The 286,802-nt window shown below is 45.4% G+C and overlaps 8 protein-coding genes, 2 long non-coding RNA genes and 1 other non-coding gene across 18 annotated transcripts; 3 read left to right on the top strand and 8 right to left on the bottom strand.

Moving 5' to 3' along the window:
* Positions 1 to 246: 246 nt before the first annotated feature.
* LOC104913813 (uncharacterized) lies at positions 247 to 56,098 on the bottom strand. 2 transcript variants are annotated; one of them, XR_014887488.1, is made up of 7 exons: positions 55,652 to 56,098; positions 48,888 to 49,090; positions 48,499 to 48,677; positions 47,469 to 47,633; positions 6,025 to 6,209; positions 3,482 to 3,686; positions 247 to 3,135 (listed from the first exon to the last, which is right to left on the bottom strand). It is a non-coding gene; the product is annotated as an uncharacterized LOC104913813 (long non-coding RNA). The 2 variants fall into 2 exon arrangements; XR_014887489.1 differs by lacking the exons at positions 47,469 to 47,633; positions 48,499 to 48,677; positions 48,888 to 49,090; positions 55,652 to 56,098 and adding exons at positions 11,050 to 13,079; positions 13,180 to 13,497; positions 46,135 to 46,590.
* LOC116217325 (uncharacterized) lies at positions 28,096 to 46,078 on the bottom strand. Its single transcript, XM_085240474.1, has 3 exons — positions 46,063 to 46,078; positions 45,078 to 45,938; positions 28,096 to 29,547 (listed from the first exon to the last, which is right to left on the bottom strand). The coding sequence occupies exons 1-3, from the start codon at positions 46,076 to 46,078 to the stop codon at positions 29,507 to 29,509; spliced, it is 918 nt and encodes a 305-aa protein (XP_085096600.1). The 3' UTR covers positions 28,096 to 29,506.
* On the bottom strand, positions 55,938 to 56,009 carry TRNAT-CGU (transfer RNA threonine (anticodon CGU)). The gene has a single exon. It is a non-coding gene; the product is annotated as a tRNA-Thr (tRNA).
* Positions 56,099 to 59,843: 3,745 nt separating the features above from the next.
* Positions 59,844 to 151,567, bottom strand: RAB11FIP4 (RAB11 family interacting protein 4). Of its 3 annotated transcripts, XM_085240241.1 has the most exons (15): positions 151,251 to 151,563; positions 124,275 to 124,362; positions 115,869 to 115,957; positions 79,282 to 79,505; positions 76,705 to 76,896; positions 75,209 to 75,343; positions 73,714 to 73,749; positions 72,736 to 72,835; positions 72,269 to 72,372; positions 71,563 to 71,703; positions 70,935 to 71,016; positions 70,508 to 70,645; positions 69,874 to 70,032; positions 69,380 to 69,523; positions 59,844 to 67,662 (listed from the first exon to the last, which is right to left on the bottom strand). In XM_085240241.1, the coding sequence occupies exons 1-15, from the start codon at positions 151,383 to 151,385 to the stop codon at positions 67,546 to 67,548; spliced, it is 1,884 nt and encodes a 627-aa protein (XP_085096367.1). In that variant the 5' UTR covers positions 151,386 to 151,563; the 3' UTR covers positions 59,844 to 67,545. The 3 variants fall into 3 exon arrangements, with proteins under 3 accessions (XP_085096367.1, XP_085096369.1, XP_085096368.1); XM_085240243.1 differs by lacking the exon at positions 76,705 to 76,896 and having other exon boundaries at positions 151,251 to 151,567; XM_085240242.1 differs by lacking the exons at positions 115,869 to 115,957; positions 124,275 to 124,362; positions 151,251 to 151,563 and adding an exon at positions 82,995 to 83,121.
* LOC146543090 (uncharacterized) lies at positions 92,205 to 98,236 on the bottom strand. The gene is made up of 2 exons (XR_014887459.1): positions 97,833 to 98,236; positions 92,205 to 92,638 (listed from the first exon to the last, which is right to left on the bottom strand). It is a non-coding gene; the product is annotated as an uncharacterized LOC146543090 (long non-coding RNA).
* A 3,913-nt stretch (positions 151,568 to 155,480) lies between the features above and the next one.
* On the bottom strand, positions 155,481 to 164,872 carry SCPEP1 (serine carboxypeptidase 1). Of its 2 annotated transcripts, XM_085240244.1 has the most exons (13): positions 164,756 to 164,872; positions 164,262 to 164,398; positions 163,360 to 163,449; positions 162,294 to 162,449; positions 161,753 to 161,827; positions 161,475 to 161,547; positions 160,587 to 160,624; positions 160,274 to 160,402; positions 159,144 to 159,228; positions 158,251 to 158,364; positions 157,494 to 157,631; positions 157,031 to 157,194; positions 155,481 to 156,906 (listed from the first exon to the last, which is right to left on the bottom strand). In XM_085240244.1, exons 1-13 carry the CDS (start codon positions 164,808 to 164,810, stop codon positions 156,841 to 156,843), a joined length of 1,320 nt encoding a protein of 439 aa, XP_085096370.1. In that variant the 5' UTR covers positions 164,811 to 164,872; the 3' UTR covers positions 155,481 to 156,840. The 2 variants fall into 2 exon arrangements, 1 of the variants encoding a protein (XP_085096370.1); XR_014887458.1 differs by lacking the exon at positions 155,481 to 156,906 and having other exon boundaries at positions 157,115 to 157,194; positions 158,165 to 158,364.
* A 31-nt stretch (positions 164,873 to 164,903) lies between these two features.
* Positions 164,904 to 170,401, top strand: COIL (coilin). The gene is made up of 7 exons (XM_003211560.5): positions 164,904 to 165,186; positions 165,295 to 166,456; positions 167,228 to 167,314; positions 168,002 to 168,049; positions 168,652 to 168,727; positions 169,415 to 169,503; positions 169,932 to 170,401. Exons 1-7 carry the CDS (start codon positions 164,936 to 164,938, stop codon positions 170,019 to 170,021), a joined length of 1,803 nt encoding a protein of 600 aa, XP_003211608.3. The 5' UTR covers positions 164,904 to 164,935; the 3' UTR covers positions 170,022 to 170,401.
* A 974-nt stretch (positions 170,402 to 171,375) lies between these two features.
* On the top strand, positions 171,376 to 181,230 carry LOC100548159 (E3 ubiquitin/ISG15 ligase TRIM25). 2 transcript variants are annotated; one of them, XM_010721571.4, is made up of 9 exons: positions 171,377 to 172,064; positions 173,114 to 173,209; positions 174,063 to 174,296; positions 174,805 to 174,961; positions 175,547 to 175,630; positions 176,064 to 176,129; positions 176,431 to 176,457; positions 176,722 to 176,862; positions 177,525 to 181,230. In XM_010721571.4, the coding sequence occupies exons 1-9, from the start codon at positions 171,453 to 171,455 to the stop codon at positions 178,055 to 178,057; spliced, it is 1,950 nt and encodes a 649-aa protein (XP_010719873.2). In that variant the 5' UTR covers positions 171,377 to 171,452; the 3' UTR covers positions 178,058 to 181,230. The 2 variants fall into 2 exon arrangements, with proteins under 2 accessions (XP_085096371.1, XP_010719873.2); XM_085240245.1 differs by lacking the exon at positions 175,547 to 175,630 and having other exon boundaries at positions 171,376 to 172,064.
* On the bottom strand, positions 180,445 to 195,598 carry DGKE (diacylglycerol kinase epsilon). 3 transcript variants are annotated; one of them, XM_085240249.1, is made up of 11 exons: positions 194,854 to 195,598; positions 193,102 to 193,261; positions 192,612 to 192,731; positions 191,571 to 191,714; positions 190,515 to 190,672; positions 190,190 to 190,241; positions 189,930 to 190,043; positions 189,501 to 189,572; positions 188,768 to 188,895; positions 188,197 to 188,308; positions 180,445 to 181,463 (listed from the first exon to the last, which is right to left on the bottom strand). In XM_085240249.1, the coding sequence occupies exons 1-11, from the start codon at positions 195,315 to 195,317 to the stop codon at positions 181,458 to 181,460; spliced, it is 1,530 nt and encodes a 509-aa protein (XP_085096375.1). In that variant the 5' UTR covers positions 195,318 to 195,598; the 3' UTR covers positions 180,445 to 181,457. The 3 variants fall into 3 exon arrangements, with proteins under 3 accessions (XP_085096375.1, XP_085096374.1, XP_085096372.1); XM_085240248.1 differs by lacking the exon at positions 180,445 to 181,463 and adding an exon at positions 181,797 to 185,859; XM_085240246.1 differs by lacking the exon at positions 180,445 to 181,463 and adding an exon at positions 181,797 to 187,884 and having other exon boundaries at positions 194,854 to 195,597.
* Positions 195,552 to 202,057, top strand: C20H17orf67 (chromosome 20 C17orf67 homolog). Its single transcript, XM_010721573.3, has 4 exons — positions 195,552 to 196,514; positions 197,161 to 197,261; positions 200,025 to 200,164; positions 201,630 to 202,057. Exons 1-3 carry the CDS (start codon positions 196,460 to 196,462, stop codon positions 200,139 to 200,141), a joined length of 273 nt encoding a protein of 90 aa, XP_010719875.1. The 5' UTR covers positions 195,552 to 196,459; the 3' UTR covers positions 200,142 to 200,164; positions 201,630 to 202,057.
* Positions 202,058 to 266,644: 64,587 nt separating this feature from the next.
* Positions 266,645 to 269,164, bottom strand: NOG (noggin). The gene has a single exon (XM_003211572.4). It carries the CDS (start codon positions 267,890 to 267,892, stop codon positions 267,221 to 267,223), a length of 672 nt encoding a protein of 223 aa, XP_003211620.3. The 5' UTR covers positions 267,893 to 269,164; the 3' UTR covers positions 266,645 to 267,220.
* Positions 269,165 to 286,802: the final 17,638 nt, after the last annotated feature.

A 286,802-nucleotide genomic window follows, 5' to 3' on the forward strand; every position in this document is an offset into this window, starting at 1 on the left:
TTTGTTACAGTTGTTTTTGAAAGCTCTGGTTCCCCAAATCCTGTAATTATGTGCAAGTTTCAGCGTTCTTTAAAATTGAAGGTAAATTGTCAACTCTTTGATTGTATAGAATAGCCTGAAAACAACCAAGAAGTTTTGAAAGAAAAAGAGGCAAGTTGAGGAAACCTGAAATTACTTGTCTTTGAATTCTAAAGATTTGTAAGGCAAACTCATGATTTTGTGGCCCAGAACAGGCCTGGTAAATGCTTGGTATTGGCAATACTGTGTTTATTTTCCATGCTTGGATTTCTGCATGGCTTTATACACTTTATGAAAAATACAGTATTTTATTTTATTTTTAAAAGGAAGCAGATAGCTTTGCTGGATTATCTCCAAACCAGACTGTAACATACAATAAAAATTCTATAGTTCACTGTAACAGACTACAAAAGGATAAGATGTTACTTTACCAGCACAAAAACCAGGCACGTTACAGAGGAAGAGAATTATATAACATATTGCTTGTATTTATGGCCAAAAGAAAAGGAAAAAAAAATATATACTGCACATATATACTGCATAGAGAAATTACAGAACAAAATTTAATTAGATCTTTATAAATGAAAGCCACATATGCGGATTTATGATATATTTATTTCTCAGCCTTCGGAAGGATGGCTGCCCTTGCTTTCAAAACCAATCATTTGCAGACATCAGGTCTGTAATTCAGGAACTGACACAACCAGAGGTTTGTGGATTTGAGTGTGGCAAATACCAGTCCCAACATATCTCTGTTTCAGAGGCAAATGTTGGAATTCCCAGTGGAGGTGGGGAGGTGGTGAGAAAGCTCGCTGCACAATGCGTCTATAGCAATCTTTTTTCCCAAGGTGTGTAATTATAAAGATTAAGTTGCTTGTTCTGTTAATTAAGAAACAACACTAGTGCAACATGTAGTTCTGACTGAAAACGCATGGTTTTTATAGGGTACATCTAAACTTTCTCCTCCCTAAAGGGAATGCTTCATGTTACGTTTGCAAAAAGTATCATGAGTGAGGACTAACAGCAACTGGAACACAGGCCTTCCTCGTGTGCAGCAGGGACCTCTTGACTGGATCAGGACCTAGCTAAACATGCATATTAAAGACTAGGTGGTGATGCCTTTGCTCACACTAATGAAGTGTCAGTCTTCCTGAATCACACTGGTACACCACAGACTTCCACTTCTTTCCCTCACTACCGAGAGCAAGTTACAGACCTGGTTTTCCCTGCTTCCCTAAGCAGCTTTGGAAGTTGGTGACTAAATGACTCCTGAGAATAGGAATTCAGGTGTGATTTCTTGATGTGGTTTGACCTGCATTATAGTTTTCTGCTGTTGGAAGAGGAAGATCGAGTTCTTCCATCTGCCTCCCAGCTTCCAGCTGTGTGGGTTCTGATGTAAAGCCTTCAGCTTCTGCATGGACACCTTGGCTGCTGAGCACAGTGCAGCACGTGCTTTCCTGATAGCACTTCTTCCTTTGTGCACAGTCTCAGAGTTGCTTCCAGGCGCCACAGAGTTCTGCAGGAAATAAGGATACAGGTACTAGCCACTGTCTAATCAGGAGTGTTACCTGGAGGCAAAGCCCTGGAGGAGGATGGTGGGAGAGGGTGAGGCTGGGCATCAGGCTTTCCTTTTGCATCTCTAAACCTGAAACAACTTCAAAAGAATGTCTGTTCCATTTATAGAAATAAGGGCTCATCTAGAGAGAAAACAAGAGCTGCTAGAGTTTTTAGCCACATCTAAATGAGGATAAAATTAGATTTCAGACATTAAAGTAGGACCCATAAAGAACTAAGTGCAGCAGGAGTCTGGCTGCAGGGTGCAGTCTGCTGCTGACCAAAGAAGACAGCAACAACTGATTCTGACTTCAGAGAAAGAAATTCATGGTTGTAACTGGTTTAGCATCTGCCATAGGGAATAAAAAAGGCCACGATGGGTCAGTACTTTAGTTCTGCACCTCGTCCCAAAGACAGGTCTATTTCAGCTCTTGTGAGGATTGGTTTGTGTCTCTTACTATGGAACCTTTGCATTACGTGGCCCAGCTCTCCTAAGCAGGGAGGGATTGGATGAGGCAGCTCTCCGGGAGCAGGACTGGCAGTAGATGATGGCTCCATCTCTGTGATATTGAAAACAGACATCAAGGTGCTTTTCACTGACACGTTCTTTCAATGCTAGAGAGTTGTCATGTGGGGAGCAAACACTGAGTGAAGCATAGGAAGTATTTACAATTTGCTGCCATGAAAGGAGACATGATAAATCAATAGGAACTAAATTAGCACAGCTAGAGCAGTCCTCACACCTACTTTGGAAACTCTGTTAAAATCCATGGCCTAGAATTTGCAAGAGGGATTATATGCATTTTAGAGTGAGCTAATGTAAGTGACACCCACTTCTCAAACTGTCTGAAAACACTGCCAGAATGAGCTGCCAAAGAGCAGAGATGTAGTCAGTATTTGCTGGCTGTCAGTGGCCTCAGATAAATGCATTGGGAGGGGAATAGCGGAGGAGTCAATCAAAAGATAACACTGAGTAGAGCTCAGTTGCATAACATGACAAGAAGTCAATTGTAACTAAAGCAGAGCATATGTCTCTGTATGTGGGCATCGTCAGAGGCATGATGGCCCAACAGGAGTCCAGAGAGAGAGAGCTGGGAGCAGCACACAGGAACAAGATCTGACGAATACCTCGTGTGATCGGGTTGGTTGTGTTACTGTGCTGCTCCTGGCTGACCTTTTTCCGTTCAGCTGAAGCGATATCTTTCCTTTTGGGCTTTTGCTGAACTTTGGAGATTTACAACAGCATCCCACAGATACACTGTGGCACAAGACAGCTTGCTAAAAGTCAGGTTGAAGTGGTTAGACTTGCAGAAATCTGTTTATTGGTGAGGTGAGTGTGGTGTTTTCAGGAGGCACCCAGCGTGTGTTTGCAGTCAATTGGGTTTATTGTAGCACAGAGCAGGCTCAAGGCTCCCAGGGTCACATACACACACTGTAGGATCGATCCCTCTGTATGTAAATCAAGTATTTCCAAAGTCCAACAGTTGCTGCTTGCAGGCTGGCTGCTGGACATCCAGGAATCCTGGGTGGGTGTTCAGAGCCCTCTTCTTCTGCCAGGCAGAACTGGTAGGAAAAAAAAAAACCTATCTAGGAAAGCCTGAACACGTGGCAGCTCTGTGCAAAAGAAATATCACTGTTAGAACATTCGTTTCTGGTTCCCTGACTCTTTCAGAGCAGTTTCAGCAGAATGTCCTGCTTTTTTGGTAGTGACAGCAGTAAAGTGCTGTTAGAGCCCCCTGGGAGGGCGAAGGAGAGTATCTGAGTGCTGTGGGCTTCAGGGGAAGAAGGGCTGGATGGGGGCTGGCTGCGCAGCAGTGGAGTTTTCAGCTCTGCCCTTTTCCAGAGCTCCACAGAACTGCGTGCACGCAGGCTCTGTGCTTTGGGAGGGATGCAGACCTCAGTCACTTACCCAGTGCCTGCCAGAGGAACTGCAGGGATGAACTAGTCTGGTCCTGCACCGGTTTGGCAGCTTTCCATGGAAGATCATGGGCTTCACAGGGGAGCAGAAAGGCACCACTCAGTAGTTAGAGAGCAGGGGGTTCTGCCAGTCCTGCTGGGACGCTTCAGTTCCATTTGCATTTCTGAAGTGTATTGAGCCCTTCACGTGGGAGATGCTATAGAAACACAAGGCATGAATAGCATGGAATATACCATAAAAACCGAGCAATGTAAAACATGTGTAGTCTAAGCAGCAAGAGGATTCTGTGCATGCTCTTTGCAATTGTTTGGGTCTTAAGTATGCATTAAATTGCAGCAACTAAAGGCTATAGAGTACAGACCATAAACTTGAATTCCATTGCAAAACCATCAGGGCAGAGATGTGACCAACATTAATAAATAGAAGAAGTGATTTTAGGAGTTTCTGTTTTGATGAGAAGAATTTCAGAATTGCTTTTCAAAGGTCGGCTGCACAGCATTTTCAGAATATGAGGCGCCAGGATTGCTCTTCTCTTTTGAAAACCCCCTGATGTTTCTTGTGCATGGAGGGAGGGGGGGATTTCATTTCACAATGGGATATTTGGGCACTGCAGTAATGGGAACTAGGCAAAACTCAGAAGGACTTCTATGCTTAATCACAGCTTATCTTCTGCAAAGTAGACAGGAGGATACCAGATCTTTTTAGCTTTAAGAGATTCACAGTAAAAAACTTCTAAAATGATCACAGGGAAAGAAAGGTCCATCCCTCCTTATCTTCTCTGCCTTTCCTACAAAAACTGGGAGTGGTTTGTGGTCAGGTTGGCCGTGCTGTCTTCTGGGATGTGTGCATGCTGGAAATGGGCTGTGGCTGGCGGTGCCAACTGAATGCTTGGACACCACTGCAGTGTACCACGTGCCACCCAGACAGACCTTGTTTGTGCAGAGCAAGGACTAGGAAGTGAAAGATGGGCTTGTAAGGTTACTCTGGAGAAATGCTGGTGGGAAAGCTTGCCACGTCCAGCGTTGTCCTTGGGGTGTTTGTCACTGTTGGACTGTTCTGATGTGCAAAGTCCCTCTTAAGCACTCTGGGGAACCTTGGGGTTGAATGGGAAGCAAGGATGAGCGCTGCTCAGGTGAAGTCTTTAGGGTTATGCATAAAAATGACTGCTAGATTTAACATGGAACAGATTTTCTTTTCTGCCCTATGCTGTGTGTTGGCCTTGAGAGAGCAGGAAGGACCATGCAGGGCTTAAATCAATAGCACTGGGTCATGCAATCCTGGAGCAATGTTAGATCTTCATCATGTTGAGTTTGGTGACAGTGCCTGCGAGTGTCTGAGAAACAGATGCTGCATAAACCAAGAAGAGCTGATTTCCCACCCTAGCAGATAGGCCTTTTTGGGAAGGAGAGCCAGAGGATAGCAAGAAGCTGTGCATGTGCTGGGAGTGCAGAAAAAGAGTACAGAAGGTGCAGAAAAGTCCAAGTGAGATGCTGCATGTGGGACGTGCCCAGGTGCTGGGCCCAGAGCCTGACCATGGGGAGCACAGGGCTGGGTGTTGGTGGCAGGGAGCACACAGAGCTCACTGTGTGCACAGCCTGGGGATGGACAGGGACCAAGCTCTGTGTTAAAGAAATGCAACTGTGAGAAAGGTGGTGTGAGGAACGTCAGCCTCATGCCTTGTTTCATCAAGGACAGAGACCTTTAGAAAGGGAGTGGATCTCATTAGGACTAGAAAACATTTATTAGGCAGTTCTGGATTCCCAGGGATATTTGCTGGCTTTTCAGACAGATCCAGTACAGACCGAGGAGCATCAGAACACACAGGAGATGTGAAGGGCTCGAAGGAGACCTCCTGGCACTGTGCTGGGTGCGCTCAGCCCTGGTGCAGCTCCAGCACCCCAAGCCCTCTCCTTGGCACTAAGCGAGGTCACTTCTGCTGCTGCTTCCCTGCATGTTGTTAATGGCACGCCTGGTGCCAAATAGGATCTTTTCCATTCTTAATCTGTGATTAACAAGGTTGTTAAAGTTGTTCTTAGCTCTGCCAAAACCAAACAGAATTTTATATTGGGCTACATATTGGGCAAAGGCTGTGTTTGAAGTAGTCTTTAATCTTAGCTCCAGTATTAACTCATATGTAAACAGTCACATTTTATCAGCTCAGCTACAGAGTAATTTATTTGTTAGTCTAATTTTAGTAACTTGTAGGTAATTCGGTATGATTTGAAATAGGTTATATAGGAGTGAATAGATCTAATTTTCCACTGGTAATGCAGATGAAGGAGTCCCCTGATCCTGCCAAAGCCCCTGCCTGTTTTCTGAATAGTATCACTGATTTTAGAAAAGTTATTCCAAATGTGTAAAAAAGCAGAATTCCTAGATGTGAGGCTTTGCAGGGCTAAGGCCTGTGACTGTGTTTTCTGGTAGCGGTGTGGTCAAACACGTTTTTAAGTGTAGCATCTCTTTTTTACCATGCTGTGCAATTAGATTTAGGACAGAGCTGTGACTACTGAACATTTTGCTGAAAGTTACCATACCACAGTGGAGAAGAGAAGCAATATTTTCCTTTTAACTGCAGGGTAATGTAATTGTGCTGTCCCCATCTCTGGCAGATGTTGGAGTTTCAGTGCCATTGCTGTCTGTTAGCTCTTTCATGCAGTTGAACCACAGTCTTTTTACTAGCCTCATTTATTTCATGGGCATTCACAGGTGAGGACAGTCTCTGTGAAGAGAAATATTGAATTAGATTTGCCTTTGCTGTAGGACTTGGTTTTTCCTGTTGGAAAAATTGTTCTACGCTGGAAATTGAAAGAAGTTGCCACGTGAAATCTGAAGAAGTGCAGAATATGAAACTGTTTCCCTTTGCACAAAGACATTTCAAGATGATTTCTGAATGGACAAGAATGTAGTTTTATTGCTGCTTGGCACTAACAGCTAAAGTAGGTTACAAGAGAAAAGGAGCTGAAAGGCAGTGATCTTTTGTAAAGTTGAACTCCGTCCAGGAGGAATATTTTACAAATCAGGTCTTTCCTCTCCTTACACACCTGGGATTTCCAGGTGATTTTGGTGGGAACAGTGGATTCTTGACAGCCTCCTGTGAAGGAGTGCAGCTCTGGTTCCCATTCCTGCTTCTGGTATGACTTTTTAGAGTTTATTTCCAAGCGGCCTGACTGTGCGTGCCTTAACTCCCATTTAAGAGGCAAGCCTTATTGTGCTGTGGGGGAACTGCACCCATAAGTGCTGATCTTTTGTTTTTCTATTGGGAAATTCAGCCTGAATTAATGCCAAAGCAAGCTTAAAAATTTCCCCTGTTTTTTTGCCCAGCATCTTGCATGCTCGAGTACTGGTCGTACCCAGATGAGCATTAACTAGTGCTGGTAACTGAAATTTCCCCTCAAGGGATCAGAGTTGTGCGATCTGAAGCAGGAATGCCTTAGTTTGTGTGGAACTGATCTAACTTGGAACTCTGCAGCATTTATAGCAGCTGGCCTGGCTACCTGGTCATGCACATCCCAGTCCTTTACAGAGGCAATCTTTATAGAAAACATTCCCCTCTGGCTTCTTTCTTTTTTTTTTTTTCCCAGCTAAAGGTATTTCATTACCTGCCAGACTTTCACGTCTGTATTTGGGCAGGATCTGTGTTAAAAACGCTCTGAAATCATAACCTGTATGGCTCTCAACTTGGTTTGTGTGTTTGGGAAATCTGGACACCAGGGCGGGAAAGAGCAATATGAAAAGAATAATGAGACTCAATCGTCTGTGAAATCCTTCTAGGAACAGGTGTAATTGTGGTCGTAAACATTCACAGGATATTTTACCACCAGCTTTAATCCCTGCAGAGAGGAATATTGAGAGGTAGGAGAACAAATGTGAAAGTAACTTCAAAGACTGAGGTAAAAGATGAGGAACGTAAACCTCAGGTCCCACCATGAAGCAGTGAGGGCAGCTGAGCAGAGAGGGCTCTGTGGCTCCTTTGATCCATCATGGTGCCCCAGGTCAGTGTGTCTGTGGCCCCATGAGAGGTCCTTAGGGTGCTGATGTCCTCGGGCAGCCCACTGATCACAAACTGAAGGACAGCAAAAAAATGAAGACCAGGACGTTCAGCTGTGGCAGTGGCTGCCGGAGGAGTTGGCAGTGAGTTGGAGCAGCTCTCTGCAGAGAGAGGCACTAAGAAAATAGGTGAGCAAGGTCGTGTTTCCTCGTGCCTTGTGGAGGGCACAGAGCTTTCCTTTAATGAATGCACAGGAAATGTAAAGCAGGGAAGGGTCTGAGAACTGCACGAGGAAGTCTGATATGGGTTGAAAGTTCTTCCTGTGCTGAGAGACCGCCTCAGAAGCAAAATGCCATTTATGTTCCACTGGAGCCTGGACTTGCACAGTTCCCTGTAAAGACCTCTTTGCTGGGTGAATTTTTCCCACTGCAATTAAGGAAACAAAACTCATTGGTGACTCCAAAGAGGGAAAACGAGGAGCGATAAAGACAAACGTGTAGGAAGTGCTATAGAGCGATAAGGAAGCTGGAATGGTAAATCAAAGCCTAAAGAGGAAGGATACGAAGGGGCACAGAAGTATAAATCTTTCTGAGCTGAGCAAGGAGCTGCTGGAGCCCTCAGAGGGATGCGAGTGGAAGGTGGTGAGTGAGTGGGGCTGCTGAATGAATTCCTTCAGTTGGGAAGCAGGGGAGAGCAGCTAAAGGTCACATACTGCAAGGAGGACAGGGAAACTGTTTTTCTGTGTGCAGAGAGAGACGAGGCATATTATTTAGAAGTTTTATGTGTGTAACCCAAGTGGACAGCTGGGAAATTAAAACTACTGCAATTGACAAGTCACCAATTTTAGATTAATTGCAACCTACAATTCCTGGAGTTGGTTTCTGGCCTCAGTGTTTGAGAGGTCCCTGGGAGAGTGCAGGTATCTGAGGAGGGAGACACAGAAAGCATTGTCTCCTTATTTAAAAAATGGAGTAAAGCAACAGGAGACAAAAAAATATATATATTTGGCAAGTTGTAGAGAAGATAGAGTAAATATTACTAAAAGCAAGCACTGGGCAACATTTCAGAGCCATATGATAGGCAGTGAAGTGGCCCTTGATACCCTGTGGTCTTAGTTCTGAAATGTGTGCATTGAACAGACTGAAGGAGCACTGGTGGAGCTCGGTGCTCACACTGCCCCAGCCACCACAGAGCTGTAGCTCTGGAGAGAGCTGTGCAGACTTCCTGCAGATCAGAGCTGGCTGCAGCAGTGCCTGGGGCTGCGCAGCTCCCTTGGAGCAACTTGCACACTGGCTTCCAGTGAATACAGCAATGGTACTGTGATTTTTTAAATGCCCTCTGAGCTCAAATGGCAACAACCTGTGGTGTTTGACATCCACTCCGTGCTACTTGTCGCCAGCAGTAGCTGAGGAAGATGTCAGCTGCCAGCTTTGCCATGCTGATGCTTCCAGTTGCCCTGACCTTCTGCCGTGCTGACATATGGGGTTTAATCGGGAGCCAGCTCTGTACTCAAGTGCCTTTGGTAAGGTCAATACTCTTGTATCATGAACAGCAGGTTTGAGCCTTCAGAGGCACTTTCTCCCACACCCAGCATACGTGGTGAGATCTCATCCTGTAGAGGCTGTGCTGGTGGCAGAGGTGAAGGCAGGCCTTTCTCAGGTTATTTTAGCTAAACCACTGATTTCCAGACTTTTTTTTTTTCTAGTTATGGAGATCTGAATGTTTCACAATGGGGACCTGAACTCTTTTTACAAGAAACTATGCTTATTTACTATCTTGCTGCTCATGTAAATTCTTTGTTGCATTTTGCAGACCTTCAGAAAGAGGCTGTGTGCCTAAAGGAACCCCATAGAACCCCCCTGGTTTAATGAAGCTATTGGTGCTCATGGCCTTTTATTTTCATAAGCTGTGTGACAATGAAGACAAGCAAAGACAGAAGGATGCAGAGCTGCAAGCTCTGCTCACCTTCAAGAAATTAGGAATACTTTTTATTTGGACGAGAATTTCAATAGAATTCCCAGGACTGATGTCCCACAAGGCTCCTCTTGTGAGGTGTCACGTTGCCCAGGAGACAGACTGAGCAACTGAGACATTCTGCAAGTTTTTGAAAAAGAGATTTATATATAAATGTGTTACGGGAAAAAAATACCTCTGCTCATACACATGGTAATTCTTCTGTCTTACTTTGTTTACTATCTTTCTTTCTTTCTTGTTTTCAGAGATTTAAAGGAATTTAATTAAAAAGGCAGTTTAACTACCCTCTTTTTTCCAGATAACAAACACTAAAATAAAATGAAGTGAAATATTGGAGAGCCTGCTTTATACCCTTTTTAAAACTGAACACAAAAGCCAAGTGAGATCATCGGGTTTATTAGGCAAGATATTTCCAGTAAAGATGGGGAAGCACTCCTGCCACCATACAAGGAACTGCTCAGCCTCCGTCTGGAAAGTCACAGCCAGTTCCCATCATCTGTCTTTGGGAAGGAGAAATCCGAAGCAGGACTCAGAAGACGACTGGGACAGTGAGGGACACAGAAGTGACCGTGTGGGATGTTTGGTGGGGCAGAGCTGAAGAGAGGGCACTGGTTTCTGCAGATGCAGCAGAAAGAAGAAGATTACATAAATGACAATAAATCTTTGGACGACAGAGTGACTGTAAGCTGGCATGGAATACACTGACGCTGGAAATGAGGGTTCTGGGCCTTGGAGCAACCAGGTTCTGCAAGACCTTGCATCAGGAGAGCAGAGCCAGGTCCTGTTGCATAACCCACACACGAACAGGTTGGCATGTGATGCTGTGAAAGCGGAATCTGGCTGCAGTGATCATCTCCAGTCCCATGTGCTCCTAGAATACCAATAATTTCTTCCACTGGCCCTGCTATTCCACAGGCAGCTGTCTAGCTGTGATCTTCCAGAGAGCCAAAGTAAGCTTTATTATTTAGGTTATAGCTCAGCTACAATACATCATTTAGAAAAAGTCCTGCTGTGCTAAGCTGCATTCAGTAGCATGGCAACATCCAGTGTATATATTTGACTGCACTCTGCTTTGTCTTTTGTTAGCTCCGATGTCAGCAGGTAAGTGAGCAGAATGGCTCTGAGACCTGCCAGTGTGGGGCACAGTGTTGGAAACTGTCTCAGTTTCACATCTTTAGCAAACCTGGTGCTCTGCGTTTCTCACCAGTGCCCAGGACACTGCTGTCAATGCATCACACCCAGAATGCACAGACACCGCTTTGCTCCTGCCTTTTTGCAGCTTCCCTGTGGCAAGCTGCTGGGCTTGAGCTCCTGGGCTTCGTGCCATGGCTCCTTGCAGCCCCGCACCTCCTTCCCTTTCCAAAATGCATTTTGAATCTTCAGCTGTAGTGATCTGGGTGCGTGTAACTGGGAGTGCTAACATTATGGTCACTAAAGGGAAAAGCTGTGGCCCTATGCCCTACAGTGGAGCTCTCCAAGACATTGCGCCAGAGATGCAGCTTACTCAGTGTGCTACGGAATGGGATCTAGGAGCTGCAACACCGTTTGCTTAATGGCCAGCAGTGACAGAGTTATAAATCAACAAGGCACCTATTACCTCCAATGGAAATGGGAATCTGGTTTTTCTCCTAGCGGCTTCTGTTGCAATAATCATGTGCTTGCAGCCTTCTCCAGGGTTACAGTGCAATGCATTTCCCTTGCAGCAGTCACATCCCTGCCCCTGGGAGCCCTCCCAGCTCAGCAGGGCACTGAGCACTCCCTCAACCGCTGGGAACCACAGGTGCTCAGCGCCTGAGCTCAGCCCTCTGGCAGGATATGTGCAGGTTCACTCCGCTTATCACCAGCAGCTGCAGGGCAGCCTGGAAATGGAGTTGCAGGAAGAGAAGGGATCCGTAGGGCTGCTTTTTTCTCCACTCAGAGGTATGGAGGGCTTTTGAACACGGTGGAGTCCGCATTCAGAGCACCCTGCACAGGAGGCAGCAAGTGGCCGGGATGGAACACCCTGGTGTCAGGTGTCTGTCTTAGCCTCTTCCCAGCAAGGTCTCCATCTAAATCAACAGGAACTCTCTGGACTCCGAACCATGGCATACGTGTATTTTTAGAAGCCAATCAATCAGTGGTGACTGTTCAAGTTCAGACAAGTCAAACACAGCCTGCAAAGTTACACAGAAGCACTGTGTGTTGTAGAAGGGTTGGTGAGCCTGCTTATTATTTGGTGTGCTGTGCCAAATCCATGAGCTACCAAGGCTTTTCAGAGAGATATCCATAAGAAGTGTAAGTATAAACAGACCGTGGATTGTAGAACACACGCTTTTTAATTGAAGCAATAAATGACTGTTTGTGCTTCCACAGAAGCCCTCTTTCAAGGTGCTGTGTGTTTTCCAAACTTTAACACAGCCCTAGGTTCAGGGTTTGTCATCTGGGCCTTTCTGTAGATGAGGAAACTGAGGCACAGAAGAATGTAGATGCTGCCAAGGAGCTACAGAAGTCCCAGCTGTGAAGTGCTGCGCTGGGCAAAGAAAACAAACACCTGTGTCCTGGCTTCCCTTCATAGTCTGATCAGCGGAAGCAGCAGCAGAGGGATCAGGTCAGCCTCAGGGCTCTGGGCAGCAGCAGCAGCAGCAGGTTGGCTTTTCAGTGGCTTTGGCTACAAGGCAGGAACGTCCCGAAGCCTTTCTATGTGTTTCTTCAAAGAGCACGAGCTGGGGTTTGAAACACTGAGCACAGAGCAGGTGTACAAATATAAAAAATCATCATAATGAATCGTATCACTTCATGAACAATGCAGAGGCTCAGTAGTTGTGAGGAAGCAGGCACAGCCTGGAGTCAAGCTGGACCTCCAAGATCAGACACCAACCAGTCAGTGAGCAGATTAGAAAATGCCGGCGTTCTGATTTCCAGAACCTCAGTTTATCCAACTTGAAAATGGAACTGATGCTTTCCTATGTCGCTGACCACTCAATCAAGAAACGTGGCTTTGGCCTCTTCTGTTTCTCTTCTTCTTCATGTCCTTCCCTCCATTGCTACAAGACATCTGCTCCAGAACTTCTGGTTGGAGTCTTTGCACAGCTGCACAAAATGTAGTGCATGATCTGATTCTCAAATTGGGCTTAAGTCGTATGTACAGTGCCAGCTGGAGGGGCCTGCTGAGTTTTTGCTGATGCATCAGAAATATATTTTTAGGAAGGTTTCTCTATAATTATCACATTATAGCTCCTTCTGGATCACTCAGAGTATAGTAAACAATTGCCATACTTGTTAGAGGTCATGAATACAGAAAAACATTCCTCTGTGTGAGGTCTGCTGTTAAATAATAACTTGTCGTTTCATGGCGTGGGGGGAGTGAATGCCCTCGAAGGGACGTGCTGACATTGTTCAAGCCAGTGATCCAGTTCCTGTAATTTACACCACTTTCTTAAAGCTGCTTCTCTGCACAAGAACAATGGATGCGCTGAGGGACAGCTGTTGCCCTGCTGCAGCTCCCGTTGCCTTGTGTGTTGATCCTCTCTCCGGTTTCTCTGCTATGCTGCTGCAGCAACACGTGGATGGCTCACTGCTGGAGGCCTTGGAGGTGATGGGCAGCTGGGTGAGGAAGGTGGTTACCGGACAGCTGTGCAGGGTGCAGCCCTAGGCAGATGGGGCAGGTGAGTGGCATTAGAAGGTGATCACACAAAGAGATTATTAATGAGTAATTTCATGATCAGTGAGTTGAATGAACAGCGCTCACCTTTGTGGCATCTCTGTTATCTGGTGTAGAGGGAGCATCCACCGCTGTCTTTTCCTCAGGGGATACTAATGGTGTTCGTGTCCTCCATCTGTCATCTGCAGCGCCTGTCTGGGACCTTCGGGGCTCTGAGAAATCCTCCTGTCTCCTTGAAATAGTCTGACACGATCAAGAACTACATTGGGCTCACACAGTGCTCCATGTAAAGCTTTATTCCCTTGGGAAATCCAGGCTTTATAATAATCACCTTGCTGCTCAACCAGGCATAACATGCAGTTGTGATGTTCATAGTACAGTAGAAAAGTGAGGATCTGGCTGTGGCTGAAATCAGTTAACAAAACAGGTAAGTTAAGGATCCCAGCGCCCCTGGAGTCCTACCTCAAGGCCAAAGAAGAAACTAAGAAGTCTGACGGAGCTGCAGAATTGGGGTAGAGCAGTGAGCTCCAGCCAGACAGGTGACAGATGTGTCCATTATGACATCTCACAGTCCCTCCCTGTGGCATGGGAATCTGCCCTTTAATATGTGGTCAAAAGAAAATTAGGTCTTGGCAAAAACATAGCAAATTTAAGAGCTCAGTCTGGAAGGAGCTCAGCAGGGAGGCGTAGGAGCTGACTGCAGCATTTCAAAGTCTTTCTAGAAGCTGTGGTTTGGAGAGGAAAAGAGGATGAAATCTTCCATGTTGCAGCATGCAAGAACTCACCAGCTCTACCTCTTCAAATGTCGTTGTGACATGGCTCCACCATATTCGTACTCATGACTGAGGGAATGGCAGACTCCATACTCAGCCCCTTGCTTCTTGCTTTTCTTGGTTTGTGTTGCATGCTCCATGTTGTTTTAATGTAGTTCCTAGTATTTAATGCATTTTTATTGCTTTCTCTAATAACATCGACTGAGTGCTAGGAGCCAATCTAAACAAGCTGTGCCAATAAGCCAAACATTTCACTTCAACCAGCAAAGCGGATGCCTCTTACCCCTACTCATGCCTGGCTGTGCAAACCAAGGACCTCGCTGCTCATCAGGGAGAGCAAAGCAAAAGCCTGGCATGGTGTGGGCAGAGCTGGGCTGTGTCCCTGCCACGTGTGCCATCGAGGTGTGTCGGCGTCGAGGTGCAGGTCAGGCAATGTGCAAAGCTGGCTCTTCTCGAGGGATTAATGCAGCATCTTGTCTCATGCTCTTTGACAAGATGGGTCTTGGTTTTGAGAGACTGTAAGCACTTTTAAATCCCTTTGACATCAGTGGAAGCTGGAGTTCATGTTCTGCATCACTGAAAGCCTTTCCAAGCAATTAAAAAACAACCCCAGACCTCCTCCCCTGGTGCTGATCTGTGGTGTGGTGTTGACGTAAGTGTACTGGAGTTTCACTTACTGCAGCTGGGTAGTTGGCACTTTTATAGGACTTTTAAAAAAAATTTTCTGTCTTTTGCACACTAATCCTGATATTTTTTTTTTTACTCTCTGTTTGCTTTTCTCCTACAAGCCCAGCCTTCATGTCTGACATCTCAGCACTGCTTCCTGTTGTTCTCCGTGATCTCCCTTGTTCCATCTTCTCTTCTCTGGTTTCCTCCCTTTCATTTTAGCCTTATTTTCCTCAGGCTGCTTGAGCCCATCCTCCCAGAGGGGAAGTGTATCTGTCTCATTCCCATCTCTGTTTCCCTCCCAGCCCTACAGCTGTTCCCACTCCGGCAGACCCCACTCCTGCTCAGAGCACCATCTGTGTCCAACCCCTTTCCTCCATCACTGCAGGTCAACAAGAGAGAAAACTGAAAATGCCCCAGGAGGGGAGATTACAGCCAAGAAAAACCGTTCCTGCGAGATGCCAAGTGTTGTCTCACCAGCGTTCGCCTGGACTACTTTCATCTGGCTGGATGGTGGAATCCCCATCCCCAGCACTGACACCATTTGCAATGTTTCATGCTATGCAATCCATCATTGCTCCCGAGAAATTTTCGCCTTTCATGCTGCCCAAGCCTGAAAGCCATAAACTCTGCAGTGAGGATGTGGTGAGGTGTGAATGTACACTTCATTTCCAAGTGGTTCTTTTCCCCTCATGTGCTGCACTTTACCAGCAAAGCAGTGGGCACCATTCTCTGTGCTTTGGCCCATGTAATTATGTGTTTTCTAGCCGTGCTCGGTCAAAAGTAATCATGGACTTACAACCTCAGTTGGGACAACAATCAATCAGTTTAACAAGTTGACTCGTGTGCGATTACAGAAGATACATTCTGCCACTGATTTGTTCTGCCATCCCTTTGCCCTCCTAAGTAGAACACACTGTGGGGACGGATGAAGCCAGTGAGCAGGGCAGGTGGTGGCACAGCCTGCCCTGCTGGGGTGAGATACATGTACAGCTTATGGATGTGAAGGGACTTTTCCCTCCAGGAACTGGGATGCATTTAGCTGCAGTCTGCATATCTGCCTTAGGCACCTTGTGACCCCTGCCTTGGGTGTGTTTTTATAGAACTAGGGAATTATCAGATCTGGAAGGAGAATGTGTGTGGGCTGATCTGCCAGCACTGCTGTCCACTTGTACCCAGCTGCAGTCACATCCCTCGCTCTGTCCCTTCGCCTCTCCTGTATTCCCCAACTCAGACTTCGCCTTGTTCAGCAACAAAGAAAATGCCTTCAGAAATATCGTTGCCCTGATACAGCAGGAGGCTGTGACAGATACAGTCACTGCTGGGGAATGAGCGCACAGCAATGCTGCTCTGTCTGTGCCATTATTGTTCTCTGCTGCAAACTGGAAGCGAGCGAGAGCAGGGCAAGGCAGCAGCCCTTCTGTAACAGCCCCCCCGGGATGCACACACGTCTCCAGTGGTGCAGGATGTGCACAGTGGGCATGGCTGGCAGCTTCTGCCGTGAGGATGATGACAAAATCCCTCCTCTGGATTTTGCCTCTGTATCTCATACCCTCTCAGTGATTGACATTCAAACTGTTGGCTTTTAAAAAATCAAGTAAAGAAAGGAGAACGGAATGTGTAAACTTCCAGGGCAAACTGTATTGAAAAAGTAAAGAGTGATACAGTGATTGGCTCCAGGCTGGACCTGCAAGGGTTGACTCTCATGGGAATAGTTATGACTTCTCTGAGTGTTCTTCTCATTAGGGTTTGTTATGGAGAAGTCAGCGTGCGTTCCCTCTGTGAGCAGTGAGAGCTGTGGGACTGCCTGCTCAGTGCTGCACTCAGACAGCTCTGAAACTGCCGGCAGCATTTCCAGGCACAGGTATGTATGGGGAAAACATCCAAAGCACAGAATGAGTTTGCATTACCTCTTGGTTATGTGGATTACTGAATTCAAGAGAAAGTTTTAGTTACACAACACAAACAGCTCACTTGTGAATGTGTCACAGTGATACTCTGGCACGCTCAGCAGCCCATAAAAATGCCCACTCTGCTTATACTGCTGAATTGTTTCAGCCTTTGATAAACCATCTGTTGCAGTCTGTTGTACATTTTAAAGCATTTCTAGCTAATGGATTTTCACAATGTGGTTTAAGGGATGTTGTTATTAATAAGTGTAACTACTGAATAGTAATTTGATAAAGGCGGAAGAGGCATTTATGAATTTCACTTTCTTTTCAGCAGCTGCTAGGAATTTTTCCCTCCTTCAGAATATACTGCATTTAATGTTGATTTCCTTTTTGTTAAAACTGTTATATTCTCACTGTATAAAGAGAATATCAGAGGAGTTGGACCAGTTGTGCAATCTCCTATGTGGTAAAAATCCAGTTCTGCTCAGTGCATGGCAGAGATTTCCTTGCTGAACAGCAGGGCCAGCCAGGTATCCCATCAAAATGCCTACAAATAGTGTGTATGTTTAAAGTTCTTTTTTTAAAATATGATTAATGGGTCTTAATATTGATGGAAGCATTAAAAGAAAATAATTTATCCACACTTTTTGCTAATGGGCTGATCTCCATTACGTTATCGTTACAATGGCCTCGTTGTGTATAAATTAATTAGGGACTTAGTTTCAGTACCAAACAGTGTGTGATCGGCTCCAGTTGAACAGGAAACATGGGGTGTCTGAAGGCTGCTATCTACCACAAAAAGGGCTCTGCTAACATTGGTGGCACGCAATAATGGGCAGTGCTGTGAGTTATGTTGGGCCTGCATCATAAAGCGATTGCAGGGCCAATGGTGAGGAGGAATATTAGCAGAGACAGAATGGAAAGCTTTCTTTCCTAAGAGGTGAGCTTTGCTTTACGAGAACCTGATCCACGCAGAGATGGATGTCTTCAGCAGAGGAGGCAGGTATTAATCACAGGAAATAATGTGTTTTCACAACTCGCAGAGCAGTTCCCTTGACAAAAAAAAGATTTTCTGTTTTTGGATTGTGCTTTTAATTAAAGATGCATGAGGTCCACATGCAGAAAGGACCAAAAGGCAGTGTGAAGCAGGGGGATGCTGAGAGACAGGGCCCTGCTCCTGCCCCTTTGGGTTCCCTGCTATGTGATGCTGCACGGCCTCTTCTCTTTTCTCTTCTCTTCTCTTCTCTTCTCTTCTCTTCTCTTCTTCTCTTCTCTTCTCTTCTCTTCTCTTCTCTTCTCTTCTCTTCTCTTCTCTTCTCTTCTCTTCTCTTCTCTTCTCTTCTCTTCTCTTCTCTTCTCTTCTCTTCTCGTCTCTCTTTGCTACCTCCCACTTTCCGTGCACTGTCTTTGTTAGCTCTTTTCAAGGGCTGAAGCTTTCTTGTACCTTGAGTTAGCACTGCGTTTAGCTTCTCCAGATGCTATGGTAATGCCATCAGAACTAATAGTTAGTCTGCCACCCAGCTCCTTCTCTCATTTTTTTGCAAAGTTGCACATCCTTGTGAATAGGCAGCTCAGGGATTTATGTAGAAAGCAGCAACGTGGATCTGCCTCTGATCTTAAGTATAAATCAGGAGTAAATTCAATAAAATTCAGCAGGAATACAATAGGTATTTGTTACAGGGGAACCGAGACATTCTCTGCAAAATACACAAACGCTGCTTGCAGTAAAGTTTATAATACTAGACAAGAAAATGGTGTGATGTCTTGCTCCCTGCACACTGCACTGAACTTCTCCCTTGGGGTGACTCTTTTATGCTATAACCAGACAGTTTTCCTGGACTAATTTCCTTGCATAGTAGGCTATAAATAATTATTATTGGTATTGCACGGAGGCTGCGAGTTCCTGGACAACCGTGACCGAATTCTTAATTTGCCAGTTACTGATATCATGCATCTGTTTTTGTGATTACTTTAATTATGTTCTATATGTAATTGAAAGAATACAAAATAGTCTTCTTTTTTCTTTGTAGATTCACAGACTGATGGAAGGACTGTACACCTCTGGCCGTCTCTGTTTTTGTAAATCCTGTCTGGACTAAAATGATGTTCTGGGGTAAGCACTTCTTTATGCAGTCTAGCAGTGTTAGCTCCTATGTAGTCTCTGAAGACAATACCAGTAGGTTGTCAGCATCTCCTGGGCCACATTGTATGTTGTAGGAAGATTCTCAGCAATGAAAATGCAGTTTCATCCTTCTCAAAGTGCCCCTTACCAAAGTCAGCCAAGCATCCAGAAGCACTTACTCTGAGTGATGGATGCAGCATTAATATTCCACTGACTTGATAAGCATACAAGATAGGCCAAGTCTTTCCAGAGGTTTCAATTTCCATCATGTCCCCCATTTCTTTTGGCTGAACCATGCCATAGTGTGCATCCAGGGCTTGTCAGCTCTAATTTCATAGGAGCCAATGGACTTGAAAGATAATCTATTGATGTAGGAGATAGATGAATCAGGCCTGTGGCCAGAGTCCCATTGACTTCAGTGAAAGCAGACAGCGATGCAGTTGCTGTCACATAGATCTTGAGAGCAGACTGCTGTAATGACTCTGTCCACAGGTGCCCAACTCAGTCAAGGTGCTAAAGGAATGGAACACAGCTACATGACCTGGGGTGCTGGATGCTGCTGGGTGGTCCAAGACATAGACATTGCCAGTGAGCACAATTGCTCTTGCAGAGCCAGTACAAAGAATTCAAGATGCAGTCCTGCTTTCCTTCTCTCCATCTTCCAACAGGAACGCAGATCTTGACCACACACACTGTCAGTACAGGACCTTGGACTTGAACTTTGTGCCTCGGACTTCAGCTTTGTGAGCCCTTAGACAGCCCTTCTGCAGCTGCATCAATCCACACACAGTCACAGCTCTCAGTTGGGAGGTGACAGGCACAAAGCTGCCACTGGCTCTGTGATTACTTCTCTGCAAAGTCAAACAGGTGAGCATACTCTGCTGGTGGCCTAAGCGCTTTTATTTGCCTTAACACTGGCCTTGAGCAGCGGTTAAGCACAGCTGGCACCGGCCTCAGGAGGCAACAATCACCTGCTGCTCCTCTTAAGCTTTTCTATACTGCATAAGAAGCCATGTTCTTGCTCTAGTAGCCCAAATAGGTGTGGAATCAGCACAGAAGCAGCATGAAACTGCCTTTCTGATTTTATATCTTTGATAAGCTGTGTTGCAAATGCTGGGATTGCCCCAGAGTTACACACGCCACAGACTCAATATGACATTGTGGAACATTGGTATCTTGCCTTCCTGGGCTCCGTTTATAATACCAACTAGAAAGATTTTCCAGGACAAATGGGAATTTGGCCCTTGACTTTTTGATTGTGTATACAAACAAGCCTCAGGCATGCAGGATTTGGCCTATTTGACTAATGTGCTCTGAGCTTCTGAGGATGCTCTGCTGCCTTTTCACTAGAAAGCAAAGGCAGTTTTGTGCCCAACAGGAGACAGTTTTTCTTGATATTTTTTTTGTTGGTCTCCTCTGCTGCCTTCCCCTGCAAAGGGGTGTGAAGGGGTGGTGCAGCATGTGGGTTTTAACTGGATGCCATCCCTTTAATGTGGAGTTGTGTGGGTTTTTTTTTTTTTTTCAGGGCCAAAAATAAATGCTAGTGAAGGAATAAACAGACGTGAAAAGAAAGCTTGGACACTTGGAGGACAAGACTGCTTTGTGTTTCCCAAAGCAATAAGCCCCTTCACAAGGAGGTTACTCTTTCAGAAAAACACGAGTCCTGTGACAGTGCCAAGGTCAGTAGGTGCCCAGCAGAGCAGGGCATACAAGGCAGACATGTTTTGGGAAAGGGGCATATTTGCTCCCCTTGAAAGAGAGGAGAGAGGAGGAGAGAAATCTACCTTGCTCTGCCATTTCAGCTCTTTCTACAGGGTTTGAACATGCACCAGTTTGGCAGCAGAAGACAGCTTCCATCTATCTCAGGTAGAAATGTGGCCCCAGCACTATGGCTGCATCACCTGCATGCTGGCTTGGGAAGAGGGCCGTGCTGCTGCCATTCTGCAGCTGAGGAAGCAGGTAAAGAGAGGACATGTGTCCCATGCAGATTCCCAGCAGTAAGGCCTGGATTTTTAAAGGTGCTTTGCATTTTTCAGAAGTCCCTTGTGGACATGGCTCTCTCTTCTTGTGCTGATGCTGTACAAGGAGTCTAAGCTAGGCCTCTCCTACCTGTCTGCGCGTCTCAGACTGGTCAGCTGCAGTCTGGATGGGCTTTGTTTTCTGCAGGAAATAGGCAGAATTCATAGCTAGGTGAATATGGGCATCCTGCATTCTGGTAAGCAAAGTTGGTTAGCAGAGTGCTGCAGTGATCTCAGTGGGGTAGGAAGCTCTGGACTTCACTTTAGGGGCTTAACTGATTCTCCATCCAGTGCAGTATGTTTTGAAATGTGGCCATTTAGGCTCTTTATTGTCTCAGTTGGATACAGAATGAAAATGCTGAGTAATACTGAGCAATGATAAGATTATTCAGAGTCTATCTCATGCACAAAGGGAAGTGCAGTTCTTTCACTGTCTCTAAAGCACCAAGTTGTGAGTCAGCCAAAGCCTCTGAGGGCTCTGGGTAAGAAACACGAGCCTTTAAAGGCACCTCGTTAGGACTGAATCTTCAGCACCGTCTGTAGTGACACACAAAATCATACTCATCTCAAAGAAGGCAAATGTTGAGAAATTAAGGGAGCTAATTAGTGGAATCAGCTGCACTGCAGAGCTGAGGAATTGAATGTGATGGAACTTGGATTCCAAAGCTAGCTGAAACATGCAGGAAGTTTAACCCTGACAGGAAATGCTCCAACCCCAGTGGGATAAATAACCAGCCCCAAACACATGGGGAGCATTAACTGACATGCAGAAGTTCTGATTGGCATGAGGGTATTCTGCTGGCATGCAGCTAGGGATTGAAATCAGATGTCTGGAGAGGAACTGCTATAGAGTACGATGCTCTGCTCTGCTCTTTGATGGAGTCCATCACTCTTATCACAGGGCTGACAAAGCAGCTTACCCTGCAGGTCGTGAACAGCCACCACTCCAGTGATGTGTTCAGGGCAGCAGTTCTGGTCCTGCCTTAAGAGTTACTGCCACAAGGGTGGCATTGGAGAAGAGTGGTAGAGCAGAAGACTGGAGGCAGTATTTGCCTCAATCGTCCAATTTGAAGATGCTGGGATGGGAAAGGTAGAGGCAGAATGAAACATGTCAAAAGTGAGCTTGTGAATTGGACTTAAAGAGGAAATTAGAACAGATGGCAGAGGGTTTCAACTAGAGAAATAAAAAGAGGAGAAACGTGGTCATTATGGAGTGAGAAAGGGGTTGAAATTAGACCTATCTACATATAGTCTAAAAATGAATTAAGAACACCTAGTCCACATTTTCAGTAGAGAGGATCATATTGAGCAATGGGACAAAGACAGGATTTCTAGTGGGAATATATGTAAGGGAATGAAAATTATTGCATGTAAGGTGGAAAGCAAAGCATGAAGAATTCAGTGTGCTCAGGTGAAGGTGCACTGGCAGATTTCCATCCCAGGATTTGGCACATTAAATGAGTTCAGCTTACCCTGATATTTCTCTTTGATGACTGATTTTTTTTTTAGGCAAATGAAATACTGGTGATTTACTCTATCCAGATTTGAGTGAAGAATCTGATATTATACCACAGGGGAAATTACCAGTTGAAGTTGAGACGATGGGGATTAGTGTGCATGGTGAATGCAAAACTGTTAAAGTGCAGAGGAAAGGGGAGCTGTGAGAAGAGAAGAAATGCCAGACAGAGGCAGTCAGTAAGTGGAACTCCTCAGGAGTCAGTGTTGAGCTCAGTCTTGCTTGTTTCATTAACGAGTCTGGCACAGCAGTAGGAATGTAGTAAAGAAATCTGCTGAGGACACGGGCTTTCTTAATACAGAGGATGATCAGAACATCAATCAGCAATGAGTGAATGACAGAATTCATCTGAAATAGAATAGACAAAGTATTAAGACGTGCATTTAGAAGTTAATAACTAGAATATCATATTACTCACTTGAAGATGACAAAGGCAGGGGGGTGGGAAAAAAACCGCAGAGAATTACTTGCTCCCAGGGATAACTGTGAGCCACCAATCTGATATGGGGAGGCAAACACAATCCTAGAAGGTACAGGTTCACTCATGTTTGAGGAAGATTAGCAGGTACAGAGAAGGGCACTGAGGATGATCAGAGGGTTTAGAACAAGAGGAGACTAGAAGAGTTTCATTTGTTTAGTTTTTCAAAACAAAGGCTAGAGGAGATAGGATTGTTTTCAGTAAATATATCTGATAGGTAAAGATCAGAGAAAAAAGAGAATTGTTTAAACTAAATTATGATGCTGGCACAAGAACAAATGATATTAAAGCTGAAAATTTTAAATGAAGTGCTGGGACAGCCTGCCAAAAAGCACAATATGATGTAATTGAATGTAACAGTAGGAGGCTGGATCAGTAATCCAGAGCCCTGTGTTCCTAGATAACTTCTTTTTTGGGAAGGGAATTAGCCACAGCAGCTAAATGCAGGGAATGGAAAGAACAGCCCAGACCAACACCACAAAGGTGTTCCCAGTGATGGAGCAGTGCGGTGTGCGGTGCGTACCATGGAGTGGTTTCTTTCTTAGTAAGAAAACAAGGCTGCAGTTTGTGTTGCTAAGTGCTAGCTGTATCAGCAAAGCAGTGTCACTAAAACATTTTGCTGTGGGTTTGAGCTCTTGTTTTTTACCCAGAATGTAACCATCTTTCACCTCCCAAACCTAAATATACATTGCTGAAAGCACACCTTCAGGAATTGCTGTCTCGACGCTGTCAGTGCCTTGCAGGCTGTGCAGAGGCTGGAAGCAGGCAGTGTGCTCAGCTCCCCGCTCTGTCCCTTGGAGCTCTCCTTTTCTGATGCCCTGTTAGGCAAAGTGCCCGCATGGGGAATAATGTTGTGCCTCTTTGAAGAGAAGCAGTAAACAGGCTTTTGGCAAAGCAGGTACTGGCGTCTAACCGGCACCTCTTAAATGATGCTGGCTGACATACACACATGCTGCAGTGATGCTCCTGCAGTGGGAAGAGTCCCTGACCTCAGAGCATGGGACCTCCCCGTCCTGCAGCCCCTCTGGAGCAGGGGCTGAGCAGCAGCTGGTGCCAGGGGCTGGGGCTGCTCTGCTCTCCAACAGGTCTGCACCAGGTGCCCCACGTTGCTCATCCGAGGGCAAGAAAATGCAGCTGGCCAGAGTCCTTGGGTTTGGAAGCAGCTCCACTGGATAAGGTAGGGCCTTCCCTTTTCCTCCCCCCAAGAGAACTGGCAAATTCAGCTCTTCAATGGCACGGGCTCATCTCAGCCTTGCCTATAAATAGATAAATGAGATTCCTCCTGTCCCAGTGAGTAATTCTGACATCCTCCCTTTGCCTCGCAGAGAGCTGAGTCACAGGCACTCTGCACTCCAGTCCCTGCATTACTTACATGGTCTCAAAGGAAATTTTAACACATCCAGTGAATCATCAGGGATTGGATCATGTTTAAAGTTATTCCAGTGGCATTTCCCTTCTATTGTAGCAAGTCTGCCAACACCTAAAACTTTAGCTAATCTGGATTCAAAATGCATGTTGACATACACAGCTACTAATACAAATAACTTTAAAAGTTTCTCTTAAATCTGCATCAATAAATAAATGAACCCTAGTGGATTCCTATAGCACTTTGGGCCTGCTAATTTTGTCAGACTGCTTCATTTTGTTGCTGCTTATTTAAAAGAACTCAAAAGTTTGAAATATTTTAATATTAGGTCCTTAGGTCCCTAATTTAATCTCCTGCAGGTTTCCTGCCAAAATATTATTTGCACTGAGATGGAGCTTGCAGCCCTGTGCTCGTACGCATTCCTGTTCTTACCCATGATAAAAATAAAATGCCTGCAAAGCAAGGACAAAACCAGAGTGGTGTTAAGTACAAAACACAGAGCATAATATAGTGGCTGCACGAGGATCTGAGCTCCAGCATGAAGCTGCATCTCCTGATGGGGCATTTTCACTTGTCACCCTTCCTTCTCCCACATGGGACAGTGTAGTCTGATTGGCTTAGAGGCAACACAGCATCTGCAATCAGAGGAGGTCTCCTCCTGCTTCAGAAACAACTGAAGAGTGGAAAATTCTCCAGCAGAATTTGGGAGCTGTGAAACAAATAGAAACAGATTTTGCTCCGTTGGTTTTTTGCTTGCCTTGCTGTATCTTAGAACTTCTTGGGTCTTTCCACTCATCCAGAATCCAGTTACCAGACTCCCCATTTGAATGAACAAGAAATGCTAATGTTGGCTGGTTTGCTGCTGTGCTTTAGAGACTCTGAGACCTAAAACCTGGCTGGTTCTTTTGATAACCCTGGGAATGCTGTGTTTTATTCAAATAACATTTTTCTAGCACCTTTTCATAAAGCAACTCTGCCTGTGTGTAGATTGTTAACAAGCATTTGTTCAACACATCCCAGCATCAGCTGCAGTCTCTCCATGAGATGGTTTGTCTCCTACACTGAGACTTATTGGTTTATTTATCAGCCCAGCACAGCTTTGCTTGACAGTGTTCTGCCAGCTGTTACTATACAACAGCATTGGGAAAAAAGATCAGTTTTGGCTCTCAGTGGAGTTGGACATAATTCAGCTACCTGTTGACAAATTATGATTTGTTTAACAGCATAAACTGTAATATTTTTATAGCTGATAGTTTTCACCCTTCCCTGCAGCTGCGAAAAAAAAAAAAAAAAAAAGAGGAACTCCCAGAAGCTCCTCACTTGAAACCAAAGTTTTCTTGTAGTAATGCCTTGTACTGTTGTTTCTGTGCAGGAAAATGACATCTCTAATGGAGAAATCAGTGGTGTCTGCGTGATGCTGGAAGAGGGCAGGTATGTTGATAGAATCACACAGCTTCTTGCTTGGCCTCCTTCCTGCAGTGCTCTTTGCCACACAGTGAAGGGATGGAGGATGGCTGGTGAGGCCTCACGAGTGGGGCTGGGCCTTGAGCTGCTGTCATGGTTTTATGTTTTTGTTTTGTTTTGGTTCTCAGTATTCCGCATCAAAACATCATGTAGTGTACTGGGAGTTAAAGTGTTAATGCTCCAATTCCAGGCACTTATCCCTATACATTACAGAAATCATGGCAGCTCTGAGCTGCCATGGGGACACAGTGCAGTCCAGGCCTCCAAGTTCCCCGTAACGCAGCATGCAGGATGCGCCCTCAGGAGAGTGCTGTGGTCCTGCTAAGAAGAGCTGCCTTCACAGAAGGTGAACGAGGTAAGGGAAAAAAAAAAAAGTGGTTTTAGAATAACTGCGTAGATGGCCTTGTTCTACCTGCAGCAGTGAGCTTAGTGTAACTTCTCAGTCTGCACTCCTGCCTGTGCTGGGAGTGGGACAGCAGTGTGGCTGCACCAGGCTGGGTAAGGGCTACTTCCATGTACTGCGTGCTTCTGAAAATAGGGGCCAATAATTGAAGCCAAATGACATAGCAGATCCACAGCATAAAAAAATACAAAATTAACTGACCAATTTTTGCTCATGCCTTTAAAATACGCTCCGCCAAACTGTACTTCATGACTATCTCTCAGGAGGGCCAGATCCTGTAGGACATGTCCTCAGTTTGCAGAAAGAGATCATTAATCATTAGTGTGCCCTGGTCCCTGGCTATTTTAATCACTGGTGAAATACTCATGCAGTTCCCACTCCTAAAAATGGTATTTGACTCCAATGCACATGATTTCCTTTGGCTTCCTTTCCCCATTTAATAGCAAGCCATAACAACTTGGAAGTGCAAGCACTGGAATCCATAGATTTGCTTCTCATCTGTCATGGAGCCAAAGCTTGGTGCTGCAGGTAGTATCTGTGCTGACCAAAAGATCAGAATATATTGTGACAGCCGTTCTGCCTACAGACTGATGGTCAAACCCTGTCCTGTGTACTGGAGCTCTGTCTTTGGTCCCTTCTGTATCATTAGTCCAGTTCTGTTCCACTTTATGATATAATGGTTAAAAATGCTTTTTGTATATGCTGGCAATAATTAAGGCATGTTAGTCCACTGTGGGAGAAGTGGATGAACTAGCAGTATGTTTGAAAACTGCAGGCTGTGGTAACCCATAAATCTTTGTCCAGTTTTCCCTTTAAAAATGCTGCACTGAAGTCACAGGAAGCTCAAGGGCAAAACAAACTGCTCAGACTCAGGATCACAGTGAAGCTGTATACTTTGCTTCTCTCACAAGGCAGATGACCAGCCTGAGGAATCTGAGTTGTTCAGAGAAAACTTCCCTGCCCTCCCTTAATTGCATTGTTCCCCTCTCCCTGGGCTTACCTGATTTATAAACTCGATTGCTTCAACTCTGAATTCTCTGCTTTTACTCTTCATATGCGAACAGGTTCCTTTTGAGCTTAGAGAAAGCACCAATCTGGTTTTGCATAGAGGGAGGGAGCAGGTGAAAAGCCTAACAGGTGCACTGGTCATGAGGGAGCCATTCAGGGATAATTACAGCATGTCAGCTCAAAGGCACAATGACAAATAGAGGACTATCAAGAATTCAAATGTGGAATTTAACTCATCTCTTCTGACAGTTATTTACATGGAAAACCATGGATCTTTCTCTTGTATCTTTAATAGACAAGTAGAAGTATGTACTTTTTTTTTAATTGCATATAAGGCAGTATCATCCTCAGTAACAAGGAATTTCTGTCTGCATGGCTGTCGGGTTCAGAAGTCACATCCTGTTACCAGCTTTAAAACTTGATGCTGCACAGAAAGGTAGGTAGAGAAGTCCCACTATCCTACACCAGCTGATGAGTTTGTGTGCTTGAGACTCAAGGCATCTATTCATTTTGTTAAGCTTTTATTTATGTATTTATTTATTTTTCTCTTTATAGAGAACTAAATCTCAACTAATACCAGCTGGGCCCCAGAACAGAGTCCAGCTCTTAAGAACGCTGTCCTGGCTGTCCCATCAGTTCTCTCAATTAAACTTGATCAACACTAGCCTCATTAAAAAGACAAAGCCCAGCAGTAATCTTCTAAAACTAAAAGATGCTTGGCAGCTTGGATTTCTTCAGTGTTACTTAAAGTAGTTTAAATCATGGAGAAATTTTGCCTTAATAACCACATTTCCTCCATGAAACAGCTATTCATCAAAAACTACAGCAAAGTAGCAAAGGGCTCCAGTGACAGAAGGCACCAAATTTGCCTGCAAAATGTTATTTCCTGCACTGGTCTAATTCAGATCATGTGGCTGACATACAATTTCTATTTGAATGAATGTACCAGATTAAATTATTCCAGGCAGATGTTGTGCACTGAAAGCAGTTGATAACATCACAGGGCAGTTCAGAAAGGTCCTGTGCAGCCAGAGACTCCTTGCAGCCTGGAACACTGGTGCCAATTGCTTTGATGTGCAGAGAAATATGAATGGTGGCTCAAGCTTAGTACATCTTCTGCTATCCATGCAGAATTATCTGCATGCAAGTAGGAAATGCTTTATTTTGGTAGGGGCTATTTTAATGTTCATACTACTTAGCATACTCTAGGGATGGTAACTTCAAGAAGTCTAGGGCACCACTTAAGGAAAGTAGAAGTGGATGGCATCATTGAGACTGACTGAAAAAATCCTGTGTATACTTTTCAAAACACATTTATTTTAGGAATTTCTGTATTTTCCAAGCCAGGCTGGAGATGCTAAATGACAGTGAAGTTTCAAAAGGAATAGCCAAATTTGTCCTTGAAATCTTAGTGCTTCGTCCTGGGCACAGAGAAGTGGACTCACAGGTCTGCTCAGAATGTCCTGCAGTGAAACAGAGCAGGATCCCACCTGCAGGGCATGCAGGAGCCCTCCTGCCTGCCAGCCCCTGGACAAATACCAAGTGTCCCCACAGGGCTCTGCAGCTGCCCTCCACTCCGAGAGGCTATTGGAGGGGTGTATGACTGGGAGAGCTGTTTTGAGAATAGATAGGATAAAAATAACACCGACTCTTCTTGCTCTCCTATTCACCACATGCAGTCACATATATGAAGGGTTTCTTCCACAGAGATGCATAAGCAGGAAATTGTGGCTTACCAGAAGGTAGAAGAAACAGGGTTATAAAGCACTGGAAGAGTTTGTCAGACATTTATACAGGCAGAGATCCCATAGCACATGAGAAAACGATCCATTCATCCATGCACCAGCTTCAGGACGAGCTGCAGGATTGCCCTGTGCACATCCCCTGCATTTGGAGGAGCTCTTCTGACCTCCACATCCACCACTGGGTTCTCTCCACGGGGCGGAGCTGTGATAGGAAGAAGCTGGGCAGGCTCAATCCAGTATTACAAAGCAAAAAGGGGGTTATTTTAACATATAAATATTCTTACTTTGAGTAAGATGAGAATACTAAAGATGAAAATTGTAACATAGGAACAAAAACCCCTTCTGGATCTTCCTGTTTCCAGTACTAAGCGTCGGTTGTTGTTCTCCATCTTGTTAGCAGTGGAGGTGCTTCTGTTTAATTGATTGGTAGATACTGGATTAAAAGCAGGTCAATTCCATCCACACGTCTCACCAGGGAAACATTCAATTCCTCACATCTTGTTTTGGTATCAGGTGAAGGCACTGCATCAGCTACATGAGGAAACAGTCTGCGGTTTCATGTGCTGGACCGGTCTCAGAAATCAAAGGCATTAAAGCAGAAAGTCCTGAAGCAAACAACTCCAAAGGCAGCGACCTGCAAGGCAGCCCTGAGCAGCACAAGTTTCTTTGCTCCCAGCCCATCCTTAGCAAACAGTGTGCCTTTCTTGTGCCCATTACCTCCCTTACCTAGTCACACAACTGCTGGGACCAGGATTGTCTTTTAGGGCTCGCTTACACAGAGCGGTTGACTATTCTGCAATAGCTGCTGCAGGATGACTTCATGTGAACACACTCATTCCACAGCGGCTGTTGGAGTTCCTGATTCATACCATACCTTAACTGGAGTCGTGTCAGCAAGTCAGTGTGCTTTACAAAGTTAAGCAAGACCCGGGACCCAGTTTGGGGTTTCTAGTCACTTCTCCTTTACACAAAGTTCAGCTTTAAGAAAAGCAGTTGAAATGTTCCTGAGAATGACAAATAACAAGTGAGTAATGCTTGCTGTAGAGCCACATAGCCCAATTAAAAATAGGTAAGTGATGTGTAAAGGCAAGTCTGTGCAGTTCGTGTAGAGAGAAGGGAAAAAAATAAAAATAAGCATGCATTTCTAATCTATTGGCACAGTCATATGAAGCAGAATTCATTGATAAAAATATCAATTAATTGATAAAGAAAGCCTTTTCAAAAAGGTAGTGACTAAAACAACCAGATGCTGGGAAAGGGACAGTTGTTGTGGAGCCAGATAAATTTGATTATCCATCTCCCTAGGTAAAGTTATTAAGGGAGAAAAGCTTTGAACATTGTTGTAGAGTTCAATGAAAACAAAAACTTAACACATACAAGCTCTCAGAAATGCAAACAAGGTGTTAGAATGCATGATGGAGAATAACTGAATATTACAGTTCTGTTTAACAAATTGCTTCTCTTTGTACAATTACTGCATCTCTGCCCTAAGCAGGAACGAAGCTCAGAATAAGATGACGAGAATGAGATCTGCCATGGCTGAGAGCAATTCAGCAGGAAAAGGAGTAAAGTAGGAGTTAGCAAGGAGAGGGCAGTTCCCAGTGTAATGAAAGGCATTAAGTCTAAAACTACCAACACTCTCCCAAACATGAAAAGAATAAATTGAATACCAAAAGAAAAAAGAAAAGGAAGAAATGCAGATGTAATAATGCAATAAGCTAGCAGACATCGCTGTCCTGGAATCTGAAAAAACAGTTTTTTGAAATACTTCTGACTGCAATCATTTATGGCAGCACAGTCCTGTGATATTAGAGGAAGGGACATGAGCAGGAACGTTGCAGGATGCAGCCCTTCCATCAGCAAGCAAACAGCTGTGCAGAATAGGGGCACAGTGACACAGGCAGGCACTGCCCAGCCCACGGCCATCAGTGGAGCAGTCGGTGCTCCTGCTGCCCAGGCACACTGGTGATGCTGCATGGCCACCTTCCCACGTCCTGTGACTGTCCTGCAATCAGTGGAGTAATTTGTAATGCTAAGTAAAGGACCAGTAAATCTCTGTGGCTCGGGGTGCACCCCCTGCTCCCCAGTGCCTTGCTATTAAGCAGCCACGTTCCTGCTGAGTGCTGTGGTCAGGGTTGTGTGTCTCTGGGGTTGGTTTGAGAACATCCCTGGCTGCACTTTGATCTGATAGCCAGAAATGAGAGATAGATAAAACAGGGAGGGAAAGTGCTTGGTTTCTTTCATTTCTCCCACTTTGTGTTCCAGTTCTCATGCCCTGAGATTCATACAACAATGCACTCTCCATGCCACAATTAACAGTGAAGCTTTTCCGATCCACTCTGATGGAAACTCAGCCTGTAACACCACTTTCCCCAGCCTGTAACACCACTCCAGCTTGCAAGCAATCCTTCCCGAAGGCAGACCTGCCCTACCGTGCTCGCTCTGCACCCAGCACTCATGCTTACCTTCCAGGCCTCCCCGTGCCGGAGGTCACAGTTGACCATTGCAAGAACAATAAGGATTTTTAGGGGCATTATGACTGGGTTAGTAAAACACAGCTGCCCCTGAAAGTCCCTCATTTTTCTTGCTGCCGCTCAGTCCCCTCCACGTCCCTAGGAGGGCAGAGGTCTGATGGACTCCTTTCGCTCCAGCACGGCTCTGCCATCTCATGCTGGCTTTGCTGATCTGCCAGCAGCAGCCCAGCCGTGCTGACCAGCCGTGACACAGGCAGCGGAGGTGTGGAACTGCTTTGTCATCGCTGCAGGCTCCCTCCTAAGCAAACGCTGCGCTGCACTTCAGCGTAACGCCAGATGGCTTGTCTGTCACTCGGCAGAAATGCCATCAGACAAAGCACACCTCGCTGTAAGCAACCCTCACGTGCCCCCCGAATCGCTGGGGCAAAAAGCAGCAATGGCCGGTCCTGCAAGCACTCGAAGCACCGCGCTTTGTCCATTGAGCACAGAGATCCCAGCGCCGCTGGGCACCTGCTGTGTGTGCACTGTGACTGCAGCTCCGCCCAGCTGCACGAGCAGTTCTTGATTTATTAATAAAGCTGGGAGTTCAATTAGGTAATTGCCACTGATTTCTCAACCGCTTTCAGTTTATGTGATTTTTAAGAGCTATACTTTTCCTACTAAAAAGGTGCCAAGTGGTTGGCTGGGAATTCTCAACCCTCATTTACAAATCCTCTTGGAATTCCCAGCCCAACCCTGCATATTCGTAGGGCAAGGAGTAGCACTTTTCTTTTAATTCACTGCTAATTTGAATCTTGATGGCAGCGGACTCAATAGAATCCATAGGCGGATTCCCATGCATGCCCCCACCTTGCTGTTTCCCTGAGCTCACTGTGGGGTGCTGGATGGGCACACCACCCCCCTGCATGCTGTGGGAAGCTCTGTGCTGGGCAAGCACTGCTTGCCCACAAGAACAGAGCTCTGAGAGCTGCTCTGGGACTCCAAGGGCCTTAGGAGCAGAGCAGGGAAGCACTATTTTTTTCTCCCCCTATTGCATTAAAAATGCCCTGCCCCTCAACAAAGGACACTCTTCCCCATTCCAGCAGTTACAAGTCAGGACAAACACGACACTGTCTCCATACCCCACAAGGTGTGCTACGAGCAGCAGTCTCACACAGCTCGGGTGCCATCCTGGGCAGGCCTAGGCTCTCTGCAGGGCTCACTTTCACGCTGCTGTGTCACATCCAGACTCAGAACAATGGGGCTGAGCTGCAGAGCTGCGCCGTGTTTGGAGTCACTGCCGTTCAAACATGCCATCTCCAGGGACACAGGCAGGGCTGGCACAGCTGTTCTGCATGCAATGGAAATGCTGAGGTTCGGGCAGCCCAGGGTCCCAGCCACGTGCAGCACAAGATGAATGTCCTCACCTCTCTCACCAGCAAATGATGCTCCATGGCAGCAGCCAGCCTGGCACCTGGCAAATGCCTCAGCTCCTCTCATTGCTGTACAAAGCCACACCTTATTTTCATTTAGAATTTCTTCTAACGCTTGCAAGTTAAATGAAAGCAACCATTATGCCTTGATTTGGTAATAAAACATGAGCTGTGATTCTGATCCAAATATTATTTGCATCTTTAAAAAAAAATAAAAATGTAACAGCAGTATTGTTATAATAAAAAAAAAAGCAAGAGCCCTCTGAATGCTAATGACGTTGGTGTCCTAAATGAAGCACAAAACCCAGATCCTGTGAGATGCAAAGCATGAGTCAGAGTGTCAGCAGTCCCACACTGCAAGCAGCACTGCTGCTTCATTCATTTAAGGAATCAATTCCTCTGTAATGAGCACCAAGTAGTTTCTAGGACTAAAATTAAAATGAGATGCATACTGTTATTATTTTCAAAAAGTTCTTATTTTCTTTTTTCCTCGTGGAATGACAATAAACAGCTCCTTGTAGTTGGAAGGAGCCCCAAGTAAGGACCAGGTCCCCACAGCACTGCTCAGAAGACAACCCCTGAGACCCTGCAGGGAGCCTCCCCAGCAGCACAAGCAGATGGAGCTCACCAGGGCAGAGCACAGCAGGCAGCTGGACTCACTGCAGATTTCAGCCTGGTTAGGCTCTCTCACCCTGATTTTGTTTTACTTGCACTGGGTAGCTGGCAGACTCCTGGAGGATGGATGTGTCCTGCCCTAGGGAAACCCCCTTCAGTTTAGGGGGGTTTACGTGTTCCTTCTTGAGCTGGAAAGGCAGCACACGGCTGTGTGTGCCACACAGGGACGTGCTGCTCCTGCTGCCACACAGGGCACAGTCAGACTTCAGCATTGGAGCACAAGTCCCTGGGTTACACTGAGGTCAGGAGGGAGATTTGGGATTGACAGCTTTTTGGCCTGTTAGATTTGAAATTCATAAAGCACCAGAACAGCACAAAAAGAAACCAAAGGTAGGAAGTCAATGCAGTTTCTAAAATTCCTCCAGCTTTAGTCATTGAAGAGGATTGTTAGAAACGCACAAAGGGCCATTTCCCTCAATTTTTTAAGTGTGAATTTCATCTTGACAGTTTCATTTCAGAAACAAAAATTGAAAACAAATTGTCCTATAGACAAAACAAAGGGGCAGATCCTCAGCTGGAATAGACTGGTATTACCAAATGAGTAACACCCGCTCACAGTAGAGGCTCTGGCCCTTGTGACAGCGGCTGCCTGCTGCCGTCCTGCTCTGCCCAGCCAACAGCCTCAGCCTCTGGTTTCAGCTGGCCGCAGAGCTGACTCCAGGTAGCCTGATGGAGACAAAGAGCAGCCTTCAGAGCCGCTGGGTGTGCACAGCGCTTCAGGGACCCTGTGTGCACTCTGCTTTCCAAAAGTGGGGCTGGCTCCAGGTGAGCGAGCCACAGGACACAGCGTCGAGAAAGCAGCCGATACCAACAAGGCCCTGAAAGTAATGAGCTGCTGTGGAGAAATACTGGCGAAGCAGGCTTCCAGAATCCAGTTATTTATGGGATTTGCTCTCTGAAAAGAAGCATTTCTCAGATTTTTCTTTCAAAACCAACACTGGGCTGATCGTCATCTTGAAAATTAAAAGAGGTCCCCAAGAAAATATTAACTGCAGCGCAAGAGGACGAAAGCATGCCTGAATGCGGTCCGATCTATGCCAAACAAGACCTGCCTCAAGAGAGACTGGCACAGAAAACGGTGCTGGCATTTGGGAAATCCCTTCAGCCACAAATGAGTTACTAATAGGGCATTAATTAGCTTTGGGTCCTGCCACCACAATCTGACTCTGATTGGGCTGTCCTTTGTGCAAGCCCAAGCGTGCTTTAGAAGTCACCATGCTAGCTGGGCTCCTTGGCTCTCTCACCCAAAGAAAAACAAAACCACACACATTAGTTGAATTCAGGAAGTTCCTCACTTTGCCAGTCATCAGAAAACAGACTGACTGCTGCTGTCTTCAGTGGCAGCCCAGCTTCCATGCAGAACATCAAGCTCTCTGTCTTCGTTGTGCTGAGACACTCAAATTAGCACACACCTGTGCACTGGTAGAGGAGCACCCATCTCCCAGGGCTGACAAGGGGTGGCTTTGGGCACAGACATTTTACAATTCACTTCCTTTGAATTCTTTCGTTTGGAGCATCATTTCTCTGCTCTCACACCTCTGCCACCATCAGCAGGAGCTGGAAAGCCAGAGTTATTTTTAGGGGATGGTACATTTAGGCCCTGTTAATCTTGACTGGTTCCTTTGAAAATGACAACGTTGGATAATCAAACACATTACACAGAGTTTCCATGGAGCCTACTTGGAAAACCATCCTCCCACCTTTCAGCAATTGAGGAGCCAATAGTTCAGATAGCAGCATTTAATACTGCGCTGACTTGCCTCATTACCATGACCTCACTAGCATTTATATGCAGAGACCTCCCAGAACAAGGAAATTATGGCACCGAACTGACTTTAAGTATATAAAATAGAACAATTAGTCACCAAAACGTCTTCTGGAATCTCCACATTATACCCACCTCAAGCAGCAAAAGACCATTATCCAGCTCAGCCTGGCACAGAAGAGGATGACAGCAATGCCCGGTCAAATTGCATGGTCAAACAAACGTGTTGGCAAAACAATCCCAGAGCAACGGAGAAGGAGCTGCTGGTGAGAAGGCGAATGCATTAAAGTGGCTGGCACAAGGGAAGGGACAGGAAGGGAGAACGCTAGGAAAAAACGCCAGGGGAGGAGCTCTGGCTAAAAGAGGCTACATGACTGCTAGTAAATTAAACAGTGCAGAGGCCAGCCATTCCAGTCTGAAATCACCTAGCCACCAACACAGGACAGCCACATCCAAACAGCCTGTTAATGATGGTCCCTGGCCCACAGAGACTTTCACATCATATCCAGGGCTGGCTGGAAAAGTCCCAGGCCAAAGCTCTGCCCAGGACCACGCCAAGCACACGGCCATCAGCTCTGCAGTGGCCCACAGGTACAGCCATGCAGCACAGCAGTGCAAGCATCTCACTGCAGCACTGCACACCTACCCGCTGGGTCCCAGCTGAGGGCATTACTGCAGATCTGCACCTGGACTGATCATCTACAGGAGAGGCAGGTGTGCTGCCTCCAATTCGGATCTACCTGTACTTGGACCAGCAAGTTAGGAGAGAAGCAGCCAGGCAAGCTTTGCTGGCACAGAATCAAGTCTGGCTGGCATTAAGGAAAGCAAAGCGTTACAGGAGAGCAGCAGGAAATTGCTAAGCAAAAGGGATTTTTAAATAACTTCATTTTAAACAAAACTAGGGAATTACCATAAAATAAATGGCCACACCTTGCTACTTACACCGTTCTGCCAACAAGACTAGCTTTTCCATAGCTATTCAAATATGAGACCTAGGTGCCTAACCAGCTCTTTCAAGCTGGTTTCCAAACTCCAGCCAAAAATCTTTCTGATTCACCACTTTCTCAGGCACACCAATATGCAGAGTACGCTTGCAGGCTGGTACTGTGCTGTACAAAGCACTTAAGCACACATTTAATTACACCGTGGACCAGGGATGTGATTAATCATATGCTTGAAGTTAAGCATGTGCTTAAGCATGCTCCTGATCTGGAGGTTGAATTGGATCTAACTGGTATTGTACTGCTCCCCATTTTCTAGTTCTCTGAGGCTCAATAAGTGGAAAGGTTGTAAGAATATTCCCGTGGTTGTGCACTCCTAAGAATTCATCCAAAATTCTGGTTTCAGACTTTTTTAATTGCAATTTTTGTTGCCATTCTCCCCACACCCTCCTCAGAACCAATTGTGGGTATTACAGCAGTATGGATATTATTTATCAGCATTAAAACATGAGGCAATTATCATCATTCACAAACATTTTCACTTGGACTAGATGATCTTTTCTACCCATAATGATTCTATAGTATTTTATGTCTGAGGAGTGTACAAAGTCCTCCAAACAAACAAACAAACAAACAACATGATTAAAACTGCTGCACTGCTAGCAGCACTCAACTCATGGAAGAACTCAACCATAAAACACACATCAGCTATGAGTGGCCATGTAAATCCATGTTTCATTAGCTGCAGCGTACACCACCCTGGCCATTTTCCTCACTGCACTTGTCCACCTTCCTAGTAAAGGCTTATTCCTAGATCATAACAATTTCAGGGAGGCCAGACTGTCTCCAGTCCCCAGGGAGGAGCAAGCAGAGGAGCAGGGGAGCAAACAGCTCCCTTTCCTAAGGCACAGCTGAGGGCCTCCTCAGTGACCGAGGAAACCACTGCACAGGAGGGGTGGACAAGAGCTGCATCCCAAGACAGGCGTGTGAGTGCCACAGCCCCACAGCAGGGAGCACTACGCCCATGTTCACCCCATAAAACCACTTAACACTGACCAGCCAGGAGGTTCCAATTAAAGCACAGCACGTGCAAATCGATTTCCAACCAGCAACGCAGAGCGCAGGAGGTTTGGTTGTCTCTAAAGGAGTTCTCCTTTGAGAAAGAGAACAGATACAAGAGTTGATACACGTTTTGGCCCCTCCTCACAACTAATCTCATCTCACCTTGTTTGTTGCCAGTACATTCACAAAAAGTGCTCATTTTGGCAGAGCAAAGAAAACCATTCCCCAGAGAGACAGCTCACTGAGCCCAGTTGCTCTTCTCACAGCCCAGTTGCTCTTCTCACAGCACCAACACACTGACCTTGTTTACTCGAGCTGTGCAGCTCTCTGCTCACCATGCTGGTCGTTGTACAACATGCAGCAACATCTTCCACAGGGTGGGGGGAAAAGTGCATCATTAGGGAACCCCCAGCTCAGCTGTAATGCTGCTCTGGGAGAATTGACACAATCTGTTCTTTCATTTCAGCTTTACTTCACAATGGTAAACTTCAAAATGCTTTCCTACAGATAGCTGGATACATTGGGAATACTGTCTGGTTTTGAGTCCAGCCCTGTGTTTGCAGAAGCCTCCTTAGAGCAATAACAGGACCTTCCTCCTCATTTGCTACATTCCATTAATTCAGCCAGACAGGACTTGGCAACATGAAGCTGAGCTCGTGTTCTTAACATCACTGATGCTTTAGAGCCATAAGAACAGGTTAAAGAAACCCAAATTCACAGACTTGAAAGTCACAGCAACATCCAGAAAAGCAGAACTGCACCATTTGGGGCCTGCTGAGTGCTGCCAGCACGCCTTATCGGAGGAGCAGCTTCATAAACACAAGTTTTAGGGTCCGTTTCATGGACAGCCTGAGGTTGGTATTTTCCCTTAGGCCCCACAGACTGGGGAACGTTGCAGATTGCAAGCAGGGGCACCAGGACTGGCTGGCAGCAAAGTGCTGAGTGGAAACCCTGTGCCTCCCACTGACTGCTCCCTGCTGCTCTTCATTAGCTGCCAGGTCAGACACCTTATCAGTGTACTCATTTTTATTTTCAGCTCTTTTCCTTCCTGGCCATCAGCTCAGCAGTGCTGCTTACACTCAAAGCTGTGTCCAGAATACTGAAGTTGAGGGAAATTTCACCTAAAAGAAAAAAACAAAACACCAAATATTTGGCCATACTTTCATTGACCAGAAGTCATTCTGGTGGGAGATCATTTCCAGAAGCTGAATTGGGGTATATTCCATTTCTTTCATCCAAACTAAAATACCTCCTTCCACACGTAGGTTTACTCAAGGAGGAGATGATGGAGGAGAGGAAGAACTTATCACTGCCCTGCAGCCAACCTCCATCCTGCACAGCCCACCCCACCATGCTCACAGCAGCCTCGCTATACGTATTTTTAAGCACTCAGACCTGTGCTTGCTGCCTGCGTGCAGCTGCCCATAACTCAGCACTGGTTGTCTAACGAGGGTGGCTAGCTAGTTACACCGTATTTCTATTTGGACAATGCGCTTTGAAGTTCAAAAAGGGGTAAAGTTCAAAAAGTTGCAGACTTTGCAAAGGCTCATTTCTGAAGGCACTGCTGTAAAATGATGAAAGCACTGATGGCTGCTCATCCACAATCACTGCCAGCCACCGAACTGACGCAGCACGGGGCGAACCCTGCCGGGGTACCCACAGCTCCCAGGAGATGTTTCAGGGCATACCTGCTGTGTCTTTGGAGATCTGTACACTCATTCTGTGATGCAAACAACCTCCAATCCCAATTTATATTATAAGTTTAAATTCCTATCAGATGTTTTGAAACAAAACCGCAGTTTGTGGGTTTTTGTTTTTTTTTTTTTTTTTAAGGCAGTAATGTCTTAAACTATAAAGACATCCAAAATTTTATGTAACGACCATTACATAACACCTCAAACTGGCTCCTAAGCGTTTTTCTTACTCTTTGGAGTTCCTACACTTTTATTTGGGGCATGCGAGACAACGAGTTATACAAGTGCAGTTATTCACATGGGCTGTGTTTGGAGGGAGCGAGGGAGAAGAGCTCACTCCATGGAAATCTTAAAGGGAGAAGCTTCTTACTATGTAAAGAAGTTTGCAAGACACAGAAGCATTCTCTCATTGTGTCTCACTGCTCTTAATGGTCGGTTACAGAAACGAGGAGCCCAGGAAGCAGAGCAGAGATAGTGCTAGCTTTGAAGTCTGAACGCATGCAGAGCCTCCAATGGCACACAGCATTAATATCATAAATGTGTGTGAATGTTCTCATTCAGGCTGTGATTTACTCCCCAAGGGGATGCGCAGCTAGCTGAAATATGCTACATGCAAACCAAACCCTTCCAATGAAGTGAGTGCAGTATGTGAATCCTGGAGCTAAATTTAACACAGCTCTCATCTCAACAGAGCTCTCAGCACTGCAGCTAACGCTGCACTCACACGGGCAGAGCTGTGCTGGAGTTCTCTCCTTTGGTACACTGTTCTGGATGGTGTTTCTGAAGCTCCTCGCTAACTCGGATTAAGAATTTCACTTTGATTTATTCAGCTGAATTTTGTTTTCAGTGCCATTGTTTCAAAGCCAAGTCAATCTAAGTTGCTTTTAAAACATAGACTCAAACTGGTTTGGGGCCCACGTAACTCCCGTGAAACAGACACTCCTAATACATTAAAATACCTTTAACTGTATTGCTGAATAATCCACGACACCGAAAAAAAACCCTGTATACCATAAATATCTGATTACATTTTTCCAGTCATTGCATTATTTGTTTGGTTTTATGGTCAAAGGCAAATTAAACTGAACTGGGCAAGCTCACTCGTGGTTAAGTTCCTTCCTCACTGCTTCTTGCTCTGCAGAAGGGCTGTATTTGCATAGGAATATACTCCTCCCCCAGAAAAATTTCTTTCAAAATTAACAAATGAAGTCACAATTATACAAAATACTGTTGTAGTCAAAGCAGATTTTGCAATTTAAAGCACTTTAAATGCAACCGAGACTTTGAATCTACTTTTATAAGTATCCTTCAAGTGTAAAATACACCCACAGCCTCAGTCTGACCGAGGAATCTGTATCTTTCATAAAATAACAAAACAGCACAAATCGTTTAAAATCTAGCACGTTTTAACTGAACTACATTCAAGTTCTTCCTTATGAAACAATCTCTCTTTTCATGCAAGGCTTTTCATGCAGATTCTGGCTCCAAACTCACAGATCAGTTTGCTACAACCCGTCCTGCAGTGCTGACTGTCCTCCGGGTCCCACTGCCTCAGTTTGTTCATCTTTTAATCAGAATGAATTCCTGACCAACTCTCAGCATTTCACTCTATAAGCTCTTAATTCATTTTCCAGCACTGGTAGGTTGCTGCTCGCTCCACCCTCTCAAATATCAGCAATTGCTGCTGCTGCTCTTAAAGAGAACTCCTTTTTGGGGAAACGTGATATTATTCCAGATGTTTCAGCTACAGCTGCTCTACAGAACCCGGCCTGGTCAGTGCTCTGTCACGAAGCTCAGCATCAAACCCTTCTGGATTTTATTTCTCGAACTCCTGCGCTGCTGTATGGGAACGTAACCCTCCTGGCAGCAGGGCACGCCAAGCCCTGCACTGCACAGAGCAACAGAGGTGCTCCTAAAGAGCTCTGCATTTCTTCTCAGAAGCACAAAAGCACAGCTAACTTCAGCACAGCACCAGGCCAGTGTCTATCAGCTTCTGCAAGCTGCTGGCTGAATTTAATTTTAGCGCTTCGAACCACATTTCTCACAGTATTTTATGAGTTACCACGCAGAGGTGAATGAATGCTGAATGAAATCTGCTTTCTAATTTTACAGTTTGAGGAAATACTATGCCTACAATTGCAAAAAAATGCAAAGTGCACACTGAAATATTGGAAACAGCAGTATGGAGACTGCAGTGGGAGCAGCCCCGGCCCTGCTGTGATGGGAGCATTTGTGCAACTAAGTGAGGGCAGACAGCAGTGTGCCGTGGGCTGCCAGACCAAGATTGCAGAACCTCGGTCAGATGGGATGTCCCACAGTTAAGGTAACGTTAATGAATGGCAACACTAGCAGGCATGGTCAAGACCCTAATCCCAGATCTGTAAGTGGTGTCACTAATCTGCACTGGAAAAATATTCCAGTCCTGCATGATGCCATGCAATGTGAGCACACCACACATCTGCATGGACTTGCAGGACGCTGGGAAAAACTTTCTGTCTGAAGAGAGGAAGAACAAAGGTCCACTGCTTCTACAGATGGGAAAAAAACAACAACCTAATCCTCCTGAGCTGACAGGCCACCAGGATCCACGCAAAATCCAGGGAATCTACATAAAATCATAGCTACTGAGCAATGAAATCCTCAGAAATACTTTGATTATTTAGTGCTAAAGCAATATGCCATTAGTCCATTGGGTAGGCAGGGAAGCAGAAGCTGATGCTGGACCAGTATCACCTCTGGGTCATTTCCTACAGTTTCAAGCCTCATTATTCCTTTTCCACGCTGTTGCTGGCTCACGGTAAGCTTCATGCAAACATAGAGTGGCGTCGGGATTTCAGAGCCCCGCTGTGCCCCCAGCAAGGGCAGGTTTCCAGTCCCACGTTGATACCCCCCTCTCTGGGATCTGAGCAGCTGTAATTCCCTATCAGTACCACCATGTGCACACACACTTTTCAATCCCTCTCCTAAAGCAACTGAACCCAGGCAGAAAGGTGAAATCTCTCTACCAAGCAAAAATAAAACCTGGCAAAGGGAGACAACACTGTGCTGAAGCCACACAGATGCCACCCATCTCTGTCCCTTACAGGGAAGGCACACAGACTGCAGGAAGCGGCTGAAGCCTCAGAAGGCTGTGCCCTGCAGCCCCTGGAAGCACTCCTGCCTCTCCTCTCCCCTTTGGGACATCACTTTTGGATCCCCAGGAAGGAAAGCAACGGAGCCAGCAGGCGCTGGAAGGTTTTCCTCAAGCAGGCCAGCAGTAGGAAAGGAAACATGCAGTCCCTTCAGCTGGCTTGCCCCTGCGTGAGGAAGGACCAGCCTGCAATAGGGCTGGCACAGAGCACGTGGCGTTGCCATGTGAGGACAGTGCCAAGAACGAGGGGAAAGGAGAGGTCTGCGAGGTGGGTGCTTCAGGCCTACAGAAGTCTGCACACCCGGAGTGCAAGGCTGTAACACACAGCCAGGCTCCTGCGAAAGGTCAGACCAAACAAGAGGGCTGATAGCAGGCACAGCCTCCATCTAACCTTCCCTCCTTGATCACATAAACCTGTAATGCAGACGCTGCGCTTGCCATGCTCAGTGCCCTTCTGCAACTCCAAATACAACCCTGGCTTGAAGGTCTCTATTTGCAAACATAGAGGACCAGCGGTTCCTAAATTGCAGGCAAACATTTGACTTCTCTTGGTCCAATTCAAAGAATATCCTGCACGAACCCCACCCCTCTGCACAACAACTCAGGCCCTTCATGCCTAGACAGTTTTCTTTCAGGCCTTATCACAGATAAAATATGGCCCCTTTTTTGTTGAAGGAGTAGGACTTGCCAAATATTTACCAACTCTTTCAGCAGGCTGAAAATGTCACTCTTGCAGCGTAATAAACTTCCCCAGAAAGGCCCTGATAAATAGAGAGCCTTGCTGTACTGGCCAGAACTAGCTTATTGTGGCTTAAGAATTGCCAAGTCTGATGGATGAAGAAAGCACATTTGTACACACAGAAACATTAGTAAGAGAGGCATAAAGTTTAGAAGTAAAAATAAAACAAAGCCCCATTATTATTAACTGGGGTGTGGGGGGGAAATAATAGAGCCTGCATCCCAGAGAGCAAAGCACGTTACTGAAAGCTCCTGAACTAAAAGCAGTAACTTAAGAGCTTGTCCACAACTTGCAGCAGAAGCTCGAACCATCTTATTTAGCATTTGGAAAGTGCTGAAGTGTGGCCTACCCCCAGTCCAGCCTTCAGAGCAATACTATGCAAAAATAAAATAAAGTAGTTTTGCTTTGTAATCTGACCCACAAAAAAGTCATTTGGGGCATGAGGGAATGCTCTCCTCCAGCCCAAGCTTTAATTCAGAGGGAATGTTTAAACTGAACAGTGTAAAACAGATGCTGAGAAATACATCTGCGTGGCACTGCGTGTTCTTTGGGGCACAAACAGAAGTTGGGGAGCACTTATCAATGCAGCACATATGGCTACAATAGCTGCAAGCAGTGCAGACGAATGGAGAAAAATTACATTCTTAGCACCAGAAAGTCCACCAGCAGAGTTCTGGCAGCCGTGAACAACCGCATCCACGTTAGCTCAAATGGATGAATATTGCTGGGACAAAAATGTGTCCTTTCACCTTGGCAAATGCCATTACGAGAAAAAAAAGATTCGTAGAGGCAGCTAAGGAGGCAGAAGCTCAAACAGATTTCACACATCCCGATGTTGGCACTGAGCTCTGCAAGCACCACGCTTTGACTGGACCTCGAATGAAGGAACAAACCAAAAGGCAGCACCTCAGTAATGCTGCAGCACAGGGCTCTGGGGGCCGTACTTGCCAGAGCTGCTTGAATGCAGGAAGAAAACAATTACTGCTGGAAAAAAAAAATCCAGATTATGCTAAATCTAGCAAAAGCTAAACCCAGCAGTTTACCCAGCTTTCCAGAGCAAACCACAATTAAGAAAGTCTTCTATGAGAGAGAAAACTCCGGTTCAGCCCAACAGTACACAGACCGAGCAGCAACACGAAGAGCCGCAGCAGCAATCACTGCTGGGCAGCGATACCTGAGAAGCTGCACAAGAAGTTGCAAGGAGAGTGCTAAGGAGGCACAGAAACCTTCCCCCTGCTCCCCCCTTTCACACCAGCAGGTTTTAATGTTAATGATATGGCTCCGCATGCTTTAAGTATTTTTACACCATGCTTGCCGTCCCGTAGCTCTCTCGTTCCAGGGCGGATGATTAGAATCAGATTTCTGTGATTTCACTGCAGATTAATTTCGTTAAGAGCTGAAGATCCGCGGGGAGGAAGGGCTACGGGCAGACCTGCAGACCCTCCTTGGCAGCGTTCTCTCCAAAAAGGGGAGCAGTATTTCTGCCTTTCCTCCCTACTTTTGCAAACTTTCCCTATTTGTGGCTGCTAGGCTGAGTTCTCTGGAAAAAGGGGCGTACAGGGAAAAGAAATGCGCAAAAATAAATTCCTTCAAGTTCTGGTTTCAAAGAAAGCTCCCAGTCAGCACCAAGAGGAGAACGGGCCCAAGGCAGCCCAACTGTGCCCACAGCAGCTGTAACACTGTGCACAGATCAGTGCTGTACACCCATCTGTGCACAGACACACGTCAGGACGGCTATTCATACACCTTGTGTGCGCTGTGCTGGATACACGGGGCTGAACGAAAGTGAAAAAAACTGAGCGGTGATCTCTCATGCCATTTACAAACTGTTACTAATTGCAAAACACAAAGTGAATGTTTTTCATGGGTAAAGCGTACGGAACGCAGCACTGAAAATGGGTTTTGTTTGCAAAACTCTCCTAGGATCTGAGGGTAAAAGTTGTGTAGGTGTCTGCGTGCACGCTGAGGGCAGCACTACAGCAAAGAAATAATTCTGTTTGAAACCTTCCTGCATGTTTTTTGAGCCACCCCAACTTCCATTTGCTTTCATAGAACGTGGCCACAAGAACGCTGCTGCCAGTTGGCCTTGCTCCTAATTCTAGATCACTGTTCTCGACTCGACAAGAGAGAAGGAAAGACATCTGTGACAAACAAGCAATCACGAGGAGCTGCAAAATAATTCTAATCTAAGAACCTAAAATGTAACATAATACAGAAGGACATGGAAGCAATAAATATACGCTAGATGAGCAAACAGCCATCCCCACACATGGCATTACATGAGTACGGCACCCAAAAAGGAGCACAAACCAGCATCCACAGAAGTGCAGCATGCAGAATCAAAACCAAAGGCAAATAACAAGGAGCACCCGAAGGGCGAAGGGAGAAAGCAGCGACATAAACACGAGGAGTAGCAGAACCAGGCTGCCCCGTGCTTGTGTGACTACTTCTATTAAAAGGGGGAAAAAAGGGTAAAAAAAGGAAAACAAGAGAGGAAATAAAGAAGAGCTGCGTTTTCTGAAAGTGAAAGCGGTGAGGAAGGCCGCCTGCACGGCGCGGCATCCTGCACAACCACCGACGGCACCGACCCGACGCGCCCGGCCGCGGCCCTCCCGGCGCTGGAAGGAACGCGACGCACTTACGGTCCGCGGAGAACGAGCTCCGTCCCATCGCTACGGCCCGCGGGGAGCCGGGAAGGGCAGGGCAGCGGCTGAGGCGCCCCGAGCCGAGCCGGGCCGCGCCGTGTCCCGGGGGCCGCGGCCCCAACCGCTCCGTCTTCGCCCGCTGCGAGCCCGGCAGGTCCTGGGAGCCGAGAACTGGGACTTTGTAGGCCAGTTGAAGACACGAACCTCTCATCTCGCCCGCAAAGACCCAGCCCTCAGCTCGCCCGATCGGGCGGGGATCGCGATTTTTTTTAATTAAACTATTCTTTTGATTTAATTCCCTTCCCCGGCCGGTGCCTATCGCGAGCGCCGAGCCCCGGTCCCCGCCCCGCGGCCACGGGGGACCCCGCCAGCAGCAGCCGCCGCCCCGGCCCGCAGCAGAGACCCGCGCCGCCCCCGTTGCCGGCTCCCCGCAGCCCGGGCCGGGCCCGCAGCGCGCCGTGACTCGGCACCGCACAGCCCGGGGGAACTCCGTGCGCGGAGAGCGAAAACGCCGAGAGCTTCCAACGGCCGAAAGAGCCCGAGCCCGCCGCCAGCCGTGGGAGAGGGAGCGGGGGAACGGGCTGAGCGGGACCCCCGCGGCCTCCTCCCTTCCCCAGGGCCGCCGGTCCGCGGGGTTACGCCCGGGAAGGGCTCGGGCTCGGCTGAAGTCCGCGCGGAGAAGCGGCGGGGGACAACGGGCCCCCAGCCGCGCCTCCCCGGCCGCTCGCAGGCGGATATTTAAGTCGGTATTGATCACATCGAGATTTTTTTTCCACCCTTCCTCTTTGCCCTCGCAAAAGGCAAAAGAAACAAATAATAAATTCGTTGCCACCAGGGACGTTGCAACATTTCTGTCGGCTTCTCAAGCGCTGCATTTGCTTCGGCGTGCTTACAAAGTCCCGACCCAACACGCAGGAGAAGTAGGGCAAAGAAGAGGGAAAAAAAAAAAAAAAAAAAAGAAGAAAAAAAAAAAAGAAAAAACAGCCCAAAGCAGCCATTTAAAAAGAGGGGATAAAAAATAACAACAACGATGAAACATTCAAAAACATCAAACCAGAAAGAGGCGAGCTGCTCCGTGCAACGTGACGGCGCAATCCCGATGCGGCGGAGTTTCCGTCCGGCTGCAGTCACATCCCTCGAAAGTTTGCTCCACGTGTTGCGGCCGCGTCCCGGGAGGGTCGGCATGGCCCGGCACACCGGGGCGGCACACGGGGCCGCTCCGCCGCTCCCGCTCCGTTTAAGGAAGCGGGCAGTCCCCACCCCTGCGCCGGGCAGCTCCAGCTGCAACCCGGCTCGGCGAATTTGGAGGCTCTCCCAGGCTGCCCTCTCCACCCCTTGCCCTCCCCGCAGCTCCGCCGGTCCATCCGGCCCCGCACGCGGCAGGAAGCGGCCGTCGCCGTCCGCGGCCGTCCCGCAGGCGCCCCGCGTTCCTCCCGGTGTCGCTCCGCCGGGGCAGCCGCGCCGTGCCGAGCCGCGCCGCTCCGACCTGCGCGCCCCGCGGCCCACGGAGGGCGGAGGGCGCCCCCTGGTGGCCGCTCGGTGCCCGCACTGCTGCCGCGGCCGCTTCGAGCCGCTCCTGGAAGCCCCTCGGCTCCGCGTCTCGTCGCGGAGGTCGCCCCGGGAGGAACCCACGGAGGGTCGCTGCCGGCAGCACCTCCTCACTAGGCGTCCCGAGCGCAGTGCCTGCACGCAGCTGCTCGCTCCGTGTGTCCCGTACGTGTCTCTACGTGCTCAGCCTTCCCCTCCTTCCCTCACATGTCCTCCCTATATAAATGTGCTGTAGCGATGTCAGAGGACACACTCTGCCCTCCAGTACGTCCAGCACCTTTTCACTTCCATGCGGTATAGCAGGGTGGTGCGTCTGCACTGCTGGGAATACCTGAGCACAAAGCACAGCTGGAGCACGTGTACAACCTATAGGTGTAAGGCCTCCGTAAAGCCACACTCACACATACACACACATTTTAAAAAGTACTATGAGAAAGTACTGCAAAGCCTGCAGTAATGTAAAGTTAAGTCAGAAGGGTCACCTGAAACACCATGAAAAAAGGAGAACATCCTTCCTTCCTGCATTTTATCTTAAAGTTATTCCTCTGCACAACCTCACTTGCTTCATGTGGTTGAGCTTAGAGACATTTTGGAAAGATAATTTCATACACTTTGGGTGTGAAGCCACATGTGAGCCCTGCCTGCAGCTCACAGGGGCTGCCAGTTTCTGCAGCCCCTGTTAATCTAATGCTGCAGATCCTCCCAGTGACAAACTGTGAGGAACAGGGGACAAAGCCCACACACACACTGCAAAGCACTCCGGTTCCTTTGCATGATGGCACCCATGGACACTTTATGATAGCAAAGCAGTGAGATACAAAGATAAAGGACATCACTTACTGTTTCTGCGAGCTGTCAGCAATCACGGTGATGTTCACTGAAATCACAGCAGGAACAGCCACATCGAGTTGAGCAGCACAGCCACAAGAATGCAGACTAGGATGAGCTCCCTGAGGAGAACGGGAATCCCAGTGCACAAGAATGCTTTCATCATCTCTTCTGTACCTGGTAGGAAAACATCAGCTGAGTAAGAAGCTCCAAACAGGTGCTAAAGCTAACAAAAATCACAGCCAGCACCCACAGCACTCATCTTTCAAACATTTGGGTTCAGCAGAACACGAATGTGCATCCCTGCTGTCTGCACAGGACTTCTTCCTGCATCTGCACAGACACCACGTACCACAGCCACGTGCATGCAGGCTGCACCAGAAGCCTTTGTGTGCTCAGAGCTTTGGCACCAGCATTATTATGGCTGTGGCAAGTGACCAGGTTTGTGTGGCAGAATGGGATGGAGAGAACTTGAACTGGTCTGTACTGTAACTGCGACGCTCGAGCAATGCTGCAAAGTCATCCTTTGCACAGAAGGAAACGTTCCTTGGCCGGAAGCCTGATGAACATTTAGAGCCAAGGAACATGTTGCTTAAAAGCAATAGTAGAATGCAAAGTGAATCATGGAAAAAAAGGTTTGAAAGAGAGAAGTTGTATGAGGACTTTGTGAACAAGATTTACTAAAGGAAGGTAGGAAATGATAATTTGTTATCTGGAATAATGACGCTCAGGAGCAGCGCTCAGTGAGTACTGGAAGAAATAAAGACTTCCAAGAGCTGTGTGCAGGACACTGACCTCTCCTCCTGGGAAGGGCACAGGATACTGTAGAAACCTTTAGGTTTAAAGAGAAAAGTCCTCAACAGCCTTTAGAAATGAAGAGATTGATACTGTTGCAGAGACTGCAAGTCTAATCCACCAACTACCGATTCTCACTTTTTTGTGTTTGTTTTTTTTGCTACTCTTGCTCTTGAGCTGTAACAAAGAACCGCTGGTAACAACACAGACCAACACCCAGCACAAAAAATCATAGCAAGTGTCGTACCTCCATGTATGGAAGGACGAGCGTGAGCCAGGGAATGGAGACTCTTCCCAGTTCAGTGGATGGCACAGTTCTCAGCTGGTTTCCTGACCAACTGTTTGATTTGCTATTTTCAGTAGCCTCATACAATGTTGCCTCTTGTCTTCCTCTTGTCACCGGCAGTACTGGATGTCAAGCACGTCCTATGAGATCAGGGAAAGACTTTCACACAGAGCGTCGGCCCAGCAGGAGGCCTTGTGCAGGGAGCCTCGTCCTGCGAGACGCTGCTCGGCTGCCGACAGCCTGCTCCGCTTCCACCGATGGCACCAGCGGTGCTTTGGTGGTAACTGGATCAGGCACCTGGCAGACAGGTCCCCCCTCAGCAGGGGATACACGAGGGGATACATCTGTACCTGAGGTCAGGTCTCTGGACTGCAGCTCCTCCCACAAACACCTGCTGGCTGCTGGCTGCTCTCCGTGCCGTGCAGAACCCGTGTGCTGGGAACGTGACTGCAGCCCCCGCCTGGACGAGAGGTGGGAGCAGGATTAGCCCCGCATTCACTTCAGATGTCGTCACAAGCATATCACGTTGTAAAGCATCACAACTTCCACAATTCTAAAAATAAACATCAGCAGTTTGGTTGAAGCGTTTTGGCAGCCAAAGGGCTAACATATTAATAACACAAGACCAACAGCAGCCCAGAACAATAACTGTGGAACAACAGATCCTATTGCTTCTGAAAATAGCCCCGTTTGAAAAAAAGAAAACATTTCTACAAGACCCATAACCCAGCAGTAGCTTCCTTATAGGTCTTCACAAAGGCTTCAACACACGGAAGGCTGAGGTGCCACCTCTGAGGTCTGGAGAGAACTGCGGCAATGTACACAGTGGGTGGGAGGCTGGGCTGCACATCACTGACAGGGACACAGACCCTGGGGATGCAGTTTGGTCCTGCTGAACGCATGCATTAATCTGAGTTCTTCTTTCACAATTCTGCCTACGCTCATGCAATGCCTTTCTCTGCAAGCAGAGCCATTGATTTGTTAACTCTCCAGCATGTGGTACTAAGCAGCATGTGAGCAAGCACGGCTTGCAGCCAACAGCTTGGTATTTCAGCATCACCCCTTGGTGACAAAGAAACTGGATCATCAAAGCAGTTGAACACGATTAGCGAGAGAAATAACTGAAAGTCCACTGCTGGCACAGGATGAAACTTGCAGGCCTTCACCTGAAAACATTAATCCATGCTAGAGACCCAGAATCAGCTCTTTAAAATATATATATAAATAAAATCAATAGCAAGCTCATGATTGAAAACTTCTGAACCATTCCAACATAGTGCACTGCAAGGATCAGGCTGACCCACGCAGCTCTGCACAACACCAGCAGCCCGTCAGGACAAATGGGAGCACAGCCCACCTGAGCTGCTTTCTGTGAGCTCTGCCCAGCTCTGAGCAGCCCTGTGTCACTGCAGAGCTGCAGCCTCAGCTCAAGGACCAGCACAGCTCACACTCTGCTTGCTGGCCAAGGCCCAGCCTGAGAACCCCAGGCCAGTTGTCAATACATGATGAATGTCCCACCAGAAATGGGGCCTTCATACTTAAAGCACGTGTGTCTGCAGGAGAGAGGAGAAAAATCAAAGCACTAACGAGCTATGATTAAGCTCAGAAATAATAGTTTCCTGTTCAAACACAGAACTACGTCTCTTAGTACAACTACCTCATCCCCGATTGTGTCTATTAAAGACAATTACCACGGGAGACAGATCTGTGCAGCCAGATGTGGAAACAACGGTTATGTTACACACAGTGCCATATGCAGTTTGAATTCCTTGTGGCTGAACACGTTATGTATAAAAAAAATTGTGTGTTTGTGCACAGAGGAGCAGCTGTCAATTGGGAAATCCCCTTAGCCTGCTTTAATCCTTCATTCCACAATCCCCAGGGATTAAACAAATGCACTAACATTATTTACTGTAACGCTCCCTCCATGGGGGGCTTCAGTCCATGAAATCCACTCCAGCATTTGCAAGTTTCAGTTGTGAAATATGCTGTGAGCGTTCTATATTTGGTAACTTTGCAAGTACTCTTTAAGTTGGGCCCAGAGTGATGAAAGGACAGGAGTCAGGAATTCAGCTGCAGCAGAGGCTCAGCGTGGGAGTTCACTTCTCTCTGCAGGGCTCTCCAGGGGCACCAAGCATGGCAGTGACTGCTGAGAGGGGACAGTGCTTGCGGGGCTATACAAGACTCTTCCAAAATGAAGATGTTGCCATGGTACTAATCCTCCCACCATCTATATACCCTGCGGGTATGAAATGAGGTTTTTGAACCCAGTTCTGCCAGTAAAGCCTCACTTGCCTTCTGCTTTCCTTCTCCTGTGATGCGATATGTGTTTGAACCTGGATACAACAGCCATGAAGTGAATGACAAGGATTCAACCAGTCCTCACAGAGTAATGCTCTGCATAATGCCACCATGCTCCTGTGACCATTTGTGGCACCCAACAACGACGTACAGAAGCAGCAGGCTGGGGCCCCAGGAGCCCTCTGCCACATCTGCAGCACTAGCTGATCATTCAATCTCATTCCTGAGCTTCACAAGTAAGTTCATTACAGCCACTTCAAAGACAGCAAGCACTAAACCCTATCTTTGGCCAACCTTCCTCAAATTCGTATACAGTTTGAATTCTTTAGTTTAGCTGATTGTTTGAACCCAGCACTCCTGTTTCAGTTATCACTGCTACAACCAATCCAGCAGGCCATAGCCATGCTGAGCATCGCCCACAAGAAGGCACAACAGGGCAGGCTGTGTCCCACCATCACCTCTAGGCCCATGGAGCCACATTGTGCTGAACGCAAAGGAAATAATTCACCATTCAAATTTGAGGACTAATAGTTTGGAAGCTACATTAATCCGAGGTCTGACTGCTCCCATGGCACTACATTTGCAAACAGACAATTCCATCAGCTCTGGTATAATTCTTTCCAGCCTACATCCAGCCACAGCAAAAACTGCACTCATGTCACTGGCCTTCATCCCGCACTAATCTCTCCAGTGGTACACATCAGTGCTCGCAGAGACAGAACCCTGGTGCACAAACCTTACAGGGCTGGGCTCTGGGTCTCTGTTTCTTTCACACACTTTACAGCCAGGAGCATGAGTAAGCACCTGGGAGAGAATAAGGGAGAGGCACGGGGCTTCTGAGACCAGCAGATCCCTTGCTGCTATGATAGGAGAGGAGATGATGAGGTTGTAAATCTCCCATCCACTCCCCTTCCCTGCTCCTCATTCCCTTGCATGACTGAAGCTTGGCTGAGGCGCGCTGCCTGGAACATCAGCTGGCACTTGCTGGCAGTCACTGCCATTCAGCACCACTTCTTCCACTTAATTCTGCTTTCACACATTCCCTGGTGGAACCGAGGCACCAAACACTACAATGGCAGCCACTGAACACCCCACCATGGGATAAAGAACTCCAGGTGCCACAGCTCATTCACAAACCTGAGCTGCCACCAGCACCACACTACACCTCACCCAGGGGGCTGCATGCTGGTCTGGGCACACCTACACCTCACTGTTAGCATCTAACTGCAGGCAGCAGCAGCATCCTCAGCACCAAACCTCTGCCACAGCAGAAATGCAATTCCCTGAATGGTTCCCAATGAAAGATCATCACCACTGCTCCCCTCCCCACATCTCCATGGAAGGGGATACTGTAACCCAGAACCTCTAACACAGAGCGAGGAGGCTCAGTTTGCCTTTCCCACAGCTGCCATAAAACAGTTTTCAAAGGAAAAAAAAAAAAAAAAAAAAAATAGCTGAACAATTCCTTATTTCCTACACACTGTCATTACTTCTTTATATTACTGCATACTGCAGCACTCAATGGATTTCTATTTGCAAACACCTTCCTGCTCCTCCCGCAGAACAAATCAAGTCATTTCTGCTTCAGCCTTCGGCATGCAGACAAAAACATTTTTTATTCATCAGTGATAAAAGGCTGCAGCCATTTGACTTTAAACACAGACATGCTTCTGGGCTCTCTTCCAGGAAGTCTGTGTCACCCAGGCTTCAGATCGATATGTTTGTCTGCAGAGTCACCCTTCTGATCTGTAATTTTTCATTCTGACACAAGAAATGCCTCTTGGTCAAACTTCAGCAGTCCATTAAATTCCAGGCATAATGGAAACGGGACTCACATTGCTGTGGCCATGTGAAGATTTCCACAGTTTGGGGTTTATTTACTCAGGAGTTAATTTACTCAACCACGTATTTGCCATTCAGACAACACCGCTGTGCTGTTCTCCTGCCTCACCCAAACCCACCACCGTCCCCCTGTTGTTTGCTGGCAGTCCCAGCACCCAGCTGTACCTTTATAACATGTTCCCATGTCTAACCTGCAGGGAACATCTGCACAGCCCCACGTGGCACACGGTGAGCAGTTCCCCTTTGCTCCCAGCAGTGCCCAGCTGCTCACCCTGGCACACAGCTGGCACGTGGGTCTTCTCTCCAAGCTCAGAGCTTCAGGGATTGGCTGTTTTTTCTTTCCCCACTATTTTTTTTTTTAATAAAAACAAACAACAAAACCAGAGAGATGCCAGCTGTCCTGTGGAGGGATACCCAAAAAGCACAAGCACCAAGAAGACGGCTCCATGCATTCCCAACTGCAGCCCCTGTGACAGCCCTGGCCGTGCACCACGAGGTGCTCACACAGCTCAGGAATGACCTCACCACTATTTCTGAATCCAACACACAGCTCCCCCTGCACTGCTAACGCTGCTTTTCAGTTGCTGAAGTCTGACCCCAGGGAGGACGCGACAGACACTCAGGAGAGTTGCAAAGTGCTGTAAATGTTATTATAATCCAAACAAAGAACACGATGCTTTCAGTTCCCATTCACGTCTTGCTTTCTTAAAGCCAGCATTTTCTGTCAGCCTCTCAAAAGCACACAATACAGAGTCAGAAAAGATCGCTGCTATGAGTGATTTGTTTTAACACTTATTTTTAAGAGGAATTTTAAAGGGGTCATGAAGATGTCTGGGCTGTGAAGAAGCTCATCAGCTCAGAAGGTCAGGAAGTTCCGTACCTGAACACATCTAAAGATTTTCAGCAGCAAAACACTAATAGTACCTAATAAAAACACCTTACGATTAACATAATTAAAAGGAGCGTCATTTTAATCCTCATTTAGTGTCACATTCAGAGGGAGACTCCTCAGTGTTTTTTTTTTTTAACAAAATCAAAGAGCAGCTCAAATGAGAGATCCAAACATTTTGGTTTGTATTTGGCCAGGCTTTGTGTCCAAAACAAACAAGGCTCTCCTGCCCACACCACCCCTCAGCACAGCTACCATCAGTGCGTAATCATTTTCATTAAAGTTCACTGACCTTCAGGACATTAAATAATACATTAAAGCCCAACTCAAATTTCTTTCCCACGTAAGAAGGAAGGGATGGGCTTTTGGGAGGTGGGAGGGCAGAGATCTGTGCTCTACACAGCCCTGCAGTGCCAGGAGCTCCCATAGAACACAGCAGTGCAGAGGCAGCACTGAGCAGAGCCCCAGCAGTGCTGGCAAGTTGAGGCTGAGGACACAGCTGAGATGTGATGAGCAGGTACTCTTATTCAACATTTAAGCTGGACTTTGCTCCCATACAAGCTGATGCAAACTTGTTAGCTCGAACAGATCTCTGCTACTTTTCATCCGTTGCAGTCTGTTGTTTTCCAGCTCTGCTAACACACTGGACAGAGCTCCTGTCCAAGGCAGGCCAAGTGCAACACGTGTGTGAGGTGACAGGGACACCTATGGAGCCAGCTGCTCACAGCCTGAGCTGCTGCTGCAAGAAGTCACTCAGCTATCTGGGAACCTGCTGGCAGCCCCCTCCAGGAGGCTCAGCACAGCATCAGTAACACATCAGCCCAACCCTACCAATAAGCCAAGCAGAACTTCCCAGGGGCAACACGCTCTGTCATTAAAGCTCTACCTGTTGGGATGTGTGCTTATAGTGAAGCCTCCACCTGTTCCTTTCTGTACCGATTACGATGCCCGTGCACTACAACTGCTGTCTGTGAGGAGCTGGGGAGCCTTGAAGTTGACAAAGCGAGCACAGAGAACCTGGCATCACTGAACAGAAGGGATCCAGGCAGGTGAGTCTGTGCAGCAGCAGAGATGCACAGCAGCAAATCCTGCCAGCCCTTCCCACAGTGCCGAGCAAAGAGCTGCACTCACCTGTGAGTTACAAGCAAATATTCCTGTTCTGCAGAGACTGAAGCGAAGCAGCTGGTGAACCACCTGTGTTACAGCACAGAGAGCAGCAGTGCCACAGCCTTACTGACACACCCGGCTCCTTATCCTGTGCTCACGGCACACATTTGGGCAGGACTCAGCTGCTCAGATTTACTGATGGCAAACCTCCTTCAAGAAGCGCCTCATTTTTGCAACTGCTTGCAACTGGAAGCAAACCCACAGAGCTCCGAAATTCTCTGCAGAAGCCGTGAGACGGGTTTTGAGTCATTACAAACATTTTGGTTCGACATTCTGATGTGAGACGCTACAGAATTTAAATGATAAAAAGTGCTTCAAAGCTGAAGTTTTCATCCTCAGAAGCCTGCAGCAAAGTTTTGACAGCACCGCATTTTCCTATTAAAACGCTGCCTGTATTTTTCTAAGCAAGTTCTAAACTGCATTTCCTGTTTTTCTATCAAATGTACTCTGGCATGTTTTATGGCTCGTTAATGACACCCTGCACTCCCCATGCACCCACACCCGCAGCACCTACGGAGGACAGCAGCCTCCAGCAGTCAGCATGGGGCTGAGCAGCTCCCCCTGTGCGGCGCCCCTGGAAGAGGCTGCTCAGCTCTTCCCAGAGACCTGCCTCCGGTGATCCTGCAATAAAGCGGCTCTTTACATCCTGTGGGATGCCTGAAAGCAGCAATAATTGAAGTGCTGCCATACAGAGCTGGCAGAAATGTCTTTTGGACACGTGCAAAGTTCTGCACAGCTTTATGGACCAAGAACCGAGCAACTGAGCTCAGTTCTGGTGTAAGTGGTACAACTGCATGGAGCATTCTGTGGCTGCATTGCTTTATTCCTCGATTCAGCCTCCTTCCACCATCCCAGGACACCAAAACCCGCACCTGCAGAGTAACGGCAAGGAGGACTCACTGGTTCCAAGCTCACCGCAAATCACCTGAAGTCTGGCCGTGATTTACTGCACCCGCACCGCTGTTCTCCAGCAAAACCTCGGACTCCGCTTCTGCCTCTCCCACAGACCGGGACCGATTCCGACACGGACACACAGCCGGGCCCACCTCGCTGCTCCTCCGCCGTCGCAGCCCGCCCACCCCACGGCACACGGCACCCGTTCCGCTCCGAAGCCTCGCCGCCGGGAACAAAAAGCGGCCGCAAACCGGCCTCGGGCGGCTTCCACGCCGCGGGGCTCACCGCGAGCCGCGCTCCCTCAAGCAGGCACGGACGGGGTTCGAACCCGCGATCTTCGGTTTACGAGACCGACGCCTTACCACTTGGCCACCGCGCCTGACGGGCTAGCAGCAGCCGCGCGCAGCCAGTGGAAGGCGGCGGCCTCCGCCCCGCGCGGAGCGACCCGGCCGGCGGCGGGGCGGGGGGGGAAAGGAGGGGCGGCCGAGCCGGGCGGTCCCGGCGCGAGGCGGCGCCACGGAAACGGGCGGCGGCCGCGAGAACGCGCCCGGCGCGGCGGAAACGGCCTTCGGTCGGAGCTTCCCCGGACCCCCGCCTTCCTCAGCTCCCCGCGTGCGGGACGCTCCCCGCTCGGCTCCGATTTGGAAGCGTCTCCCGCCGCTCCGCCTGAATTTCCACATTTTACATCCACCCCATCATCTTCTGCTTACGCCGTCACACCACAACGCAGCACCGCGTTTATGATTTATGCGGTTATTCGTATTTCCTCCTCGAGGCTCCCGGCCTCCATACGTTAGGACTTCTGGCTGAGGCTCGGCTGCAGCCGGGCAGTGCCAGCGCTCGGCCCTCAGCCCCGCAGCGCCCCGCGAACGGCCCGGCCCCCCGCCGGCACAGCGCCCGGACGGAGCCGCTCCCCGCTCTGCTGCCCCGGCCCGGCCCGGCCCGCTCCCCGCCGAAGCGCTGAATGCAATTCTGGCCGCGTTTTGGCAGCCTGTGTTACAGCACAACGGGGAGAGCGAGCACACAGGTGGTGCTGAAGTCGGTCCTCGTGCGGTGCCACATCCCTGCTACCCGCCCCTCTTTCTGTTTGGAAGTCTGCGCTGTGATTTATAAGCCTTGTGTTATGTGCTATGGCACCCATTAGTCACCTGCTTCATACAGGTCTGTTAGCGAAGGCACGGAAGTCTGAGTGCGATGGAATAAGTGTGTAAGCATGTCTCCTGTCACAGTACTTACATATCAATGCTACAAAGTTACCATTAACCCAAATTCTTAATCATCGTACATCTCTAGGACAATGGTCAATGCACTGCTCATGTGCTCCAGCCCCTTTCCTGCCTCCAGAAAGCAGCCGGCACCAAGAGCAGAACTGCTGCTGAGCTATGCAAGCAGAGTCCCTGCTGCAGCATGTGGGTCAAGAGAGATTCAGAACACATCCCAGAACCCCATCCTCCAGCCATGGCTTTGAGACTCATGTGTTGAACACTTATCTGCCAGGATGAGATCAGTGCTTGATGCCAGGCCGGTGTGCTCCCTTAGTGTGCACACAAGATGGATTTTCTATCTGCAAAGGCTCTCCTTGCCACCACCCAAGGTTCCAGGAGCCAGAACTCCTGCAATTCCTGCTCTGCTACTGCCCTGCTGAACCTCTGCCTGGTTTCAGGACTCCTTTCCTTTCTCCCTTTCCCCAAAAAGATAAGAGCAGGGTAACCATCACCACGGGGAGCTTGGACATCTCAGTCCTGTTTGCACCACGCAGGGCTCTGAGCACAGAACGGCACCACTTGTTACACCTGTTCCAGGCTTACACACGTGTGACACACAGTGCTGACATGCACCTCTCCTCCAGCACCAGCTGGTCCATTTTCCCAGTGCACCCTCCTTGTGAGCCAGCGTGTAATGGGCTGAAGCAGGTCAGTAGTGCAGCCCATCAGCCAGAGCTGCTACTGAGATTCTGGGGCATAACTGCTTCACATTTCCTCGGTGCAGCAGTTTAACAGACAAAGGGGGGCATTGGTAAGGCCTACTGTTACAAATCTGAATATCCAACACCTCACTGCCATAAGGAATGTGGAAAAAGGGAAGGCCAAGAGGTCAGGGGTTGCACTGTGGGTGCCCTCTGTTCAGTGCCTTTATTGCCTGGAGCAGCTGCCAGCCAACAGCGGGCAGGCAGATATTGGGCAGTACAGACAGCGATTGAGGAACCATCAGCTGCACAGCAAAGTGCTGTGATTGCTAAGGAGGACCAAACCGCATAGTAATTACTGTGCTCCTTTTATACAGTAGCATAAAACTGTCCTCTGGAATCCATTGCTACAATAAATAAGCTCAGATTCAGAAAAGAGAGTATGTATCACTAATGAGCATTCCCCTCCTTCCCTCTCCCTTAGAGAGCTCACCACAGCCTGCACGTTAAATAACGCACCACAAGCACAGATCTCCGCACAGCACCGACCCCAGGGGTGTCGGGAGGCTGCGGGTACCCCTCCCATGGGCACGGCTGAGCCCCCAGCGGGGGAGGGCGGTTCCTCGTGAGGAGAACCGTAACCCCGGGGAAGCGCCGTGCAACGGCGGTGTGAGCACACAGTGCGGTGGGACGGGCACCCAGTATGGGCACACAGTGCGGTGGGACGGGCACCCAGTATGGGCACACAGTGCGGTGGGACGGGCACCCAGTATGGGCACACAGTGCGGTGGGGCGGCGCTGAGGGGCAGCACGCGGCCGCTCCGCACAGAACCTTCCAGAACTTCGCCTGGCATTTCCACAGCCGGACCCACGTTTCTTTTTTCTTTACTCCAGCAATTAAAGCAAAACCCGGAGAAGAGGCTCAAAATGGAAGAAGTTACAAAATAAAGATAAAACTTTACCTCAGCGTTCTGGTCCGGAAGATGCGACGGGCAGCGGCGCACCGTCCCCGTTCCACGGGGAAGGACGGGAGAGGTCCTGCGGCGGGTCCGAGACCGGATCCGAGTCCGGGTCCCAACCGAGGTCCCGCCTCCCGCAGCCCCCCACAGCTGCTGGAAGCGCCGCTCTGCAAGTGCGAGCGCGGCCCCTCGGGGCTCACAAGGATCCGCCGCAGGTGCCGCTCAGCAATTAGTTAATTGCAGCTGGCCGCGGGTCTGCCAACAGCTCGCAGCTGGAGCTCGATTTGCTCGCAGCGCTGCACGAGGAGCTCGCACAGCCGCGTGCCGGCACCGCATCGCCGCGCGGTGCTTTCAAACCGTGCGGGAATGGAGGGAATCGCGCTGCAAACTGTTGCCGTGTGTTGTAATCACGGCGAGGTGAAAGGATTCACGTGAGCAAAGATAGTTTTATTGTCCTCGTACGGAGAAAAGTGTAATGGCAGGGTGTGACAGGACTGACATCGCTTCACGGGTGGTGGAAATTACAGAATGAAGTTGCAAATAATTGTATGCTGCTTTTGCTGGCTGCTTTTTTTCTGTAGCAATGAAGCGAATGGACTTTGCTCAGTTTCCAACCAAGCAGCCCTTGAAGTCAAAAATAAAACCACCTCCTTGCTTCCAAGGCAGCTTCATGGGCTGAAAGGTGGATGCCAGATTCAGTTTAAAGATTTCAGCTCTCTGAGGAGGGAACGTTGCATTTTATAGATCGAAACTTTGGGCTTTGGAGCTTTTAGTAGGTGCTGCTTTTTGTACGCCTCACCATTTCTTATCTCACCGTATCCGCGGTGCTTATCGGTGCTCCGTGAGACACAAGAGGGAACAATTCCAGCATCTGACCAGGCGAGGGGGTCAGCACTCAATGAACGCAGCGATGTTTTGCTGTGCTACAAACCCAAGAGTTTTCCCTGCAGCTGCTAAATGTGAAAAGCAAGGCGCTCCATTCCTCAGTTTACCATCTGGGTAAGAAATTCTGCCCTCGGTACCTTCGTGATCTTCATGCACTTTCAGCTGTGCAGACCCAGGGTCCTTCCTTAGGAAAAGAGGCCACAGAAGGCAGGAAGAGAAGCAGAAATCCAATGAGTTTTACCCTAAGAAGGAGGATCTATAAATGGGCACTGCTGTTTCCTTTTTGATTCCAATAGTCAAAGTAAATCACTCACCCACTTCCACAAAAATAACCCCAGGACTGAAATAAACCTAAAATGGGTGAGGCGTTCAAAGGAAGTTTTTGTGTGAAGTCCATTTCAAATGCAGATGGAAACAAATAGTCTCCGATGTGAATAAAAACTACAACCATTGAGGCAGGACCTTAACGCACAGCTGGGTGTTTTATTTCCAATTAACCAAAACTAACAAGCAGATAAAATTGGTCTCATAGTGACACCAGAACAGATCCAGGGAGTGTGTGAGATACTGCCATAAAGAGACCAGCCACCTGACAGCACATTGCTAAAACAAGACAAAGAACTGCTGATTAAATTACATTTCATTTGCTAAGGAATTTTGAACATGACCTAGTGCTTCTAAAAAAACCTGTATAAAATGAGTATTTTTTACATCTCAGGCACATGAATACAAATCTGAGCTATTTTATATATACAGACATTTACATTACATGAAAATCCAAGATGAAGATCAAATGAAAAAAAAAAAACAGCTTTTATAAAAAGTACCCAAAACAGCAGACGAAATGTGAAAATACAATGCATTCTCACAACAGAGAAGTAAAAGGCACAAATACTAAGATGTATAACCATGCAAAAAAATGTAAGTACAACCTGTGCAACAAAGCAAAACAAACGGCTCCCACAAGTGGTTTTACAGTAATTCTCAGAATATCACAGTATTGAAACATACTGTAAGTGCAACATTTACTGTCCCGTAGCACAGTGAAGTGTTCACACCATACCAAATTCTCCCTTCCAATCTCCTTTCTCCAAAGCCGGAATGAATTAGCTAAGGATAAAGTGTTAAATCAAATGGAGCTGGCGTTGGGTGGTGTAAGGTGGAAGAGTAACTGCAGCCCTTCTGCATCCATTACTTACTGTGTATGGAATGTGCATCTACCAGAGCAATCCCTGCCCCTGGCCAGGGCACAGTGCAGAGGTTTGCCAGGGTGAATTTCACTCTGCTGAGAGCAGTGATGTGAAAGCTGACAGCTCCAATGTCACAGTTGCACCACTAACAACACCTATTAGAAACAAACACAGATCCTAGGGGTAGGTAGCCAAAATATACCAAGGAAGTCCATGGTTATTAATGCTTTCTTCACTAGGCTAAAGTTTAAGTTAAAAATATTCTCTCCCTAATTACGTGTTTCAATGTGTACTGCTCTCACAGTTGAAAAAAAAATAAAATTCAAGACTGAAGCCAAGAAACCAAAGGAAAAAAACAAAAAAAAAAATGCATAAGGTAGGCAATGTAACACTGTCACAAACTGCCTGCACTCACCCAACCTGCTGATGTTTCAGCCTGAATGGGCAGCTGCCATTATCTGTAAGTTACGCTTGCTAGGCTAAGCCAGTAGGTTTGTGCCTTGCAAACAGTGTACAATTACAGCACGCCATTGGATAGCTATTCAGAATCGAGGTAATGCTTACAGGGATGCCCAGTGCTGTCTGACGGGGATGGACTTCAGCCTCACAGTGAGACTGAGGTGGTATTTCCCTCTGAGCCTCAGCAGCGGCTGCTCCTTGGCATGCTGCAAACACAGCAGGAGCAGGAACAGCTTGCTTCCTCCTCCCCTGCAAATAAGGGCACAGCCCTTGGCTCTGCAGACAGCCTGTCACGCTGAATGGATGCAAGCACCAGGAGCACATGAGCAAAACCCACCCTCGAGGAGCTCCAGCCAGCCTGAAAGAGCCTTTTCTGAGAGCATCAATTCAGCATTAGGTCCCCTCCCAGACAGATGACCACTGACGTGCACAAATTGTGGATAACTGAGCTAGTCTGTGCAAAGGACTCACCCATATTTTAACCCTCAGTAAACATCAACTTCGTCCTTCAGTGTTCAACCAGCAACTGCTGTTTTTTGATACAGAAGACTGAATGACCACAAGTGAGATCTCAGATGAAAAAAAAAAAAAAAAAACACATGAAACATTTCTTAATGCTAAGGGCAGCCACGAGAGTTTCCTCTGTGGGAGCCATCAGTTCTTCCTTTCTCTTTTTTTTTTTAATTTTTTTCCCCAAGCATAACAGAACTCTTCCCTTCTCTCCTTTTTCTTTCTTTAGTGGTTATAGAAAACAAAGGGTGAGAGGCAGTAGGTGAGAATTTTCTCTAAATCTTTTTTAAAAGGACAACAAGCTACTCACGATGGGGATTTCACACCTCTTCTAGTCACTATATAATAAAAAAACCCTAATAAATATAATCCACAGCTCAAGTTCCGCATTATTGTGTGCTAACACACAAGCCTTTGGTTAAATTACTGAAAGATTTTGTTTGTAGTGCTCAGCTGAACCAACACTGTCTCCTAAAACAGAGAATAACCACAGAAGCCCCAGCGAAGCCTCCCTCTGTGCAGAACAGAACCCTTGCAAGGATTATAGGATTCCAGCCAGCGTATGTGCAAAGCTTCAATAAATGAGAAGAAACTCACACACGCTACACACTTCAATGGCAAACTGCCCTGGGATCAATATTTTGGATTGAGAAATACTGAGAAAACAATCCCAAGGTGCTGCCAAGGAACAACGTGCCAGCAGCTGCAGAACATTTCCTTTCCTTTAAGATCAGCTGCTGGCTACATAAGCAGTCCTGCTTCCTTGAATATGTTCCTTAAGTAACAAACGACCTAACAAGAGTATGAATATTACTGCTTATGCCAAACCAATGCAGTTACTGCTTCGTTAAAGTTTGAGTTGGTTTTCAGTGAAATCAACATAAGCCACTGATCTGGCAAGTGTCAGATCAGCTGCTGCTTCCTTCCTTGGAAAACATCCCGCAGACCACACCATGCAGTACGTAAGAAAAAAAACACTGTATATTCACTGCCACTAAAAAGAAGTATTTACTTGTAAATTCTAGTTCTTAGACCCATCACATGCCATTAGCACCATGACCTGGAGACTGCTGCACAGCGATTGATGCAGGCCATGAGCAAGGTTTGCATACACCTTCCAAACCCTCAATTACTAAACAGATTAGGCAGTCTAAATACAGTAGGCCAAGATCCCTTCTGGAGTGTAGAACAGAGCCTTGCTGCAGTCAGATAACAAGGTGTTTGCTGATATACCCATTAATCAATGACACTGCACTCAAATGCCTACAGAGCTGGCTGAGAAACATCTGAATTTCTCCCAAGACCATAAAAGGAAAGTTTTGACAGCAAAATGGTATGGATTTTTTTGAGACTTGCTACAAATCTATGTATTGAAGGCTCCTTTAGAAACAGATTGGATGGTTACAGTTTGTCACTGTCACATTTCAAAACACAGCAAACAACTTGAGTCTTTATTACAAGATACTAAGAAAGCTGAAAAATGCTCTGCTGTCAATCTAGTTCTAAGTCAGCACCATGCTCTGAAACCAGAAGCTGAAGGCTGGTATTTGGAGTGAAGCAGCCAATATCAGCAAATCTTGAAAGACTACATTTCAGGAACTCTAAGTGCAATGTTTGGAAGAGGTATTTTTCCATAGCAGCCTGTGTGTGTGATCAGCCTGGCAAAGGACTGCTTCTAGCCAGGAGCGACTCATTTTTTTCCACCATACAAAAATACCTGCAGTGGTTTGCAATTAGTTTGATCAGAATATCGCCTAGCTTTTCAGATCCTACAGTATAAAGAGCTAAAGAGCAGATCAAGAGATAGTACCTTGGATTGTGTTTGCATCCCTGAGGGTTAAATGAGAAGCATGATTTTAACACAAGAACGTTTACTGCATTTGAGTATTGCTAGAATGAGATTATACCATATTTCTGTTTGAAATATTGACTGAAATACATATTCTCTGGAAAACTGGTACCCAATTACTCTTCCCACTGCTCCAGTGACCCACCAAAGATGATCTTACTGCCAAGCTACCTTTATGTCATAAAACGTGATGACTGATTTTGCAGGATAGAAGGGTCCTCCCAGGTTTGTTCTATTGCCTGTAGTTACTGGGGAGCTATTATCAGACAGCTTAAAAATGCAATTGCCAACTGATTATTTTTAGAGGTGGATACCATAGAGGAAAGCATATCTGCCAAAGGAATGGATCTCCCACCTCCAACTCACATCACTTGTAAAACACAATAAGTGTCTGGATATGTATTTGAGAACTAATTGAAAGCAGTACCATGCCAACAGCCCCACAGGTATGGAATGGAATCTTCTTTATGCAGTACAACAAAGCTACAAACAGCACCAACGTGGTGGTAAGAAAACTCTTCAAATGCCAACACTGTGGAGTAAGGAATGAACACCTTTTGAATTCTAAAGCCACTGGGTGCAGAGCTAAACAAGAAGTCCTTGCAAATCTGTAGGAAATTCACTGCTGTGCACCCTCAGCTAATGTGGCATTTCCAGGATTTCAGCCACTCAGTGGTGAGTCACTATCAGCAACTATTAACTTTTTACATATTTACCTGCACAGAATCTTGGATATTACCACATTCATTTCTTCCACTCGTGTCCTTCAGCTCTGCAGGTTCAGTGAAGCCAGCTGTGCGCATTGCTTCCAAGTGCTCAGCACAGTTTTCTGCAAACTAGTCCTAGTCCTCAACATTTGCTGATGTTCTACCCTAACAAGAATAGGTTTTAGGTTATTAAAATTTTAAAACTGAGTCCAGTTTACTTCAAAATATTCAGGAGAAAAACATTCAGTCACCAGTCTGACCTGCAACAGCTTCACTTACACGTAAATCCAGAGCAGGAGAGCAGGACAGAAGTGTAACTTGCCAAGCAGGAAGCCCCATTAGCAGGGCTGCTGGCTCACCCAGCCCTGCACGACACAGGACGTTAGCAACAGCCACCCAGCAATTGAAACGATTCTCAGTGGCCTACGAGAAGAGCAAAGTCCTTGGCACAATTCACTAACAGCACCACGCAGATGGAGACATCATCACTGAATCACAGGTGAGGAGCCCTCCTGGCAGGTATCTGCAGGTAGCACCAAGCTGGTTTAACTGTTTCTCTCCTACCTGCTGGGTGGCACATTCAGAAGCAGCAGTGGTGGGAACAGGGCGTACTGTGGGTGATCCACGGTGATCCACCTGTTTCTCCACAAGCAGAAGCTGCTGCAATTTAGCACAGAACATTTTACGCCATTCCCAGCTGGTAGAGGGACAGTCTTTAAATCCCTTCCTCCAGATTACCCTGTGGCCTCAGGAATCCAGCCCTGAGACATCACTGTTTGATCGAGGCTGTAACATTTCTCCCAGTGCACTGAAGTCCCACTGACTTCTTTGCTTCTGGGATGTTGCATCCCATCATTATTCCTCTTGTCCCTCTGGCTTTCCAGTTACTTTACACCTGCCTATTGCAGATACATAGAAACAAATTGTTTTTATTTTCTTGCCTCCAAGAAAGCCTAATTTCAGTACCTCTCCCTCTCCCCTTCCCAACACTCCAGTAACATGTCACTGAAGGCAAGAGCACAAAAACTGCAGAAAAATATATATATATTTACACCCATAACTGAATACAGATATGTATTCAAATTGAGGAAGAATGTATCACACACACACACACACCAAGATACAGCAAGAGAATACTAGGGGCAATGCTGCCAACAGCAAGATATACACAGAAAAGCACAGTTACTGCTATCGTAACATTCTCCTGGGGAGTGCATTCAATAGAGGGAACAGCTCTGGGCATTGGGAAGAGCCACATCACTATTAGGAAGGGCCTATTTTTCTGTGCCAGTTGGCATCGATCAAAAGGAATTTTGAAGTGTAAAATTTTGAGTTAAAAAAAAAGTGCACAGAATAAAAATTGTTTAAGCATTCAATTATCAGACAATTCCATAAGCTTCTTTTATATAAGCTACATTATTAATTAAAAAGGTCCAAGCACTACAGCACAGAGATCCAGCCTAGGAAAACACAGGCACACATTGAAGTCCATCTCTATTTAAGGCAGCAATTAAGCACACACTCAATTTTAAAGCTTTCTGTCCTGTCCCACTGACTTCTATGAGCAGTCACAGCACGCATTTGAAGTTAAGCACTCACACAACTGCTCATGTAAGCCAGAATGCATTCCCTGTTCAGAGCTTCAGACAAGCACGTGTGTACTCAGCTTGGGTTGACAACTTATGCAAGACCAAGCTCTTCTATTTTTTACTGCCCTATAACTAAAAGCCACTTCACATGAGGCTTCCCCTGTCACCATGTTAGGGCCTTCCAAAGCTTGTCCACAAAATGCCACTCTCCAAGCAGTGCAGTGTCTGATGGTGGGAAAGCAACTCAACACATATTATTATTATTACTTTTTTAGAACTGAAATATGCTCCTTCTGTGAAATATTTAAAATTAGTAAGATACGGGATTGCAGAATTCATTTGAATGGCCCACGTGCTGCAGAAGGACTGGAGGAGGACAGGCTCAAGAAGTGGGCTCACATGAACCAAATGAGGTTGAGCAAAGCCAAGCACAAGGTGCTGCAGCTCGGCCAGAGAAATCCAGACATGAGCACAGACTGTGAGAACAACTCATTGACAGCAGCCCTCTGGAGAAGAGCTTGGGGTCATGATGGACAAAAACTGTGGTTTGGGCCAATCCAAAGGTGAGGGAGGTGACTGTCCCACTCTGCTCCGCTCTTGAGGCCTCACCTGGCGTATGGTGACCAGCACAAGATGTGCTGCTGTTAAGAGTGGGTTCAGGGAAGGCCACAAAGATGCGAGGGCTGAATCACCTCCTGTGAAGGAACACTAGAGGAGCTGTGCTTGTGCAGCCTGGAGAAGAAAAGGTTCCAAGGAAACCTCACTTCAGCCTTTAGTATTGAAAAGGAGCTTATAGACAAGAGGGAGATCCATTTTTACACAATCTGATAATAATAGCACAAAGGGGAATGGTTTTGAAAAGCAGGGAAGGGAGATCAAGTTAGCTGTTCAGAGGAAATTCCTGACCTACAGGGTGGAGAGGCAGAACAGGCCTGCCTTGAGAAGTTGTGGATGCCCCCATCCCTGGAGGCATTCAAGGCCAGGCTGGCCTGATCTAGTAGGTGGCAATCCTGCCTAGAGTAGGTGGTGTGATCTGTACAAGCTTTAAAGTCCCTTCCAACCCACGCCATTCTACAATGAACCCCTGAAAATAGGGGAAGAGAGATTCCTAGCCTCAGTGCTACAGGAACCCTGGCATAAAATATACACACGTGCACACACACACACACACACACACACACACACAGTGGGCTGGCTCAAAGCGTCCCAAAGCAGAGTGATCTTCTATAGAAAGCACTTGGTGCTGACACTGGCAAACAGATGGATGGTGATTTTACAGATAGCAACAATTCAGCCATTTCTTCCACTTTTCTTTTTTACTTTTTTTTTTTTTTTTTTTTTTTTACTTTTCCACAAATTTTCTTTTCCTGGATGTTGCTTAAGTAATAAAGCTCAATTGAATAGGAAATTACACAGTCAGCACCAGTTAGGGACTGAACCTGGGTATAATGTTTGCTTTGTGGTACCCAAATTCCAGGAAGAACGAAAGAACAAATCTTGCTCCCAAAGTTAGGGTCACATCCATATGTTTCCATTGTCTTTCTTCCACCTTTACAACTAGAGGTAGAGTCATTTTGTCCAGTATCTAAAACAGCATAATCCAGTTATATTGTTATTACATTAATATACAGTATCTATCTTGACACAGGTATTGAAAGTGCAAGGAAGTCTAACCAAGCCAATTCAGTGACAAATAACAGTGTACAAATGTCATATAAACACACCCGCGCACCCACACTCACATGTAGTGTATGTATATATATATATTTATAGACTAATTTACAGTATCAGAGTGTTGTTTAGATCCAGTGGCATGTGCAGAAATATAGGGCAGTTGCTGCTTTTCTTTTTTGTATTCACTTCAATTCTTTATTTCCAAGATAGATGGGTTGTGATCTAGGATTGCCAGAATGATCTTGTCCATATACTGTCGCAATCTGTAATTGATCTCTTCCTGTTCTTTAAGGGCTTCCATGAGCTGAAACACAACATTTCAGATTTACTCTTGCAGAACATTTAACCAAACAGCACGAATTCGGACTGAGGTAAGAGACAAGATCACCAACTACCTCATGCAGTATTCTACCCCAGCCTCCTCTCTTTATCTCTGTTAGAAATGATCTGCATGCCAAAGATCTTTATTATTTAGGAAGGTGGTGAATGGTCACCATCAGCAATCTTTTGGCAGGTCATCTGAAATAGAAATTCCACATCCTACACAGCAATCCATCCTGCACCCACACCACGGGTAAACTTCCTCATCTCAGTGGAAGAATTTCATGGTGCTCAATTTATACAAAACTCTTTAGATTTCAGTAGATACGCACGCAGGTCTGCTGAACAGAACATGTGTTACATACTGGGAACAATACAGATATTTTCTCTGTATCATACGCATATTCTCTTAAAAAAAAAAAAAACACCCTAGCTGTGTATGCTCAAGAAAAATCCATGGGATGTTCTATGTTCTGCATTCAAAACATGCTGTTGTCCACTAGACTTCTGAGCTGTGAAAAACCCTTTAATCCCTCCAAAGATGAAGACAGATCGCTTTGTTGTCAAAGTTGCCCAGACATGTCAAAGCCCCAGATCCTCCTAAAGCTGATGTGATTTGAGTGTCCATTTCCACAAGCCTTCAGGGAAGTCTCACCCTCAACCTGCAGCCTCTTACCTTCATTTCAATTATATAGGAAAAAGAGAAAAATGAGAAAGATTTACACTGGTTTGTGAGGTTTACTAAGCCTGGGTCACAGCTGCAAGGCAGGCTGCTCCTCTAGAGGGTGGTGCAGGATATTCTCTGCATGAGCCAAAGACAGGAATTTCCAAAGGAAAAATAAAGATCCATCTCAACGACAGCAAAAACCCCAATTTGCTTTCATTCAAGTAGAGTTCTACAATTAAACAGCCTTTCTTCACGCTGCCCTTGTTCAGCAAGAAATTTGAGCACGTAATTCACTTCAAGAGACTGTCCAGGGACTAACAGGGCCATTCAGGTACACACTGAATAAAAAAGTTTGTCTCAAAACTCCTCTTGAAGAAGATGAGAAAAAGTTCTGTCCAGAAGAAGCAATGCATAGAAGTAAGCAATTTTTTTTTTTAAACTCTTTCATCCCTAACTTGTCTTTGGGAACCTTCACATATCTGTTGGCCTGATCTCATATCTATCCTGCAGCTTAAAGGAAGTCGTACCAGCTTGATTCAGCCCACATGCTAATGGTCCCCTACAACACCTTTCAAAGCATTACCAGATTATCACTTGCACACAGCCTACCTTCTGCAAGAATCCAGCTCTGCTACAGGGCAAATTTAGATTTAAGTAAAAGCTTGTTACTCAAGTATCTTAGAACTAAATCCAGAACAGAAAGTCAAAATTCAATTAAATAGCTATAGCAATTTCTATATGAAATTAATGCTGCAATAGCACAATACCCTGCAAGATAGAAGATGTTAAAATAAATCCACTGTAAAATAGTTCACTGAGATTCTATTTCCAGTCTTGAGATAAAAGTGAGAAAGTTATGTTAAAAGGAACACCCAGAACCACTGTTAAATTTAAATTAATTTTCTAATATTCTTGAACTCCTTGCAAAGCAGATTTTCATTTGTCAGCTTCACTTAAATCAACTTTGACAGTTAATTACATTGAAAAAAAATCCAGATTTTGGATGCAGTACTTGATGAAGAAAGCATATTACCTCATCTCTTGATGCAGAGTCAATCTCAGCAGCCAGTGACTGGGCTTTTGTTTGTGTTGCAAAGAGATTTTTAGCTTCGTAGATACTCAGACTAAGAATTTGTCCATTAAGATCATCATTTTGGTCACGAAGTTTCTGATTCTCCTGTTTAAGGATGAAAAAATTGCTTTTAAGTTCTTTGTACACGGAGTCATTGGAAAAAAAAATTAGCTGGTGTGGATGAAATACAGTAAGGCTACAAGTTAGCAAACAACTCTTTTACCAATGAGTCTCATCCTCACCTGAACTGCAGGTGTTTCCTAGGTACACAATTTACAACTTACTTGTAAGTTCTAGACAAATGTAATGCACATCTTAAGTTAAAGTGGAAGTGAGTGGGGATACAGAAACCTTAGGACACCATACTGGCACGTGCAGCTATAAGGATTTTTCTGAGCAGTCCTGCACAGTTTGTTTGGACTCACCCACAGACTGCGAGCCCCTTCCCTGCTCACCTGCTTCAGTCGTTTTATTTCATGCTCCATTTCCACCTCTCTGGTTTTAGCATTGAATTCACTCACGCTGGATGAGGAACTTCTCCCACGTCCAGGGCGCTCACATTCCAGCTTGTAGAGCTGCAAGTGCTCCAGTTCCTTTCGTAAGTCCTCAATAAGCTGCAGACAGGCAAGGAAACATGTCTCTCCAGCCTCTGCATAACCAGCCCTCCCTGGCATCTCTGTGCTGCACTTTGCACTGTGACAAAGGACAGACACTCATACAACAGAGCCTTTGCCTTCTGTGGAAAGGCAAGACACCTAAACTGCTTCAGAGGTGGAAAAAGCTTTGATGTCCAAGTTTGGTGTCTGAGAGGCATAATTCTCCTTTCAAGCTTAGTACAGCAAATCTTATGGCATGCATTTAAGGCTTCCAGTTCTCAAAGAGTAGTAAACCCTCTGAGATCATCATGTATTAGGTATTCTTGCAACACTCATCGCCCTATGGATATCCTTGTCAGAGATGCACAATCCTACAATACATTCACCAGATGTTGTATTTTCAGTGTTCTTCCTGTACACCTACACTTTTTCAGATGAGCTTTCGTGCAGATAAGACGCAATTGCCTGGTCTTACAACCTTCCTCATACCTACCTCCTGTGTGGCTTCCCTCTCTTTGTTAAACTCCAGCCTGTTCTGTCGCAGTTTGTCCATCATTCTCTTGTACAAATCCATCTCATCCTTCAGTCGCAGACTGGTGTCCTCCAACCTATCTGACATGCGTTGCCTTTCCTGGAATAAATTGGGTGCTTTACAGCTAGTTTGCAAATGCACGAGCCATCCTCAGTTTTTCAGCACAACCTACAGACACATCTGTGCTATACCTAGATAAACTGTCACGCATCTCAGAGCGCCTCTGATACTAAAGGTGACCAATGCTCTAATTCCAATAACTTGTTCAGAAAAGGCTAGTTATAAAACCTGAGCCAAGCACTGTATGAGTTTGCCTTTACACAAATCAAGCTGCTGTCAAATTGCACTTGACATCCAAGACGAGATCAACACTCAGGATTTTTGTTACCTCATCTAATCTCTCCGTTTGCGATTTCAGTCGCATGACGGTGGTTTTCAGCTCACCATTTTCTTCTTCCAGTTGCTGAACCCTGTGTCAATAACAAAAGTCTTAGAGAAAAGTGTCTTTTCAAGAACACAGACATGTAAAGCAGTATGCTCTAAAAAGCCATTTCACTTGCACTTGATAGAAAGATTACACAGAGAAACCCTGCCTAATCTTAGCATTTTTAATCACTGTTTTATGCTTTTTTGTTTGTTTTTAAGGCCAACAACACTACACTGATTCTCAGGTGCTTATATTCAATCACAACTGGTGTCTGAAAAAAAAATAAAAATCAAGTATGAAGAAATGAATACAGAGACAAGTGCCTGGTACAGCTGGCCACAATTCTCTCCTTGAATCCATGCCAAATAACCAGCTAAGCTGTCTACATGGGCCATGTGGATTAAAGCATTAATGTAAAACATCCTCCCATGCTTTTGGGCATTAGACATGCAACTGCACAGCTACTCCGTGGAACTTTGAACCTGTAACCATCTGTGCACTGTCTGAGTGTGAGCAGCCTACATTTACATGCAGCAGGAGAGAACAAAAATTTGTACATTGTCCTGAGAGGCATCAAGACTTTTGTTACCTTGTATTTAGCAGTTCAATTTCGGTGCCTTTCTCTTTTTCATACTTGCTATAAGCTTCTCGATGTCTCTTTATCTCTTCTTCCAGGGTTTGTTCTGCTGATGTCTCTTGGTCTTTCAATAGCTCTTCCAGCTCATGAACCCTAAGGAAGCCAGATCTCATTTCAGTAATAGCTTCACACTTTTTTTTTTTTTTTTAATAAAATAATGTGTGCAACTTCACTGCCTGCTTTCCTTCTCACTCTTTTATTCCATTTTACTTCTCTCTCTCTCTCAACACTTGACCTCTCCAGAAGTTCTCTTGGTATTCAATCTTCCCAGCACACGCAGAGTATATAGCAGTACCCACCCATCCCCTCATTCTCAGTCTCAAGAAACCTGAAGCAATAACCAGACTTCCTTTCTACGTGGATTAAAAAAAAATTACAAAAACAGAAAAGCAAGCATGGTAACCCCTTTTATAACAAAAATTCTAAGTTCTCAGTACAGTAACAGAAATTAAGAAATTTGCTTAGAAGGTATCTGCTTGCTGAAAATTTAGTAAGGCAGTCCTGTTCCACTTGGACTTCTCACATGAAGCCTCATCTTGGTTTGTTCTGTCAGTTCTAAGGCAGAAAACTTGGTCATATTTCACAGAGATGTTCTTTACCCTCAACTTTGTTTTGGCTCTGCTGTGACACAAAAATAACTGGTTCCATGATTCATTACCTGTGAACTAGCTGCGTGTTCTCTTGTTTCAGTTTGCTCTTCAGGTCACCATTAGTCAGGTTATCATTTTCCAGTTCTGTAACCTTTTTTTCTAGGTATGTTACCTGGAAGAGGAGAAAGTGGAAAAGAAGAACTAAGAGTCTGAATCTCTCTTCACACATCCCTTCATTGTTTCTAATGAACATTTTGCTATGGTAGCCTCTTTGAAGAGACCATATTTTCCTGCAAAGATGGTGGCAAAATTAAGCCTGAATCAGTGCAACGACACAGTAAAGAAGTACAAATACAGTGATCTGTACTTTCACAGCTCTCGCATTTTAGTGAAGCAGTTTTACTATTAATGGAATATCTTAGACACTTAGAATGAACTACTTCAGACCACGGTGAGCAGAGCTTCATCAGTTGATGCATGTCTCGAGCAGGATCTGGTTTAGGTACGTTTAATTGCAATGCACACAGCTTCTCACCTTTTCAGTTATATCATTATCACAGGAGTCTATACTGTCTCTGAACAGGTCTTCTGTGCTGCCATTACTGCTGCTGAAGTTGCTGTTGTGGAAGAGCTGCCTGAAAGATCACAAGGATAATTATTTCACTTGATGAGGAGAGAAGAAAAAGAGTCCAGGTGCTGCCTTACAGCCTGGTTCTGCACTTTGCACAGATTTTAGCACCAGATGTTCAGTCATCTCAGTGACAATTACCTCTGCTTAAGCACACACCTTACAAAGGACTGGTAACTAAACAAAGTCCTGCAGAGCACAACATCAGTTCCAGGGTGTGAGGTCTCTATTGGTTTCAACAGGATCCATCATCAACATTCATTAGCATGGTTTTCAAATTACTTAGGTTTATTCACACTACATACCAAGGCGTATTTGCTTTGTTAGAAATTTAAAGATTGCCACTGTCTGCTGGTTGGTATGGCTAATACAGAATAAATTTCATACAGTAAGAGCTTCTTTATGAACAAGAACAAAAGAAATTGCAATCTCTGTCCCCAACATAGAACCACATCATAATAGATATATTACAGATTATCTGCAGTATTTCTTGAAACTTAGAGCTCCCCCCAGTCCAGGGCTGGTTTACTCAGCCAAAGACATAGCACAGTTCCTTTTCAAAAGCATGCTCTTGCTGTCCTTTGCATTTTAGCAATGATACCAATGAAAATGTCCACCCTACAATGGGGGACAGAAGCAATAGCTGAACTGATGGAATAGCAGTTTAAAGGAAGAAATCATCAGTGTTTTTAATAGAGCTCTTCCCAGTTCAGGGGCCTGCTCCAGAACTAACAGATTCTGTTATATCACTACAAGCCTCTTGAAAATCCATCTTGGCATCTTTTTGTTTTCCTAAATTTATTTCTCCTCTCTCCTTCCTCTGCTAGTTATGGAATTGTTAAAGTTGATCCCAGAAGTACTCAGAAAAAAGTTGAAGATGCTTACCTTCCAAAAGCTGTGCTTGATATTTTCCTATTAGGGCTACAAAGATACAGAAGCAACAATACAGGAATTAAACACTGAATTCAATAGCGACCAAATAAATCTCAGTTTAACCTCTAACCAAATGGCACAACGAAACATAACATTGACTCTTTTTGTGAAGTCAAAAAAAAGATTCTGTGAACAGTATCCTTGAGCACCTCAATCAAGAACTGCAGCTACTGACAACGTGAAGATGAGTGGAGCCACAAGTTACTGTGATCGTTAATAAGTCAATTTGCAAGTACTGTTATATTTAGCAGAGATTTGTGAGTGCACATCAGAAGGAAGTTAACATCAGAAATATCACAAAGGGACACTGAGTTAGTTAGTGGTGGACATTTATTCGGGGTTCCCAAATTTCAGATGATTTTATAAACAGATAGCTTATCCTTCACCATAATACTTCCCAGTTCAGCACAGGGACTGAGATGCTTCCAGTTTTTGCAGTTTCCTTTTACAGCCAAAGATCAGTTATTATCCAAAGGAGGGACTGCATTCCAGACTAGAAGATTAGAACCACATGAACCCATCTGGGAGAGGCAAATACCTAGTTGACTCTCAACAAGATGCCATGTCTCTGGGCACACTCAGGCACACAGCTCTCTTCCAGCCACGTATATACAGCTCTGCTCATAAAACCACCTCAGATCTAGCCAGCACAGTCTGGGTTTGAGCAGACTACTTGCTAGGGCAGGAACACTGTTCAGATCAAGTACTATGCTGCTGTGTCAAGAGAAGCAGCAGCGCACTGTGCCACGGACTACACAGACAGGCAGGATTTACATTTAGTTTCTAGGGGGAGCTAGAAGCCCATCAAATGATTTCCTTCAAAAAGCCTAGCTGATGGTAGTTCTGTGTGCTCAGCACAGCTCAGAATTGGTTGGAGTGACAGGAATAGAAATGTAAAGACAGCTGAATTTACAAGGAACCCCAGAAGTCACTTCTGCCCTATGATTCATCTTTTTTTCCAAGTTCTCACTAGGAAAAAAAAAAAAGAAAAATGTGCACAGGAATGAAATGCCTCCACTGCCAATAGTTTTGTGAGAGGTGTATATGAGGTTATGCACATTAGCTAACAGTGTCACATCACCCCTTCCCACCTGGAGAAACAGGCAGCTAACTGCAGATCTGCACTAAGAAGCACAGCAGACCCCACTTCCAGAGAAAAAATCCCTCCCTTACTCTGAGATCAAACAGCTCGTTAGTTTATGTATTTAAGGTGTAGACAGCTTTAATAAACTCAAGTCAGAAAAATACTTATTACTTAATGAGGAGGTGCATTTAAGTTGAGGCTAGATATCAAGGTCTGAATTTCTTACTGCTTTGTAAGAACAAGAAAATGTGTAAGATAGAATGGAACACAAGGAAAGAAGGGGCTCTTTCTTCCTTTCTTCCTGCCACTAACTAGTTCTATTTCAAGGGAACACTGCTAGAAGCACTGCAGTAGGCTGCTTACCTGTTTGCTTTCAAATTTTTCAGCCTGGCTTCCAAATCGTTGAGTAGATTTATCTTTTTGCAGCACTGTGAGCAGTAAACATCCAGTAACTCGCTGTTATAAACATGCCTCATTTTTCGGGGTGTTTGGCCAGCACTGTTTGCAGGAAAGGAGAGATATTACTGGCTATAGTAACCAACTCACAACAGGTTTTCCTCCTGACTGTGTCAGAATCACAGACAAGGGACGTGGGGTGCCACCTCTCACCACAGCTCATTTACCTTAGAGGTAACAATGAGGAATGCTAGTTTAAGGGTAAGCCTGCCTGCCTGAGCCGAGTCTCTACATAGTACATGTTCTGGACATCAGTGCACAGAATCAGTTTGGGCAATGGGAAGAATAGCACAAGACGCACAGAGTCCATGTGATGAACATAGCAAAAGCAGCTACATTTATGTTCCACCTCAGCAATATCCCCTCTCTCATCCTGCCCATCTTTCCCCTGTCTGGCATGCAACCTGAAGAGTCCTCTCTCCAAGAGAAAGGCAGGAAGATGAAAAACAGCAGTTGGTCAGGAAGAAGTGACACAAAGGAAGAAAGGAGAAGCAGACATAGATTAAAAAAAGAGGAAAATAAAAGAAAGCAATCATGACAGAAATGCATAGAGCCTCAGGAATGACAATGGAAAGGACTGCATAAACCTGAGAGATGAAGGATGTAGTCATCACCATGAAAGTGCAGCAGAGAGGGGAGCTGGCTCTGCATGCATGACCAAGGTAGTGAGGTTGGATTGCAGGATTCCTTGAAACAGAGGGTAGCATGCAAGGGTTGCATGTGGAACAGTGGGATGGAGTGAGCTTGTTCTGTGTCAGCAATGAAGCACGAGATCTTGATATGTTTTTGATTCAAGCAGACAAATCCTGGAAAGTCTTCGTGCTTGGTTCTTCACCAACTCTGTTCACCCAATTCCTTGCATGGGGAAGGATTTTTAAAGTCTTTTAAAATCTTGTTTCAAATCAACCTGCCTGTATGTGGAACTTCATCTTACAGGATAAGATGAAAGATTTGCAGTATTAGAACTCTAACAAGAAACAGCTCTCTTGCAGATTTCTCCACTGCACCAGGGCTAGTTCAAAGCGTTAAGCTTGTTTCTGACTTACAGCAAGTAACTTATAAGTAACTGTATAAGTAACTTATACAGCAAGTAACAATACTAACCCTTACCTGTGATACCTGCTGCCTGCAACAGAAAGAAAACTATACAAGCAGAAAAGCACAGTTTTTTTTTTTTTTTTTTTTTTTCCAGAAGAACCCAATAGTAACTATCAGATACAAAATTATTTGCCACAGCTCTGATTATCAAGTGTAGTCTGTTACCTGGAGGGCAGAAAATGAGCTGATAATATTTTCCTTTTGAGGAGAGACTATGTAACCACTGGAAATTCTAGTATGGTCACTCGGGCTCAAAAGGAGAATAAAAAAATTTAAGAAATGTTTGTTAAGGAACAAGGAGCAACCTGGAAGATACAGATGAGCCAAGGTCAGAGTAGGCGTTGGTTCTGGTCTCATCATCAGGACAGGGGCTACTGGGAGTAAAATCCACATCATCTCCTTCCCCATAGTCTTCAAACTGCTCTTCATTACTGATCAGAGAGGCGGTGGAATAAGTGGAGAGGTCAGATGCTGCAGAAGGGTTGTGAGGACTTGCCCTGAAACAAGAGGTCGAAACATCCGGAAGGCCATCTTAACAGCATCTCACCTCACATGGAATGCTGCACCTTTTCAGTCCCCTCACTCCAGTTTTTAAAAGGGTTACAAATTCAAGTGACAAACACATCTGATATGCACTGAGAATCTACAAACAAGCTACCAGTGAGATGGGTTTGGATCAACACCACTGCACTTTGAATAGCACAACTCAGCAATTCTCAGCCATTGCTTCCATGTGGTGGTGAAGATTTTGGCTGAAGGCAGGAATTATGCAAACATCTCCAAAATGCACAGGGATGTGTGCAAGACTGAGGCAGTCACTGCATTCCCTAACCAGTTTCCCAGAAGCCCCCAACTCCCACAGCCCATGAACTCCAGCCACCCTCTTTTGTCAAGAGCCAAACTTCAGCTCACCACGTGCCAGATGAGCTGGGATATGACCACATATGACCCCTCAGACCACAGATGTGATTTCCCAGCCCTTCCTTCCATCATGACAAAACGTGCCTTTCAAAGGAGATATGGACCACAAGAGAAAGCTGCTTTATGACCACTAGTATCTAATATTGCACCAAACAGGCAGGGAACAGTCCTACAACCAGAGAGCTGGAGCAGACAAAGGTACACAGCTCAGCAGAGCCAGGCACATGGCAGCCCTGATGCATGCAACTGCCTGTGGTAGCTGAGCCAGGCTCCAGGTGGATTCGGGGGAGATAGCATGCACCAACCAAACAAGGCTGACACAAACATGACCAGCCAGTCATTTGCTCCATAAACAAACAGCCTGGAGCCTCCTTGCACAGCAGCAGGCTGCACAACAGGATCTGCCCCTGGAACAGGGCTGCCTGTCAGGCTTACTCTTCAAGGATGAGATTCCTTACCTGCAGCAGACTACTAGCCAGCCTCACAAAGCTTCCTGCAAGATTGAGAGACTTTCTATCTGCTAATGGCTTGCTAACTTGCTATATGATTTGAGTGATATAAAGGACTAATTGTACATGTACAAATATTTCAGACAAACTGTTAGCCAGCAGGTCCATTCTAAACCACATGACCCAATGGAAAAGTCTCCTTAACAGTTTTGTCAGACCCTGTTTTTTTTTTTTTTAATCTGTGACTTTGCCATCACAAATTCTAAGTCGTGTAAGTTTTGCTTCTTCTCTCTTATAGTGACATTAAACCTTATCTGTGACAACCTCAGAGGATAAAGCAAGATTTTAGTAGCCACATAATAATTTCAGGAGTTCCCAAACCCCTTAGATGGAGGGGGCAGGATGCACAACATCCCACCCCCATTCAGAAGAGCCTGAATTATACAGTTTGAAGGCAATACACTTATTTCAAAAGTAATATAGCTAAAGTCTATCACTCTGAGGACAGGTGCTTAGAAGAGCCAGGAGTCACAAGGCAAGGAGAAAAGCTTGATGAAGAACTGACAAAAAACTGGAATTAGCTTGATAAAGTATCTGAGATTGATAAGGCAAGTAGGAGAAGGCCAGATCTCAGCTAGCTGAGAAACTCAGGAGAGCAGGAATGAGGCTGCACAGAGAGCACCTGAAGAGACCAGAAAAGAAGACAAATGAGGAAAACTCAAGAGGAGCAAACCAAGATGACAAGCCAGAAGTAAGGAAGAAAGCGCAGAGGCTTACAAAGCAGGCCCAGCTGTGCTTTGTCCTGCTCTACTGCATTAACACAGCAAAGCAAGATTAAATCAGATTGAGTCCCTTCCCCTACAACTCAGCTTTTACCAGCATTCTCCAGATACACACCTGTAAAGAGTCAAGTTAGGATTACTGAGACACTCCTGTGTTAATAGCAAACCATGGTTATAGACACACATGCCAGGACACCCTGTGTTAAACACAAATTACTGCTGCACACTAATGGTCACATAAAGTTAGAAACACGCAGAATTAACTTGGTACATGGAGCTGCAAAGCAAATCAGCAGTGCCCATATCTTCAGATAATTACACAAACAGAAAGCTAAAGCAACATTCCCCATATTGTGCTGCTCTGTGGAAAGTATTTTAACCCCAACATACAAAGGGCACAGGAACACAGAAGGTTCTAAGTTTTGGGAGAAGCCAATAAAGGGATCCTTTCTGAAAAGGGACAACCCAAAATTGTCACTTCAACACATAAAACGTAATTCCCACAGGTGCCCGCAGAACATGTCAGAAGCCAGGGACAAGACTGTCCAGGTCCTTTAAGTGCTCAGACATCTACCTCCCTTATATTTTACATTTATATCCAATTTCTAAATCCTTTAGGCATCTTCAGCCTCCCCAAGGAGGAATCAGCCAAATAAGAGCTCCTTCCTCCTTGGTCCTTTTACATATGACTCAAAAAACAGGGCTGCCATGGGGCAAAGCCACCACTCACTTGTCACCAGGCAGAAACAGGACACCAAGCATGCCATCCTTCTCCTCACTCCGACACACGTCGGAGGCCTCTGAGCTCTGGGCACTCTCAATAGCACTGTCCATGTCAGACTCATGGTGAACCTCCTGCTGTGCTAGAGTCATTGCGTCCTCATCAGGGAAGAGCTCCGACTCGCTGTAGATGCCTTCGCTGTCCAAGTAGGTGCAGTCCTGGATTTCACCACCCTAGCAAAAGAAGAATGAGAAGTCAATTCGTATCATCCTTTAAGGCAACTAAGAGGATTCAGGGGAAGCAGTAACCCACTCTCCAAATAGCCTGGTAAGCAAGAATGGTACTGATTAAAGCCAAAAAACAAAAAGCCTGATGTGCTTTTCAAAAGACCAGGTCCTACAAACCTTCAGGGTAGCTTGCACTTCCCATACAGCTTGAATACCATCCCTGACCTACTGTCTCTATTCTATAGGAGAGTTATAACAAGACTGTTATAAAATGCAGTCAGTTTTGCCCCAATTTAATGTCAAAATGCAATCAGAGTAGTAAATATCCCCAAATGTTTTTTAATCTAGAAAGAGTTATCCTTTGTTAGAAGATTATCACAGGACCGACTCCCAGCCACCTCATGTATTAACAGATCAATTAACAGAAGCAAACCAGGTAAGTACAACAGCTTACTTTGTTTTTGTGGCTAGGCAAAAATCTATATGACAGTTATTAAAAAAAATTATGGTAAGTCCTGCTGGCAATCAGAGATTTCAGAGAGCCAGAGAGAAAACAAAAAGCTTCAAAGCCATCTGTTCCTTCTTCCTGGAACCAAATCCTCATCAAGTATCAACTAAACTAAGGCATCATTCTCATCTCTGCAACACTTCCCTGTCGTTGCTCATCCCCTCCCTCTCGTTCTTGCCCCATGAACATTCACAATAATCAAGGCAAGCTGCTTTCTGTTTTCTTGTCCTTGAGAGACAAACAAACAAAAAGATTCTTTGATGAAAAAAATAAAGCCTAAGATTTCACTGTCCTTTTTTTGCCACGTGGAAACACAGCATTGTCTTGGCAGCTCCCATCAGTGACACAAAAGCTACCTGAGGTCCCATAGCACTGCTCTGATCCAGAGCTCTGCTTTCACGCTCACCTGCAAGCCACACAGGCAGCTTCACCTCTGAACTGCTGCCAGCAAGCCAAGACAACCACACACTTAAAGCACAGTCTACTGGCACATGTAACAAAGCATTTCATCCAGGAACACTCAGCCCTCCTGCCCAGAGCCCTGCACTGCTGTGTGTCCCAGCTGCTCCATCAGCACTCACCCGCCTTCCAGGCATCCTCTGCTGCCCAGGACACTTCTCTGCTACTGCCATGGAGGATTAAACTCATTTTTCAGAACCAAAGATATTCTATGCCTATGAGAGCGATTTCTCCTTAGTGGCTTTTCCAACTCAATATAAGAGTCAGAAGCCAGAAGATGCAGCTCTCTCAGATTTGCACCAACTGCTATTAGAAATGCAGGCCTCGCTTTCCATTTTTTTCTGAAATATTTATATGCCTGAAAATCCTGTTGTAAACTCACGTTTACAATATTTCAGCAGTATCCAGGAGTGTTTGTTTACTCTAACATCTCTTCTTTGTGCCCCACAGGCAAAGAGCTCCCATTTCTCTTAAAACATTTAATGCAATTAGGCTCTGACTGCCATTATAGAATTGCACCAGCTGGCAAAAGCCGGATCCAAGTGGGAAAAAGAGACGCTCAGCACACAGTGGATCTGTGAAGCATGAGCTTGCAAATCAGGGCAGGAAAGAAGAAAAGAACTCTACACAGCCCTACCTCCCAATTAGCATCTCTTTTGAGAGGTCTTGGAGAAATGTCTGCTTAAGCAAGTCTTTACAGCACACAAATCTCACCGGTATTAAAGAAGCTCTCACAAGGCAGTAAAGGCCAAGAAGAGTTCCATGTAGATAACAACACACTTTTTTTCCTGATAGTAGCATCCTAGATGCTCTTCAAAAAACAAAAAGTCCATAAGCAATTAAATACGCAGTGTTGTCTATAAAGACTAAGGGCTCACTTCTCCTCCCTATTACTTTCTGGCAACCCCATGTACTTGTATTGGTGTTCAGACCCCCAGCTGCAGCACAGACTGTGCCATACACTGCAGTAACTCCAGCACGGCCTCTCCAGCTCCCTCCATTGCACTGCCCTTCAGTGCAGCCACCACCACACTGCTCATATGGGAAGCTTTTCTCCCACAGCCTCAATAACCTTTAGAAGAACATAGATGAAACGCCTTGAAAGCAAAGAGCATGAGTTAAGACAGCTGCCACAACAAGGAGTCAGGACTGGAGCAGTCGCTTCTCAACAATAGCTGGCACCCACGTGTTGCTGAGTAATGCTGGGAGATATTTACATTTGTGTAATTGTTCAGTGATCACAGTTTCTCACAGCACCCTGGTTTCAGTGCTGCTTTACAGGCCACACCTGAGGGAACTGAACTCCAGAAAAAAAAAAGAAAAAAAAAGGCTGAGTGCAGTGCTCTCCAGTTACTCCTCCACAATTAAGTATCTACTGTACCAATTTAGAGCTTGGCAAGAACAGGCATTATTCAGGCACTCCTAAAAGAGCTAGCTGAACCCCAAGCATTATATTATAGATTAGGAGACACTTCTGTCCTGAGTCACCTGTTTTCAGTGCACAGGCATGGCCCAAAACCAGAAGGAGAAAGAAAAGGGTTCTGATGCCCTGACTGTGAATCACCGCTGCTCCTTGCGGCACCCTGTGTGGGCTGAGTTAAGAGAGATGAAACTGCTGCTTATGGTCCTGGAATATTCACATTAGAAGTATACCGAGTTTAAACGACAGCAACACAATGTAGCTGCGAGTAGCAGTAAGCACCGAGTACTTTGCACTTTACCTAACTGGCTGCTTAAGATATCTTCAAGTGCTTCACAGGCAGCGGGCCAGGCTTGTGTAGCAACTGTTGAATATTCAGCAACAGTTTGCTCTATAGGAGCACCTGCTGCCCGGAGATCCGAGGCCACTTCACGGGAACTAATGAATTCCCTTCCTTGAGAGAGGCAATTGTGCGGCTGCATTGCAGACAGACGAGCAGGCACGGTCTGCCTTCACACAGCCACCCCAAACAGGAGCAGGAGCCAGCGATTCCCATGCACTGCTTCTGACCTGTGGGGCAGGAGGAGGCACCAATGCCCAGTGGGCACGGCAAGACAGCTCAGCCTTGCCTGCAGCAACCCGGCTGGGCTTTTCCAGGTTGGAAGCAATCCCTAAAGCAGGCACACAGCGCAGCTGGGAGCTGTAACTGGGCTGACAGGCTGTGTGACACACTCACTTCAATATGTTCATGCTGAAGAGCAGTCCCGCTTAAAATTCACTCCCACCACAGCCCAATCACCAGCACTGCTGACACTTCCGCAGCTTCAAAGTATTCCAGAGGGAACAAGGAAGGCAAGATGATCCGAGCCTCACCGCGTGCAACGCAATCAGCAGGAGCCAGCACCACCACATACATCATCTGAACAAAGTCCCTCAGAAGGATCCTGCCCCTGACCCGTGCCATCAGAAAGCTGAACCCATCAGCAGCAGGAGAGATGCAAGCCTGGGGTCCCTGCACCCTGCCCTTCCATTCCTTCTCAGCAGAAGTGGGAAGAGGTCACACGGCAGCATGCCAGGCTTGAGGGGTCTCAGATAAAATCGTACTTACTGTTGCACACCCACCACGGAGGAAATGCAGGCAGCCACCTTTCTTCAAGCAGCCATTGCACTCAAGTTGTCTCCTAATTACTGGGTGATGAAGAAGGGCGTGAAGCATTTCTAACCGATGCGTTCTAGAAACACACCACTCCCATATAAACATCAGTACGTTTACACCATGTGACCTATAAACTTTTTAGAGCACACCTTCTTCCCTCAAAATATTTTCCAGTTGTCAGACAGGCATAGAGATGTCCACCAATCCTCTGCTCTGACCTAATAGGAGGAAACTGTCAGAGGAAGACACAGAAGCGCTGTCTCTGTGCCCAGGAGGAGGAAGGAACACATGGCTGCAGCTCCTGCCATGCCTCGCAGCCTTCAGACAGCTTCCTGGGGCAGCATGGAGGGGAGAAGCAGTGCAAACTGCTTCCATCTCCTGCTGCAGCACGGGAAGGGCACCATGTTTCTCCAAATAGCTGAGAGTTTAAAATCTCCAAGGGTTCAAGATGACTGTGCAGAGTGTTTTTACTGAACTATTCAAATAAGAAGCTATTTCAGGGCCACAAATTAGGTTGCTCAACGCATTAGCTTCCTCCGATTGTGTAGTTACTCAAGTCTAACACTTGAAGTTCCATTTAAGGCAAAGCCTTGCACACCCCTGCTGCAGCCACTTTGGGGGCAAGTTTATCCCTGAGATCCAAATGCTGCCACCAGGACAGCGTGCTGGAGAGTCCCAAGGCAGGGACAAATTCTGGATATGCTGCAGCGTGCTGCAAGCAGATGCTCCACACGTTTGCACCTCACACAAGTGTGAGATTCAAGGACAGCAGGTTTGGATGAAGAGCCCAAGTCTCAGCCTCTGGGCTGCTGATGCTGAACCACTCGAGCAGAGGTTCTGAAAGGCTGCTCTGTGTGCTGGCAGGGAACTGATGTGCCTTTTCCAAGGAGGAATCTCAGGCTGGAGCCAGCCCGGGAGCAGCAGGAGCAGGAATGTTTACAGTCCGCTACCTGTCACTGTAATTGGCCGTAATGGACATGCCAGACCTCATCACGCACAGGGGCTAGATTCAAGCACTCCTTTTCACAGGTCATCGCTTATGCTCTGGAAGCTTTAACATTAAAAGACTTTAGCAGACAGCTAATTTGATCCTCTAAAGAAACCAATAAAAAGAAAGGCTCTTTCCCAGCACTTTGAAGCTGCATCTCATCACTCCCCGGGCTGCTTCCCACTGCTGAGCTATTGTATGCTCACCAGTTGTCACTGCAGGCTCAAAGCAAGGAGCAACCCTTTGCAGGAGAAGAAAACATCCCAGCCTGCAGCGCTAGGATGGGGTCAGCACATCAGCCAGAGTTCAGGATAAAACCCACCCGGCCATTTGGCACCCTGTTCCAGTACCCATCAGGGCCACTCCCAGTCTGGACTGCAGAACAGCTTGCATTCCCTTTCACATATCCATCAAAAGAAGTGCCAAGAGGCCTCATGCTGACCTGCTGATAAGGATGTCACAAGTATCAATTAAAAACTCCTAAGGTAATCACTCCTCCAAGTACAGGAACTAAACCTAATCACCTGAAGAAGCACCTGTAACATCCCGGGCACAAAATGCTGTTGGCTGTGCAAGCTGCCAGCCACCTGGTGCCACAGCCACCCAGCACAGCCTGCAGCAGTGTTCCTGCACCCACTGACCCGGGGCAGGGTGTCCGAAAGAGGCAGCAGGAGCTGAAACACACTCAGCTCAGCATCACCTCTGCACAAAGCAGTGCCAGCCCTTGGTTTGAAGGGCACAGGTATACAGCAAAAATGGGTGCTGTGTGGTATCTGCCCCAAGAACTCTGCATAGCAGGTAAGGTGTGACAGCCTCCTGAGAAGCCGTGGCCTTGAGACAAGATGATCTCATCACAAAGCAATGATGGGAAGACAGAGAATGTCACACTGATTTGGGACCATGTCCTGGGACTGACACTTGAGTCTGCCCCGTTCCACATGCTGTTTTAGTGCCAGTGCAGCTACCAGTAGGACAGAGCCAACAGCAGCGTTTACCAGCACATTGGCAGGGACAGCCAGTGACAAAATTATAGAGGCTGCTTTGCCCTGAGCACCACACAGCCAACCACAGGCTGGTGTCACAACAGCCCTCACTGATGCAGGAAGCACAGAGCTGCAGCTCCCAGCCTGGACACGCAGTATGGACCAGCCTGCAGGCCAGGGCTCAGAGTTCTGTCTGCGTTATTTCAAAACAGCTCTGCAAGTGAACACTTATATTGTGTGAAAGAGAGCAGGAGGCTGCTCACAAAGAAGTGTCTTTATTTTAAGCCTCTTAATAGAAGCACAGCCCAAGCATTCACTTTGTACTTCAGTTTAATTACCCACGTCCGTGAGTTACAGGATACCCTTCCCAGCCACTGTTTGCTGCTGAGGAGGCAGCTGAGCCTATGCCATAGCTTGTTTTCCTTGACAAGCCTCAAGGTCACCTATTGGGTGCTGGATAAACAGCAAAACCTTGCATCATGCCTGCAAGGTGCTGCGGGCACAGAGCTTTGCACACAGCACTGGGCTGTGGGGAGGGAAAAGTCGTCCAGGAGCAGCAGTGAGCAGTGAGGAGCAGCACGAAGCATGCTGTCACACAGTGACAATACTGCCCACGTCTAAGCTCTTAGCAGCAGCCCTGGTCAAACTCCTTTTCCACAGGGAGTTGGGGAACTTTCGCATGTACTCCTCTTCTATGTTACTGTAACTGTGACCTCCAGGAAATAAAAGCATCTGAAGATAAATAAAGGAAACAAGATTTCTGCCTCATACCATGTATTTCTGCCTTCCTACCCAAGAGGGATAGATTACACTACAGTCTATAAAGATGAGGAACAGGAGTGATTTCAGATCCCAAGGGGTGGAGAAACATCCCAAGCTTCCATAGCACACAAAGAAATCCAGCCACGCTTGATAATAAGTAGTTTATGCTGGCAAACAGAGGGAAAGCATTAAGGATGTGGCTTTGCTCTAGTTTACATGGAAGCACTTCCCAGAGCTCATTGGTCAGTCTGAAAACAGACAAGCCTAAAAAACGAGTTCTCTTTATGCTTAGGAAACACCGCAGTAGTGCTGAAGTGCAGATCTTTGTGAGCTAAAGAGCTCCAGGACCTCAGCAGCCCTTCAGCAGGCGGCTGAGCAAACCAAAGGTGAGGAGCTGCAGGAAGAACTGGAATTGCAGCCCTCACACAGCAAAGCTCGCGAGTTCTGAACTTGGAAAGTTTTCAGCCTCCGCATCTGTGTCTAAAAGGATTGGTTTGTTTTATTGTTATTGAAAGACTCAAATTCTTACAACAAAGTGAATAAACTGTAGTTGTAGATGGGCTTCTCTTTACAAGAGTTTTAAGTCTGCCAAGCACATCACAGTGCTCAAAACATGACAAAGACAAGTTAAGATCCCAGTGAACTTGGGCACATTCAGCAGGCTGCTTTTTCACTTATATGATAAAATAAAAAACAACCCACCATGGTTTATTGTGGAGTTTGCAGCCACGCACAAGCAGGAGGAGATATTTCTATCCTTGAATCCTCACAGACAAAACAAACAGGGATTGAGCAGAAAATGTTTGTAATAACATTCATCTGCACACCAAAAACGAGATTCCAAGCAGAGTCCCATCCAAAGACGCCCTGCTACTACACAGCCCTACGGCTGCAGCACTGTGCCCCAAGCATGCTTATGCTGGCAGAAAGTGCTTGCAGAGTGCATCTTATGTTCAGTGCAGACTTCAACCTAAAAGACTGTAGGAAGACCAACAGGAATTCAATTATTATGCTACGCTTCAGAATTTAAGGGGTCAGTTACCCAAACACAGTGAGTGAGTACTTGGAGTCTGAAGCCCAGCTAACAGCACAGCAGCCCCCCAGGAGTTTTACAGTCACTTAGAACATTTCACTAGAACACTACAACCAAAACACTGAAAGAGTGGAGAAAGGTGTGCTCCCACAGGGAAACATGCTGGTTAATCAATAACTAAGCAAAGCTATTCCATTCCTCTCCTGTGTTGGAAGGGAAATGTTCCGCCCTGCAGCTTCTGCATATGGCTGAGATCCCCCCACAAAGCAGGGCCATCTGCACAGCTTCCCAGGGGCAGCCGTCATCCGCTGCAACACTTCCAGTAGCAAAGTTAAAGGACACCAACTGAAAGGGGTTATAAAGCTGCTTAAAGCCCACCACATCCAGCAATGGGAACAGCTCAGGCTCCTCTCTGTTTGGGCAGGCACTACCAAACAGCTAAAAGAAATTCCACCATCTCCTCCCATCGCATGAATAACATTTTGCGGTACCAGATGTCTGGTGGCAACACCACACTGCTCCCCCCTGCCCAGGAACCTGAAGGACCATTGGCAGAAAGTCCTTCGCATTGCTGATGCGACCACACTTCATTTCTTCTCGTTGACAGCCAATAAACCATTAGGGAAAGGCAACCCGGCCCCACGGGCAGAGCAATCCCACACCTGGCCGGAGTGAGGCCATACTTAACGGGAGCAGCAACAGTAATACACCAAACGGGACTGCAAGGTCCACATTATGCTGGCAAAGGGGCTCGAACACAGGCAGCACAAAGGCCACACCGCGAGGTTTCTCCCGGATAAAGCTGCCGGTGCCCGCAGAGCCGCTAACCTCGTACACCTGCCGGAGGAACGATCGCGATCGCCATCGCTGCACCGCAGAGCCGCCACCCCGAGCCCAGCGCCGGCACCGCAGACACCGCCGGTACCCGCAGGGCCGCCCATCGCGGAGACCCCGCGGCGCGGCACCGCGCGGCTCCGCCCAGCAGTGCCGGGGAGGGGGCCGCGGGTCTCGCACACGAGGGCTGCGGCTCCGGACCACTCGGGCTGCCGGCCGCCTACCAACTGCAGACGGGTGTTTTCCCGGCCGTACCCCCGGCAGCCCGGCGTTACAAACGCTCCGCTCGCGCTCGGCACCATCGCACCAGGGACGCGGCAGATAACCACGAGCCCCACGCGGGCGCTCCCCTCCCGCAACGCCTCTCCCGAGGACGGCCTCCCCCTACCCCCACGAAGCCGGCACGGGGCTTGAGGCGGCCCCGCAGACTCACCCGCCCGATCCGAGCCGCCGCCGCCCGCATCTGTCCGTGCCGCACGGAGGTACCGAGGTGAGGCGCCGTAGCGCCGCCCACCCCGCGCAGGGCGGCCCCGCTCCGCTCCGCGGCAACAGTTGGCGGCGCGCGCCCCGCCCCGCGGTTGCTAAGCGACGCGGGGGGTCCGGCGTCACCGCGCGGCACCGGGCTGCCGTGACGTCACAGCGCGGGGGCTGCGCCGTTCTCGCCTTTTTTCACTCTTTTTTTTTTCCTTTTCTATTTTTTTTTTTTTTTCCCCCCGCGGTTGACTTTTCCCGTGACGAATCGTTCTCGAATTTGTTCCCCAGCGCCCCGTCGCAAGGAGCTGGAGCTGAAACGTGCAGACGCGAGGCTGATTAATAATGAAGATAATGGCATCGCCGGGATGCACGGACCGAAACCCACGTCTCAATTATCTCGTGAGAACCGGCATCTGCAGTCACAGCTCGGGGCCTCCCGCCCCGCTCTCTGTGCCGGTATTTTGCACAGACCCTTTTGCACATCACACTTGCTCTGATCTTCACCTCGACTCCTCTCATCTGACTTTAGAGTGCTTCCCTTGAAGCAAACGCAACGAGAGCGGTGTGAATTACTGCGGCGTTGTGATGAATCACATCTACTAATGCAGCACCGACCAAAAACAAGCCCTCATTAGGCCGATTGCTGCAGGAATGCACAGTCCCTGTCCCAGAGATCTCGGTCAGAACAGGCGAAGACTCCGAGAAAGAGAAGAGTTGACAGTGCAGCAGGAATGCTGTCCTGTGGGCAGCCTGTTCCCACGGTGTGTGGGGAAGTCAGCAGGGGTAAGGCAGTTGGGACACAGAGGAGAAGCAGCTGGGTGCAGGGTGCAGGCTACAGGCAGAGCTCCCTGCCCTCCCCCTGCTGCACACCTGGCACGATGAGGTCGGTGCACAGCTCCAGCAGCACGGATCGATGCTGCGCACACAGCAGGCTCAGCTCCAGCCCTGCTCCCGCTCCCAAAAACAAAGCCCCAAGTGCCTGCAGAGTCTTGCTCCAGCAAGTCAGGAAGCAGCTCTTTAGGCTGTACGCTGTGGGTCAGACCACGGGGGGCTGCTCTCCCTGTGATCCCCATTAACATTAATAAGAGCAGAGTTCTTGCTGGTGTGCTGCCGTCCCGGCTGCAGATCAAACAGCGCGGGTCGTGCCGAGGGCTCACAGCAGCAGGGAGAGCACTGGAGGCAGGACAGGGCTGGCTGAGGGCCCATTAGCGTCAATTCCTTGGGCCTGTAACAAAGTTGGACATAACTACTGCATGCAATTATAGTATAAGGATGTTTCGGGGGGTATTCCATCCGTCTCTCTAGAGACGAGCTGCTTGCAACCTGTTTGCCATCAGTAGGCTGCACTGTGGATGCCTAATGAGGCTGTGCTTGGAGACGTTCTGGTTCTCTGCAAAAGCCTGTGGATAAGAAGTCAAGAGGAGGCCAGATAGCAGAGCTGCAGAGGTAACCCCTCCAAAATGGGGATTGTTGCTGTCTGTATCGTTAGGCTGTTCAGATCAAGCTCTGAAGGTGCCTCATAACAGCAGCTGTTAATCCACATTAAAGCACCTTTGTCAAAAGCATTACAAAATATGCCAGGCACACAATCTGTTCTATTCAGGTTTTGTTAAAAGGCCCAGCAATAAAAAATGAAATAAAACAACAAGCTATAAGATTGAGCTTAAGGGAAAAAATGTACTCTGTGCTTTAGAAATGGGCCAGAAGTGTGCAGAATGAAGGCATGGATTTGTGCACCTCATTCAGAAGACAGAGAGGAAAGTGTGAGCAGGACACAATTACCTCTGAGCTAAAACCAGGTGGAGCCAAGCAGCTCCACGTTGCACCAAAAAAGTGTAAACACCCTTAGACAGCTGTCTCTAAAGTGGGAAAATAACTGCTCCTCTGAGGCTGGAGTGACTGTAGGTTTATTGGCTGTTTCAGCCAAGCAAACTGGCCGAGCCCTGGCACATGGAGGGCAGTGGGTTCAGACACCCCCGGGACGTGGTGCTCTGCTGGGCTCTGCTCCTCACGGTCTGTGCAACACAGGCTGCTAGACAAGTGCACAGCTTTCAGAAGTTTCAGCTCTAAGCATGTCTTAGTGACATATTTTTAAGTTTTTGGCCCCTACTCTGCGTAATATAACCAATAAGAGAAAAGAATCAGCTGGCCAGGACAAGAATAATTCATGCTTGCCAGTGGCTATCATGCCTTACAAGGCACACGGCTAACAGCAAGGCTGCAGAACAGAGCAACCTAAAGCCATGCAACACCTGTACTGAGCTCATGAGTGCAACTGTCCTTCAGTGCTATTGCTGTTTGCATTAATGCATCCCTTTAATCACACAACCACATGCTGTTTCCCACTGGTCTGGATTCATTCAGGACACAGGCTGGATGGCGTTCAATTTATCTGCAACTATTCAATATCTGCTTTAGTCTCCTTGATCAAAGTGTAGCTTCATGCCTTATTTACGGCTACTACTAACAGCCTGCTCTGCAGACAGAACTCTTTATTTCCCCCCAAGCTCTTTCTGTGGTGTTCATCACTCTGACATCTGAGTGCTTTGCAAAGATTAATTCATCTTCATAAAGCCTCTTCAAAATGAGAGAAGATGCTATTCCCATTTTGCAGATGAGGAGCTGCTGCATAGACAGATTGAGGTCAAACATATCCACTCATGATCGGTTCTAATATGAAATGTCTCAGATCTAATCTTTTTAAGATATCTTCAAATATAACACCAAAACCTCCTGCTTGTATGTTAAACTGGATTTGTGGCTGACTTCTTGTGAAGCCTGGCAGTACGAGGATGGGAGATGAGTGGGAGCTCTACATGCTGGCCACCAGAAAGAAGGACAAAAGCTTTCTGAACGTCACTCCCAGAAACACTGGAAGCCAGTGCAGACAACCCATGTGAATATAGAAGACTTTATGAGCCTTCAGGAAAGTAGCAAAACGTTTCAAGTAAAACTGTACACACAGGGATTTTTCTCTGCAGTTTGTAACACAGGACTCAACTCGAGAGCACAGCTTAAGGTAAGAGAATTGCAGGTTCTCTCATTTCTTGGGGTCTGGCCAAGCATGGACAAATACGGAAAGCTTTGTAGTGCAGGAGACCACCCTGGGAAGTGAGGCTTTTGTTTTATTAGTGCCTTAAAAGCATCTGCGGATCAAATGTGCCACTATCACTTTACACCATGAAAATACTGCCCAGGGGACTCTCAAGACTCATCTTTACAAACGCTGATACCTCTTTGTCAGTTTTAATAAAAGGCAGCTACAAAAACAAAGTGGGCCATGTGGTCTCAATGAAGCGAAGACTGTGGCAATCAATAACAGAAACAATCTGCACTTACTTGCTGGGAGAATTTGCTTTTAGCAGCAACATCTATAAAACAAGACATCATTCAAGACCTCCCTTGATTCTTCTTGGGACAATGAGCCCACTGTGCCCAGAGCACATCTGTGCTTATGGACATTTTCAAATCCAGGACAGTGTTTAGACTGATAACATGACCATGCAATGTATGAGATGTGAATTGCTCCATTTCCTATTACTTCGCCCTTCTGTGAGCTGTGGCACTCACTGCAGCCCTTGTCTTTCCGTTCTTGCTACATTCCCAGCTCTTTGCTTCACCAAATGAGGAACCAGATGTTTTTAGTTCCTTCTGTCTGAGAAGTACAGCAACATTTGGAAGCAGAGGAGCTGGCTTGTCAGGATAAGTGTGCTTCAATAATTAATAATAAAACCTCCAAGTTATGGCTGCTGCAAACCTGTATATGTCTGCTTCATAGAATCATAGAACTGCTCAGGTTGGAAAAGACCTTCCAGATCATCAAGTCCAACCACAACCTAACAACACTACCCAACTCTAACAACCCTCTGCTAAATCATGCCCTTAGTTTTAGTATCTTGGTTCATAGGGTAAGTCAGGAATGGCCTCAGCCACACTATCCAGAAACAGAACTGTCATTCTCTGATAAGGCTAAAAAATAGCAACCACCAGCATAATAACAAGCGGATGGAAAAAAATTTGCTTTCTCCATGTAATGCCTACTAAGCATTTCAGAGGCTCGGTTGGATATTATGTACACAAGTCCAATCTCAGTAAGAACATACAGATTTTAATTTGAAAGTCACACATGGACAGTCTTATCAGCTGAAACATGAATTGTATTCCAAGCTGAATGACTCAATACAGACATCAAAACAATCCAATTTCCAGCCTGGGCACATCGCTCTATCTCTGCGATTTGTGTTCCCATTCACCCCTGTTGGCATTCATATTGATATCCAGCAAGGTACCGACTCTCCTCAGCTCTGCTCTGTAGCAGGAACAGACAAGAAGCCAATTTTCTGCAGCACCAGAGGGTGACAACTCAATATTTTCCACTGCATTTCATTCTGGTGAATTTTCATCTCGTAGTAAGATGAGATGTAGTAAGATGACGATCCCACAGTTTCCCTAAGAGATGGAGCTTACAGCCACTGCCGTCTTGTTTTTTGTTTGGTTGTTTTCTCCTCAACTCACAGAGGCACTGTAAGGAGAGGAGCAGTAGCAAGAAGGAAAGAAAACAAGATTTTTGCTGTGGTGAAAGTAGTGCTTTCAAACACAAAAACACACAAACCTTCTGTGCCAAACCTTGCAACTAGAGCAGTGTCCTCTTCCTCTGTGCCATGCTTGCTCAGCCACCAGACCTCAGACCCCATTCTCACTACTTTATTCCAAAATAAACCAAGGCCTTGCCCAGAGCCGAGGCTCCCTGAGAGCACAGCACAGTACTGTGACATGGAGCAGCAGGGAACCAGGAGCTAAGTCACTACAGGTCAGTGATCACTGAGAGAGCGAGCAGCAAGGGAGTTTATTTGGAAACCCAGTATCTCAGAACACTTAGTTTTCCTTACTCCTCCAGCTGCTTTGCCTTACCAGACAGACACACCAGTACAGTGTTACTGTTCCACCAAGATTTGGAAGCTAAAGCCTCCTGAATGTATTGCCCAGGTGAATGGGACTAGTGGGACTTGCTCCCCGGGTATTTCCACAGCACAGGTACATAAGAACGGTCAGAAAACCCCTGTCTGGATACCACATTAGGCTGCTCCACAAGTGCTGTGGGAAAAAGGCCATTTAATACCGAGACAAGAAAGCAACCCAGGTTGTCCTTGTACAGGGATTCTGTGCTCTGCCCTTTGCTTGGGCTCAGCCAACTAGAGCCACAGCCTCACTCGGGACACAAAGATCCCAGACCACAAGACATAAAAACATTTCTGTGCACTGATTGCCTCCTCACAATAACCTCATTATCACAGCTGTCAGTCACTGGGACAAGCCAGCCACTAGCATGGGAACTACTGATAAGAGGTGCTCGCCCTCGAATGCTTCTGCTGCCTGCAACAAGGCAGGTCCTGGCAGCGCTACACTGTGCTCTGCCTTCTCCAGCACACGGATGGGGCACAGAGAGCTTCCCTCAGCCTGGTGTCCAAACTGCCACTTGCACGGTGCTGAGGACGTTCACGCCATCATTTAGATCTGTGCCCCACGACTGTGGTATCTTGTGATCAGACTGAAAAACCTAAAGGCTGTTTTCCTTACAGATCTTCCAGTGCTTAATTCTTGTATCTGCTCGCTAGCCCCCTGCAAAAGCAGCGATCCAGGAGCTGTGAGTTACCAATCACTCACTGCGTATGCGACCTCTACTTCATGCCCCCACTTCAGATAATGGGGGGCTGTACCCCTAACATGGTGATGTACAGCCTGATTTATTGCTAATATTTGTTGCTCAGACAGTGCTGTAGCAAAGAGAATTTGGTCCCGAGTTACTGACCTGGACTGTGAAGTGATTTTAAGAAAATCCAAAGAAACTCTGTCACCATTTTAAATCAGCTGGCACACCTCTTCCAAGGCAGAGGTGTTTAAATCTTACAGAGTACACTGAACATCCAGTGCCTGAATCAGAAACTGTAACAGATGGACTCAGAGGGTTTTTTTTAATTACGGCTATTAATAAGTGCAAATGCTCACAATGACAAATGCAATTTATTTTTAGTCTCTGCTGGGATATTAGCCTGGGCTTCTCCAGCCCTTTTAGTCAGACTGCCTGCTTTGGCACAGAAGCACATGCCCTGTCTGACCACCTGCACGGTGTCTGTCCTCCTGCCTTGCTTCACTCCTCTCCCAGCACACTGGAATATTCTTCTAACTGGAACAGTTTAAAGATGGCAGTTTAGTTAATCTGGAATTAGTCACAGTGTAATTCAACTCTGAATTGGATAGATGAACCCAAGAGTTGGTGAGATAGGGAAGACTGGCTCCACAGCCACAAACACATTACAAATGGAGATGTCTTCACTAAAATCATTTCTTCTGCAGTTATTTTGCAAAGTCAAAGTGGGCAGCAGCAAGGAGGGAAGATGTGGCTACATGAATCCATCTACACCTCAAAGGGACCTGGCTGTGAATCCTGGCAGCAAGAAACACGAGGATTTTGAATCTGATTCTCATGGCCATTTCACTAGGTTACAAATGCAGTCTTAAACATTCCCAAAAGAACACTGTGGTAAATATAAACTGTGATAACAACTGATGTAAAATGGGGCTATTGTTGTACTTAACTGGAAGCAGTCAGGATTTCATCCTGCAGTTTGTGGTTTCTTCTGGGATCTTTGCAGTAGTTTTTGCATATATTACAAGTTTATTCCAATAAAGGCTCTTTTTTTTGAGACTGAGAGCACCAGAAGGGATGTGGGAGACCTGGGTTATTGCACTTGCATGTCACAAGGAACATAAACCAGGCTTCATTACTATTCATAGGACAATTTGCTTTGCTAATACATTGACACGGGATTCTCTCCAAGAAACGGGTCTCAGCCAGAGAAACAACTAATTCTGTTACAGAGTGGATGGTGCATTTTGCTTGTTAAGGTTTTCTGGAGAGGTTTCGTTGGGTTTTCTTTGTTTTCAGATAGGGCAGTATGATTTACCAAGTCAGCCACCCTTGGGGCTGTGCCGAAGCACCTCGCTAGGATGGATGCTGCACAGCATTAGAATTGTTTGCAACCAGGAAATATTGCCGTTGTGTGTTTGGTTTTGCTCCTTTCATTTTCCCCGGGCAATGGGCGCTATGAGGAGAGAGCATTTCACATGATTAATTTCCTGCTGTGGCAGAGAGGATGTGCTCCGTTCTTCAACTGTGTTTTTGCTCAGTGGTGCTCAGACAAATGACTGAGCTGTGGGCAGTGATCTGCAGCAGTGCAGCACTGCTCTGAGCAGAGTGCAACAGCTCTGCCAGGACCGGCTGTCTTTCCCTCCTGAGCAATAGCAGCATTTTATCATTAAATCATAAGGTACATCACAGAACTCCTCAGCTGAAACTTATTTTTTATCTGCTCCTTCTAGGAAAAGCAACGATCCTTTGATATCCAAATGTGCTTCAGCAGATACAGGCAGCACCCTGCAATGAATCAGAGAGCGCTTCTGCCAAAGCTCAGGCTCAAACCTACTGACATCAATAACAGACCTTCCTTTGACTTAGGAGACATTTTGTGTCAGTCTTTCTGTTGTCTTTCATACAATCATAGAATGGCCTTGAGTTCCAGTGCCTGCCATGGGCCGGGATTCTGCCACAAACACCCATGCAAAGTGTCCCCCCAGAGCCAGCCCACCTCGCCTGCCGGCCAGCCCTGCCTTCTGCCTGCAGATGGAACTGGGACATCTGGCATTTCCCACTTCTTGGTTACAGATATGAGAAACCCAGTTCTTGCTTACAGTGACCAGCACCTCTTATGGAATTACTCCTGAGGGTCTAACTGAACTTGTTTGTAGGGAAAAATAACACCTTACGGCAACTCAATGAGATCCGCCAGCCTAGCAACAGCAAAATCTGGGACAACCAGGCCTCAGATTAGGCTTGTTTCATGCAACCTGCAGTATTCTGAGGTGTCAGCACACTGCTGGCCTCTCTTGGCTGGGCTCACAGAAGGTGGGCACCGTGCCCCAGCCGTGGCTCCCACTGCCTGCTGGCAGCAGGACACCCAGCTCAGAGCTGCAGCGCTGCCAGGGGAGCAGCCCAAGTGCTGAAGGCTGCACGTGAGAGATGTCCTTTCTTGAAAATATCTCTATTAATAAAACATTAGGGAATGTAGAAATGCAGTTATCTCAGAGTAAAAGGTTTCTTTTGGAGCTCCCTGAGGAGGCAGAAGCAGCTTGTTACGGAGCTAACACGTCTTTTACGGCCGCAGCCACATGAATAAGAAATATTTCAGTGTGAGGAGCAGTTAAGAGAGGCAAAAAAACAAAAAAAAGACAAAGCAAGAAAGCCAGGCAAGCAGAACAAGTGGCTTTGAGTAACAAAACCCGCAGCCATTGGAAAACCTCCTGAATGGTTTTGAGTCTGAAACAATCCATGACCTAATTAGGTGGCACTGTTACTGGAGAATACAGGAAGGAACAGAAAAGAAGGATGAGGAGATAAAGGGGAGGAGACAAATAGAGGCCCAAACACACAGCCAGCAGCCCAGGCAAGAGCTGCCCAAGGTGATGCTCAGTGGATGAACACAAGTGCACTCAGCAGGGCACAGACAAGGAGAGTCTTGCCCCATTGCCTTGTGCTTGTGCACAGCCTCCTCCATTACTAAAATATAACATTTTTCTCTAAGTGGGAAAAGTGGGTTAGGAAACCTAACCAGCCTTTGAGGAACAAGTATGGCAGCAAACTAGGGCAAAATACTGTAAGGATGTCATCTGCATCTTACAGCTGGGAGAATGGCCAGCCCAACCCTCTGCTGTGCCTGCAAGCCCCGCAGTGAGCACATACTCCTGTAAGCATGCTTCTATCGAAGATGTGCTGCAGTCTGTGCACGTCTCTGCCAAGAAATGTTTCAGCCAGGAGTGTGTGCATACCTGCAGTGAGAGCTGCCTGAGCCAACGGCACGCAGAAAGGCCCATGCTCCAATCACAAGCACAGCATGGCACTACTGAAGGCTGGGCACTCTCTTTGAAAGTGGCAGCTACGGTGCACAGAAAAACCAGCTTTTTCCCTGATATCATACAAATGCAGGTGACTCAATCAACAGTACAACCACAAAAGTCATCTTTCTTCTGGGTTGAGGTAACCTCTGCAGGGCTGGTGTTTCTGCAGTCACTTTACCCCCGTTAAAAGCAAGCACGAATGCTTCAGAAAACAGAAAACTCGGGGGAACAGAGTGCACTGCTCGTTTGAGTTGTGCATAAGAAATTAGGAAGTACAGCGTAGCCCAGCTGGGATCTCATGTTTGAAACAACACCACTGTAGTACGATTTCTGTCCTGGGTGCAAAAGGGGCTCAGTGCCCACCGCAGTGCCAGGCTGCCCTGTTGCACCAGCAGTGCAGGGAGGGATGTGCAGAGCCCACCAAAGGCAGGGATGGCTCTGGGAGGCTGCCCCAGCCCTTTCCTGCAGGCAGCTCTGCTGTAGGCAGCACACACACATACACACACAATGAAAAGAAAAAGCTGACAAAGGGAGAAGGGTTGGGCTCAGCTTTCCCACTCTGCAAGATTTGCTAAGACTCATCTCCTTCAATCTCCCCCCATTCCATTAATGGCTGGTTGGAGCAGTTTCACGCTGACTGAAAGCAGAATTCTGTGTATTTTAGCTTTGGCTTTTAGCATGATTTACTGCCCTGATCTACAACTTCCTTAACAAAAAACAACCTCTGGGGAAGACAATTAATCATTTCTTAAAGTTATACTTACTGAGAAGGGCTGTGGAAATCTCCGTAGGATACTGCAGGGTGTCCAGTCTGTGAGCAGCAGCCACGTTTCTCCCCTGCCTTAGCTCAGAGGGACGTGAAGCCGGAGCTGGAACTGCACTGTGCGGTGCCGATGAGGCTCTCACAGTGCATCGTTGCCAAGAAACCCGGGGCAGACTGCAAAGCCTCTGCTCCCGTCGGGCTCAGGCATTCCTCCTGGAGCTTTCAGCCAGAGCAGGCAGCGCGGCGGGCACAGCAGGGCTGGGAACAGCACTGCTCCCCTTGGTGCAGGTACAGCTCAGCTTCCACGCAGTGCTTCCAATTTGAAATACTGCTTGTGTAGCAAATCATTTTCTATCTGGAACTAGACTAGCTACTTTAGTCTTACTTTTGAAACAAAACAAATGCGGTTCCTCCCACCCTGCTCTTAGCCAGACAGAACAGACCGCAGAAGCGATGGCAGGACTGAAGTGTGCCTTCAGCTTTGCTGCCCAAGTCTGCAGTAGAATCAGTTATTTCTGAACAACTCAAAGAATCTGCCATGCCAAAATTTCATGACCTGCAGTTGCACAATTCCTGCCATCTGGAAACAAAGAGAATTCATACAACCTGCTGCTGCATGCGATGCAGCAATGCATGTGAATTGTCTTTTGCGTTATGGGAACAGATCCTGGACAGTCAGGTCGTGCAGTGCCAGGTGCCACACAAGTCCCCAGGCCCTATCCCAAAGATCTCACAGTCCAAACCCTCTCTGTGGAGAGCAAGAAATAACTGGAAGAAAGGAAGTCACAAGCCTAAAGCACAGCCAAACCCAAACCTCCACTCTGAAAACATAATATCTTTCTGCACATCTCAAACCAGTCACACAGGTGACATCTCAGGGTCCTACTCATTTGAATTTATTGTTTCCTTCAGAAAGCTTTTACTGTGGCAATGGTTATTCCATATCTTAGTGGTGTAACACACAGCTCATGGCATCCTGCACCAAACCAGAAGAAATGGGATGGCATCTAAGGATCCCCTTTTCCATTGCTCATATGTTACAGCTGATGCTGAATACACTCTAGCTTTCTCACTCAACGCTAATCTTAGTCTCTACAGGTAAATTGATAAGAATAAAAATGATTACATTCTGGAATTCAGACTGATTTAATAAATGTTATATATGTATATAAAATACACATTTTTTTTTCCCCTGTGAATCACAAACACTTTGGTAATGACTTCTCATCTCAAGTTAGGGTAGACAGTGTTTTTCAGTATCTTTTGATTTAAAAACATTCCCTGCCCTTTTCTCTTAATTAATCATAAACCAGCTGAAGTTTATCTTCAGACTGAAACAACATGAGTTCCCATCACAGAGTGTATCCCTTAAGATGCCTACCTTTGGGCATCCTCATTCATGATAGAGGTGTACCATCAGACTGCCTCAGCACGGTCACTCCTGCAACAGCTTTATCTAGAGCTGCTGCAAATGACATGACATGAAGAATAACTGAACCCTGATTAACTCTGGAACTTCTAACATTCAGATCTGTGCACCAGGGGAAATGCACAGACCCTTAATTTTGTTGATGAGTGCTTCTCAAAGTGGGAGAAGTCGAACAGTTCAAAGATTTGTGTTTTCAGCAGGGATATACTTTAATCTTCTTTCCTCCCAGAGTTACCATTCTGTGCCTGTAAGTAATTTAAAATGAACTCCTCATACAAATCCATGTGTGCATGATGTGTAATGTGGCTATAGTAAGCCAGTTAAATGCACTTTCCCAGCAGGGCTTCTGTTCCTGATTTCAAACAGCAGTGTTGTAAAGGAAGGTGGCAAGCAGAAGGAGGCAATCCTGGCTTCCCTCTTGCAGGGTTTTCTTGCAGGAACTTTTTGCAAGTTATTCTCCAGATGATTTGCATTTACCCTTACAGACTATTTTTAGCTGCTTTTCTTCCAGCACATATTCTTGGAGAGCCTCTGCTATTTATGTGGTCTCTGCTTCCCTGCAGAGCAGCTCCATGCAGCTGGGTGCTGAGGGCTTGCATGCCTTTCCTGCTGTGCACAGTGCACAAGGAAGCCCATCTCAGCCCCCTGAGGTCACAAGCAGCAGCCTTTGTCACCATGAAGATAGGCAGTGGAAAGAAAACAAGACAAGGGAAAGCAAACATACTCCAGGTCCTCAGAGTGTTTGCGGGGCCATTTGGGATGGGCAAAGGTCTGATGGTCTGGACACATCTCAATAGATAACGTGAAGCTGACGGTGCAGACAGGCTGTGAATACATACAAGGCAGCTGGGTGCAGCTGAGCGCTGAAAAGCACGAGAAAATCACTGCAATTCTGGGTAAATCTGACCCCAAGTTGTGAAGCTGGGGTCACACAGTTTTCCCAGCTTTAAAAAATGGGAGGAATTAACTTGACATTGTGTCCACGGGCAGCATCAAGGTAGGTGTATGTACCCTGGCACTGAGGATTAGTTTTACAGCTTTGACACAGATCCTGTGGGACATGGTTAACAACAGCCCCAAACACCCACATAACATTACCAGTCCCACGAGCAGCAAAGTGCTTTGTGTCAGGCTACACTGCTTTCTTTCACATATGGGAATAGTGTCACTATAAATATAAATAATAAAGCCACAGAAATTAGGGCCTGTTTTGCTTTAACTATACCCACAGAAAAGCCTATTGTTATGAACCATAAGAGTTTAGTAGTGTTGAGGTTCCTGCCTCCCTTCCAAACTTTTCTAACAAGTCTAAATTTGTAGACTGGGACTCATACACACATACAGTGCATGCATACAGCACAGACATTGGGATACCTAACTAAAACAGAAGCAAATTAGCTGGCAAAAGAGGTGAAAGCACACTTAAGGTACAAATAATAAGTAAGCTTTGAAAAAAAAATTGCAGTTTTTATCTGTGCAGTCTTCCCTGGCCTTACCAAGGAGAGATTCAGCACGCTCCAGTATGTAACATTGCCTTTTAAGATTCCACAAGTATGGCCCAAGCTCGTTGGCTCCTTATGTGCTACGTTAGTAAGAGCTCCTAGGGAGCCAACATATGGGTGTACTTAGGAACACATTAACAGCTCTAGTAGAGCAACTAAGTCCATTACACTGAGCAGTGGAGCTGTACTCTTTTCCTGTTGCCAATCCTGCAATAATTAGGGCTGTGGTGTGGTTCAGCAGCCTAAAAGAACTGGCAGACCAAATTAATCCCACGAGTAATTCAAGGAAGACAGAGGAGTTACACCAAGAGTCATGGCCCACCGTGTTTCTCTCCTTGAAGCTCTCCTTTGGAAATATTAGCTACTTGGAGGCTGAATTCTGGGCTACTGAATGGCAATTAGACAGCTACATGGGAAATAATTACCTGATTACAAGATGATTCATTAGTATTCTGTCAAGATACGATTATCCTGGCATCTAGGGAATACACCGCATTTCTTCTTTGCTCCTTACAAGATGATGACAGCAGCATAAAGCACTTCTGCCCCAAATCCCCACAGAAAGGAATAGCAAAAGAGCACAGACAGCAGTGCTCAGTACCCAGGGACCTAATGAAGGCAGAAAAATGCAGGACAGACTGACACAGCCCAGTCCTGTGGTGCCAGGTCAAAACCAGACAAGGAAACAGCTTCACAAACAGCAAGTACCAAGTGAGATCCTACCCACACTATCCTCAAATACACCAAATGAGCCACTCAACCACGAACTCACAGCTTAGAGGGGGAGAGAAACAGTTTCTGGCAGCCCATGCATTGCAGCATAAGCTCACTTTGTGAGCATCAGCTGCACATCAAGCATTGCAATAAGGGATAGAAGCCTGACTAGAGGATAACAGCACGTGTACCTCTGGCTCCTTAGACACCAGCAAAAAACAGGAAGGTTGATACAGAGGGGAGAGGCAAGACGTACAGTACTAGCTCCTAACAGCATACAGCCTGACCTTATTAGTTGAACAGAACGGTTTGTACAAAGGTGTAGCAAATCTGTAATGGCTCTCTTGACTGCTTTTATAAAGAGAGGCAGATTTGAGACCTAAAATCTTTCTAGGCTTCACAAACAAGTGTAGGTGAGCATGAAAGGAATCAGCCTTCAGCAGCATCAGAACTCTGCTCTTCTCCTTGGTCGAGGCACAGCGTCCTGCTTTGCACTTTGCCTTTCGTTCAGGCAGGCTCTGCAGAGCTGGGGAACAAGAAAAAGCATTCTAGAAAGTTATCAGCCCATGAAATTTAGTATTCAGCTCCACCTACGTGCATAAGTGCACTGCTGAATTTTACATGCGCTCAGATACAAAAGCTGGGCCAGCAGACAAGGCACCAGCTGAGACAAAGATACAGGTCCCCGCGTGGTGACCGGTGTCTCCCATGACCTCAGTGGCATACAGTCACCTGGCTCCTCTGCAAAGCAGCCTGGCTCTCCCACCTCTGACCTGGGTGTTAGCACTGCATAGCTGAATTCATGTTCTGCAAACTTGGGATGAATAACAATTTTCCAGCTCCCAGAGATGCCATCAGTTGAATTCATTAGAGCCCATGAAGTGCTTTGATAGCATAATAATAGAATAGGTATTGTAGATAGCTTCTATGCTAATTCCTTCATCTACGTGTCTGCGGCTGCCTCCTCCAGGAATTTAATAGATGTACGGCATGCAGAATAAACACCTCAGAAGTAACAAGCTTCTGCATAAAGTTTGCAGATCACCTGCACATCTTGCCACTGGTGTATGGTCACCCTACAGCTGTCCCTCTGGGACTACTGAGAGCAGCCTCCATGAGATGATGGAAAATCAGTGCACAGAGCCCACGAATTCCAGTGCTTTGCACATGTTTTGCCCTTTTAGAAATCATCCAGTGACAAAGACCATGCTGACCACATCTTCGGGATGGAATTGCGTGGGCCTCTTGGCTCTTTCCCTCCTTCTGCATGGAGGAGTCATTAGGGCTTTCTACTGGGCCACGTCCTGTCAAATCCTTAATTCCAGATGAAGCAAAGCGCTCAGCTGCCCAACACCTTTGGAAGAAGCAGGAACTGACCCCTGTGCATGTTGGTACACAGAGCCTCCAGCTGTCACCTCTCTGGGAACACAGCCTTGCAGCTCTGATGCTGAGCACCCCGCAATGAACTTTGCCTCTGTGCTACCCCTCTGCCAGACAGCTCCTGGTTAATGAGTCTGTGGAGCCCAACTGGCTCTAGACAGTATTTTCAAATGTGACACTGCGAAAGGAAAAAAAAGAAATAGGTCGAGGTGATTATGCAGAGTGACTAATGATTGCTGCATGCTAAGCTGATATGTGATGTCTGCCTATGTTTTCAAAGGTGCATAATAATATGTCCTTGTCTGACCTGTGGTTTTGCCGACACTTTTCCTGAATTAATGTCGTCTCAAAAATGCCCATTAGGCTGGAAACTTGAACACCCACAGTGAACAGTGCCAGCAGAGCGGAAGGGCTAGCAAACTTCACAGAACTCCCATGCTGAGGACATATCTGTGGCTCTCAGACATAAGGTGTTAATGCAGGCTGATCCTGGAGCTGGGTAGGAAGGAAGAGAAGAGAGTGCTGTTCTGCTTGGCATTCCTAGGCATGAGAGCACTGCCAGCCTGCCTGCCATCCAAACAGCCAGAACAGGTATAATTGGGCTAAACCTGGACCTCCCAGGCCAAAAACAATGCAGCATGCTGAGTTGCAAAAAACAGCCTTTCATTTATCTCACAGCTCTTTCACGGACAAGAGTGTAAATACAACCCTTGAGAAATCTCCTTGACAGGTGCAGACGTACCAGGAAAAGCATAACCTCTGGTTCAGCCTATCTGTGAGGAGGATCTGAACCACATTCTGCCTCAGGTGACAGAGGTAAGCCATCACATATGGACTGCTGGGCCTGATCTGGAGAGAGAATGACGGGGCAGATCTGCTTAGAAGGCAGAACCTCTTCTTCAACGTGCACCAGAAGTGCATTGCCATGGCAGGAGCAGTCTGTGAGTGAGTGACAGGGAGCAGCACGCAGAGGGCCCTGCAGTGATGCTCCAGGCTCCCCGCCTCAGCCCCAAAGTGCTGCTCAGAAGTTAACAGTGATCAATTTTTGCCCCATTGTTAGATCTCTGCAATCATAGGCAGAGAAGAATATTTTTGCACAAGCTCCTTGATTTACATCAACTAAAGTGACAGGAATACTTCTCCCACTTTTTTAAACAATTGCTTTTTTTAAAAAAAGAAAGCTTGCCTGAGCCAACAGCCTGATTGTTCCACACATGCATTTCTCTCCCAAGTGAAAAAATCTCATCTGCTCATCCTCTATCTTTCATCCTAATTAAATAGTAATGTGAAGTAATCAGTGGCATTGTCAGTGGGTCTGGTGCTGCACAGACACTTTTGAATACACAACATTAAAAGGAAACAAGCCAGATTTTCCCCAGCAGCTGCAGCAGGACCAACTGTGTAGGCAGAAACACCCCTGCAACACAGGTGGAGCTGCACTGACCAAGGGAGAACCTCTTGGGCTGCGGGACAGCCCTGATTCAAGTGGCTGCTTGCAAAGTGAAGAGAGGTGGGAGATTTAACATGGCTGGAGGAGCAATGCTGCTCTGCTCAAGGGGAATGTTGTCCTGGTGTTCTTCTGTGGAAGGACTGACACCATGCTGCCATTAAACCTGCCCTAGCCGCCTGAAGGGGCTTGTAAGCATCACACATGCAAAGACAGGAATGAACCCAGACCTTGTCAGTAGGACTGGAGGGAATGGCCTCAAGCTGTGCCAGGGGAGGTTCAGGTCGGAAATTAGGAAACAGTTCTTCAAAAGAGTGGTCAGGTGCTAGAATAGGCTGCCCAGGGAGGTGGCCACTGTACCTGGAGGCATTCAAGAATCGTTCAGACATGGTACTGAGGGACGTGGATCAGTGGGCAGTACTGGTGGTAGGCAGATGGTTGGACTGGATGATCTTGGAAATCATTTCCAACCTTGGTGATTCTATGATTGTAGCGCTGGCAGAAGGCCTGGGCTCTGCACTGATGCAGGTGAGATAGGTCAGGCACGGCCACCTAGCCTCCAACCCCACAACTTCACATTTCTGCACAGATCTGTGACAGATTTCACCCCCACTAAGAGGCCCCTTCCTGTGCTGTATGCAGTGTGGCTTCTTTACTACTTCAGGACAGAGTAAACTACCTCTAGTTACCTTTCAATTTCTATTTCTGTAGTTCAGTCAAATTAAAATACTGAAGAGCTCTTAAACACTGATACCTGCTCTCAGTGCTCAGTTCTCCCTCCTTATTAATTACACTTAATACAGAAGCATTCAGATGCCATCAGAAAAGAGCTCCTGTTAGGCAGAGTTATCAGCAGGGGGGAAGCTCTGGGACCCCACGTCATCTGTGAAGCAGCTACAGATGGCAAATTACCATAGGAAACAGAAATGCCTGTGGGTCCATGTGGTTCTTGTTACCACCGGCTCTTGGGGAAGTGGTGTGAGTGTGAAGGCAGCCCCAGACTGCTGGAGCTGGAGTCAAACCAAACATGAACATTTTGGTCTTGCAAGTATTGATAAGAAGAGTTTCTTCGCTTTCTTATCTTTTCATTCTAAGATGGAGTGGCCCTGTTCTCCTACATGAGAGAGGCAACATCCCATATGAATGGCGCTGTACAAGTGAAATCCAGGAAAATCATCTCTTCCTGTACAGGTTTTTGATCTGAAGAGATTATATGAGTTAGAGGAAATGTGTGCCACACAGCAGCACAGCAAGTAATACCCTTGCTTTAAGTCAGAAATCATCTGAGACTTTTGTTCTTGGGGAAAAAACAATCATTTTTACTAATTGTAAAGAAAGTGACCCAGGACTTTCCCCAGCTCTAGGATTTGTTTCACAAAGCCCAGATCAGTGCTGCCAGCACACACCTCCCTGCTTGACGGGCACATCCTGTGGTACTTGAGTCCAAAGACTTTCCCCTCCAAGTACTACAACACGACATGGGACGTTTCCTGGTAGCAACATTTTGCTTTTGTGCAGTAATCTGAGAAATCTTACTCAGAATTTCTTTACAGGTGAGGAGATTTATCAGACAACAGGTGAGAGCTCTGAATTCACTGCACAACGCTCCCTTTGGTGATGCCTCAGTAATATCTCACTGTTGGCTTTGTGATAAGACAGCCAGAAAGGTTTCATGTGAACTTTCCAAAAACTGCAGAATTACAACACTGCAATTTACTCTTTCACTTACTGACAGCTTCACAGATGAGAAACCTGTGGCAGCTCCCAGAGCCAGATCAAGCCTGCCAGGTGACTCAGAAAGGAACGGCTGTTATCTTCATGCTGGAGAGTTCAGGCATAAACAAATGTTTATGAAAGCCAGCTTTATCTATTAGTCTCACACAATGCCATGCATTACTCATATCAGACCTCACAGACACAGTGAAATCCTGACTTCATTCATTATTTAAGTCTTCCTCCTCCCTTTTCCACAGGATTAAAAGCAACTCACAAATCTTTCTTTGGAAATGTGTCTACAAGTTCATTTTAAAAATACAGGAGCATCAAAGTACCTGACCAACAGTTCTTAATGGTTCCTAAACATGCCCTGGATCCCACCCTTCCCTGGCCTCCTGTGAGCACTCCTTGGGGCACTGCAGCCACGTGGTCCATCTGGAGACAGAAGGCACGTGCCCCAGTTACCCCAACAAATCTTCCTCAATGAGGTTAACCTTCAAGGACGTGGTAATGAAAAACTGATGGGAGCAACAAACTGCAATAAGCCTTTGAACGCGCACGTGCCAGCAAGAAATATGGAACAGTTACTGTTAAAGGAAGCTTCTTGTGGGGGCTAGGCAAAAACACTTGAGGTTCTGTCTCTTGCTCTGCAGCTGGGAGATGATGGTAGCACATTCAGTCTTATCAATTTAAAAGTTCCTCCAGTTTTAAATAAGGTTTTGTATACAGTGTTATGAATGTATTTCTACAACGGGCAAGAAAGTTTACCTAAATATAGCACTATTCTACCAAAATAGCTGGATAAAGCTGTACAATACACAGGTTAGCTGTCCTCTGACAACCAAGAACAAAACAAACTCCTTTGCAAAGACGAACTGCTTGTTATCACAGCCCTATTGACAAAGGCTGGGAAAAGCTCCAAGGAATCAGCCTTTTCAATATACCTTTTTTATAACCTTACTGTATCTATTGATGCATTTCCTTTCCAAACACTTCCCAGCCCTGCTGGTTGGAGAGCAGGCTGCCAGGTTCGTGCTGTCAGCCCCAAACACTCATTATTTGCATCAACCCTGTATCAACTCTGCCATGGCTACATTATTACTCCACTTTAATCTTGCCAGCAGCTTATCGTAACGCCACGTACCGAAACAAGCCTGAGTTCCAGGGCACAACTCACCCAAAGGAGCTGCAGTATCTCACAGCCCGTTCCCCAGCTGACACCACAATCAGTTGGGTAATCACAATATCAGCCCGTACAAAACAGTGAGCCAAACAGCAAAGCTCCCGATTAATAAAGCCTCTCAAGGGTCTGATTAGCCTTCCTTGGATTTCTGTAAACTTAGGAAATGTAATAGTTGAACAACGGGGAAAAAAAAAATTGTCATCTATTTGGCCGAACTCTAGCAGCACACCCAGCTCAGCTCTGCAGCACATGGACAGGCAGTGCCCACGTGCCCTGTGCTCCAAACCTCAGCAGCTCATCTTGGCATGGCACTCCCTGCATTTCTCTGCATCTCTGTTCCAGACACGGCCTCTGTGTCCCTGATTAGAAGAAGGTCAAGTAGCCCGTATCTCTTTTTAATTTTTAATGGCAATTTCATGCTGTTACTTCAGCGGCTGGAGGCAGTGTAGCACAAATCCCTCAGGAGCAGATCGTGGATACTCTCTTGTAGTCTGGCCTACTTTACTTCCCTGTTCAGTTACAAATTGCTTATCACAGCCCAGATGTGTGGCAGTACTGGAAACGCACACCTCCACCCCATCTAATAAATTCCCCACCGTACCATGTAAAAAAAAATATATATTTTGAGCCTCCTCCAATTTCTAAAATTAGAATATAATCAAGATCTAATTTTTAGCTCTGTGAGCCCAGCTGAGTGCTACAGTGCAATTCTAATCAGCTCAGTTCACACCTGAAGCAGACGCTGCCATTTTGGCCCTGGGCAGCACCAGCAGTGGACTTGGAGCTGGGGAGGCCAAAGCCCACAGTTCTGAGGGGGTCTGGGGCTTTTCAAGGGCTGGGTGTGAAATGTGAGGACAAGGAACCTGGAAGGGCATCCCAAAGCTTTCACAGTTAGAATAGCATCAAGAAATTTCCTTAACTTCATTGGTAATTTTGGTGGCAATTCTTGAAGCTATTGAAATGGAGTATTTGAATCATAAAGCACTGCAGGCAGTATAGCAGTAATTGTGGGACAGAAATATTGTCCATAAGATTTCACCCTTTTTTACTTTTTTTCAAATATAAATGGGAGAATTCCTGGCAGTATATGAAGCACTTTTCTTTTGAAGAAATGAGACAGGTTTCCTCCAATAAAACACACTGCTCTCAGTCTGATCAGAGAGGCTAAAAAGCAGAAAAGAAGCAGGGAAATTCTCTCTGTTTGCTCATGCAAGGAGGGATTCCACTGGCTTTGTTTAGCTAGAACATTTCTTTGTGGTTGACTTTCTCTGCTCTTTCATAACCACCTGGAACCTTGGCTTTATCGGACAGCTTATCTGCACTCTTTTTTCCTAACTACAGACAAAACATAAAACAAATCCAAACCTACTTTAGACCATGATTCTTAGTCCCCAGAAGACCTTACATTTCCATTGCACAGCCTTCCCGCTCAAATATATGCAAAGAACACTGTGTAGTCCTGTATCTTCCACAAACACAGCACAAATCTCTCCAGCAGCAAAAAGAAAAGATATGAGGTGGAACGGGCAGTAAATAAAGATTGAGTAAGCTTCAGGTTCATGAACTGAAGGGCAAAGATACCCTCATCCTGTCACACGAGTGCCAAGAACCCCCAAATACTATGTACACCAGCTCTCATTTGGCTACTTCCATTATAGACATGTTGGCATTCCCCAGAAGGCCGTATTTCAGAATCAGGACAGCTTCACCACTCTCTGACTGAGCAGCTGTATTTCTTCACAGGAGAGCAGTACACAGCGTGTGCTGTCACAGTATTTCTCTTGCTTATATTAATAATGGTTTATTCGATACAGGTAATTAATGTGGATGGATTTTCAGCATAGCAAATAAAAGGAAAAAAAGGACTAAACCGAATCCATGCTTACCTGAAGGATTAAATCAATAGGATACAACTTTCCTGATAGAAAGAGACCAACTTTCAGCTCTCAGCTGTTATCCAGCCTCTACCCAAAGAGCCCAGCTTAGTTTATCCACAGAGAAACACGGCTGGGAGGAACATTTTGTCATGGCAACTGACAATTCCAGGAAAAAAAACATCCCTAAAAATGTGCTCAGCCAGAAAATGGGCAGAGGAAAAGCTTGAATACCTTGGAAAGAAAGAACAGATGAGATGGAAAATGTCTCTTAAACATAGGTTCTGTCAGAAAGAAATGTGACAGGCTTTCAAATGGTAAAGCTTTTAAATACAAAACCCTACCTGGGCTAAGAACAGAACTAACTACACAAAAGATAGTTGTGGATAACACGAGGTGCAGATGTGCAAGGTAATAACAACCCTGTTGGGGCCAGGAACAACGTTGTGACATTTTGCTCCCTTGCTGATTTGAGCTCCCCAGCCCAGGCAATGTCCTTCAGGCCTCAGACCATGGACTGAATCTGGAGGAACATGGCAAGAACGGATTGGTAAGCATTCCTCCCAGCCTGGGAGCACTCAGATTTCAAAATATTTTCTTGTCCCAGCTCAAGATGAGAAGGTCAAACCTTAAGGTTGTTTTTTAATACAACAACCAAGCAGAAACAAGTCCAAGGAAAGTAATTTCTCCTCTAAAAATGTCAGTGTGTGATGTTCCACCAAATCACAGAATTCAAACTGCTTTTGAAACAGAAAACATTCTCAAATAATCTCCTTTAAGGCTGCTTTTGGAGGAGTCAGCATTTATTTTGTTGGAGGACATCTCCCTTACCTTGAGTGCAAATCTGCTCCTCCTCTGAACAGCAGCTCACCAGGACAGCCTTTGTAGTCAGTCTGAGCACCCACAGACACACATTTCTATGCAGGTGTTTTGTACCAAGAACACTTTGTATGTATGCACAAGCATATAAAATATAATTCTGAACACTGCCAGGTGAAAGCAGGCAATTTCCATGTAAATTAGTCCCAAATAGAGGCACGCTGTGCTTTTCATTGCTCTTGGTAATTGTTCACTGGGGGTTTCTTGGCAGTTGTAGTTAATATTACTTTCTGATGCTCTGGAGAATATAGAGAAAAAAGAGCTGCTGAGTGTTGCCCTCAGAGGTTATAATAAAACTCTAATCTGTGAAGACACATCATTACCTATGTACAATCCTACCTCAGCCTACCTAGAAACATGGAGTTTTTTTGCCTGTAACCGCATGGCTGTGCTTTATGAAGATTTCAAACAGAGCTGAGCTTAGAAACCTCTTCCAGTAGGAAATTCAGGCAACAAAAGCCTCAGAAAGAATGCCATGGTGTGGGCCTAGATTTACCAGGGACTGAGAAGCAGGGGCTGGGCCCCTCAAAAGGCCATCCCTGAAGATGCTGACTGCATTCATGTCCCATGGGATGCAATAAAAGCTGAGGCGAAGGAGAATCTGGCAGATTTAGGAGCATCAAACATAAGCCAGATTTCTAGATCAGCTGTACACATCCAAGGGAGATGCTCGAGACAGAGCCGTACTTCCCCAGCTGAACTATTAGAATATATTGACATCCCAAGTTTTGATTACTGCAGCAATGAAGATCCAGCCTCCAGCTTCTGGAGGAGAGACATCTGAACAGGTTGTCCCTAATCACAGCACGGGTCCCATAGTGACAGCGGGACAGGAGAGCCACCAGCATCTGGGTGAGGGGAGCAAATTACAGACATGCTCTGTGCTGATGGCTGCACAGCATGACCAGCTCAAGAACACCCAGCACAGGGAGGCAGCCACTGAGCATCTGCAATGCCAGAAGCACAATGGGAGCCAAGAATGACTGAGAGCGTGTGGGTGGTGAAGAGAGCTGGAGGCTGATAAGAAACAGGAAAAAAATAAAGCTTCAATTTGCTGTATTTAACTCTGCTTCTTCTTACCATGTAGGTTGTGTTTTTCAATTTGCTATCAGTTAGAAGACATTTCCAACTTAACAACTTAGCTTCTGTGCTTCTGCTAAGATGGGAGATCTGATATCTTTCACTCAAACTACCTCAGCTTCCAGAAGGAAGCACAGTGAGGTCAGTACATCCAGTGCACACGGACCCTTTGTGATCCACGTGGAAAGACATTTTCTTGGGAACTCAGCCCTGCCAAGTCTGCACCAAAGACAAAACAAACCTTATCAACAGTTAAGCTGTGGAGGATGTGTGGTGCTTTTTTTTTTGGGAAAGATCTGGTTTAACTCGAGTCGTCACAATTCCTTGACTGTTATTTTCATGGTGGATAACACCCAAACCAGGCAGAACAGACTTCTGGCTTTTCTGAAGCCAGTGGGGGACTCCTCATTGCTACTGAAAATATTTTCAAACAAGTGGATCAGTTAGTAGTCCCAAATCCATCCCAGAGGCAAATACAATTTATTTGTCATGTTTCAACAATTTTTCTGCTGTTCATACGGTGTAATTAATCACTTGGCAGGCAGCAAACACATGCAGGACAGAGAAGGCAGCTCATTCTTCAATGTGCAGCAATCATTCTGCACCTTGTTAAGAGGCAGAGTCACTCTTATTGACAGATAAGAGCAGAGAAAAAAAAAAAAAAGGAAAACAGCAACTCAATACAGGACCAGTGACAAGGAAACAAACGGTCTTGTTTAAAACAGGGACCCTGGTATCATTGCATCTTACAAAGCTCTTCTACTGGTTTGCACGTACAGCATTCAGGCATAGATTTCAGATGAAGGAATTTCTCATCTATAAGAACACCTAGCCTGCTCTTCACAAGCAGCTGGTGAGGTATGCTGCTACCTGGTCTCACTGGGAGGAGGCTCTCAAATCTTTCATTCAACCTCCTCTTGTTACCAAATCAGGGGATGGCCACTCAAATCTGAACAGCCAAAACGTGCCATGTGAAGTCCTGAAAAATCCAACTCCTTTTGCTGATTCCCTTTTCCTCTGACTTAGGAGCTGAGACAGAAAAGTACTTGAAGCCAGGCAACTCTTTCCCTGAGCTTGCAACACAAACCTTGGCCAGAGAGACGCGGATGTAGCCAGCCCAGTTCCCTGCTCCCAGCTGGCCAGGTGCCCAGCAGGGCCCAGAGCCAGCTGTTCAGAAATGCGAGACACAGGCACTTTGCTTTGTTTGAGCTGCCTGAATCTGGGCCTGGGTTTTCACTCAGATACTTCATCTGTGGACTTTCTGTTGGTTCTCATCTCCAAAGGCTGTCCAGGGCTCTGAGGTGCTTGCATTAACTTGCTATGGAGCAAATTCTGCACAGACTTCTGGCTTTGGCTACAACAGCAAACAGTGGGAAGAATTCAGGGTGGATAGACTGGCTTCTGCCATACTCTGGGCATTTTTCTATTTTCCCTTTAAGGGCTGTAAGAGACAGAAATTATACTGACAGCACTTTGCTGATGCAGTACTCAAACAGACCACAGTACAGACCCGAACTACCAAATCAACAGACTCAATTCACACACAGAAATGTGGGTGTATTCACAGATCCTGGAGCTGAGAGGCTCTACAGCTGCTAACTTGTGTAGCTGCTTCCCTAGTGTTTATAACCACTTCCTTAACACCCTAGAGGACTTTCAGTAGCAGTAGTAACATGAGCTTCTCCTGCATAGTGCCAGAACCCTGTGGTGTAAGCACAAGGTTGGCAGGGGCACAAACAGGTGCTCACCTCATCTCCTGACACTGCAGCCCAAGAAAAAGCTCAGCAGAAGCTCCCAGTCCCTCCTAACCCACTTCTCCCAGCACAGCAGCATCTCAAAACACTTCTCCCACCTCTGTGAAAGAGCCACCAAGGATGTATGGCAGAGCAGGGACTCAAACGTTTCAAATCTGACAGGAGTTTCCTATTCTCTGCACGCACTCACACACTGTGTGCAGCCTGACGCAGGGCTGAGTCAGAGAGACACTTCCCTTTGATATGAGAGTCCTGTAAACCCAAGTGTTGCTCTTTGCTATTTATGCATCACACCCCAACAGACCTGAGCTCAATGGATGAGTTCTATGTTGGCCTGAAATACCATCCTGACACAGCCTCTCATTAAAGGCCATTAAAAACCTCCCATGGAATGGCCTTGGCAGTTTAAATTGCATACACAGTATATTTTTTCCCCTCTGATTTGGACAAAGGTTTTAGACATTAAAAGCTCATCAGTTTTTGTTCTTATTTACATAAAGAAAAAAAAAAAAAAGGTAAAAACAGACCTTTTAAAAAAAGTCAAATGAAATGTCCCAGCTTCCTGGTATCTGAGGATCTTGTATACCAATTTAAATTAATTGCATTCAGTTGGTTTCAATTAAAGGCTTGAGGTTTGGCAGTTTCATCTTCCCCCATTTGACTCAAAATACACAAACAGGCTGATGAGTTCAGCACCTTGCTGCAGCTCCTGCCTCTACCTCATCCCACTTCTTGGTATTACCTTCACCTCGTCAGGTTTCTGCTTCTCTTTGGGCTTCAGAAAGCTACAGGACAGGCAATAAGCCCATGGGAGAGAAAGTCAGAGACAGCAGAGGAGAGGAGAAATAATGTAAGAGGAGGATATGTCTCCTCTTCCTTTTCTCACTCCTAAATCACATCATGAATGCAGAGACAGCACAACAAAGCAGCTCAGTATCTATCTGCCTTTGTCTAAGCACAACCCTTTGGGTGCAGTAAAAGAGATGCATTCCCTTTTTAAGTACCTGCTTGTGCCACCACAGCAGATGGTCCTTCTGCTGCCTCCCTCTCCTGGCTGCACCTGAGAATTAGACAGACATGCAAAGGGTATACGGGGATGATCATCAGATTAACAGGCAAATGCTGTTTGTGCCACTGGGAGCTGCCCATAAGCTCGACTACACCACCAGGAATTCACACTCAGTAAGGTCTGGGAAACACAGTGAGCTCATGTTCTCAGCAAGTTCTTCCTTGGGAGCTCAGCACGAAGCTCAGAGATAACCTCAAATCCACCCAGGTCTCAGAAGTCTTCCTCTATTTCATCCGATGGAAAAGTCCATCTTCCCTCCCCATAGGGGAGGCTCCTTATTGCAGCCTGTTCTCAGCTTCTGCCAGCCCTTAACTGACATCTAGTGAACAGTTTCTGAATTGCACCTGAAATACCTGGAAACTGCAGGTAACCGAGATGCTCCTCCTGGAAGGCAGAGCTGTGCAGAGGAGCTGTGAGATAATTGTGGAGCATACATCGTGCATCATTTCCTGTCTTCTTACCACCACTTCTCAGAGGCCACGCAAACACTGCATGGACCCAAAGTGGGCAGACAGCTAACTGTTCCTCTCCCAGAGGCACAAATCTAGAATGCAAAAGGGAATGCCAACAGCTGCTCTCAGCATTAGCAGCAAACACAGCTCCCACCTCTTCTGGCTGCTGGGAAGCTTTGCAGCCACGTCTCTTAGCTCATCTTCAAGCACCTTCTCTGCAGTGCGTCCTTGGTTAATAGCAACTCCCAGAGGAATAGAGACCCAACAGCCATGCCACCTGCCCTCTAATGAGCCAGCAACATCTGCACAGCAATAGGAAAACATCTAGTGTTTGCAGAGAGACTGCTTTGCATTTTATAGCCTCTATCATCTCTTGCAAAACAGGGAATTTGGTTTATGGCATCTATTAAGGTTACCAAGCAACAGCATTGCGGGTATCTATGTCACCAGTCACAAAACAATACTGTTTCAGAAACAAGCAGAGATAGTGTTGTCAGCCTTCTATCACCCAGGTTCTAAAGCCAGCCTGTCATCTTCATCGAGTGAAAAAGAGACAGCAAACTCAGGCATGTCCATGAAAAAAGTTTATGGCCGAATTCTGCCCTTTTGTTTGCAGTCACAGAGGTGTCCTTCAGTCCTGTGACAGACATTCTCTGCCCTGAGGTGAGGCAATTTCTCTACCTTCAGCCCAAAAAGAGGAAACTGTTTTGTGTATTGCTATGAAGCAGTGCAGATAAGATGGACCAAGGACAAGGTCCATGGCACTTACACCTCCCACCACACGCTCCATCAATTAAGTTTAAGTGTTGAACCCAGCTATTCACAAAGGAGTACAAGGAAAATGAGAAATCAGGATCTTGGTAGAAATGAGGATTTCTCCTATGCATGCTGTGGGAAGGCATGCACAGCTATGGCATTGCCCATAGTCCAACTGTTAACACCTCCAACCAAAGCACCAGCATGATACATTTGGATTTCAGGCTTGTTGTTTGGCCTCAGTTCCCAATCTCTTCCACACCGACTCACTAAAATTTTCATCGCACAAAGTATGTGTGTAATGGGAGGATCTCTTCTCCACACCTTAGTCAATGCAAAACTCTTTTTTGTAGTCTGATTTCGCAGCCAGATGCGTCAGAACTGCAATGGTGATTGGTGCTTCCCATGCTGAGCTTCTCAGCTCAGTGGCTGGGCAGCTCTTGGCCTGTTGGCTTTTTCCTAGATTCACGACTATTAACAGGTCTTCCCTACCGACTTCAGCTGTATTTCACACAGGGTAACTGTCAGCTGGCTTAAGAGAATTTAGGATTTGATTAGCATTGCTGTTACAAGCCTCACTATTTGCTTGGCTGTGAAGGGAGTCATCGTGTACAAGCTTGCTGGCACCACACAAGTGAAAAACACCGATTGAATCTAATTAAACCAGTCAAACTTCACAGGTGCACAAGTCCTCAGAGACCTTCTGCAGACCATAAACAACAACAGCATTTGTAAAGACCCAGCTACACAGCACTCCTGAGACTTTCTCAGCACAATGAGACAAAGTTAATGCTCCTCTTACCTGGTAATAGTAATCATCATACTGCAGCTCATAGTGCTGAGGCTCGGAGTTTTCAGGCGACAGAACATCATTCAGTAACTCTTCACAGCCTGGAAAATAGGAACAAAAGCAAATGATCAGTCTTCCTAGAGATTACATGCACGATGAAGGAAGAAACAGAGTCGCAGCTAATCTTTATGCATGAAATTTGGATGTTAACTCTGGAATATATATAAATAGCTGAAAGAAAGATCTGCCTCCAGCGTGAGGCACTAAATTGGTGCCATCACACTAATGCTGACTCACCACGAATGCTCTGAGCTATAAGGAAACGGAAAGCTGGACATTGTTTGGCTCAGTGACTTGTTCTACAGCATCAACACCATCCCTGATCAATGCCAAACTCAGGATTCACAGACCTGGTGTTAGTGTCAGCAAAGCTTCTTCTGATTCTCTCCTGTCTAAGGGATGGACTGGGCAACGTGTCACAATTCCCCTTCAAAAAGGGCTCTGTCACAGAGCACACAGTGTTTGGCAAGCAAACATTTATGCACTGCCACTGAAGACTTTCAACTTTCGCGTTTGCTTTTGGTAACCACGTGAGCAGCTGGAAAAAATCAATGCCTGCATTTCCCTCAGTCCTTCTCACATCTGAAAATCCGAGACAAATATAGAAACACTGAAATCACCAGATGTCTCATTCCACGTTAATTACCAATGACTGCACTTGGCATGCTGAGCTGCAGAAGGCAGTAGTGTCAGGCCAGCTTATTTTACAATAACCAGTTCACAGCCTTGGGCCTAAACTGTGTGAAACCTCGGTATGCACACGCACTTGGGAGCTGCAGTTATCCAGTGCAATACCTTTGGCTCTGACCTTCTGAAAAGAGGCAAGATATGAAACATTTTGCCTTGAGAAGACACCTTTCTACCCGACTCACCTTGTCTGTCTCTAAACATTTCTGACTCACGTATGAGCTATTTGTTTCCCCTGGTTTTAGCATTTTGTATGTCAGCATGTGTTTGACTGAGGTTACTTTCTGGTCCTCTTCCAGAAGAGGATTCTCTTTTGACATTAATATCAAAAGCTTATTACTCATCAAATTGCTTTGTGCCAGCACTCACTGTGACAATCCTTACAGATACGAACAGCTTGCTCTGCTAAACAGCCTCTGCGTGACGTGGGGCATGTATCCATCAAATCAACTCCACAAAAGGAAAGAAGGAAAGAAAATAAATGCCAAAAGCTACATAGCAGTGGATGTACACTGCTGCAATGAAGATGTGTTTACACAATTCTAAACATTCCCAGTTATACCTTCAGCCAAAAATTTAAGCCTTATTTTCCTAATGAAGTTGTACTAACAGTCTTCTAGCTGAAAACCTCTGATCAGTCAATCTTTATTTCAGCCTGCTAGATAAGAAATGTGTCACCTCCCTCAGCCTTCTCCTGTGATGGGGAAATCATGTGGGTTTTAAAAGGTGCAAGAGGGATTTAACTACCAAAACCAAGGGGCATCAAAAGCTTTCTGCCTCGGTGTCCTTTTGCATGCCAGCCAGATTGGCCTGTTAGAGCCAGGAACCAGGTCGTGTGTTTGCTTTTTGCTGTCTGGTCTTTTTTTTTCCTGACCACAATCTTTGATTTTCCTTGTCCATTAAGGCTGATCTTCATTATAGCTCTGGACCATTTAAATTCAAGCCTATAATTTACTCATTAAAAACACTAGGAAGAAAAAGCACAAAAAGCACCATCTTCTTTATACCTAACCAGTGTGGGGCAGCCCTCCCCACTTCCTCATGACACCCACCTGGCACGGGCTTTGTGTCCTGTCTAGGAACCACAGAAGCCAATCAAGCTTTTGATCCATTTCCAGAACATCACCAGGCATTTAATCCAATTTGGCATAACTCGGTTTGGCAAATGAAGACAAAGCTTGCTTGCACTGAAGTCACAGACAGAATTTCTATTGACATTGACAGGCTCAGGATGTAGGTTCATCTGAGACAATCCCTGTAAAGGTGACTTTTTGTTAGGAAGGTGTTTGAGGGTACAGCAACTGATGTTCCCCTATGAGAGAGGTTTGCTTAGCATGGTTGGCATGCTGGCATCACAGCCTTGGTCCCCTTATCCTGCTGGGAAGATCTGTGTGTTATTACACCTGGTAAAAAAGGGGAAAAGAAAAATGCTGACAGGTCCTTTTCCTTTGGGATTACTAAAATACATCACTGCGCTCTTGCAGTCATCTGGACCTGATTCAGCAACCATCAGCTCAATGGAAAGATGCCCATTAGCATCAAGAAGCTTAGGATTGTGCTTCTGTTTTTATTCTTGTTTAGAACTGTGTTTAAAGAATTAATTCCCTGTTGCTTTTTCCCCCTGCCAAGACACAAACTGGAATCCCTTAACCCTGGAAGGCCCATCCCTTAGCACCAGGAAGGTGGGTTTGGCACACTGTCAGTCAATACATCAGTGTTCTTGCTTGCTGTTTTTCTGCAACAGTACTAAAGCATCTCACCTTTTGCTTCCCTTATCTGAATGATAGTTTTGCAAGTACTCCAAGGGGCATAATATAAAGAGGGGACTGTATTAACCTGCAGTGTCTCAAATACAGTGTGTGTGTCTTCTTATTACCTGAACATATTTTGGCTTGCAGCCTGGGATACAGCGGTGAGCTAAATTCAAGTGTCATAGACAGAAAGGAAATTAAAAAATAAAAATAAAAATCAAGGTTTAGTCTGGCAAATCTCAGTGTGGAAACACGAAGGCATTGGACAGCAGTTTGCTCAGGGAGTGCTCTGGCCTGGCATACAGGGTGCTTCCTGCTGCTACCATCTCTCTTGAGGAAAAACATTTTGGCTTGGCTTGCAGAACTGCCACGATGGATATTTCAAGCCATGCAGCACTACACACTTAAGGCTACAATCTGTCCATAAATAACCCATTGCAAATAAATGAAGGAATACTTTCTGGCTACTTTAAGGATCTCCTGCACTGAAATGTCCTATTATTGCTGTAATTTCATTTTCCAGGAAACAATAAAACTGAAAGCCACTTATATGGCTGTTTGGAGCTATTTTATTTGAATGCCTACTTACATCACAAGATTTCAATATGCTTAATATTCTGTCTGCCTTGCTGTGGCTAGGAAGATTTCCTCGTGCACATTTCTGGGCAGTGCTTGGCAAACAGATCTAGATCCTCTGCAGTCAGTGAGGCAGTAGAAGAGGCACAGAGCAAACCCAAGAATAGCTTCAAGTCCTTCCATATTTATCAGCACAGCTCTGCAAAGGGCTGCTCTCTGTGAGAACACCCTGCAAAGGGCTGCACGTCACATAAAGGGTGACACAGATCCAAAACAGCCTCACCTCTGGAGGCAGAACCCAAATGCCAGGTCACAAAAGGACAAAGACGGGGCTGCTGAGTTTCCTTCTCTGGCCAGACAGGTGTGAGGTGAGCCAGCACTGACCATACCACCATGCGTCAGTTCTCACCCAACAGAACACCGAGTTCCTCTCTAATCTAGTTCTATCTGAATTACTAGAGTTTAACACAAATAAAACAAAACCACCCCAACCATTTAACAGTCTTAAAAATGCAGAAGTAAGCACAGCTCCTTTGGCCACTGATTAGGGAGAAACACGTGATGTGGGAATTATTTGCAGAGGCAAAGTGAAGTAAAATGACACGACTTGTCTCTGGTGAGGGGAATTCTGCCGCAGAACAAGAATTCTATGTCATACCATAACCACTACATCATGTATCCTTTCTTCTTGTGAAAACACAAATATTCCTTGAAAATACCCAGCTAAGATTAGCAAACTCTCAAACGCAGTGCTGCCTGTCCCAGAGAAAGGACAAGATCATCTTTAGCCCTAAGCAAAGATTATGCAAATGTTTTCCAAGTCACTGAAGGGGAAGAACCTTTAACATTTTCAGGTTGCTCAGGATGCCAGACGTGATTTTCCTTCCCACATAATTTTACAAATTTGCCTTCAGTTTCATTTGAAAAGAAAAAAAAGTTTTTCACACTCTAACATTCAATTTGCAAACAGACATTCTGGCCACAAATAAATACAATTGCAGCAAACTGATTTCCTGCAAAAGCTAGAAGGAGAATTAACCCATCCTGTGTCAGGCAATTTTCACAGGCAATTAAGCAGTTTTAATGCTATAGGAAATCAAATCTGATTACCTAATTGAATGAAGTTGGTTTGAGGCATTTTTCGTAAGACCAATAGCTTCTCACTTCACCTACCCTGTATCCTTAGTGGTGTATGAGACTCATTTATGGTTTCAGATTGAGCCTTAGAAAACCGCGATACTTTTAAGAACAAACAACATCAGTCCATAAAGAGTTATGGCATTAATCACAATAGCAGAGCTCAGCTCCTCACTCATACCCACAACAGCCCTCCCCAAAGCCAGCCCATGTACCAGTGCATGCGGCCCAGCCTCTCCCTTATTAAAGTCATTGTCCAGCACAGCGGTCACTGCTGCTTTCATGGTTAAAATAAACTATTCAGTTGGAATATATTCGCCTTTTTTCTTCTGATTCTGCAGCAATTTGTATTCATGTTGTACCATCTCATCCCTGAGCTGCAGCACCAGGCCAGCAGGGGGAGCTCGCCCTTCATTTGTCACAGTGCTGGGTTTTTTTAAGTCAAGTATCAAAGCGGAGGGACTACCGGAAAGACAACAGAAACCCTAAAATAGAAAGCACAGATCAAACCAAATTAGATCCTGCTCGACAGACCAAGAGCCTGGTACTGCAAACACGTCTGGCTGCAGAACCTAGCAGCCTTTCAAGTACATTAGATATAATAGTTCCACTCAAACCTTCAAGCATTACAAGTGCCGAAAATATTTACTGAATGGTGCAATAAATTCAGTACAGCGAAAACAGTCATTGCTGAGTAAACTGTAATGGATCCCATGCTGACCCTGCTGAAATCAATGGAAATTCAGGCTGAGGGTGATGTTCTGGCTGCTCTCAACATCCCTGCACAGTGCCACTTCAGACACTGTTCTGCTTTGACACAGCTGCTAGGTAAGAGGGTACGGATGTTATTTGATGGCAATTGCTCTCCAGACTAATGCAATTATTAGAAATAAAGTCATGCAGTGAGCAGCTAGCAAAGGCAGTAGTAAAACTGTCATAGTCTGGTACTCCAGTGGAACTGCTGCAAAGCTTCAAATTTGATGGCAAGCCTGTCCCTGGCTCTGGCAGAGCCTAATTGCATGGGTAAAATAGCCTGGATGGTAGGGGCTCCTCTCAAATGCTGAGGCAAAGTGCTTTAATCCACAGAGGACAAGCAAAAAGAAGCAAAGCTTTCCATAAACAGAACATGCTCCTGCCCAAGTAGTATTCCAACCAGAGACACAGCAGGAGTGAGCTCCTCCAGCACACCTCTGCCCCCTACACTCACACCTCCACTTGGAACAGATCTCTCCATCACATCTGGAGATGCCTGCTGTTAGTGGGACTCCTCAGCACATCCTTCCCCATGGTTCCTGCTATTTAGCAGCTGAAGAAGATTGTTTCTTCCACCTGAGAGTCCCATGGTACGTGACTCACACCATGAGGTTTATCCAGCTCAGGAGCACTGAGGAGAAGGCAAGGCCAGATGTCCACTTGTAAAGCACCACAACACTTGGCATTTTTACCATGCAAGACAGAACAGTGCCCTGTTTACGCAGAAGAGCGGCCAAGCTGCAGTTTTTGGACACAGGGCTTGAGGTTTGTCCTTGCAGCGAGTTGCTACCACTCAGTTACAGAGCAGACACCAAACAATCTGATGTTTGGATACTTTTTTCAGGCTCCAACATTTAGCTTTCAGCCAAGATCAATACCTGGATCTGAAAGGGATTTGAATTTATTCTAAACGCTTCAAGGCTGATGTTTTAAACACCAATTCAAGACAAATTGGACTACCAAAAAAACTTAGCTCTATTTTGCAAAAAGGTTCTTCAGTGTACTAATAAGGCAAGTATGTGTGAGATAACTTAATCTGAAGTCTCATAAATGAGAAATATGGCAAGGTGTTAGGATAGTAAAGTTTAATTTTAGACATTTGGCTTGAAGAGCTAGGAGTAACACAGCTTCATACTCCATCACTGAAAAAAATACTGATTTATAGCAGCATCTAATTTTGTTCTATTAATCTGATTACCCCAAGCAATTGCAATAGGCTGGGAAAAATCATAGTCACACTGCTGCTGCCAAGACTAATTGCTATTGTTCAATAACAAGTCTGCTGCTATCACTGGGATGTGGCTGCACCGAAAAGCAAGAAGTGGAAGCTTCCCATCCTGAAAGGCAGAAATGCCATTTTTTCCAAACTTCAACACAACCACTTTGTTATTAAGGGAAAAAAGCGTAACTTGTAACTAAAGACCAATACAACTTGCTCATACTGTGAGGTGAAAATAGAGCCAGATCTTCTTAAGAGATGCTGTGAAAGCACACGAAACAATGTCTTATCAGAAATACATGCAACTGCTCCTGCAAATACATGCACTTGGCACTGACACTGAGTGCTGACAAAGCTAATGGTGTGCTAAGACAGCTCCATGTGATGCTGCAGAATTGGAAAATTTCTCTGTATCTGTTCACACACTAATAGCCATCAAGCATATCATAAGATGCTCCACATGAGAACTTTAAGGTACTCATGAACTGTGAGTACGGTATATTCCAGAGTGTTTGATTCAGATATTTTTGCAGGGCTAGACCTTAGGATGTGTGTGACCCATACCCACAAGGCGAACAGGGGTGGAGGTCTGATAACTCACCATCTGCCCACGCTGTTCACCTCTCAGCAAAGGAAATGCAGACGCCCGCTCCTTCACTGAGAGTAATGCCCAGTGGCTCCTACTTACTGAGAACAAGAGCACTTCTATTGCAGAACAGATGTGCTCAAATGCAGTAGGGGAGAGGTGTGAACCAGGAGCACATCTTTAGACTGAATTACAGAGGACTAACAGATGCACAGAGCTTGTGTATTCCTTAACCTAGAACCCAGTTTGCTTTTAGAAAAGGAGAACGTCTAGTGCAGGCTATAGAGTTTATGCATCAGTGCATTAACTTTCCTTTAGGGCTTTTCAGTGCCTTCTGTCCAATACAGCAGTATCACCTTGGGAGGTGCCTCCATGCACATGGACTATGAGCAACTTCTCACTAACTTCACATAATTACACACTATCCTCTGTTGCCATAAACATTAATTAACGTGGCTATGGTGCCACATTCTTGCATCATTATGGCTTCATAATAGTTTCATTGCAGCAGACTCTCCAGAGGACTCCCCCCCAGTCAGGCTGCAGTTGCTGTGACATTCCCTTTGCCCCTGAAGTGAAGCTTGGGAGCTGTGATGGCATTCTGCATTCACTAAGGACATACCAGGTGCCTGGAAAAGGACAGGCCGAGTTATTTTGCTATAGGAAGCTAGAAGACTTAAAACAACTGAAGTCTCTCCGCTGTTCGCTGCACTGTCCTTTGGCAATGCTATAAATGCACGGTAGTGTCTGTACCTTCTGAGCAAAGGAGATGGTTTGATCTAATTGGTCTCTGCTTTCCAGGCTCCTTAACATGTCTAGCCTGTAATTAACTCTTAATTCCAATACAAGCAACTAGCTAGTCTGAAAACACGAAGCAAGATACTGTACCTTGTAGATAAGAAAAGCACAAGTCTTAAATCTTCTAGTAGAGAAATTAATGCTCAAGGGTTTCCTAACTTCCAGAAGTAAATCAACAGCAGAACCAGAACCGGAGAGCATCAGACTTGGGTGCTGCCTGCCAACCACAAGGCTACTCCTCCTTCTGCTGTTTTTTCCTGCTATGTTTTGCTTTAAACCATATCACATTTGCTTTGAAAAATTAACAGTAAACCAACACACAAGCATCTGTGCACATAGGAACTCTAACACTGCTCACCAGTGATGCATGAACTGCTCAAGAAGCAAAAATATACTGGCTCTGTTCCCAGAGTTGCCCTATTGTCACTACAAATAATCACAGTCAAGAGAGAAGCAGCAGCCAGTCCTGCCATGTTGCTTTCTGCTGCATAAACATCAGCCAGTCTCAGATAAGGCATAATAGCACTGCTGCACCAAGCAGCACCAGCTACACCACGAGTGATGTGGCCAGGAACGCTCAGCTCTCACTGAAGGGGTCACCCAGCAATGCTCACAAACACAGAACTCAGAAACACACTCAGCTCTGGGCTTTTATTTTTTTAATTCCTAAAAGACAAAAAAAAGAAAGCCAAGATGGATCTCTGGGGATTATAACTGTTTATGCCTGTATTAAGCAGGAAAGCATCCTGCTGCTCCCTAGCTGACATACTGGCTTTGATCATTACATTTCCTGCAACCAGAGAAACATTGGTAGCACTGAGGTGGGTTATTTTTAAGAAATGTGCACGTACCTTTGATAGCAAAAACTCCGTGGCAGAAGTCCTTAAAATTGATTCTTCCCAAATCATTTGGGTCCAAGTACTTTGCCAGTTTTTCCACCTAAAAGAAAAGATTACAAAAATGCACATTGATATTGGTGAACCACCTTCTGTCCGACTGGTCTGTAACTTCCATAGAAGATTGCTGGCAGAAGAATAACTGCAGTGTTTGCTTGAATCATTCAAACCACTCTGCAGGCAGAAATCAGATCTTACAATTGGATAATCCGTGTCAAGAATGCTCTGACCAAAGTTTCTACACGTGGGACACATCAGTACTCCTCCACATGGACCTGGAGAGTATAACAGGGGGCAGATCTGTGACCTCACCTGTCATCTGTAACGAACAGTGCTAATATGTCTGCTTCCCTTGGGGCCCTCGTTGCTTATATAGTTAACAAGTTAAAACCTTTCTGAACTCCACTCCATCTTCATCAAAAGTTACAGGGGAAGGAGAAAGGATATGCACAGCCCATAGGAGCCTCATTCATTCCCTGAAGAATCCAGACAAAAACAGTCAACATTCTTTGGCCACTTGGAATCAAACAAAAACTCCCTTACCACAGCAGAGAACACAAGTCTGAACAGGAAAATACATGAGCCTCTTCCTTCCTTCAGATTCTCTCTGTGTTTCTAAGTCCTCTATATGCTAATAAATGCTTCGATTAGCCCAAAGCCTCATTTAAGATAAGCAAATCTACAGCTAACAAAGGTTTTGGCACAGTGAGATGCAATTCCCCAAAACACAACAGCTCCTGCTCTCTTCAGGATGTTTCCTGTCCCTCCTTGAGTCCCAGCAGCACTGCAGAAGATCTCCCCAGCTCTGCTGCCTGGTCTCTTCATCCACCTCACACCTCTGCTGGCTGCTGTGCATGGAACAGAACAGTGATGCTGTCACACAGATAACAGGCAATGAAAAACTTTGCAGGCACGGACACCATCAGAAACGAATGTCACAAAAATATCAGCAATCGAACAATTGCTTTACATTAATAACATACACCCCATAGTAGAGTTGTAGAATCCAAACGGAGCAATAGGAGGCAATCCCAGTGGCTTTCCTTGCTCAGGATGAAGGCTGGGAACCACCACTGTCACAGCAGTAAATTAACTGTACAGAGGATGGCAGGTGTGGAAGATAAAAGAGTACACTCCCTCCAAGTCTTTGCTTGAGACATTTTATTCTAGCCAGAAGGGCAGAACCACAAGATATCCCAGATGAGCAACTTTGATCTCCATTCAGACACAGATTTTAGACATAATCCTCTCAACCCATAAATTCTGTCATGATGTTTTATTCTGGATCGTCAAAAAGATTCACATTTTACATTCAAAGAGTCATGAGACCTTCCTTCCCACCGATCTCCTGGCTAATTCAGATTGTCTGCTCTCATTTTGGAGGCATCCAGACAGAGCCCAGACTCGTGCCCTGTGAGACCTGGCTCCTCTCTGGATGGGGCAAGAGGGATTTTCCCACTGATATCTCATTTTGTATACACATGAAATACAGCTCGATATACAAAACATCAAGCAGAATCCATGTACAACAAAGACCTGGCACATTTCCCTGCAGATACAGACATTTGGGCTGCAGGTCCTGTAACCACAGACACACCTGTCCTCATGAACACCTTGCTCGTCCCTCAAGAGACAACGTGCACATGGGGCTCCTGCAGTTCCCATCAGCAGCAAAAGCTTCCAGAGCGTGGGCACTTCACCAGAAACCACAGTGTGGGTTTAATGCATACAAGAGCAGCTGGAAATCCTTCCTGAATCCAATTAAACAGATACAGGCTCACTACTGTAAAGCAGAGTCACCGTTATCCTGCTCACCTTCACAAACAGCATAAATGTTACAGAAGGATGAAGCAGCAGCAGAAATTCCTTTCTTCAGACTATTTTTGGATGCACTGAAAGCAGCATAATCACACCAGCCATTGAGGCTGGCAGCAGCAAGATTTTAGGGCTGAAAATCTTCCCGAGCACCACACACAGATGTGTCAGTTGGTGTAACAGCCCCATCCCAGGCACAACGATGAGGACCTCGGAGTGGCCACCAGCTGAGCGTCAATCTCCTCAAAGACACAGCAGCAGAAGATGATCAGACACCTGTCCTCTAGGCTACAGACCAGCCCATAACTCTCTCTGACAAATGACAAGCTCCCGTTGTTGCTATGTAAGTAAAAAGCATTTCAGATGCTTGCAGGGTTGCTCTGGAGAATCCTATTTCCTGTAGGTCTCTTGCTAAGAGGCAACAAATTGGTTTTTACGTTTTAATACAGATTCCTGCAGGCAGCTGGGAAGCCTCTGCACAATTTAATATTGTGCCATAGCACAGCAGTGTCACTGGGTGTTCCCAGCAAGCCTGGTAGGCTAAGTGCATTTTTGAAAGTTGATCCAGTGATTTTAGTCCACCAGTTTCTCAGTCACATACAATTACATTTTCTAATCAAATGAAAGGAGATACTATATGCCCAGATGTGTTTGTTATAGAGGAGCAGAGAATATATTCATTTTTAGGTTTGAGCACTATCTTAGCAGTAAATGAAATTATCACCTAAACAAAGTGCTTCAGTCTCCAGTTTCCCCTAAATCCAATTTGTCAAGTTCTCAATTAGATTCTGCAATGCAAATAACTGACATCAGTCCAGGGGAGATGAAGAACTTACAGAACAGCCCATGGAATCAATGCCAGTACTACTCACATCTTCAGCCAGCACAGCTCCCAGCAGAGGCCGAGGGATACGAGGATTTTCATCAGCTAGGATTATATTTAGGTGGATAACTGCATACAGTTAGAGCACTAATGCACACATGTGCACAGTACATAAAGCTCTGTGTAGCTGTGCAGCTTTGAGACCCTAGTGCACATGGATCAAGCACATTTAACAGCTGTTTTCTGAGATTCTTTGCTGCAGGGACCATCTTATCTGCAACACCTAAAAGGGATGGACTGTCAGACAGGGCTTCTCGTTGGGGTCAGAACAAAAGCAAAATCCACTACTTGGTTTAAGCAGCACTTTCCAGTTAATTCCAGACTAAAGGCATTACAATTAAGCAGTTTCAAGCTGTAGCCAAATAAGCAACACCATCACAGCTACCTCTAAATCTTCTCCATATTGTGCCAACCATCCTTCCGTTCCACTTTGTGGAAAAATAATGTTCTATCCTTCTCAGAAGGGGTTGGCTCCCAGCAATTAATCAGAAGTTATAGCACTTATTTATTGCCCTGAGAAGTGTTAAGAGCTTGTCAGTCCAACAGCTGGGCTGCACAACATTAAAACCTTTTTTGCAGTCAACAGCCCCATGGGCTTACAGATACAGCACTCTGATAGCAAACAGAAGCAGCAGCGTTTCAGCCCTGGTAGTGGAATGGGACGTGCCAGCCCTGGATGCAGCCAGACTCCTGAGCTCCTGCACCTTCAGGCAGTGCTGGGCTCTGCCTCCTGGGCAGATCCCTCTGCAAAGGACAAAGGACTGCAACACCAACTGCTGCCAACATTCAGTGCTGAAATGACCACGTGATTGCTGCAATGCTTATGGGGAACATGCCACGCGCTCCAGAGCTGAGCATCATAGACCACTGAGATGAGCTGGAGCCAGAGCTTTGGGCTGGGGACAGACACTCTTCTCTGCACCACAACACAGAGCAACCCCCCACCGTGTGGGTCAGCACAAGCAAGGCCTGGATTGCAAACTCTTTCTTCATTGTGTGAAGAGAAGAATGGGGACAGAAATTAGCTGAAGGCTCAGCAGCCTATCCAGCTCTTCTGGCAGCTGCAAGGGTCTCTAATGAGCCCCTCAGTAGACATCCACTAGTCTCAAAGAGAAGAAATAAACCATTTTCTGCCTTGGGAAACAATTGGGGAAAATCATATCCTTTGTCCCTATTGTTTGGCTTGCGTGGATGAATGGGTGATTATCCTTTCTGTGTAATCAGCCAAAGCATTTGCCTCCTCTCCATTGCATTTCCCAGCTATTCTGAGTGCACTGCAATGTGATGTTTTCCCCGTTGCCTTCTGATACACACGAACAGCCTAGGATTGACTTAAAGAGTCTCTATGAAGAAGAAGAAAAACCTTGAGAAAAGGGACAGAGCTCAGAGTGAAGGAGCAGTTTTGTAATCAGCACAGACCATGGCAGAGATGCACATTAACAGTTCAAAAGTCCTGGCTGCCACATAGAGGTGAATGGCAAGGTGCTGTGGCACACACTTTGTAGGTAAGAGCCTCATGTATGGGCACCTCCCGACCAAAGAGCCCTGCTCAGGACTCCTGCCCAGCTCTTGTGCTCATGCTGCCGAAGCAGAGAGGCATTATTTTGCAGCGAAGACTTTCCTACAAGAACCTCAATCCTGCTGCCATCTCCAGGCAAGAAGCAGCACAGACCTCTACTGACCTCCCCTAATTTTCTTCAAGAACTAGCTAGCACAGAGGAGATTTATTCACACCAAGAAAATCTGTTAGGTTTAGCTGCAGTTTACTTCTCAGGGCCCCCACACTGGCTCCATCCGCTAAAACCTTCAGCAGGATCCAAGTCACAGCTAGAAGAGGCCATTTGAAATAGATAACTCAGCAGCCTGCCTTCATACTGCAGGAGTCTGTGAGCACGTCTCACTCTGTAGCGCGAGCAGGGAGCACCTGGGAGCAGCAGGATTGGCAAGACAAGCGCTTGCAGGAAAGGTCAGACCGTGCTGCAGCGGCGACATTTGGGCAGGATCTCCTGAAGCAGAAGCGTTTGTTCAAAGCCTACAAACACTTCCAGCAAAAGGAGATTACATACGTAAATGCTGCAGGGAGGAATTAGAGGTTGCCACGCAATCTACAGAGGGAGCAGCAGAACTGTACTCACTCCAATTTTAACGGACTTCAGACTTCAGGGCTTCAGAGTCCTCTCCCATCGGGGATCGCTGCACAGGGCTGTTTGTTTCACCATCACTCTCAGGGGGCACAGCTCAGGGATGCAGCCTGCTCCCCCTCTGCACAGCACATTCCTCTGTTACTCTGCCCTGCGCCAGCAGCAGACACCCAGCCTCCAGCAAGTTGCAGCCTAGTATCTTTAGAGACAATGTTAGTTACAGGTTTTGCTGTTTTCTTGCTTACATGAAGCCCCAACATGATGAATTTAGCTAGGAATGAGTTTCACTGAAAGGGCTGCTACTAAAACCAGCCTGCCATGTCTGAGCTGCACAGGCTGACAGAACAGAACAGTTCAGGCAGAAGAAGCCTCCTAAAATCAAATCCAACTAACCACTTCAGGGCTAACCAAAAGCTAGGGCATATTATTAAAGGTATTATCCAAACGCCTCTTGAACACTGGCAGGTGTGGGGCAGTGGCATCATCCACCACCTGCCTAAGAAATCTATTCCACGTTTGGCCATCCTCACAGCAAAGAAATTTTTTCCCTATACGTTGTCTGAACCTCCCTTGGGCAACGGGAACACACTGCTAGGGAATAGCAGCATCTTCACTTCCAGTTGGTAGATTGTTCCTACCCTCCGGCTGGTAAATAATAGCAATACAGACAGCCTCACACTCCTTTGGTTAGCTTTGTAAGCAAAGTCCACACTGACAGAATAGGTTTTAAGCACTGCTATGCAAGGGCACAAACAGAAAAGGATACGTAAGTGAAGGAAAAGAAATAACTGTTCACATCTACAGAGAGGAGGACTGTGTTCTGACAATCTGGGTTTTACAGATTCCAAAAGGAATGAGGATTCTCTGTTAAATTCTGGCAATTCTGGGAAGGAGGGTAAGATGAGTAAAACTGTTTTCCCTTGCAGTATGGAGACCATACTAGCACAGCTGTGTTATTAAATGTTGTCATAAGATGCTGAAAACCTAGAAAGATTAGAGAACAGACATAACACTCAAGGGCTGTGGAAATGCATCATACAACCAGGCTAAGAGTTTTCTCTGTAAAAGGGAGACCAGGAGCTGATTTGTTACTAGGCATAGGGATTTGTGCAAACAGAAAATTGCAGGTTGTAAAGACACTGGTCCAGTAGATGGAAAACAAAGAGCCATTAACTACAAAAAGCTCAAAATAGAAACTAGGCACACATTTCTATCAGCATGGCTGTTTACCTATGAGAACCACAAAAAGGAAGCAGTTTACTCCCTCTTATCTGAGACTTTTTGAGAAGATGACAAGATGCACCAACCCTGATGTTTCCCTTACTCAGTGCAAGAGGGCTGAAAGCTGTGCTGCTGCCATTTAAGGACACCATGCTAGGCAACCTGGTGCTCTCTCTGAACCTGCCCTTCATGCCCATGAGGTGCGTCCCCATGTCACACAGGGAAGCTGTGGAGATCCCACAAACAGCCTGCCCTTGCCCATCAGTACCAGCAGACTGTGTCTCATAGATTATTCATGCCACTCCAAACAGCATCATGAATTTCCATCAGCTGCTGTCTGATCCCAACACACGCAGGAACATACATCACTGTTGGAAACAATGGCTTTGAGTTTGTTTTGAATTTTGATTTCAGGCATCAGTCCCTCAGTGCTTTACCAGCGGGCTTCGAGCCTGAAAGTTGACTTGTCAGTAAGTTTTGTGCAAACAGCAGCTATTGTTACTGTTCCTGCTTTATCTTGGAACACCCAATTTACAGCTAGAAGGATGATCCTGGGACAACGTCATAAAAGATGTAAGCAAATTTGCTGAAGTCTTGCCTTGACTTTGAGTAAATTCCTAATCTTGCCAAATCCGTTTATTGTAGCTGCAGTGCAAAAAAACTGACTGAATTCACAGGAGTCCACTCACAGGCTTTCCTGGGTCAAGGATGCAGAATTGCATCTTCTTCCAAATACAAACTACAGGCAGAGGTAACTGCACCACCTGCTGCTACAGACAATACTTCCACAACACTATTTCTCATGTAGTTTGTCCATCCTACTGCAGTGCAGCAGCTGACAATGAGCAGGCACCAGGAGCACAAAACCAGCATCTCTACAAACTCTTCCACCATCCATCAGCCCATATGTGAGAAGCTCTCACTCAAAGTTACTTCAAGAGAGCTAATGTGAGCAGAAGGCCATTCGCCTCGCTCCCTCTGATGCTGTGTTGCAAAACAAAATGTTTGGCTATGCCCACCGATGGTACAACAGTCTATGGGGAATCCCACACAGTCTGGAATACCATGGGAACAGAGAGCAAGGCTAAAAATATGCCAGAGCCATCTGTTGGCTCTCCGGTGATTTTTTGGTGTTGTTCTGGAAACAAAGAGTTAATGTGCTGAACCGTTCTCCTAAGACCACTGATTCACTCACTTGCTAAAATAAACAGGGCTGCATTAACACCTTCTCCTCCACTTCTACCAGAACTGAAACCACGTCTTTCTGTAAAAATAAGGCTGTTAGCAAAAGCTGTGACAAGCTGAAACGAATTGTCTCATCCATTAGCACATGTCAAATATAGCACAAAACAGTCTGATCTCAAGAGATGCTGTTGGTCATGTGAGTGCAGTAAGCTTTGCCTTTAAATGAGAAGGAAGATGTTTGGGTTGCAGCTGGCTTATCTACAAGTGATGAAGCATGGATTCATTATCAGAGAAAAAAACTATTCTCCCTCTCTGCAGCTTGTGGTGTATGTGATCACTCCCATCAGAACATAAAGGGAACTTCCACAAAATAACAGTTTTCATAGCCTCCAGTTGTGAGACATCAGCCTAATGGGATCTGCTCCAGGAATAATTATCACTTTAAAGTAAAACTGGGGAGAGATGGGGCAAACAGCACCAGCTCCTGATCCAACACTTTCTCAGTGCCTTCCTTGCTGACACATCTGCAGTCACACTTCAATTGAGGTGCAATCACATGCAAAGAGCAGGCACAACACCAGAGAGAGCAGCAGGAGGGGGCTGCAGAGGGACGGGAGAACTGAGCAAGGCTAAGCTGTCCCCGCAGGTCACAGCACAAACCTCATACACCCCGTGCAGCTCCTCTCACTTATGAGAAAACAGCACCCAAAGCAAAAACGAAGCTACAGAAAATAGAGCAAACCAGAATGTGAAGGTAATGCTGCTGCCACAGGTACTCTCCAGGCTGTGCAAGAGTGATTTGAAGTGAGAACTTCTCACATAAGGGCTGATGGATGGCAGAAGAGTCTGTAGGTAAGTTGCTCTTGTGCTTCCAGTGTCAGCTGCTGCACCACAACAGGATGGACAAACTACTGAGAAATATGCAAGATCAGAACAAGGTTCCTTTCTGTCAGTTGTATTCTGGCACTCTATCAGGGACATGATTAAGTGCAACCACAGACTCCCAAGACACAGTATCACCCAGTTTTGACAGCAGAACCCTTTCAGGTTGGATATCCAACCTCAAAGACAGAAAGCAGGTGTTACACTTGGTCTCTTCTCTTGACCACGTGCTTCCATTATTACTTTCTGTCCTCGGTGCATAAAACTATCCATACACATGCAGGCAGAACATACTGTTGTGTTTCACACCAAACTTTCAAACAGGAGAGATCGCAGAGCCAGCAAAGGGCTGCCCCACACAGCACAACTGGGACATCCTAAGTGCTCAGCCCACACTCCCAAAATCACTTTTGAACCCAGCTGTTAAAAGGGAGCATGCTTGGACTTTTGCACACTCATAGAAAGGATGAAATCTAGGCCATGAGATCTGATCTCAAATGCAAAAGCCTGAGTAGCAGTCCTGAAATTAAACCGAATGAAAGAAATTTCACAGCAAATTAATGCTTTGACAGAAATCCCAGGAGGACTGAGTATTGGATGAATCTGGCGCAGAGAGACACATTAGTTAAGATGACAAACATCAAGCTGAAAGGTATGATTAAAGGAACAATCTTCCACTTAGCTTCACCTTTCTGAAAAGTGTGGCTAGGAGGAAGCATCCTTCCCCAGCAAAACAGAGGAATGTGCAGCAAGTACCACCTGATGGGATAATTACCAAGCATGAAATGAGGCTGACAGGTCTGTTCAGCAGCTGACTGCACTGACGTCAAGACGAGGGAAGCACAGCTGAGCAGGCAGTGGTGGAGCACAGAGCTAGGACTGCTGATGCCCAGAGGATAACACTGAGCACTGCAATAGCTCAGAAGCCCCTTCGTACTTCCCTCTCCCACCTCACGAGCCATTCCTCCATGTAGGAATGCATCATTAAAACGGCAAAGGAGCAAGTTCTCACCATATAAAATGACACAAATCTACACTGTCCTTTGATGTACACTGAGAAAGACATTAAAAGGAACAATTAGCCAGAACTTGTGTAGATGAAATGTAAAGCCTGTGTGCATATGAAATACATATTCTTCTCTGCCTTAGAAACTGTACAGTGGAGCTTCATGTTACAGTACATCCTATACTCTCCATCCTTATATCTGGTTGATACTATAGGTATAACAGGTAGAGTAAAACATTATTTCTAAGCTAACTAAATCCCTTTTAAAAAAAAAAAAAAAAACAAACACTCTCTCCTGGACTCTTCTTTGTTTCAGTTTAAAAGCTTTTGACAATTTATTGGTCCCCTGTGAAATCCCTAAATAGGCAAAAGCTGATTGCTGTGCATTTGCCCGATCTTCTACAGTGCAGTTTTTCTCTCAGACTCAGAGCAGCCACTACTGCCTTCTCTCAAACTGCTAAAAAAAAAAAAAAAAGTGCCTGTATCTATTTTTCTCCAACATAAAGATGCCTTATAGGAGTTACAATCAAGAGGTGATAGCATGCAGAAAGCACAGTAGATTTACAGCGCAAGGCCCTCACCCAGCTGCATTTCACTGCGCAGTGTTGGATCTGAGGAGCCTTTCCACCTCTAACACCTAAATGCATGCCAGCCAGCCCCAAGAAACCACAGGTTGCTTGTGTGCATCTCCTGGGTCACCATTTCTTTCACGTGGTATCTGCAAGCTCTCCTAAGACAGTTCAGTAACAGGGATGTTTGCTTTTCAGAGATAAGGCTCAGCAAAGCTCTGTGTATGAAATGCAAGGTGAGATGATGAAAGTCTGAAAGAAGGAAGCTTTCTGAGAAGCTTTCCATTTTACCCTCTTGTATACCTATACTATATAGACTTTTAATTTAACGACAAAAATTGCAGACTAAAGCCTTAAGAGCAGCTGCGTAACAGCAGGTACAGGCTGCTGCCTCTCAAGGTTTTTCATCCTGCCGTTCAAACCAAACATAGCACCACTAAGATGTGGTCTGATAGCTCATTCTATGCTTGGATACTCCATACATTGACAGCAAAGGGAATCTGTGGCAGCCACATCTAGGCCCGAGTTGCAGGCCAGCGCCTCAGACGGGCCAGACAACCTGTCACTGCTCGAATTACCTGCTTGAAGAAGAGTATAATATGATGCTATTCTCAAAAAAACCTACCCTGCTGTCCTTTCATGACAGTTTATGCTGCATATACTGACTGCTCATTCATGGAATTTTGCAAACGTAGCTGTGGCATTTACTGCCCCAGGATCTTCCTCCTTCGAAACCAGAGCAACGCCAGCAACTTCTTTCTGAGAGACAACAGCACGGAGCACCACTGGGTCCATAATGCCAGGAAGCTGCCCTGGAGGGAAGGTGCAACTGAAGCTTTAAGAGCACAGGGATCAGGAAAGAGAGCAGCAAGGGCAGGGAATGTGGGTATTTGGATGGAAGGAAGTCAGTACCTCCAACTATTTTCTATTGCTGCTGTACAGAAATAAGTCCTTCCAGAACCAGACTCTGATCTCAAGCTGACAGTTTTGAGAGCCTCTTTCTCTCTCCTGACTGTCTGTCTAGGAGGCCTTGTCTTTTACAAGATCAGATGCCTGAATGTGGGTATTACATTTCCTAGCTGGTTTTCCATCCACTTATGTTTTGGGTTTTTTTTTGCAGTGATGAACGGTCCCTCAAGATCTCATACATACTGTTGTCCTCACTAAAGCAGAATTCTTGCAATGCATATAAAACACTCAATGACAAGGATGGGAAGACTGCTCCTGCCTTGAAGGCCAAGGCTTACCCTGAGTAGGAGCTGCTGACCCTGCTCCAGCATGGGCATACATGGTATAAAGGGAATTCTGCCCAAATAACGAGCTGCACACTGATCTCCTAGCAAAAGCCAACTTAGGCTGCTGGAGTACATTAAAGGAGGTCAAATGTTAAGTAAATCTTCTATTAAGAAAGGAGGGCAAGTAATTAGTAAGGCTAATTCCATGCTGAAGTGGTCTGGATGCTGTACACATGTGCATTCACACTCACTCATCCCAGCACCTCCTGCCATTCAAAAATAAGCCTCTGTTATTGAAGGAGTAGCTCAGCTCTCAGGAGAGTTGTGTCAAATTACCAGCTCTGTCACAGAACCAATGTTTTGATTATGGGCATGCACTGGAACAACACTACAGTACCGTACTACAGTGGCTAACTGGCATGTATCACAGATGTACAAGGGGCAAATGCCTTATGCAGTCTTATATAAAACTCATTAAAAGCACCAAGACTAGCTGGTTTGAAACTATTTGGCCTGCACTCTCATTTACTGCAACACAGCTCTCACAAGTGATATTCAGAGATGGAGATTTTAAAAATAACCCCTGCAGGAAGAGAGGAATAGAGAAGAAATTGTTTCTTTGCCCCAGCCAATAGATTGGGCAGCAGCTCACAACTCCCAAGGAACTCTCCGTTCCAGTTCTTCTCTGCTAGCAAGCCTGCACTCCCTAATGGCTCAGTGGCAGATCATTTCTGGAAGCCTAACATGACCTAAATATGTGCAGAAGACATGCAAGAAGGAATTTTGGGTCCGTCTGTGGATAGACAAATCAGCCAAAACAGAGCTCAGACACAAGACAAAAGCTAGCTGTCAGTGAATCGATGTAGGACATCACCCTGCCATTAAGACAAATATATGTAGCTGCTAAGTCAGTAACAGGAATTCAGTTTCAAGCCTACTTAGCTAGAGGTCTCTCTATCAGCTGTAAAACTGCATTTAAAAATATGAAGAATCACACTTGCACACTGCCCCGTGCTTCCCCAGAACAAACCTTTCTACTGAAGCCAATGAAAAAATCACATTCTAGTGTGCAAGCTTTCCTCCTCTGCTGGTCTGTTATACCAAGGCTAAGGTCTGAGTCATAGGGTCCTGTCACAAGCTCATGGCACACCAGCAGAAATGCTGCTCCTCACTCCTTCCCACACCCACTGCCCTGTAACTGCAGCGTGCTGTAATACTTGCACAGGTGTTGCACAAGTGCAAAAAGGCTTCCCGAAAAGCACTAGGAGAGGTCATGAAGGCAATTATGCCTGTGTAAATCAATGGTCTCAGCACATTTTGTTACATCATATCAGTTTATAGAGTACCTGGGAACGATTTGCAAGCAGACACAACACCCCGACTTTACCTAATGCTTTTGACTACTTTGTTTAGTAATGCTGACATTGACTTCAGGTTATTGCTGAGAAATGGGCAGATATGGTAAGGGCAGGTGATGAGGCACAAGATAACACTAAAGCTGACACAGATGCTCTGCATCCCAAATCCTACACTCACAAACGGAGATGGAGCAGCACAGCACAGAGAGAAGTGTGCCTCAGTGCGAGGATCTCCTCCAGCCACAGAGCTGAAACACAACTGCAACATCCAACGCTGCACTGCAGCAGATGCAAGATTTAACAGTTGGCTGGTTAGGGTAAAAGCAAGCAGGAAAAAAATTCTCCCCTATAATCAAAGGTTTTCTCAGACTCCTTGTGTGCCATTTTTCAGCTAGTGAATGCACTGAGAGTTGTGCTGGGATAACAGAGCATAGGCAGCCTGAAGCTCTTTCATATAATTATTAGTTGTCACCCCATACGAAAGACAATCCAGAAAGGCTCCTGCTGGGTCTGACGTACACATAACTTGTTCTTCTCTAGCAAGGACATCGCACAAGTGAAATGATCTGGGGGCTCTACTTTCCTCCAAGCACCAGCAATGCTGTGCTCTCTGTTCAAACACAGGAATAGTGGTAACTGCTTCTGGCTTCGCCTCAGCCTGCCCGTGGCACTCAGCATTCACAGGCATCACCTGGGCCGTGCAGTGCAAGCTGTGTCTGTGTATGGGCTCAACCCTGATGGAAGTTTTGCCCTTTACAGCTTTTACAAATAGCACAGACAAGGAAGATGCTGCAAACCCATGGGCTATTTGGAGGAAACAGTGAAGGCTGAAGCATAAGAACCTGAGAATGGAATATCCAGAGGGTCAGGTGGCAGCAACTGAACACCACATTTCACACAACTATTGCACAGAACAATCCATCAGATACTCCTAGGATATTGTAATACAGACTCCCTTTTCCTACCCAAGACATAAGCTTGTACTTCATACCAATTGCTACGCTGACAGATATCTGCGGCCAACACAGCGACACCGGTACCATACATCAGCTACTGCTGGTCTTCAAAAGGACAAAATGTACACACTAGACAACGCTGAGATAAAGCTCTGATTAATAAGAGGAAGCAAATTCTGCTTAGCTTTTTTTTAAAACAAACAAACAAACAAACAAACAAACAAACTTCACTGCATAAGCAGAATGGACCAAACTTGAGATGTGCCAAAAGAAGAAAGGAAACATGCTCTGGAAATCAGCACATAGCACGCAGCCAGCACCTTTGAGCTCCTGTGCAAATAACTCACCAGTACAGATTTGAAATGAGGAAAAAGACTGTAAGCGTGGGTCACTGTGAAGCTGAGCACAAACAGTGCCCAACAGAAATAAATCGTGAAACTGATGTAAAATAGCGACAGAAATGGAAGAGATGGACACAGCTCTTAAAGTACCATGTATTCTTAAAGCACTGGGTTGCCAATGCAGTGTGAATACAAAAGGAGCGAGGGCAGACCATACCTACCAGAGGCCTCTGCTCCCTGCTACACACGAAAAAAGCTGATCACACCAGTGCTCCCACTCCGCACTGCAGCCCAAAGAAATACTCTGATTTTAATCCTAGCAGTCCGCGTGCAGCCAGTAAGCTGCAGTATTCACAGACAATATCCTTTAGAGGTGATGCTCGTATGACAGTCATTAGCCTCCCTCTCCCAGCACTGCAGCCCAAATTCTCCAGAAAAGCAAGAGCACGAATGAAGCAAAGCTCTGGACACACAGGAAGGAGAAGACCAATCCAATACTGGTGACTACAGCTTCCCAAGGACACTTAGCGCTCACTGCCCTCTCCTGCACCCCGGCTCCTTGCAGCCCACAGCAGCTGGGAGGGAGTTTGGGCACTCTTTGCACACAGCTCTCTGTACCTGCATCACTGGAGCAAGCCAGAGACCTGCTAATATTTTAAATGGTGCTTATTAATTGATTCTTGTTTCTTCAGTGTGTTACGTAACTGCTTTGGGAACAGAGCTCCCCAGTTTTTAAGCATAAACCGGTACAGCTCCTTTTACTCTAATAGAAACACTATGGGCCTTGTTCCAATCTCAGAGTGACATCAATCAGAATTTCATTACAGCTCAGACAGTTACACCAATGCTAGAATAATGGAGAACAGTTACACCCTTGAAGGACAAAGCTAAGTGCTAAAATGCAAAACAGAATTTGTTCATCCAATAACATGAGCAGAGAAACTCTGATTTTTTTCCCCCACCTGGTTTCCCATTGGGCCACTGAAGCCTGTTTTCCTTTATTTGTACTTCCAGTGTTCTCAAGAGTATCAGAGGACAGACATTCACTCCGTTGTTATCCCTTACACCAATAAAAAAAAAAAAGAGCATGAAGCCTTTGGGATTTTCAGCAGTGAAGACCAAAGGTGGTCAGTCTCAGGAAAAGACACAACAAGAATCCTGAGAGTTACAGGTAGCTCAGCCAGGCTGCTGCCAGATACAGACACAGCTCCTTCACATCATGCACTCTCATGCTGACTAATGCATCGCTGCAACATGCTGTCAAAATATGTTGACAGACCTTCAAGCAGTGATAGGAACCTATTTTATTGCTTATCCTCTGACTGTAATCCCACCCGATGGAATTGCATGTGTCTTTTTGCTCCCAATACACAGATTATCTAGTGTGCAGATAAAGCCTCACTTAGAGGATACTGTGTAGGTGGTTAAACATTTATTTAGATTTGGATAAACAGTGCTGTTGACACTTCAGAATCGCAAGGTCTGAGCACTCTTTGAAATCCCTTACATGCCAAGCAGTTCCCCAAGGATGCAGAACCCTGGATGAATCATGTGAATGAATCCTGTGGTTCCTCTCCAGCTGAAAGCACCTAGAGGAGCTCTGGCTGTCAGACCAGGAACAACCGTGGAATTTAGAGGGGCTCCAGGAACAAGAGCAGGCAGATGGGAGAAGACCTCACAGTGTTTACACTGAGCTCCGCTGCTTTTACTGAAAATCACAGTGCTGCTCACATTGCCTGCAGTCCAACAAACTCACCATACGACAAGGACAAAATTTGTCTTTGCTCGAGAGATTCTTTTTAATTACTACGTTTTACTATCATCTTCGTCAAGCCAGATTAGTGGGCAGCAGACAAATTACTGCATTACAGTTTCTGGGGGGCAATTTTCTCTCCGATTAAACCTACCTAACCTGAATCACACCCATCACTACAGCATTTTGACATACAGATATTAGTTTTGTTTCTTTTCATCTTTTTTTGTTTGTTTTTTAATGAAACCTATGCTGATAGGAAGAACATCTTTCTCCCACCCAAAATGTTGGCATACAAAATACAGCTCTGATACCACTGCCATGTTCCTTTTCTTACTTAGATTCTTGCAACTTGTCTTTAGCACAGAGAGGGAATAGGACATATTTTTAGGACACTAGATATGAAAGATTTAACAGCAGAAAGGAATATGACAACTGGAAAGACTACTGTTCCTGAATCAGCCCTGCCAAGGGCCTCAAAGTAGTGCTGGAGGCAGCAACAGAAAGAGAAGCTGACAGAGGAATAGAAAATAGACCTGAGAGAAAGCAAAACCATGAAGAAAAAGAAAAGAAAACGTTTAGAATATGTTTTTCATTTTGCACGAGCACGTATAATGGTAATTAGCAGCTTTCATTACACATTAGCATGCGTAACAGCAGCACAGACATCAGTAAGATTGCTCCGTGTCTTAGGTCTCTGCCCTTAAAGTCTGCAAGGTTTCACTATGGAAGTCATTCAGACAATGTGTGTACTTGGATAAGCCAGCAAAGATTTCCTGCACACGTTCTCCTTTTTCTGGTTATTTTGATTAAACTGATTGCTCCTGGCTATGAAGAGCACAGCTCTCAGGAAACAGGGAAGTGTATGCAAAGCTCATCTTGGGTGCGATTCAAGCACCTTTTCTGCACCTGGGTTATTTCAAAAGGTCAGATATAACTGTGAGCTGTAAATGAAGCAGACTGACATCAGAGATCTCTAATACTTTATTTTGTGGCATTTGCATGCAGGCTTTCTCACTGATGCCTGCAACTAAGGCAAATCTCAGAGATACTTAATAAAGTGGAAGTGAGGTATTTTTCCTTACCTCCCCCCATTAAAACACACCACAGTTAATTCCCATCTTTCACTTCACTAACTTAATACTTCCATGTTCTATGCCAAACAAGTAGTCAGTGGCTTGTGGCTAGCACTGGGCTGTTGGTAACTGGAGCTTCCAATTTATCTGCTTGTTGGCAGCAGTTTCTGATAGTGTCTGCCTCCAGATCAAGCAGCTTGTTAGAATGTGCTGTATTATCATTTAGTCTGGCAGCATTATCTCAAAGCTTTGACTCAGACCTGCCTTGAAGACACACTGTGGCACACCTGGATTAGCAAGCTAATTTCCCTCCCCAGTCTGCTTTGCTATTCTGAAGCTCACCTTGTGGGGCAGCCAAGCAGTCCAATCCCAACTCAGCACAGCTGCAGGGTACGTGTTTATTTCTGCTCCCAGTTGTCCAACAGGACAATTTTCTGAAGCAGGCCTGCTGAAGTCAGGGCACTGATGCTCAAAACCAAGCACATGCTTAAATGCCAGATCAGACACTTGCAGATTCAAATCCTCTGTGATCCCAAGTTTCTGGCTCTCCATTTTCTGTCAGTAACTCTGCCAGGGTGCTGCACAGACCCTATTTGATTAAAGGCTTGCACTGTGCTGCCAAATCCTTTTCCCTTATCCAGCTACCTTGAACTCAGATTTTAAAATTAATTCCACAGAAAGTTTTGGCAAGAAATCTCTACCGCAAGCAAAAATAAGCTAACAAATTTTAAACACTTGGCCAACTTCACTCTAGCATCTTTATTTCCCTTCCCCGCTACTTTTGTTATTTTAAAAAGTAACACATTAGGAATTAATACAGACTTTCAAGTCACTCAGCAGAGCTCAGGAAGGTCTAATAGATCTCCTGACCACTTGCTGCTCAACAAGCCTAGCATGACCCAACCATGAAAACCCAGGGATCCACACAGTGCAGCCCAGTCACCCTGACAAACCCACAACCTGACTCATCTAAGGAGCTCCACACACAAGAGGAAACTGAGTTTCTCAGCAGTCATTTGCAATTTTGGTGTGCTGAAGAAGACACCTAAGCTTCAAGAGAGCGGGGTGTTTTACCTTAAAAACAGGAGGGGAGCCCAGCTCTGTCTGCAGGGCTGCAGTAAGAAGCTGCTCCCACTCACTTCTAAAAGCCACAGAGAGGCTTCTGGTTCCCTTCTGATACCCATCCATTTGGTATCTACAAATAGTGCTAAAAGGATAATGTGCTCTGAGCAGTAATACAGCATGATAAAACCTGTCTTCTCAGCCACTAGTTAGTGAGTGTATGGCACCACTGCATTCCAACTAGCAGCACCAAGAAAAAGGAGGGATCAAGCAGCACTGCTGCCTACCGTCCAAGACACTCTCCTTCCTCACCACACTACTGAGCAAGCACCAGGCTGTAGGAATCCAAACCTCCATTTTAGGTCTCCTACCACGTGGCAGATCCTGAATATTCATGATCTATTAAAAGCTTTGAAAGTGTAAAAGCATCACACAAGCAAGCAAACTGATTTAGTCACACAGCCATCACACTCACTTACAGCCTCTGATCCGTGCTCACCTTATCTGCTATGTAGTGACCCACTTGGAGGAGATCTTTACAGGAATCATATCTTCTTCTTAGCAAGGGTCTGTACAGTACCAAGCAGCAGACACCATGAAAACATCACCTAGAGGGAACGAGCACTCCCTCACTACTCACAGAGCACACAACAGCAGTTTCCCATAATGGGGAAAATTGCTTTCATGGGAACGATGTGTTACTGTGTCTATTACATCCCCACTCCTCCCGGGGCTGACACAGAACTCAACGACTCTTTTCAGTATTTGGGAATAAAACCCACTGCTTGGTGAACGACACAAACTCCTAAAACAGTGAGTTTTACATAGTGAGGAAAGGGAAACAAAGGCTCTTGTGGGCTCAGGAGCTGTAGGCAAGCAATGCAAACTTCCATTTGTGTGCCCAATGGATGGCAGGATTCCCACACTTCACAGCAACAACACAGCTTAGCTCTGTTAAAAGCTAATTAAAAACTGTGCATCAATGGATATTTAATTCCCTCTGAAGTTTGTCCTCCTTGACGAATATCGTTTTGTCATTCACTAATTATTTTTCTGGTTACATCTTCCCATTGTCTCAGCTGTAAGAGGAAGACGTTGTATCCTAATGCTTGACATACATTATTTATGACATACACTGCTTTCCACTGCCTGCAAGAGGCAAAAAGCAAATTTAGACTTCCACAAATAATAGTTTCCAACAGCAGTCTGTTCAAACTCATTTCATTCTCTACAGGTGACACTCTGGACTGTGCGATAGGAGCAAAAGCACAGCACTGCCCAGCAAACATTCCCAGCTGGGCAGAAGAGCCTGTGCTTGGTTAGGGGCACATCATTCCCAGGGGAAAAGGCAAGATGCAGCTTTCCTCAGTGCGAGCTTCCATGCCTTGTAACTGCTCAGTGAGAAGAGCAAAACAGATGTTATTGTACCTCTTTTCAAAATGTGTCCCAAACCACACCTCCATTCTTTATTGTCAAGCAATCTTACAGAGAATTGAAGAACAAAAAAATGCAATTCATCCTTCACACTTCAATCTAAAATTCATGAGTTTCACCAATGTCCAACTGCAGCAAGTGAAGTGAGGCTTCAAATGCTCAAAAACAGAGACTGAGGGAACGATCAGGCAACGACAAACACAGCAGTGAAAACACTGGAATCTTACATTCTCCTGTACCATCCTGCTTTAGAGCTGCTCCAATGTCCTGCACAAATCCATGAGATTTCTTACCAAAGATTACATGCTTCTAGTCTCTTTTTGACTGCTTGACATTTTCCAAGGCTTTACCTACTGCTTTATTTCCCCACACCAAGGATGGCTGGGTGCTGAACATGGCTCCAATTAGGCAGCAGAGAGACGTACTGAACGGCTTATTTTCTCTCCCTCCCGCAGTCTGCAGACTCTGTATGTACTCGATACATAACATGGTAAATAATTGATTCTTTCAGCTTGCAACACAAGTAAAAGAAATCAAAAGCTTTTTTCCCCCTATGAAACAGGAAAAAGGAAAAAAAAAAGAATTATTTGTGCTGAATTTTCACTTTTTGTTTGCCATTTGGAATGGTTCAGCATCTGATGTGTTTTCATTACGAAAGAGACAGAAAAGTCCTGAAGTCAGGCCAAAAAAAGAAAGGAAAAAACCTAAATTGGAATTTCTCTTTAGACTGGGGCAACCACACTGAGTCACTCCCAATGCATTATCTTCAGCCTTGCCACCTGCACCAATGAAATCAGGCTCCTATTGCAACCCTTCAGCAATCTTTTTCCCTGAGACTTCCCTCTAACAACAAATGCAAAACTCCCTTGTGTTCTACAAAGCTATCCAAGCTGCTGGCTCTACTGAGAAACATTACTGCACCATGAGAACATCTGTACTTTAAGTTGCTGCGCACACATCTGAACAGTTAAGTCCAGGGTCTGAGTGTTGTTACACACTTGCCTCAGCCTGAATTCCCAGATCGATGCCCTCACTCAGCACAGCACTTCAAACAGCCTCTGAAATCAAGGGCGCTGCTTCCAAGCTGCTGCTCAGGGCTGTCCTTCCATTTACAGAGCAGTACTTCCCTCTGGACAGCATCCAGCAAACCAGCACTCTCTGCCAGGCACAACTGGACCCAGCAGTGCAATGCATAAAATAACTTCTGTATGAGGCCAAACTGCTTTGCTCCCATTCCAGCACATCTGCTCCCATGCCCCTCACAGCCCAGACAGGCCAGCCTGGGAAGCTGAGGCCATCCCTGGTTGGCCAGGTCAGCCTTCAGCACACCGTGTGCCCACTGCAGCACTGGGCCACGCTGAGGCCATCCCCAGCAGCAAGCAGCAGCTGAAGCAGAAGTCTCAACAAGGGGAGCATCCACAACAGCTCGGCATGTAGACAGCAGGATCCTGACTTCTGCCATACCACTGACCACAAGGCCGTGCCTGGCCTGTGGCACGATGGACATCAAAAGCAAATAAAGCAGCAGCAAAGGAAACAGCAACAAAGGCAGGTTTTACTACAAGGCTGCAAATCCTATGGTCAGCACTTATTTCCTTACAACATACACTGGTCACAGCCCTGATTTTGATAGGATCAGGATTCCTTGGGTCAAACTGCCCACCGATGCTGCTTGTCGTCCCATAATGACAGTAACATCTCTCTTCCTACATCCATTCTCCCTTCGTTAGCAGCACACCTCCCTTAGGAGCACGCTGCTGCCTTTATTTCTCTTCCCAAGCAGACTCTATTGTATTCTGACACAATACCACACATGCAAGAGCCTCCTAATGACAGCCCTACTTTTCCCACTAGCTAACAGCACTGAGAAATGCAGCCCTCCTGCCTTTACTGAGGATTCTGTACTGCTTCAGGGTGACAGATTACACTGTTGCATTTCACTTTCCGAACTTCTACTAGCTACTTATCCTAACATACATATCATATGGTTCAATTAGGTAAAATATGTTCAACTGATCCTATAATCACTTACTACAAAAACAGTGAAATCATCAATATTTGGGGACAGTTTCTCAAATCTATTAATACCACACAAACATACGGATAAAGCTGTTTTATCTGCTCATTTGTTTTGCTTTTTTTTTAAATCATAACAACAGAAGTATAATTGGAAAAGAATATCCCCATATTCCAGAAGCCATCTGGATCCCATTGAGAAGGACTGGTTCATCAGGACCACACCAGAATGTCTTCAGCCCATTGCAAAAACAATAAACCAGGCATTGAGTACACCCACACATCAGGAAAAGATGCTGTAATGTTATAATGGAATGGAAAACAGCCTGATAATAGCAGAGTGGCAAAGTCTGACTACAGCAAATGGGAACGAGCCCAAATGCAGTAATGAAGGAAAAGAGCCACTCACCTTTGAAAGGCCTGAGGTAAGCAGAGATCTCCAGCAAAGGCCAACCCTTAAATGAGGGCTGGGAAGGGTGGATCCTGGCTCCATCCCTTCTGGTCACCCAGGTACATTGCATGCAGCTGAGCTCCCCTGGGTTGGCTCTGCCTTCCACCAGGTGCTCCATCACTGCTTCAGACAATTTCCATTACAGATGCAAAGAAAGCTGTGTCAGCAAACTTGCAGCAGGTGCCCCAAATTGTCCTCCCACTCAGAACATCACCAAACACTGCCACAAGCTGAAGACCTCCTAAAACAGAGGGCTGCTGCAGCACTGAGCCGTGCCCTGAGCTCGCTGCTGGATGCAGCATGGCACAGCCTGCCATGGGGACAGCCCCAGGGGCAGCCCTGAGCTGAGGCAAAAAAAAGAAGCGTGGTAATGCAGGTATAAGTGCAACATTACACTTGTGAAGATGTATTTGAGCATCCCAGTGTAGATACTTTAAAAACTGAGACCATTCTGAAGAGAGAAGCGGGGTTGGTTGATACCTCTTGTTCCTTCTAAGCTGACAACACATCTGCTCCATAGCAATCCCACCACCTGCACTCCTGACTTCAGGAAACCAAACAGAGGAAGTCTCAGCCATCTCTAAGCTTTCCACTTAATGAAGAAACAAATCAAAAACTGCAATGCTAACCCCAAAGTAAACACGACAGCAGCTCTGCAGTCCGAACAGCACTTCTTCCAGTGTACTTCTTCCAGGCCCATGTGCTGTGCAGTCATTGTCCCTCCTGCAGTCTGTTTTGCCCCCACAGCTCATTCTGGTCACTCCTGCTGGAGCAGAACACAACTCGATGCTGAACAGGATGCAGGGCTGAGGAAAGAGCTGCTGGCTTTGGTTTCAACTGCACACAGAATGTGATGGCAACACCCGTGGCCATAAGGAACCACTCGCCTTCTCTTAAAGCAAGGCCCTTTAGTTGCAGCTTGAGTAGGAAGGAGCTGAAACTTATTACAGATTGCTTTGTTTACACTGGCAGTGCTGCTGTAAAACCACGTATTTCAGTACCATAGAAGGAGAGCCTGATGCTTCCTTGACCGTTCACCTTCTTATCACTGCCCCACAAGGAGCCCCACATACAGCTGGCTGCTCACCAGCTGCCATACAGGTCCCTCAGTCTGAGACACAGCACTGCAGACCTGAGGAACTCTCAGAATCTATTCCCAGCTCCCGAACAGGCAGCCCAATTCAATTCAGCTATATTACAAAGCCACGCTCTGGGACTGCAAAACATTTGTAGAAAAAATGAGCAGGAAATGATATTGTAAACTAACAATAAAAAAAAAAAAAAAAATCACGTTTATGTATCCAAACATTATAAGGCAAATGATTTCTTCCCCACTATGTTGCTATAAAAGCATTGCTGCAGTGCCTGAGTCGATGGTGCAAAACTGCAGGTAACAGATCAGCAAGCACCAAAAGCTCCGAGTTGGGATCACTCCCAGGGCAGCGTGGCACTGCATCTCCCCCCTCCCACATTTACCCCTCCTTGCAGCAATTGCATATGACTCACTTTTCAAAGCTTAATCGCTATACAGGAAGAAAATCAGTGTGTGTTAGAAACTCCAAACCATCCCTTGGATGTGCAAGAGTAAATTTCTAGAGATCCGGCAGACATGTCGCAGACAAAGCACAGCAATTTTACAGCTCAACAGCGCGGAGTGAATGAGGTGTGGGGAGGAGGATGGCAGAAAAGGAGAGAAAAAAATCACACAGCAATACCTTTGAAATGCAAACATATTACATAACAAATCAAACTCCTGAGTGCACAGCAAACCTACAGCTTCCTCTTCATAACGGCGCCTCAGAAGACGTTTGATTAAGAGCATGTGCTAAGTTAGCTCTGTCAGCTGTTTGGAAATCCAAAAGGCTATTTTAACCATACTGCTCTGAGAGTCTGCATTGAATTAATCAAACTACAGCAACAGGATTAATCCATAAGCCAAATACCCCATTGCATCGTTCCATAACTACATATTTTCCAAGTAACTCAGAATGATATGAAGTATCTGGGTTATTGGTAAACAGATTTTTAAGGAGTCTGTATGTGCGGCAGCTTTGCTGTTATTCAGAGAACACTGTCACACAGGAGAGCTCTTTGCATCCTGTGGCATCTAGGCAAGCTGATCTGCACTTTCAGTAATTATTTCCAGGAATATCAGAGAAGAAAAGTCATAACTCCATTCTGCCTTCATTCAGAGAATGGCAGGAACACTCTGTAACACTTACATTTTAATGTCTCAGTGCCAAAGCCTTTTTTCTCATGGATGTTTGCATGGGGGGGGGGGGGGGGGGGGGGGTGCTCAGGGCAGGGCTCTGCACGTGTCCCTGGGCAAGTTGGAATGGAGCTTTTGGTGTCTGCCAGGACTGTCAGTGCAAACTCAGCCAGCAGCCTCTGCCTGCTAGCCGGGTACCATGCAAGGCTGATGCCTTTGCTGTCAGCCCAGGATGGTGATACTCATTAGATGGAAGCAACTGAACATGGTAACTGAGGTCTCCTTATTTCAGTAGCTTCTTTTGGCCAAGAAGTTTCATCTATCCACACAAAATGTCAACTTGTTTTCAGCTACTTCTGTTCTACGCTACTAGAAAACCACTGACCTCAAGTACATTACTGTCCAATCACCAGAATAATTGATTTTGGCTAACAGACTTTATTACCTGCTCAGCTTCCCTCTCAAGTCAATAAGCATTTGCTGATCTCACCACGATGAGGTTACTGTCCCAGCATCCACACAGTTTGCACACCTCCAAGGATGACTCCAACTCTCAAAAAGGAATAGTCCACATGTTCAGCATGTTTCACTTGTTGCAGAAAACTGAATGTAGAGCTTAAATAGAGTCTGGCATAACGAAACATCAGCTGGCACTACCCTGAAATACACATTCACACAATCCTCTGCCAGACCGGGGCTTGCTGAACGTGTCACTCAGAGCTTCCAGACATCAGCTGTGAGTGCGACCCAGCGAGAGGGAACCAGATGGCAAAAGACTCCTGGCATCTTTCAACGTTACGCGAAGTGTTTCTTCAGCTCGTGTGTACACCACCCAGCCACACTGCTTTGGAAACAGCCCTGCGCATCTCTCTGCAGATCCTTCCACACACAGACCATTCAATAGGAAGGCCCAAGGCTGTTACTTTTAAGCACTGAACCAAAACGTCTCACACTCGGAGTTTCTGTTGTCAGGAGAGAGAAAGAAACACCTCTGAAGGATTAATTTCATCCTTGGGACCTGTTACCTCAGAGTGTTCAATTGCTCATTAATGACCATGCAGGAGTCAGATGCTTACAGTCAGATGAGGAGAATAAGACCAGAATGCTAACTGAATTGCTGAGAAGGGTGAGAAGTTTCACAGCTGTTTCTACGGGCAAGCAGGGCTCAACAGCTATGTTGGTAACATGCTGATAGTTCAGGCACCACAGAGAGATGATTTTGCTCATGGCCAAATTAACATGGCCTAGCCCTCTCTTAATCCAACTGAAACACCAGCTGTGTAGGTCAGGGGTTTGCTTCTATTCCATGTTCAAAGGGGCTCAGCTGAAGGCCGGTGCTGCGCCTGCAGGCACTGCTAAGGACCGAGTCCTGGACATGTGGGATGGCCACAGCTCTGCACAGCAACAGCAGGAAAACAGCCAGAACCACTTAGAGCTGGTCGGGTGCTAAAAACAGTAACAACAACAAAATATTGCAGCATAAAAGCAAACTTGCTAGGAGTGCTTCCACAGTTGGAGCACTTTGCCTGAACAGCTGCTCGGGCTCTGCTGTGCTGGGCTCAGTGACTGCAAGCACAAGGATTGCTGTGAGGGGGAACAGCAGCAATGCTGTGCTGTTAAAAGAGAAAAGAAAAAAAAAAGCATCACGCTATTAGAGGTGAAGGCCTCTGAAGTAAAATATTAAAAAAATAATAATAAAAAAATTAGAAATTCTAAAATTCGTTATTTTGACCAAGCAGGTATGAGTCCCTTTACTTGTACAGAAAGTTGCTACCTTGCTGCAATGTTTTGCCTTAGGGCAGTTTTCAGAGAGCTGTAGATCTTTCAAGAATAATAAATTTCAGCACGTTGCCTGCACACACATCCAGAATAAAAAGTAAGAAGTAAAAAGGGCATGGAAAGATAAAGAAAAGACAAAGGCTGAATGCCTGAGCCACGAGCCGCAGGGAAGTGGGCACTGAGAATTTATAGACTGCAAACTTTGGAGGGTTTGGGAAGGTAGAGACATGGAAAACTGTCTGTATCAGGTTGGCACAGCTTAAAGGACAGAGATGTGACCATTGCTAAGAGTCAGAATTATTCAGGCCACAGTGCTACAAAACAGGGCCCTTCTGTGGCCAGAATTATGTTCATAGAAGGAGCGAATAACAGCCCCAGGTCAGCCGAGCCGATCTTCCAGTGATACCAGTGAAAGGTTTCTTCTGAATGCCAAAGGAGACAAGGCGTACTGTGCCCAAGAAGTGCAACATCCTCAAATGCACAACTGATTTTCAGTGGCAGTAAATACATCCCGATGCGTTAAAGCACAGCGTGCTCCAGCAGTGTCTCTTTAGGCTACGCAGCCTCCCCTGAGACCTGCAGGATGTCACCACTGACAACTGATGCTTTTCTACTGCCATCTCTGTTGAGATTATCAGTTTCACTCTTTTCTTTGTTTCATTTAAATATTCTCCTCCCAATACTCTCCGATTCACCTCAGGCCTTCGGGACCACCCGAATCCTGCAGAACCTGCTTGTCCCTCAGCCTCACACATTTATTTCCAAGACCAAAACGGATCGTTACAATCTGAGCCGTTCTGCGACAGCCTGTGGGACTGACCTTCCTCTGTGCTGCCAGCGATCTGCCTCCAAACCAACACAGCAGCAGACGGAGCAATTCTAACACAACGCATCTGGCAACAAGGGTTTAGAAATAGTTCTATTCGTTTATGTAAAAGCATACAACTTATCCAGAGGCAAATAAACCCACAAATCGCAGCTCTCTGCTATTATTCAATCCCCCCCCCCCCCCCCCCTCGCCTCGTTTTGGTGGATAAAACAAAGTAAGGCTTCTCATTCAGCAGCCGTTTAGCGGACCTGTGGCTCCGTGCAGGCAATCAACCTTCGGTCTGCCGTCCCCGCTCAGCAGCCGCGTTCGGCCGCCAGCAGAGCGCCCGCACCGCGCCGCTCCGATCCGCGCAGCGCTGCCGGCCGAGCGGAGCAGCGGCAGCAGCCGCTCAGCGCGACGTCCGCGAGGCTTTTTAGGGAAAGCGTTTACGGCCCTTTGTTACAAACTGGGAACTGTTTCGAACCCGAGGCGTGTCGGCACCTCGACGGGTCCGGATCCCGTTCCGCGGATTTACAGCGGAGCCACCGACGGAGCGGCCGTACCGGAGCCGGGCGGGAAAGCCCGAGCTGCGACCGGGATCCGACGAGGGCTGGGGGGACCGGAGGGGCTCCAGGACCCCCGGGAGGGGGCCCCGCCCGACCCCGCATCGCGGGGTGGCGGCTCCGGGACCGGCCGAGGGCTCCGCGGGGGTCGGGGAGGACCGAGCCGCGTCGAGGGGCGTCCCGCTCACCTCATCGCCTTGGCCGAACTGCAGCCCCAGGGCGATGAAGTGCTCCACCCGGATGAAGCCGTCCGCATCCTCGTCGCACACGTCGAAAACCTCCTTGAGCTTCCGCAGGAACCGCAGCAGGCCGGCCGGCTCCATCGCGGCCGTTAGCTGGAGGCCGGCGGCGCGGCCGCAGCAGCCATCATCGCCTTCAGCGGGCGCGTGACATCAGCTCCGAGGAGCGGGGCGGGAGGGGACGGCGAGCGCGGGAGAAGAGAGGGAGGGAAGGAAGGAGGAGAGCCGGGGAGGAACGAGAGCTCCGGGCGGAGGGAGGGAGCGAGAGAAGGGAGAACAATAGGGCAGAGCCCGGGGATGGAGAGGGAGGGGCGGCGGGAGGCGGGCGGCCGCCAGGGGGCGCTGCGGAAAGAGCGGCGGAGCGGCAGGTGCGCGCCGGGCGCGAGCGGCGGCCGAGGGAGCGCGCGCCGGGCGGAGCGGGACCGCGAGGCGGCGGGAAGAAACGGCTCCAGGGTTACGGAGCATCGAACGGCACCGGCGGCGAGTGTCGGCATTTCGGTACAGTCAGCTACCCTTCCATCAATGTCACTTCCACTTATTTACTAAATCGGTGTCAGAAAGAGCGTTTAAGGATCCGCAGGGCTGGACACGGGCTGCAGTTCGGGCTGCGTTCCAGCACAGTGACAGCACGTCACCTCCAGCCGCACCCTGAGCCAAATCCTGCTTCCCATCAGCAACTGTAACTCTGATTAGCAAGGTAACAGATGCACTCTGGTCTTTAATTATAAAAGGAATAATTTTATCACTACTACTTCTCATCAGTTACATCTTCTACTAAGTAACAGGCAGGAAAACCAAGCTTATTTCTATTCCTATCCTGCCTGAAACCTTATCACCGTTACTCAGGAGGTAAGGAAGTTTTCTCCGCCTTTAGCTGTCGCTCGCAGCCGTAGCGTCATCGCAATGCGGGATGTACCTAAAAGACGACCACACGCTCCGTTCATCTTCCGCAGTTTCACGCCAAGCCCCCGCTGAGCTCCCAGCGCCAAACGCCGCTTCCAGCCGCGGCGCACGGACCGGCGCCCCGCGGTACCCGCAGGTCCGCTCGCGCCCCCCAGCGGTCAGACACTGAGCTGCAGCTTCGGGGCCGCAGTTACTGCGATTGGTACGAAAAAATCGCACCGTGTTCATTAAGAGCCACCACGCTGCCTTCTTAGGGAGCGGACAGCACCTGCTAACTTCTCCCGACTGCCTGCAGTGAGATCTTCTGTTTGCCTCTGATTATAACACGCAGCAGCACCTAGCAGTCTCCTGAAAGCTTTAAGGGTGCTTGAAAGCACCTGAACTTCTGCAAATAGCCCGCATTTGTTAAAACAAAGGCCGCTATTTTGCAAATCGTCTAACAGCTGTAATGCCCGTGGGCACCCCAGCCCATGTACTTCCCTAAGCAGACTCACCCACAGCGCACGCAGTGTATGAACTGCTCACTAAGTCGACCCTTCCAGCTCTAAATAAAGCTTTCTAAAGTTCTGCTTTCCTGCCCCATCCAGACAGGACGAAACAGCTCTAAAAGTACATTCCACCTGTGATTTTATTATAGCTGAACAAGTGCAATTCCCATTCACTGCTGCATTTAGCAACAAGATCTGGGTCAGAATAATAAAATTAGAACATGCTCTACCATAGCGATGCTAAAGGCAAACAGCAATTACTCGCATCTCAAAACAGATTGTGGGAGCTGAGTCCAGCCCAGCTGACTAATAAGAGATAAAGGACAGAACAGAAATATTTCTGTAAGACAATGCAGGCACAACACTGTCACTGCTGTGGCCATCACTGGACCAAATTGGCTGTTGGGTTAATGGTGAGAGCAGTCTGACCATTCCAGTGAGAGCCTGCAGGCAGTTTGCTCATAGAGAAACAGTCCTGAAAAAGACATTTTTAGGAACAGCAAAACAATGAGAAAAGCAGAAAAGCTTCTAGAAGCAGCCTGGTTAAGCTAATTACCTTCAAAAAATGATTGAAGCAGGCATTATCAAATCTACAGGCTGCAGATGCAATTATTCCAGCTGTTTGTTACACTTAGATGATTCACAGCATTTAAGAAACCAATACAGCCCCATTTATCCTTGTAGCTACCTAGGAATTTTGCATTTTGGTATTGATACTGAGGGTAAAAACTGAGGGAGAGAACAGATAAACTCACAGATACGAACTAGCTTCAGCTAAAGTATAATTTTTGCCTTCCAGTTACTTTTAGTGGGCCGGGGAGGGATGGGAGGAATCCTAGCATGCTTTGCAGCATGTCCTGAAGACTATTTCAGCCCAAAGCTGGAAATTCTGAGGTCCCTTACTGGCCTCTTAATATTCCCATCTGGTTTAGAGCACTGGCACACCAACATTGTAAATGCTCTAATAATGCTAGCTACTGAACTACCTCACCTGATTATCAGACTACTGAAAATTAACAGCCAATACATGGAACTTTTAAGGGCGATTTGCTTTTCTTGAAGTATTTTAAGTGGGCAGTCTGTAAAGTGGAATAGGTTGACAAGCACAGCATCAAACCATTCATCTGGCATATCTCCACACCTGCAGATCTATCCAACATAGTTTCCTCCTACCTCAATCATCAGCCACAGTAAGAAATAAAGAACCTCCCCACTCCAAACAGCAACCAGGATGCTACAGGTAAGCTGCTCTTCTCAGTACAAAAACTATTATATAGCAACTACAAAAACAAGCCAAAGCCCCACAAAAAAAAAAAAAAAAAAAGTGCTCAAAAGGAACCTCACGAGGGTGAACCACACTACTCAAATTATTACGATTCCTTTGCCACTGCCTGCCAGTCAGATAAATTGTTATTTCTTTCCTGAATCTCTTCTGGAAAAACATGAGCATACCCCAGAGTTCAGAAGTGACACACACAAATTGTGCTGCCATACAGCAGAATGTTTACAGGGTAACAGACATAACGTGACAATGAAGAGCTGCTCCAAGATCCCCATCTTGTCTCGGTACACAGATGTTCTTTTGCTGCAGCTTTGAATCATGAGATAAGCAGACGTTGCAACATTTCAAAACGTTCATCTTCTCAAAGAGACAGCTCAGCACGTATCTGCATGTTCACCCCCTTAAGCCTCACACTTCAGACATGAAGTCAATGAGCATTATGTACCAAATTCCCTTTAGGAGAAGCGTAAGTGATTCACTCTTCCTCCAGCAAAACTCTCATGCCAGATCATTACAGATATTGCCCCTGCACAGCCATGGTCACAAGTGACACATCTCCTGCTGTCTCCCATATTCATTTGTTCATAACAGTCTCAGACTCTTGCACAGAAGAGCTATAAGAGCCAGACCAAAGGTGCATCTTTCCAGTATTGTGTGTTGCAATTGTAGGACACCAGCACACACTGGTTAAGGCACCAGTTACAGAGCCTTTGGCAAACTAGATGGAACTAAACTTTCCTGATATTAAAGGACTGCTGCTTATTTGTTGTTTGCACTTAAATGGCCACATTTAAGAGCCTGTCTCCAGCAGCCAACATGCTTATGTTTGGCACAGCCCCTAAAACCAACAAATCACCAGTCTTCTTGAAACCATCTCCCACCCCCCCTTCTCTTTGACAGTGGAAAAACCTACAGAAATTAAGAAAATTGGGGCAAGAAACAGGTATCTCATGGCACTCAAAGAGCTGAAGCTGGAGGCAATGTGAATGAATCTCCTATTATGTAGAAAAAAAGCATAATAGCAGTAAATGCTGTAATTTGGAGATAACATTTTCTCAGTTCTTTCCCTCTACCAAGCCCTGTAGTGCTGGCTGTTTAGGCATAACACCAAGTATTGTGTTATAGCAGGATTCAGGACTACAGACCAACACAAACACGCTTGCTTGGTGTTATTTTGAAGTATTCCACAAATGCTGATGTGTAGATTTACACACCTCTAGAACCATCCTCTTACATTCATCTAACGTTCACCCAGAAACAGAGCAGAAATAATTGCCAATTTGATCCTGCTTAGCAATTCCAGGTGGCTCTTCATGCTCTTAAGGAACACATCCTGAGGAAGGGAGAGACTGCAGACCCAGCACATTCTCACTGTGTATAACAGCCATGTTATACTTCCCTCCAAGTATGACTGCATCTGTTCCCACTTGCAGAGGCTTTACACTGAAAAGCCAAAACAGAAGAGATTTTCAAGCAGCAAAGTCAGTACAATGCTCAAGAGAGAAATTACATTGAACCTCTTGTATTTATTAAGATAAATGTTTGAAAAGTCTGGATTTGCATTGCTGAAGTTCTCATGAACACAGTTCAAGCACAGAACAAGAAGGAAAGCAATTAGTAGGTGCCAATACTCCATCTGCTGGGAGACTGCATGTGTGTTTACATATCATTATGCCTCAGTCTTTGCTAAGCCAATGATATCAGACATCATATGATAGTTTCAGTTGCAGGAGGAATTGGCTGGTTGCTATTCATTTGGTATTCTGACAGCTGGAATGAGCTGTTATGCTTCTTACCAGACAGTGATAAAGAACAGTCACCTTATACTCCACAGCAGAAGTCAAATGATGTCTGATCAAGTCTCCTTTTGACAGTATTCTGTCTATATGAAGTGTTGCTTCCAAGAAGAGGAAGTATCTACAAGATTTAAGAGATCTAGAAAAAGTAGTACAAATACTGGCTTTTTGTAAATCCTTGTTTAAGATACTGCTATTGACTTCCAGTATTATGCTACTATTGTTTCAATAACATTCTGCTTTCCACTCTCCAGCCTATGCTCAGAAGCTTGTAGGAGGCTTTAGTTCATAAGGATTCTCTTCTGCACAAGAAGAGGGTATTAGCAGGGCTCCTTCTTTGGCATAAAGGAAAGCAGGAATTGCTGCTGGATGTGCTTCATGTGTTAAGGCTAAAGACAAAATTTAGGTCATTAAAAAGTGAATGAAAATGAAGAAACAGGCAGATGAAAGAGATTAAGTCCTCCCCTGGAGGGAGGCTGTGAGAAAGCCTGAGTAACTGTGGATCCTAATTCAAGTATCTCATCTCACTGAGATGGACTGTAGAACCTCTTGTGCAGGTCTTCTGTCCTGGCATCTTCAAATTTGCAGCTTCTAATCCAGCCAGGTAACTCAAGGACAAAGGCCCAAGGACAAGGAAAGGAAATACTCCAAAACCTCATAAAGCAGGTTTGCTCTTAGAGAGGAACAAGCAGCTAATCTATCAGGACAAAAGTCCAGTTTAGTCTTGCTGTCGTCCCCATCTTGTTTGTTTGAACATCTTTTTTACAAAAGCACGAAATCCTTCCAAGACAAAGGCAGAGGCTTACAGCTAGTTATTTATGACACAGGAATTATCTTGGAAGAGTCATTAAGAAAAATATCAAGCAAATCACATCTTAGAAATTCAAAAGCAAAAGCTTATTCAAGGAGAAATATGCCTTTTCATAAATGCTTTCACACAACATCAGGAAGATCAGAGAGGCTGTGTCCAAATACCAGTTGTTCCTCCTGCAGCTTCTTTGTTCTCAAACTCGCATTCCACAAGAACACTGCCACTCAGCAGGAGGCCATACCAGCTGGCCTCCCCTTCTCTAGTGCTTCTGTTGGATCACCATCCTGGCCATTTTCAGGGCCATCTCTCCTTGATCAGATGGTACCTAGCATGAAGATGAAGCACACAGTAAGCAGCTGCTGTACAGAAAACAGCAAGAACATATGCATGTTCAAGTTTTCTTGTCGGTAATGATGCACCCTACCTACCCCAGTAGGTATATTATTTACCATGTGCCCAGCCTTAAGTATCCAGAAGAAAGCAAAGTTCTCATAGGCCTTGTAGAAAGCAGCTGTATCAGTGGATTCTGGAGACACATAAAGCGCCTTCCACCTCTGCTGGCTGAACTCCTTCAAGCCGGGCCATTTCAGTTTTCGGATCCATGCCTCCTGGCCTGTTAGGTAGAAAAGAATTTAGATTTCTACATGCTCAGATTCTAAAAGAAGTGTTGCTATGCCTAGAAAAGCTACTAAGGCTGCAAATAGTTTAGTACAAATACAAACACCACAACAGAGAGAGAACTCTCTCTCTCACAGGGGCGTTAACAAGACATTAAGAGCTGCTCATTTATAACTGCATTGCCAGTTACAAAGGAGATCTGCAGAAGAGAGATCTAGCTACCAATGTTATCAGTGACTGCACATTCTACTCATTACCTGTTCTGCTCTCAGCCCCAGACAAAAAGCCTCTTACCCATGGTGTCAACAATGAGATCCAGCTGCCCATTATAAACTGTGATGCTGACATTGGCTGCTAGGAGCTGATCAACAATGTCAATAACAGGTCTCATGAAATCCTCAGCCATGTTCTCAAAGACTTTTGTGGACTGACCTGATGGAACCAGAAAGGAGACAGATTTTACCTGATGGAAGATGTCACTCCCAAGCTGGGACAGAAGCAACTGGACAGGGGTCTCAAAATACAGTTCATGGCTGTGTAAGAGCAAGGCTTCACACGAAGTATCAGCCAGCCGGTTAGAGGAGCTAACAAAACCAGAAAGCAGCCACGCTCACACCAGAGCTCACACAGCACTGTTGCTTCTGGCTCTTATCACACACATAGGGTGCTGGCATTGGTCCTTTTAAACCTTCCTGTCTGCTTTATACCCTCCCCTTCACACCATCCTGCACAACACCAGCACTCTGGCAGAGAAAGACTGACAAATTCTCTCCGTAAGACTGCAAGGACATAAATCAGTTGAGGATCTTCTTTGGCCCCTGTACTTTTAGCTGCTTGGCTAATGACAGATAAAAGCAGTAGAAGCAGAAGTGCCTACCACTGGCCTGCTCTGTTACATTTTCATCTGCGAAAATAAGTTCTCTTTTTAGGATGTAGGATAATGAAAATTTAATGTGACTGCTTACTACAATAAAATATCTCCCTTCAGACTGCAATATAGTGGAAGGCCATAATACACTCATTAGATCCACACTAGCAGACAGGAAAGTACCTCCCCATTTTACACAGTCAGGAATAACTTTTAGTTTCTTTCTGATAGGTCCATTCATCAATTCACTTAGGTTGTTCTTATGCATAATTTTCACGTGACGTTGGTAAAGCCTAACTGAAAGAGACAAAACACTTGGATTAGTTGCACATTTAAGACAGCCATCCTGTATAAATAACAATTTTCAGTGCTACTGTCACAGCTAAATTCTTCTAGTGAAAAATGCACCACCACAGAGAACAGTTTGTAGATTTTTTACTATAAATCCCTGATGCCAACCTTCATTTAAGTTAATTCATTTAAGTTAAGAGATAATATGGGAAGAGCCCAAACATCCATTTTCACTTCTGGCTCTCACAGCACTTCTCCTGGAGAAGCTTCTGCTTCAGCCACTTGGCACAGATACATCTCAAAACAATTGTTTTTGTGCTGTAATGTTTTACTTCTGGGAGTCAGTTGTGCTATTCCCTCCCCCCCCACAAAAGTGCTTGAAAGAAACTAGGCATTTTTTTAGATGCATAAGCACCATGGAACTAGACTCAGACTATTGATATAGATGGGACATTTTTGGGTCCGAGCTTGAAGACAAGCAAAAGAAATACAGAGGATGTAACTTAGGTCATTGTGACACAGCTTTATGACACTAACTACTTCCTTGGAGTAATTGTGCAGAATGTATAGGTGGAGGTGTAATCTATAGAGGGATTAATAGGAGTGTGGAGCAACCCCTATTTACTCAAGAGCAATCAAGTTCTTCTCAAGAGACTCCCAATATCCTTTGGATCCAAAGGTCCATTTTAAGGATGTGCTGACCCAAGGCTGTTCCTATGATCAGAACTGATGGTACGGGAATGCAAACAGAGCCTCAGAAGTTCAACTACTTAAATATGACTTACCAAGATGAAAATTTTCTTGTTCATTTGCTTTCATTTCTGGAACTTCCTTAGTCATAATGTTATAGAAGTTCACATTGTCTGTGTTCTGAAAAGATAAGATGTTTAGCACTGTTCCTCATAGCTGGAAGTTTTTGTAAACAGACTCCCTTCCAAAATGGAGAGGCTAGAAAGTCCTAAACTTTTCTACAGATCAGGAAGGTATTCATAGAGAAACAGTTCTACACTTTATAAAGAGCTTTCTCAAGACTAAGTGGTTTGTGCTCTTCTCTGAAAAGGGTGTGAAACTACAGGAAGCCTGTAAGTGTGACTGCAGATTGTTATTACTCACGACAGAGACAGCTGCAACACCAGATGATGCTTTCAAATGCGGTTCTGCTAGATCCAGTCTAGCCCAATGCTGCCTCTTGCTCAACATCCACCCAACCTACAACCCTTGAACACCCCCAAATGCCTCCTCTAGAACAGTGTACAGACAGCTGTCACCTTCACCCCTCTTCTGGAATTGATGACATCTAGAAAAATCTAAGAATCATCGAATGGCAGCTCTCATGCAGACAGCACACTGCATCCATAGGACAAGTGCAGTTAATGTTGCCAGCAGAGAAGTTACTCAAGTTTTGCAGAGCTAGCTCTCCTTTAAGTGTTGAGTCATAGAAGATGAGAGGCACTGGTACTGAATCAGCACACAAGAGTCACACTACAGGAAGAAGTACCTGCACCCTTATGTTGGTATCTCAGCTGGAATGGAAAAACAAGCAGGCTTGAAGAGAAAGACAAAACGGGAACCACAAGTTCCTGCTAAAGAGCAAGAAGTGACACCAACTATGTGAACATTACCAGAGAGGAAACAAAGCAGCTCCAGATGAGTCTTTCAGTTTGAGGAAGTCAGAATTTTACTTGTACTAAACCACACTAAGGCTCACATGGGTTGCTTCCCACTAACTCTTGCAATCACAGTGGTACACAACAAACAATTCTTTTACATCAACATCATAAAGCACAAACAGGTGAAAATGACTGGGCAGGATGTTAGAGGATGCACACCAGCTCAGGGCTCATTGAAAGAAAAACCTGAAGCTGTATGCTCCCCCAAACACTGATTTCTTATTAATGCTGCTCAAAGATCTCACCTCTTCAATGATACCTTCAGCCTTACTCCAGAGCTCAGTGGCCAGTCCATACTCATTTTTATTTATTGCATCCATTATTTCTTTAGCAACAGCAGTCACCTCTGCTAGACCCTGATCATCAAGGAGAGACTGGAAGACAAACACGTGAGGACAGCTTTATTGATAGTTCCACATTCATTTCTCAGTAACAGGCTTCATACATTAGAAATTTCATACCAAAAGTTAATGTCAAAAAAAAAAAATCAACCTCCATTTATACTACATAGCAGTACAAGTTCTCAGGAGAAGGCCAATAGTTTAAGAAGGTACTCACAGTGCTATAAAGGTAGGGTCCCCAGGACAGCACAGAATCTAAAAAATAATAAAATGAAAAACAACAGAATAGATTCCAAACATTAAGTTTTTTGCCACAGGATTTCCTTTTACTTTTAATTTTCTGTAGCAAAAATGGTTGTGACAAAAAAGTACAAGAATTGTTCAGTAAAAAGGTACAACCAGCTTATTTTGCCAGAAGCTTGCAAAGCACAGAGTAAGTTCTTTACAAATCTTGAGAGCCAATAGAATTACTTAAATGCCATAAACCTCCTAAACATTGGTCACTGAAATTTATTTAAAAAAAAAAAAAGCTTCTTGAAGTGTTCTCACCTAGAACTGTAACACATTGATGCATTACGGGGAGAGAACTCTCAAAGAAACAGGCACAGCCTGAACTGATCTATTAGCAAATACTATTGAGGGGGAAAAAAAAAAGTTTTGTCCTTCACCAGACACACACACTGTCTTCTTCAGGTCAGCCAGGACATCAGATCCCCAGCACAAGGTCTCCTTGTGAAAATAGTGAGAAAACTTCAGTTGCAACCTTGTGAACCATTTGGTGGCATCACTTTAAATGCAAATCACCAGAGTGGCTGGAGAGGTTTGCCCAAACTTTTCACTACACTCCACTTCAAATACAGCTATGCTGCTTCTCACTGAGTTGGCTCTCAGATTGCTCAAGATTCAAATATGTTCCAAAGGCAGACACTTCAATCACTGCTTGACATATTGAAGCATTTTCAGTGATTTGATATACCAGACTCACTGGAGATGGCATTTGCTTAAGGCAAGGCTGGCTTTTTTTTTTTCCCCAGTAGATATCCATTAAATAATCTAAAAAAATAAAAAGTAAAAATCAATGACAGTCTGAGAATTTTAAACATACCCAGTGGAGAAATCCATGAGTCTCCAAGAGCGACCCCAGCAAAATTGCACTTTATGCTTCCTTTTTGTACAGCCTTGGTGATAAGAGGAAGAACAAAAACAAGCCTGCTTTTAGCTGGGACCTTAGAACCAGTTTTCTTTACACAGAAAAAAAACCAAACGACACAAAACCAATCAGTTATTGGTCTGACTCAGGCAGCAGAGACAGCACGCTCCATGAAACACAAGTACTCGTAGAACATCACCTACTAAAGTGAACTACATCCTCAAACTACTTACGTTATGCAGCTCTAAAGCAATGCCAGCAGCCATTTTACCTCCGTAAGATTCAGAAAATATGTAGAATGGGACGCTCTGGTGAGAGAAAGCACACAATGAACCTGTCAGATGGAGGACAGAGCGCACCCCCAGCTATCTCCCACATCCCACAGGACCCAGGGGTAGGCTCCCCACCTTTCACTACCAAAACCTGGGGATTTTTGATTCTCAGATGCCGTAACATCCTGGTGTAATTACTAAGGCAAGTTCTGAAATGGGCCCTTCAGTATTTTGGAACTAGGAACAGCCAAGGCTCTATGTGGTTCTCAGATCACAACAGACAGTAACACAGACAAAAGCCTTCTGATTATCTAACTGGTGCCGAAACCAGCAATGCATGATGCCACATCTGAACTGCAGAAAATATGAGGCAGTGGTTATACCTGCAGTACTTCCCCTGCACGCTACCTGCCTCACCTGGAAGGCTGCTCACCAATTCTTTTTGAGATTGGTTCAATTGCAAAGAAAAATAGGATTGTAACCAGTAATTCAAATCACCTACCTGAAATTCTGTTCTGTGTGTGAAGAATTCATTAAGAAAAACCATCATATCAGATACTACTGTGGTTAGGTTTTTGGCAAACAAGCTGCAGTCATCTACATAGCTGAATCCAGTGCCCACAGGATTGTCCACAAACAAGATACTGGCTGCCTGCAACTGCACAAGCAGAAAGTTTTCTGTGAAACATTAGTTTAGCTAACAGTTACTAGCAGAGCACCAGTACAAACTTCAGTTTTGATGGCACAAAGATCTAACAGCCACTGCATCCCCAACCCTGAAAGAAGCTGGAAAAAACTGGTAGAAGTCCAACACAGAAGGGTACAGGTGGGCCTTCTGTCTGCCAGAATGCAGCAAAAGCTATCAGATGGTGCTAAGCTGTAGAGTTACAAGTGCACAAACAGAAATCAAGGGATCACCACAGAGATAGCTAGGATTGCTCAAAGCAATGAGGTTTATTTAAAAAAAAAAAAAAGATACAATGCAATGTCTTTCCATTTGCCCAGCGTGCAACAGGAAAGGCACCCAGAACTCCTAACCATCCAAGGGCAGCTCAGCCATGTGAACCACGGACCTCCCAAATAGTTAATACTAATAGTTAAATAGTTAAGACTCTTAGTTGCTCACAGCTCAATGAATAAACCTCTACTTCCAGAGGCAGCTGTAATTACAGCTGGTTTCCCTTGAAGGTCATATGAGGGCTGTAATTACCAGCCACTGCTTATATCTTGCCAGCCACCTAGAAAAGCCCTCAAGACTATAAGCAACAAAGCTATGATCAGAAGTAACATTTTCCTAGAACTTCCCCACTCACTCTGTTTTCCCCAACACACATTCATGGAGGCCTACATATTGCATCAAAACAAACTAACAGGCCTACTCTTCAGTTCTTAACAAGGCTATTAATATAAGCCATTGTTATTAGTCTGACTATTTTAAGATAAAGCACCATAGTTCTATTGAATTTTAAATGAAAACCATTCTGTGTGCATTTTAACCTAGCAACCACCTGCTTACACAAGCAATAAGTTCTGCAATCAATAATTAGAAGCTGAACTCTCAGCTATACCCAGGTTGTATTTCTTGGTTTCAGTTCCTTGTCTAATGGACCAATCTCTTCAAAGTTCCCAAATCCACAGCCTGAAGATCCCGGACCTCCCTAAAGGGAAAGAGCAAATAACTGAGTTAGAAGGCAGCACGCCACAGATGTGGGAGACAGGAGCAGAACAAAACAACACAGTAAGCACATCACACAGGAAGTCCAAAGTGCCCTTTGCACTCCTCAGCAACTTGCAAGGAGGGCTCTGTTCCTCATTGTCTTCCACTACACGCATAAGGCTTCTGATCAGAGAAGTAACCGCCCACATATGAAAGCATCTGATGAGCTGCACGCTGGGTGCTGTTGGAGAACTTTTACCCTTATTCCCTAAATCCCAAGTACAAAAATTAGCCAAAATACAGAAGTTTGAGAGTCATTAAGTGTTTGCTTTTTTTAACCAGCACGTACAGCACGCACATTTTACTCTTTAATAACACAAAAGGGAAAGGTCCAAGTCACCAAGTGGCCACATCTAGTGTTCTTTTCTGAAACGTAGTTCTGGAGGTGAATGCAGAGCACACACTGATGTTCGTTACCAGTTGTGACTGCATGGGACCAATCACGGTGACAATCAGCCTCTCTCGGTCGCTCCCTTGCAGAACTCACCTCGGATTTCTGATCGCTTTTCCCCCCTCCCACAGCACCGCTCGGGCTGCAGGCACTGCGGAGCCTCCAAGCCGCGATACAGCACGGCACAGAGCATCGCTGCGGCATCGCAGCTCCCGGCAGCATCTGCTTCTGCGATTTGACCGGGAGGGGTCATCGAGAGCCGCGACGCGCCTTCAGCCACCAGCATTCCTCCCCACCAACCCGAGCGCTCTCTTAAGGGCTGGGACGGGACGGCCGGCAGCGCAGCACCGCGCTGTGCTCACCTGCAGCCAGAGGATGAGCGGCAGTTCGGCGAATCCCGCGGTGCGGCTGTCGGCGTAGTACAGCCACCAGAAGATGTGCGCCTTGCTGCGGACCTGCACGTACCCCCACAGCTCCCGGGGGGGCTGCAGAGCCGCACCTGCGGGCAGAGCGGCCGTCAGCGGGGGAGCAACGGGCGGCCCACCGAATACCCCCGGAACGTCGCGTTTCAGACTTGGGTGTGATAATTAGAAGCGCTTCAATTAAAAAATTACCCCGAATTACGCCTGCAGTTACAGCCGCAGCAACAGCCACGGCTGAGTTATCGGCAACGAACGAAGAGCGGCGGGGAACGAAGCGCGGGGCGGCAGCGCTGTGCTGCGGTACGGCCCCGCAACGCCCCGCCGAGGCCGCAGGGATCGCCCCGCACAGCCCCGGCCCTCCCGGCGGGGCACGAGAAACGCCGCGCCCGCGGACTCCAGCGGCTGCCCGGGACACGGCCCCGAACCGCCCGTACCTGCCGCCAGCGCAGCGAACAGCGCCAGCCCTACGGCAGCACGCAGCGCGCCCATCCCGCCCGCGGCTCTCCTGCAGCTCTGGGTCCGCCCCTCCCGCCCGCCCTTTTTGTCCCACGCGGCGCGCCGTCCCCCCGCCCCTCCCCTCCCCGCCCCGCCCCGCCCGTCCCCCTGCCCCCAAGATGGCGGCTGCCGGCGGCGCGCCGGTGCGGCTGCGGCTGCAGTTCGATTTCCCGCCGCCGGGCAGCCCGGGCTGTGCGCTGTGCTGGTTGCTGCTGGAGCCCGGCCAGGCGCGCCTGGTCACCGACCTGCTCAGCATCATCCGCCACCGTTTCGGCTTCAGCCGCCGGGCCCGCCTCAGCCTCTTCTTGGACGGAGCGCTGCTGCCGCCCACCGAGAGCGCCCGCCTCGTGCGGGACAACGACGCGCTGCGGTACGGCGGGACGGGCGGGGTGGGTGGGGGGTGGGTTGATGGATGGATGGATGGATGGATGGATGGATGGATGGTGGTGCTGAGCGCCGTTTGTTTGGGTCTGTGCAGAGTTACGCTGGAGGAAATCGCGGCGGAGGGGTGTGAAGAGGCAGACGATGACTTCTGCGCACCGAAAGATGACAGAAAAAGGCACAAACGAAGGCAGAAGGCGCAAGGGATGTCCAGAAGCGGAGAAGAAAGACACCAAAAGGAAAAGAAAAAGAGTAAATGTAACCCGGAGTGTTCCTCTGGTAGGGAGGACACCGCTGGGGATGTTTCCGACACTCGGAAAAAATCCAAGAAGAGAAAGAGAAGGGAAGAAAACAGTGGGATGGTTCCCAGATCTTCCGAAGGGAAGAAGGGCAGCGCTGACAGACCCCCAAAGCTCCAGAAGGCACACGGGGAGGAGCAGCCGGCAGCCGGAGCGAAGGACGGGCAGCGGGCAGCACTCCTTGCAGCAAAGGCGGCCCACGGGCGGGTGGATGGCAGTGCTACTCTGATGGCTGCTAAGAGCACCTCCAAAAATCTGACACCAGAGGCCCGGAAGCAGAGGGTGGGAACGTCGGAGTCCTCCAGCGCGTCGTCCGACAGTGACAGCAGTGAATCAAATGTAAAGCACAGTAAATCTTCCCACAGACCTGCAGCAACAGCGCTTCCCAGAGACAAAGCACAAACTGCAGTGACTGCTGTTGCTCGTAATCAAATGTCTAATGCTGAACATTGCAGTAAGACTGCAGTTAGTAAAAATGCTAAGAAATCGCAGTCTTCCAGTTCAGATTCTGATTCAAGCTCTGAGGATGAAGGAGCAGCAGCAGCACAAGGCAGTACTGCAAAGCAGGCGCTGCCCAACAGTGCAGCAGCAGCACAGACTGGGCCCAGTGGTGCTCCCAAAGCCAGGAGCTCCTCCTCCGAGTCTGACAGTTCCGATTCGGAAACACTCGTCATTAAAAAACCTGCAGCCAATGCTGGACTGAGTAATTCCATAGCAACAAATGGTTCCAAACAGTTACCAGCGGGAATCCAAGGGCCGGCTGCCGGGCCGGGGCGTGGGAGAGGGCGTGCAGCAGGAGAGGGGAACTTCTGGAGAGGACCGAGGGGCCGGGGGTTCCGGGGGATGGTGAGGGGCCGGGGCAGAGGAGAAAGCCCTGGCTTCTTCTATAGCTACAGCAGTGAAGGCCAGAAACAGAGGCAGTTACACGAAGCTGTGACGAACACTTCTGTTCCTGTCCAGGTGAGTGACTTCTGTAGTTATTGACCAGCTTTTTCTCACAGCTTTAACTGTACAAATAAAGTACAGCGTGAGAGTAATTCAGAAAAGCTGAAAAAGGTAAGAAGGGTAAAGGCTGATAGATCTAAACAGTAAATCTGATGTTCTCAGTATATATCCTGCAGAAGCGTTTATGAAACAATACTTCAGTGATTGTATTGGTGGAATAATTGCTGTGGGCTACTTGGAAATGAAGGCACAGCATTGTTCACAGGGGTGCAAAGCAGAGTGCAGCTGATATGCCAGCAGATGGCACTGTGGGCGGAGCAGAGACTACAGCCAGGTTCTGTTCCACTGCAGCTCCCTGGGCAACATCTGGAGAACTGATGTTACTGACTCTAATTGCAATGCTGAGATGGGAACTTGATGGTACTAAGCTGTATTTGTGCTACCCTGGGCTGCCAGTCTGTCATTTTTAGACAAAATGCTGTCTGTTGGGTGAACTTTGCTCATTATGCACTCGTTATAATACCAAAGCACACCCCCACCCCAAAAGATGCCCACCTCAAGGCACGACCTCCCCTCACTGGGCACTGCTCTGAATTCTTTAGCTTATACCATTAAAAACTCTTCCCCCCCCAGGTGAGATTCACACACTTGGTTACACTGAGTGCTTCCCTGGGAAACTCAGAAATCTCTGTGGAGTTGTTTGTAACCTAGCACACGTGTGGCCAGGCTGTATTATTCTTAGTTCTTTGCAGACGGTGAATTTATCAGCAGCTGTTTGTTTTGCAGAATGCTGTGGATGTCCCCAAGAGAGACTACAGTGTTCTACCACTTCTAGCTGCCCCACCACAAGTGGGAGAAAGAATTGCCTTTAAGGTAAAGATCTTTGGAAGTTCTGAACGTCAGTCGGTCAGTGTTGTTTCATTTGGGCCCTGTAAGTTTTGCAGGGAACCATACATAGTCCTGCCAACCAAAAGCTTGTATTTTAGAATTGGATCTGGGACTGTTACCTTGAAAGTACAAGAATTAGGAATCCATAAATTATTTTAATCTCACTTGCTTGTTCATTAGTCAGAAATCTGTTTTAAACTTCAGTGAGTGGTTCAGAATGTCCAACCGTCCAAATCGTTGTAGGCAGCTCTGAAGGCATTCACTCCTCTCTTGCTGTCTTTTTAACCTAACACTTTTTCACAGAATAGAAAACACCACTGTTTGGTGTTAGCATCCCTATGTTCTTATTTCTCTCTGTAGTGTTTCTACAGTATTATTACAAAATTTACCATTCAAATAGCTACACTTCATTGCAAAATAAAATGATTTTTTTGAAAGAAGTAAAGAAAAATGAAATAATTGCTGCTGAGGAGACTGGATCCTTCTCCATGATCTCCTTTCACAGCCTGACCTGAACAGGAATCCTTCAGAGCAGTGAGTCCTGGCAGACTGTGATAGGCACTGGGATCTGGGAGCTGGGTGCCTTGGTTCCTGTGCTTCCCATTGCTGAAGGAGCCGTGTCTGGGGAGAGGATCAGGAGAAGCTGACACTGATTTGTGTTTCTTTCAACAGCGCTTGGAACTAAATGAAAACTATAGTCCTGAAGTTTCATCATATAAGGTATTATTTTTTCTCCCTCCTTAATTCACTGAAAAAAATATTATGTGGGGTAGGACTTCAATGTTTTGAGGTTATATACCATCTTTCATGTCACTCTGCAGGCTATTCCCGGTGCAGCAGTAAAATCAAAACTCTAAAACCTGAAACTAATTGAAAATGTGAAAAGTGTAGCAGTTACTTAAAAAAGAAAACAAAGAGTATTAGAGTATTAATGATCATCATTGTTTTAGAGATGACAAACGCAGGCCTTCAAGGAGAAAACTGTAGCTGTATTTGAGTGCATTGCTCTTGAAAGTCAAGACAAATTCCTGATTCTGGTGTAAGAAATTCAGCACCTACTTGAAATAACTTGGTTTCTAGAAAGGTCATGATTTAAACTACTGCATGGTCAGTGACAGGATCATGAGTTTATCTATGCCAGAAACTGCAGATTGCTTAATTGTAATAGTTTGCAAATTTTGAATATATACATACAGAGAGAAAAAATTAACAAACACATACTTCCTGTAACTGTAATCGAGTATCACAGTGGTTTTAACATGGAATAGTTGTCCAGTGCTGAAGTATATCCTATCTGATTCTTTTCTTGTTCCCTTGTGAAGGAGGGGAGAATAATCAGTTGGAATGCTGATAAAAAACAGATCGAGCTTGAGATCCTTTCCTCATCAGCAAGCCAAAGTACGTACCCTGCGACACTGAATAAATGCTTGTTGCTTTGTGCATCACTGGGGAGCAGCCCGTGTGAGGCACTTGGGAGCATATATAATCTCCTCAGCTTCTTTCTTAACCTCCTTCTCCTGTCCCCATTCTTTCCTTAAAAAGTCTTCCACTGGGTGTGGAAGGAGCCCATGCAGTGACCTGGCAGCAAGGCTGCGTGTGGCACCTGACCTTTATACATGTGGGAATGAGTCATCATCAGAGCATTTTCTCAAATTTAGGCAGCATATTTTGATGAATGTTCTCAGACACGTGGTTTTATTAGATAACCACCTTTTGGTGTGTAGAATTCAATTGTTATCAGATTTTGTTAGAGTTCTAAACACTGCTGATATGTTTGCAATTCAAAAGATGCTGAGAGAGCTCATCCCACAAGGCTGAGAAGGTGAGGTGCTGTTACTGTGCTGTGATAAAGGATAAGTACAGAGTGACATTCTTACAACTGTGGTGATTGCCTGAAGGAATGGAGCCTCAATTATTGCAGTTGCTTGGAGTCTAAACAAAAAACCACATCTTACCAAACAAACAAAATTAAAAATACCATACATCCAACTATGCTTGCCTCGCTTTACAACTATGGTAAAAATGTAAACCTTTTGCTTTTTGTTTGTAGTTAACTAAGTTGTTTTTTTGCTTTGTTTTAAAAAGTTGCTAAAGAGCCTGGGAAGTTTGATCTGGTTTATCAGTCTGCAGATGGGGCTGAGCTGATCGAGTACGCTGTTCCTCAGGACACAAAGGTACTGCCTGCCTTGTTCTGAAGGCAGCCCAGTGGTTTTGCTGACACATTTCCCTGCTTTACAGCACTGTTCGTTCCTGTCCTTTTATAGTGGTGCATTTCATTAAAGTAAATGAAAGCAAAAAAAATCCTTTCTAACAAGAATGTGAATTATCATGAGATGATAAATTCTTGCGTATTATTTCAATTAATTAGACTTAGAAAGTCACCAGTGTGTGTAACTTCCTGGCTCAGTTATCCATGAGGTTCTGCTTTTCCTACCTGCACATCAGCAAGTCAAGGCTGATGAAGATCACTGAATTGGAGGAATGATCTGTGACCTTTGTTCTGTAGTGCTGCTGTTCACATCCAAACAAAGTGAGATGCAGAAGAAATTGCACCTGTCTGTACACCTTGTATGTGCTAACATTGTCTGTATTTTGCTTCCAGATAACTGAAAGTTGGGATTCGCTGATTGAGCCCAGATTAATTGTTGAGCCTCCAATTAACGGATCAGGCATTGAAAACGGAGCAGTCTGAGATGTGAACACATGTAAATACTTGCGTGGATTCGTTTCATGAGGAGCTGCCTTCCAGTTCTGAGGGCAGCAGGTGCACTGGTGGTTATTTTTCATAAATGGTTTTAAAATAAACACTGTTTTCTTAAGATATGGTTTTGTGTTAATACGAGAATGCTTTATTATAGATTTAATATAGATTTGATTTTTTTAAAATAGAATCTTAGTTTTTATATTCTACTTCTGTGAGCTGCAAAACTGGAATGGTTTGATAGAAAATATAAAATATGACCTTGTGCTGTGTTGGTAGCTCTGCTGCTATGTCCTGTTTTCACTAGAGCAGTGTAACTCCTAGACAGAGCTTGCTGTAAGGATAATTAAAGACCACCATTGAAAAAAATATATATTGACATTCATGAGTCTTCCTTTACTGCAGACATGACACAAACACCCAGACCTTACAGTTCTATACAGGGTTCACCTGAAAATATCAAGAAAGGCTTAAGGATTTTAAGCTTCCGTAATTTAGAGAGGAAGGTAAACGGTGTTGGTGACAGAACTGTGCCTAGAACCAGTGCAATACAAATGAATCCCAGACAAAATGGTGTCCCAGCGTGTTAAGTCGAGGGGGTTCTGAAAACCTTCGTAGCCAAACCCTTCTGCCCTTTCAGTGCTGAAGTGTCCGCGCTGCCTTTGCTCAGAACAAAACAAGAAAACTGCACCCGGCTGCAATAAACGCCCGAGCAGCCGCACGGTGCGGTTCAGCTGCCTCCGTTCCGCGGAAAGCTCTGCTGTGCCGGACAGCCCCGCGTCCGCCCCGCTTCTCCCGAGCCCCGAGCAGAGCGGGCGGCCCGGGCTGCGGCCGCTGCCCTTTGGGCTCCCTACTCAGCCGCGAACCCGTGCTTTGCTCCTGACTCATTGTGTGGGCTTGAGGAAAAAGCAAAGCCCCCAGAAAAACAAAACAGAAGAGGAAACACCTTGGGTGGTTTCTGCCCGCACTCAGCAGTGTCAGTAACAGTAACAAGCAGCTACTTCGCCGCTACGGCCCGCACCAGCGCCCGCCGGGCTGCATCCCGCTGGGGCGGTCGGAGCGGCTCCGATTCACCTTTGCGCAGCTCCGAGCCACCGCTCCGGCACAGCCCGGTGACGCCGCCGCCCGCACTCGCGATCCCCCGGCGGGACGCGGCTCGGGGCGGCCTCGTTCCGTCCCGGCGCGGATCGCTCCCCCCCGGGACATCGCTCCCCCCCGGGACATCGCTCCCCCCCGGGACATCGCTCCCCCCCGGGACATCGCCCCGTCCCGTGCCCGCCCCGTCCCGGCCGCCCCTCCCGCTGGGCGCAGCTCGGGGCGGACCCGCCGCGCCGCCCTCGAGGCGGGGAAACGCCACGCAATACTCCGGAAAGCCGCAACCCGACTTTCGTTTCTTCGGGGCCGGGCGGCAGCAGCGGGAGAATGGCGGCGTTGACCAAAGCTCAGTCGGAGCCGAACCTGTTGGCGCTGGAGGAGGAGCTGACGTGCTCCATCTGCCTCTGCATCTTCAACGTCCCCGTGACGGTGCCGTGCGGGCACAACTTCTGCGCCTCCTGCCTGGAGCTCACCTGGACCGACCAGGTGCGGGACTTCAGCTGCCCGCAGTGCCGCACCACCTTCCCGGGCCGCCCGCAGCTCCGCAAGAACACGGTGCTGTGCCGGGTGGTGGAGCAGCTGCAGGGCTGCGGGGCCGGGGACGGGAGGGAGGACGATGAGCGCGAGGAGGAAGAGCGGGAGGCGGCAGCCCCCATCTACTGCGACAGCTGTATGCAGGCGGCCGCCACGCACACCTGCCTCACCTGCATGGCCTCCTTCTGCCCCGAGCACCTGCGGCCGCACCACGACAGCCCGGCCTTCCGCGACCACCAGCTGTGCCCGCCCGTGCGGGACCTGCAGCAGAGGAAGTGCCCGCAGCACAACAAGCTCTTTGAGTTCTTCTGCAGCCAGCACAGCTGCTGCATCTGCTCGCTCTGCCTGCTGAGCCACAAGCTGTGCCACACCAACCCGCTGCAGCAGGCCAAAGACAAAGCCGAGGTGAGAACGGGGCGGCCTGGAGCAGAGCTCTTTGCGGACGCTCCCCGGGGGATGGCAGAACTGCCCGTTGTGTGCGGGGCCGCGGGTGGCAGAGTGCTAGGAGCCACATCTGGGCTGCAGTCCTGTATGCGGTTTGGCAGATAGCTGTCTGCCCTCCCACACTCCCCTGAGTATGCCTCCATTGCGTGTGTTTTCCTTCTCTCTAAGGCTGTGCTCCTGTCCCCAGGACAGGGCGGTGCTGTGGCTGAATACAAAGCAGTGCTGAGGGCAATCACTGCTCTGTGCTTCAGAGGCCCCAGCACTGCTTGGCCTGCGGCACAGCCCCCAGCCCTCTGCACAGGGTTTGCTGTGCAGCCCGAGAGACTGCAGGCACACGCTGCACAGGGTGTGTTCTAACAAAGCAAAGAATCATTAAAGTAGCTTAGAGAGATCTGTAGCACCAGCAAGATGAGCCAGGAGCTGTTCTCCATGGGGCAGCAGGGAAGGAAAGCTGGCCAGTGCATCTCACAGCACAGCTGAAAATCAGCCAGCAGTTGACTACAGCATACCTGGGAAGTGTAGGTAGTCGAACTCCTATCTGCTCAGTGCCAGCATACAGGGCTTTACTGAAAACAGCCTCTTTAACTTTTCTTAGCAGCATTTCTCAGAAGTGATCCAATCACATCTGAGAAATAAAATACTCTGTTAAAATGAGAGGTGAGCAGCAGTATTTACCTAGTGCCCAAAGTCCAGTCTAAAAGCTAAAGCAAAGTTTATTTTCAGCACTGGGAGCTGCTCTGTGATGAAAGCATTCTCCCTTATCAGGAGAATGACTCAAGGACGCCCATCTTGCTTTTGGAAAAGGTGTGGCTGTGGGGGTGCTGGCCCCACAAACTGCGTGCATGCAGGAGAGCATAAGGAGCAGGCTTACAGGTTTTAAATGAGTAGTACTAAATGCTTACAGTGGTGATCTACTGCTCTCAACTGTGATTCTTACTCCAGTAACCATGACCTGACCGACAGCACAGCAACGCCTTTTCTAAACTGCTCTCTGATCTCCTCTCTTGCAGTCAGCACTGAAGAAGAGGCTGGCAGAGCTGCACAATCAGAGTGAAAGATCTGTGCAAGCAATGAACTCTGTGAAAACAATCCGAAGTCAAGCTGCTGTAAGTGACAACACTGTTTGCTTGGTGTGTGTTGGCTTCTGAACGCTGTTTGTACTCTTGTGGCAGTAGTTGCGCTGAGGTTGCCTTGTCAGGAAAAAACCTCACTGAGAAGGATCAGAAAAGAGCCATTTTGGCAGAGCCAGGCAGCTCCAAGGCAGATGGGAGCAAACACAACCTCCTTACAAGGGTGGTTCTCACCCACACGGGAGTTACCTGAGCGGTAACTGGGATGAACCCATCCATTCCCATTGCACCAGAAAGTTGCATCTGTGCAGCCAAGCTAAAGCATTAGTGAGCAGCAATGGCTGCACTACAGCAGAAATCTGGGAGAGCTCTTTCCCACAAACTAGCACAGCCCAGCCCTGCTCTCACCCGACGACTGGGGTTGGTGTGTGCTGTGCTGGGAGCTTCTCCCTTGTACCACCCCTTCTGAACCACCTGGTGGAGGCTGCAAAGCTGCCAGGGGAGCAGCCCTTCTGTGCTCCTCTGGAACACCTGGAGGATCAGGATTAACTTCGTGTTAATCTGAGATGCCACCAAGCACACATCTGAGGCAGAAAGATCTGCAGTTGTGCCAGTACTGTCAGAGCTGCTGACAGACTGCATAGCCTGCTTCCAGCTTTTCTACCTGTGAGATGGCCTGCTGGCCCAGCCCCGCAGAACAGACACAGAACTGTCTTAATTTCTTAGGAGTAAATGACTTTTCTTTCCAAACTACATAGAAATACATAGCTCTATTGCCTGTTGCGAGTAATTGGAGTTTACATGCTCCCTAAATACTTTTTTTTTCTTGCAGTAGTATCAGCACTTTTCCCCTAACTGTTGGTTTGAAACCTGTTTGTGTCTGCTCCAGGAGACAGCTGCCAGAAAGCGAGATTTGCTGAGAACTGAGTTTTTGGAAATTAAAGCTTTAATTGAAGAAAAAGAAAACCAGACCCTAAAAGTAGTTATGGAAGAAGAAAAAAGAGTTTGCAATAAGTTTGATTACATATATAAAATTCTGGGAAATAAGAAGAATGAAATTCAGTCTCTCACAGAGCAGATTGAGATGGCACTGACCGAAGGTGATGATATTCTCTTTTTAAAGGTAATGTGTCCTTTAGATACAGATTTAATTCTTCAGGTTTTTAGAATGCAGAATCACAAAAAACTGCCCTGGTAGTCCTGCTTTCCAAATCCTTTAGTCAAATGATAATGCAGACACATGCAAGAACTTTCTATGACAAGGTGTACTGATAAGTACACAAACATGAGTGAAAGAATGCTGGAACAAGCTGCTGTCTGCGATTCCACCTCTCCCCAGTTCAGCCACTATTTGTGCTGCGTGCAGAAAGGCCTCTGAGGGAGTGAACTCATCTCTGTGAGGTGTTACATCCCCGTGCTGTGAGGCAGAGCTTTCTTATTGCTTCAGCTATCAGGAAGTAATGCTTACGGGCTGCTGAGCTGCTGCTAAAATTTTGCCAAGGCTTTGTCTGATTGTCACCTGTGCTCTTTTGCATTTGAGATAAATGGACAAAACCCAACCCATTTAAAGTAACCTGGTTGTATTTCTCACACAAGATGGTCTGCATGAGATTTTCCATTTCTCATTTCAGAGAGCAGCAGCACTGCAACGAACATCAATAAAAGAGGCTTTTGTCCCAGTAATTGAAATGAACCACGACATGATACATGCTGCTTATCAGTCTGCCATTAACCTTAAAGACGTTGTCAAACTTGCAGTGAATGTGCCCATGGATAAAAGAACGGATGGTACTGTATCACTGTGGGAACTGGCATTTTGTGCCTCAGCTTTGAGTTCAAATGAGAGAGATTCCCCCTCCAATCCAAATATAAGAACTAGTGCAGCAAATAGAGCCCATCAATATACTTTGTGTCTTCCAAACGAAAACGTGTAGTCTGGGCTGAACTATATGAGAACAGGATGTGCTGGTGACTCTTACTTTTATCTCTACTTGGATAAGTTATGAGTATTGTGATACTATGCCCTCTGGCACAGCCTGTCCTTTATTTTTTTAAAAGTTGTTTACATTTTTATTATGTAGTAGGGTTGGATGAGGTCAGGATATAGATTTAAGAGGGAGACGTAAAATGCCTTAAGAGTGATAGGAGTACGGTTAAACAATTGTAGAGGTACTAATGGTGTCATTTTGTAGAATAAAGCCCTACTTACCGAGTTAAGCAGCAGTATATCCTGGATTGGGGCATGGCTAACTTCTGCAGTTTCACTTCTGCCAAGTGTCACTTAAGTTCTAATCACACACCTGAAAAAGAAGGTTGTTCATGCATTACTCTTCTTGGCAATACAGACCATAATGTGAAATATTGCTCTTGCAGCAAAACTACCAGCTGGGAAAATGAAGCCACTTTCAGTGCCTTCCCCAAACAAACCTGTTGTTAAAAAAAAGCTTGCTGCAGACTGTAAGTATTGAAGAACATCATCCTCTCCTAACCATGGCTTTGCCATTAAAGATGAGTTCAAGCACATACCCCAGAGCTTTCTGCTCTGGTGGTGATGCAGCAATTATGTATAATGAGCACTTGGGCATGGGAAGGGCAGGATGTTTTGTGCTATTTAGTGATGGATACTGTGTGAGCTGCAGTCTGCACAGATTCAGTGCATCAGCTTCAGCATGCATGTGTGCTTGTAGTAGTCAGTCTGGATGGTAAAGTGAAAGTGAAGCCAAGCCTCCTCACCTCTGGTTCCTGCAGTACCCCCCTGCTCTTCTGCCTTGCAATGCATGGGAATATTTCTTTTACTTGTACTAAACATCTTGCTTGCTTCTTCCATCAACTTATATGAAATGAATTCTGCTTATGAGCTAATCATGTTCTGGTTTTTTCCTCCTCAAAGTGCGTACCCACAAAGAGAGAACCCCTCACTCAACTAAAATCACTCTGCTGGAGGAGACAGATACCCGTAAGTAGTGATTAGAGGCAGTCTCCAACGTCTTGATGGGCAGATTGCTTACACTCTAAGGCTGCCACTTCCCCTGACGTGTTCCAGCCCAGAGTAGAGATTAAGCTCCTTCTGGGTTGATGATCCTCTGAAATGGGAGGCAAATAGTAGGCTGTGTTTCTTGTGTAGCGTTCCAGTATGGGTGGTCAGCTAGGCTGCCAGCTTTATCTACTGCTGCAGTTCCAGAAGAGCCATGATGATGGCATTACAGTTGGCAGAGAGTAAACTGTTAACTTTTTTTTTTTTTTTTTTTTTTTTCCAGAGGACAAACAGAATCCTGTTAAACTCGGTAAGTTCAGACGTTCAGGACACTTACTCTGATTTTCACTGACTGCTCCTAAAGTGGTAAGCAGATGATTGCTAATGGTGGTATATTATAAAGAGTATAAAGCTTGACAAGACAGCGAGCAACCTGAGCAGATACTGAAATGAGCCTTCCTTGCAGCACACAGCTGAACCTGGAGATTTACTCCAACCTGAACCTTTCTGGTTTTGTTATGCATGTGGAGTTTCTTTCCAACTGACCAAATTCTCTTTCCTTCTGTCAACACAGCACCAAATATGGGAGCACCAAATGTGGGAGCACCAAATATGGGAGCACCAAGCACAGGACCACCAAATGCTGCAGCTGCTGCTAAAGTGAAAGAACTTATTAGCAGCTTCCTGAAAAAAAACAGAGTGGAGCTTTTGCAGTGTAAGACACAAAACATTGCACTATTTAAAGATGAACTTTCTGTGCTTATTGCACAGGTGCCATGTGACTTTGTGGTCACCTGACAAAAAGACTTACGAAGGGTTTGGTTAGGTAGGTGCCTTTAGTAGGTTATGAAATTGTTGTTACAAGTTTTGAAGCATAATGAGGTGGGAAGTTTCACTTATTTTAAGTGATTCTTTTGCCAGATGAATCAGATTAATCTTCAGCATCCTGGTATTTGTCAGAGAGTAAATGAAGTTTTATCAGTAACAACTTTTGATTTCTTCCAGATGACTGCATTAGGGGAAGTCTAGAAATGCAATGAAACCCACTGCATTTTTCTTTGGAATTAAATGTAAGCTCTGTGTGAGCCCACGGAGGCAGTGATATCCTTTCACTGCCAGATCAGCAGTCTCCCTCTGCTGCTGGCATATGTTTGGGTGGTGAGGGAAACCTGTGGGGCTGTAGGAAGGAAGGATGCTTACCCACTTACTCAGTGACACAGAGCTGGTCAGCCCAGCAGCCATTACTGCAGCCAGAACAGCCTGCACTGTGGAGGAATGCTGAGGAGAGACAGAGATGTCAAAATCTGCTGCCTACATGGGAGCGAATAAACAAAAGCGCGTTGATCTTTATTACCTTCTGTTGATTCGTCTTTGCAGATGCTGCTAATTTCACACTGGATTTCAACACAGCTCACAACAGAGTGGCTCTGTCTGAGAGATACACCAAGATGTTCGTTTCAGACGTCCTACTGAATTATAACCACCACCCTCAGCGTTTCACTGACTGTCCCCAGGTGCTGGGGTTCCAATGCTTCAAGAGAGGCATCCACTACTGGGAAGTGGAACTGCAGCAGAACAACTTCTGTGGCATTGGCATCTGCTATGGCAGCATGGAGCGGCAGGGGCCGAACAGCCGCCTGGGTAGGAACAGCAGTTCTTGGTGTATCGAGTGGCTTAATTCCAAAATTTCAGCCTGGCATAACGATGTTGAAAAGTACTTACCCAATACAAAGGCTACTAAGATCGGTGTGCTGCTCCACTGTGATGGAGGGTTCGTGCTTTTCTTGACTGTTGAGGAAAAGCTTAACCTGATCTATAAATTCAAAGCCCAGTTTACTGAAGCTGTGTACCCTGCCTTTTGGTTATTTTCCAGTGGCACTGTTCTCTCTCTCTGCCAAATGAAACCATAAGGTCTGGTACCTTCATGTAGTTTGCCTGGGTAATGACATACAGATAATCATTCCTTGCAGCATCTCATCTTTGTAGCTATAAAACGTATGTTGAATTCGTAAATATTTACTTGCTTGTCTTAATCTAAGCAGTGTCAAAGATTCTGGGTTGGTTTTTTTTTTTTTTTTTTTTTTTTTGGTGGGTTTTGGTGTTTTCTGTTTTGTTTTTGCTTTGGATGTTGGATGATTCTATGGCTTGCATTGCTATAGCCTTTAGATAGTGATTGAGTAAAATGATGACAGTAAAAATTAGAGAGAAAGGATTTGCAAAGACTACACCGTCCTTCCAAAAGCAAACTTATGATACAACCCATTAACAAATGAGTTGTTCAGTAACTGCTGTAGATTCTGGAGTTGTTGTAAAGGATCTTCAGTTTTCAGGCCTGTGTTTCACAGGTAGCAATATGACTGTTTGAGAAGGAAATAGGACAGATTCCCTGAAAAAGTGTTTCAGGCTTTGAGATTGGTCTCTGTTTTGCATTAACTTTTTCTCTGTATACAGACTGTTGTCTGCAGCCCGCATTTACGTGCGTTCTCAGTGTGCGACTGCCATTGAGATGGAATGGAATGAACTGTTGAAAGAGGTAAATTCAGGTCTTGTGACACTCAGTTGTAAAAATCGTTACGATAGATCTCATTAGAAGCTTTCAGAGATGATGGATAAGACATGGTATCAGAATCACCAGGAAATAAATGACACTGAATATATCACAGAGAGTCTTCAGGAAGATATCCTGTGTAGCAGTGTGGATCTGTAACAATAGTCTGTGGGTTGAAGCATTCTGTGTCATGTTCTGACCCAGAATATGCTTCACATCCTCACAGTGAAGGCTCTTTGGAGTACTTGTTGTGTGTTGAGGAGTTCAGGGATTGTATGTTTGGTTTGTATAGGAGCATAAATGTGCTGACCACTTAAAGCAGAGTCTCCTATCATAAAGCTTTTCCTCTTTGGAAGACAGGATATTCTCTGCTGGCATATTTTCATTTGCTTGGTTGGTAGAGGCTGGATTTCCTGTGGGGTGAATATGTTACTGTGACTCTGATTTGAGGAGCACAGTGCATAGAGAATGATGTTTCCTCTTTGTGTGAAGCCTGCTGGCAGGGAGGTACATCCTTTGACGCATACAGGATATCAGCACAAAAGGGAATACATTTCCATCTCCTCTGAAATGGATCTTTAATTCTCCTGGTCTTCTTTGGGTGGTGGTATGTTTCCAGAAGTCCTCATTATGTGCAGAGGAATCTGTACCTCAGCTTTTCTTGATTACAACTTTAAAACAATCAGTAGGCAATCGAGGTATTTGGATCTCCTAATTATTGAGGCTGTACCTTGGTGATGACTCTGGACTTACTATGCTAGCTCTATGTCTTGGAGTACCCCCATGAAGAACAAGGAAGCTCATATGATGGAATTCTTGGACTCTAGTGGGATTTAACATGTGCTGAGGAAAAAAACACAAAGCTACTGCTGACAGTTTGAAAGGGAACTGTTAGAACGCTCAAAAGAACCTCTGACTACATTTCATGTTAGTCAAAGAGTTTTAGAGGGCAACTTGTAGGAACTTAAGCTTTGTTGTCTTTGGTTACTTGGTTTGAAAGCTCATAGTACTTTGCAAAGGATAGCATCATTCTGGTACTTCCATTCGTTGGTCCAGAATGGTATATGGAATTGATGCTGGATCTAAGAGTGTGGCTGCTGTCTTTGGAATGGTTGTTCTATTTCAAGAGTCCCACCCTTCCAGTTGCACTGGAAACGCTTCGAAAGGTGAGGAAGGAGGATGGGTCCTGTTAGGAACCAAGAGTGCAGTCAGAACTTCCTTTTCCTGCATTTCTAGCTCTCCAGCTGTGGGGAATGAGCAGTTTCATCTGAGAAATCCTGTCCAGTGAGCTGCTTAGCCATGGCATAGGGCTGCAAATTCACCCAGTGGGATGCTGGAGGAGTACCCTGTCCTCTTTTTATGGGGAAAAAAGGTACTCCAGGGGCTTGTGCAGTGGAGAAAGTCCGGCTCTTCTTGCTCTTTGGGTTTCAAAGGGGTGTCAACATTAACCTCTAAGTCTTTGGGCTTCCTTTAGCCATAGCATGGAGTGACACTCAAGCTAAGGATAGAAGAGCACTTATTCTGCCACGATGGACAAAGGTGGATTCTTTAAACGTGACATCAGCATGTATCATGTAAGACATGTTCTGGTTTACCATGAGCACTGAAACGAGCCTGCCACTGTATTATAGGAGGTTCTTGGTTTTGGTTTGCTTTTGTGCCAGAAATGAACCAGAATGGTAGAACGAAGGTCTCTTGGCTTGGAACAAAGAGAGAAACGTACAGCTGAATTGTCACACTTCTGAAAAGTGGTATTTCAGATATCTCCAGATTTATTAAAACATTGGGGCTGATATAACAGAGTAAAATATTAGTTCATAGAATTGCCTGGGTTGAAAAGGACCACAATGATCATCGAGTTTCAACCCCCCTGCTACGTGCAGGATTGACTTACAGCATGATAAGCAATGGCTCAGGAAAACTAGACTGGTTTTTACTCAGCCAGTAATACTATCAAAGCTACAATGGTTTTAAATAAAACATCGATATAAACATGGATTTCAGTTACACTTTTCTAAAGAACCTGACTTAATCAGTCTAGAAAGAAATTGAATCCTGGTGTTAATAAAGCCATGAATGTTAAATAATTTGCACACTGATGTACAAATGAGAGTAACTGGTGAGATCCTTACCCACTGAATGCCTTAATCTGTATTAATTTTTCTTCAATGAAAAGTAGTAGGAAAGTGGTAAAGTAGTACAATTAGAAAAGCAAATGCTTATGCATGTCTAGATGTGCCAATTGTGCTGGTATCAGCCATGTGCTTCAGCACATATGTGAGCTGCTCTGTGCTGTAGCAATGTCAGCTAGGTGTGCTTCTCGGGGCAGCAGACACTGATTTTATGCCGTCTGTTTTATTGTCACGCCAATCATCTTTTAGATGTTGTTGATTGTTTCAGTTATCTCAGTGAACTGATTTTTTAAATTCAAGAAATATTAATTGCAAATCCAAACTCTAAAGGTTTTCTTCTGTGCTCAGACTTGAAGCAAGCAGCATGGAAAGCAGAAATAAAGCTACTGTCGTGTCCAAACAACTTCTGTCTTACTGTGTGGTGAGGTGCACCAAAGGGGGGAGAGAAGAAAAGCCGTGCGGGCTGAGGTGAGCCCTGCACTGCCACGTCCATGGAGAACCGAAGGGCGGGGTTGTTTAAAAGAAATGCAGATGACCTTCAGCATCCTGGAGCCACAGTTATGTCAGGAAGCAGCAATGGGCGGCGATTCCTCACAGGCAGTGCGGGCGGGGAAAGAACCGGGCGCGATGTCAGGGCTGGGAACCGGGGATAAAACCCCACGTTTCTAACATTTTTAAACGCTGACCGTAAGAGAAAACGTTTCTAATTAAAGCGGTGATGGCAGGACGGGCTATAGGGGTGCTCGGCTCGGCCTCGCGCAGGCACGCGGCACTCCCACAGCCGAGGAGCAGCGGCGCAGCGCCCTCTGGACCTGAGCCCCGCTCTGCACGTCTGAACGGCTGCAGGCCGCTCTCCCGCCTCGCGCCCCGTGCCATCGCACCTGAGCGCCGGCCATCTTCACCAGCAGGCCCGTGCAGCTCCCAGAACTCACCTTTTGCTTCCGCGCATAGTGAGAAACAGGAAAATAATGAGTTTAAATACTTTAATCCACACACTTTAGACCACAGATAAATACAGTACGAACAACAGGACAACAGAACAGCTCGTCAGGACACTCAGTAGCAGAGTCAGTCCTTTGAAAACCTGCAGTTGCAAGGCTCTGTGAGGAACATGGCGCAGGCCTTCCTCCAAAGAGCCTCGGGGAGCTCAGCCACGGTAACAGGCTGCAGTACCACTGACTACAAAGGTTTCAGTTTCACTTCTGTTAAGGCAGGGTTCAGCCCTGACAGCATGCTGTGACTGCACTGAGGTGCAGCTTTTTATAGGCAGAACCTCGCCCAGGTAAATAACACATTATTACCCTTATTATGATTGGAGTGAACTGGGCACTAGCCCACAGGTCAGTGCCAGCATCATCTGCTTCAGAAACATTGGATTAAGTCAGTGAGAATCGCAAACAAAGCAGAGCTGCATGGAAAGCTCCAGAATCACACTGGGGACAGCTCAGCTGCTGGCAGTGAGGGCTGCAGTCCCACTCCTTACCCCCTACTTCTGAACACCAAAGGAAGAACGTGGCATTTAAGAGCACTGCCATGTCAAGAACCACGTAACCACTCGCCTTCAGAATCTGCATCGGAGGTTCAGTGTTATGCTGTAAGATCTCACGCAGCTTACAGCAGCGAGCATTCAGTTTTGCTCTGAGATCTGTTTCTGGGAATGCAGAGAGAATGGTGCAGATGGCTTTTGTTGAGGTTGGGCACTTAAACTGCACCATAAGGAAACAACTGTTTCATGACCATTCCTGTTTCAGTGCTCTGTAAGAGAAACATAAAACCCACCCAGTCCTAAGTGTCTTTCTTGGTCAATAAAACTGTTTACAATTTCCCCTTTTGGTCTATTATTTGCATGCTAAACTCAGTGGTTTTTTTTTGTTTTTTTTTTTTCTTTCCTTATTTAGGAAAGAATTCAGAATATGCACACACATCCAATACAAATTCCAAGTCACAGTATCACAGTATTTCCAAGCTAAAGAATAACTTTTCTTTTTTAAACTTTTAACATGCTGGTATTTTCTTGCAAGTAGTTATTATTACAGTTACAGCTTTTCAGAGTGACGTTTGTACAGTATTCTGACCACTCATTTCTAAATAGGAATAACTACTATACAGTTGAAGTTACAAGCTACAAAAATAAAAATCCATTCTGTTTAACTATAAAAACCCTATAAAGAGAAGATGGCCAGAGGTACTCAAGGATTACAACATTGGTAGGTGACAAAATGGCTTCTGAGGGATGTAAACTTCAAAGACTCAGAATGCAACAAACTCACAATATGAGCTTTCACCCCTAGGAGAAAAGGATTTATGCTGAAACCTGTAAACAACTGGCAAATGAAGCAGTGCAACAATTATATGCAATAATAAGAATTTACAGCACAGTAAACAGGGTAGCATTAATGAGAAGTAAAATTTTAAATACATTCATACTTTCAAGCAGTAAAGGCCAGATCCTCAGCTAAAGCATGACAGCATAACATTACTAGGTTTAATGGAGGCATGTGGCTTTACTCCAGCTGAAGTCTGTCCCTGAGATGCCCAAAACCTGCACTAGGTATTCAGCACTCCTTGATCCTGCTGTGCCTTTAGAACAGTGGCCTAAACAATGCTGCAATACAGAACCTATAATTCTGTCATTACATCTAATTGTTAAATGCCTTCCGTTGTTTCTTCCCCTCGTTCAAGATGCAGCTATAGTGTCTCAGAGCAAAAATCAGAGCATTTTTAAGTAAGTGGTTCACATTCAACAGGATCACTGATGCTACTATTGTTTTTAAATCTAAGGATGTCCTAATCTACTCTTAACTGAGCACAATCTTGCTTCTTTTTTAAGAAAACTGCAAATACTGCTAAGTATGAGATACAGAACAAAAAAGGATTTTCAGTTAGAACATGTAAAGGTTCCTAAGTGTCCAACTCCTACCCACAGATTAAGTAGCTTACATTACAGTGCTGCTCTTCCAAAAAGCATTCCTAAGTATTATAACATTCATCCTGTTACGCTGTTTACAGCTAAGGTACAGTGCTTCAAGTTGGTTTGCTTTAACCAGTTAGATACAATAATATATACTAAAAAAAAGCTTGAGCATCAGTGCACGTAACGCAGAGGCAGAAGGAACTGAAACAAGAACTTCAACTCCTGGTTCTGAGAACCTGTGGAGAATGTGGACATTCGTCCCCAGCAGAGAGCAAAAACTGCACTGTGAGAACAGGTCTGGGGGCTTGGAATGCTGCACCCAAGGTGCCCATTCTAATATTTTCCAGGTATTATCTGAGTAAATTGAGGTGACTAAACAAGGTGGGCTGCTGTGTGAAACCATTCAACGTGCTTTGCTGACAAGTTAAAGCATCAAAGAGAAAGCTCAAAGTGAAGAAATGCATAGATAAAGAAGTCAAACAAAGCTTAAGACCAAAAAGCTCTGTGCATATGGAAATGCACACATACACCCTCCTCTCAACGTGCACACAAACAAACTAGGTTGGAGCCAGGCAGGAAGCTATGCACAGGAAAGCTCTCCTTCAGTTTGCTGTTTGCATTTCACAGGACTGGGAACCCATAGCAAAGGATGCTACAGAATCTGACCAAGCTTCTGTAATGCCAGTGTGTGCTGCCATCAAACTTCAAAATCAGCCCTCTTTTGAGTGCTTGACAATTTTTGTTAGTATTCACTCTCCACACTTTACATAAGGTTACACTGTATGAAGACTGTCAGAATAAACTACTCATTATCTGTCATTATTTTTCCTCAATATTAATCAGTTAGAGGGCAAGCGAGAATCCTGCGCAGGCCATGAGACCCAGCTGCAGAATACCCTCTTCTGGGTAAACGATGTACTACAGTGTTTTGAGGTTTGCAGTGCTTTCAGGGAGCTATCTGTACAGCAGCTATTTGTACCAGTGCTTTCTGTACCAACATTAAAACAAAAACATGTAGTAGTTTTAAAGCCACAGCACACGTCAACTACAGCTGAATTACAGGCTACAGAAAGTAATTTATGTCAGCGTTACAATCTGGGAGCCCATTGCTCACATTCACTTTTAGAAGTTGGACCAAAATTTAAACAGTTCCATAAGAGTACTCAAAATAACCAACTCTATTTGCAACACAGCAGAAAAGAGGACACATTTGAATGAAAGGATGAAGTGTAGGAAGCACCAAGACTTCCCAGTGGATTCTAGTGCTAACATCTGCTTAAAAAGCTTTTGTTGTCATGCATATGACAACTACATACAGTTGCAATAGAAAGATGACCACATGTCTGGTTGGAAACTGGACACGTACAGCATATTCTCCACACAATAAATACAAATTTACAAGAAACTCTCCATGTCTGTAACAGTTAGACTTGCTATCTATTGCTTCCTGCAATCACCAACAGTCAGTTCCTGAAACAAACTTCTTCACTCCCACACCCAAGAATGGAATGATCTGTCCAATGCAGACAAGACAATTTACCAGGGGCTCTGCCAACAAATGCACACTTAGATGTTACTTTCAATTCTCATCCTCCTTGCTTTCTGCAAAGGTACTGATAGATTTCCTTTTCCCAAAGAGTATTTCACATTCAGGACTGGATTCCTGGCAAAGTGCACTAAGTGTGCATCAGTGGAACCTGCTCAGGCAGAACAGATGTGGAAAACCAGCTTATCTACTGGCAAAGAGGGGAGGAAAGAAAAGCGAAGCTTTCCAAATCATTTTTCTAGATGTTGGGAGTTCAAAGAAGGAAGTTTTTGAACCGCTGAAGATTCTTAAGCTATATAATAATGTGAAAAATCATCTGATCGATGTCAGGGAGCTCTTTAAATTGCACTCTGAACAGTTCAGATCCAGCAGCCAGTGGGTGCGACTTCTTGTGAGAAAATACTGCCCTTCAGAGCACATACTCTGCTCTTCCACAGTCATTTGTTTGTAAATGAGAGTTACGTTAGAACCACAACATAGAACTTAAATATTTGTAGGATGCTAATGTCTGTAAGTTAACCAAATAAAAACAACTTTCCACTAGAAGGCTTCTGAAGCTACAAATTGAAACTCTGTAACAAAACAAAAAAGTTAGGGTAACAGGTTTATCTAACATTGCATGTTTTTGCATATTTTAAATACTTTTTACATAGACTTCTCTGTATTTACATACTATAAAACAACTAAGATGAAGTGTGGGAGGCTGATGAATGAGACATCTACAAAAGGTATCTGCCTTACAGTTCATTCTACTCCGATCACATTTCCAGATAATCAGTAGTATTTTCAGATCTAGGATGTACACTTCCTAGAATGAATACTATCAATTTAAAAATGTCCTCCAGATAGAAGTACAATTAAAGGTTTTAAAAATACTAACTTCACCAAGGCTTTAATAAATTATTTTAAAATGAAAATAGTTCATTCACTGTTAATGCAAACTTTGTCTTATAGATTGTTGAAAAACAGTTTCTTCTTGCAACACCCAGAGACAACCTACCTTACCTAATGGTATCTGTCACAGTCAGCATAAAGAAAAATGAAAAATGATGGGGGAAATTTGACAAAAGCAGCAACATTTGAAAGTTCAGGTCCCTGATCTTAACTCATAGCTCTCATCTGCTGCAGGTTTAAAATACCTATCAGAGGAAGAAAAATAGGAAGGAGGTTTTCACATCTGTTAACTGTGAAGGTGTTTTTACCTGAGAAGCTTCGGATATATCAAACTGACAGTGTACATGCACTGGTGTATGTGTATTTAACCTTTAATATGAGTATAAACCACTTAGCATGGCCCTGTACTCACATGGGGAATGATGACTCAGGGTCGATAGAGATCTCTGATTCTTTAAGGGCCAGTCAGAAATCAAATGTTTAATTCCCCCTCCAGCCCAATGATACATGTGAACATCTGAATTCTCTAACCTCTGCAAACCTAGCCCTCCTCCTCAGATTGAAACAGTTAACAGATGGACTTGCTACCAATTGTTTTCAGGTAATTGCAAAGCAAGACCTTTAAAAAGCCTCTTAAAAACCCCTAATGATGGTTTGCCAGCCATCATTATTTAAAACCATCCGATATATATTTTAAACAGATCCTTTGTCAAGTTTTCCTCCAGCAAGCCTCCTTAGGAACTAAAATGCATTGCTATATACAAAAAGTAGAATTAATCTCTCACTGAACTGAAACAGAGTCAGTCAGAGGATCATTCAGTGCAAATCATGGTACAAATATTTTCAAGCTGCGTTTTGGGTACTTGGGCTTACAAAGCCACTAACAGAGTCATTTGCTAACATACCCCTCTCAGAAACCTTTGGTCCAAAAACATCTTACTTGCAAAGTGCCTTACCAAGAGCCCCCAACATCCTCCACTTTCCCAGTCAAACCTACAAGATATGTACTGCACAAGCAGGTACACCAAAAGGAATTTATCCTGCTTCCAAGAGATGGCAGCCAGGTGCAGGCTGTCCTCAGAAAAAACAGCTCACATTCTACTTATTCTGGTTTTCTGTTACGGGACTGTTCTTGGGAAAAAGAAGAGGTGGAAGCAGGTTGAACTCCCAGTTGTTCTCCTTTCCAAGGGTATATACCTTTTGCATGCAATACTGCATATGTGCAGAAGATGTGATTCTACAGCAAGGAAGAACTGCAGCATCTGGCCCTTCCCTCCCATTACAGTAACTTCTCCAGCTGGAGAGGCTGGGTACCACTGCCAGTCTAAAAGGCAAAACAGTTGTGGTAATTCAGCTGTGAAAATGTTCATGAATGTGACATCATGGTTTCCTCAACCCTAATTAATTCACAAGTATGAACCTTACAGCATAATCCTTAAGCTAGATTAAGCATTCTCAGTGTTTTTAATGGGTTGAAGTTCTTCACTGTGCTATGTTGCGTCCCACAAAATTTATACATCTTCATCTGTCTGTTCTCTCATGTGCTCCTGCTCAGACACGCTGGATGCATCGTCGTCTGTTTGTTCACCCGAATGATACAACATCAGTGCATGTGTCTTATGAGTTATGGTAACAGTGCATGGCCCCTGAGCCCACGGCTCTCCGTCCACCTGCATTGGCATCTTTGAACTCTTCAAGATCAGCTAGTGTTAAACAGAAGAAGACACAATCACAGCAGTTCAATGTAGCTCTGAAGATACCTTTTTAAACTACAATGTACTGATGTTGCACAGTTTGTGACTTGGAGGACAGAAACTCAGTACATAATTCGTTGTACTCATAGGCCACCAACCACAGGAGCAGAGGTTGTTAATTATGTGTATCAGCTTTTACTAAGTAAAGAAACATTCAGCTCAACTGTAGACTGAAACCTTAGGCCATACAGATGAGTGCTTGAAGCTGTATGCTGCACACTGAAAAAGACTTAGGGAAACATGTTCACAAATACTACTTACCCTCACGGTATGTGCCTGCCCTAGACGAACAGGATTTGCTAGTTTCACCTGAATCTGAGCACAGTGGAAGGAACCATGAACTCCAACTACTTCCAGAAGTCCATCATCGTGTCTATGAATTAAGAAAGCAGGCTCTTTTTCAGGGAGGCTTTTGAGTCTAGAGCACACATCCAAACATTACAGTCTTCCACTGCTGTTACCATGGAGAAGATAAACATTAAAATTATTTATTTCTCCTAACCAGTAGGTCACACTGAACAGCAAGGGAAGCTGTACAAAAGCAGGTCAAATACTGAACAATACTCCAGCTGGTATTCTCTACCTGGCTACTGGCAATTACAAGTATACTGCATTCTGAGACTTACAGTGCATGTTTAAAGCCCTTGGTGGATTTCTGTCCTAGAAATATTTAAGTTTTCTGTCTTTCAGTCATTTTAGTCCATTACTAATCCAGACCAAAAAAAAAAATTTTTTTTTGCTTTTTTTGGCAAAGAACTTTGTGCAAATAATTTTTGGAAGCTTAGCCTCATAAGAATTTTAAGGGAACTATGAAATGTATTTATATGTGTACCTTGCCAAGGGATAAGGTTCATCACCCATTCCTTCCCAGAGCCTACAGCCACCTCCCCAGTATCCAATGTTCAGGACAATGATGCCTTCCAAATTGGGTAACTCGATTCTCTCACCATCCAACTCTAGCTTTAAAAAAGAAACAGAAGTTAATTATCACATAGTGAATTCAGAACTGCAAGAAATGCTAATTATTCTCTTTATCCATTTAATAGACTTATGCTTGAAAAAAGAAAAAAAAACAACACAAAACCAGCTTGTCAGCTAAGCTGACCCTGTACAAATAGAATGTGTTTTCTTCTCATACTTAAAAAAAAAAAAAAAAAAGGACTTCTGATTTTACAACAAGATCAATATGTTGTGCTTTGTAATTGTAATCAATGTCTGTTAATAGAAAACACAAAACAAACAAAATGAGAACATACAAAAAAACCCCCTTATTTATGTAAGTCTTTGGTGCAGATTTTAACTCCGTCTCTGCAGTTGAACTGAGACCTGAGCCAAGACCTGAAAAAATTTCAGGAATTTTCTGTAAGCTCAAAGGCATGAATTTCATGAAGCAAGATGCTGATAGCAAAGGAACCTGAACATCAGGAAAACTCCACACAGTCCAGAGCTATCCTTACACAAGTATCCTTACAGAGTAAACTGCAAAACTTTTTCCCTTTCCTTTTGTAAGGTACATTTTTATACTCCACTATTTGTCTAGTAAATAAGGAAGTTAAAAAACTTACTTCAACTTTCTTGTTAAGATCTTTACATTCTTGTACTAAGCAGTCTTTGGTTCCATAAAAAAAATAAACGGCCTACAAAAAACAAGGGGGAAACAGAAAACGCTGTTAGAAAAAGACAACATAGATGAAGCCTACTGTAAATGCTCATGTGCAGTCAGGACAAACCTTATCATCTAACATGCATACGTAACACACCTGCACAACAGCACAGCTGTGCAGACTGCACCACTACAGTTCACTAACACCTGAAGACACATTTTCTTTCAGAATAATATAGTCTGACAAAGAGCTCTAGAGGCTGAAAAATCAACTAAACAGAAATTAATATAGAATATTTAATTAAAAGAACTTATGTCACAGTAGAGGGAAAAATCATGCGTAAGTCAAGTCAGAAACTACAAGGGGAAAGTGTCATTTTACTCTACACACCTTATTAATAATTCTGCTGGAAAACAGAGAGGGAGTCTTCTCACGATGGGCATGGAAATTTAAAGCCATAAGAGCATCAGGTCCTATAGAAAAGTAGTTGTTCATTGTGAATACCTGTAAGAGAAGACTTCTATTTATGATCTTATTAAGTATTATTAATTAGGAATTAAAAGGCATCACAATTAATGGGAAGTAGGCAACCAGAAAATATAACCATACAGGTATTCCATAGAATCCATGCTTATAATTGCAAGCCATACCTTTGGCTTCCTTAAGTTGTAGTATCCTTTGCTTGTCACTTGAACTTTCCATCTGAAAAACAACAGCTATTATTTAGACTTGTGACAAAGAAACTATTCTCAGTATCAGAGCGATAGCTAAGGATCTAAAAGACTCAAATTTAATTAATTTAATTGCATCATAAAGGAGTTAAGCATTGCAGAACAACTAAATATAGACTAATTTTGGACCTCAGTTATTCTGCAGTTTCCTAACCCACTTAGGAATCTTACATACACTGCTTTAATTGAGTAGACCCATAGTAATATTTGGTTCTACAGAATTTACCTTTCCACTGTTGCTCACCTGTCCAGCACGATTCCATCTGCCTCCATCACATTTCGTAAGATTTGTTCCACAGGGACTTCTCCAGCATAGCCTGCACCCCAGCCCAGTGTATTGGACAGGTCATTACCTGTTCCTAGAGGTAAAATTGCAACTTGGGGAATAAAGCGTTCTTGCCCCTAGGATACAGAAACAATGCACATTAGCTACCTTCTCAGCATTCATTTTCCACCTTCTCTCCCCTAACGTTCGAGTTACATAAACACCATTAACCTTCAGAGCAGCTTGTTACCCAGTGCTGAGTGACACAGCTGCCACTATTAGCACAGCAGATGGCTAGCTGGAGCACTTACAGTAAGGATAATGCAAATAAAGGCAACGTTAAGCCATTGCAGGGAGAAAATAAAATACAAACACAGCAGAGAAACAGCGCATTATTAATAGTGAACAGAACCATCCCTCAGAAAAATGATGCTTTGGTTCTGGAAAAAGGGAAGCCTGAACTACTTGTCTCATTTCCAGACCTTCCACCTGCTGCAGCCATGGGAAGTCACTAATGCTGTTACTGTTTGTACCTCTGGTGAAGTGCTCTGCTATGCATGCTGAGAGTGACACAAAGAATACAAAGGCTGCAAATACAGAGGTTGCACAATGAAACAAAAAGGCTCTAACAAGATTGAAGTGATGGCAGTTCTAAAAACCCTCACATATATAATACTATTCAATTATGGACAGCAATCTACATGCCCTAAGAAACAAAGCCACTATGTAAGGTTCAGCAGTGTCACATGCACACACAGCTGTCCTGAACAGATGCAGAGATGATAATTTCTTCAGGCAAAGAGGAAAGAAAACGTATAAAATATCCTGTACAATTCTCTAATAAGCTTTTAAAATCCAAAGCTTTTATATATTTTTCTTGAGTTACAGGGATTCATAACACAATGCATTTTTGTCCTCAGTACACATAAGCAGGAAGATGACTATGATAAAGGCAGGTAAGAGATTAGGCTGTAGCACTTCAGCAGCTCCAAAACTCATTTCACCATAAGACAGCTTTTCATTTAAGTACCATACCTTTATCTTCATTTCATCGATTGCATCCAGGACCCAGCCTACTGTACCATCCCCACCACAGACAAGAACCCTGACAGCATTGCAAGGCAGCAAGGAACAGAGTTGGAGTGCTTTAGCAGGTGTAATTTTGCTTAGATCAAAAACCTAGAACAAAGAAAATAAGTTCTGTAAGTTCATAGAATGGGACTCAGGATTTGCCTCACAGATAAACAACTTCAAGATGTTCATTCTAATACAAAATAAACATTCTCCATAATATTACATAAGCAAATGAGCTGTTTTGACTTTTTATGACCTGGATTCAGTCTCCCAAGGTCACAAAACAGCTCCAGGTGCTTCACTAGCAATAAATGCCATTGATAAATCAGGCTGACCAAGTCTTAAGAAAATCCTATATCCAAAAACACTACAAGGAATTTTCTAAAGATGAAAGACTTCAGTTGGAAGTTATTTTAAGATATTCAAGATACAAAGAGGTCTGTTTTTTAAAGCCTTACTGGGATGCATTTAAAACAAAGGCATAGTGTTTTCTGTTAGTCTGTATTCTAAAGCACTGTTTTGAACTTCAAAAGAGGAATATTAAGGTAGAGGCAGGAAATCCAAGGAACAACTCACTGCTGTTACGTCAACATCCTGTGCTTTAAGGGGAAAGTGTCAGCACAGAGCACCAACTGCCAACACTGCCATTTTCACAAGTAAAGCAGACACATTAACAAACACATTTCAAATTAAGATTTAAATATTTCATTTTCTAAGAACTAGGAGACTACTTCCAGAGCCAGATATTATCATTATCAGAATGACTACACGTATTACTGTACATAGAAAACGTACAACTATTAGAAGAACCAGAACAAACACAGAGGTGGGAAGGCCTCCACATTTCAGTCTTCCTGTAAACCCGTTCTTTCTAACAGAACAAATTGCATGAATTTGTTTCCTTTACTCTTCCTCAAGATCTTACTGCCATTATGGAAGCAAAGTGATGTTGATTCTAATTTCAATTTTTATTTTACTATAGTGGCTTTTCACTGCAATTACCTGAACAGGGTTCAGCAGAATTTTAAACTCTCCTAGTAAAGTTTCACCCATGTTGTTCCCACTACGAGTGTTTGCCAGCACGATTACTGGGATCCAGTGCTCTCTGCAATAAGGGACCACCTGCAAAAAGGCAACAATAAGTAACTTGCACTAATTCTGCCTGCTTGAAAATGTCTCAAGTCTTGCTCCAAAACCTGTCCATTTAAGTGCTGATTAGCTGGAAGTCATCAAGATAAACAAGTATTTTCAGCACACCAAGGCTGAACATTTCCATTCTGTGGTGTCCAGGACAACAAACACTTCAGAATTAGGTAAGTAACAAAACATTGCAGAACTGTTCAAGCAGTGATGTTTCTCACACATGGTTTTGGTATGCAACAGTTCTTGTGATGTAAGAACACTTCTTCCCACACCTTTACCAAATTTTCAGATTTTATTAAAAAGCAGAAACCAGACAATGTATATAGAAAAGGAAGCAGCAGACAATTACCTTTTCATAATCAGTTCTTTTGTCTTTACGCATCTGATCGATTGTAGACAAGTAGTACGGTGGAATAATTAAGTCTCTGAATTCTCCAAATGTGCACTCCTCAACCTTTAAACAATCCAACATGCATTCATCATGGACAGTGCACTGACACCACACGCACCTGGAAAAAAAGACCAAAAACCAAGAGAATTCATCCTCAAGTAACTGGCATCTAAATTCTGTATATTTATTTTAGAGAGACAGTAACTCTGGGAAGTACTCACATCACATGCACTGCTACAAATAATATTCTAAGCACATTACAGAGAACACTGTGCAGTCCATAGAATTTCAAACGACAATCTATTGGCTACAAAGAAAAATACAGAACTTCATCGTGTTCCTGAATGTTTAGAAAAACGCTTGAATTTTGTAAGCTAAATTACTTTTAAATTAATTATATGCTTTTAACTCTGAAAGTCAGATGCTATAAATATTCACTTGCAGTGTGTGCAATATAAACAGCCACACTCAGAGCTCATATGTAAAACTGAGCTCCTACCCATCCTTACTGAGCATACACTACAGTACAGCTCACTTAATTTAAAATGTTACTAGTACATTAAATGCCTTTTTTAGTATATTTCTTAATAGTGGTAATATTCTCACATCTGAAACCCAAAACATTGCACAGTACTGCTCAGCTTTTTTGGCCTATTCTAGAAGCCATCCTAGAAAACAGAGTAGAACAAGAGGGAATACTGCAACACATCCTGCCAGCCTCTGCAAAACGTTAATCCTCACTCGCCACATCCAAAGCCTCGGTTTAAGCAGCTGTGAAAGCTATTTTTGGAGTCTTACTGGTTCACCCAGCACACAACTAGAGCAGCAGTGATATCTGCCTGTACTGTAGACAGTGAATATCAAGTCAGTGTGTTTTCTTCCTCTCACACTTTTGCATCCTAAATCCCGCCCCTTTCCTACTCTGCTAGGCACACTCTCAAGATTTCATTTCTGACAGTATGCCTGTTTAGACCGGAATTCTGCTGACTTCCTGACAAACTGACAGTATGACAAAGGAGTAAAGAAAAGCAGGCAGCTGACATCCTTTGGGAAGGCAGAGGTAATACTTCACACTGCTCACAGGATGAGGACTATCAGCTCTCTATCCTGGCCCAACGTGCCCAACATCTCATGCTGATAACTTTAAAAGCACCCTTGCTGATGGCAGTATGAGCCCTTGAATGCTTTCTTATAATTTCTTTATCATTATTGCCACAAATTGTAACAATGGATTATATTACACCACCTTTTAAAACCTTCCTATTAGCTTATTCTGGGTGTTACTAAAAGGGAAAAACAAAACAGTTCCGCTAGGGTTGCTTGGTCCTGCTGCACTGATCAGCTGCACTGATCATATGCCAATTTTGCAGAATTACATGTGAATTTCTGGCAATCTGAAACACGTGCTATGCCACTATTATGATCACACTGTACAAACAAGCATGGCAGAACTTTCTTATGCCTGTCCTCAAAACACAAGCTCTCTTGGGCTTAGTCTTCTAGATGTAATTATATAGCAGCTAGCATATCACGACGGAGAAATGCAATTAAGAGAACAAGTAGACACAAGAGGCAATGTCTTAACCTACAAGTGAAATTATTGACCAGAACTCATTTTCTCATAGATTCTTTCACACCATTTTTGTGGCAACGTGTTCCAACAATACCGGGGCACACTTTCTCACAGAAAGCCAACCTCCACCTCAGTACCTGTAATCGCAGAGCTTGGGCTGCGTGCCGCACTGCTGCTTGCACACCATGCAGTGACTGCAGAGCGGGACGTTGCCCCTGATCCAATGGTGTGGCATAGAGCCGCGGGCTCCACCTTCGCTCCTCATCACGATTTCCTTGCAGAGGAAATGCTGGTCGGCCTTCTTCAGGCATCCCTCGCAGACGCGCAGCCCGCAGCAGCTGCAGAAAGTGCCTCTGAGGACGTGCTGAGCGCACACGCAGCAGTAGGAGGGCTGCCCGAAGAGGTCCGTGTAGTGCCAGTCGTGCTCGCTTTTGTAAAAGATGTCACGTATCAGCATCTGGCGCCGGGAGCGGTGGAAGCTGCACCACAGAGTGATCAGCACGGGCAGGATGACCGAGCATAGCGTCCAGAACACCAAGCTCCGGTCCGCGACGACCGAGGACATGGAGAAGGCTCCGCTCCCGCTCTCCGCTCCCGCCATCCCCGCCGGCGCGGCCTCCCCGCCTACCCCCTCACGTCGCCCGAGGAGACGGCACGACGAGCCCGGGGCCGGCTGCCCGCCGCGAGGAAACGACGGGCGACTTCGGGAAGCATCTTCCGACTCCTCGCCGGCTCTAAGCGCCTCCGATCCGACCCACCCGGCTGCGGGGCCTCGGCGCCGGCAGGGACGAGGAGCTCCGACGCCGCCAGCCCGGCCGGCCCGGCCCGCAGCGGCCGTGGGGGGGCGCGAAGCGGAAGCGGAAGTGGCCGCGGCGGTTGCCGGGCAACGGGCGCCGCCCGGAAGTGGCTGCCGCTGCCGCGACCGAGGAGCGATTTGTGCCCGGCATTTCGAAGCCCCGCGGCCGCGCGCGGAGCGGCAACGTTGGTGCTGCGCTGTGCGGTGCTGTGAAGGTTCCCCTGTAGCAGTTCTCAAAACACAGTCTCCAAACAGACAGTCGGTGCCGCAGTTCTTTGCGAGTCGAGAACAACACGTTTAGCTGTGAGCTCAGACTGCAGAGCGGCTCAGCGCTGCTGGGGGATGTTTGGCCCGTGACACCTATGAACGAAACACGTTTCTTAAGGACCTGTCCTCACTTCCCACTCTGTAAATGGTGAAGTCATTTACCATTTTCAACCAGCTTGTCCGAGGAAGAGAAAGAGTTTTGTGTGTTTTCAGCTGTGTGGTTCCATTAACTCAATACAACTTTCTGCTTTGTGTTTGTCCTGCTGAGAGTTAAACCAGGTGAATCGATTCCTCTGTGTTAGAGACAGGAGTTCTTAACGATTCAGTTTGTCTTTCAGCAAAGCGTTCATTTTTCTCAGGCAGCTGAGCCCATGGCTGCGCTGGGTGTAAAGCAGGCCTCCTATTTTCACACAATTAAAACACCCCGCGAAGCTCAGATGGCTCAAGTGGAAAAATGGTCTTCAGTTCTCTTCCCCTCAGGAGCAGAGCTATGCTGAGAATGTTCGAGCAGATAATAGCCACATTCAAAGCTCCGCACCAGATGTCTTCAAAATCGTACTGCAAGAAACATTAGTTAAAGCATCAACAAACATTTGTGACTGACGTAGCTACTTCAAATAGGCTCGTGCCTCCGTCAGCACTGCTCAGACTGGAACAGGCTGAGAGAAAGCAGAATCAGAATGAAGCAGTTGCTTGTGTTTATCTTCCTCCTGGCCCTCATGACCGCCTTTACAGGTAGGAGTCTATATAAAATAAACCCGTGTATGGATGTGATTACAGAGTAAGAGATGCAGAACACATTGTCATAATATTAGTGCTTTGTGTTTTAGGATCTTCATATTTCAGTTTTAATACTTAACTTTTTATACACTGCAGGCGTTCCATGATCTGATTTTGAACAAGTGAGCTATTGTGTCAGATGTTTTACTCTCTGTGTGCACACTGTAGTCATTTATTCTAAAATCAAAACACTATTTTACGAGCTTATAATTTTAATATTATTTCACCAAATTCTCCTTTGCTTTACTTAGAAAAATAATCTTGAAAAGTAAAGCAAAACAGAAGGGAAAAGAATTGGAAGAGTTACTAACTTCAGTGATTAGGTGGTGCTGTTATATTTTTTCAATTTAGGCAGTAACATTAATATGTAGGATTTGGTACATGCTGGTAGGACCAGACTATAGAAAGCACAAGTATAAAAATGGTTTAAAATTCCACTCGTATCTCCTGGAATGCAGTATCCCCTGGGAAGGGGCTGTAATGAAAGAACACTTTGTATATAGACAAAAATAAAGTTTGGAGACATTTTGTTTTACAACTGACAGATAAAACATTAACTTCATGGTAATTTCATAACTAGCTGCTGCTTTTCCATCTGTAGACACTTCACCAATTTTGACTGAGAAAGAAGCCAAACAGATTCTGAGAACTCGTCGTGAAGAGAGACAAAGAAAAGCTGGTTTCCCTGATGAGCCAATGAGGGTGATTTATGGCATTTACTTTTAAATTGCATTTATAAAAAAAAAAGGGAGGGGGGAAGGGAAGGAGGGAAGGGGAAGAAGTGCTTAATATTAGATTTGTATAGGTAAAATTCCAGAGAGTAAGTTATGAATATCACCTACTTAAGCAGCTGAGTTCTTCTGTGAAATATTAAAAAACTCTGTTGCATTCTTTCAGTTAGTGTCAGGTAGCATTCTGTAAGTGCTGAACATTGCTCAGGACTTGTACAGTGCAGAAATTATTTATCATAAATGCCAGTTAGATTATTGAGAAGAAAGTGGCTTTTCATTTATAGAAATATGGAGTTCATCAGGTTGTTCCTGAGAAACGAAATAACAGGAAATATCTTCTGCTTACAGTACATTCTGCACTCAAGGCAGAAAGGAGTGCAGGTGTCAGTGGTCAGTGTGGAGGTTGAGGTTGCTCTGCACCAGCTTTTAAATCACTTACTTTTCATTTGCTTTTTTATGACTGCTACAGCAGTACATGACATTGTAGAGATTTTTAGCTGCTAGCTTAATGCAGCAACATTCTTTTTGTGTGTAATATTTACATTTATTGATCTCTAACCCCAACTACAACAAAAGGAACATGAAAGAATTAGGAACCTTCTGTTTTACATGCTTCAAGAAGATCTAACATATAATTCTGCACTTCTTGAGTATTACTTAAGGTATTTTAAAATTAGTAGCTATTTTGTTCCAACATAAATAAACCAAGCTAAAATTATATGGCTCTGAAGAGGCAAAAGCCACAGAATCCAGAAAGGACACAACAGATTGTGCATATATGAGGAGTACAGGGGCTCAGTTTAGCCAGGTGCTGAACACTTCTGAACTCCCTGGGGCACAAAGAGCACTACCTACCTTGTAAGGCTGAGCTCAATGCATGCCAGGCTTGTGGAGACAGCTAGTGGTTTTCTCTTTCCAATGGTTATTGTATACCAGCCAAAAAGAATCCACCTGGCAGTCCTGAACCATACACCACTTCCAGCATACACACTTATTTGTCAACTGTGATAGCCACAACAAATCAAAGCTGTCCCAAAAATACTGTACCATGCTTGTTAACAATTTTGAACAATTAAGACTGTGTGACAGCACCAAGAAACCAACAGGTGCACACTTCAGAGTTGGGTTGGTTTCCATGCTGTTGTTGAATATGCTTTGCAGTTGTTGACAGTTGGTGGGAATACATCCCAACCATGCTAATGCCCAACCTAACACCATGATTATACATACATTCTATAGTAAATATCTTAAATATAAAATCAAACAGTAGGAGAGTGAGATCGAGTTAAACTCTGTGTTACAGGAAGTTAAATGAGCTAGGGCTAGAGAAGCATTTGATTACTGATCTCTGCTGCTCTGCCCTGGCTACTTTGCAAATGCTTCTCTGTAAGAAAGCCCAAATGTAAGAGTGTTTGTTTTTCTCACTGAAAGTCAGGGTTTTCAGTAGAAAATATCCTTCAATAAAAAAATCCATCCCTCCTCCCAAGTGGAACATGGAGACTTTCAGTTGTGAATGAAGGGGCATGGCTGCTGCGTCCCTGTGCACAGTTCTACCACAGACTCAAAGAGAAAAATTGATTTTGTATGGATTCTTTGTAGCGGAATGAAATTAATGCTGAGATGAACCTGCCTCTGTTCAGCTTTTTTAAGCAAAAGCTGTTTGTCTAGGCCAGCTCATGCTGAGCTGAGGAATTTAATTTGCAATTCTTTGTGACACAGTTTGACTTCCACAGTGCTGTTTCACTAAAGAAAGCCCGTTCAGTTACAGACAGCGAGATCTGCCATCTTTGATTATTTTAAAATGTCATTTATGCTACCAACATATTTTAATCTTACTTTAACCAAGGCCCTGCTTTTTATCATGTAGAATCTTTTCAGTCTTATAGTCCTGTTCTCTGCAAGTCCATTACACAGCCCCGCTGAGGGACTGGAGCCAAGGCACTTTGCACTGTGAGGAGCACAGAGCACAGTGAGAGGCAGGATGCTCCTGCTTCCTGCTGCCATCCTGCACCAGCCCTCTGGGCAGCTCAGAAAGCAGAGAACTGGATAACAGCAGGAATACTTGGCTTGTGCAAATTTATTCAATTGCTGCATTACCCAGTGTGCTGAGCAATGGGCTCTATTTCTGAAAAAATCCCTCTCTCTCTCTAGGCTTGTAAGTCCACATGCATTAGCACTGTAACTGTTTAAAAGCAATTTTCTTCCTGATGGAGGTCGAGTTTTTGGCACGCTCACTTAGTTTGACAACTTGTTGCATACACCCAAACCCTCTAATTCATATTATTTATATTTTACACAACATCAGTCAGCACTGATGCAAAGTGGTTACTGGAACCCTTCAGAGTACTGCCACATATCTGATCAAAGTTTAATGTAGGAATCAATTATCAAAAGAGGCTACAACAAGCCTGTCTCTGAGATGCTTTTTGTAACCCAAGGACCAACAGAGGCTTCTGTGTGGATGTGCCAATAAAATATTTGTATGCAGAATTCTTAATTTATGAATATTTTGACAAAATTCTTGCCCAGCACCTTTACTAGTCTGGCTGATATAAATCATTAAGTATTGCTACGTTACGACAAACTGACTAGAAATCCCATTTCATTACATTTGATAATTTTCAGAGGTAAGTTAATTGTCCTTATATAAGCTGTAAAATTGACCTGGTTCATTGGCCTGACATCAGGTCTGAGTGGTTACATAATTAAATTACATCTTCTTGTCTTTAAGTAGGAGCACATGCTTTACCTCCAGCGCTTGGAGCAGAGATCAGAAGAGCAGTTCCTGGAACACTGGTTGAATCCACACTGCTTGCCACACTGCAACCGGGATTTAGTCCATCCCATCTAATGGTCTTGCCTACCCTCTGATTGGTATGTATCTATTTCTTTTACAGTGCATATTTCCTTTTTTAAAATAAAAAGTAGAGCCACAAACCAGAAGAGTGAAAAACTAGTGGCTTGAGAGGCACCTTGTACTGAAACGTGTCTGGCAGTGGAACAGGGCAATGGCACCAACTGTGTCACTGTAGTTCTGTTCAAGTTAGTAAACCATTTGATTATACATTGCTGTATGGATATAAGTTGGTAACTGCATAACATGCTTATTAACTTTGCTTGATATTGCTCCTGTTTCTCTCCTGTCTGCTTGTGCTCTATTTCCAGTGCATCTGTTTAAAGTCTTATATTTGTTCACTTAAGTTTCAGTAAGGGCTGTGGCAGGATGAACCTCAGTCTTCACCCTGAGGTATTTGAGATACGGTCTGACCTGCTAGGAGTGGAGTCTGTTCTGCAGTGCCTCAGCTGCAATAATTTGCTAAGTGCTGATTTTTTAAATGGAACTTTCTTTTTAGTACACGTGCTGGTAAGCAACACAGAGCATTTTCATGGGTTATTAGTTCTGTTTGTGATTTTCAACATCAGTGTAATAGAATATTTTCTTTCTTGACTCTGCTTATCATATACATCATAATGTTCAGTGGGAAAATATAGTCTAAAGCACAGCCCAGAAACTAGGCATTACTCATAAGGCAATTGGTAACAATATGCCACATCCCATTTGTGATGCAGTCATCCTTTTCTCTTTCCTTGTGTGTTTTGTCTGCAGTTATACGAACTTCAGAAACTGTGAAGGTGTTTTGGGGGAAGGCAGATATAAACTTGTAGAGTATAAAGATTAGTCCTAAACTTTTCTAATTCTTAATGGCTGTTTGTGATACTGAAAGAGAAGACACACCTACATTTGTGTATCTTTATGTCAGGATAAGCCTTCCAGCTTACATTCTTTAAACAGATGTGAGATTTCTCAGCTGGGATAAGCTTGAATTCTCACCATAATGACAATGCTGTATCACTCACAGTCAACTTAAAATAAAAATTGCAGATTCAGGAGCATACTTTCAAAAGCATTTAAGCAGTAAAATACAAAGATAATATCTGTCAGGGCTGATGCGATTTGAAAGTTAGAAAGTTCATCTGCTTAAAATTATGCTAGGCATCTATCTGTACCTGTATGCATCTAAATGCCTTTGAAAACCTGGATATTGGGGCAGACTTCAATGGAGCTATGCTAATCCACAATAAGCCAAAGGTCTGCAACTTATTTAAAAACAAAACCACAATATTCCCAGACCTGAGCCATGGGAGGTAAGTGGGCAGATTTCAAAAAGCCTTTCCAGCTGAGACACAGCTGAAAGCTGGCTCACTTCTATCCTGCTCACAATGAGGTGAAGAATTAATGTTAGAAAAGTGCTTAAAAGATTGGAAGCCTTTTGTATGTTATTAGTATGGCCAATTTCTCCATGTGTTTTAAGTATATTTTCCTTTTTTTCCCCTGCAGATCTCTTCATGGGTGTGGAAGAAGATGCATACTGTGACTGTGCTAAGGACAAGATTATTACTGCATTGGCTATGTGCTGATTGTAGAGCTGAATCTCTTTGCAATAATTATAATCCTTGTGCTATGGCAAAACTTCCAAACGTAGGTAGCTAGCCAGCCATATTATAGACCAATATACATTTTCCACCTGTAAAGGAAAAAGTGACTGCATGCATGAATAAATAAATAAAGGCTTTCCTCCAAGTTCTGAGCTACAGGCAAGAGTAAATCACTAATGAGTCTAGAGGATGCTAACAGCACAGCTTTAGACTGTCTGAAGTAAATGGAACTTAAATGGACTTTGGAGGAAATGTTAATTATAGCTTAAATAACATTATATGAAGACACAACATTTATGCAACACTGATCTATGTTCAATCACTTGATGAGCATTTCGTGTTTCATAATAAATGCTTAATTCAAAACCATCTTCAGACGATTCTGTTATGCTTTGACAATATATGCTAAAAAAGATTACTGGAAGTGAGGCTCAGGATTGCAAAGTGATTTCTTTTTGTATTGAAGGCATTTCAAAGTGAGGACTTTCTATGTTCAGCAGGTGGGAGGGAAGGGGCAGTCTAATCACTTTGTGGTTTCACAGCAAATCTTTTCCCACTCCTTTTCATTCTCAGATCAGCCACATGTATCCAGCCATCCTTCTTCTGCCCGCGTGCCTTTCTAACTTATGGCTTGGTACAGAATATCTTGTACAATTAGCTGGTACACAGATGATATCTGCTGAACACCATGAGAAAAGTCTCAATTGCTCTTACCTAACAGTTATGATTTGTAACAGCAGTAAGAATTAGTTATGGGCAGACTCAGCTAACAACTTAGCTTCACTGCAGTCACACTGAGACCCTAATGACAGGTAGCTAAATTAAAAGCAATCTGATGAAGATAACATTACTGCATCATCAGAGCATTTATTAGGCTCAAATAGCACAACAGTGCTAGCATACTTTCCTTCCAGTAAGATGACTCCCTTGGATGACTCCATGGAAATAATTTAAATCTCAAAGCATCAAAGGCTTACTGTCCCCAACAGTCAAGATAGAATCACAGATTAAATCTGGGAGTGTGAAAAAGTATAATGAGGTTGCTATTGTCTCCATTCATAATACTCTTAATGTCACTGGATGAAACCTTGGCTCTGATTTCCCTTGCTTAATGAAAAAAATAACAGCGATCCCAGTTGTGCCAGTTTCCCCCCACTGAAAGTTAAGTACGTCTCTGAAATAACAGAACTCCTACTTACTTATATCCAGTCACAGGTTGGATAATTATTGGGGTTAAGTGGGAGCTGCTAGGTCTACCTCAGTAACACTGAGCTAATCCTAATGCAAACTGATTCAAGAAGCCAAGTCTTCCATTCATACAAACTAATTTGTGCCCTGCAAGTAAAACAGAGAAGCACCCTTCAACTCAGCTGAGAGAGTGCCAAAGAAGAGGAGGGCCAGCAGAGTACAGCAGAGTATTGGAAGTTTGCTCAGCACTGGCAAACACTGCAGTCTAAAGAGAGAAAAGGCAAGAATATGAATACTTCAGACTTTTTAGACCCCGAAAAACTCATACTTCTTTTAGCATAAAAGGTTAACACTGCAGAAACATTATATTTAGTTCTATCTACAGAAATGATGTAATTAAGCTTTTTCCGAAGTCCTTCAGCATGGCTGCTCTCTTCCTCTATACAGATATTTCCTTTAAAGGCACGCTCTGCTCACGAACATCTGAAGTTGAACAAAATAAGTACATTCTGGGAGCACTTAGGGGTTTATTTTTGCCCATGTCTAAAATCTAGAGGAAAATTATAGACTTGAGAATATGCATGCAAACCATACATGCATGCAAACCATTAGCTTTCCCACTGGTTGAAGATTTTTGATAATCTGTAGAACAGTAGGCCAGCAGAACTGACACAGCCAGCCATAGAAAGCTTAATATAAAGAAAAATAAAGAAGTGTTCTGCAAGCTGTGTGCTGGAGGTGGGAAAGGTGGCAGAACAGATTTTCAGATGCTCTTACAGAAAAGAACTACAACGGACTTGGGAAGATCTTTCACCTGAGAAAGAGACAGAGGTATCATTAGCTTTAACCACTGCCTGCTTTATATTCGCTGTGCCCGATAACATTGTCACCTCTCATGTGAAGAACTGACCACTAGATGCCAGTGTTTCTGCACAAAACTGCACCACAGCCCACAGCGGACATTTGTCTCAAAATATTTTTGCATCCCTCCTTCTCCTCTCCTGTTGTGGTTTTTTTTTTTTTTTTTTTTGGTGTTTTTTTTTTTTTAAACTCCTTTTCTCAAAATATTCAGCTCAGACGACTGAAATTAAAAGTCACCCCTAAATAGGAGAAAAGAAGACCTTTAGAAAACGGCTATTATTTTTCCCCTTTGGATCCAAGATTGCAGTGAATGTGGATTTTAATGCAGTATTTGCCTGCTTTTTGGTGCACCCTGTTACATCATAGAAGGAAATGGCTGAAAGTTTCTACACAGCACATGGTAGAGGTGAGGGACTCATTCAAACACAGACAGTGGGAATGGGTTCTGTGCACTGGCAGAAGTTCTTCGCAGAGTGGATCCCATTTGATCTCCTTTCCGTAGCCCCAGACTGTGAGCTGCAGACTCACTGCATGGTAGCAGCATTTCCCTTTGTGGCATGACATTATCTTGCAACGTTTATTACCCTTAGTAGCTTAGGAGACTGTGTGTTAGGTGCTGCACAAACCAGTACTGAAAAATCAGTCTGTGCCTAAAGTCTGTGTCTGAAATGTATCACCCCTCTATAAACAGGGCGGATAAATAATATCAACTGTAATTTATGTATGCAAGAATTCAGGGAGAAGAGACACAGGCTGTGAGTTTGGAATGCATGGATTTCTTCAGCAAGACCAAGATGGAAAGACTTACTCAAAAACCTGATCAGTACTACATGAAGTACCTATAATATTGCCACTAACAATGTGGCAGTTCAACTCATGGTTTATTTCTAGCAGACTGCCTTACCTTTCAGAAGATCATGCAAAGGTTACTTAATTACTAAGACTGGAATTCCCAGAAATGTCACTGAAAGCAAGCCAATCACTTCCTTCACTTGAAATCCATTTTCACAGTGGTGAAGGTAACGCAAAATGCAAAATGCAATTTGTCTGTTTGTAGTTTAGATGATACGGTATCTGCCTGCTTCTCCTGGAAGCCAAACAGGTCAGTACACTCTTCTATCTGCAATGACAGAACTGCTTCCCTGCAGTATTTCTGAAAAGTGAACACGAAGGAGTGAAGGACAGCAAATGCAGATGACAGAAAAGTCAAATCATGTGTATGAAAATGCTTCCCTGCAAAACCTTCTTTTTTTCTTTTTTTTCTTTTTGTTTTACAACTAGTGAGAGCCTTGTTTTGGATGTCAGAATTTGGTTTGGAATGAAGGCTTCTGTTTCTCTGTCTTAATGAATGAATACAAAAACAATTCTGAAACTGTGGAGGGAAATTGGATTGATCGAATGCGATTACTGTAGTAGGAATCTAGCTTAGTTTCTCAGTAAAAAAAAAACAATTTTTAAATGACTAAAGAGATCAGATTGGACATCAGAGGTTATCTGAGCCTTTTATGGCCTACAAAGGATAGAAAATCTTGTGAGAACTGTGCGTCTTGAGATTTCTGGTATGTGATTAGAATTGCTGAGCGATACGTCTCCTTTCTGGCATTTTAATCCTTTTTCAGGTCTGGGAGGAGAGATGTGTACTAAAAAACAGTAAAAAGCAGAAAAGCTTTAATGAACTTGGAGCTCATACAACTACCCTTATTCTAGCAAATAGGCAATCCAGGGCAGTGCAGGCTCGATGTGAAACCAAAAGCCTGAATCATCACTGCTACTCCAAATCCTAAGCTCATCTCAGTACTTCCTGCTTTCGTTTTTGTTTTATCTTCTTTTTTTGTTCCAGGACATTTCAATGAGTGTTGGTCAGCTGAAGTACAGTTTTTCCAGATTTGGGGGTATTTGGATCTAAGGATTCATTTAGACATTAATCTTTTTGTACAATCATACAATATGAGAATCCTACACACAATTATTTATCTGAGTGAGCCAACCTTAAACACAGGACATCTTCAACCAAAGACAGAGTAAGAGGGGCATAATGTTGCTTAATTTTGGATTTTTCAGAATAAAGAGAAACCAGTGAGTGGCTCCAAAAAATGTATTCAGCAACATGCTCCAAATGTTCAGAATATACTTGGCTTAGAGCTTTGCCCTCGAGATGTTTCGGTGGACTCAGAATATCTGCCTATAAAAATGAGACCAGAACCCAGCCCACAGAATGCCTGGATGATCAGCCCCAACACCAACAGAGCCCAGTGCAATCAGGATACGCCTCTGTATGCTTCCTGTAGACTGTACAGGAATAGTTTCATGGTCAGTAATATACCTTAAGCAGATGAGAAGAATTATTGACACATAATTACTTGCAGGATAAGAGTCTGTCCTGGTTATTTGAGATTGTAGGCCTAGTATAGATGATTTATTCAATACACCTAGCACACTGTTCATGTTTTGGTGGCACAGTTTCACTCTTGGCCAAGAACAAGCCTAAGAGAGAAAGCCCTATTCCTGAGCATTCTCACAGCCTCTGTTGATCAGATGTAGAATGAGGCACAGCTTCAACTGCAGATGGGTTTGCTACTCCCTGTTCAGAAGAAAATGCACCAAGCAGTATCCATAAGATGGCTGTAACAGAGCTCACTTACCTCACTGGGGTCTGAGGGATCATCAGTCACAGGTGATTTACTCAATCAGGGCTTGCTGCATAGCTGTGTAGAAAAAGAAGCAAGCATGAAAGCTAACAGTCTTAGCAGTAATAGAAATGGATCAAGTACAAATAAAGCATGCTTAAATTTATAATGAGCAAGGATATGACTGATTTGCTTGTTCTAGGTCAGGATTCACATCATCCTGAAGTAGGTTCTCAGAACAGGCATTCTACTGGTGCCCATTTCCTTTCATTGATTATGGATGTCCCTGAAGCCTAAAAAATTGTAACTGCACTTTATCAAAATATGATCTTCAACAGCTATGCTGGAACAGTAATTGTGTACCACTAGCATGGCTACATGGCTATTTTTATGCTGAGGCACTTATTCCTATTCCTTTGAAATCAAAGGGTGAAGAACACCCAACCTCTGTGAAGTTCTGCAGCATCTTTGCTCATAAATTCCTGGAGAGCCAGGAGGTGTCCCTGGAACTCGAGGGAGGGAAAATCTTCATGCTCTCATCATAGAGCATTAGCAAAACTTTCCTGTACAAATAAATCCTGTCTAGGATGTTGCAGACCCTTTGCAGCACATGGTTTGTCCTCACCTTTTCTGGCAGAAGAGCAGAGCTCTCCCTTCTTTTTCTGGTAGAGAGGTACAAGTTTTATCTCAGGTGCACAAAGATCAGGGCTCTGAAATTCAGTCCAACAGCATGGCCTTCAGCTCCATTACTTTAGATCAGACTGTGCTGGGAAGCAATCAGGCTTTTGGAGCAATGCTGGTGACCTACCAGCTGACTCACAACGGGAGGAGAAGGGTTTACATCCTGCTGCTATGCTCCCATTATCAAGACACGCTCTACAAACCTATATAAGCAAGGCACTTTTTTTTCCTCACAAAAAATATGATAAAGGTTCTGGAAAAAACAACTGTGCAAGAGGAAAACTAACACTAAGCAACAGCAACAAGAGCAGCAGCAAAAATAGTTTTATCCTCAGTTTATTAGTGCCATGGCACACACAGATTAGCTGTTTCTGTAGTCATGGAAGGATACTATTATGATAAATTTATAGGTCCAATGGAAGACTCTTTAATTTACTAGGAAATGACAAGGCATCTGTGGCCAACCTGTATACAATTTACTCCTTTATACCTTAGTTACATGCCACTGAGTATTTACTCTGAGCCTGCAGATATATTTACCATTCGTGCAGCATCCCAAACCATCAAAGAGCACTACTCCGAGTCAGATGTGCTGGAACCCACGCCTTTCTACAACTGCCATGACTTAAAAAATATCTTTCAAAATGTCACGTTCACAAAGCAAAATCTTCCTGGAATCAACTGACAGGTAATCAAGGTTAGATAAGGATGGATATCTGCACAGCAAACAAAGGGTTTCAGGATTCATACTCATTCACATTCCAGCTAGACCTGTGGCCAACTGCTATGTAAGGAATACTGTTCATGACAATATCGTGCAGCTGCAAATTTGGTTTCTAGTTGATTAGTTTATTCCTTTACACTGCAATCACTGCATTATTCTATACTATCTACTACTATTTTAGGCTACAGCCATACTGCAATATTGTATGAATCACATTTCAAGTAGGTCAAAGCAGAGGAAACTCTCAGCAAAAATACCACAATTCAAAATAATCAGAGACCTTAAGCTTGAAAAATAAATCACTGAAGATATAATTAGAAAATAAATATTCAGGGCTTCATTCTGTAAATCATGAGTACATTTCACCCATGGAAGTCATCCAGTGAATTCCAACCTTCCACAGGAGTGAAGTTGCTACGGTGCGTGGTACTCAAATATTTTCTTCTGTTGTCACTAAATACACTTTTGGTAACTCGTAAATATACTCACTTCCTTGCTAACACGGAAGGGGCCAGCAGGCTGTCATTAAGAGCACTGTCTGGGATGGATTGAACTGCTACCAGCCATCTCCTACTTCCAAGACTTGTGACATTCCCTGTTTTTTCCAGTTCTGATATTTCTGGGTGCTTTGAAGGAGGGCTGGGCTACAGGCAGTGGGACAGCATGGCAGGCTGTGGCTGGATGCATGCAGCCCTGCTGATCACACATTTTTCAGTTGTGAAAACCGTAACTGCAGTCTCATAGACAGCACACCTACAACAAACTTCATAGCAAAGCAAGAGCAAAACAAAGTAATAAATGAAGTAGATTTATATTTGTGCTTGTTTATACAAATACGTATGGACACAGATTTTTTAATGTAATTTAAGCTATAGAAACTAAGCTTACATTTAAACTGCAAATGGATCTGAATGCATTTCAGCACTCCAGCTGCAGAATCTGAAGTTTCTGAGAACATCTGCCCAGAGTAATTTGTTTTTGAGTCCTGAATATTTAGTGCATTTCAGCATTACACAAAGTTTTGTTAACATCAAATCTATAGCTCTGGAGGGGATCTGGCAGAGGGTTGATATCTGCTGGTTTAGATAAGAGCCATAGCAGAAGCAAAATCTTTCTTTTTTATTTTTTGTCCTCCTTCTTCCCAGTTTACCATTTGATGCTTTAGAGCTGCTCAGGGAAAGGGAGAAAAATGTTTTCTATTTCATACTGCACAGCTGTTGCACTGCTGGAGGAAAACAGTTTAAATATTAATATGGCTTAGAGGGCTAAAAGTATTCCTTAAGAGGCACTTCAATACAATGATTTTCAGCAAAGTGAACAGCCACAAAAACAGAGTCAACAACCCAAATCCCTCCAGAAAGCCAATGTATTTATTTGTTAGTGTGTGCCTGCAGAACTCATTGTGTGTGGCTGCAACAGATACAGCTTTCCAGCCCAACCTGAGTAAAGAATAGCTCATGTGTGCAATAGTTTACAGTGATCTCTAGAGTCAGAAACACCTTCCTGTTCCCACCTGAAGCTTTAAGATTGAATTGGATTATCTCAGTTCTTTTAGAACACGACTCTTTAAATTAAACAAGACAAGGAAATAAATGAAATGACACCAAGGGTACTTCTTCCTTATCTGTTGCTCAAATTTAAGCCCACGTGTCTCTCATTTATTTTCATCTTTGCTCTTCTGCTAACTCTGTTTTGAAAGGGATGGTTGCAGAACATTATCGGTGGAAAAGGACCACAAAGATCCTAGCTGTGTATCAGCTTGTGCTGTTTCTGGTAATTTCCCTTTTTTTTTTTTTTTTTTTTTTAATTCATTTCCTGAAATGCCTAAGATACTCTGCTAGAACTCAAGTCCTACTATGGCAAGCAGAGTTCAAACATCTCCCCACACAACATGGTGACACGTTCTGCAGGCAAACAGACTGATTTTAGATTGCAGTGGCCGTACTCACCCAGGCTGTGACAGGGTTAGGTTGCAAACTATTGTCGTGGTTACTGAAAATCTAGATCAGCATTTACCATAACGTTAGCATTCTGACATCGTTTGCTGCATTTGCATCGTGACCAGGTGTCACTGCCCACAAACCTCTCCTTCTGATCTCCTTTGCTATCACACAAACACTGTGTGCCACTGCTCACTTTGATTGTTACTGGCCTGAGGTACTCAGGAACTATAAATACATCACCTCTAATCTCCTTACATTTTTAGGGTGGAATAAGGAACTGCGTGATCTGAGCATAAATAAAGTATCTTAATTTTGCTTAAATTAGCACTAAGAGTTTGCATTTAACTAAAAAGCTCCATAAACGGTACGTTCTTATTTAGAGTTACAATTTCAAAAGGACCTGAAGCTAAAATTGAAGATGTAATACATCCAAAAATGCAGGCTCACATTAAAGAAGTGTGTGTGCCAGACAATTAATGGACACCCAGTCTCCCCAAGCCCAGGAAGAAGGCAGTCTGCGTGTGTGCGGACATGGAAAATTGCTCCACCAAAGTTTGTGTAAGAAAAATAGAATCCACTATTCCAAAAGAAGTCTCATAAAGTTTGATGTGCATTTCAAAATGTGTGGCTATTTCAAAAGCATTTTGGAACAGATATTCTCTCCTGCTCTGACGAGACAGAAATGTCTTTGCTTCCAGCTTCAGTGCCTATTCAAGGGGAGAAAAAAAAGGAATTAACTTTCTGGCAGGAGCTGGGGAGTTAGGGCTGGAAACAGAAGACCTTTGGTTGTGCTGTGATTGAATCAGGTGAGGCCAGCAGGGACAAACAGACTGGCTTCTGAGCGGGCTGAGTGCCGGCCCATGCTCTGTGTGGAATCAGCCTCCTGCCTTTGCTCTTTGTTCTTTTGACTTAATTCAATCCAGGGCCAAATCACAGTGAAACTGGGTGTGTGCAGGTGTGCACGTATGTGTGGGGGGTGGATGGTTGGATGGAAAGACGGACACAAAGGGCAATTGCTGCTCCATTTCCCAGCACCTTCCACCCATGGTGGTCACACCTTGCCAGGGCTGAGGTCCGACACACAGAGGGACTTTTTTTTTCAAACCTGGGTCATCATTTCCTGCCCACCTCACAAACAACATCACGTCACATTGCCACGTGAGGCCCACAGATGGCTGTAAGGCTGCCCGGCCTGTGACACTGTGCCTGTCCAAAACACTGAGCAGATCTGGATAAAGACCAGCTCAAAAAGTGACAGATGACCCCAAAGAAAAATTCCATTGCTGTACCAGGCCAAACCAAACCTGTCTGTGGGACAAAAGACGCTCACAGTGAGACTGCCTGATGGAGAAGCCTAAGGGCAGCATGAAGTGCGTGCCCTTATCTTCTCCTCCTGTGCTCTGAGGATCTCCTGGCACACCCAGCAGTGCCCCAGGGACTCTGCTGGCTTCAGTCCTTCCAAATTTCCTCCAGAAGAAAACCCAGAATACTGAGTTTGTTGACAATTTTTGCTTTACTTTACATGTACTTTACATTGTGTTGCGTAATTCTTTAGTTTGGTATCAGTTCTTCAAGGTTCAGGAACTGAGCTTAAAATAGAAGTGGCTATTTTAAATTAACTGAGTTCTAATTGGCTTATGTAGCTGTGCCTGCTTATCTCCACCGCGCATCTTTTTTCTGTTTTGATATATGGCAACAATACAGAGATATGGCATTCTGGGATGTGAGGTGGCTCAGTGGAGGGGGATATAAACCAGATGTGTAACACAGCCAGTGTGCACTGAGTGCTCCGCCTGTGACCTGCCTGGAGATGATACAAACAACCCATTTTTGAGACAAAGAAATGGAAATTAGCTCCAAAATCAAGGAGGGAATGTTTCAGATAAAGCAGTTTAGAGAATAATAAATAATTTCAAGCTACCGAAATAAGAAGGAAAAAAAGAATATTTTGTTCTAAAATTGTGTAAAATAAAAGAGCCAAGAACCTTTGCCCAAGTTTTGATTAAAACTATGAAGATAATTCTCTGAAGTACCTCCAGTTCGTTTCTTTTAATGTTTTGCTAAACTTTATGTATGATTTACCTCGGAGCATAGTTACAGTAAGGCTGTCAACCTATCACCTTCTGTCACCTGGAGTTTTATCCTAACAGTGCAAGCATCTTGCATGAGACCAGATTTTAGTAAAAGGATTCTGCTCCTAAGGCAAGTCCCAGCAAATCGATTTCAGAGGTCACATCTGAAGATAAAACCTCATTTCAGGATAATTTTTTCCTCTGGGGGATTTTTGATTGAATGGCCAGACCCTCATTTGTTATAAACCTGGATAGACCACTGATGCCATGGACATCAATTGCTGTTTGTCTGCATTGTGACAAGGGTAAAACATGACCAGTGTGTGTAACATTGAACTTAGTCACACTAACTGCCAGCAGGTGTCACAGGCAATGCTATTACAATTCAAACAGCAGAAGGGTTTGAAACTGGTCACTCTGTGTCCTGTGGAGCTTCACAGCTGTTCTGCTTCTTTCAGGCAGTGGGAGCTGGCGGTGTCTGAAAGCAGGCATGCGAGGCTGTCCTACAGGCAGTGAGAGCTCACTCACACCAGCAGCTACCAACAGGGATCCTGGACCTTGAGATAGATCAATGTAATGCTTCCAGTCCAAAATTCTAGCTCACAGATACCTCACCTGCCCCTTTTGGGATTGTTTTTCTTTAGTTAGATTGTAGGTTTCTGGGAATTAGGCCCAGAGGATGCTGAAATCTGTGTTTTGTTGGACTGCTTTGTACCAGACAACTGGTGCTTTGAAGCAGCATTTGTTGTCATAAGCTCTGTGCTAAAACCAAGACAAGATGAGCAAAGGTGCAAAACACCGGCCTGGAAGATTGATGTCTTTCCAGTCTGCATTTTAATGTCCTGTTACTGGGTTCAAAGCTCCTCTTTGTCAGCACATCGCTGGTCTTGTGCTAATGTGCCACACACAAGGATTTTTTACAGTTATACATAATATTAAAGAGAAAGTTACAGATGCTACAACAGTTGTTATTGTCATGGGCTTGGACCTGCCCGGTCTTAGCGGGTAGGAGACTGTTCCCATCACGGGGCTGTTTGGGAGCAGGACTTTTCCCTTTCCCCTCTTCCCGTGGCTGCTGGTGCAGCAGGTCAGCCCTGGCCCTCCCTGTTCCCACACAGACGGGTGGGGATCGGGTGGGCTGGGAAGGGGAGCAGAGGAATTTTGGTTTGGCATCCCTCGTGCACCGAGGCAGCCAGGCGGCAAGGAGGGGAGCGCAGTCGGAGCCAAGCACAATGTGAACATGGATTGCTTCTTTTGGAAAGAAGGAAACCCAGGAGCCACAACTGAAGAGCTGCTTTGCTGCTGGGATAACTCAGCTGCGTGTTGCCCCAGGTTGGTCCAGTACAAGTAGGACAATATTTCACTGAATTGGGAAATGAACTTTGGGCTACGTTATAGAATTGAAATACTCATTGTTTAGGTAATTTGGAAAAATACCTCGTTATTCTTTGGTTGACTGGTCTCTGGAACGGTTAGGATGGCATGCACATTGTGGTAAAGAGGAAAAAATGAGAACAAACAAGGGATTTGAATGAATTTGACATGCTGGGAGTAGTACTGCTGGGGGATGGTAGAAATTAGTTACTGAGAAGGAAGGCACAGATAACTTTGTTCACCACTGAAGGGGTGCACAGAGGATTCCCAGGACAAGGTGCTGAGGAGCGGCAAAGAGCTTAAGCTAAAGCAGAGGAGTTACCCAGCAATGCAAGAAGTTTGCTGCCTGGCCCGGATAGCCTCATCTGTGTGGCTCGGATGCTGCTGCTATCAGAGTATCCTTCAATGGCCCTTTGGGCTGCCACTGAAAAAGCAGTTCTTCCATTCCTCTTCCCACAGATGCTCATTTCTGCGCTTTCTGACACCAGCACAAGCATTCATGTGGCTGTACTACTCCAAGAAACTAATTACTTGTACTTTTTTTGGTTGTTTTTTTTTTTCTTAGTTGATATTCAGTTGGCTCAGGTCTGTGGTCCTGCTCATTATACAGCCATGTAAACAGCGGTGCTGGACAAAAGAGGGCGAGAAAGATGGCTGGGTGCAGAGGAAGGAGGAGAGAGCCCAGCACTGCCCCTCCAGCTGCAGCCAGATTTATGCCAGATGAAAGCGGCCGTGTAACCACAGCCTCTCTGAGAGCCCCCTTAATTTCACTTTGGGCACGTGAAGAATCGGCTATTGCTGCTGCTGGGCGAGCAGCACAAACAGGCTTTTATCATCTGATAGTCTCACATTTGCTAAACCTGTGATGTGCTTCGTGCTCTGCCAGAATTTTTGGAAGGATCTGTGGCAATTACAAGGAAACACACCTAGGGACAATATCATTCCAGTGTAAGGAAGCCAGCATGTATGCAGCACTTCAGCAGCTCTGTCTGCTATGAAAGAAATGAACTCAAGAGCAGACAAGAACTGATATGTGAAGTTACAGCGTGAGTCTGACTGCATAAATTAAAAGGACGGGAATGCAATGGATTTTGAATAGGTTCTTTCACATGACAGTGTTCTCCTGGAATCAGAAGGCAGACATTGCAGCAAAAAAAAGCTTTATGGTGTTCTGAATTAAACTTTAATATTTTTCTTAGCACAGAGAAGTTAAATGAAGTAGTAAATCAAAACATGTGTGTATATGTGCATGCAAATACATTAATTAGAGAGATGAAGTGTGGACTCAGAAAAAGGTGTTGATGGACAATATTGACCCATCCAGAATATTGTCTGTGTATTGCACAGGTTTTCTGCCTTACCCAAGATATCTTCTTTCTGAGCTGGAGCTGGCACATACATGAAGGTTTGAGCTTCCAGCCTGGAATTTCAGCTTCCTTATGCAATTCTCTTCAAATCACTTTGTGGAAAGAGTTTAGACCACTGCTTCCCCGAAGCAGCTGATGCAGTCTGCAATGCAAGGTCTAAGGAAAGAACAGGTATACTCATTCTGATGCTAGACGTGGGCAAAGCCTAAGGTTAAACAGTTCCTATACATATCACCAGTGTAGCTAGTTCATGGCTGATAAGAACATATATGCAAAAATAATTGGTTCAGAGCAGTGTTTATTTGTAAAGTCCGATGCAAACAGAACTGGCTTCGGAAGGAAAGTCAGGAGAAAAGACACCACCTGTTGACCCAGAATTCAGATGTAAGTGTGTGGAGCTGATGGGAGGACATGGGAACGCAGTGCTGCACAAGGGTAAGTGCTGAGGGGTTGATGCTGGTAATTCAGGCCTTCATTGTCTTCCCAGTGCATCTACACCTGATAAATGACTCTTCTCATAAACCTATGTCATTAATTAGTGCTGATAATAGATCTATAATGAAGGAAATGCTAATTCCAAACCCATGCATAAAGACTTAGGAACGGAATACTGTTCTGACTGCCACCATCATTCTTTCCAGCAGAAATTCTGGCCTGATACCATGACCTACTGTGAAATCAAAGTTACTAGAAAAAATCCATTTACATCTGCACTCACTTAGATCCCTTAGAAGAAATAAAATGACTTCTTGTAAGGGACTCACTTAGCTGCTCCATCATTACACCTTTGCCATTCCCAACAGGAAGGCACCAAACCAACCTTTCCTGTATCCATTCATTTTAAAGTAAGGAGGGCAAAATATTCCCCAAGCAGAATTCCTTGGAGAATGATGATTCTGACCACTTGTTCCACAGCATCGCTGCACTGTGCTGTCTGACCCTAGAGCTGTGGTAATGGCTGCCCTGCAGATGGCATTGCTGATGCTTTGGGAAAGGGCAGCTTTCACTCCCAGCTCCACTCCCTGGCGGCAGCAGCCGAGCTCTTCAGGCACCGAGTTACAAGCTAGGCAATACCTCTGCAGAAATCATAAAAGCAGAATAAATCAGGACGTGTTGAGGTGCAAGGACTCCTACAGGTCTTCAAGAAGCAGCACAAAGCTATTTTAGGTCCCTGCAGTAATGACAGCAGTGCCGATGCTGGTAACAGAAATAATTCCATGCCTGGTCTGCAAGAGACTTCAGACTATTTATAAAACTGCCATCTTTAGAAATGTTCTATCAGCCAGTGTGAAAGCAGCCATGGTGCTGAGTGTTTATAGTGAATATTATTTCTTTGCTATTGAATCCTGCTTTGACTCTTGTAGGAGTTCATTTGATTTTGAGCAACTGAATACTTTCAGCTCAGTTTCTCCCAACGTAATTGTCTTAATATCAGTGAAAGCTCTTCTCAAGTTTCTTGCACTGATTACAAAATATTTATTGATGCTTCGAACTGTTATTTTTTTCACTAGTAGTGCAGGCTGAAAGCACTAAAAGTCAAATAAAATTTGGTTTCCTAAGAGGACATACTTGTTAATCCTGAGTTAAGCGAGCACATTTTCACTGAAGAGTCACCCTTAATTCCTATAAGCTGAATGCTCACTGCGACACGCAGAGAACCACTTCTGCCCTGATTTGACTCCAGCCTTTCATCCCCCAGCAGTTACTCACAGGCTTCCTGGGGCAGCTGCTCTCTGTGCTGACCAGCTCTCCCACCAGCCCGAGCCAAGGCTTTTTGGGGCTGACTTCCCTGACTTCCACCCTCTGACTCAGCCCCACTGCCCATGTCTCCCAGACTTCTGTGACAGTGGAAATTATTCAACCTCTAACTGTCCTATTAAATTTCAGCTGGTCTTGGCTACCGGCCTGCTCCGAGGGTTGCCTTGTCAGGATGCTTATTTACCTTCACCAAAACACCAGAAGTAGTTTAAACTGAAAACATACCAGTTAGGAGTTTCATGCAAAACATTCAAACAGTCTAAATGAAAAGAATGATTTAGAAGAAAAATACAGAGCTCTGCTGCAATTCAGCGCGTCTCTGCCATCAATAAAAGATACAGCTAGTCACTTCATTCAAAACAAAACTTGCAGTCTTTCAAAATACCCTCCCTGATCAGACCACCAAAGCACTTAGCTTCTCTTTTCTGCTCACCAAATATTTTTATGATTTTCCACAAGAAACAGCCAGGCAAAACGGTAATAAGCACTCAGAGCATGGGAGTACATCATGTCTCCAGACACCATGAAAATAAAATAAATCACTAGAGAAACAAAATTTTATATGGCTTGTTTTTTAAATCGTGTTTTTTTCTATAAGGAAATGATGAACAGAAGTGTGAACCAAACCAAGGAGCAAACAGCTACTCCTGCTTAGATCTCGGAGCACTGTTATTATCAGAAGAAAGCAATATTCAGAAGCAGCCAAGAGGTTCAGGAGCACCAGCCACGGTCGTTAGAAGCCCTTTCCCTTTAAGAACAGAATGTCAACATCAGAGACTGCATCTACTAATAAATAACACGCACAATTTTAACAATGAGGGCAATTAATCACCGTGGTATCTTATCTAGGGACGAAGAAGATTCCTGGGACAGCCTTTAAATCAAGGCTTGGTGCATGTCTGCGTGTCACGCCGCGATGCAAAGCAGAGACACGAGAGCCACCCTCAGCCCACCTCGCTCACACTGACGTGAGTCCAGCAGGAGACAGGCAGAATTAGCGCAAATTAATTAGGCCAATTTATTCAGCCTGTTGCTAAGTTAGACTGGACTGCTCAGTCCTCAGTACCGCGTTTAAGGCTAGCCTGAGTGTCTTTACTCCTCCCTCGGGTCTGTGGTGCAGATGTAGCCCTTCCTATAGGAAGCCCTGCAGCTGAGAGCCTCGGGCGATGCAGGGAGCCCACACCACTGCCTGCCTGGGGTCAGATGCACATGGAAGGCAGCATCTGTGCTTCGTGCCTTACCGACCTCCGTCCTGAGCCGTGTCAGCCACTGCCTGGGAGGATCCTGTGTGCCTTCCCCATAAGGCAGTATAGAATCCTATTGCAGTATCTATTTTCATGAATAAGCTCTGGATATTCCTCCCATCTTCCCCTACATTCTCTCTCTTTCAGTGCTTGTCCTTGGCTACCCTTACAGGCCTGCATGACACAGCTTCTGCCTCTGTGCACTGGTCTGAGCTCGGGAGCCACACCGAGCTGGCGAAGCAGGAGCTTCGGGAGTGGGAACATTTCAATCCCACTTTATGATTTGCCACCAGAAATCCAGGCACACACTGAAATGCTGCCCATGCATTACCGCAGTGTCTTCTATAAGAAAACATGGACTTCTGCCACTAGACAGACACAGAACCTAGTAAGCTATTCCCCGCATTCTTCTATCCCCCTGGGCACCCTGTGTAAGGGAAGCCATTGATGCTTGCCATCAGATAGACACACAGGCCAGTAATAAAGTACCCATGATTCACTGCATTTTTATTCCTTAGGGTGCTTCTGAAGAGGGAGCTACTGATTTCTTACTTATGTTTAAATGATTTGTGAAGGGAAAAAAAAATCTATTTTATAGCCCATGCTGTTAGCCGTGGGGGAAGCTGTTTTCTGTGAGTTCTGTATTTTACTTGATAGATAGCTTTCCTCTAATTATTTATCTTTACTTTGGTTGTTCTTAGGAAGCTCAAGTTTTCCCTAATCTTGTAATTTTGATCAGTTAAAAGTTGCTGTCTGTTGGGCTAAACATCAAAGCCCTCCCAGTCTCTGCACTTACTCATTTCAGTGGGAGATTTCCCACCACGGAGCACAGGATCTTTAATGCCTCATCATTTATAACACAGTATCCCCCTCCCGTCCATGCAGTTACCCTAAGTAGAAAGCAAAGGAGGTGAGGAGAAACAGACACGCCAAGAGGTTTTCCCAAAGTCGCACAGAAAATTCGGCAGAGCCAGGCAGAACCCAGACTGTCCAACCTCCAGCCCCGTGCCCTGTGGATGCACTGCCCCTGAGCTTCCCAGCTCCTGATGGGGCAACCTGGCGCTGGGCACGGGGAGCTGCTGGGCTCAGAGCAGCCCCTACCTGCTGGGGCAGGCTACAGCCAGCATCATCGTCCTCTGCACGCAGGAGCACACGGCACGCTCTGCCCATAGCCAAGGGTCTGGGCACCACGGAGATGGACGCAGCTCAGCAGCCTAAATAAAGGCAGCGGTCTCCACATTCTGCCAGCAAGGGGAATCCTATTCCCAAGACAGACTGGAGCCACATCATTGCATAATGTTTTAGAAAGCACATCACCTCCTGGAACTCCCACGGCACGGCTCTCACCACAGGGCATATTTGGGTGAGTGGTGTGAATATGGCCCTTCTTCACCATTTCCTTTCCATATTAGTCACATTTAGTCCTGCTTCGCTTTCCGCCTCTGGAAGCCTAGCATAAGCTCTGCATCTGGTCAGGGGAGAAAGCAAGCAAAGCATTTTCTGTAGGCAAGAATCCACAGCTCAAAACCACCTAATAATACGTCTCAGTTCTTCCTGACTTGGTACTGTCTGCATGGGAGAGGCCAAGGTTTGGAACAGAAAGAAGGAATTGGCTGGGACAAAAGTGCATTGGCAGAGCTCTGTGGAGGCACTCACGCAAATCCTGCCCACACTACATCTGGATCCATCCAGGGCTTTCATGATCACTGGATTTGCCAATCTTTTTTTTTTTTCTTTTCTCTTTTTCAAAAGCAAACAGTCAATAAAAGGAGAGAAAAAAATGAAGTAACTGCTTGGGCCCAAGTTTGTTGCTACTCAGGAGCTTCCCACATTGTTAAGAGAAGGCAAAGCAGGAAGTGTGCTCTTGGGGCCCAGTTTGCACCCAGCTCTTGGCCTCAGCTGCATCTGTTCTTTTGGGGAGGTTCAGAGGCTTAGATGTGGCTGATGAGCTCTTAAAGCTGCTTGGGATGAAGAAGCATTGCTCAGGGGGAGCTGGCTGGGAAGCAGCCTGTTTCTGTGCATTTTGCTGCTGAGTCCTTCAGGACACAGGCTGGAAGATAAAGCTGCTGCGCACACAGGGAGGCACTCTGAACATCAGCAGTGGGGAGGCAGCTTGCAGTCCGGCAAGGGGAATGCCTCCAACAGGACCTGCACAAATACAACTTGCTTCCCCTTGTTAACTTCACATCCTCTTGCACTGAAGACTGAATTAACCCAGAGAACAACTTATGAACCATCAGTGTCATCGTACCCTTTCTTATTATCAGAAGGCAGGTTTCTGTGTTTCTTCCTTTACCTTGACATCCCAGAACTACATCGGTTACCTGGTTCCCAACAGAGATATACAAGAACTTTTTTTGGTGAAGGTGAAGGTGGAACAAGAAATTCAGCAACACCAAATATGTCCAGTGTATTCTATAAAGAAACATTCCCCATCCTTGAGCACTGCTGCCAACTGTTTGTCATCATTTAACGTCAGTGGAAAGAGCCTCCTTTTCACAAGGCACCATCAGTTTGTCTTCATGGGAACAAGACATTGTAATAAGAAATCTTCTGAGGATTATCTCTTCTGTGCAAATTATTAATTCAGGGTTAAGATCCAGAACCATCCCTGAGACACAGAGACTGCCTGAAGCAGAGGTAGAGATTCTGGAAGGAGCAACTAAACACCTCATTAACTGAGTTTCATACCATTTAGTCTGAGTGACTGAATATTTCCAACACAATTGAAACTGTGGTTCTCTGAATTAATGTTATTTTTAATAAAAGGAGGCGTTGAGTTGCCTTCTTTGGTGCTCATTGTGGAATGTTTCTAACTTCCCTCCCAGACAGACACAGCTGCATTTGAGTGATATTTGTGAGGCACTTGGAGAAGAAATGTGCTATATAAAATGAGAGATTATGCCAAACCTCAGTGTTGGATTAATATGTCTGTGTGGATGCAGAGGATGAAAAGCCACCTTCCATTTGATGGCAAGGTGTCAAATTCCATCTTTGTGTAAACTGAGGCAGGCAGTTCATTATAACAAAGTTCTACTGACAAAGAATCTGACCTCGGTCCGTTTGCCTGTACTGAAACAATGCAACCTCCAAGTCTGAGTGTGTCAGAACTTCGTACTAAAATTGACAGCTTTGTTTTTTGGGGCCTTTTCTAAAATGGTTTTTTTATAGCAATCATCTATCGTCATACGAATGGTTCCTGCAACAGATGGTAGCAGAGAAAAGTCACCAATCAGAAGATGTTTTATAAACTACAGAATTTTAAGAGTAAGATTTTTTCAGGTGGATGTTTTGTACAGCCACCTGAAACTGCAAAGTGAGCACCTATCGTTATCTAAAGAAAGAATCAGTCTCCCGTCCATGCTAAGGAATTAATTTCATGTTCTCTCAGTCTCTAGCTGTATCCCTCCCATGGTTCTGTAAATGGTACATTGTGGAAACTCACTCTGTAGTGCATGAAATTGGGACACTGTAGTCCAGCAGCATCGATTCTCTTTTGATTAAGAACTGAGCATTGCAGTAGCACGAATATCTCACGCCAGATCCCCACTGCTATGGAGGACGCGGCTAACACAGCCTTCTGCAAACAGAGCTGAGGGACCATTTTCAAAGTGGTTTCAGTGTCTCACTGGGAGATTTTTGCTGGCTAAATTAGCAAAGTTCAGAGCATACATTAGGTCTGTGACTCCAGTTAATGAGCCCTTTGTTTTATTAGATGAATGGGGAAGGAGACTCCTTTTGGAATACGCTTTTTCCCAGCAGAGTAAAATATCCACCGCTGAAAACAGCCATAGGTGATCCATTATTTTTTATACTACCCATGTAAGTTGCCCCTCACAAGTAACGAACACTCAAAACTAAGCACTGCTTAGAAGAATAAACGACTACCAGATTTTATCAGTACACAAGCTAAATTCAATGATTTATGAAGAAATCTTGGTCCCGTCTAATGGAATTTTCCCAAAATAAATTCATGTAAACAACTTGCCACAAAGAGGCAGTCAGTGCTGGCTGGTATGTGTAAACAGCTTTAACAGTTGAGAATATAATCTCCTTGACTGCTGGGCAGTCTGGGGAGATTCATGCAGAGTCTCCGTTCAGAAAACCACCCTTGGCTCGGATCCCCCTGACATCATAATGCCGCCCATTGCCGCCGTTCTGAGCGAATGTTACTATCATCACTGATGGGTAGAATGATTCTGCCTCTCAAAGCCAGGACATTCGTTTTTACAGTCCTCATCGGACTCTCGTGCTGCTATTCACGGGTAGGACCAGCGGGAGGAGGTGAGAGAGATGAAAAAAATGTCAGCTCCTGAATAAATGTATCACAGTGTGCTCAGTTCCCAGCGGCGGACTATCAGTGCGTCTCAGCCCATTAACGTGTCGCAGCCACTCTCTGTGTGCTTCCACAGGAGCCTCTGTTTGCACGGTCTGTAACTGCAAAGTGATGTCAGAGTTGATAAACTATCTCACTGATGTTAATTAGTCCTGTTAGGAGGTAACATTGAGAGCAATGCCTGAAACTCATCTTTGCGAGCGGCTTAAACTGATTTGGACCGGATCCTAAACAACCCAAAGCCCAGTTCTTTCAAACTGAACAGAACCATTTCCAAAGTTTGCACCGTTTTCAAAAATATTTTCCTTATCTTCCTTAAAAGCAGCACATCACAGCCAGCAGCAGTTTTGTTGAGGTCAGTAGGCAGGCTGTCTGAGTACCACAGCTGCAAGAGATAGTTGGCTTTTCCTAATGACCATTTGTAAATAGAGCATCGTTAGCAGTTTCTTGGGGATGATGGCCGCAGTACAGCATGTTCTACTGCTCCGAGGAAGAAGAAATCCTGCACAACACATACAGATTTCACAAACCAATAAGTACATTTTTTAGGCTTGTAGAACTTTCAAGGCTTTTCACAGCTACTATTTCTGCATTAGCCTGATTTCCCAGCACGTCTGCTAGACAGATGGAGACTGATGTTTTTTAAAAGGGATTGGTGATGTTGCGTGCCTGTTCTGGGCTCCCTGACTCGAGCCAGCCCTAAGAACAGCCTGATAGTTTGAGGATTTCCAAAAATCAGCTCTTTCGAGGTGTCTCAGCATAACACCTCATCAGTCTCTCCCCAGCTCTAGCCAGTGGCAGAAACCTCCCCAAACACGTCTTGCAGCTGAAGTCACAGCTGGAGCTGCGCGAGGTGCCAGCTTACAGGCATGGGGAATTTCATCTGCCTGCGACCAGCGCTGCTGCTGGGCAGCTGTGGGCTGCTGCACCAGGAGGTGACTGCAGTGCTTCCTTCACCTCTTGCTGTGTAACTCCAAGTTTACATCAGTGTGGCTGAGGTCAGTATTTGCTGCCGCTGCCCCTGATGGCCGCCTGATTGGCTTGCTGTCGGTAAGCTGTGAGCTCTTCTGGAATAGATCTCGACTCTGGAAACTGTTTCAGTTTTTAGGTTGGTTTGGTTAAAACAAAAGGAAGTGTCTTTAGCCACCTGAAATAAGGGATATTCCCCATGCATGGCTTTTACATTAGAAAAGTTTCATTTCGAAATAAGAACAGCATAGTTTAATTCAATCTCTGGCACAAAAATAATACCAGTATCAGATAATGGAGACTTCCTAGGAAAGATATACCTGATGTCAGACAGCCTCGTAAGCAGGCGGCAGCCAGTTCTAATGGAAAAACAGCCTGTGAAGAATTCCCAGCATATTATATTCCCAGGCCTTTCAGAAGCTAATCAAAACACAGAAGCTATGTCTTCAGCAGATATAGAGTAACACCCTTGCTGAAATGCTCAGGATCTGGCCCGCTGCATGTGTTTCAGATGTTCAGCTACACTTCAACCCAACTCACTTCTCACCCACCTAGCTTTAATCAGGTGTGACAGCGCTTTTAGTCAAGATGTGCAAGGCAGTGTGAATGAAAAGGGAGGCTGAGACAGATCAGAATGATGGCAATCTACAACGACTTTGCAGAAATGAATCAATGAGGAGTAAGGCAAGGGAGGAGTCACTGTGCTTTGTACATAATGTGCACGTACCTGCTTGTATCCTATGGCTCAGAGAAGTCCAAATAGAGGGAGACCACGCAGCCCTCAGCTGCAAAGCATGCAGTGAATACATGGAACTAGTGCAGATATGTTTAAAGCATTCTGTGCAAACATAGATTAATCTAGAAAAGAATTTAATGAAGCATGAAATGTGAGTGTTATTTCTGTAGCATCTGGGCCACAGAGAACTGTAGCTGTGATAACTTTGAACCCACCTGTTGGAAAGCACTTTCCCTAGTCTCCTTTTAATAAAGCGTTATTTCAGGTCATGTATATGGAGGCACTGTACACTGCAGAGCACTGCCAACGTACGGTAGCCAAGTTTACCAATACAACTACCTCAGCCCCCTTAAGGACTATTTGTCAAACTTGTCTTGCAAAATTCAATTTGTGATTAGCTTCATGCACAGTGTCTATACAGAAACAGCAGTAGATCTCCAAGTCGTGTGGGATGCTGTTTCCACGCAGTGGGTTTTCAGTGCTGGGCAGCACTATGGTTAGCACACTGGATAGGAAGAGAGGACATAACGATGCTCACAATTCTCAGCTAAAGTGTAAACTCAAAACTTGGTGCATTATAGCGGATGGTGATGGCGGCCACAGAGTGTCGCTGTGACCCCAAATTTTGGAGCTGGTGACTTCCTCCCATAGCATCGGGCACGTGAGAGCAAAAACTGCCCTTTAAACAGAAATATATGCATTTATCCCGTATCATCTCTTTGGCTTTCCTTTAAAATGCCCGACTTTTTCTCCCCTGGCTTCCCCTCCTCCTTTCTCTTGGGAACCAAGATTCCTAAGCTCAGCTTGGAACCAAAGTTCAGATTTTTTGGCAGCGCAAGGGGACTCAAATGAGAGCTAAATTAAACCTTTTCAAAACTTCCCTAGCCGGACGGGTAGCAGACAAGAGGCGCATTCCAGGGCCTTGTGGGAGATCCGAGCACTGAGGTAGACAACAACTAGAGGCAGAGGTGATGCTTTCAGCTGCCATGGAGGTGCCAGTCCGTCTGTGCTGGCCCAGTCACAGCCCACACCGGGCTCAGTGCTACTGTCCCCACAAACGTAAATCCCTCCCGATGCTTTGCTGATCCCAAGAAGGCCAGTGCAGCATGGAGCAGCACGCTGGGATTATGGTGTTTAGTACCACAGAGGTTTGGCACAGATGTCAGTGAGGGGAAGCAGGAGTGCTTCTCAGAAAGGCTGCAGTTTGTATGGGGACAACACAAGGCCACACCGAAGAACCCAAGAGAAGCAGATTGCCTTTATCCTTCCCTGGTGTTCCGGTAAGGACTGCTCAGAATGTACACAGAAGACAAAGGAAAGGTTTCCTGTTGGGTTTATGGACAGTGACATCCTCTTGCCCTCTCTTTCTGTGCCTTTTTAAAGCAGCTTTGAAGTGGGGACACCTCCACCAGAGCCAGGGTTTGAAGAAAAACAGGAAAAAATCCTGTTCCTATCACTGTGCTGAACGTCTGTGAGGATGCTTAGAGAACTTCGGTTTGAGGAAATTTTACATTTTGTTACAATTTCATAACAGCAGGAAATTTAACAGGAAAAAATCTAGGAAGTAACGATTTTTCTAAGCTTTAAACCAGAACTTTTCCCCAAGATGAGATAAATAGACTGATTTCATCCTTTCCCCATCATTTTGTACAGACTTGTTCTTTGAAGTGATTTTTTCTGCAGCGGAATGGAAACATTCAGTACAAGACCTGGTTTCATTACATGGGCACCATAACCACATTACACTGAGTGCAACTGCGCTGCTTCTGGGTGCACCAAAGGAGACTGTCTTTTCTATTTTCATTTTCTTAATGCTTTTCAATGGACACTGAGGAAGAATCACCGTTCCTGGTCCCTAAGCACAGGCCAGACGAGTGCCCAAAGGCTTTCTGCAGCCCAGTTTCAGAGCAGGCAGAGGTACTGAAGTACGATTCGTTGGGTCTATGATTCTATGGCAACATCACAATCTCTGCAAAACTGTATGGTTTGTTCCCAGAACCATAAATCTAGCCTGGCATCACTGGAAACTCCATGCTGGGGAGCTTGGTTTAATTTCAGATTTACTGCTGTAACCAAAAGTGAACAAAATCAGCCCAAGCCTGAGCCTCCTACCTGAACCTGTGACTCGTGGAGTGAAAGCTGCCTGCATTTTCTGGTACTTACACATTCCTACTGGATCAGAAACATCACAATCATTTATGTCTTGGCTTTCAGTAAAACTGGAGATGAAGCTGTTGCTCGAGACAAAATCCCGAGTCAGTCTGTTGGCAGGTGATGAAGGAATAGTGCAGTACACCAATTTTTGTTGAATTATCTCATGTCCTCATGTCCATGTAAATGAAAGATTGCAGTGTCAGGCAGTGACTGAGCTATCCCTTCTGTCAGCATGAATTTCTACTGTATGATTCAGTATTTTCCTGATGGTTCCTAACAAAGTCAAGAAGGGCCAAAAGATATGCCAAAATAATGTCTGACCCCCAGCCCCATGGAAATGTCATCCTTCATCTGTAAGGATTAAGATTCCACCCACTACTGGGCCATTAAGTGAGTAAAAATGGATTTACTTATTTGTCTCAATTAATCTAACAAGTCTTATTACTGAAGTAACAGTCAACTCCACTTGTCATCACTGACATCTTTACTCTTGGGGCATGCAAAAACTAAACAGGCACTGTACCCTGATCGGTAGGTCCCAAAGTAATGAGAGCCAAGATGCCTGCTGGTCAAAACTGACATCTCACTGCTTTGTCTTAAGGCCACCTAAAATTTTAAACTACAATTTAAAATACAGATGTTTGAATCTTACTGCATTTAAAGTAGACAATCGAACTGTCTGTTGTATAATGTATCTAAAAAGTTCATACCTTCCACTGGAGAAAGCACTGGCCAACCTCTTCAGATAAGAATCTAATTATATGTTTAAAATTACATTTAGAGGCCTCAGTACTTTCCATATTTGCTCTCAGATCTTGAGCTGGCATCTGTTTCTCCTTTTAGTTAAGAAACTGAAAGACTATTTACATATTCTTAGGAATATATCTCCAATTAAATCTTTTTCAGAACTGCACTCTCAACATCTCATATTCAGTTTCTTGGCAGACAACTATCTTTTTCTTTAAGAGATTTATTTATTCAATTGGATAGTTTTTTTCGTCCTTTGCCTGGGCATTGGAGTCTTCAGCTTCACCATCCTGTAATTAGGAAAATGACCCTGCTCAGAAGTTTTAGAGTTGCAATCCAAAATTTATCCACCTTTTAGTGACATGCCTTCATCTAGCAGCCACCTAACACAATCTGCATCAGAGTAAATTCCATCAGGGATTTAACAATTTACATCGTCAAAGACCAACATCCAAAACAAGAGACCACGTCACTGAATGATGAATAAGAATGATGAATAAAACTTCTACATTTATCATTCAATGAGAAGAGGAGGTGTGCGGGGAAGGCAAGAGCAACACAGGGGAAATACAGACCTGCTGAGATTTCCAGAAGTTGTGAGACAGTCCTTTTATAAACAATTCCTTCTTTCCAAGGGAAGCGTAAGCACTTGTTTTACCCCCCAGGCTGTAGGTAGGTGTGTCAACATAGGCAAAGTGATTACACTAGACATCAGCTCAGCAGCATAGAACCATTTGGGCAAGAGTAGGAAGCAGATGGCAGAGCACCTCAGACTCCTCACAAGAGACTCTGCCAGCACCCCGTGAAGAACAGAGCAGGGCAGATTCCCTGCAGGGAAGCAATGCTCACTGCCTCCGTCCTCAGCAGCACCACTGCACAGCTCAGTGACCTCCCGAGTTATTCCTGTGTGCAGCCCTGAAATCCAGTTAGCCAGAAATGGTATTTAGATTTAGTATCTAAACTTAAGATAAGTAAATAGGAGCAGGCTTTGGCCTGCTAGATCTAGATTGCATTTCCTTATTATAGCAAAGGTTAAACCCAAACCTAGCATGAGTGAAACGCTGCAGCTACCCAGCCTAGCTATCCATACAACACACAAACACTGTCTGTGCTGACAGGAACGCATGGGCTCAGCTGTGCATCTTACAGGGCTGTGCTCACTTTGCATGCGTCCACCAGGCCTCCAGAGAGGCGTCCTCAGGCCCGAGTTGCTGCAGCGCAGCGTGAGGGTGAGAGGTCAGTGCCTCCTGCCTCCCTCCCTGCGCTGATCTCAGGGCCCTGTCCTGCAGCAGGACACAGAGGAAGCATTGGTCATCCGTGCAGATGCACGTGGGGCTGAGGTGTGGTTCTCAGACTGATAACCCATGGCACGTCCCTGCCTGCGCTGCACGACGTCACTGCTGCGACTCAACGCGACTGCGGCCGGCGTCGATCTGGGTGTACATTATTCTACTGAAACTAAAGCTTTTGAAATAGGAGCTTGTTGTTTTTAATAACTTCAGTTATATAATTCCTCTCTCATGTTAGTGCTTCAATAAACATTTCTCATGTTAAATTTTACTCCAGATCTTTCCTTGCCAGTTTTGGGCTCAGAACTGATATATTGGAATAATCCTCTTCGTTTTAAGTCCCACAGACACTGTGCTGTTCACATGATGTCATTCTGTGTATATTCCTTCATTTACTACTGGTGAGTCATTATCATCGTAGCTAATAGAAAGAGGATTATCTCTTTATTAAGCCAAAGGCACGGCATGTTGTTGGTAGTGCTGTGTCTCCTTGGCTTTTAACCCTTTTGGTCACGAGTCAGGGCTTTTCAGCATGGGCTGCAGCCAGCAGCAGGACACAGCTGCTGCTACAGGTCCTGTCCAAGTGGCCAGGGACAGGAAGGTGCACTTCTGGGAGCCACAGAACTCGCATGGCCTCGGATACATTGCCTGGAACCAAAGCATCAAGGATGTCTCAGTCTTTGCGAGTCTGGATCTCAGTCTCTGATATAGGTTGTTGTTTTTTTTTTTAATTCATAAAATTAATCTTTATCTCAAGAGCAGTGCTGTCATTGTTTGTGGAGGAGGCAACAGCGCTCATAGTAAGGCTTTGTTTAACATAAATGAGGTGATCAGCACTGTGACAAACAGACAGTGAGGCAGTGGAAGATGTACAAATGCTACCATATGGCTGAGGAAGGCCAATATTGTCACAATAATCTTTCCCAGGGAGCAGCTCCCATGCAACACAAGCTGTTTTTCAGATGGCTCATCAACTGGAAAAAGGAAAAATGTCTGCATTTGACACAGAACTGGTCAGAAGCCTGAATTTCTTCTTTAAAGAATTTTCAATACTTAAAATGTTTTAATTGTAAGTGGAAGTGATGATTTTTTCCTGGGAATCAAGATTCATGAGGTTTCCAAGATTTGGAATTTGCTAAATATCTGGCATCAAGTCAAATCATTTCATTTTCAGCAAGACAAAACCACTTCCATTACCATTAGGTAGGAACACTGAAGCATCATGCTCACTGCAGCTACGTATTACTAAAGATCCATCCCCGCAACCTTTGTGGAAAAAATAAAATCTAACAATTAATAAAAATTATAAATTTGAACCAGCATCTCATCTTGATGAAATTTCCCCTCAATAAAGCTGAGATGCTCCTTTTTCTTTCTCATGGAAAATTCGGCCAAAGCGATGCCCTCCCTGGAGAAGCATTTTAACGTTCACAAAACTGCATTTATCAGCAGAAAACTGCTCTGTCAAAAGAAATTTCAAAGAGCTAATTTAAACAGTGATTGCTGCTGTGATAGAAACAAAAGCTGTCCATATGCACTACTGCAAGAAGAGCAATTCCAGAAAGCAGCTCCTAGAGCCGTGATATCTCTTTACGGCAACTGAAAGTCTCCATGAGCGGCTGGTAAGAAAGCATTACAACAGCCTGCCATCAATCGTGGCTTTCTCTGTTTTAAAGCAAAGGATGCCAAGTCAGCCAGCACCTAAGAGGAAACAGCAGTGGCAGGTAGGCTGCACAAGATGGAATGAAATCTTCCTGGCGCATTATCAGGCAGCGGATTATAATAAAGAACACAAGGCTGAAACACAATTATCTACAGACGTATTTGAGGTCTTGAGTGGAGTTACCCACTGCTGGACACTGCAGAACTCCAGACGAAGGCTTAACTGCTAATGAAACCAAAAGCTCAGCTCCAGAGATAAATGTCAAATTTCTTGTGGCTTACACCTGGAAGACAATACATCACGGGAACTTTTAAGAATTACCTAAAGAACAAATAATGTTGGTAAGCTGCCTTAAGGAAATCTTGATTTCATGTCTGAAGGTCTAAGAAGCCGATGCATTGCCAGTGGAATTAGTCCCAGTGTTTTTGTGAAGGCATATCAGAATCCACCATTAAAATACTGCAGCAGTAGCATCCGGACCACAGTATGTATTCCTTCAGCAGAACAGAACAAGCTTCCAGACTCACAGTTCTTGCCGTATTTTAGTGACCAGAATCAATCTGGTACTGAAAAAGTAAATAACTTTAAAGATGCATTTCCTTGAGATGAAACTGCTTGGGTAACGAGGAGCTGGGAAATCCAAGTTTACGAAAGCTTGCTTTCGTAATAGATTTCCTTGGTGACTATGGAAAGGCCTTGCCTCAGACAGAAAACATACATTTAAAAATGCTATTGAAGTCATGTTATTATCATATTTTTTAGTGTCATGACACCAGGAAGAGGTGCTTGTTTTGGTATAAAAATGCCTTTTCTGTTAAATAGGTATAGGTCAAATCAAAAGCGCAAATGCTAAGTAGGAAAGAGTGGGGGAAACAAGGCATTCTTATTCCAAAAGAATTATCCAGACAGATCTGAAATGGGATAACTACAGTGGCACAGACAAGCTTTGAGTCAGGCAGACAAGCTTTATGAGACACCTTGGGCCCAGGCCACAAAATACCTCGAGGATTAGGGTCCAGACCTTGAACTTGACTTGATACTCCTGGAAAGCTGGGGCAGAGACCGAAGGACAATTTGGTATTCTCATTGCAGCCGCTGCTGAGGAAGTGCATTACAGACAACGTGATCCACAACAAAGCCTCTGTCCTTCAGCACTCTGTCTGTGCAGTAGGTACATGCAATGGGGATAATGCATACTGTACATGTATGAAATGAAGACTTTTTGTCAGTCATTTCCCTTTAGGTTGCAAATACCTAAAGACTGAACAAGAAGCTTTATGCCTTACAGCAACATCTGTAATAGATAGAAATGTACTGTTAATAAACTAACTCAACAGATGCTTTGTCTTCCTTAACAGATCAACTGTCCCGTGCTGAAGAAACACCACGCTTCACCATGCAGAAATCAGCCACGAGGAGCTATTTCTCCAGCTCTTATTTCATACACAAGCGTAGAGGCTTGTGTGAACGTTACAAAACGTGTAAGCTGATGTTATGCTGCACTTCCACGCAGGCTTACCCAGACCTGAGGCGCTCCCCACTAGAGGGGGAAGAAGAGCAACAGCTTTGGCTGAACTCAAGAAACATAACAAAATCAAAACCACAGTCAGGAGAGTAACATACAATTCTAAATGGAACTTGAAAACTTGAGAAGTCATTTAAGGGAACCACATTAAATGCTAAAATGTTTAATGGGACCCATGTGTCTCAGGCAGAGAAAGAGAGTGAGAGAAATGTAACAGAGGAAATCAAGGAGACAATATGTCTGTGCAACTTGTTCTAATTAGGGGCGCAGTGCTGGTGAGGATCATTCATTATAATTTAGTTAAATCTTTAGCATGGCAAAGGCACCTCTGTATGGTGGTATAAAACAAAAGACCCCCAGTCGTAAACCAAGTTAAGGCCCATAGAACAGAGGTTAATTTCAGTCATTTGTGAATGCTAAAGGCAGTACATCACATGAATGCCAGCACTTCTTTATTACCGCGGAGTTGTGCTCCAGCTAGCAGATGTCTGCAAATTTGGCATGTGGGGGGTGGTATGGGAGGGCAGTGCCGCATTGTCTCCAACTTGTCTGTCGCTTAGCTGAGCAGATCTGTCTGTTTCTTTTAGCAGGGGTGGGAAAGGAGTTCAAAGAAAGAATCGAAACAATCCATCCATCCAAGCTTTGGAATATCTGAACTGAACCCAAATATCACCAAGCACTTCCCAATCTCTGCTTTGAAACAAGAGAACAGACGATGATTTGCAGCGGTTTGGGATGATTTACTCACACACAGCATGTGTAACACTTACTGCAGCATTATTTGAAAACTTACAAAGCATCCATCCGAAGGCTGAGCGGGGTCAGGTTCAGGTTCGTGACAGCAGCATGCGTGGCAGAGCTGCAGGAACGGCTTCAGTCGCATTTCCTCAGTGCAGATTAAGGGCACAGTGGACCCAACTCCTGTTGCATTTGCCATTGTGTATTTTAGGAGTCATTCTACTTAAATATGGGTCAGATTCTTAGCTGGTGTAAAGCAGCTGAGCTGCCTGCATTCCAGTGCAGATAAACTAATTCACACCAGCTGAATGCCGACCCAGTGGAATTACATTGCTGTAAATCCAGTGTGAGATCAGAACGGAGTTAGCCTGGGTTAGCACTGGTGGAACTGAGAACAGAATTTAACCCACAACATTTTGACACCGTTCCAAATATTTGTAAAACCCATATTAATTTTGAGTGTAAATGTGCCAAATTCACCCTGGTGTCATACAGAGTCCAAAAAAATTACACCCTAGGGATAAATTTGGCTCTGCATATTTAATCTAAGTACACGGCATCATCCCAGCAAGGAAAGCAAATGAGCAATAAACATAAGTTTGCTGTTGGATGTTGTCTCCTTACTCCTCAGCTTTCTAGTACATTTTGTTTTTGGAGCTTATTTAAACGAGCAGTTTATGGTTTGATCAAGTCCTAAACAGGAAACCTAAAGGGTTTATAAAAGATTGAGTGTTCTCATTACAACTGACCTAAAAATCTCCGAAGTGGCAATCTTCATTTCTATTATACCTGCAGTTGCTGTGACGGGAATGTTTTCTAGTGGTTAACGCAGACGTCAGGGAGTCAGGTCCAACTCTCAGCTCTGCCACTGGCTTGTTGTGTGGGCTTGGGGGAATCATTTAAGTTCTCTGTGCTTGAGTTTACTTATATAGTGTGGGACAATTAATGATCGCCAAAGGCCTTTGGGTTCCTCAGATGAAAACAGAAGAGTTAGTGTTCAGAAGTATGACAGGAATGCCCTCCCCTTTTCTATGTGACATTAGGGTAACACTCTAATCAAATTACACCATAAAATAGCCATAATAAACATTACAGTACCATAAAAACAACAATATTACTACTAAGACATAAAGATAATAATACTGAGTTATTTATAAAGCTGCTCATTATGATGTTGCCAAGCACCTTAAACAAATCAGAGTGCATCTGGGACTCAAACTGCTTTTGATGCAAGTGAACTTCACTGAATTCCTGGGAATCCATGCTCAGGCAATGCCAAGCACTGTGACACCACTCAAGTCTCAGGGAACTCTTTCCACCAGAACTCTGGCCACTTACACAGCTTCTTTTTAGATACGAGCAGTAACCATTACTGAAAAAAAGAGACTGGAAACCTGGATGCATTTCCTGTTCCTGACTCTAAAGCTCCAAACTTTTGCAATATGGTTTGTGGGTGGTGCTCCTCATGTCTTCTCTTTCAAATTCGCTTTTTTTCTTTTTGCATTTGTCTTATTGTGAGATGGTGAGGCCCCTCTTTGTAGAGACAGAAGAATGGCAAAAAATGGAAAGAATCAAGGTTACCACTCACAACATAGGTCTCAGCAATTCCCAGCTCCTCCCAGTACAGGTTACCAGCTCAACCTGGCAGCACCTGGCCAGGACAGGAAGCCCAGAACAAAGCCACTGTACAAAAGAATGGAACTGGGTGTACAGTAAGAGGGCTGAGAAAGCCTGGGTTCATGTTGCATCTGTTACTGACTTATTGCAGGCTCTTGGACAAGACACAGTATAGTCTATTTTAAACTAATTCTGCCTCCATGTGTCTTTGAAAGAGGGGTTATGAGGGTTGATGTTTGCAGATTATTTCAGTGATGGACACCACTATGTGCTACATTACTTTCCTGCTAATTACTTCCAATTAATTACTTCATATTGCTGTAATTCAAAGTGTCTGCATTTCCTTTGTCTCAGGAAAAACAAAATGTATCTTGACTAAAAGACTAAATGAAAACAATGGCATTGGCTTTTTAAAGAATTATTTTGTAACTTGTAAGACATGTCTTAGATATCAATCCCAGATTTGTCTACAAGCATATTCATATCAAAATGTTCCCTTGCTTGCTGTCCAAGCTGGGAAGTAGATCAGCTCCAGCTGGAAATTACCAAATGTGTGTTGACTTTACAAAGTAACTTGAGTACAATAAATCATTCAAGCCTCTAATGTAGGGGACAAACTAGGTGGTACCAACAGGAAGACCACTGCCTACAATAACAAGAAATACCAGGAATTAGAAGCATATATTCATCTAGCTACCCATTAACACAGTACAGAAAGACATAAAACCTGTTTGAATTAAATACAAAGACTCTGAAGCTCCCACTTGCAAGAGAGGTGAATATGCATCACACATTTTTAAGTCTAGCTCAGTAGGTGAGGGATCAGTGGTTCAGCAGATGAGCTCCATTTCCAGCCTTCTTGTCAAGCTACTGCATAAGTCATTCTCTTTGTCTCTCAAAAATAAATCCATTTATTTAGATTGCAAGTTGGCCATCAACATGGCTATATTTCAGACAACAGTGGAAAGAGAAGACTAGCATTAGTGGCCTACGCTTTTTATCTTACACCATCATGGAAAAGGAAGCAAACAGTAAAGTTGCCAGAAAACACTTGCTGGGCTCCCAAGTATTTGAGTTAACTGGGCCAGCTGCTCCTTGAGGGATGAAGGGCTGGAAGTGACACCAAGGCCAGTGGGCTCAGCCTCAGCCAGCCACAGCCCTGGCCTCAGCACCTGTGCGAGGCGAGTGGGGCAGGATGCAAGCACTCCTTAAGCTCTTTATTCTGAAATTTACAAAAAAATCACATTGTTAGAACTGCATTTTTAAAACAATCCTTGGTTGAAGTGGAAAAGGAAAAAAAAAATCGTGGCTCCTTTATACTGGCTCCTGTGATAAAAGGGCTCTGAACTGGATGCAGGGCTTCCTGCACAGCTCCTGCCAAACAGGCAGATCCAGGTGTGATAACCACGTGAGTACAGCTGGTCAGCACCATCATTACACCAGCCATTTGCAGAAGAATCCCCTTGCTCTAGATAGTTTGCAAACAACTTGAGTGGCAAAGTAGGAAGATTTATTAGAAATACAACCTGGTAATTCAGTGTAACACAGAGTAACAGTCTTGTTTAACCTGGTTCCTCAACTGGGTAGATCCAGATTCTGGTCCAGAAAGAAAGAAAAATGTCAAGGGAAGGGATGAGGATGACATGTCCTAAACTAAACCAATGTGAATAGAGACAATAATGGCTCAATGTAAGAATATTAACATTCACAACTGCTTGAGTGGAAGGATCTGCACCACCCAGGAACAAATGCTGTGTTTTCCGATGTACAAAAGGACATAAGTAACATTTTCCGTCTTGGCTGCTCACACTGCGATACTCAGTCAGCAAAGTGACCCAGTTTCCAAAATACCTCAGAGGACATGCATCCTTGTGGAAATCCCAGCAATCACTAAAAACAGGTCACTACCAATTCTGATGCCCAATGACAGTGAGCTCCTACCCTTCAGTGCTGGCCTCTGGAGCTGGAGGTGCAAGCACAGAGTGCAGGTTCCCAATCTCTCCTTTTGTAATGCTGGAGAGTACATGAAAAAAAAATGGTGTGGTCAACCTAAGTTTCTGCCCAGCTAAATACCGTACATATTAGTAAGAACTTGCTCTCTCATGATGTTTGGAAACACTTTCCAAGGATGTATGAAAACCGAGGTACAAGGAAATGTTATGATTTAACCATTTTTAGACAGCCTGAAAGTATCAGAATTGGACAAAGAGCTTCATCTACTAATCACCTGCTCAACCCAGAGACAACTGACGCTGTCATCATCCCATCAGCCTACACGATCTTCTGACCATCACAGCATAAAGCCATACTGATAAACACACAGTAAGACAGAACGGTTCCATCTGTCAGTTACAAGTATCAGCAAGATTCTGAACCCAGATCAGACAGCACTGTCTACAGGACGGCCACTGCTGCTGGATCCCAAGGCATCAGTCTGTCCGGATGGCCCTGAAGGACATGTCAGCTTTTTGCATGTGAAGCAAGACTGCAAGATGTGCACTGTGAAGAAGGGAGAGTCAAAATCGCCAGCTCTGACTCTGCTGAGGACTCGCTGTGTGAGCTGAGGCAATGCTACTCTATCATTCTTTTTGTTCTCGGTAGACTGACTGATTCTCCCGTTGAAATCCAAGGGAGCCTGAAAGCATTTAACTGCCTCACAAAGATATGTCATGCGATCTAACATTCTGAGCACAGAACTGGGAGCCAGGAGCTTTTAATGGTGCCTGTAGGGATTGGAGCCAAATCACTTAACCTCTTTGCTTCTCAGCTTCTCATCCATAAAAAGAAAACTATGCTTGTGTTGCTGGCTGGGGTTTTATGAGAGTTAATTCATAGACCTGTATGGAAAATGATTCCTCCTCTGGTGCAGAAATGTAAACTTTTTTATTTAAAAAAACAAAAATGAAGAAAATAATTTCACCAGAAACTACGAGTTTGTAAACAGAAGCTTAAAGTTTTGGCTGAATTGCTCTTGAGGGAAACGCGTTTCTCCCTCCCTGACAGGCAGATCTCCATTGTGAAAAAATGGTCTTTTCTGGACAGTCAATTTTCCACAGAATAACAGTTTCTGACAAAATATTTTTGATCAGCCCTAACATAAGCGAGCCATTTTGCGCCTCCAAAGTGCTGCGCTTGCAAAATGCTTCGCAATCCTCCCATTGACAGCACACCCCGTGCCAAATAGTTGTATTCCCCTTAGCACAGTGAAATCATCAAGTACTTGCGGCTGATTTGCATCGTTTTTAATTTGTTTGAACAAGCCGGGCCAGATCCTCAGCTGGAGTCAATTAGCAGGAAAGCCGAGGGCACAACGCTGCTTCGCACCACGCGCAGCGCGGCTCCGTGCAGGCGGTGCACGGCCGCTAGAGGGCGCCGGCGGCCGCGCGGGGTGCCCGCGTCCCCGAGTCACAAGGGGCCTTTGTGGGCCGGAGCCCCGGTCCCCGTGCAGCCGCAGCGCGCTGCTCGCCGGCCCTGGAGGGTCGTGCCGCTGAGCTGCTAAGCTGTCAAAAAGTTTCAAACTGCTCCAAGGAGAGGAGCCAATAGAGCTGCTGAAAAACCTCATTCTGTAAGGGACCTTTTTTTTTTTTTCCTTCCCCAAAACTGTGCGTGTGTTTGTGAGCCAAGCCCGGAGCGCCAGAGAGGCTGGGAGCGCGGCTCCCTGCGCGCACCTCGCGGCTGCGCGGCGCACAGCGCTGGGCGGCTCTTCCCACCTCGCTGAGCTCAGCTGACGGCCGCGCAGCCGCTTCGGTCTCTGGCTCTCGCAGAACAAACCGCTACGTGCTCAGGGCTGGCTTGCCAGGCTGTAGCTCACGATGGTAAGTCGCTCACACGCTTATTCCCATTGAAGTTAATAGGAGAGTATTAGCCCAGCATGAACGCAAGTGGGATGGCTGATGTAATGAATTGCTGATGTGAGTAAGGCAGCAACGGTCCAGCCTCTAATTACGAGATGCCTGGCTACTTGGGAAGAAAAGAAACGAGGTTTGTCAGGTCAGGAGGAGGCAGCCGTTGAGTTTCATTGCATTTCAGGGTCTAGCAAAGAAGACAGAAAGATTTTGCCGAAGTCTTCCAGAAGTTCAGCACTGCGTGTTGGCTGACGGTGATGGGGCACAACAACCACCCAAGTCTGCCTGACACCAGCTGCAGCCCCCGCCCAGGTGAGATGCATCTCTTAATCAAGGACTTCCTGCTAAAGGCAAGAAAACAGCAAATAAATACATTTTTCTCCCTTGAAACATTTTTCTACTGCTTTTACTCAAGCTCAGGCTCAGTGTATAGGCTTTGTATTTAAATTTGCAAGTTAGCTCTTAGCTTTTCATATAGATTCTCAAATTCTTGTGATGATCAGTTTGGCTGGGCCTGTAACCACTGAAGCCAAGCAGAGCATGGCTGGGTGTTACAAGCTGGTCACGCTACTGAAAGGCAAACTGGAGTCTGTGCTCCGTGCTGCTGGCACGCCGAGCTCGAGGAGAAAGCAGCAGCCCAAGCTTGAGGGCCACAGGCTCTGTCAGCCGGCAGCTCACCTCCAGGGCTGCGGCCTCCCAGGTGCTGGAGTCGTGCCCTGCTGTGGGCCGAGTCCTCATGCTGCAAACAGCACTGACTTGCCTCAGTGATGGAAACGCAGGGAGCACTCCGGGAAGGGCTTCACCCTGCCAAGGAGCGGGTGTTTGCTCACACCTAGTTGGGGTGACTCTCCTCGCTTTGCCTCAAAAATGGCATCCTGCTGAGGTTGTTCGGTGTCACGCTTCCAAGCTCGAGCCAGCAACAACAACCAATCCCTCCTCCCAAAGATGGGGTGGTCTTGAGTGTGGAGATCCTTGAACAGACGTGACCGCAAGCATGCAGAGCATCCCTGACGCGAGAGCGGGGCAGGCCGTGCCGCAGGCCTGCGGGACAGCAGCAGCGAGCCCAGCACAAGCCGAGCGGAATGTGGATGTGGTCGTGCGGCCGTGGCTGGCTGTCACTCCTCCTTGCCACTTCAGGAGCCTGGCACGAGGCACCCACCACTAGGGCTCATTTGAATATTTCCCACAGACATTCCAGATGTTGACCACATGGCCTGCCTTTAAAAATAAGGGGGGAGGGGTGAAAAAGGACGAAGTGTGCTTTTTCTCCAGCGTCCATATTTATTTTCTACACAGATGTTTGTAGTTGCACAGAATAAATAAGCATAATTCAGCCATTTTTTTCATAAGTGCACCGTATGATTCACATTTATGGGATCTGCACAGAAGTCACCTACTGGAGCTGACCCGCAGGCGTACAATAATGGGCTATGCACTCTTTTTAGGGACAATAAAATCTTAACGTGACCACGCTGATCTAAAACACCAACACAGCCACTGCTGCTGGGCCCGCTGCCCCTCACATGGCGGACCAGGCCCTGTCTGTCCATGTGCTGTCCTGGTGTGCACAGCCCGGCCTGCTCCCTGCACAGCCTGGAGCCAACAGCACGGCCGGCCCAGCTGAGGTGGCTGGGAGGTCTCTGGGCTGCCCTGGTGCTGGGGCAGCTCTGCAGTGCTGCTGCTGCCAGTGGCCCCGTGTTCAGCTCACATACAAGACAGAGGTTCTTCTCTGTGTGCTCCCATCATGCTGAGTTCTCTTTTTTCCTCCCTAATTCAAGCTTTTTGGAAGTGAAACTTGCAAGCTAATATGAAAACTGTAAGACTCTAGAGCAAAAATCATTTGCAGACTGCAGTACAGCATTTTAACCTAGAGAGAGTGGAATGGAGTACGACAGTGTAACTGAGCGTCACCTCCCAAGAAGTGCCGTCTCTCCAGCAGTTATAGAACAGGAACCCCCAGACACTCTTCAGTAACGTTTGAATCCTGTTTGTATTTCTGTCCCTCTTTCACATACCAGCAAGGTCACAAAAATGAGTATGAGCTTTCAAGGGAAACCTGCTTTCCCCCTAGCAGAGACCGAGCAGCTGATAAAAGTAGGGGCAGGGAGCAACATAAGCACAACACCGACATCATTAGCTGTCTCACTGCTCGAGCTGCCAGTGTTACTTTTATGCTGAGATGTGGCAGGAGGTGCATGAAGGTGGAGGACGATAGAGGCCAGCAGGCAGGCCAGCCAGGCTGTGTTACCCTAAGGGTGAATTTTATGGTCACATTCATTCTTTCAGGCTCCAACGTTAATAGCTAGTGCCTGACACTATCAGCAAGAACAGACAAAATCTCTGTTTTATTAAAAGTACAGCATGTTCTTGATCGGTTAAAGACCTACTTTAAGCTCTTACCTCATTCTTCTCTTTTTCTTAATTCATGTGCTTTGGAAGCAAAGACAGCTAAGATGATGCTACTGAGTTTTAGACTGCTCATCCTCACTAGCCTTAATAACACTTGGGCTGCTAATGTGGTCCTTCTCAGTCTTGCTGAGCGCAGTAAAAAAGTGACACTGTTAGTCATTGTAACTGAGAGTCCTTTTCTATACAGCAACTTCAACCACAATTTCCCTAAAGACATTTTAATAGGAGGAAACTACAAAACACTACCGAGACCGCAAGTTCTGTCAGAGTATTAGGGAAATAAAGGTCATAACAGAAGTGATTTTTAAACTATGTGAATCATAGACCCAAGATCTTTCCATGAATCATAACAAAAATGTGAAGAGTGGTATGGTGTATTTCACACACACACACACACACACACAAATATATGCATGGTGGTCATTTCTGCTGTTTTTATATGATGAGCAAGATATCTCAAGCCTGAACACACTAAGGCAAAAGAGGAAAGAACTCCCATGTGCTCGGTGAGATATACACAGCTCAGAGCAGTATGGCTGAGGAAGAAATGGAAAGACAGTTTTTTCCCTAGAACATCAGATATCCTATTCCATTTCCAACCCAAGCCATTCTATGGTTCCCTGACAATTCTGTCATTTGTCAATAGAATGCAACCTGGAGAGATGTAATTGGTCCGGAAAACACCATTTTAACAACATAAGAGCAGATACACGAATGAAATGCTTCAGAAATACAGATGGAGCTAAATACAGTTTAGTGTTTCTTTCACTTGCTGGGGAATTACACTACAAACAATGCTGAACAACACATAAATTAACCTATTCCAAGCTCCTCGGCCTGGGTTGTAAGTGTGTCTGACAAGAGTTGGAGAGAGTCATAAACCTCCTGTGGAAAATTTCTGGTATTCTCAGCTCTCACAAGATGTCTCTGGTAAAGGCTGACTGAGTTGTACCACTTACATTCAACGTTTGCACTTTGGGATTAGCATTCATCTCAGTCAGTACAACAGCAATTACGACTCAGAATGGTTAGATCAATCTTCATCACTTTAGGCACAGCCTCAAACAAGGGGTTGAGTGTTAATCTCACTGTTTTGATGATAATCCCCAGGGCGTTCATGACTCAGAGACGCACCTCTGAGTCACTATTCTTTCATTACTTCCTTTTGCTCCTTTGGGGTAGAAACTTACCGCTAGTTTTTGCCAGCAGCAAATTACAACATCCTCCTGTAATGCTGACCTTGCCGTTTTGGCTAGTGACTCTAAAATTAAAGCCACCATTCATTCTTCAGTCTGCCTACTGGAATAAGGAAGTCAGCTGATGAGTGAGTTCTGTTCACTCCATCACACCCAGATCTGAAGCCGTAGGGTTAATTTTCCGAGCAGTTGAATTCATTGCAATGAGATGATCTGTTGAGTGATGCAATACTCAGTCTGAGGCGGGATGGCAAAACATAGTTTATAGCTTGTGATCACAGAATGAGATTACAAGAGAAACACTTCGCACTTCAGAGTTGCAAGATAGAATGAACACTTATAAAAAAGCCCTAGGAAAAGCTAGAAAAAAAACCAAAACATTGGGCTCTCTGCTTTGCAGCTCGCACCCGCTATGGGAAGAACAATCAATCACTGCATCAGTTGTCACTAAATTTCTTGCTCTCATTCTCACCAGAAGCAACTGAAATCCATGATAGCTCACGACATGAATCTTCAGTATCTCTGAGATCTGTCACTAGAGACTCAGGGTTGAGTCTGATTTAGCCAGTACTGAGAGGCAAAAGATATCTTTCTGTGTTGTGGAGTATCACCACTCTCGCAGATGCCACCGCATTCATTTCCTTCAAAGTAATGAAGTGAGATTGTTTGTGGGAATGTTTTCAAAGAGCTGAACCTGCAAGGTCCTGCTTGCAGCTCAGGAAATAGCAGGATATAAATCTGTCCCAATCAGCCACGCTCATGCAAAACTCAGTGCTGGAACGCAGTGACACCAGCAACATCTTGTTCTTTTGGTGTAATGACGATGGCAGGATTTAGGAGGATTATGCTGATTTAGGAAAAAGAGGGGAATATTAATATACAAAATTGTTAAATGTCAAATCAAATCCTTTAATAATGTGTGTGTCTGGTTGAGGATGGGAGTGCTTTCAAAACTAGCTACAAATATTCAAGAAATCCATTTGGCAAGTTCAAACAAATAGCCCAAATCAATTACACACGCAGTGTTCTTAAGGGGGCACATTTTCAGCATAGCATGTGGAGAATTAAGCACTCTGCTCCCATTATTGTTAATGGGATTGGCACACCCAATTCCTCATATACATGGCTGTGAGTTGAAAGCCAACAAATAAAAGTATCACTCTGAAATAACAGAATTATTTTATAGTTTCCAGTCTTAGTTTCTAGCTTTTCCTGCATAGCGTATTGAAATTATTTCTGCTTTTGTGAAGAAATCTCAGTGCACTTTGGATCTACACATAATGAAAGCTCTAACTGGGATGGAAGGCTGCAGAAACTTTTCCTGACAGTTTTGTGGAGCACTTCAGAAACAAATCCAGGCTAGAAAAATAAGAACTGTATTTCGTGGGAGCTGTTAAATATTAGCACCTACTCTTAAGCATTGCTTGCAGGGCAAAACTAAGTCTCTCTGAATTTCTTTGTGTGAAAATCAGAGAAGAAAACAAAAAGCTAACAATTCTAGAGCAACAATTAGTGTAAAGCTGCTGGATAAGCTTTAAATCTCTGAATCAGTGGGATTAGAAGCCAGTTATCTCACGTTCCAAGCAACATCCCAGCTACCAGCTCGCTATTCTGAAGTGGGCAGAAGGAACAGTTTCTTTTGCTCTTTGTGTTTCTCAGTTTTTGACCTGAAATTCTTTCCTAAATATCAGAACGTTGAATTAAAATTAAGTATTTCCACCTCAGGAGTTTGTTTTGATAAACTGGTGTTTCTCTATGGAAAAAATAACACTTCAGACAGTTGCAGTGAGTGCAATTTGCTTTTTTTAAAGCACAGTGTCACACACTGAGTCAGGAACCCCTGACTGTTGATCACTCTGTGCTGAGCCCTTTTCTTATGGGCTGAACTGTGCAGTTCAGACTGATGTCCTCAGGTGTACCCAGCTATGCTTACGCTTAGCAATGCATGGGCAAAATAAGAGTGGACTCCAGAAATGTGTTTTTAAATAAGTCGATCACTCATGCTCTGATCTGCCCTGCTGTGATTGCTTGGAGGAAAATGCATCGATTTCTGATGACCAAAACTTGATAGATTTCCTGCAAGAAGTCATCCAGTGCTTTCTGCTTTGCAATGCTGCCCACTGATGTGTGTTGAATGGCTGCAGTTCTTTGCACTAATACTGATACACGTCTCCTGACTTACTCTCTGTAGCTGTACTATTGCTCAAGGGATTAAACAAAAATGGTATCGAGATGTTGGAGCCGGCTTTGCAGTTAAGTTAAAAAAAAAAAAAAAAAAAAGAAATCCAGAAAAGCACTGAGAAGCTGGCAACAGGGCTCTTCAGATTCCACCAGCAGTTTTGTTCCTGATGGTCTGGCTGGCTCCTTTATGCTGAGTTCCCACGGACTTAGCTTGCAGCTCAATTCAGCCTCCTCATTACAGCTGTGCACTGCAGTGGATGGGGTACTAAGAGAATGTTAGAAAATGTAAGCGCTATTTCTACTGTATTGCCTACCCTTTGCTGCTGTTTCTTGCTCCCTCCTTCTTCCTTAGCGGAGGTCTTTAGCAAGATTCTCCATTTTTTTTGCACAGAAAAAAGGAGCAGCAGCTAAGATCCTTTTAGCAGGTGACCTTCCAGCAGATTGCCACAGTGTCAGCAGAGGACTGGGCCATGATAAACAATGTTTTATGTAGACAGGAATGAGAGAAACTGCAGTGACTGCCTTTCTGAAGGCACAAACTATTTTTTTCTGAAGACATCTGCTGAAGCTCATAATGATGGATGGGCAAGCTAGGGAAGGGACGAGGCCAAGCTTTCTTGGATGTGGATCCAGAAATTACTTGAATTCCATGAATCCTTGTACTTCAGTTTTGAATCAGATTGTTTAAGAACAGGGTGTAAAACTAACGCCTGGTTCTGCAGCTGGTATATATTGGCACAGATCCATTTACTTCAACCTGATTCATTTACTTCAAATAGGTCAAAATACCTGGAGAGTGTAAATAATTAGGTCTGTGGGTCAACAAAACCTGCTGACTTGAAATAGCTACTGGGCCACTTGAGTTTGACATTAGTGCTATTGCAGGTAAATATTTTCCTATCTTCACACTTTCCCAAGGAGCAAATGTTAATTTTTAGTGAAGATTCTTCTCCACTCATCAGACTGTACGCTGAGCTTACACCAGTGACAGCCTGGAGGAGGAGTGGTGGAAGGATCTTTATGGAGCTCTGCAACGAATGGTTGTAAGAACTCCTAGCAATTCCATGCAGAGAACATACAAAATCTATGATGTGATCAATCTTTTATTTTCACTTAATCAAAGCTTTCCTTAGCATACTAAACCTGCATTTCATTTGCCTGTGGAACATTCTTTATAAGCAATTTTCATAGCAATTGTCTTTTGCAGAACATGGTATGAATAAAGGCAGTGCATGGAATGAAATGGATTATAGCTTCACCACTGCAAGATAGATATATTCAAAGCAATATACGAAAGCCAATTACATAAGGCCCTAGAAATGAAGACATTGTCTAGCAATCAGGGGTTTTAAGGCCGGATTTTTAAAAGGGAAGCGTGGGTACAATACATATATAGTAATGAAATATGTACTTACAGTAACCACACTGCTATTTACTGTAGATGCCTACTCTGCCTAACATTAACTGGAAATCCTATTTGTGGTCAGAAAGACGCTGCTGCATTTTCCACGTGTAAATAGCCACTTCTCTATGCAGGGGCCTAAAATCTGTGCTGAAAACAAGGCAGTAAGTGCATCCCAGTACAGCTGATCCATATCATGTCTTGCAATTCAAGATACTCTATTCAGTGCATCAGCTCAGGTTTGAAGTGCAGATCTAGTCCATACTTCAGTTCCCATTACAGACTATCACCCTGCAGAAGCCGACTCCATGTGCTGTACCAGCACAGACTGCTGTCTGGAGAACACCTATCAATTATACTGATGTTACAGGATTAGCTTTCATTTTCTAAACATCTCTCAGCAATCATCATTCATTGGTCTGACCCTAGAGTATTAAACAACATTACGTTTAATCTACATTGACTCTCATTAGTCTTTTCATTAGACATTTCATCAGACTTTTCATTAGACTTTTCTCCGGGAGAAAAAATAAACAACAAATAGCATTGTCAGATGAACTGGGTGAGGCTTGGCTAATTCTGGACAAGCAGCACAGGCATTATTTATATACCACAGTTAACATCTCTTGTAGCATCATTTCATTCTGTCCAGAGCAGTAAGAAACCTTTCTGACTTCAGATGGTAATTTATATCTGTTACAGCAGTACGTTTGAGGAGATGATGTAGCAGACTCAGAATTATAATTTCTTTTAGAAAAAACAAGTTCTTCTAACAGTTTACAAATATTTATTGACCTCTGTTTGCCTTCTTCTCCTAAGAAATGTGTCTAAACTTTGTAACCACAGTAGCAAGAAATATATTTTTAAGCAGCAAAACTGAAAATAACTGTTCTAATGTCTTCATCCCAAAGCTGAGCCTTTATGTAAGAGGGCTGGCAAAGCTGCTAATAGAAGGTATAGGGCTTAGTGTAGAAAAACGTGACAGAGATCAGAATGAAATATGCTGGTGATGGGGCTGGGGCCAAACTCCAGCTATCAAAAATTTAAATTTAACTAATAATGCCACTTGAGATTATATCAGCTGAGGAATGCGTCCGCTGTCTAAAAATAGGAAGAGAAGGACTGGAACAGCTGTCACTGGGCATTTTGCTTTCTAGAAATGCTCTGTTATGACAGTCACTGCAAAGATTAGATTCCTTACCAGAGAGTAAAAGTGTTTGGGATGCCTGTGAGAGAAAATGCCAAAGAACAAGTGGTGGTCAGTTCTATGGTTTCAAAACTCATACTGACTAAAGCTCAGACATGCATCTTTCAGAGCTAGTATAGCTCCATGGCTGTGGTATTGGTTGTTTTGGAACCTGCTTGGAAAAAGGCTACGAAGGTGGAGCGGAGTGTGGGGCTGGGGCAAGATTCTGAGTGTGCCACAGAGCTGTGTTCCAGCTGTGAGAGCAGAGGTGCATCGCCTCCTGAAAGGGCATCACTGGCACTGTGCTGGCATTACAGGCTTTTGGAAATGGAGCTACTCCTATCATTGCTCCAGGTCGTGCTGTCATCAACAGCCTAGTACTTGTCAGGAATCCTTCTGAACACACAGGAGTACGGGATTCGCAAGGAACAGCACGTAAAGACTAACGAGGGCATCTTTTTTATTAATTAGCATTCTAATGTATACTTTAATATAGGCAGATTAGTGATATACTGATTTCTAGTTTCTAATTACTTGATTTGAGTCTTTGCCACAGTTACCTTTCTTGTCTCACTGTTTCTGAAGTTTTTTTGACTTTCACAGCCAACAAGTGACTTCTCCTCCTAAAGGCTAAGTTTGTTTTCAGCCTTGAAGCTACTCAGGTTCTGAAGCCTGAGCACCTCTCCAAGTGACAGCAAGGTCAGCCTACTCTTTGTTTTCTTGGGAGCCAAGCACAAGGCCCCTGGCTGGGTTCTCCTGTGGCTCAGCACAGCACCATGTATGTCAGCAGCAGAAACAACAGAGCCATGACAGCCACTCGCACTCCAAAGGGAATTTCTTCCTCGGTAGCACGTGACAAAGAAGTTATGCCATGTGCCACGACGGTCACAAGACTGGTCAGCCTGCTCTCCAGGGTAAAAGAGGTCAAGACTGCGATGCCCTGGCAGAGCCACGCAGGGAAGTTTGCGTAATGCCTACCCCACTACGCCTGACTCCAGCCGCTGTGATTAATCACTCACTTTCATGAGCAGTAAATTCACCCATAAAATTTAATTAAAAAGAAATCTGTAAATGCATTTTTAAAATAAGGCATAAAATACAAATGGCCATTAAGGGAGTGACATAAAACACCCACTCAGAGCTTTGCTGGGTGGCCAAGAGAGGACGATTTCTTTGTTGTCGTCGTTCTGTAGGGTGTTTTAAAACACTATTTAAAAAAGCACGAAGAAGCATTGTTTTGAAGGGGTGAATTATACATCTCTGAAAGAGGTCTGTCAGCTCTGTATCCAAAACTGAAGGTGCTATTAGGCAGACTAAATAGTAGCACAGCATTACTTTGTATCGCTAGAGACCTTTTATTTGCCTGGAAGCTAACAGGCAGAGGTGACCGAGCCTTTTTCCTTCTGCGTTATAAATAATACTGCATTCCTAGAAGAACTCAGCCCCAAATACTAAATGTGCCAGGCAGTCCCTCTGAAAGCAGAGTGGTGTTTGCTGTGCTACGAGCGCTGCCATATCCAGGAGATGCTGCAAGAGCCGCTCCGTGTTGATGCAGGCTCCCTCTGCTTGCAGCGGAGTGCTGCACTGGGGCTCTGCTGCAGGACGCGGCCACCAGCAGTTAGAGGACCTCCTTGGCACACTTGCCTCTCCTCCCAGCCCCTGAAAAGATCACTAACCTTTGTATCGCTTGTTTGTACTGCTCAAGACATCCGCAAAATAAACTTTTTCATAGATGATTTATATGCAGGGAAGTTAAAAACAAACTGACCTTTCTCATCCATCAAACAGTCCAAGCTTGTTCTTGTATCCGATTGCCTACTTAAAACATCTGAGGTTGCTCTTTGTTACGCATGGATATGGCTTTGTACGTGTCCACTTACAGAAGTTCTGGGAGGAAAAGTGGCGAGGGGGTTTTGCAAGACGTTAGGCCACTTAGTAGATGGAACTGCTGGGAAAAACCACCAACTATTTTTCTGGAAAAACAATGTTACATAAGCCCTTCTGTAACTTTTTCTGTTTCATAAGTAACCTGGCAAGTTGAGTAATTCACATTCTGGGTATCATTCTAAAGAAATATTTCTAATAATCCTCTCTGTGTACAAAGCAGTATTGCCTCATCCTGGCCTGGCATTTAATCTACTAGTTACTATTTTCAGAAAGGCTATTTCCAAATCCAAATAAAAACAACAATCTTGCACTCATACAGCGCCTTTCATCCTAGAAGATTCCGAAGAGCTCTGCAGAATTAAAACAAAACAGACGCATCGGGCACAAGGGTGGCTTCATTCATGGCTGAAATGCAGCCAGCTCTGGGCTGAAACCTGGTTGGCAGCACAGCTCCGAGTGGCAGGGAGTGCAGTGCCTCCTGTGCTGTCCTGTCCTGCAGTGCAGAGAAGGGATTTCTGTGGTGGTGGCACTGAGCAGGCTGCAGCTCAACAGGGAACGGAAGGAAAGCTCAACCACCTCTGTCCTGTTCCTCCACCCCGCCATGTACCCAGAGATGCCACTGCATTCAAAATCTGTTGTGGTTGCAGAAGAGGCTTGGGAGGCTCCTAGGATAATGACAGCTAGCCATCACCCTGCAAAACCAAGCACAAAGTAAAAAATCAGCCCAGCCTGCATTCTCTCCTTGATGGAGCTTTGTCTGCTCAGGCATGTGAAGGCTGGGAAGGCCTACTGAAGTGCAGACATCACACGACAGGCGACCTCCAGCACCTGCAGGGCCAGCTGGCACGGCCTGCAAGCCCCGCTCTGCTGCAGCCCTTTACAACTGGGATGATGAGAGCCATTTTCTCCCCTGCCCAAGGCACACGCACAAGCACTGACCGACTCAATATGGAAATATTCTGTGAAGTTTTTTTCCAGCTATTTTTCCGCTGCCTCCAAGTGTCACAGCATAACGCAGTCAGGCTGTACCAGGACCCAGAGCTGGCCATATTATAATCTCATTTAAAGATACGAAGCCATAATTAGTGAACTCTGAATAACCATTCTGTATTACGATGTCTAATACTTGTCTTGGCTAATGCAAATACAGGGGAAAGGGTATAATCTTATTTACATGTATCAATGAACTGCATCTGTGTCTTTACAGAAGCCCTGCAGTACTTTTGCCCGCACGATTTAATCTGTGTCACCAAAACTGCGCTTTAACTGCTTATACTGAATTGTGCCATGGTTTAAAAAATAGAAAGAAAGGGAAAAAAAGCACGAATCTTGTTAACCCTCTTACCAGGCTAATGCTTCATTGAAAATCCCCTTGGTTGTAATGGATTTTTCTTTTTGTACATACTTTATACAACATTGAATCAAAGTGGCTTTTATAAACACAGCACATGAGGTTTATAGCTGTAGCCTCCGTTAGGGTTTTTTTGTACCCTAAATCTCTACCAAGACTGTTATGTAAGTGCTACTATTCTAAAAATAAAAGCAAAACAAAGCCATCAAGGAAACGTTACGTTATCGCTCCACATACTGGGCTATTGATAGCAGGGCAGGCTGTGCTACTTGTGGGTCAAATACAACTCCTTGCAAAAGGAATCCATCGTCACCACCTTTACCTGGACAGAACTACCTTACCACAGTTTACAGCCTGAGTTCAGGAAATCCCCACGCCCTCCCAGCTCTCCTGCTCCATGCTATCAGTACAACGCTGACAACACTGCACTGTGCTACATTTCCAACAAAGGAAGCAAAGACAGAGCAGTATTTTTTCATAGATTTTAAGCCAGAAAAGAGTTTTTAAAATCTCATTTACTGTAAAACATAGCCCAAATAACTGCATGCAATGGAAAAGTCATTATCAGCAGTTTGTAGAAGTTTCAAGGATGTCTGACTTTCTGATGTAAAACTCCCAGCATGTCTTTCTAAACAAGTTGCTCACTTCTCATGTTATGGAAATTTGCCTGGGCACTACTTTATCAGGTACCTAGGGAAATTGGGAAGGGAAAAATCGAGACCTATAAAATCAAGCATCATAAATTAGTCCACCTTGATCAGCTACTGCACTCAGTTACTCAAAATGATGACATTTGCCCCAGGCAATCTTTGCTTTGGCCTTTGGGAGCTGCAAAGGAGCAGCCAGTGGCTCTTCTGCTCTATTCCCTCTGATGGTTTTTCATTGATCCAGAGGATCTCTTACAGGTGGGGTGAGCTGGTCAGAGCAAGGACGTTTTGCTTTCCTCTGAACTAGTGCTTTTCTGAGGGCAGTGACTGCAAATGCACCGTGCAACCGCCGGGATGCCTGGCAGGCATGGGATGGTGGTGGTGGCAGGAGGGACCTCGTCAGCCCCCAGCTCCCAGCAGTAGGCATGGTTCTGGCACCAGGGTATGAGTGCATGCTTGCTTGCACAAGGTTATTTTCACTGTAAAAACATCTGTTAGCAGACAACACAGTATCCTACAGTCAAAAGCCAAGTGTTTCCAAGCTGCCAGTAGAGCTTTCAGAGGTATTACCAGCATTTCACTGCTTGTGGCTGAAGATTTATTGCTTGCTATGATGGTTTTCTTTGGGTAACACATGCGATTCTATTGACCTGAAGCAAAATTTTGTGGGGATACACAGTCACATGCGTTGTAGCATATACTCCAAACATCAGGACATAAACCATTCAGAAAACAAAACCACTGAGAACATCACATTTCACAGACATCATCTAATTGCATCTGTTGGTGATAATTAGGATTTGTGTTCAGTCTCACCAAGGACTAAAAACCCCATTTGATGGGCACTTTAGAAAAGCACAGTGCTGGACCTGAACACGTCGTGGTGTCAGATGAAGAGCGAGTTGCCCGAGGACGCCTGAGGCTGAGCTGCAGATTTAACTGAGCTCCCCCAAGAGGCTGATGGACTCTTTTTGAAAGAAAAGCGTGGACCTTCCCTCCAGCACTGAGTGTGACGGCCTCCATCCGCCTGTAGCAAGAGCCATCTCCTAACTTGCTGCAAAGTGAAAGACCACAGCTTTCCTTTCTCAGTTTATGGGAAATAAAAAATCTTTTCATAGTGCTCATGGAACTTTCCACAAGCTGAGATATTCTATCTACACAGCTATTCTTCTAGAAGAAAATACTTCAGGCATTTTCTTAAAAGTTTTAGCACGGCTCCCTCATTTTCCCCTTCAGTTCCTTTCTGTCATAAGAATAAAAAAAAATCCATTCAAAATGAAACGTTTTCTCTAATCCTATAAAGGAAGAGTATAATTGATTCAACTATAAAATTTATAGGCATGGAATCAATGCTTATTATAGTCAAAACATGTCAGGTCACTTCTTTGTGGCTGGTTTAAAGCTGTTCCGTTAAGTATAATGTTAAACGAAAAGGTTTTAGTCTAAACATGAAAAGGTTAGATTGTATTTCATCTCCACAGCTCTGCGTGACTGTTAGTATCTGATTTCATACTGAAGACCCTCCTTTGTTTTCTTTGTACCTTCTCTCTGGGGCAAAACTAACTTTTGACAGTCACAGTAAGTAGCTGCTATAACGTAGATATTAATTTAATTTGGAGCTGCATTACTGCTTAAATAGTTCAGAATTGCCTTTATGTTCTGATGGTCAGGGAAGCTCTGAAAAATTGAGAATGAATGGAGCTTAACGATGGCAAATTTTTCCAGTGTTTTCATTTTCCTGTTCTCAGGCGTCTGCCTTCAGGGCTAAACCTACCTGTGGAACATTTAGCAGGTATATTTACTAGAGCTGAATCCAGTAAAACAGAGTGGAGAACCTCCAGTTCAGCAGCTTTCCCTTTTCTTATCACTCTGACTGCATCTTCACAGCGTGCCTGGTGTGGGTTCAGTGCTTCTGAAACAAAGCTGGGAGTCCAGGCTGCGACTCATAGCGTGAGCATGCTGGATGCCCTGATCTTTGGATTTCAGCTCCTGGGCCAAAGTTGGCTCTTGGCTCAACAGGTGGAATTGCTGCTTAACCAAGCAGGAATTCCACGGTTTTAAATAAAACCAGCTCTTGGCCCATTATCCACTTACATGCACTATGCCTAAGGGCCAAGATACACAGAATCAACGAGACTGGGGGTTCCCCAAGAGCATGAAGCTTTGCTACAAAGGCCTTAAACAGAGCAGCGCTCCAGACAGCAGGGAGCACACGCCAGCTTCATTTGTCTGAATTTCATCACTCAGAATAAAGGCCCTTAAAATCAGTAGTCACTGTCCCAGACTCCCCAGATTATCAATCCCAGCAGTGTCAAAGCCTAACTAAATACATACGTCAGCTGCCAGGTCCCTGGCTGTCAGTTTTAAGGGCCTATATTGCCCCAGACTAGTCTGTAAATAGTTTTTATTTTTCTTCAGGACTTCAAAACCACATCAGTAGTGGGCTGGACTTGTGGTTCTTCATTTGCATATTCTATGTTTTGACCTAAATTGAGTTAAATGCAGAGGGTCAAATTTCGTTAACAAAACAAAGCAACTTGTGTGAAATCAATGTTTAGTGATGGAAAAATATGCAACTGAACTATGCCCTTCATTGGTTATTTAACTAAAACAAGGTCTCCTTAATGACAAACACTCCCATCTTCAACTGCATCACAGACACTAATGGAAAATCTTGGCATCTCTCATTGTATGGGAATACGAGGCAGAACCGGTGAAGACTTTTTCCTGCCATCCCCTTGCCAACTGTACATTCCATCTGACTGAGGATTACTGATAATTTTTGGCAACTTCGTGGCTACAGAGGACTCTTCTGTACAACTATTTATTTATCCAGATCTTCAGGAATTTATTTTTAACAGAACTTTAAAAAATGCTGTAAACACAAAATACGCTAACTGTTAACAAAGGGATTCCTACATGATTTTTTTTTCCCCTCCAAGTTGCTCTGTTGGTGTAAGCTGGTAGAGCTGCTCTCATTTTGGTGGAAGCCTGCCAGCTCTACAGCAGTTGAGGATCTTTCCCAGTAACGTGCTTACAAAAACCTGAACAAAAGGGAGCATTTGGCTGTACGTATTCTTTCTTTAGTGGCAGTAGCAGCCACTAAAGAACAGCCGTGTCTCTGCAGGTCCGCAACAGACCTGATTTGCCAAGGGAGCACATGCACAGCCCGTCACAGAGACCTGATGACCTACAGACAGCAAACAAGCCAAGGCTATGGTTCCCATTCTACAGAAGCAGTTGATGTACGACTGTGAGAGCGTCTCAAAGGATGTGGCTGCCTGCTGACCACACGGCCGCCTCGTGGACAGCCTGGAGACTGCGTGTGAACAACTGGTGCAAACGGTGTCGCTGAGCCTGACGGCCTGCACAGCACAGCACAGCACGGCTGGGCATGGCATGGATGGCTCTGCGTCTGCAGAACTGCCTGTAGAGCTGGCCACCCACAGCACTGCCAGGGGGGCCTACAGCTGTGGGCACGAGGAGAGCTCAAGGCGTTCAAGGATGGCCCCAGGCTGGATGGGGCAGCCGGATTCGGATAGAAGCGTCCCCAGCTGTGGCGGGGGTTGGAACAGATGGGCTTCATGGTCCCTTCCAACCCAAACCATTCTATCAACACTGACTCCAGCAGAGCCCTCGGCCACCTCTGTCAGGGCAGTGGCTGTACCCCATCCGAGCATCAAAGCCCTCCGACAAAGCAGAGGACTGAGCTCTCGCCTCCCGTGTCTCCATCCAGAGCACAGCCTGTTATTCCCTAAATGTCCTGGAAAATCTCAGGACTAGATTAGAAACTATTACTTTCACCACAAAAAATTCAATGACAACTTTTTGGTTTTCAGTGACAGAAAGCTGAAATGTTTTCGTTTTGAGCGAAGTTCTTCCCCTCCGCTTTTGGGTACCGAAAAACCAAAGAATTTTTACAAGAAAACGTGATTTTTGCCCTGGTTTTAGCAGAAAGTATGCTACCCAATCAGAGCCTCACAATATTCTCTCAATCTGAACCTGAACATTTTCAGATGTATTGCTGAAAGAAAAAAAGAAAAAGCAATTTTTGAAGACCGACCTTCCATTAAAAATCAAAGCAAAAGGAGATTTTCTGTTTCCCTCCACCTTTTGACCAAAGCTCAGCACGACCTGCCGAGCCGTGGCTGCAGGGCACGTGTCCTGGTGCCGAGCAGGGGGAGGCCGGTTTGTGTGGGGCTGGGTAGCTCTGAAGCAGGAAAAGCATTATTTTACAAAAAAGAAAGGAAAAAAGAAAGAGAAATTATCCTTTAAAAGATTTAATTATTTTAAACGTAAAATAAAATATCCGCAAAGTAACCTGAAGAAATTAAATGTTCCCTTTGAGGGAAATTCTCTCTTTTTAAAATTATCCCTTTTTCTAATAAACCAGTAATTTATGTAATCCATATAAAACCACTAACACTCATTCTTCTATTTTTAAATAACATCGGAGAGCTTTCCCAAGGCTTATTTTATTTTTATGAGGAGGATTAAAGATCACGATGGGCCAGATTCTTCCAGGCCTCTATCTGCTGACAAGTAACGTTCAGCTGTCAGCCCAGGGCCAGCGGCCGCCGATGTGTCACTGCCTAACTTACAGCCCTCCACTGGCTGCAGGGGAACAATACCAGGCTGACAGATTCACTGCGCCGAATGCAATGCCATCTGATTTGGAGATTGCTGAACAAGCCGTAAATCAAGTGATCTTTACGTTTCTAGACAAACATTTCAAGAAATACAAGGATAAAGGATCTCTATAAGGAGCTGTTAGTTCCATCCACTTTCTTCTCCAGCTTAATATTTTTATTGTTCCACAACCAGCCTGCACACTGCGATCTGTCGAGGCTGTCTAGATAGAAGGAAGCTTTATCTTTTCGAAATAAGCGAGTGCCACATTCCTATTTGGACCCAGCAGAGGACTGTGGGAAGAAACTGCAGCTGAGTCACTGTGCTTCCCAGGTCCTGCTCCTCCAGAGACACCGCCATGCTCCGCATGCAGCAAGCATAACCTACGACTCAACATCCATGTCTTAACAGCGTTCTGGTTTCGGTGCAGTCTGGGTGATGTACTGAAGTGCAACAAGACTGGGCGAATGTACCGTCCTGGAAAGGACAGGGGATGTTGGATGGCATTGCAGACACAAAGCAGGGGCCACACCGTCCTTGCACCGCTCATCAGCAGTGGATGAAGTCCACTTGGATAAGAAAATCCTTCCCACTCACTCCTTCTTCCCCCCTGCCTCTTATTTTTCACCTGGATAATTCAGATGTTTTGGCCCTTCCAGACAAGAAGGGGACTTTTAAATTAAAATGTCATCTGTTAGTAAAGAAGCTAAGCTATGTTTTCCATTCCTGAGAAAGGACTCGCTTATGCTTATAACTATAAGTTGCTAGTGATTAAGCAACTGGTATATTTTCACACTCATTAAAAGAAACATGGTGTGTTCGCCTTTCTAAGAAAAGGCATCTTGTTTGTAATACTGTAATACATTGGGAACACCTCCTAATTGGCTTCTAGTGCCCCTTGCCAAAATTCAGACACAAGTTTGTTTATTTACACAAGGAAAAAAATAAAACATTGTATAATTAGCTGAGCAAAGGACTCCTAAATTCAGCAACACGGAGGTATGCAAAACTGACACACTTTTTAAGATTCCATTTTGGTTTATGAAACATCTCAATAGGTACAGCCCAGACTGCATCACGGCTATTGTAGCACTGTGCTGCTCAATGTGGTGTTTGTGTCGAGATGGAAAACTTTGACATGTTTGATTTTTATGCAAGTCAATTAACTTGTTTTTTAAAACTGTAAGGGCATGCTTTGCAAATAAGATTACTTACTATAAATTATGAGAACATAGGGCTCCATTCAGACAAAAATGTTACACACCCCTTACACATGCACAAGTCTGCAGAATATAGTTCTGCACCCTGACAACCTATTCAGCTAGGGGCAGGAGCTTATTTTGGACTATTCCGTGGGGGCCTTCCTAAACAGATATGAACAAAAGGGGATAGAGACTTAATTAGAATGTCTCTCTACACCCCGCCTTCCTTTGCACCACCCAGGCAATTCCTACAGGCCAAAACCTCTCCTCATGTGGTGAAGGAAGAATTTCTTTTTTCAGTTAAGTCAGGCCGCAGCAGAATTAGCACTGGTATGTCCCCCTGACCACAGCACAGACAGACATTTGGCCATTCCCACCTGCGAGTTCTGCCCTCAACACTCACACTTAAGCACGGTCTCTTGACTGAGTGCAGCCACGTCCATCTGCTAACATAACACCCATTATGTCTGGCTCCGGGTCAGATGGGACCCTGAAACCAAGAGAGCAGGAGGAAGGTGTCCCTGGAAGAAACAACACTGAACAGAACTGGCACAGGATGTGCACAAGTGAAGATGTCAGGCAGCTGCAGTCAGCAAGAATCATTCTCATTTATGATTCTATAGGCATTTATCCAAGACTTCTTGCTCGCGAAATGCAGATTCTTCAAGGGTGCAGGAGAACTCGGGATGTCTATCTGGCATTCAAAACACAACATAAAGAACTGCAGATACGTACTTGGGGCCTGAAAGCAACCACAGTGCCAATACATACACAAAGCAAATCCAGAGACAAGTATGAGTCAGAGAAAGAAAAATTGCAGGGTTTTGTCCAGGTCCTTTCCCCTTTTACACATGCTGAGGATCTCTACCTAAGCAAATTGTCCCATTCATTACAGATGTAAGTAAGAATTGCTTGCATGGAGCAAGGTTACTGGATCTGGTCCCTGCGATAAAAAGCCAACTCTTACTAAGTCCAAGATCCGTTCCTGTTAGTTCTGAATATTAGTTAAGGCACAGGAGACCACACAGCAGAGCATTTTGTCTTCCTTGCCAGCCTCCGTCTAGGTAATGAAGTCATTTTTATTTGAGCTCCAGGTTAGATTGTTGGTTCTAATTTAAAGTCTCCAGCACAGATACTCTGTACTGCAGATTACTCATTTCCTTGAAATGTATTTTACCTATACAAAAAGGTTAAGGGCAGCGAGAGAAGACTGAGAAGACTGAAGATTAAGGACAAATAACTTTCTTTGTCCTGTGGCTACATTCTGGGAGGGCCGTTCTGCAGACTGCTTGCTTTTAAGGCTCATTTTCAGCTGTGAGTAGCAGCTTGTACCCCTAGAAATACTTGCACACGCTCACAGGAATGCTACTATGCACATACACTTAGAAAACGACTTTCAGACAAAAGGCCATCCAAGTCAGATCCCCATAACCGTGTCCAGAATTACAGAAGGGGCCAGTCTGATCACAAACCAGCCATGTCACGTACCAGAACTGACCTGCCACGGAGGGAAAGATACCTCCCATTCATCAGGAGAACCAGTGTGGCTACGTGCCTCCCAGCAGCCTCACAATGTCGGGTCAACTGTTGTTACTGGCAAGACACTGCTCTGGAAAGCCTGCAACAGAATCAGGGACTCATCACTACCAGTATGTGTTGCTATGGACACCATTGAAGAAAAGCAAAATCATTTGAGAAGGAAATAAAAGACTCTTTTCCACCAATAGTGACAGGCACTCTAATAGGTTAGTGATCCTGGTGGAATGCTAATCAACAGCACATAGAAAGATTTGGAAGTCATGCAACTTTTAATATGCCTAGTGAAGGAGCCTAAAAGTAAATTCATGCAACGCATGGCTATGCACGCAGGATTTATACTAATCCTTAGTACTGAAAACACAGGCATCAAATGTTAATGCCACAGATGAATCAGACAATATTCCTGTCTTCCAAGCCTCTGCTCTCCAGGATCTCAGCTCCAAGCCATATCCACCTGAAGAGCTCCTCTGCACAGTCCCACTGGGCCAAACACTTCCGTGGGCTCGGTGCGTGCATGAAGCCGAGCGGTTTGCCTGGCACCAGCAAAGCTGTGCTGATTTACAGCAGCTATGGATCTGACATCTGATTTGAGCTGTTAAGACAATCTAGTTTTTCCATTCCTCACAGCTCTGGTGAATAATTTAAATAAATGCTTGGAGATCACCAAAAATAATATATTTTGAAAATTTCTGGTGAACTGTAAAGGAAGAAATGCTGGCTTAGAACTAGAAAAAACGCTCTGTTCAGTCTTAAAGAGTTTAATTTTGATCGAGATGGGATTTTTGACTTAAGTACATTAAAAAGAAGTGGGTTTTTTTGATCACAGAATTGAATACCAATTTTCAAAATGGAAAACCATTTAAAATTATTAAAAAACCCAACACAACCAATCTTATTCTGAAATCATAAAAACAAAATATTTGGATTTTTTAAAAATTGTTTAGCATTTTCCTAGCTGGAAAGCAGTCACATTTTTCAGCTTATGTGAATCTGTAAGATGTTATGTTGCCACTGAGTCACCATTTTTGCCCAAAATAAAGCTGCTAAAATATTGTTCTCAGCTGTACGAGGAGATAAATGCACAGAGCTCAGGAAGACAATTTGCACAGAGAGGACCAGAAGTGTTTACTGTTTTAACAGAACCTGAAGCATTCCGAGAATTTACAGCAGATATAGAAGCAGGGACATTTTCTCAAAGCGACCTTCAATCTAATTTCACTTGCAGTACAATGCAGGGAAGTCAAAACACTAAGAAGAGGGACAAGGGTTACAGAATTGACTACAGAAGTGCTCAGCAGAGGTTAGAAAGCAGCGTATTCATTTGACATAAATACTGGATTTGCAAATTGCAAGTATAATTGCAAGTAGGATAGCAAGAATGATGCTCAAGAATGCCTGAGGCAGGAGGAAGTTGGGGGATATCTGCAATAGGTCTCTTCAATGCTAGCAGCAGGGCTGTTCAATGGGTTCACGTCTCTTACTCAGTGCTATGGCAATTTTTTGTTTGTTTGTTTTGAAAGGAAATGAGATTGATGGGGCTGTGCTGCCTATGTGTCTGTATTCTCTCTCAGCTATGAATATTAATTTTCTGACTAATAAGAAAAACAATACTTGTACTGGGAAGAGAGATCTAGTAGCTCCAATCACTAAGGTGAGCTGAAGCATAAGCTCAGCTGCTCTGACACGTGAGGACACAAAGACAGGGCCTCGCCCGGCAGGACAGACGGACAGTCCGGGATTCAGGACATGTCTCTCAGAGCTCGGCTTGTTCAAAGTTGATGTCACCTGGCTTGCAGTGTCCAGGCCAGACAACACTCCCCAGAAATGGGAGGGTCAGGGTAGTGCCGTCCAGGTTTGGCTCCAGATAGATTTGGCAAATGAGCTCCAGAAATTCACTTTCAAGACATAAATCCACAGGAAACCAGGTTTCACATGTTCCATGGCTTAATATATTATAAATATTGCAATTTCCCCTCAGTGTTCAAATTATTGTTTCCAATGAGCAGCACAGCAGGTCACTAGAGGTTACAGCAATAGCTGTCCCAAACCCGAATGCAGCAGATATGTAAAGTACATATCTTGTACTCTGCTCCGATGCAAAGTGTGCAGAAAGCGGGAGCCTCCTGCAGCTGCCAGCTAAGAGCAGATGGCTGATCAAGTGGAAGCTCCTTCTGCACAGACACTGAACGTCCTGCTGCAAAATACTGACGGGGATTAATATTCCAGAGATTGTAATTAGCAGTGAAATTACTTTTACGTTCTGCCCCTCGACACCACTGCTTTAAACCATGAGGTGACCAAAGGAGCGTTTTTAATCGCAGACTTCTATGTTAACTCCAGTAAAACTGCAAAGGCTATAATGGAAGTTTCTCCTGAGCTCCTCAAGAATGGACAGTACAGCTTTAGAATTTATTTACAGAATTAAAAATGGGTGACAAAAAAAGCCACAATTTGCTTTTACTTTTAAACTCGCCAAAGAAAGCCTGCAATTTCATAACATCTCTGCTATTCTGTCAAAAAATATTTTCGTCACAATATTATGACCACCTTTAGGGAAGATGCACTAACAGACAAAGAGAAACTTCAGTGACACAGCCGGTTACCATGATAAAGGCAGAAAGATTTTTGGCAACAATAAATAGAAAATGAGACTTCTGAAAATACTTCATTTGTTTTATAAGCAGATTGAGATCTTTGATTGGCATAAAATACTGGTATTGAAGTCAATACATTTATCCACTGCCTCTGCTGAGAGCTGGAGTGAAGGGAGGGCATTCAGCACATGACAGCATCCCCCTCGGTGGGAGGCAGCAGGAGAGGAAAAAGTGAAGGGAGAGGAATGCTGCCTTCGCTATGCTTGCCCCGTCCTCCCTTCTCCCCTATAAATCCACCCTTCCAGAAGACATGGCTTAGAATCTCATCGCTTTGCTTGAGGATTCCTCTCGCCTGTGAGAAGATCGAAGTCTTTCTTCTCATAAGTTCAGAGTGAGCAGATATGAAAATGGGATTACATTCAGCTCCTGGGAAAGCCATATACCTAAATCCCACCTTTTCAGTGTGCATCTATCTGCGTTAGTTCTTGCTGGGAAAAAAAATATTGTTATCTAACTGTAACATTCACAGTATCCAGCACAAACTGGAGCAGTAGGCTACGTCTGCTCTTCCTCGTTGTGGAATATAATCATTGTCTCCTACTGTGAGTTTCAGCATCAAAACTCAAACCATAGCTGTAGGTGTCTGTTTGTGAATACGATGCCCGGACCTGAGAATGTTAGCCTTAAAGTCTGTTGGCATCTCTCAGAAGCTGCAAAGTCAGAGGAACCCAGTCTGGCTGTCTGAAAAGTTTCATTCAGATTGCTTTAAATATTTTGTGGATGATTACAGTCTGAACATTTGACTACATGCCACTTCATTAGACTTACCCTTTTTTTTGTTCATACCATAGATGGGAAATTAAAAATGATCTCTCTAAAAACTCTGATATTTAATTTCCCATAAGATATGAAAGATATTCAGAGCAGTGTCTGGAAAAAAATTAGGATAATAAGGTGTATAAATCTCTGCTTCATTTGAAACAAAGCATAAAAGCCGACCCCACATTAATTTTTTTGCTGAAAGAACTTCAATAAGTTTTAAAGTAAGTGTTTCATTTACTGCCACATGCCACACATACATGGCAAACAGTTTATACAAACCACAACACTCAGCTGTTCCTGGTTAGGTAGAACAGCCCTCCCCTGAACACCCAGGCTGCTCTCGGCTCCCCCGGGATGCTCTGCTGTGGGTGCTCAGCATCAGCCTGCATCACAGAGGAGCACAGGAACGGGGTTTGCTCAGCCAGGAGGAGATCTGTCACTGGAAGGACTGCTGAGGTCTGGCCCGAGTGCACACGTAGTGTTTTGTTGGCTCAGACCAACATGCCCTGCACTTCTGCAGACAGTTTAAGCACAGTGTAACTGCCCCTGGCCTGGTGGTCTCGCAGCACTGCCTTCTTTGCACAGCTCCTGGTGAACCAGCTGACTGTTCAGCTAACAGGGAATTCCCCACTGTGCCCACATGCGGTGTAAGATCTGGGCCCAGTATTTTATCCCGTGAAAGGGACACGTCTCTCCTGAAGCCAGTGAGCAGATACAGCCAGAGGGCAGGTACCTTCGAGTTCCTAAGGCCACAAGATTTGCAACAAAGCACTTAATTTAGAGTTTGCTAATAGCTAATATAGTAAGGCTTATTTGCAAGAGCTTCAGTGAGTCAGTGACCTCACTTATTGTGCAAGCACTACATCCAAAACGTTACCCTCTTATTCCAAAGGGACGTGATGGACTTGGAAATCCACTCCGTTTTGAAAGATACAATTTCAGTTGTCCTCACTGCTCTGTGAAGTCCCTCAGCTACTTTATGCATGTTTGAAATCCAATTTAAGGAATATTTTCCAGTATTCTGTTGCTGTATGAAAGAAATCAGCACCCTGGGAGGAACAAATCCATGCAAAGGGCAAACTGCAACTGACTAGATATGTGGTATCTCTAAAGGTCCAAACAAGATAGGAGTGGGAGTGAAGGAAAATTATTTTCAGGGCATTTTTCACTCACAGACAATATTGTGAAGTGCTTGGAATACCAGAAAGTTCATTTTGAAACAGAGGAGTGATGTTTACAACGGCCCTTGTGTAAATATGTGTTGGTTTTATGTACATTTTCCTAATACTCAAAATTAACATCAGTTTATATACTGCTGAGAAAAGGTGCTGGATTCTTTTATTGCACAGAACAGGTACTACACAGCAGCTTGGCAAGCATGTCCTGAATCACAGCCTGCTCCATCCTTCATTTGGTGAAAGGAGCGTTCAAAGAGCTGCATGACTGGGGTGCCATGAAAGGGGAACCTCTGAGCTCAGCCCTGCGACACTGCGCTGCCTTGACTAAAGCAGACCAACCCCGTGAGCAGAGTGCATCCATACTATTAGAAGTAAGGTTAATTTAGTGGAAAATAATTTGCACCACATTATGCAGTGGATGCTCCTGATCAGTGTAACAGCAGAGCAGGCCCTTGCATTTGCTGCATCTTCCTCTGGAGCTGGTTTTGCATCCAAGCCAGGTAAAAGGATGCCAGGTGTAGGTCAAGTATAAAGGTACTACTGTGCCAGAGGGAAAATGCTACATACTATTAGCGTTGTATCCATACAAGGGGCTATACTGCTTACATTCTCCTGTGTTAAACACACTGACCAAGCAAACAAACAACCCCCCCTAACAATACACCCTTATTACCACTGAATCACCGACACAGATCAAATGTCCCCATTCCTGTTTCATTTTGCTCTATTGATTGAGAGACCTAGCAAGAATGTCAGTTCTGGTGGTGGCTTTGTGATCTGGATCCCGCTTGGTAGGATCTACGCAGAGACCAACAACTCATTTTGCACAGCCCACGATGCAGGCATCAGATGACTGTGGCTTTCAGTTACTACCTCTGGACCGAAGCCAGAAGCCTAGTGGTGAAAAGCTCTTTATACCATTACCAATCCCTCGAGCCACCCAGTCCTTCTGCATTGCATACAGGTTTTTAGTGTTGTGCCTTAAGATCTGTTCTGGTTCTGAGTAACGTTCTTTGTGATGGGAGTCTTGCCACTCCCCCTCTCAGGAGGGGGAAAAAAAAAAAACAAGAAGGGAGTGTGAAACCTATTTTCAAACTCTGTTTTGATTATCTGATGCAGCTCGTGCTCCTGGGTTCTCTAAGGGAGAGATGTGAGTCCTGGGGAATGTCTGTCTCAGTGCAGAGCTGAGACCTGTGTGCACTCGGTCGGTGCTGCTGGCTTTAGCTCAGCGATGGCTCTTGCATCGGCGCATCCGCAGGCTGCTGGGATCCTTACAGGGACAACTGACAGGCTTTCCTGTACAGCTGCAGCCTGGCTGGGCTGAATCACACACAGGTCGGTCTGGTCCTGACCCATGCTTAATGGCAGCATAAATACTTCCCAGACAAGGCGGAAGGCACAGCCAGTGAGCCCCCAGAATATCTGCTTGCAGCTGCTTTCCATCTGAAGTAACCACTGGGAGCTACAGGCGAATGGTGCCACCTCTGCAGCTCCCATCCTGCCTCTCAGCACCGCGACTCGCTGCAAAATGGCACCCGTGCAGATTTCTCATCCAGTTTCTTTGCTCTCCCACTCTTCAGAAAGCACATCACACACACAGCAGCTCTTCCCTGCAGAGTCTTAACAGTAACACGCTGGTATTCAGCCTTCCCGAAAGATAGCTGCGAACGGCTGATCCTCCAATAACACGTCTATGGACTTACAGGCTTTAATGTTGAATGCTGAATGCTTCTGTTCCTTTCTGAACCATTCCAACAGTTGTTTCAAGTGAACGTATTCATCCCCTTCCTTTTAACCATTGGAGTTTCTTGCTTGGCCTGGGAGCGTGGAAGAGGGAATGAAAGGGTCTCTTCAAATTTGCTGTAGCTGCTCCCTCAAAAGAGAGCATTGACATGGATTCTGCAGCTCTCGTGTGCAGCACGACTCCCGGAGGAGTTACACGCACAGAAAGACTGCAGGATCCTTGTGGGCACTCCAGGAAGAGTGTGGCTATTCTCCTCCCCACGCGATGAGAGTATCGTATCTATTCCTAGCATGGCTCTACCAGGTGGCAGCGCTCCCCTGCCAACATACCTCTGGTTTGGCTTACCTTGAAAGCAGTGATGTTACATTACGTGATGACGTCATTATATTTATTTCAACTTCCAATGAAGATTTCCTGGCAAATCTCTGATCTGGAATATCTTCTTCTTAACGGATCCAAGATCCAACCAACATGGTGCAGATTACATTTATATAACAAGTAAGGTGAACTGCGAGGAATTTTTTAACAGCTGTTGACATTACTAAACTAAGATTATTTCTCTATTAAAACTATGGAAGAGGAAAATCTTGCCCAGTATTTATTCAAACAGCACTGCTCTAATTTCTAGTTGCGGTTATTTTTGTGGTGCACCATGCACTTGTGCAATCTCAAGAATGTATCTTTGTGGTGGTATTTTGAAAAGGATAAAAGAACTCAAATGCATTTTTTCACATAAGTGGAAGTGTGAGGACCCCATCCTTCGGTGGTACGTGTAATACATTTTCCTCACTGGTTCTTTTTCTTCACACTTTCTGGACTGACTTTGAGCGAGCTTATTCAAACTCTTGGACAACTTAATTCTGGTCTCTATTTTCTTCTTCATCAACAGTATTACCCTTGATCAACAGAATACTGCATAAGATACTGTTCTGCACTGGCAGAGATAATGCTCTGGATGCTGCATCCAAGGCCGCCGAGGGATCACCTTGAAAGCTGGGCCTTACTCCCCATGTTCTGAATAGACACGTGGTGAGCGAGGGCAGACGGTGCTGGGTGCAAGCCAGCAGTGCCAACAGGGAAGGCAAAGAGCTGCACTCCTCACAAGGGGCTGTGTGCACAGGTGAAAAGACACCTGAGGTTGCATTCTGTGCCAGAGGTGGATACGAATTTAAATTTCCAACGTTACACTTTAAGGCACTAAAATTGCAAAAGAAGAAACTGAAGAGTAACTACAAGCTCAACTTCAACCTTTCCCTTCTTATTTCTTCCCCACAGTGGTCTCTGTGAGGTCTTATTGTGCCACTACAAAGATGAGCAAACAAAAATTGGCCGTGTTATGAATTGATTTCAATTTGAAAGAGCCATAATTCAATTCTGTTCTAAAAACATATTACAAAATCTAATATTAAAAAGATTTGCATCGAAACATTCACCAGAAAGCTATTTTATTTGTTTGGCTTGAAACACTTCCACTACAAGCCAAACATTTCAACACTGGGGCAGGAGGACCAGAAAGTGAACCTGACCAGAAACAACAGTGGAAACAACTAGTTTATTTTTGCTCCACCAGCTGACAAAATTTAGCTAGTTCTTAAAAAAAAAAAAATCATAAAAATCACGTGGCTTGTGGAGGGTGAAAGTTGATTTTTTTAACCCAAACTGTATTTCTCAGCACTGGGGCAGTGTTAGCCGAGGAGGGACGCACGGACGTGTGCTGTACTGAGTGCAGCCCCTATCAGCTGGAGGCAGGAGCCAGCGGTGGTGCTGAGCAGACACACGCACAGCCCTGCACACGGCAGCAGGCAGTCAGAGGCGGTTTGCAGACAACATCTCTGTTTGCCCCACTGCGGGATCACCGAGGGATGAATCGGGGGCGAGTCCCTCACTGCCGGTGGGAATATTACCGTAGTAACGTGTGCTAATGGGGCAAAGGACCTTGTATTGTAATCCAGTGACATTTTCAACCTTCGGAGAACTTTTGTTGACATTCCCGAGTCGCTGGCTGCCATCCCAGCATGAAATAGTTTCTGTTCACATAATTCTCGTGTTTACCAGTCATGAAAAACTCTTGCTTTTGGCTTTTTTTTTTTAAATAAACTTTTTTTTTTTTTTGCAAGTGAAACTCTGTCTAAAAAAATATTGGCCCCAGGCATAGAAGGTTTTGCATAAATTCATATGTGATGAATGGCTGATTTTAATGTTATTTGGGTATTTGTCAGAACCTAACAAATATACATGGTAATGGTGGTTCATAAACTTAAACATCTCAATATCCCCTTTCTTCTAGAAATAAATTACGTTTGTTTGCCCTGCCTGGAGTCCTAAGGTAGCCGACATTAGGAATATTTTAAATGTGATCATCCATCCAGCATGTCTTTCAGGCGCCACGAAGATTAAATGAAAGAATCATAAGATGAAGGTCTTTAACTTTTAATCCTTTTACAATGAACCCTTAGATAGACATGGGGGCAGGGTGCCTTCTATGTGAGTAATAATACCTCTGTTCCTCTTCACTAGGTTAATGAATACCCCAAATGTCCCAAGATCTGATTTTTTTCCTAAAGTACTGAAATTAAAAGCAAAGAGACGGACGGTAAAACGCACCGAGAGAGCGAGAGGGGGAATGAATATGCAGTGGGAGATAGGCGAGCTGAGCGCCGGGGAAAGCAGGGCTGGGCTCTGCCAGCGAGAGACACGCGGCTGCAGAATGATTAGCATAGATTCCCTGAGAGTTAAAAAAAAAAAAAAAAAAGTTTTTTGATTCCAAGATAAATAAGGAAAAGGCTTTCTGCACTGTCAGGGCGCCTCTGAGGAACACGTGGAGCGTTTGTTTTTGCAGTCGGTACCTATGAGATACAACCGCCGGCCGGCCCAGCACGGCGCGGCCCAGCGCTCCGCTGCCGGCGGCGGGTCCTGGCGGAGCCGCGGGGCATTTCCGCGTCCGCGGAGAGCGGCGCGGGGGCGGCCGGAGCCGGGCTGGGCTGGGGGGGCGGGACGCGGACAGCGCCGGGTAGCGCCGTTCCGCGAGCTGAGCAGCGCCGTGCCGTGCCGTGCTACCCCCGCACCGCACCGCACCGCACCGCGGGGCCGCCGAAACGAGCAGGTCCGTGCCCAGCCCGGGCGCTGCCGGCGGCGGCGGATCACCCGTGGACCGGCGGGTGCCCAGAGTTAATGGGCTGTGAGGGCGATTGTCGCCGGTCGGGGAGGGCGTGCGATGCTGTCACAGGACCGGGCTAATAACGCGTCTGCGCTGCAAACCCCCAGTGCCCAAGGGTCAAGTTTCAGCAGCGTCCCACCACAATGGTAGGTGTGAAAGACACGTGTCCCGTTGTAAATGAAATGTCAAGCGGCTACAAAAGCCCGGAGCAGCGGCCCGGAGCCCCGCGGTTTCTCCGCGTGCGGCGCTGGAGCTGCGCGGGCTGCGGAACCCGCAGAGCGGAGCGGAGCAGCGCGGGGCGGGCGCACCGAACAGCAAACAGCACCCGCACGGCGCGTGTTTTAGTGGTTGACTTTAATTCTGCTCTGCGCTTTTACTACAGGGATATAAAGAATAAATAGCAGATACTCTTCATTTACATAGAATTAAGTCATTCAAACCGTTCTATTTACAATAACATTGTGCTAGAGGCGTTTTCTTTTTAACCTAAAGTCCATAAGAAGAAAAAACAAACACACCAACACGCTTTCCAAATAATGGAAAATAGCTTTAAAAGGTTTTCTTATCAAAAAGTTTGGTTTGTATTTTTTAATCCTTTTATTAAAAAACAACAACAACAACAACAAACCGACTTCGCCAAAGCGAAGCAACTCCTCTCTGGAATATAAATACAAAAAAAAAAAAAAAAAAAAGATACATTAGCAACGATCAGGGTAATAGTCTTAAAAATACAGTAGACGCTGATTATTTCACGTATAATACTGACCTTTTAATAGTATATTAAAACGGTGCCATATATACACACAATATACATTCTCCTACACGTTACAGTGCATTACAACGTTAACCAGAAAGCAGTGTCTCTTGTTTGTTGCAGCAAAGGTCCCCGGCAGCCCGGCGGGCACGCAGCCCTAGCAGGAGCACTTGCACTCCGCGATGATGGGGTACTGGATGGGGATCCACGTGCACCGCTGCCCGCCCCGCCGCTGGCACCGCCACCTCAGGATCGTTAAATGCACGGACTTGGCAGGTTTGCAGACCATGCCTTCTGGGACCGAGCAAGACCTTTTACTGTAGCAGCTGCCCACTTTGACGTACCGGGGCCAAAAGCGGCTGCCGAGATCGTTCCACGTGTATAGGACCGGGCAGAAGGTCTGGGACCAGAGCCACATCTGCAGCTTCCTGCGCAGCTTCTTGCTCAGCCTGTGCTTCTTGCCCGGCTGCAGCCCGTCGTAGAACTCCAGCCCCTTGATTTCGCCGGGCATCGCTCCCGAGGGTCTCTGCCGCAGCAGCAAGTCCAGCTCGGCCAGATCGTCTACCCCGAGCCGGTCCTCGGGCAGGGAAATAGCCATAAAGTTAGGGTCGAAGTGTCCTCCCATGAGGCTCCTTAGCAAGGTCTCGTTAAGATCCTTCTCCTTGGGGTCAAAGATAGGGTCCGGGTGCTCGATTAGATCCACCAGAGGCAGGTTGTCGCTGGGAGCCGGGCGGATGTGCAGGTAGTGCTGGCAGGAGCCCTGCTGCAGCCGGAGCCCCAGCAGCACCGCCGCGGCGTATATAGTCACAAGGCACTGGGAATGATCCATCCTTGGGAGACCGCCGGGGGGGGGGGGAGGGGGGCTGGGTTCACCAAGCAGCGGGGGAAGAAGGTGCGAGCAAATGCATCAGAAAACTCGGACGCGGATATCCCGGACCGCCTGTCCGTGCGGGGCTCCGCTCCGCTCCCGCAGCGCCGCACGCAGCCCCCGGCCGCGGGCAGAGCCGGCCCCGCTCCTCGCGAGCTGCTCGAGAAAAGCTCTCCCGGTGGAGCCGCTCCAAAATTCTGCCGCAGCCGCCGCTTCTTTTCGCGCTCCCCGCGACGAGGAGACAGACGCCTCTTTTTGTTGCGAGTCGCGCTCCCCGCTGCCGCTCCTCGCCGTCCGCCCGTGCGTGTGCGAGAAGTCGCCGCCGGCTCTTCCTCCCCGCTCCTCTCCGCCGTTTGCAAAGCCGCCTCCTCAGCAGCAACGGCAGCCGCGCACGTTGGCACCAGTTTGTCTGCTTCGCGAGGACCCAAAGCCTTTAAATTTCCTGCACTTTCAGCTTCATCTCCATGGAAACCACAGACTCTCTTCTAACCCACCCCACCCCCCTTAAAAAAAACCACACGCACAACGCAACCCCCACTCCCACAAAAGTCCGGGAGAGCGCGGCTTCCCCCTTGCCACCCCGCACACACCCTCTGCTGGGGAAGGCTGCAGCCCGCCGCCTCCCCCCGCCTCCCGCCGCTCCCCGGGAGATGCTCGGCGCGGGGCAGCGCTCCGTTCCGCTCCTCCCGCCGGCAGCGGCGGCTCGGCACGGCGCTCACCCCATGGGCGCAGCGGAAGGGCGGCGGGGCAGCGGAGCGGCGGAGCGCGGCCCCACGCTATCCGCGCCGCTGCCCGGCGCCGCGCGGCGCTACCTGGCCGCGGGCGGAAGGTTTGCCCGGCTCCGCACATGGGCCCGTGATGTAATTCCCACTACGCGCCCGGCTGGCCGCCCGCCCGCCCGCGGGGACGCGGCAGAGCAGACGCCCCGGCCCCGGCCGGGCATAGCGGGCCCTCTGCTGGCGGCGCCGAGCCGAGCCGAGCCGAGCCGGGGCCGCCCCGCGGACATCCCGGCGGAGCGCGGCAGCGGCCCTCCTGCAGCGCTGCCCGGAGCGCAGCTTGCGGCCCCACGGCCGCGCTCGGGGCTGCTCCGTCGGAAACGCCGCCGCGGTGCCGCGCCAAATCCGTGCAGCTAAGGCAGAAACGTTGCCTCGACGTTACGCACGTGGAGCGGTTTTACAGACTGACACCAAACGCCGCTTCTACTGCAGAAGTGCTGTGTCACAAAAAGCATCGCGAGGCACGGACGGCGTGCAGGCAGGGTCAGTGAGCGCTCCGTGAGGACGGGAGTAAAACGTCCTACAGTGCTGGAATCCTACGGGCTGCGTAGGAGCTTAGGAGCCTGAGTTTAATGGACTGAAGCTCAGCCACTTCTAAATTATTCATGCATTTGTTAAAACGCTGCTCTTCACATTTAGGATCTTAATGAATGTAATATGTCGATTGTATTGCCCACGTTCAGCTGCTTTTCTAAAAATTAACTGTATTTTATCATCTATTTTCACTCCCTAGGCTGAACTCAACGCAGTGACATGAAGAAGGTGGAAGACTGCCCCAAGCCATGCACCAGAAAAGGAGGCTGACAGTGACACTGGGTGCTGTGCTCTCCGCCCTCACTGCCTTCCCACCTGCAGCTGGCCTCGTTTCGTCGTGGAGCTTTTTTGGGAAGGATTTCATTCAGGCTGTGAGTTCTACAAGTTGGAAATGTGCAGTGCTAAGTGGATGAGGAAGAGAGAAACCGCTCCTCCTTGGATCCCATCCTCCCTTCTCCTTCTTTTCAGGGAGTCTATGTTGCCATACTTCTTCATAAAGGAGTTTTATGAAAGCAGGCAAATATTAGGTTAGATCAGATTTTTCCCCAATGAAACTACTGGGAAAGTGGCCACTGGTGTGGGCCAGTTCCTCCTCATTGTGTACGGCAGCACTGCCAAGGAGCAGACAGGGAAAGCAACCTGTAAGTCACTGCAAATATTTCTGAATTTGCTTTCAAGCCACCTTGTTTAAACACAAAGACACAAAAACAACAACAGGTTAAAATAACTGCTTTGAAGAGAAAGCAAAAATTCTGAAGTTACTTCCTGACATCCTGTATTTCTGCTTTCATAACAAATTCAGTTTTACTCTGTTGGTACTTGAAAACAATTTTTTTAACGACCAGTCTCAGAGTCTAAAAATAAAGCCCCCGAAGCCTGTGTCCTGCCTGTTCATGCCAGCTGTGTGCTTCAGGTTCTACACTCAAAACCACGCAGCCCTGACCCTCCCGTGCCGCACTGCAGCTGTGGGGCTGCAGGAAGAGCGGGCTGCTCCGGGCTGTGCCTGCGCCAGGCCAGGTGTCTGCAAGGAGCACCGCGCTGCTGGCGAGGCCGCACGAGCTCGAGGAAAGCAGAAGTGACAGAAGTCACTCACGGCCCAAGAATTTCTCGGTGGAATGGCTGATAGCAGGACGGGGAGAGCTGCCAGTAACAGCTCTGCCAGAAGCCTCTGGGTCAGAGGGAAAAGAGATTTGGATCCCCATCAAATTGGTTTAGTTCGGAGTTTGCTGAAAACAGCAATAAATGAAACCCAGAGGTGAAGGGCCTGATCCAGAGTCGGTGCATGATGCCAGCCCTGCCTGGGATAGGGCCAGAGGCCAGCAGCTCAGGCAGGACCGAGCTGGTCACTCTACTGGCAATGGTGCATGGAGCAGAGGAGGAAACAACTCCCTTTGCCTCAAATTTATTGGTTCTGGAGTGCTGACAGTAGTAAAAATGTGTTTTTTCAGTAGACAAAGCAAATACAACTTTCAAGGCACACAGGAAGCCAATGTGGGCTTGCTGGAGATGCTGCTCCTGCGGGGTCACAGCGCTGATGAGGAGAGAAGAAGCATGCAGCTGCCCTGCTGGGACTCTGGAGGCACAGCTCTGAAAACACATTATGTTAAGGATCTGATCGCAGCCCACAAGGATTCACAGAGAGAATTCCAGAGCGATTTGCTTCCCGTTAAATCTGCCCAGAAAAACTGACAGCGTTTGCTGAGCCACCCCAGGGCTCAGGGCCTTCGTGCTGAATGCAGTGCAGGGGCTGAGCCACTGTGAGCTCTAAGTGAGTCTGCACCTCTACAGCAGAGTGAACCTCACAGAAAGGAATAAACCACCCAAAGCTGGGAGAGGAGAAACTGTGCCAGGTGTGCTCAGAAAAGCTGTGTCTTCCTTAGCAGAGGAGGCTTCCTCACAGCTGTTCTTGTTTCCCTTACAGATTTTTTTAATGTAGATCAGGAACTCATTGCCTCTCGCTTCTTATTTTGAAGAACCCGCCTGCAGATCAGACAGTGACTGTTTGTTAAATGAAGAAAAACTGACAGCACAACCAGAGAAGTCCTGTGCCCATCAGGCTTCAGGCAATATGTTTCAGAGGTCTGCGCTTTCCTATCTATACAGCAGGAATGCTGGTCCTTGCCTCTTTCACACTGATGCTGCAAAGCACAACTAGAGTAAACCTGTATCAATACAGACGAAAAAGTCCAAAGTCTTGCTAAAATTACAGAGGAAATTTCTGACTGACGGAGCAGAAAAGTGAACCGAAGTCACTTCAGGTGCAGTCTTATCTCCTAGTTAGCTCCTGGACCAACTCCCTGTTCCTTGATCACAATCCTACACATTTTGTAAGAAACTCAAGAATTCATTTTCAACTTGTTTTCTTTTAAATGGTGAATCCCTAAAAGATTTCTAAAGGAGATGCACATTTTACATAGTTCTTATATGCCCCATGGCAAACTTCCCAATTGACCTTCTAGCTCTCATAGGCCACGTGTGAGCTCACCCGGGACTCCAGGCACCACAGGTGAACTTAACTGTTCCACAGCTTGCAAACAGTGTCCTTTAAGCTGGCAAGGTTTGGGAAGCTCCAGCCAGGCATCAGAAACAGTGATGCATCTCATGGTACCTCATCCATTTCCCTTTCCAAATTCAAACACAGAATGAAGAGTGTTTTAATGGACTACACAATGTTAGTAGGTGATCAGCTACTCTGAAAGAAAACAGTTATGAATCACATAGTTTGGAAGGTAAACAGTTTTTTGAGAGAGCAAAGTTCTGCCTTGAAATCCCAAGAGAATGGAGACAGGGATGGATGCATTTGGCCAAGAAGCTGCATCTGCAGTGACAAATGATATATAAATAATGTATTTTGAAACTAAGCTCTGGGATGAATGTTTTATGGTGGAGTAAATCCTGACCGATGTGTTAAAGCAATAAAAAGAAGAAAAAGAAAAAAGACAGCCCCCCACCCCCAATAAAAATGTAAGGTTTTAGTCCTCAATAAGTACAGCTATATGGAAAGAGCAGACTTGACACTTGCCAAACGTATCCTTAAAAAAAGAGAGCAAAGGCTGCCAAAGAAGAGAAGAAAGTCTTGCAAGGTCCTTACAGAACTGCTCTATTTTTCTCCTTTCACGTCGTTCTTGCTCTTCAAATACTGCACTCCCTGATTCTCAGCCCTCTCCTCTCGCTCCTGCATTTTTCCTACGGTATAGACTCTTGTCTTTAGAACAGGGCTTGTGCATTCATCTGCTGATAAACTGTTTATCTTAGCTTTTATGAGGGCGCCTTGCTGCAAGCCAGCCAGAGACAGGATCCTGGGTGTTTGTCTTTTTTTTAAAAGAGGGTCCGGGAAGTGGCGGGTATTTATACCTCCCCTTGGCTCTATATATCACGGGAGGTGGAACTCCACTGTCTCTGTCTCTTGCTTTTTCTCTCAGCAGTGTTTTGTGCCATAAATCTGAATCTCTCTGAACAGTTTTCTTGGCTGCAACCCCGCTTGCAGGAATTAAACATTTTATTTACTTATTTATTCATTGCTGCAAAAGGTCTGCGACAGAGGAAAGCCAGAGCTTTTCTAATGCCCCCCCGCCTCCCCCCGCCCCACCCAACCATCCTGCTTTCTGTGCCAAATATTAACATCTCTGCAGTCAAGAAAAGAGAGCAGAGCAGGCAGAGTGCCTCGCAGTTTGCAGACCAATTCATTACAGAGAGGCCAGTGGGAGAACTGGCAAAGATGAAACAGAAACCGGGGGCATTTTTTATGTTAAAAAATGACACTTATATTTACAAGCAATGGCTCTTGAAGGGGATTTCATTTTCCACACAGGCAACACTGTTTATCCAAACAAACTCCCTGTAGCAGCATATATTACATATATACACACATGACAAGCAGGAATGTATTTATCCTTTTATTTATTATTTTTTTTTTTTTGCCAGCTTATTAAGATAAACATCTACTGAGATAAACCAATTTTTTCCTATTCCCTTCTTTATGGAACACCACAGACAACTGAGTGACAGAGATTCAACAAAGCAAGAAATACAGCAACCCCCCAGTGGAGACCTGCATGTGTGAGTGATTCATTGATGCCAGCTACCGAACAACCCCGACACATAACATTTCCCACCTCTGATATTTAGAAAGACCCTCTCACCCTTTTAGCACCAATGGAGCCCTCGAAATGTTTTATTGCTAATTGTCTAATGCTCCGTGATGAATGGCTGCTTGACTGAAAATGACAACCCCTCTTCTCTCAACTACTTCATTTTCCTGGCTCCAGTGGGGGTGAAGAGGAAAAAATAAATCCGATTACATCATATTTAGCCTCCTGGTTATGAATGAAGGAAGATTAAACTTAATTTAAAAGTACTTCTGTCAACGATGTCCTGAGCCCACAGTCCCTTGCACTCAGTAAATGCTGCCTCAGACACTGGGGCAAAATGTTCCAAAGGCAGCGTCTGGTCAGGGGAGCGGATCACTGAGATATCAGGGGAAGCAGCCCCCGACCAAATCTAGATGGCAGCATTTGTGATCACAAGAAATATTTTGGCTACAGAGTAATCAAAAAGCACGCTTTAACCTTACACAAAACAACTTCTGACTACAGCCCTGCCTCCAGAGTAAAGGCAAGAGGGGAAGGTCCCTCCAACTGGGAATCTCTGCACTATTAGCTATTCTTTAAATCTGCTCTGGTTGGAAGATCTGCAAGGATGAAGGAGATTTAATAACTTGAAAAAGAATAAACTGTGTGTTTTTCCTCAGCATCTGTATTTATCACTCCTTTCCTGCTTCTTACGCTTTTTCCCTTTAGGGAATCTGATCTCTTCAAAAAGATCAGCATGATCAGCCAGAGTCGTGTGCATGACATTATCTTCACAGCCACCACAAAATGTCATGAAATCCAAATGAACGGTGACAGGGTTGGCTGTGAAAAGCTCTATGTGTAACTGAGTCATTTTCAAAGAAACTTGTACCTTCAGTGGAAACAGAAAGCTTTCCATTTTCTCTCCCAAATGATGAGACAGACATACACATGGGGTTATCTGATTAATTCAGAGTCAGAAACAGACACAAAAGAGACATATTCCAAACCTGCCAATGCTCAGTATGAACCTCTGGGACATGTTCATTTGGCTTGGGAGTTTCAAGTCTTTGCTTGTGAGGGCAAAGGGACCCAGGCGAGTCAAGTAATGAATCTAGGCTTCCCAGACACAGATCTGACATTTGCTCTCTCCCTCTGACTCAGGCTTTGACTGGGTTCAGGGATTAATTAGGCCATGCAAACGAGTTAGGTTCTCTCTTCTGGCAACCTGGTCACGTAGGGAACCCCCACCCCTCCCCTTCCCCATGCTCTCCTTCCCCATAATGAAGCATGACTGTAGTAAAACAAGTCTTTTGATGGTGCCTCTTCTCATCACTTTCAAGACAAACAATGTCTCAGAAGCCCCCCAGCTGCTTTTATTTTTCTTATATCTACAGTTACATCTTGGGTGTGTTTACTCATCCTCATTAAATATGTGTCCCCCACCATCCTTTTTAATATCCTTCCTTTATTGCAGTTTACACAACACATCAATTACAGGATAGAGTTAAAACTTTTAGAGCCATTTTTGGGCATAGTGCAACATCCCTTAGCACCACCATCTCTAAAGGAGAACTGACACAGGCTGCAGTAGGAACATGAGACAAACACCTCTGCAGCAAAGAAAGCGGGGTCACAAATCACTCATGTGCTCAGCTCAGAGCAAAGCATCTCTTACACATAGTCAATTTCCTTCAGAAACCATCAGTTAGGAGTTTCGCTTTCTTTTCATTCAAAAACGTTCACAAGTGACTAATGCTTTCCTCCTTCCAGCACAGACACTTGTAAAGTCTAAGATGGGACCGAATGAAGAAATCACCCATCCCAGAACAATCAGCCAGATTTTCACACCTATACCATGGTCTTAAGATAATTTTCTTTCAAGCAAGACTGAAATAATGGCACTGAACAGAATGCCTTGCTGTTTAGCATGCCTTCTCAAGTCACATCAACTTTTAAAGTACTTGTTTTCATAACAAACACATCAGTAAGGTGCCAGACACAAAGGAGTATCCTTTAACCATTACTTGGATTCGTTCTCTGCACATCTGCACGACTGTGTGTACATGTGTGCAATTGCTTCCCGTGCAGGAACAGCATTCCTGTTGTTCCCATTCGTGATAGAATAAGGAGTTTTTGGAGTACTATTGTGTTTTTATTCACAAAAAGATCAAAACCAAACAAAAACCATAATTGCCATGACCACAGTAGGAGTTTCACAAGACTTCCCCATACTCTGAACATGAAGGTCAGCTTCAGCACAACTTTTTAAGTACACTGAGCACTTCACCTCAAATATTAAGTATGCACAAGTGATTCAAAGAGACCTACCTTTGTGACAGAACAAGCCACACTGCTGCTTTGGTAGAGTCTCATGGCAGAGCTGGCTTTCTACGCTACTTTCACCTAAGATTTCCTCAATTTTCTCATCAGAACAGGAGGCAAGAATAACCTTGCTCTGCAGACCCTCACCTCAGTCCCTCACTCCAGGGGCACAATTCAGCTCCTGATACTGGAGTTTGCCTGTCATCCTCCCGTATTAGATCTCTTAAATAAGCAAATAAATACAGAGGCTTCCTGCAGCCCTTGTGTGCCGAGGCTTTGGTCTTGCCCAGCAGCTTAGGGCTGCAGGAGCAGGGTGGGGGTGAGGCGGGGGCGATCGCCCTTCGACACCGGGAACCGTTTGTAAATTACCCTAAGCTTCCCTTAGTCATTATTCCATTAACTGCCTCTTGGTAGATCTGTCAGTGACTAAGCTGGGTCTTATTTGTAGAGAATCAGAGGCTATTTGCTGTACTAAGTGAGCCATGAGAGCGAAAGGGTTTGGGATTTATTTGTAATTACAGTCGGGATTTTTTTTCTTCTCCTTCTTGCCTGGACCCCACTGGTACTTTCATTCACATTCCCTAAGCTGAAGCTGGCGCCAGGATCACAGGCTGGCCCTGTGTTTATGTCATTGAGACTAGGACAATATTTCAGTGTGGAGCCAGACCGCAGGGATCCACTCTATAAAACCCTCACTAAAAATAGACAGCCGCCCTGCCCCCAGGCCCGCGGGCCGCCGGCACCCTGCGAGGCACACAGCCCCCGGCCAGCCCCCAGCTCCCCAGGGCTCCGGTGCCCTCGGCTCCCTGCAGGGGATGCAGCACCTCGGGGTGCCCGGCCAGCCCAGGCCAGGCTGGCAGCACTGAGTCAGTGAGCATCCCAGAGCCAGAAGGGCAGCGTGGCTGTGGCGGGGAGAGAAAGAGATACCTGAACACACCGGTGCCTCAGACAACTCCTCTCCCTCTGCAGCTCGTGGAGGCGTTCAGAGATACCCCGGCAGGACAAAACTGGTCAAAGATGTCACCTCTGTCCGATAAATCTTTCCTGCAGCAAATTAAAAAAAAAAAAGAGCTGAATATTTCCATCTCATAGCTGTCAATTTTATTCAAAAGCATGAACCAGGACAAATCATTCAGCCTTTTCAATGCCACTGGTGCGTGATCCCTCAGCTTGGGAGGATAAATGTAACGAGCCAAGTGCCTATCAATTAGTTCAGCAGCTACACAGACAAGACAGGAGGCACTCAGTGCACAGATCCTCAAGGTAAGAGCCTGATCCCACAGCTCAGATCCTGATGCTGGAGAGGGCTTCATTCCAGAAGCCCGTGAAGGGACAGAAAAAGTTCACATGGACTTCAGTGGGCAGCAGTGCCTCCCAAAGGACAGTGGCAAAGAGCAGGCAGGCCTCGATTCCCTCGTTCCCTCGTGCCCACGTACGTTCGGTTGTTAAGAGGGCAGTGGATGCCCGGAGCAGCAGCACTGCTGCTGAGCACTGCCAGTGCCGTGGGGAACAGCTCAGGGAGCAGCTTCTGTCCAGGTCCCTGTCACCAAATCTCCACCCTGGCACAGTCACATGCCAGCAGGAGCCAGATGCAGCTGTGTGTGTTTGCTCAGGCCCCAAAACTGAATTCGTGGGTCTGAGATCCCAGGTAGAACCCAAAGCACTGCCACACAGTGCTCATAATGGAAGCTGACTTCAGTCTGATTGGCTCAAACAACGCCATTCAGTGGGCAAACAAACATCTGTAAAAGGAGGTAAGAGCTTGTGTTACGGACTAAGAACATAGGAAAATAGCAGCTCCTTGTTGAAAGGCTGCTCTCAAAGCCTTGTGTGAACATGTGGAGAGGTACGCAAGGATAGCTGTGATTTCATATGGAGATTTGTCACAGACTGCAGGAAGACAATCCAGCAGATTTCATACAAACTGGTGCACGTTTTCTGCATTGCGATATGTGCACTTGACATGTGCTCAGTGACTTGTTGAGTTCAGCTTCTTTCAGTCCTCACTTTGCTTTCTCAGCTAAAGGTATCCGTGAACACTGGCGCCCTGTAAGCAGGATTGCTTTGCAGCAGGCACCATGCATGTGCTGAAGGCACCTCAGGCCCCGCATTCTGGACCATCTCAATGGACAACAGAGATAAAAAAGAGGGAGAAGACAGATGAAAGCACACAGGTACATAGAGTACAGAGCTGGCCACCACAAGGTCAGAAAGCAGCAAAACCGAGCAGCCCTCACTTAGGACAATTCACATCTTTTATCACAGTGAAATACTGGCAGAGAGGCTGCATCTCCTGATTTCACTGCAGTGGAAGTTATCTGTCAGTGAGAAGGGCTGATCCCAGCCACACAGAAGGCAGTGGCAGTCGTGCTGCTGCCAGCAGTGGCCCCGCTGACTGGTGGTGAGTGTGAAGGACTAAGAATGCAGCTACAGGGAACAGTTGTGCAGGGAGGAATACCGGTTACTCTCTGCACAAGTTCTCGAAGTAATCCTCACAGAAAGGAAACACCACACAGACAAAAATTAGTTTAGAAGCAGCCTTCTAAATTTAACGTAACCGTTGGTAGAATTTCCTACTTTGCATCTGAATTGCTGCTGCTTCTCCACACCAGCAGTGGGGAGCGGTCCCTGCGCTGCCCCCTGAGCAGGGCACAGGGTGCCATGCAGAGCAGCGAGCCTGAAGGGCCTATGTGTGAGCATGGAACAAACACATTCGTGGCAATGAGCCACGCTGTACCAGGCCTCTTAGTGTCTGAGAAACATCCCCAGGACTGCTCTCACACCTGAGCCAAGGCTGTGGATGTCTTTGTCACTTGGGTGGACTTGCTTTGTGCCCCACAGCTTGCAGCTTATACACCTGACAGTGGTACAGTGCAAAGGGGGACTCTGAGCAAAGCAGTGCAGGAACAGAACATCATCCCAGCAAAACAAATTCTCTCCCCGTGTTCTGCCAAAGAATCCCAGTGTGGCAGCATGCACGGCACTGAAAGCTTTTCACAGGTGGCCACTTGATGGATATGACTCATTTTCTACAATGCTTAAGCTATGCAGCCTCAGTTGAGCCTCTGTTCATAGCACGGAGTGTGTTCACAACAGCTGCAGTTCAAACCAGCTGGAACCGTGCTTTGAACATATAAAGTACTGATATGAAATGTCAGCTCTTAGGTGGCTTGGATAAGCACATCCACAATCAGGGGATACTCAGTAATTTTGTCTGTAGACCATCTATGTTTTACTTCTCCAACCATAACAGTGACATCACACCCATGATGATACCATTAAGATAACATATATGTACATCCTCTCAAAGATTTGCTGTCATATCTCAGAGCTCAGACATGGAGCAGCCATGTTTGGTATTGTACCAGAGCATAAGAAAAAGGCAGTCCCTGCCTCTACAAAAGAGCACAGTCTGATCCAAAACCAAGAGGGAGCACAACAGAAGACACACTGTGCTGGATTGCTGCAGCACACCTGTGCTTGGCTCAAGTGTCTTGCAGATAAAGATGCTGTGGTGAGGTCCTGCAGCCTGCACAGCCCACGCCTGATGCTGCGCGTTCCGATGGACGCAGTCTCTTTCAAAAAGTCACTGCTGAGAGCTGCCAGGGAATCGAAGGGCTTCAAAGGATGCTGAATGATGGAGAGGCCATCAGACAGAGGATCATATGTTAAGGGGCAAAACCACTGTCTTACATGTACCACAGCAAGGCGTTTGGCTTTTCCACATGAAACAAAGCCAAGCCTCCAGCTGTTTGTTTATTCTTTGCATTGCTTCCAAACAACCCAGTCGGGCAGTAGAGCTGCTGTCTCCCTGGCTGTGGACTGCTCCCACAAGAACCTTCTGCGATGGCTTTCACAGCTCATTTGAAATGTAAGCACTTCTCTTAATTTTAAAAGAAAGGAGGAAAAAAAAAAAAAGAACAGTTGTTCTGAACCTGCAGATCTCTGCATTCTCTTCAAGTGAACAAGAGTTGAGAATTCAGCATCAGTCAGATCTCATACACAGCTTCCAAGCATGGCAGGTATCTGCTGCAGGAGCAGTCTGTGGGATCCCTTGAAAACGTTTATGAAAATGTATTCTTTCAAATCCTCACGCAGCCTTTCTCCCTTCCCTCCACCATTTCAGAACAGGAGTACATATACAGCTCTCTCTTTTCCTTGGCATCTGGACAACTGTTGTACTGTCACTGCCCTGTAGTCCTCAGCTGGCATAAGAATTCCAAAATAAATGAGCGTGTTGTAATCAGGAGAAAAATATTGTGTCCTTGTGGTGTTGATGTTTTTGCAGCTCAGTTTCTCAATGGCCACCACAAGTCGAGCTGCATATTTCTTTACAAAAATATGCTTGCACTGCTACCTTGGCAAGGCACTCATTGAATAGACATTTAGCTTCTTAACTGTTCACTGTGGCCAACAAAATTCTGTAGGAGAACCTGAAAAGGGGAAGAAGAGGCACCTACGTGGGCAACAAGCATAGCAAGCAGGCAGTCTTTATGGCAAGTAGTGCCATACCATTACCACAGGCTAATAGTGAGAGTATACAAGAGCAACTGTCTTTAAAGAGACAAAGACACTGACTAAATACCTAAGCCCATGCGTGTTTAAAGAAATCACCTAAGCAAAACAAACCTGAGCAGATAATTTATGAACCTGCCTACAGACAAATAAGGAAGAGCATGTGAGGAGAGCATCAGTCAATATTGCAAACCAGCATGGAAGTGCTTAAAGGTGTGCGGCTGTGTAAAGTCACGCAGCCTGGGGCAATGCACTACCCAGAGGACTAAAAGGGCCAGGGTGGGATTTGTAAAGCACTCGACGCAAGCTGAGTTCTGCCAACATCTGGCCCTGCCAAATGCAATCCCAAAAGAGCTCTTATCTGTGCAGTACTCTTACTGGGGCCATCCAAATTCCAGCGCCCTTCACTTCTTTCAGAAAGCGATGTGCTGTCTCAACTTCATTTCCAAACATGAGGTTCCATTTATTCTGTAGCCTTAGAGCTCCTGTAAGTGTTTTTGCTTGTCTCCCATCATTTCACACCAAAGTATCATCAAACTCTGCTTATTTGCACTTTCAGCCTGTGCCTTCTCACCAGGAAGAGAGTACAGACGGAGCTGGAGCTGTGTATTTGCTCAAGCTGCACCATTTAGGTCTCGATCACTCGGGCTGCCGATAGCTTTCTCACTCCTTCCCACAGGTGTCCCCTGGCTGCTGGCTGCAGTGCACAGCACCAGGGATGGAGGTTTGCTCCACGCACAGCAGGTGAGCGTGGGGTGGTGAGGTCACAGTGCTCACTCCTGGAGGAACCCAACCCAGCAGGGCTCCTGCTCCTGCACACAGCATTCAGGCTCTGGGATCTTTGCAGCCTTTTCCAGCAGAACTCAGCAGACTGAGACAGGGACAGAGAGGACAGGACACATACAGCCCAGCTGCACCAGTCTTCCCACAGCTGTTGATTTCTATCACAAGAGGGCAGTTACTATGTGTTATGAAAGTCCAGAAAAGACAATGTTGGTAGTACGCTGCTTGTTGAGCATCACGTGGCAGAATTTGTGGAGTCCGTAACTATTAAGGGTGAATTATGCCTCGTTTCAGTGGCTGCCGACATGCAGACTATTGAGACCAGGTAACAGTGTCTGCTAAAATACCTTCTAAATGCATTAAAGCATGGGAGACACCTGTTACATCATCAAGACTAGAACAACCAATGCTGAACAAACCAAATGTAGATATGGTGAACTTACAAGGGAATGGGGACAACTGGTTCTTTTCCCACAAATTTCATATTGAAGTAGGGAACACCTACACAGTATCATCCAGTGTGAAAAGGCATTCAAAAGGTACTTTTAAATTTAAAAACTGCCCCAATACAAAAAACATCTTCCACGGGCAAAATTTGCTACTTCAAATGAGATTGTTAAGCTGAAAACCAGATTTATTGCCAACGTGGAAAGCAACCAGGGAGCTGACGCTCGAGACAGCTGACCTGTCTCTACTTTTGTGGCTTCAGTGGATGCTGAAGTGAAGCCTCAGTTTGTTTTTAAAATTAGTTGCCAAAAGGAAAATATTTTTTCTCAGCATTGGTTCAACTGATTTTCTGTAAACAGATTTAACAAATAATATATAACATGTTGAAAGTAAAATAATAAATCTGTCTGCCATAAAAACAATGGAGCTCTCACCAGCTTGCTCATTAGCAGGCCCATGAGCATGAAATGCACTGGTTTCATACTTGCTCCAAAGTGAAAGTTATCATCGAGTGCATAAAGGACAGTCTATTCTAGTTCTAGTATTGCTTTCTTCTGTTGATTTTAAAAATACAATACTGGACACTGGGTGAAAGTGCTACAGAACACAGGAGATGTGTGCGTGAGACAGCTTTCCTCTGAAACGCTCCTTTTTCTGATACTGTGGGAGTTTGCTAAGATTTACTTAAGGAAAAATATTACCGTTCAAACTCCTGCTGAGTAAATGTGGTTTTAAAAGCCTGTGGTATTAAGCCTTTTATCTTACTTTATTTTACCTAAACTCTTACCCAATCCTCTCCTCACAGATATCGTAAGAACTGTGCTCTTCGATTAAGTCCAGAACAGCACATTCTCCATGTCAGCTATTTATATTTTAACAAACAATGCAGTTTCATAGCCCCATCCTTTGAGAGCCTCCAGGAGTCGATGGCGGCACGAAGCACAGCGCAGCACCAGGTCTGTCTGAGCTCACACAGCAAAGAGAGCGCCGGCTTTCTTCAGGTGCAACAGCTGGATGTGGAAGGAAATCAACAGCAACAAATGCTGAAGGCACAGACTGCAGCGGCACGAAGGGTCAGCCCTGAGTCTGACCTGCTGCGGCCACAGCTCCGTAATTTAATTAACATTTACATTCTAAAAAAGGCCAACCCATTTGCAAGTACTAAGTAACACAGTAAATATGGAACAAATTATCGGCAACAGCAGGGGCGATTTAAAATACGCATCCTGAGTTCGGAGCCGCTCAAAAACCCGCAGTGACGCAATCCCTCAAACACAGCCCTATCCCACCAGCACACAGCCCTATCTCACCAGCACACAGCCATCTCCCACCAGCACACAGCCCTATCCCACCAGCACACAGCCATCTCCCACCAGCACACAGCCACCCGTCGGCGGGCGGTGCAGGCGCTGCAGGCCAGGCGCTGCTGTGGAACTTCGTGCCCGCATCGCACAACGCCTGGAGCCCATGGGGCTGCAAAGTAACGTTTTTCAACTCTTTGGATTCAGAAATCCACATCCCTTCTCTCAGGAAGGCCGGACTGCCGGCACGGTGCGTGCAGGGCTGGGAGCTGCGCCTGCCCGGCCTGCTGTCGGAGGTCACACCGCCCGCTGCACCTCACAGCCACCGCCGCCCTGCAGCTTAACTGGAGGCGGCGGTCGCACAGCCGAGCTCCTGCGGTGCGGCCCCACACAGCGCGGCCCTCTGGGACACCGCGGCTGAGGGCCTCGGGGCTGGGAAAGCACGTCGGGGTTCCGTCCATCCCACTCATTCACGGACACTCGCGTCAGCAATCCCGTGAAGCCCGTGGGGCACATCGGTGCCTAAAGACAACCGCGGGGCGTCTCGGGCCCGGTCCGGCCCCGCCATTACCTCACGCTGCCCGGCAGGGGGCGCGGCTCCAGAGGGCGGCCATGTTGCGCGCACGAGGCTCAGAAGCGGGAAGAAAAGCGGCGGGAAGCGAAGCGGCGGGCACGCGCTGCCGGAGCCCTGCACGCGCGCAGTGCTGCGGTTGGCTGCGCGCGCTGCACGTGTCAGCCGCAAGGCGGGCGGCTGCTCTCGACGCGAGGAGCCGCTGCGTGCTGCCTGAGCGGCGGAGCCGGCCGGAGTGCGGAGCGCTGTGCGGCACAGAGCGCTGTGCGGCAGGGTGAGGTGCACTCGGACCTCCTCCACGCCCAGCACACCGCAGTGCCATCTTTGCCTCATTACTGCCCGTGGGTGCAAAGCACCGAGCGTGCAGCGCTTGTCAAGCTGACGCCAGCGCTGTGGATTCAGGCTGGTACCAAACCCATACAGGAGTGCTCATTGCGCGCTTCCATCCAAATAAAATGACACGTCAGCTGAGAACTGTGCAGGGGAATGTCCAGCTCAGTGAGATGCAGCGAGCGGACGGTGCTGCAGCAGAACCCCGCGGTGCTCGTACGTCTGGAGACGAGCAGCGTGCGGCTCGTGGGCTGGAGCGGAGCCAGGGTTGAGCCCCAGTAGTCAAAGCTGGATCCTTGGTAGCGCTCGTGATGGGAGGTCAGCGCAATGAAAGGGCCCTAGTAGTTTGAGAAGGAACACGGCAGCACCTCTCCTGATGGGAGGTCAGGCGCAGTGAGCAGGAGGGCCCCCCTCGTGCTGGCAGCTCCGTTCCAGTGCTTGGCTGGGCTCCAGAAGATTAAAATAGAGCCTTAGACTGTCCCCTCGGCAGCACTGCCAGCCAGAGCCCTGACAATCCTGGGGTTGTACTCAAACGTGAGTCCCGCGGGAGCGTGGGCTTTACCCGAACAGCTGAGGCACTGACTGGGTCGGAGCAGGCAGGGTTGTTGCTCTTGTGACTCAGAGCGGAGGAAGAGAGGGATCAGGATGGAGCCGCGAGAGAGAGGGGGATGAGAGCGAGCCCACAGGGCACACGGCGGGGAAGGAGCGAGCGTGCCCCAAAGAAAGATGGAAACAGCCTTGTTCTGGGGCTGGGTTCAAAGCCTGCGTTGCCACGAGAATACATATTCAGCTATTCAAGCCCAGGTCCTGGTTTAGCTCCTTTCTGTCTTTCCTTTCTTCAGGGGGAAAAAAGTGACAAGCAAAAAGGCAACGTTTTCATTTCTCATGCATTTTTAAAGCAGTATGGGAAAAGGTAAAGGCCGTGCAGGTTCTCATGAAGAACCTCCATTAAGTGGCGAAATCACCAGAAATGGTCACAGCTGAGGGGAAGCAGAGCCACGTTCCCATATGTGTGTGACTGATTGATGTGAGCACTGACTGTCAGAAGTGCTCCAAGCACCCATAAAGCAGCAGCAGTGGCAGAAGTCAGCGTGTCTGACAGATGGGATTCAGGCCAGCCACTATTGTGGGTCTGTTAATGAAGGCATCCACACTGGAGATGTTTTGCTCTTGTATTTTCACAAAGTGATTACAAACAGCACTGACAAACACCATTTTGGCATTGCCTTTTTTTTTTTTTTTAATTTGGTTGGCTGAAATAAATCATGTTGGAAATATCACATTGTTTCAGTCACAAGAATGCCCACCTCACCAAATTCAAAGATTTTATTTGGATATTTCCTAGAGAAAGCATTAACATTTACCGGTAGAAAAAGGCTGTCTTGTCTTTAAATGTACTTTAATATTAGTTTGTAAAGCTCAAAAGTTGCTGTTCAGTTCAGTGCTTTTTTCCCTGTAAGTAGTAGCAGGTGAGTAGCAGAGGGGAGAATTCAACTTGATTTTTGTCCTGCACGTTTGCTATAATAAAAACATACTTGAAAATCACAATAATTACAGGTATTTGCAAAGATAAGAAGCAGAAGTTCTGCTGATTAATTAGAGCTAATTAATGAATATTTATAAATAGAAACTAAGACAAAATAAGTATTTTAAGCAACTCCTTTTGAAATGAGCATGTGTTGGTTTGAAAGGAGAGTTTGAAAACTCTTTGGGAGAGAGATTGGAGAAGGTTATTTATAAAGGTTTTTTGTGTATTTGCTAAACAAACAAACAAACAAAAAAACCACCACAAATCAAACCCCAAATATTTATTTAAAGGCAGAATTAAAAAATACATTAATAGTTTGTTCAGAGAGATGACAGTTCATATAAGTTAATACACTGGAATGGAACAACAAGATGGTGATCTTTTGCTGTCAGAAGAACAAGTGAAAAACATGCCTGTAAGAGTTTGCTGCCTTCTTTCCAGTCGGCTTATAAGCATTTCAGTAAAGCAGTGTATAATGCAGAGGCAGTTATAAAACAGCACTGTCCTCTAGGAACCCATGGCAAACTTGTTATAAAGCTCTGTAGGAATTAGCTGTTCACCTACTTATCTTATGTAAAGAACAACTCTTAGCTCTGGGCAAGCAAAACATGTCAACAACCAGGCCTGAAAAATGTGTGCTACATGCAAAGTGCATCAAAGTGAGTACATGCACAGAAGAAATCCTTTATCTTGTGCTGTTTCTCCTGTTTAATTTCTCAGTGTTACTGCACATGACTAAACACCTGCATGTTGGTTGTTTTTCACTAACTTAGCAAATGTGGTAACAATGTTTTGAAATTAAAAATCAAGGAAGCAGAAGTGACCAACATTGTAGGAGTTACTTTGCTTCCTTATTTAACTCCACTTTGGCTGCATTTTGGTTAAAATATTTTCCATGTGTGAAAGTACCCACAGATATTCCAGTTGGATGCACTGACTTGGCTTGTCATGTCTGACATACAAACATCCACCCACACTTACATCCCCATATATACCTGTGCACTGATGACGTGGTAAGGATGCTAGCCAGAACATGGTGTCCCTGCTCTGTCACAAGCTCTGTGACCTTGGCCATGTCACTTATTCCAATTCTGCCATTATCTGTACAGAAGGGAGGGAGTGCATGAGGCGTCAGGAGGCTCAGGCAGAATGGCAGCTAAATAAATTCAGCAACCTGTGCATGTTTGAAACAAGGTAAACCGTTACCAAAGCAGAATCCCTCCAATTTCCCTTCAGCATTTGAAACAGGCTTGTTTTTGTTTCTCCTGCTTAAATACACTAACCCAGATTTATACTAAATGAGAAATTTTGTGGTGCTTTTCCTCACATAAGGATATGTGAAAAACAGAATAATAACAGAAGAGTGTGTTTCTCTTTATAAGGTAATTCCTTCAGTAGGTAATATCTGGGGTGTTTCTCGACTACAACCAGATTATATATACTCTCAATGCAGCGTGTTTACAACGTGGCTTGAAAGCACAGATTCACACCAGGAATGCACAGCGGATTCTGCCTGCTGTCACTGTAACTGTGCCCGGTGTGCAGCCATGGGATGGCTGTGCTGTCACTGCTCTGATGCACAGATGTTTGCCTGTATGACAGCAACTTCTGCAGGTGTAACGCCCCGACGGGAAAGATGCCACTACAAACCTGACTGCCCAGATATCACCTATCACATATTAAGGCATGTG

The sequence above is a fragment of the Meleagris gallopavo genome, chromosome 20, assembly GCF_905368555.1.
Source record: "Meleagris gallopavo chromosome 20, MGAL_WU_HG_1.1, whole genome shotgun sequence".
NCBI lineage: Eukaryota > Metazoa > Chordata > Aves > Galliformes > Phasianidae > Meleagris > Meleagris gallopavo.

Excerpts from the sequence above, each read along its gene's own strand:
- COIL (XM_003211560.5), top strand. The coding sequence starts at position 164,936 with ATGGCGGCTGCCGGCGGCGCGCCGGTGCGGCTGCGGCTGCAGTTCGAT. Across the intron at positions 165,187-165,294 it reads CGGGACAACGACGCGCTGCG|AGTTACGCTGGAGGAAATCG; the intron begins GTACGGCGGGAC and ends GGGTCTGTGCAG. Across the intron at positions 168,728-169,414 it reads TTCCTCATCAGCAAGCCAAA|TTGCTAAAGAGCCTGGGAAG; the intron begins GTACGTACCCTG and ends TGTTTTAAAAAG.
- LOC116217325 (XM_085240474.1), bottom strand. Across the intron at positions 29,548-45,077 it reads GAGCTCGTTCTCCGCGGACC|GAACATTTCAACTGCTTTTC; the intron begins GTAAGTGCGTCG and ends TGTCATTCTCAG.
- LOC100548159 (XM_010721571.4), top strand. The coding sequence starts at position 171,453 with ATGGCGGCGTTGACCAAAGCTCAGTCGGAGCCGAACCTGTTGGCGCTG. Across the intron at positions 174,297-174,804 it reads ATGATATTCTCTTTTTAAAG|AGAGCAGCAGCACTGCAACG; the intron begins GTAATGTGTCCT and ends TTCTCATTTCAG. Across the intron at positions 174,962-175,546 it reads CATGGATAAAAGAACGGATG|CAAAACTACCAGCTGGGAAA; the intron begins GTACTGTATCAC and ends TTGCTCTTGCAG.
- SCPEP1 (XM_085240244.1), bottom strand. The coding sequence starts at position 164,810 with ATGGGCGCGCTGCGTGCTGCCGTAGGGCTGGCGCTGTTCGCTGCGCTG. Across the intron at positions 163,450-164,261 it reads CGCTCATCCTCTGGCTGCAG|GGAGGTCCGGGATCTTCAGG; the intron begins GTGAGCACAGCG and ends CTTTCCCTTTAG. Across the intron at positions 157,632-158,250 it reads TGACTGTGTAAAATGGGGAG|GTCAGTCCACAAAAGTCTTT; the intron begins GTACTTTCCTGT and ends TGGTTCCATCAG.
- C20H17orf67 (XM_010721573.3), top strand. The coding sequence starts at position 196,460 with ATGAAGCAGTTGCTTGTGTTTATCTTCCTCCTGGCCCTCATGACCGCC. Across the intron at positions 196,515-197,160 it reads CCTCATGACCGCCTTTACAG|ACACTTCACCAATTTTGACT; the intron begins GTAGGAGTCTAT and ends TTCCATCTGTAG. Across the intron at positions 197,262-200,024 it reads TCCCTGATGAGCCAATGAGG|GAGCACATGCTTTACCTCCA; the intron begins GTGATTTATGGC and ends GTCTTTAAGTAG.
- NOG (XM_003211572.4), bottom strand. The coding sequence starts at position 267,892 with ATGGATCATTCCCAGTGCCTTGTGACTATATACGCCGCGGCGGTGCTG.
- RAB11FIP4 (XM_085240241.1), bottom strand. The coding sequence starts at position 151,385 with ATGGAGCCGGCCGGCCTGCTGCGGTTCCTGCGGAAGCTCAAGGAGGTT. Across the intron at positions 72,836-73,713 it reads TCAAGCACAGCTTTTGGAAG|GCAGCTCTTCCACAACAGCA; the intron begins GTAAGCATCTTC and ends GTGATCTTTCAG. Across the intron at positions 70,033-70,507 it reads AGAGGGAAGCCACACAGGAG|CTTATTGAGGACTTACGAAA; the intron begins GTAGGTATGAGG and ends GCCTGTCTGCAG.
- DGKE (XM_085240246.1), bottom strand. The coding sequence starts at position 195,317 with ATGGCGGGAGCGGAGAGCGGGAGCGGAGCCTTCTCCATGTCCTCGGTC. Across the intron at positions 190,673-191,570 it reads TCGATGAAATGAAGATAAAG|GGGCAAGAACGCTTTATTCC; the intron begins GTATGGTACTTA and ends TCTGTATCCTAG. Across the intron at positions 188,309-188,767 it reads GAACCTTATCCCTTGGCAAG|ACACGATGATGGACTTCTGG; the intron begins GTACACATATAA and ends CTTAATTCATAG.